Raw genomic sequence first — 285225 nt, forward strand, 5'->3', positions numbered from 1 at the left:
TGCAATAGCAATTTTCATGCTTTTGATGTATGGATACTAATGTTTATTTATTTATTTTTTGCAGCTGGGAAGGACACGCCCTCGCTCTTTTACTGTGGTGAGCTCAGACCACAGCTGGCTCCATGCATGGGAGACAGCAGTACAGGCGGCTGAGGTAATCATCTGATTAAATCTAAAATGGCTTTCTGATGGGAAATTTGAGAATATGGGTTACAGGGTGGTCTGCAAGACCGTTCGGCACAGTGTAGACACACATCAGCAGCTCCAGCGTGTGGGACAGCAACCACAGCCAGGTTTGATAAAAGATGAGGATTTTAGCACTTTGGATGGCGCTCATCATGTTTCTAGATACCAGTGGTTGTACCTGCTCAGGTAAGTCACCCCTAAAACCCTAACAAATTAGCTTCATAGACAGAACATTTCTGTTACATGATAAAACAACTAAACTACACAGACTTAAAGAAGGTTATCAGTGTTAATCTGTTAATCGGGCAGCCATTGAAACAGTATTAACAACTTAGACTAAAATGGCAGCTCATGTGATTATTGACTACAATGTTGTCTTTAGTAATGAGCTAGTGTGATTCATCACCAGTCAGATTGGCTGGATGGATGAGTAATTTATACATGAGGGTGTATAAATTATGTTAAATGTACACTGGAATTAAAAGTGTACATAACATATATTTATGGCTGGACATCTGTGTAGATTGACCAATCGTTATTATCCTATTATCCGGTATAGACGATAATTGAATGAAACCTATTCCCTATAATTAGTCAAGAAGATAGGCAACAACACGGGACGTTTTGCCAATGCCACCTTGGTCCGAATATCGGAGTACTTAAGCGCTGGATACAAGAAAGGAGTGCGACCTGTACGAGACTGGCGTCAGTCTACAATGGTGGCCATTGACCTAATGGTGTACTCAATTCTCAATGTGGTGAGCAGACAAAAACACTTTCAGTCAGTTTCAGACAAAAAAAACTCCAACTTAACCATGACCATGTCCCTCTGCTAAAGGATGAGAAGAACCAGGTCCTCACAACTTATGTCTGGTACAGGCAGGTAAGACCAGCTTCTTTACAGAAGACCTAATTATATTCCCATAGCAGGTGTTTATTGACTAATATTAGTCTTTACCATTTCAGCAATGGACTGATGAATTCCTTGTGTGGAGCCCGGAGGACTTTGATAAAGTGAAGCAAGTGTCGATTCCTACCGCTAATGTCTGGGTGCCTGACATAGTCATCAATGAGTTGTAAGTTCAGCAAGCACTGTACATTTTCGTATAAGGGGGTTTGAAGTTACCACATAATGCAGCTCTCTTTTTGATGTTAGCATGCTCCAAATTGTTTAACATGTTTAACACACTCCAAATTGTTGCTACCCGATTTGGACCGGAAACCTGATTCAAAAATCGCTTTCGCTTTGAATCGGGTCGCCACAGATAACAAGAGGTTCTGGATGATGATGAACAGGCTGCTATTCTTTCTGATTTTAAATTTTTCCTCCGGTACTATTGATGATATGCATTATTTTTTAGAAAATGTATGAGCCTATTGGCTTTTGTCTAGTAAGACAGTAGTAGAAAAAAAATGATAAATGTTGTCTCTGCATTCAGAGTTTATTTATATTATTAAAAAATATCTATGTGACCTATTTAGTTTTAGATTCCATATGCCAGAGATATTTTTATTTTGACTGTTCACTGAGTGTGTGCTTTTGTTGTTTTAATTTATTAAATATAAATAAAGACATATTCAGTGAAATGGTATGGGTGTCTGTGGTGAACAACTTAAAAGGAATAAAACGAGCAGGCTGAAATCAAATTTTAAATTATACTTCAGTGAGTTTTATGTGTAAGTATGTTCACTGTATTGAACATTTACAACGTATATGAAATTATATGTAAAACATTTATGAGTAAACTATTAAAGAGTTTTCATAGTACAGAACCTCTTCCAATCTGTGGAATTTGTGAAGGGCTTCTTTCCATTCTCTTCGTGAAAATCTGCCGCAGCCGTAGAACAGTGTGCCAACCCAATTCCAAGCGGAAACTTCCAAGTCCAAATTGGGTTTCTGGCACAAATCGGGTAGCAACACAAATGTCATGTCATGACCAGGTCCTGTTAACATTGCTAGATTTTAGCGGGTTAACATTGGGACAGCATGTCCCAAATGTCACCAAATTTCATGTGATGGACCATGGCCATTCATGTGATGGACCATAGCATTTTTTATGTTATAATTCTAACATTAGCATGTTAACATGCTATTTCTTCAACATGTCCTATGCATCACCAGATTTCATGTGACGCATCGTGGACACACCCCATTAGCTTTGTTGATGTTAACATTGCTGACATCACCATTAGTTGCTAGCACACAAGTATTAACATGTTAATGTTATAAACGTCCATATGCATATATGCATATAAAAGTCCCAATAATTTCAACCAATTTCACAAAATTATCTAATTTAATAATTATTCCACTCTTTATCTTTTCTTTCATTCTTACTGCTTTCCAAGCCAAATTCAAAGTTTGTTCACAAACTTCTCTTTTCTAGTTGTGGATGAATTCTGGTTGTAAGAGTGTAATGATGTGGACTTTTTTATGTTCGTTATCACTGTATCTCATGAAGCGTGGACGTGGGAAAGTCCCCTGACATCCCGTATGTCTATGTAAGACATGATGGACTGGTGCGCAACTACAAGCCCATTCAAGTAGTGACTGCCTGCACCCTCAACATTTATAACTTCCCTTTCGATGTCCAGAACTGTAGCTTGACCTTCCAGAGCTGGCTACACACAAGTAAGACTTTCTACATATTCTATTAACTTTTTAATAAATTCTAGTTTTTAAATAGTTCTAGTTGGTAATCATCATTAATTCTGCTATTACATCATAATAATGAAATTAGAATATGCCGAAATGATTATAGGACACAATTTATATTGCCTTCATAATTATGTTATTAAAATATGAGCCATTGATGAGCCATTGTAATCATTGATCGTGATGCAGCATTTTTATCAGGCTCTGCTCATACTAGAGTCATAAAACTTCTCATTTCTGTCTGTCTGGCAGTTAATGACATTAACATCACCCTCATGAGGGACCCGGAGGATGTGAAAGTGGATAAGAGCGTGTTCATGAACCAGGGAGAGTGGGAACTGCTGCATGTCCTCTCCAAGTACAACTCCTTCAGCCTGGACAATGACGACTACTATGCTGAAATGAAATTCAATGTGCGCATTTGCTTTGCTGTAAAACCTCCTGCTGACACAAATATTCATGGGAGTCTACAGGGCATCTGGAAAGTATTCACAGCTCATCACTTTACACATTATGTTATGTTACAGTCTTATTCCAAAATGGATTCATTTAATTTTTGTCCTTTTAGAATTCTCAGAACACAACACCCCATAATGACAATGTAAAAAACACTTACTTGAGGTTCTGCCAATGTTTTGAAAAAAGCCTTTGCTCAATACTTTGTCAATGCACGTTTGGCAGCAATCACAGCCTCAAGTCTTTTTGAATATGTAGCCAGGAACTTGGCTCACCTATCCATGGCCAGTTTGGCCCATTCCTCTTTGCATCATCTCAAGCTCCATCATGTTGGACGGGAAACATCAGTGCACAGCCATTTTAAGATCTTTCCAGAGATGTTCAATCGGATTCAAGTCTGGGCTCTGCCTGGGCCACTCAAGGGCAGCTCCTTTGATATCTTGGCAGTGTACTTAGGGTCGAAGTCCTGCTAAAAGATGAACTGTCACCCCAGCGCTCTGATGCAGGTTTTCATCCAGAATGTTTCTGTACATTGCTGCAGTCATCTTTCCCTCTAACCTGACTAGTCTCCTAGTTCCTGCATCTGTAAAATGTCACCACAGCATACTGCCACCACCATGCTTCACTGTAGGGATGGTATTGGCCTGGTGATGAGCAGTGCCTGGTTTGCTCCAAACGTGACACCTGACATTCATACCAAAGAGTTCAATCTTTGTCTCATCAGACCAGAGAATTTTGTTTCTCATGGTCTGAGCTTCATGGCAAAGGCTCTGAATAGTTATGTACTTTCTCAGTTTTTTTATTTTTATTACATTTGCCAAAACCTCAAGTAAACATTTTTTTTCATGTTTTCATTATGAGGCATTGTGTGTAGAATTCTGAGGGAAAAAAAATTAACTTTGGAATAATGCTGTAACACAACAAAATGTAGTAAAAGTGATACGCGGTGAATACTTTCTGGATGCACTTTATGTTTGAAACTGCTAAAATTTTATCATGATTTGTACACATTTCCCAGGTTGTTATCCGTCGCAGACCTCTGTTCTACACTGTGAACCTCCTGCTGCCCAGCATCTTTCTGATGGTAATGGACATTGTGGGATTCTACCTGCCCCCTGACAGTGGGGAGAGGGTATCTTTCAAGATCACTCTTCTCCTGGGATACTCTGTCTTCCTCATCATTGTCTCTGACACTCTCCCAGCCACGGCCATTGGAACACCTCTAATCGGTAAAATATTGATTTGGAAACAAATGTCTTAGTAGGACATTAACTCTTTAATTAGTCCTTAGTTAGAGAGATTGGCAGCATAATGGTGCCGAAGGCTGGCATGAAATATAACTGGATGGAGAGGCTCCAGGAAAGGAACACTACAGTGTCACTACACTACCACTCTGTAAGAATGTTATTTTTCTGTTTCATTTTGATAATTTTATGCTTCACTGTTAAAAGCTTGTAATGCACAACCATTGTCTTTTTGATTATTCTGCAAACAACACTGCCCCTCTGTTGATTTTCCTTGCCATCGCAGCAGATATTACCTTAAACGCTGCAATATGAGTATCCTGTGAAGCAGCACCAGGTCTATGACCTGCTTTTTTTATATCAGCTAGTTGATAATAGTGTTTGCTGTAAGACCCATCCATGGTTGTCATTACTGTGAAATTAAAATACTGTTAAAAAATCACAATACAGCCGGCTAAACTGAAGCAATATCTACCATTACCAAGTTAGTTGGTTGGTTTGAGTAACTGGCCCCAAAATGAAGACTTTCCTTCCTCCTGTGTCTCTTTCAGGAGTGTACTTTGTGGTGTGCATGGCTCTGCTGGTGATCAGCCTGACGGAGACGGTGCTGATTGTACGGCTGGTGCACAAGCAGGACCTGCAGTCCCATGTCCCCCAGTGGGTGAAGTACCTGGTGCTGGAGCGCGCCACCACACTCCTCTGCATGCGCAACAAACACAACCTGTGCTCCATCTTATCAAGAGACTCCCTCCTGCCTCGTTACAAGGAGAACAACATGAACATAGGTACAGCATGAACAAAACTCAAGTGTGAGGTCATATGTTAATGGTGGTCAATTTGGTAATGAGTAAAATTGGATAACGAAGGGTGACATTTGATGGTAAATCAGAGTCATTTAATTTAGGGCTGCTATATGCCCTAACATTTGAATGAGATTTTATAATAATATATATGATAATAATATATTATTATATATATTTCTAGGTAGGAAGATAGGAAAACAGCCTTGCACCGGTTAGAACTACGGCACCAAACGGGTCACAGAATCTTTCTTTTATCAGCTTCTGTCCAGCAAAACACATTATGTTTTGAAACCATTTTAGCCTTGTGCTCCAGCTGTCTTCTGACTGTTCCATGGTGAAACACGTGAAATGTCCAGGCCTATAAATCTTCCCTTCTGGCAACTCTGAATTGTCCATAGGTGTGAGTGTGTGAGTAAATGGTGTGTGAGTCTTTTTTACACCATGTGATGGGCTCGCACCCCATCTTGGGATACTTTTCTGATACATGAAAAACTGACCTTTTTGAATAAGTCATTTAGTTAAATGTTAAATTATTTTAAAAACCTTTGCCAAATCACAACGAATGTACCATTTTTCAGCCACTCGTTGTAACCACCACAGCTGTGAAAGCTCCAGGGATACCGACAGGGGGCTGGGGTTGTCCCTCCCCATACGCGACAACACTCCTCCGGTGATGGACAACATTCTGCATGAGATCACCTCCATAAGGCAGTTCCTGGAGAGGAGAGACGAGAGCAGGGACATTGCCAAGGAGTGGCTGCAGGTGGGCTATGTGCTGGACATCCTGCTCTTCCGTGTGTACCTGGTGGCCATGTTGGCGTACACGATCACTCTAGGAACTCTGTGGTCTGTATGGCAGTATGCCTGAAGAATCTGAATATAAATTATACTAATTAACAAAGAAAGGTGCTTGTGCCTATGTGTTTGACCAAATTCCAGCTATCATGATGTGAGCTGAGTGTAAGGCACAGTCTAAGAGTGTCCACCAAAAAAAGTTCAGCCGTGGCTAAAAATAAGAACCAGTCTTTGTGGAGATTACGTTGAAGCTCGATGAAATCATTTTTATATTTAAAAAGAGATTGAGATTCTACCACAGACTGCAAAGCTTGCTTGGAGATACCTGGTGTGTTAATATATTTTGAAGTTGCACAGCATGATTTTAAGAAATTAAGGAATAGGGATAAATAAATAAATAAATAAATAAATAAATGGCTGAGATAAATCTCAGTAGGCTGCAGTCATAGTCTTGACTAATTTGTCAATGTTCATAAATGCTATTTAATAATAAAATACAGTGGGTACGAAAAAGTATTCAGAAAAATTTAAGAGGGTCTGAATACTTTCCGTACCTTCTGTATATTTCCTTATATTCAAACATTTCTCAGTGTAACTGTGTTGATGTTATCGTAACAGAAATTGACAATATAAGAGCATACCTGTGTTGTTAAAATTACCAGCCATCATCAAAATAGACTATATTTTAGAAAGGTATATGACAAAGCTAATGAAAACATAAACATTTAAAAACTGTTATCTCAGAACTCATAGTACCTTGGTAGTTTTTTGCAAATGTAATCTACTCCTATATCTTCTCACATGTTGATGCTGATGTTTATGAAGCTATCATATTTTATCCAGGGGACCTAGATTCCATAATCTTATGATCTAGGCATACAATTATGGGTTTATTTGCTTTGCAGACAGTTATTGTTGTATTTTGTCCCTAAGACTCTTGCATGCATATTATTATTGTGATGTTAAAACATTCCTTTCTGTAAGTAGACAGGTCAATAAAGGTCTGCAGAGGAATATAAGACTGCTGTTCTCTCAGTTTCTTTCTCCACCTTTCTGTGAGTGTGTGGTTCTGAGCCATATCCTTGTTCTTTAAGTTTTTTTTTAAGTGAAGTGATTGTCACATGTGATACACAGCAGCACAGCACACGGTGCACACAGTGAAATTTGTCCTCTGCATTTAACCCATCACCCTGAGTGAGCAGTGGGCAGCCATGACCGGCGCCCGGGGAGCAGTGTGTGGGGACGGTGCTTTGCTCAGTGGCACCTCAGTGGTACCTTGGCGGATCGGGATTCGAACCGGCAACCTTCTGATTACGGGGCCGCTTCCTTAACCGCTAGGCCACCACTGCCCTAAAAAAATATGGAACGCTTCACGGATTTGCGTGTCATCCTTTCGCAGGGGCCATGCTAATCTTCTCTGTATCGATCCAATTTTAGTATATGTGCAGCCATAGCAAGCACAGGATATTCATCCTGCACACAGGATGACAAGCACAGGATGTTCATATGAAAATGCACAGGATAGAATACATAGAGGTAAATAATGGCAAATTTCACATAGTGTGTAATAAAAGATATGTAATACAACACATTTTGTACTAAAGACCCTGGAGTACATTGAACCATTGTTGACTTAATGACCCTATTTACCCATCAATTTACACATTTTACTTTTAATAGCATAATGTAATAGCATGATTTCTAGTTTCATATAGCAACAGTGCTATTTATCTGTGTTTGTCAAACACACACAGCAAATGAAGGTTTTATCAGAATAAAACTAGAGATTAGTTTATCTGACATGGGCAGAATTAAGTCTTGCTGCACCCTTTGCATTCACACACTGCTTGTTATTTATATTAACGTCTATGAAAAGCTGGGAAAAAAGAAAACTTTTGATTGTTTAGATGGTCTGCAATAAAGCAAAAATAAATATATATGTGCTCCCCAGCGTAGCAGTATATTCACACCTGAGAAGTCATGGCTCTGGCAGTAAACTACATTAACCAACGAACATCGAGCATAATATCCCACAAGCGTTCGCGTAGCAGTGACGTGGGACGTACGACCAATAGGAGCTGTCCATGGGCGGGGCAAAGAGCGCTGACAGGAAGCGCGCACTGAATCGGATGACCTGGGAAAGCCTCCGGCCTCTCGTTCAGCGTGGCCCCGGCAGCTCTGTAGCCTTAGCGGGCATTCATTTGTCCTCTGAGACGTTCAGCCATGCTGAAGTGTAGAGCGGCGTGGAGAAGGTTGGCTCCGCTTGCCAGGGCTTCTTCAACTCTCTGTCGGCAGAATGCTAAGAGAGCAGGTTAGTTAACGCTGGCGACATTAGCCGCCGTCTGCTAGTTAGCTCCCGAGCTAACGCCGCTGTCAACGGACGCCCGAACTCACTGACGCCCGGCGTGTCGCACTCTTTATACGGCTGGAGCGAGTTCGGACTCTTTTACGCAGACGAACAGACCTGCAGTAGCTTTATCCTAAACAGGTGACCGCAGAGGCTGCGACAAAGTCACGCACTGTTACTTATTTACGCTTTGGACATTCTTCCAGCTTACTAATAAACCTCAGAATGCCATCATTGTGAATCTTTCGCAATAATAATAATTATATTGGTTTCCATATTTCAAGGTAGTGTAAACAGAATTCTGGGTATGAGTAAATGAGTGTTGTAGTTGATCATCATGGTGTTCTTGTAGCCTGTGCCATGACTTGGTCGTGATCAAGGCCAAGGTCAAGGTCGCAGCCTGGCTGTCATCCTGGACAGTCGGCCTCTACAGTTCACTGTTGTTCCAGTACACAGGCTGTAAAGGATGCTACTGTTCAAGTTTTAATTTAGTCTCACATGTCGTCTTCTATTTTACACCTACATCAGATGCACATTGGACACTAATAACATTGGACATTTGTCACCTTTTTGTACTTTAATGGCTCATTATGCTTTGAGAGGCTGGTTCTGAGGCACATGAAGATGTAGCTTCCGCAGAATCTCGACAGGCTTCAGTTCGCCTAGAGGCCAAACTGCTCCACAGACAATGCAATCTTGTCTGCCCTTCACACAACCCTCACAAAGCTTGTAATGAGGTTGGACCTGCTGGGAATAAACTCTCCGCTCTGCAGCTGGATCTTGGACTTCCTATCAGACAGTCCTCAGTCTGTGTCTATAGGAAATAACACCTCCAAGGTCCACAGGGACGCTGCTCAGCCCACCGCTGTTCACTCTGCTGACACATGATAGTGATAGTGTGCTGCACAGTACAGTTCAAACCACATCAAGTTTGCAGATGACACAACAGTAATGAGGCTCATCACCAACCACAATCAGTCTGCCTACAGAGAGGAGATAAAATATCTGGTGGACTGGTGCCAGAGCAACAACCTGACTCTCACTGTCACTAAGACCAAAGAGATGGTTGTCAACGTCAGGAAGAAACCGACTGTCCCCACCCTGTCCTGGAACTTCAACACCACCTCCACCACCAAGAAATCCCAGCAACGTCTGACCATTGAGAGTGTTCTCTGCTTCTACATCACTGTCTGGTACGGGAACTGCGCTGTCACTGAGCAGAAGGCCCTGCAGTGAATGGTGAAGACAGCAGAGCGCATCATTGGGGTTCCACTTCCACCCTCTCCCAGTTCTACGAGAGACACCTCATCTGTCAAGCTCAGAACATAATGAAGGATTCACATCCCTTACATGCCCTGTTCTCCCGCCTACCGTCTGGCAGATGGCTTTGCAGCATCAGAACTGTTCCTGCCAGACACTGCAAGCAGTCAGAGCTCTCAATGCACTGCCATCACCAGAACACTGTTAAACTCGACAACAACAACACACTTCCTGCCTTATGCACCTGATTTTTGCACATCTCAATACATTTTGCACACGTTTGTCTTGTATAGTGTGTCCTGTTTGAAATATCCAACATATCCATTTACAAGCATGTTACATGATGTTGTCCAGTTATGTCCTGTGTCCTGTTTATTGTACAGAAAAGTTTAACTTTTCTCTTAAGAGATAACCTGTACAGTAGTCAAGGTTAAATTTGAGTTGGTATAGTTTAGTGTGTGAATACGTATATATTTTTATTTTATGATTGCACTATGGGGGGTCTGTGAGAAACATGATTTCAATACACGGTATACTGTGTATACTGTTGTAGTGACAATAAATTAATCTTGAACCTTGAATCATTTTGCGCTGCAGCTTCCTTTCCAGTTTACTGTGTCCTAATGGCTGATATGTGTAGAGGTGTGTTTGTAGTCAAAAGTAAGACCAGGTAAAGTGGTGTCAACTGGGGTCTTATTTTATTGATTTATTGAGAAACTGATTAGGGCTGAAATGCGGGAAAGCTGACCGATGGCCGTCTGTTTCAGTGTTGAGGAATGAAAGGAGACCAGATTTGAACTGCTCCCAGATGTCAACAGCGCCGTCGGGGGGAGGAAGAGAGAACACCCTGTATGTTGTTCTGGTGGGGGCTGCCTGTCTGGGTGGAGGAGTATATGTAAGTTGAATTTTTTTTTTTTTTTTTTTTTTTTTTTGGCCTCATGGTTGTGTACACTACCAGCCAAAAGTTTGGATGCACTGTTCCGGTTATGGAGACTAAGATGAAGCTATTTTGAAGAATTGAATGGAGGAAACCTATTTAGTATTTTTGTAGCAGGAGAAAGTGAACTATGTTTGATGAATTTCTCGTCTCTTTTTTTTTTTTTTTCTTCTTCATGGCTGCTTTGTTCACTTGTCATCACCAAAAGCCACTTCATAAGATGCTCATTAACATGAGTGAATGATAAGAAAGTGTTCAGTATAAACCTTCAGGACTGTTTTGCAATCACAGGAGAAGCTCAATTTTTATTTATTTATTTATTTTAATATACATAACCTCACATGTATTATTTCACAGTCCAGTGTAGTCAGTTTTGTTCTATAATGTAAAAATGTTTGTGGCGGTTTGAATTTTTCAGTATAATGCAAGGCTGCAGGGAATTTTCCCTCAGAAAATTTTCATTCTCAATAGTAGACCCAGGAGCATTTTCTGTTTACTACTTGTAATAATTTATTATAAAATAAATAATAATTAACAAAACAATCTGTGCTGTCTTGTTACAGTAGGGAAAGGCTTTTACCTTTGAGTGCTTTTCTTATGTTTTTATATATTAAACAGACAAGTGCATTTTCCTTTTTGTAGGCGTACCGTACTGTGTTAGGTGACAAGCAGCGGTATCAGGAGCGGATCTCAGAAATTGCCAGCAGAACACGCAGAGTAGAACCAGAACAACAAAAAGTACAAACACAGACAGAACCGGCAGGTAAGACTCGATCAAGTATTTGTATCGAATGAAGTGAAGAATATTGTCAGCATTTGTATTAAAGCCCCTCCATCGGTCCTTGTTTTGCAGTTTAACAGTTTAATTATTGGCCTGTATCACATATCATTAAACCCCTACAGAATATGTTTGATCCTGACTCAGGAGGGTCATAAACAGGTCAAACACTAAACATTAATATAAATGCTCAGGGCCCTATTTTAGTAATCGCATTATGCTATTTGTTGTGACATTGTAACATAAGTTCTAAGAACATAAAGAATTACCGTCAGTCTTTAAAGATTGTCAATTGGTTTATGAAATTTTATGAAGTTTTAATAATCAGTGAATATTTTAGTCTGGACTCAAAATACAGTGTAATCTAAGGTTTTTCGTTGTTTCTCTTATGACTTGCAGCTGCTACAGAAGCCACGAAAGGTGAGCAAAATGTTTGTGTTGAAATAAATAAGATTATCTGTGTACCATATAAGAAAGATTTAAATCCTGTCCAGAGGATGCACCTTTTGTCATATATGACATTTAGTGCATTGTTGTAAGATTTGTATCTAGTCATTTGCGATTTCAAGACAAATTGTGTGGTATAAACAGTACCCCATCATTTAGTGTACGCTTGGCATAAGGCTCTTAAAAATGTAAGTGAGATGAGAGCTTTAAAATAAAGATAGCGTTTGTTTCAGTGTATAACTGGCTACATTAACTTAGTTATTCACCAGGTATCTTTTAATGCTATTCTTTGGTTTACACTTCCCTTTCACTTAGGGTTATACTTACCTGAAGTCAGAGACCAATGCTTGACTGTTATTTCCAAAAATAAAGTAAAAATTAAAATAAAATTACTTAAATTAGCAATTCTTACTATTCCAATTCTACATATGTCATGCCATGTAACTCCATGGCATCAGCATAATACATGCTGTTATGCAGGCTTTCTTGCTAATTCTTATAATTTGCATTTCTAATTGAGTTCTAGCTGAACTTGGCACCATAGCCTGGCCATGTTTATTTCTTTGCACTATAGAAGTTCAGGTTAACGTAGGTCTTACCCAAGGCCTGTGGTTACTGTTAACAGACCAACAAGTTGGATCAACTTTTTTTTTTTCTTTCTTTTCTTTTTTATTTTGTTCATTTGTCTTTCCAGAATGGTTTGGTTACCTATAATGTGGTAATGTGGAGCAATCAAGATAATTGAAAGTAATTGTCTTGCTCAGGGGAACCCCAGTAGCAGCTGAATGAATGACTGTGTGGTGGAAGGCTGAGACTTTAGGCTCTACAATTTATTTAGCTTCACCATGGGTTATTTATGGAATTAATGGAATTAATGCAATTGTTAGGTATAGTTATGTTTCCTTGGAGTAGATATTGACGATGCTTGTGATCTCTAATCATGAAGATGTTCCAGAGGAGGCTGAGGAGCCTCAGGCAGTTGTTGAAGAGGAGAGGTCTCCAGCACCAGCAGAAACTTCAGCACCTGCCGAAGCAGCAGATCTTCCATTAGGTTTTGTAAACTGTGACCCACAAAGCTGGGTTCCTGCCCCTGTGACCTTTCTGCTATATTCTCTCCACTGTCTGTTTTGGGCAAAGTGGAGATCCAGACTCAGCGCATCTTCCCTTTCATATTTAACTCATGCACCATTCTGCCTGATCTCACATTTCCCAACATGCACGTTCCATCTTTGCAAGTTTCGTTCCTCACTAACCTGTGGCAGTCATGTCCTTGTGTACATTCTCACTCTGGTGTGTTTCTGCAACTCTGCTGATGGTCCTCATCCAACCATTGTACTGTATAACCAAAATGTATATGGTAAGAAAACAAAACCATTGGAGCAAAATCATGACTAACTTATTCTTGAAAACTGGTTGGTCTGAGGGTGCGGTCTTTGGATTTTTTGGACTATCGGACTGTGGAACCTCATTCTCACTTTGGTGTCTGTCATCATAACCACCTCATCTTGTCTGTCAAACATCAGACTTTTCTGTGTAACATTGTTGGGGTAATGTTTTGTTAAACGTTTCCACCAGAATCCCTGTTGCTTTGCTATTAGATGCTTTTTAGTAAATCAGCATGTTTAAATTCATACTTCTGGAAGACTTACACATGAATGCAAGAAATAGTTTAGGCTTCAGATCAAGCCTAGGAGAACTCCTGTGTCCACTCTTCTCTAGAAGCACCACCTTCTTCTGGAAGCTTTTCAGCTGAAGCCACAGAACAGCCTTCAGAGGAGCATGGCATGACTGGACCTGCATGGAAGCACATGCCTGAATTGAATTCATGTTATGACATAGCAGCTGAGTTTGAGGAGCATCAGATGCTTCATGTGATGGACGAATTGTGATTTCCCATGCACTGTAGTCTTGGAATATACCAATGCATTCAGCATTGCTGTTTTTAGAGCCCCAGCGGAACACAAAAGAAAATCTCAATCTCTTCTGTTCCCTCATGGAAACTGAAGGATCAATAGAAGCTCCCACAGAGCCCATTACTGAAGCACCAGAGCAGGCAGTTACACAGGATGACACGAGTGGTAAGAATCAGCAAAAACTGGAGAAACCTTTGAATTGTCCCATGACGGATCTTGAAGAGTCAGTGTTTAGGAGTGTCAGCTGAAACGTGGCTTATACATCACAACTTCATGTTCTTTTGTCATTGTGCTAGAAGCCATATCAGATCCACCTCTGCGGATAGACACACCCAACCAGCCTGTTGCTCCAACTGAGGAGATTGGTAAGCCTTCGGGATGACAAAGGCAATTTTATAGGACCCATCACTTTTACAACTTTTAAAATGGCCATCCAATATTTTGCTCACAGAGCCATTGTCAAACACGCCCGAAGCTAGTGAACCTTCTCCCGCTCCTGTTTTAGAGAGCGGTAAGATTGCAGACGTGCTGTAGTTCTTCTTCTTCTTTTTTTTTTTTTCTTGACAATAACATTTTAAATATTTTTTCTCCTTCCCTCCCCTCTGGGGTGTCACTAACAGAAGTGGCCCCAGTGGCTGTAGATGAAAGCATTTCAGAAGTGTCTGTCCAACTGCAGGATGTCCCTGTGGTTGAAAGTGGTAAGCGCCCAGCCTGAGAAGTGAGAATAAAACTCCTTCAAGAGGGGATACATGTTCAAATTAAATCCACAGCGAACCATGTGCATGGCAGTCATATATCCCTTACAGCTACTGTAAGTCATTTTAGAACTGCTAGAAATACTTCTTATGATATAATTATTAAATGGCTCTCTGCCATTTAATGCCACTCTATTAAATCCCATGTCAACCCATTGACACATTAAAAATAATGTAGATTTGGTTGCTCTCAGTTCAAGAAAATTTTACTGAAGCATCTTAGGTCTATTTACCAGTTTTTTGCTGGTGTTTGATGGGCTGCACCTTTTGGTAGAGGAGATGGTATAAAATGCATCTGTGTTAGAGAGTCAAGTTTTAGCAGCGGGGAGGGTTAATTAATCTGCACCAAAACAAGGACCACATTTTTTAGTTTTGTTAAATTTATTTTTGTGAATGTTGTCACTGCTTAGCTGGTATTGAAACAAAATATTCAATAATAAATCACTTACAGGTTATTTCTCAATTGTAATTCTACACTAAAACACTAAAATGTACCCCTTACTAAACCGATCCATCTTTTTTTTTTTTTTTTTTTGCAAATGCAAATGATTAAAACAAAAGTACTTCTCCATATCGCTCCCTCCCATTTCTCAGGACTTGTATTGATGAGGATTAATAATGGTTATCTGCAATTGCTCACACTTGTGCGTTTTGCTTTTCAGATTGAATACACATATTGCACTCTGCTGGTGGTCAAAGGGATTCTTTTCTTTCTGGAGTTTAGGTCTACTATTAACAGTGCAGTTCTCTTGTTTTCACCTTAGAACACTCGGCTGCTGTTGTTCAGGAAACTGCTGTGGAGCCCACCCCTGTCGTCCCTGTTCTGCCTGAACACGCCCCCTACCTCCTGATTGGTGGAGGCACTGCCTCATTTGCGGCTGCCAGGTCCATTCGTGCACGGGACCCACGTGCTAGGGTGAGTTATTAACTTTGGCTGGTGTACATGATTAGAATTGTTTCTGTTATAAACGTCTTTGAGGACTCTCTGGGTGCCAGGATTGCTTTCAGCAGCACTGTTGACTGATAATCACAGGTGCTGATAATCACAGATGAACAGGACCTGCCCTACATGCGACCACCGCTTTCCAAAGAGCTGTGGTTCTCCGATGACCCTGCCGTCACAGAGACACTACGCTTCAAACAGTGGAATGGCAAGGAGAGGAGGTGTGTTGAGAACCAGTGTGCACGACTGATAGATGTGTGTCTGTTGGATAAGGCTACTAGTTACTTAATTGGCACGTCACAGAACTGCCTCTGATGAACCACATTTCATCCTGCACCAACCGTGACAGCAAAGATTAATATCAAGAAAATGAGACTTTTAGACACTGTTCAGAATGAAAAATGGCGGCCCTTGAGTCATGCCTATTTTCTTTTTTGGTCTAGTATTTATTTCCAGCCACCTTCATTTTATGTCGACCCTGTGGAACTGACCAAAGTTGAGAACGGAGGGGTAGCGGTAATGACTGGGAAGAAGGTCAGTAGTAGAATGCCAGAATGTTAAAAATGTGTTATGAAATGTATGTTGCTTTTTTTGTTTCATTCCTGGAAAGATCTGAGGTCTTCTATCCTTTACAGGTGGTCCACATGGATGTTAGAGGAAACAAAGTACGATTGTGTGATGGATCAGAAATCACCTATGACAAGTGTCTTATTGCCACAGGTGGGGCTCTCAGACACACCCTTTTCTTTTCCTACTTTACTACATAATCAGGCCAAACAAGTCTGATTGGAAATTTTTTTTTGTAAGGTGGTATCCCACGGAATATGCAGGTAATTGAGAGGGCAGGAGAAGAGGTCACAAAGAGGACAACGCTGTTTAGAAAAGTAAGTCCTACAAACATGTTAACAGGTCCCTGGAAAAGGGCGTTATCTCATGGAAGACTTATTTTGTCAATAGATGCCGAAATTCTGCCAGTGAGGGGCACTATTTTGCTGTGGTTTGAAACTCATTGCTGTAGTGCAGATCGTTTCTTTTTTTTTTTTACAGATTGATGACTTTAAGTCCTTGGAAAAGATCTCAAGAACGGTCAAGTCCATCACCATCATTGGCGGAGGATTCCTGGGAAGTGAGCTGGCTTGTGCTTTGGGGAGGAAATGTAAGCAAACACATCTCATCTACACATATTTTTTCAATCAGGCTCGATAAGTCACTCAAGTTTAGAGAGCTGCAAAATTTCTCTTGATGAATTAGAGTAAGAGTCACTGCCTCTTGTTTACGAAAAGACTTTGTTGGGCTGGACTTCTCGCTGCAGCTGCTGACGTGGGGCTGGAGGTCATGCAGATGTTCCCAGAGAAAGGCAACATGGGGAAGGTACTACCTGAGTATCTGAGCAACTGGACAACAGAGAAAGTCAGGAGAGGTGAGGCAGTGAAGGTTTATTGTTTAGATCTCTGTGCTTAGCACCAGATACTTCTATTCTCATCTTCAACTTGTGGCTGTTCAATCTCTGACAGAGGGCGTGCAGGTCCTTACAGAAGCACTGGTGAAAAATGTGAACTTCAAGGAAGGGAAGGTGGAGATCAAGCTAAAGGATGGCCGTGTGGTATGTATGATATTTTTGTTGTTGTTTGTATTCTCCTTGTTTTACACTGCAGGCTAAATAGAGTCTATATTAGAGCTGTAATCATCCCTAAAAAGTTAGACCCGACCCAGCCTGAGCCAATTGTTATGCTGTGGTGAATTTAAATAAATGACAGTTGCCGAGTTGGTGTTTTTACTGCGGCAAAAAAGAAAATCCATAAAGCCATGATCCAGTGAGTTCTTGCAATGTTCAGCTTTTTACGAGTGCAAGGAATCGGGGAAAGGAAATGTGTGGGTTAAAAAAGTATAGGCCAGCTCCTTGCCTCCGTTTCACCTCATCAGCTACCATTTTCGCATCTCTCTCATGATAATTAAAGAAATCACCTGACAACAGAGGCCGAGATTTGCAAATAAAATGAACATTTCATTAAAAAAACTACCATTTCATAAAACAAGTTTACAACATTCAAAACATGTTTACCAATCGGCAAAACAAATTCACAAGCGACAAATCCTATGGAAAGGATAGGTACTATCCCTATCCCTACGATCTCTGGCGCCCCCCAGGGGGGTTGGGAAGCAGCCAACTAAACTAATGATATTTGTGTCATACTTTTGATGCTGTAGGTGAAGACTGATCACATTGTTGCTGCTGTTGGCTTAGAGCCCAATGTGGATCTGGCCACGTCAGGTGGTTTGGAAGTGGACTCTGACTTTGGAGGGTATCGAGTCAACGCGGAGCTCCAAGCGCGATCTAACATATGGGTGGTAGGTTCTACAAGGATGTGATCTTCAGAATTATTTTTGCCATTTGGTCTGTAGTACAGAACCTCTCTGGTGTACTAGATCTGCAAACTTCATTCTCGGTTCTTCTGTTGCCAGGCTGGTGATGCAGCTTGTTTCTATGACATCAAGCTTGGCCGGAGACGAGTGGAACACCATGACCATGCGGTGGTCAGTGGCAGGCTGGCTGGGGAGAACATGACCGGGGCCAGTAAACCGTACTGGCATCAGTCCATGTTCTGGTAAATTCTGCTACACTGCATAACCTTGTAATATATATGATGATCAACAGGGATATGTTATGTTTTCTGACCTGCTATAATATTGGTTCCCTCTCTGTGTGTGTTTATTATGAAGGAGTGACCTGGGTCCAGATGTAGGCTATGAGGCTATTGGTATTGTGGACAGCAGTTTGCCCACAGTGGGTGTCTTTGCCAAAGCCACAGCGAAAGACACACCCAAAGCAGCCACTGAGCAGTCAGGTGTGATGTCTATCTGTCCTCAGTGTTCTTGTTTTTTCTTTTTAAAGCACGCCTGATAAAGTATCTACATTTTAAAATGTAGATAAAAAAAAAATCTACCCAATGTTGAAAGTGATTATGTATTTATTTTGCAATATCAAGCTCCTTATTCCATGGAAAACATTCATTTGTTTACTCTGTTCACCTTTGTTCACTTATAAAAATATATTCTAAACATTGATCCATACTTGATCTATACATAGTCATTCTTAGCTTTTAGTGAATATAGTTTCTGATTGTTTCCTTTCTACACATTTAAAATCTGAAGGAACTGGAATACGGTCTGAGAGTGAGACTGAAGCTGTGGCAGGCAAGATGTCCCCCACCCTGTCCACGCCAATACCTCCAGTGGCAAAAGATGACTATGGAAAGGGAGTTATCTTCTACCTGAGGGACAATGTGGTGGTAGGAATTATCCTGTGGAATGTCTTCAACAGGATGCCTATAGCCAGGAAGGTAAGTACAACATATTTGGCAAAAGTGGACAGTGTTCCTTCTTTACTAGCACTACGTTAAGCCTTTATTTCATGTTGTTTTTGAGTCATATTTGTTCAATTTGTTCATAAGAATCAACATTTTAAGTGTTTTTTTTTTTTTTTTTTTTATTGACCGAGCCACATGACCATTTTGCTTATGTGCGTCTGTAGCAAACCTCTTGATATGAACTAGAATTGTTCTCAAACTGTCAGACACCATGCTACTCCTAGTCCTGTTCAACAGACTCCCCTCTTAGATTGCAGCAGTACGCTGCACTGCATTCACTCCACTTCCAGGTGTTTCCTTCTCACACAGCAGCTAAGAGTAATTTTTTCACACCTTATGTTTTAGCGGCCAGATTTACTCTTGTCATCAAATATGAAAATGTAAATGTAAATAATTCAGATTTTTACCACTAAAACAAAATTCCAAAAAAAGAGAGGGAAATATGGTGTGTGAAGTCACCACTCTAAAGTCTTAAATGTTCTCTTCTCATAGATAATTAAAGATGGTGAACAGCATGCAGATCTGAACGAAGTCGCCAAGCTTTTCAACATCCATGAAGACTGAAGTGGACTCCACAGGACCACAGACTGAGAGAGGGAAACATGTACTGTGTCACCATCCATAAAGGACCTTGGACTGCCACAGTCGTAGCCTCAGCTGATGCGACCCGGAGCCTGACTCATGTATGGCCGCCTGTACGTTTCACTCAGAGGGAATATTTCTCTTCTTTTCGTACAGTTGTTATTTGTATCCAGATGCTGTTTTTTCTATTGAAGTCAGTGAGTATGATGTCCAAACACTTGAAAGTTTGTATGTGAATGCTGCCCTTCATCTCAGTTTTGACTTGGTCACTATTCAGGTTTGCAGGATGTGATGAACAAAACAAAAAATAATAATAATAATAATAATATTGACTTAAAGATATTCAAATTGAATAAATATGTTTGAACCCAAGCTCTGTTTTGCATTTTTAAATATTCCACCTCAAATTGGAAATAACCATGGTATTCTCCATACAAGCAGTGTTTTTATCAAGTGCTGTGTCTATATTTGGAGATAAGATTGTGTGCTTTTTCCCTACTTTTATCCATGTGTTTGGTTCGACTTGTTAATTTCATGGCCTTTGTTAAGACATCTTTCAATTCTCCTGCTGTGTTGCTTGTCTATCCATAAAACCATGAACAGGTCAACCAGAAACCATTTGCCAGGGTCTTTCTGCATTCTAAATGAAAATGTGTGTATCGGTTACTATAACCTTGATCTCAACCTCACATGCAATTTTGATACAAGTAAAACATCAAGTTCTGTCACATCAGAAAAACCACTGAAACATTTTTACCGAAGGTAAAAAGTCTGCCTAGAGATAAAACCCCATAGCCCTCAGAGTAAAAATGGTCAATTGCAGTAAAAATGCTTGAAATGTGGTGAGTGGGACAGCACAGCATGGCCCTGACCTCCAAATGGGACCAGTGTCTGACAGACGGAGGTCTGTGCATTCAGGAGGTGTGGCTGAAGAGGAAAACCTGAGCAGAAGGAGCACTGGGACCCTTGCTGAAAACTAGGACTAAAGACCCCAGAGTGCGGAGAATATGAACACATTAAATTTAAAAGCGGCCTAGTTATTCACCCCGCAACATGCTCTTCCATGCCTGACAACTGGACTGTGCAGATCTGATCATCGTCATATCCCGCCCCTCTCCTTGTGCTGAAGGCTCACCAGCGCTTCCACCGGAGATCCATAAGCCTGAGAACACGCTGCTGCAGTGTCCGAGTAAGTGTCTGAGCCGGTTTTACATTCCCTTAAGCGATGTTACTAACCAAGTCGTTAAGAATCGTGACCCAGAAACATCAGTCAAGTTGGGACTCGACCTGCTGTTTATGTTCCTGGTTATTAATCGGCAAGTAGCTTCTACTCTAATGAGTTAAGTCATGGTTTATCTGTTAATTACTAAAATGTCTGAAATTCACACGAATTGTTTGGTCAAATGAGAGTTGAAGTGTCATAATATGTGGCAAATGTTCTGCTCATACAGCATACAGTGTTGGCTGCAATACAGTCATGATGTGTTCTGAGAAGCATCATTAACCTGTTAGTGACCCAAAGGCTGACAACTAGAAAAACTCCATCTGCCTTTGTAAAAAAACTAGAGCCATTAATGCCTGATGTATTTAAATGGGTTGTCGTTGGCAGATTACAGTTCTGGGGTCAGACGGCCAGTCACTACTTTTACAACTGAATCTAATGTCTCGTAGTGGGACTTGTGAAAAAGGGTGCAGTTTTAGATGACAGCGATGCTACACTAACATAATGAATCCACACAGGACACTACACAGGAAATATGGGTCAGAGAGCGGGATTCTCTCTAGAAATCACCCATCAAAAGATCTTGGAAATCGCGTAAATGAATGCCTAATGCAGGAAATCAGCCTGATGAGGACGTGTTGACGAAAAAGTCCATCTTTCACACCGCATCATGTCTCGCAGACTGTTTATCCTCGGAGGACCGCAGCAGAAAACATTGCATGTGTTGGTTCAGGACATTTGCTCCTGCAGTTGGAAAAAAAACAATCTGATGTGATGCTGCCTCTTTAAATATTTTCCCGCTGCATTTCCTGAGGCAAACATGTGGCCATAAAAAATAAAGAATGTTACCCCCCCCTTTCCATTCCATGATCAAATATAAACTAAAGGGATAAAGTGAGTTTCTTCCCCCTCGTACGAGCGCACACACACACACGCAAATGTACCCTAGACATTCAGCAGTGGTTTAAACAGCCATAAGTGCATCAGAGTACAGAAGAACCCACCTCGGATGAGCCATGGTCATAGAGCCGCACCAGGCACCCTCAGCTGTCATTTCTCCACACGACTTCTGGAAGACTTCAGCCTCTGTGCTCACTCCTTTACCACCCAAGGCGTCTTTCGTTTTTCTAAAAACAACAGGAAGATGCTTGATGATTTCTGCTGGATTTTATTCCTCTTCAGCATCCTGCTGGGAAGCTGCACCAGGTAAAAACAGAGGGTTTTTTTTTTTTTTTTTACTTAAAATGATCCTGCTGCAATGTATACTTCAATATACTTCATCAAATCAGACTGCATTGTAAGATACTGTCTTGTTGATTTCTCCCTTTTGAGCATGATACATATTGTTTTGCATGTAAATGTGAGGTGAATGCATAAAGTAAGAGCCTGGCAAAAACATTATAAGGCATACTGCAGTTACATTTTCACGCTTTGATGTGCAGCATTAAATATTTACCTGTACAACAACCCTCAATTTAAGCCCGGGTTTGGAAATGAACGGACCATCTTGAGTCACCCTCTCTGGAAAGGACATTAATTTACGAGTAATGTTAAGAAAGTTTAAAACTAAGTTCGAAAGTTGAAACTAAAACACACAAGTGTACAAAAATGAACTGCAACCATTTGAATGTGCATTGTAAGGACGTGTGCGGAGTATGCAGTAGCTTTACGCTTAGCTGGAGATGGCTGTTGCTTTACTTCTCTTTCAAGGTCTGTAGCTGGTACAGAGCAGATGAAGTTTCCCAGCAGAACAGTGAAGCCCATGTCCCCCTCTGACTTCCTGGACAAACTGATGGGCCGCACCTCAGGTTATGATGCTCGAATCAGACCTAACTTTAAAGGTAAAAAAAAGGCCGGTATGGCCTCCAGGTTCTGCGAGAATGACACCATCTCCGTAATTAAGTTGATGATTATCGCAACATCTGAATAATGCCGTCGGTTCCCCGTCTTGGCAGATGCCGTAATTGTTGATAGTTGAGTGGTGACCCACTTCTTTAAAGCGCACAGTGGTGCTGCTTGTGGCTGACCTTCAAGCTGCAGATACAAGGCGAAAGAGTTCATTTATTTTCATGCAGATGATGCTGGTCAGTTTGCCCTGGGCAAATCTCAGTGCAGTAGTGGACAAGGCAGTAGTGGACTTCAAGTGAATCTGAATTTTAAAAAGCATTTTTGACCCTTTAATATATTGTTCCATGGAGTTACAGCATTAATAACTTTAAGTTACTGAATAGTAAAGATGAGTAAAAGAATCTTAAAATCTTGATCGCTTAAGTTGATCTTGAATAATCCACATGCTGCAGAATATCTGCAGTTTGCTGCCATTTTGGCAACAAGTTTGACCCACAGACCTGGATGTGTCTTCTTTCTCATTTCTTCTTGTTATCTCTGGTCCCTTTTCTTGGGAAATCCACTCAGCAGCTTCATCCTACCCACTCCTCTCTGGGCGTCCCGCAACACATACATAATTCAGATTTGCTCCACATTCACCCAAACCTGCAGGCGCATCCCACTGCAAATCCCAGCTGATTGGTCATAAATTTGCCTAATTTAGTTAACATGCAATCAATAAATGATATTCTCTGTTGAGACTGCTCTCAAATATTTAGTATGTGTGTTGTTTCTGGAGTGGCTTTCTAATTGGAGCATGTTGGAAAGGTCAACGTCTCACTGTTAATTAAACTCTCGGTGCCCTAAAAGCGGTTGGTCTGGAAACTAAATGCAAAATATGAATGTAAAATTCTGAAAGTTAAAAACCAACATCATCACCAACAGCTCTCTCGAGCGCCAATATGAACATGGCATTATGTAAACCTTTTGAAATGGTACAATACTTTTAATTGTATATCGGTGTCCTCTAGCCACAGTCCTGTGGATGACTCATTGTGAAATACTAATTCCATAGTAATGTAGATGTTCACATCATTTTACACATTGCTGATGGCTGCTGCAATGCAATGACTGAGAAAAAAGCAAATTTAAAGCAATTTAATATGGGATTAATAAAGTTTTCTTAATCCAGAATCGGATTTTTAAACTGTCCCATACAATTTCAGCACCACGGTCAGCAACAGGGAGCCAGTGGTAGAGATTGGGTCTTTTATCAATATTTTGTTTGAGATTTTTTAAATACATTGTTTTAATGTTTAGGTCCTAATCCATATTGCCCGCAATGACAAAAATAGTCCTAGTGGTGATTTCGAAGGCTTATTTACAGTTTCTATGGAAATACAATTTATCGAGCTTCACACAAATGTCTTTCATCTTTACCGAAAATGCTGTATTAATTCCTGAATGAATATATGAAAAGGTCACTATAATGCCCTTCATAAAACCATTGAAAAACATTAATGACCATTTCCTTTAGGGCCTCCTGTTAATGTTACCTGCAACATCTTCATCAACAGCTTTGGGTCCATAACAGAAACCACAATGGTAAGACTTGACCCAATGGACTCCACTGTACACGTAGTGTATTTTACAAAAAGGAATCATGGACAATGTTTGAAATAATGATGTAATCAAACCCATGTTTGCACTAGATACTCTACTAGTGTGAATTTGGCCAGTTTTTTTCCTTCTTTAATATCAAGATATTATGATAAAGTTCCCCTTTACATGTATGCAGATATTCATTTACAGACATGTTCAGCAAGTCATTTACAACATCAACAATGTCTGAATAAAATGTCTTGATATTAATTTCAATGAAATTATGTATAAATGGTTTATTTTTATTATTGCCCCATAGGACTACCGTTTAAATGTTTTTCTACGGCAACAGTGGAATGACCCACGGCTGGCATATAAGGAGTACCCAGATGATTCTTTGGACCTGGATCCTTCCATGCTGGACTCTATTTGGAAACCTGACCTTTTCTTTGCTAATGAGAAGGGGGCCAATTTTCATGAGGTCACTACAGACAACAAACTGCTACGAATATTCCAGAATGGCAATGTCTTGTACAGTATCAGGCAAGAACTCTCTCGTCCAAGCTCAGACATGATGACATTCTTGTAAAGGGTTGCCAACTAAAGCCTAGAGTACTCGATGCTCACCAGAAGTCCTGTGGTCTTCTAAAATGGTTTCACTTTCATCATTAAAAAAGGCTGAGGAGACTTCACAAGACATATAAGTGATCTCTGATCATGGTTCGAAAAAAGGTCCTGATTACATCCTTTCCCTCTAAGAGGATGGTTATTCACTGTTTTCACAGTGCATTACCCAATTGTAGTCATATCACTGATTTTCATAGTTGCTTTTTTAACTTGATGCAGGACAGAGATTGCATTGCATCAGAAAGGTCAAATTATTAAGACTAAATAACATTTCCTGCTAAAATATATTAATTACTGCAATAATTAACCAAAGGCTCTTGAAGCCTCAGGTCCATCAATATTCCATCATTCTTATTTCCCATGATCTCATTGGAAGGTTAACCGAGGGGGAAAAAATCTATGTGGTGTAACACAAGATTTTCTCTCCCCTCTCTTTCTTTCTGCTAGACTTACTCTAGTGCTGTCATGCCCAATGGATCTGAAGAATTTCCCCATGGACATCCAAACATGCAGCATGCAGCTGGAGAGCTGTAAGAGTCATTTTCTGATGTGAATGACTCTGTCCATATCTGAACGCTCTCTCTACTCTCTTCATACTTTTGTGGGTCAAGGACGTCTCTGTACAGTCAGCACCATAGGGGGTTAGATCTGCTGGAGGGGTTTTTTAATGTTTGCATGTTTTGTAGGGGCAGGGTGACATGTGTCATGGCTGCATGTGATGTGTGCATGGCTGTTTTATTTCTCGAAAATTCTTCTTTATTTCCAAACGCCAGTTATACTTATAAATATATAATAATACAGGGCTTGTCACCTTTTGGTATGTTATCCCAGATGTTACCTTAAAGCCCAACTTTCTGCCCTGTAGTTGGCTACACAATGAACGACCTGATCTTCCAGTGGCTGGATGAAGGCCCAGTGCAGGTGGCTGATGATCTGATGCTGCCTCAGTTTGTGCTGAAAGAGGAAAAAGACTTGGGCTACTGCACCAAGCACTACAATACAGGTGAGATCCTATACCAACTGTGGTACACTAATTCAGATGAGCTCACATGAATTCATGATCTGTGTAAATGAAACACCAAATTGGTACATTAGGAGCTTCCAAACCCAGGCATTCGGGACAATGTGACAATGATCTTCTTGGTGATGATTCCAAACCCGAGTACATGGGAAGGAAGAAGAAGAAGATTCAGAGCTTTCAAGGAATCTTGACAAAATATGAGACAAAATTGGAAGGCCCTTACTATAGCACCACCTGTTGGTGGATGTATCATTTATGGAGTCTGAGGTGTGGTGACATACCAGACCCCTGAAGCCTGACCCCTGACATACCAGACCCCTGAAGCATTTCTATAAAAGGAAAATAAATAAATCTATATGAATCCTGCTGCTCTTCTGCTTGACACTCTCATAACCAATACTGGTCCAAACAAACAAAATGTTTTTGGCCTTTTTAAATCTGTGTCTGTTTTCCTTTTTATTCCTTTTTTTTAGCAGCTGTGTTAAATATTACACAAGGCACAGGAGTGAGGGGAGGAAGCCAAGCGTGTGCACTGCATCTCTCTTTCTGTCGCCTCAGGTAAATTCACCTGCATTGAAGTGAAATTTCATTTGGAGCGTCAGATGGGCTACTACCTCATCCAGATGTACATCCCCAGCCTCCTGACTGTCATTCTCTCCTGGGTTTCCTTTTGGATCAATATGGATGCCGCCCCAGCAAGGGTTGGCCTTGGCATCACCACAGTACTGACCATGACAACACAGAGCTCTGGTTCCAGGGCTTCTTTGCCAAAGGTCAGAGCAGGATATTATTTTAACACCAAAACGTGAATATAACATAGATGTGTCTTCTGTGTTGAGATAAAGTAAGTCCCAGCATTTCTACAGGAGCATCAGAATTGGTGTTGGTGCGAGTAACGTCCTTGCGCCCCATATCGTCCTTTGACATTGTCTTAATCCTAAATATGCCTTCTCATATGTTTCTAATTCCCTAATTAGAATTTCGTACTTAAGCTCCCATGCTCCTTCACTCTCTTGTCACTTATCCGTTTTGCATGTTACATGTAACCTCTCTTTGACCTTAAATTCAGATTATTTTTTAGTTGTTTTGGTCAGCGTGCCTAGTTTCTGTTTTGTGTTGCTTTTATGTGCGTAAAACCAGTGCGTCTGTGTCGGCAGGTGTCTTATGTAAAAGCCATCGACATCTGGATGGCCGTGTGTCTGCTGTTCGTGTTTGCAGCGTTGCTGGAATACGCGGCGGTCAACTTTGTCTCCCGGCAACACAAGGAGTTCTTCCGGCTCAGGAAGAGGATGAGAGAAGAGCAGAAATCTGTACGTAAACCCCTCCACTGAGCCCGAGATGTGTGTCACTGTGTCTTTATGCTGCCTCTACGCGGACGGTTTGGCATGGGGAGCATGGTACGCTGGGCTGTCTGGTCCCATAAGCTGGAACCAAGATGACACAGTGACCTGTTCAGAAAAAACGAAAAAATCCCCCCAAGTAAATGGTCTTGTGCCAGTTTAAGGGGCTAATGGTCTTTTTCATCTCTTTTGCTCTTTTTTACATGGGCCCTTACATGAAAAAAATATGCAGAACAAAAGAAAAACATTTAAAAAGCAGAAGTGGAAACTAGAGCACACAGTAAAATAATACAAAGCTTCTTGCAGAACATTAGATGTTAAAACTGAGGTCAGATGGTGTTGTAGAGGGAATACAAAAGACCCATTAAACGTTGGCTGAGTGGTTCAGCAGGCCTGCAGTGCAGTGCGAACGGCGGGGGGAAATAAATACCGTAACTGACAGCCTTTTGCCAACAGAGTATAACCCTCAGCAAAAAAATTAATGATGCCACAGACCGGGGCTGGCAACAGTGCCTATACGCAGTCGGATGGATGAGCAGATTAGGGGTTTCCACAGATGCGCTCAGGCCGTATCTTCCAGCAACGATCCATCCTGGAACATGGCCCTGTGATGCGTGCGTTCCTTCTGAGCAGGCGGCGTCGGGCCCAAGCCGAGGAGCAGGCGAGGCTAAGGGGAAGCCCAGCAACGACCTCCAAGGCAACAGCTCCTCTTGTAGGAGCAGCCAGCGGCAGTGCAGCGCCTGCGCTCGGGTACATCATTACTGCCTCACAACACACGCGTTTGTGTGCAACTAGCCCAGCCTTCAAGATATTCCATTCACATGAGTTTCCTTGTTGCCACAGGAGGAGCAGATGGCCCAGGAGAATCAGGTGTATTATTTTAATGCTTACGGAGTGGAGCCATGCGTCCTGGGAGGAGACGGGCCTCTGTCGGAGACGGCGGCCATGTTTTCGGGTCTGCCCCCGGGACATGCTCTTTTTGAGATACGTCGCCGTTTTGTGGACCGGGCTAAACGCATTGACACCATCTCCAGGGCAGTGTTTCCCCTCAGCTTCCTTGTCTTCAATGTCATTTACTGGTTCACTTACAAAGTACTGTGGCATGAGGACATCCATGTCACCCAGTGACTGGCTCAATTTACACGTGAATAAGCTCTAACTCCATCTGACACTTTAATCAACTTTCTGGTTTAAATTGAAACTACGACTTGATGGACTGGACAACAACAGCAAAAAGAGACAACACTAAAGGTACCAAAACCTGAAATAGAGTCAATTTTGTCCTTATATATTTGGAAGTTTATTCTTTTAGTTAATCTCTGAGTAATGTAAAGTAAAAATCAGGACAAGTTCATAATTAAGAGAAGCAATCAATTCATTTGGGGTTGGAATTAGTGCAAGTCTACATGAAATGCACAGACCAAAGGTTTTTATCTCAGATCGCCATGATGCTTTTCATCTTGGAATCCGGCCTAGTGTTATCCAGGACCAACAGCATCGCATGAAAAACATGGGAAATGATGATAACCAAAGGCCATTTTGTTTGCCCCCAAAGACTGTCAGCTCACATAAAATATACACACACAGCTATGGACATAGCTCTATAAAAACATGAGCTGTGATGTAGAACAAAAATAGTCCATACAACACAAGCCCAAACAAAAGACACAAAGGGCCGCCTGATGCTGGAGCACTGTGCACTGTACACCCTCAGGGTAGCAGTACATGTTTACTGTTTTTAAGTGGTATGTCATCCACTATCAGCAATCCCTGCCAAACTGCATGAGCCTCGAGTACAGATGAATTGCTATATTAATTTTGTTCATATTATTTTTATACTATGTAAAGCAGAACACTGTGCAATAAAACACTGAATGAAATGAGCTGTAAAGAAAACCCTAGCTTCTGATTGATTAAATGTAGTTGCTGTAGTTTTTTCATACAAATAACATCTGTGTTTGGATCCTACTTCAGGTCCTAATCGTTGGTTTATTTATAAGGTGTGGTTTATTATATAGTACTAGTCTGTGCATCAGGATGCACATCAAACTAACTTGATATAAAGTACATATTCTAATAGCAGAACCTTCTGTAAAATGCTACCGATTCTTCTGTTGCACAAATGATGGCGTGTCCCTAAACACACTGCTGCAAGCGAAATTAATATGCATTGTGCCCTGGGGTTTCACTGAATGGACTGTTCTTGGGTTGTGTTCCACTTGCTTCAGTTCCAAGTCCATGTATTTCTGTTAATATTAATAAACATGTATAATAATAAATAGTTGAATGCTTTATCAAGATATTGAACTTCAAATGATAAAATGTGGTCAGTCTAAATAATGTCAGTCTAAAATGTGTGACAGGGATCTCCGGCTTAAACTTGCAGAATTTTCCACTACAGCTCAGTTCTTGTTAAAGCTGCTTGAACAGTTGAAAAGTGAGCTACATATCGAGAAAGTATTATGGGCTGCAGGTGTATGTTTAAAATCTTAGTTTGTGTCACAGAGGAAGGTTTGAAATGTGTGCAAGGTAGACAGGTTTGAGTGAAGATTGGGGTTTAAGTGAAGATTGTGCGAGCATATGCGTCGAATGTAAGGAAAGTTTTTTTTATGTAAAACATCCTTCTAGCGCTATCAGGCTTGTAAGAAGCCCTTGACATGACGAATAATTAATTATAATTATATAATTAATAAAAAACATACAAAAAATGGTAAAAACTGCCCTGACACCCCTCAAAAAAGCTGGGTTGAGTAATACCAAGTATTCGGCAGTTGCCAAATTATTAAACATGCTATTATGTGAATATACTGTGCGGCATACACACCTATGCCTCTGATCCTCATCACATTTTGCAGCCTGTGTTCCTATACAGACCACTACTGTGTATTCTCTTTGGCCAGTAGATATTGCAGATTTTGACATGATGTGTTGATTTTATTCATGTTTTTTTTTTTTTTTTTTACACACATTGCTCTTGTAGTGATCTTTGCTGGTCGACCACGACTACAGTGGTCAGTGGACAATGGTCTTGAATTTCTTGTTTCTAAACAAGCTATCGCAACTCTTCCGAGAGAGTTTTTCCAAATGTCTGAACATCTAATGAAAATACAAAAATTACACAGCATTGAGTTTTATTTAGTTATTATTTTATTTAGTATTATTAATACACTTTCTTTAGATAGAACTCGATGTATTTCTTGGTGCTGGTCTCAAGCCTGCGTACATGGATGGGAAAGTTGGTGTCAGGAAAGGCATCAGGTGTAAAACTTTTGCAATGTCAATTGTGTGGAACACCAGACTGCTGTGGCAACCCATAACAGGAGAATCCAAGATATAAACCAGAAAAAAGCATTAGGGTACAAAAGCACTTTTGTAACTTTTTTCACAATTTTCACAATTTTCATCAATATATACATTTGTATGATTCTTCTTATTATCCTGTTAATAATAAAAATAATAGTAGGCATTAATCTATTATTAGATTGTCACCTATGGCCTATGTGCTAAATCTAATCAATTAGTAATATGCCGTAACATAAGTAAGAATCTACACAAAAACCAATTCTCAGCCAAACCACTGGACCCCACCAGGACTCGAACCTTGAACTTCCATCAGAAAGTTGCACCACGCCAAGGTTGGGTACACTGGTTCCAAGCAACAAACAATTGTTGTAGTTGTTGCCAGTTAAGCATACTAGTCACCTATTTAAATGCTATATTTAAATTATTGAGATAAATAGACTTATTATCTTCTATACGACTGGGAACGTTGCATCTCAGATTTGGTCAGTGCCAATTGGAATTAAATAATCCCTGAAACTGAAATAAACAAAAGTGGCAATAGATACAGGTATGTGCAGCGTTGCGTTGTTCTCAGGCGGAGGCTTCTGTTTTACTGAACTGTCAAATTAGAATTTGTGCCTTTAGCGCCCTCTTCTGATACATTTTTGTCATGACAGTAGTTTCATCAAAACAGGCACTGATGTCATGACAGACCTCATATATTATATTAACACTGTGAAGAGATTGTTCTCCTGTTTTCTTACATTTACATTTACAGCATTTATCAGACGCCCTTATCCAGAGTGACAATCAGTATTTACAGGGACAGTCCCCCCCTGGAGCAATTTAGCGTTAAGTGTCTTGCTCAGGGACACAATGGTAGTAAGTGGGATTTGAACCTGGGTCTTCTGGTTCATAGGCGAGTGTGTTACCCACTCGGTTACCAATACAGCTGTTGTGAGCTGTAGCCGTGACTCTTCGGAACAAACAGTAAAATCCCAACCTCCTCTTTAACAGAGACACAATTACACATAATAACCAGTCAGTGTGTGACAGTGGAAGGACAATTTATTGCACAATTTCAAATAAGCCAAACACACACAAATGCTGATAAATATTTTATGTCAGATAAAACCATGTGTTTTATAACACAGTGAAATAATTATTTTAATATGGCTCCTAGGTGAGATTTGAAATTGTCATGTACAAATGCTTATCTTGAGGTATTCGTGTGCCATAAATGGTTCTGTTGAGTATTTATCATTCTATATTTTTACCCCTGATTGTCATGTACATCAGAAGAATTCTAATTTGCAGTTTACATATTTAACACATAACTACAATGAAAGACGGGTACCCAAAACTTTCTGAATTCATGCAATCAATAAAAACTTAATTTTGCGTCATATTAAAGCAAATTTGCATCATATTAAAGCAAAAGAAGAAAGTAAATAGCACAGTACTTCCAACAATACCTCTCATAAATATCAAAGTAATTTAGATCTGATTCCTTTAAAAACCATCCACTTTGTCATACTAAATAGAAAAAATATATATTTTTTTTCTGCTCAGCTGCTCTGTTTACAATGGGGTGGAAGTACCTGGAAAAAAAAACAGAACAAAACTGCAATAGGAATTATGGACGTTCTGGTCAGATACATAAATGCATATCCTTGGAAATTAGTGCAATATGCAGAAAATTGTCATTGTCATTGCGTTGTGATTGTGTTGTGCCTAATGTAACAACTGCTCTACTGTGCCTTTTAAATTGCCTTTTGGGGACAAATAAAGTTCAAAGTTCAAGGCTTTGAAATGAATTCCACACATTTCTCTTATGAAATAAAGTGCAGATTTCACTGTTGTTCCACAACAGTCTCCATTTCACTGCAAAGCCTTTGGATCTGGGGTTAATATTTTGCTGTCTCAGGACAGCAGAATAATTGTGCATCATGCATAGTTTTTGACTGCTGCCCATATAATATTTTATTAGGATTGGGAATCTTTGAGCATAAAAAAAAATCTCAAGCCAACATTAATATAACCAATATTTCATTTCATTAATTAATATTTCTTCCTGATCATTCTGTTCAGCTTCAGATCATGGACTAAAACTTTGGATAACCACCAGGGGGCAATCTAAAAAATAAAATGGGGCTTATCTACAAGTGGTTAGTGAATGGAGGGTTGGGCATGTGCAACATGTTGCATCCTGCTCTAAATTTGTCATAAAACATGTTGAATTCTTATGCTCAGACCCACAGACCCCCCTGTATGGACCAGACACTTTAAAACAGTGAAAGGTATAACAGATGTGGAGAGATATTTTAATGGTTGTGGGTCAGTCCTGGTTGATCACTTTTGGAACTGGCTCAGCTGATTGTGAAGAGTTGGAAGTCTCCCTCACCAGTGTCTAATTGGAAGCTTGTCCTTAGCTGCTCAATGACCTGCTGAAGGTTGGATGCGGTGTCACTCTCCTCCTGGTCCTGTTGATGTGCTGTATTGAGTAAACACAAAAACATATTTTTATGAAAATATGGTTTCCCATTAAAGTCACTGGCCTTCATAGGTGTGGGCATTGTGCTCAGTTGAAGAATATGAAGAAATGACATCCCTTCATCATGCACTCCTCGCTTCCAAGGCTCCAAAATAACATGACATGGCATACTATCTTTTTCGAAGGATTCATACACATGATTGAGACTTTTCAGTTGGATGAACTCAATCTAGCATCTTTTTTATAGGACTAGTAAGCACTGAATTAAACTCAAAATTCACACTCTCAGATACCGCCCTTTGTTCAACAATTAAACACATTTTTCATGCAAATTTAACTTTAACTAGATTACCTGCCATTTCCACTTCTTCAGTGTCTGTTGTGCTTGGTCCCCTGTCCAGGGGCTCTTGCTCCTTAGGTGTGCATGTGCTTCCCATTGACTCGCTGCTCTCAGAATCATCTGTTGACTTTGAGGGTCACAGAAAATGTCTTGATTTTAATTAGGGCTGCACGATTTGGCACAAAAAAGTCACACTGTGATTACTGAGATTAAAATTGAAATATGTGAAATGTAACTGATTTTGAATGGGTAACGTGTCCATGGCAAAGGCACTGCAGCAGGAAAAAACATTTTACAGATACTATCCTGTGGAGTTGATCATATTATCAGAAAATATTTTAATAACACTATTCTTTTTCATATTTTATCACGCAGTTCCTCCAGGATTCCAAGATTTTATTTTGTGATTTTTAAAAATTAATTTTTTGTCCCCGGTCATTTTCATGCACACTGTCAGTGTCCAATCGTAGAACCAATCAGGCATGTGATACAGATTGGGCACTGACACGCACGCTGCATTTAGTAAACGTTAAAACCTTTAAACTGTCAATTTTTTAATGATATTTAAGGCCTTAGTATTGTAGAGGTTTAGACACTCACCTATGACCCAGAAGAGCACAAAGTCCCAGGTTCAAACCCCACTTACTACCTGCTTGTGTCCCTGAGCAACACCCTTAACCCTGAGTGGGGGGACTCCAGGGGGACTGTCCCATACTACTGATTGTAAGTCGTTCTAAGGGCGTCTGATAAATGCTGTCGATGTAATTTTTTTGGAAACTTGAATTTAGGACTTTTTAAAGTTCTGTGGAAACCCTGCCATGCGCTCTGTGCTCTTGCCCAAAACTAATAGGCATGATTTAATTTTGGCTAAGAGCAGATATTTCTGGGGTAAGCCAGTATAATCAAGACCTCTCCCGTTGGCCAAATTTATGTTGCATACGGTTTATACCGTTTATACCACGCAGCCCTACTCTGTATTTATTTGGCTCGCCACTTGCCATGGAAAAACAGGAGTTAGCTCCAGAGTTATGTGCACACTGCTCCCCAGGCGCCTGTCATGGCTGCCCACTGCTCACCAAGGGTGATGGTTAAAAGCAGAGGACACATTTCATTGTGTCACCGTGTGCTGTGCTGCAGTGTATCACAATGACAATCACTTCACGTACACTTCAAACTTTCACTATACTGAAGGAATTACGCAAAGAAATGTGCCAGAGGCTAGCCTCCACCTACTCAGCATCCTTTCTTGCAAAGATCTGCAGTGAATCATACGTAAAGGATAGGTACCATAGGCCGGACGTTTGTGTTTACTGATCGCTCATTTACCGTGCAAGCTCGACCCGACACAAGCCAGAATAAAATGATAGGCCCCCGTTGGGGCCAAGATAGGCAGCTCTACACTGTGTTCCCTGACTCCAGTCCAGAACAAGACAGGAACAATTAACAGACTGAGACTGAACAGCCAGTCTCAGTTTAATAATCTTGGAGACAATGACAGGTTATATATTGCACACATTATATATGTTTTATACCATTGAACATCATAAAGGGTAATCATGTACATCTCTGCAAACAAACTAATGCACACACAAGGATTAAAGTCCCTAAATACAGACCAACCTCAGCACCATGTCTGGGCAACAGGACCCACCTGCAGCAGAACCTTTCTGAGTCTTTGCAGCTGTGACTCCAGCTGCCGGTTGTGATCCTCTAGAATCTGCATTCTAGTCTCCAGCCGTCCTTTGTGCTGCCTCAAAACCTTGGCTTCAGCCAGCAGGGCCACTTCCTGACCCCCTGATGACCTTGGCGACCCCGAGGAGTCTTTGTACAGGTGAGGACTGGCTTCAGCCTCCGTGTACTGCCACCTCAGTCTTCTGTACTCTGCCTGCAAAATTCTACAAGGAAGGATAACAATGAACCATCATAAAGAAAACCTTGATAAAGTGGATCCTACACATTCAAAGTATTTCTTATATAGCAAGTAATACTCTATACCTGTTCTGCTGTTCCAACATGACCAGGGTCTGCTGAAGCTCTTCCTGGGTCTCTTTTCCAGTATTTCTGGGCAGGTGAGGGGAGCTGAGTCCAGAACAATGGCTGGAGTGGGGAACTGGATACTGATCTTCATCCCTTTCTCACATCACCACAGAACAGGACAACACACAGACCAACAAGGTTAGATAACACATTACTATTCAAGCTAATCTACATTAGGTCTTCATCAAGTTCATCAAGAGAAAGAACCTATTGTTCTGATGGGGGAACCACTAGGGTTCTCTATTGACCCCAAATATACTGGAAAAGTGGCATTTCAGACACAAAACTGTGTCAGAAGAGATCTTCAGGTTTTGTTGGACACCCAGTAATAAGAGTAACGCAGTGTGGTGCAACATAAAACTCACAGGCTGTGGCTGAAGAACGAACAGCTTTGCTTTTCCATCTGTGCCAGTCTGGGATAAAAAAAAAAACATACATATATCTGACAACCAATTAAACCACTTTAAAAAAAGTCAAAGATTCTGTATAATGTTTACTTACTGAATGATTTTTTGGCTGATTATACTTTAAATAAAAAAAAAATCACATTTATCATTATAATTTATCACTTTTCATCATCATTTAAAATGGGATTCATTGTTTATTCTGTTTGCCAGTTGCTCTGTAAGACGAGGGCATATTGTGCCAAACAGTGCAGTAATAATTAACCACAGTATTTACAGTAGGTCACGCCAGAACAACTATTCTCATTAGCAATGTGCTCATTTAGGTGGACAGAAGGAACTGAAGCACAGGACAGAAGTTGAGACACGCCAGTCTGTGCCCCGTTTGGCTGCTGAACACTGATGTAGGTTGGCATCTGTGTAATGCCTACTGAACAGGCAGCAGTGACATTCGCTGACCGGTGAAACATATGCTAACCTCTAAATCGCTTTAGTTATTCCTCATTTTTAACTTGCCAATTTGCTTATGCCATGATTGTTGGAGATTGAGGTTTGATGAATCAGAAGTAGCAGTGTTAGTTTTGTGTGTAAAAGCCAAATCTTCAGCATTGAGTTTAAAGAATTTTCAGAGGAAAGTCTTCTAGTACTCAGTAGATTAGGAAACAGTAGAAAATCAGGATTCAGCAGCAACTCTGAAAAGTCAATAAAAGCTTAGCTTTTTGAGCTCATTATGTATGACTGGTTTTACATGGCAGGAGGTACAAACATGAGGAGGTGTGTCCAGTTACAAGGGGCAGTGGTGGCCTAGCGGTTAAGGGAGCAACCCCTTATAATCAGAAGGTTGCTGGTTCGAATCCCAATCCGCCAAGGTGCCACTGAGGTGCCACTGAGCAAAGCACCGTCCCCACACACTGCTCCCCGGGCGCCTGTCATCCACTGCTCACTCAGGGTGATGGGTTAAATGCAGAGGACAAATTTCTCTGTGCGCACCGTGTGCTGTGCTGCTGTGTATCACAATGACAATCACTTCACTTTCACAATCACAATCACTTTCACGAGTACATTCATTGGTATTACATATGGAAAATATATCATGATATTACGATTGAGAAAGCAACAACCTGTTGGCAAAATGTTCGATTCTGGAGTGTGTGTCAGCATGCGGAAACTTTGGAGAAGAACTCGGGCTGGAGAAAAAGGCAGCAATAGATTCGGATTCAGCCAGGACCAGAGATTATTTCCGTTTTTAACATGTGTTCTGAAGCTCACGTGATGTCTCTCTCAGGGCCCAGAGCAGACTGCAAGGCTAAATACCCCCTCTGCGGATGCCTGCTGAAATAGTCCTTTGACCGAAATTTGTTCTTTAATGTCTCAGCAAAGTCCCGTATCCTCTCCCCAGATGTGCTCTGTGAAAAGAAAACCAACTGACCTGCTGGTTGACCATCACAGAATCTGTATTTGTTTATATTATTTCAATATAGTTTAACGTTCATAAATATTATCATAATTGGTTCTGTCAATAGCCTAAGGTCAGTCTTGTAAAGTGTTGAATCATATAATTCCTGACATCAGTCCAGTCAAGCAATAATCAATGACAACTCACCATCAAGTCTTTTTTGAAAATATGCACTTATCCCTTAGTTGTATATGATAGGTATGGGTCTTACTGGTGTGTAGTACTCTATAATGGGGTAATGGAGAGTTTTGCCCTTGGATGCACGGCCGGACAGAAAGCAGGCCTGGCAGATGTCCACATTAAATTGTTTAAGGCTTCGGTACCTTTAAAAAGAGAAATTTGTGTAAAATAAATAAATACATAAATATTAATTAAAAAAAACTTTTCTCATAAAAAAAGGCCCACTGTTGGCCTTGTTTTCCTTCTGTCCCTAGGAAGTAATCCAATAATAAAACAGCATTACAGTCTGACATGTTTAGAATGTAACCTGAATCCACGGATGGGACTGTGCTTGCAGACAGAGCAGCGGGCGTGGTGCAGTGTGTGCTCAGCTAATGCAACTCGCTGCAGCAGGGGCAACCAGACCAGTGACTGTGGCTCCAGGCTCATCCACTCAAGAAAGTCAGACGAGCCCACTGAGCTCCTGCCTGGTGCCTGCATAGTGAAACATGTTATCGAGAGAAGGAGGTCCGTAAAGAAATGAATATACAGCTAACCAAACAAACATATTGAGCTTTATTGAGAGGTTAAAGGAAATAATTCCAAATTTCTGAAATATAAGAATACTGAAGAAATGAACAAATGGTCTTTTAGTAATATATACTACAATACAGACATCTGTCTGTACTGATACTGTTGTATACTTTTCATTTTCTTCATAATAACCTACATAACTTTGGTGTGTGGAAAGTATATTCCATGTTAATAACCCCTTTATATACATTAATATGTTCCATATTAATAACCATTTATACATTCTATATTAATACAAATGTTATGTACATATTGCATATTACTAATTGTTTTATCCCTTTCATAATAATTGGATTTATTCTATATTCTATATGAAACCACATACTTTATATGCATATTGTCCCCTTTTACCGATTGAACTCAAATATTGTGTATTTTTGTGAGCCTTTGTAGCTTTGCAGACTCTGACCCTTCATACAGTTATATGGTGAACTCCCTGTGAACTTTGGAGCGCATCCAACACTATGAGACTCGGTCTGCCTTGCTGGGACAGTCACTTGTCGCATGATGGGATATGCAAGATATCTGCAGTTGAAAAACATGTTTTGCTGATTGTTCTTTTGGTCCAGTTAATTAAAAGCGATAAATGATAAGACATATGATAGAATATGAGATTGACATGATCATAAATCATGTTCTTCTTTTGATCTGGCCAATTGAAAGTGATGAAATACGTGGGGAGCCACCATGTTTGCAGAAGCTCTCATGTGCATCAATGACCACACCTAGTACATAGTAATGGCTAGCCCAACATGACTTGGACAAATAAATATGTTGGAAATATTGGAAGAATGCCCACTGAAGGATGTAGTTATTGTATTGTAATTATTATTGTATATAAGACCATGTTGGAACGAGCAGATTGCGTTCCGGCCACACGACTGCTTCATCTCTATTAAAGAAGCTTGCTCTAATCTGACTGACATTATTTTCTGAGTGGGTTTTGGACTTTTGGAAAAAAGGTTGGAATTTCCGCAACAGTACATATAAGCAGGGATATGTTATGTTCTCTCACCATGCGAAAGCAGCTGGCCACACTGGGCTCAACGTTGCTCCCACCAAAGGCTGCCACCTCACCCAGCTGGCGCGGAATCTGCATCAGCTCCTGAAGTAGGCTGGCCAGGTGAGGAGCATCTGTCCGGCCGTCCGCTCCACTCACCTCCTGGAACAAAACTGAGGCAGATAATTTTGTCAATAAATATATCAATCACGTGTGTTTATTTTTCTTCTTCCCTCATTTGTCTGGAATGATCACACACACACACACACACACACACACACACACACACCTACATTTGCATTTGTCTTTGATGTCAGCTTGGCACAGGCACACCAGTCCAGTCTTGAAGGACAGGGCATGTAATCTCCCAGTGCGTCCACTACGGGAGACATAAACAGAGCAGCTGAACAACGTTCTCAATCTATTCGGCACACAACTGCACATAACAGACATCTGCTGCAATGCACATGTCAGTACAGGGAAGATTTCTCAGTTACTTTAAGCTTGAAGCCAAGATCTGGTTAGGTCCATAAATTGGTTGGATAGAGAACTGTCCTTTAGGCCACTATTAAGCTTTGTATTCAGCTGGGCTACTTATGATATTAGTAACTGGGTGGTGTAAGATGCAGGGAGCATAGCATAGTGAGACACGAAGATAGCTTCACCTGTCATACACACTGAGCAGCCAGTTGAGACACAAGTCCACACACAGGGGGACATTAAGTTCCTGCTGCTGCTCCACCTCCTTGCTTGCATAAAGTGCACCTGTAAGATTTGAATTGAATAAAGTCTTAAGACAGTAAATGTCTTAAGAGTTACAAGCAGTAGTTTCCAGATAAAATGCAAAAAAAAAAAAAATTTCTCAGATTAACAGGAAGTGATGAAGGAGGACAAAGGCAACAGGAAAAAAAGAGAAGAAAACCACCAAACTATTACAACGTACAAGTACTAATGAGCATTTTACACTATACCAATCAATGTGACCTGACACGCATTTTCTGATTATGCAATGTGTGTCTGCAATGGATATGAACTTGCTTAAAAAAAAAACAGAATCTGATAGATAATTTATCTGTTGGTCCCCGATTAAGAAATTGAGATTTAGTAGCCTAGTGGGTAACACACTTGCCTATGAAGACCACAAAGTCACCGGTTCTCCCTGTGACTCCCACTTCCATTTTGTCCCTGAACACTTAACCCTTAGCTCCATGGGCACTGTCCCTGTTACTACTGAATAAGGGAGTCTGCTAAATGCCTTAAATGTAAATGTGTCACTTGGTACAAAAAAATGTGTCCTACACCGTGGCTACTGCAAAATAACAATTGCAATTGTGAATTTTTAACAGCACCCAATGCATGGATGACCTCCAGCACATCCATGAACCCTGACCCCATGACCTCCACTGGGCTAGTCAATCCAACAACCATGTCTCTGGGCTCAGACCTGGGGCACACAGCCACCACGCTGCCCAGACTCATCTTGCTCACTGAGAGAGAGGAAAAAACAAGGTCAGCTTTCTTGCCCTTATGCGCATATATGTAGAAAGGCCTGCTGTTACTGATGTTTGAAGCAGCACCACTCACATCTTAAACACTTCTGCAAACAGTGCAGTTTCATTGCAGTTCTGTAGGCAGAAAAACGGATGTGATTCAGATTAGCTATGGACAAAGAGAGGTAGAGAGACAGAAAAAAGTCAGTCAATGCACTGCTGGGCTGAACAAACAGTGGTTTAGGGGAATGCATTATGTACATTACACAGACAGTCCCCTGTCATTTTACATGAACTGGATGCATTTATAATGCATGCAAGCGGCACTTTGACAGAAAATACCCATGGCCTGATAGAGCTCTATCATCTTTGGGTGGTCCCAGCTCGTGGTCTGAGTTTCATGGCTGAAACACATTTAAGTAAAAAAAAACACTGTCAAGCTTCATGAAAGTCTGACAGTGCTCTGGGGCATGCTAAATAATGCTGCAACATCCACAAAATTGGTTTTACCAGAATGAAAAATATATATGATACACGGATCCGTTTCATTTTTCAGTTTGGAGCACATACTCACTTGATGTAATATGGAACTTTGTTGGGTGATACAGATCTCTCCCAAGGCGGCTGTACTGAACCTGAAAACCAAACACATACCACGCTTCATTTATTTAATTAATAATAGGTCAAATTATAAACAGTAGGGGTGAACGATTTTAAGAAAAAATGTAAATGCGATTTTCACTTGTGATCTGCAATTCAAACTACATGTCCCAGAATCCTGCACACAACACTGTGCATGGAATTTGAATTTCTGCTACTACCACTAGTTTGACAAATTATGACTAAATACCTCTTGTTGAACTATAATTTTTTTTTATCTTACCAGAGAGAAAGTGTTGGGATTTGGGTCCAAAACATCTGTGTGCTTCCTGCAAGTCTCTCAATCTGTCATCTATGGAGATCTGAAGTACACATAATGTAAAGCATTCAGATGTATCAGAGAATAATGTAATAATTATTGGATTTATGTACAAATCCACAAGGTTTAAACTTAATTTACCAAATTAAATCAAACTGTACAAATACACATACATTACCAGGCAAAAGCTTGGACACACCTACTCAATAACAATCTTGCATTTTTTATTTAATAGAACAAAACTAAAGACATGGGACTATGAAATAATGTGAAGTTGCATAATAAACAAAAACTAAGGCAGAAAGTTTGAGAAAGAACAGTATGAAAGAAGTAAACTAACGTGCATAGAGAATGGTGGCACCAGAACTCATGAAATCTATTGATTACAGAATTGTCCTTAAGCATTAAGCAGCACTTTTAGAGGACAATCTAGTTTTACCTGAAGTAGTATACATTGATGGTTGAGATGTTGCAGCAACTGTGTGTTTTCTGTAGTGAGCTGAACTCCGTACATGCTGAGTTGTTGGGCTAATTCATTTATTTGCCGAACCGCTTCCCTAAGGGGAGCCAGCTCTTCCTCAAAAAGCTGCACAGAGAAAGTTACATCAGTTTCCTGAATTTGGTTTTAGTGAAAGATAAAAAAAATATGAAACCATGCACTGGAGTACAGATTTTTGGTATTTTAATGCCAGAACATGCATATTTCAATAAAAGCTTACTTAAATTAAATAGGCATTTTAGATCACTGATCTACTTTTCCTTCAGTAATTAATCACTCCTGGAATGTGCCATTCATAAAAGATTTTTAACAGTGAGTGTCATGTGGTACCTTTATGGCATCAATGTGGTCCTGTAGTGAGTCAACCAGCAGCCCGCCCAATGGTTCCCAGGCCTCCTGCACTCCCAGTGCCTCCTGCACCTCCAGGTTTAGTGCAGCCATGGCGCTCTGGAGCTCAGCTAACCTGACTACTGCAGCCTCCATCCGGCTGTGTCGGGCAGTGCAGAGCCCCATTAGCCTCTCCCACAATGCTGCCACCACTCCAGCCTGTCGCCACACCCACTGTACACTATTCTCCCCATGGGAATGGTCTGCAGAAGTCATGTTAATTACAGAAAGAATCTGATTACATGTAAGATGACATGGAACTATCTGAATTGCTGAATATTTTTTTCTCATTTTGAATAAATTAGAGCATTGCAGTGGGATGGTTTAATGAGACATGCCTAGTCCACTGTAGTATTATAAATGAAAAAATATTTTACCACTACATTAAGCAACAGCATTTCATTACAGTATTGTTTTGGATACAATAAAACTACATGTACTGAGCATGTATGGGAGCATACATACCATATTGGATGAAGTCTTCTTCTGTTTCTAGCAAAGAAGACTGAGTCAGGAAGTCCTGGGCTGATTCCAACACTGAAAAAATTAAGGGACCTCTGGATTTCACCTCCTCAACAAAGACCTGCATATTAGACAGGAGCATTTTCTGAATATACCACCTGTTGTTAGCCTCATAGCCCCAGTGCATGCTTACAAGGTATGGAAAAGCACAAAATATACAAATGTACATTATCTTGTCATCACGGTCAAAGATAAGGCAACGGAGGGCCAAAAAAACACTCAGAAAAACCATACAATTAAAACACAAACAATCACATTGTTTGTCTTGTATTCAAATCTAATTAGAAATCTAATTGAACTGGCAAATATGGCCAAAAGCAACTGAGCAAGAAAATATTAATAGAATCTACTGATTCCATTTAATTGTCCATGACAAATTCTTAAAGGAATTAACATTACATGAAAAATTAAACGAACCTTTATATAGGAAATATTGTCAGCCCTGATTTTAAACAAGCACAAAGGACAATTCAGCCCATGGTTATGCAAATATTTCATTAGAAATATACGCTGCTGCTGCCCCAAAGAATTGTACAACACTCAGTGGTGTGGTGGATAACTGAATCAGACCATTTAAGCCACTCTAAAGGAAACCAACCACTCTAAACAACAAGACCAGAAGTAGGAATAATCTAGAATTCTCAGTTTACTGGAGTATGCTGCAGCAGGGTTTTACCTGGTATTCTTCCCGTTGTTGTTGCAGAGCTGCCACGTCGCCTACAAGTGGCAAGGGTTCTGCCAACTCTTCCTCCTTCAAAGAAAGCCAGTCAATGGAGTGCTGGAGGGAAGGCTGAAGACCTGAACTCCATTCGGATTCCTCACACCAGGTTCTACAGAGCACAAGGTTCAAGTGCGGCTGAGGATACTCAGTATAGACATGTATAAGACTGCTCAAACCTGCTACGATGAGCAGTGAATGTAAACTATTCCTGGCATAAAAAAAATCTATTTCAAAACTCTGACTGATGTCATCTTGTCCAGAAGTGATGCTGGTTCAGCCTCTTGACAATTCCATGCAATGCCAATACAACTACACAGGACAGTTTGAGTCATATGACACAAAGAATTCAATTACCACATATCAAGAGAAAGTACTGCTTCTTTTTTTAATACACGAATAACATGATTTCTCATCTTTATGTGGCATATTTCTCATAATTAAGGATCTCAATAAGCATTAAACACCTAACACAAGGACTCACATGCATATTTCTTGTTTATTAATATGAAGTCACTAAAATAATAAAGATGACCAACTTAATTCATTAATTCAGCAAAATATATAGGTTTTATAGCTAAATAATTGCTAGCAAAAAATAAAGACTAGTTAATAAAGTAAGTACTACAGGGACATCAGTAGCACCTTGGTGGTTTGGGATTTGAGTCTGCTTCCTTAACCACTAGGCCACACCTTCCCCTTATGCACCAATGTACAGTTTTCACAACAGGCTACGCAGCTCCTCGTCCAGGCAATGGTCACCTCTAAACTCGACTACTGTAACTCTCTCCTGGCTGGAGCCTCTGCAGTCACCATAAAACCACTCCAGAGGGTCCAAAATGTGGCAGCCCGCCTCATCTTCAATCAGCCAAAATACACCCATGTCACGCCTCTTCTCTCTTCTCTCTACTGGCTCCCAGTTTAAATCCTTGATGCTTGCCTATAGGGCTGTAAATAGAAGTGCACCCTCTTATATGAACACACTACTAGCTAACTACACTCCTGCATGCCCTTTCAGATCTGCAAATGAATTGAGACTGAAAATTCCCTCTTCACAGGGTCTCCGATTCCAATCGACTCTGTTGTGGAACAACTTGCCCTGCTCCATTTGACTAGCCGAGACTACGACCACCTTTAAGAAGCAGTTGAAAACCCACTTGTTCAAAATGTATTTCAGACGAGTCTAACACTAAAACACACGCACATGCACACACACTGCACAAAAAAAAAAAAAAATCTAGCACGTAACAATTTCCGAGCATGTTCTTTTTCTGACAAGTTAGGCCTCATCAGGGCTCTTAGTTTTGCTAACTCAAAATCTATAGAAACTGAATGAGAATTGCTGGTGTCTTCCTCTTGTAAGTCACGTCTGCTAAGTAAAGTAAAGTATGCAGAAAGTTTACAGAAACAATTCCCCTTCAGATAATTGTTGGGCCTTAAAGTACGTATATGTGCACAAATGAGAGGCAAAAGGTACGCATGTTTACCCTTAAGTAACAAAAAGCTTCTTAAAGGCTTCTGTTCCAAACACAAGTCAATGTACCCGTAAAGGCATAATAGTGTTATTTCCAGAGAGTGCAGGTGACACCAGATCAATTTCCAAACCCTCGAATCTCGTTTATCTATCCATTCTCAGATCCGGGGTTACTGGAGGAGAAACCAACATATGGAAAAGAAGTGCAGTTCACCAGGGTATCCCTGGTTAACTTAAAATGAAAATTTATGATTGGCCAAGAGATGTAAGGTTCATTGCTATTGGAGTATCATGACTTAAATTAATCAAATCCTGTTTCGTGAAACAGCCGCGAAAGTGCAGAAAATAACTGTCATTATTATCATTATTCATAATTTCATAATAATCAATATTATAACATATTTCTCCAATTCCTCTGAACCTGTACAGTCTAGTTAAATGGTTCCAAAATATTCGACGAGTGATTTGAGATTTAATGTAAGCCTGAGTAAGTAAAGAGTAAGCTGGCTCAATTGTTTCTTAAATAAGAAGTATTGCATGACAAATAACAACACAGACGGGTCATGGATATATAAAGGGAAAAAAGTTTGCTCCACAGAGAGGGGTGGAAAGATTGAATGAGGAAGTCAGAGATCTTGTCTCTGCATTGTTTGTATGTGTACCTGCCACCATGAGCATTTTACTTTGGTCTTCACACTTCCATTATGAACAGGCTCAGAAGAGTTATGATTAAGGGGACATTTTGCCAGTAGCTGAGTTACTGTTTCCTTTTTGGGATTATTATTTTACAAATTTGAATTTGTCAAAGATTGTTCCTCTTGGCCAATTATCCAACACCTGGCACCGCTATTGTCAAGCTATTGCTTTTTTTCCAAATATAACTTTTGGTTCATATTGCACACAATCGTACCTGGCGTCTGAGGGGGTTTCACAGCAGTTCAGCACATCACTGCCTTCACCGCTCCACTTGTGAAGTCTTCCGGTCTGGAGCTTTTCATGCTCTTCTGGGGTGTAGGTTTGCAGTTTCAATTCAGACCCTTCAGGAGAAGGGATCCACCCAGCATCTTTGAAAGAACATGTACAGATTTGTAGTGTGGAACAAACTAAAAGTCAAAGCAAACAGGCCTGCAATGTTTTCTTTGCTATTTTTGTGCTATGCTATTATTCCAAGGTAAGAAGAACGAAGTAGTTTGTGAGTGAACTAGCTATGTTAACATGAGATGTTCTTTCCAACATTTCATGCTACAGCTAAATTCACCTGTTTCATGGCAAACAAATCTCTTTCTGCTTAGACCTGTCTGCAAAAAGACACTGTACTGTACTGTACTGTACACACTGATCGTAAGTAAGGTAAGAATTTACATTGTCGACCACGGACGCAACGCTGAGAGCAATCATAATGAGCATTTTTTGCAAAAGTTTTGTAAAAGTTTCTCGTCACCACGTTGATTCGAGTTTCAGAGACGAATCGGAGGGTTCAGTAACTGCTCCGTCATTAAATGGCTTTAGGGTTTTGCTCTCAGAGTGAAATCATGGGAGGCTCTCCAACTACACTTGCACTATAGATCTGTGACAGCAACAATTTATTCATGGGACGCACCAGGAAAGTTCCCAAATTGTTTCTGCCTTATTCATGAGAACATCAACACCCCTTAGTGTTCCTTGAGTCTCACAGCCAAAGACTGGTGTACTGGGACAGCGTTATGAGAAAGTCGTTTGGAGTCGAGGGATGATCATCAGGACACTTCTGGATCATCAGATCCACTCCTGGCAGCTTCTGTCAGTGTGTGGAAATCATTTCTAGATGTGATGGATGCCCGTGGCATCAAATCTATGTCTGGTACTTTTGCAGCACAGCAGTCTTATTTTCATTTCATTTGAAATATCTAAGAAACTACCATTAATAATTCATCCAAAACAATATCATTTTTCTTTTTTCAGACCTGATAAAGTACTCTTACTTTAATGTGCTTACACTTTTTACTAAATGAAACAATTTGCAGATGTTTATACAGTCTTTTTGTTATTTATATTTAAAGTAATTAATAACACGCACAAGCAATTCTTTCATATAGTACTATAGTAATTCATACTATTTCAAAGCAGTGATGCTTTGAATGGAAAATTATCCTCAGATTAGTAGAGACAGCATACTGTAGATGTAAACATGTATCTGTCAAAGCAGCGATGCTGATTTCTTCCATTGTGTGTGTTTGTCGGATATACAGTACCGCTAATTTAGAATGTCTCTTCAGGCATTCTGAAAATATAAAATGGCCTCTTTCCTTGGGACATGAACACATCTCTTATAATAATCAGCCACACAAAACAAAAGACTGTTGATGTGCTCAGTCAAGCAAATGATCACATTAATCTTGTGCAGCATCCACAAAAGGAACAAAACCAGACACCTCCGACTTTAATGCACCGAAACACTCGCAGCCAATTGCTAAAACTGTCACAATTCCAACATTAAATTATTTTAAACATACATAATGACAAGGATGTTAGATCTGCAGCCTGATTCGTCTGGTCCTCATGTGAAGTGGGGCTGACATTTCTAAATAGAAATTGCTGTTCTTGTTAATTGCAGGTCATTTTGAAAATCTTTGTTTGAAAATCTATTTCAAATTCAAGTTTCCTTATGGGTTGTTTCCACTATTTCAACTATTCAACTATTTATCAACCCTTCTCCTCATCTACAAATGTTCATAATTCTTGATATATTTATTATGGTACATAAGCACTGTTATGTAAGCCAAACCTCAGTATCCAAAAGCATGTTTTTTTTCAATCTACAAAATTAGTGGCTAATAAACTTTAAAATGGCAAATTAGTTACCAAATTTATTCCTCATAAGTGGACTTAAGTGTACTACTAAAACAGAAAGCGTCTGGATTTAACTAGACTATTATTTCAAGGACACATTACACATTTAACACATTACAAACACAAAAATGTTATGGATTCAGTACTCAATACACAGCACTGCTTATCAAAAGAGTGAACCACTGGCAAAAGAGTGAACCTTTGGGCATGTTAAAAAAGTTTCAACCAATGCAGTCGTCAAATGATCCTATTTCCCCCTTTCAAATACAACTAACATGTACAGTATATATTGAGTGTTCCATCCTCACAAATGAGAAATGATTTTCTGGGACTCTGGAATACGGAGTTACACCTGACACTCACCCTCCTGCCTCCTGCCGTCTCCTTCCGAAGGTCCATGCGGATCACGGTTATTCGGTTGGGGCTCCTCCATGTGGTTCTCCATGTGGGAACATCTGTGCATCTGTGAATGCATGACGGCTAGACTAAAAGCTAACCGTTGCTGTCTTTTCAATCTGAGTGAAGAACACAAAAACTGCTTGAGGTGCATGTTATAAAACACACCAGAATGACAGCCGTGAGTCGGCACACATAACTGACCATTAGTCATAGCAGAGATCACCATTTTCCACCTAATTCTACATACGTTTCAACGAAGACAGATGTCTAGTTGCTTCTTACCATATTACTGCAGCAATGACCAGCAGATGGAAAAGTCCAAATCGGAACTGTGCTCTGTAGAGGCTGTGGAGTAGTAGGGGGGGAAGAGAGAGAGAGAGAGAATGATAGTCACACATTAAAGGGGTCAGAGAGGAGCAAAAAGAAAGAATGCACATCTACAGTCTGCTGTCTGCCTCCCCTGTCCCACTGCATAAGTCAGAATGGGATTTCGAGAAGAAAATGAGTGAGAACAAAGAAGAGAGAGAGAGCGAGAGAGAGAGAGAGAGAGAGAGGGAGACTAGGGGGGGGCAATAAGAATCCTGTGCTGACCCCCAGAGCGATACATGCAGTGAGGGGACTGCCACATTAGTTCAACCTCATCCTGGCTATGGCTCCAGAGGGATTCCAAGGGAGGACTCAGAATACCCAGTCCAAAAGGCAAGCACCAGGACTTTTCTTTTGGACTGGGTATTCCGAGTCATGTGGTGGTGAATTTTCTTACTTTATTTCTTTTTTTAAATTAAACAGTATTTACAGTATACACAGTATTCTAATTTATGTTACAGATGCATTCAATCAAACATGCAAATTCAAGAGGAAGGTAAACAAATAGCAAATATAGCAACCAAACTGTAATCCCATGCTTCGTTTTAATGCCTTAAAAAAATTAAATAATAGTCTCGAACAACATTTTAAATGGAGAAATGGTGTGGGTCACCAATTTGTCAGAAAGAAAGGCTTCTCCTAGCACCAGTATTAATGCCCTTGTTACTGAGTGGCCATCCTAAAAATACTGCACTCAACACTACACTCCATGGAGCAGTTATATTAAAGATGAGACCATCTACTTTTGACTGCATATAATGTCTATATAATATCTTCAAATTTAGATGACAGAAAGTGAAAAAAGTCAAAGCGATTAATTGTCACATGAGCACCCAGTGCACACCAGTGTTTCCTCCAGTTTGAACCCAGGCCCTGAGGGAGCAGTGGGCAGCCATGAAAGGTGCCGGCGGAGCAGTGTGTGGGGACCGTACCTTGTTCAAGGATTTGAACCCTAAACCTTTCGATTACGGGGCCACTTCCACTTCATCTGTGCTGGCATTCTGAAGGGCTTAGAAAGGTGAACCGACGGGGAGTGTTTGAACATGATTGAAAGTTCGATATCTCCCTCTAGTGGCACATGACTCAAACTTCACCAAACATGAATTAAGCCGTTATTAACTTTTTTATTATTAGGTGCATTAGTTAATTTATACTTTTATATTCTATCTATCTCCCTTTGTTCTGCTCTTCTTATTATTGTGCTGTCCTCTCTCTCTCTAGATAGATAGATAGATAGATAGATAGATAGATAGATAGATAGATAGAATAGAATGGAATACTTGCCCTCTGCCACAACACACTCTGAATTGTGAGGACAAGCTAATGAGTGATTGGTGGATAATTAACTGTCACTAATTAATATATGTTGCCATGGCAATGCTCATCCGTTGCCTATCTAGCTAAATGCTAACTGGCTAAGACCGCGGGGATAAACTGGATCCTGGCGTGCAGTCGCTAAAGAGCGCAGAAGCTTTAAACTGAGGCCGAATTTGGCAGCAGTTGGCCTTTGCGACAGCCAACTCTACCTTAGACTGAACATTTAAAGTGAGGGAGGGAAGACGCACGTCGGCGTGAAGGTCAGTCTCCACCGGCACGGTGCCGTAGGTGGCGCTATTCACGAAACAAAAAGGTGCCTGCTCCTGTACGTACACACCGCGGCCCTGAGGCGGTGGGGCTCTGATAATTTGGTTCATATTCTCTGCCGCTGTGCATTTAAATGCAGTGTAGAAATTATTCTTAATTTCCTCACGTTACTTTAAATCATTTTCATTGTCGTTTTCAAAGGTGCTCGTTGTGAAAGGTTTATTAACCGCTGCACGACACCTTCTGATTAGCAGGAACAACCTTTCAACTCCCCTCAATTTAGCAAATTGAACTGAATGCAAGACGACCCTCTATACGGACCCCCCCATGACAGGCGCTCGGGGGCAGTGGTGGCCTAGCGGCCCCGTAATCGAGAGGCTGCCGGTTCGAATCCTGAGGTGACACTGAGCAAAGCACCGTCCCCACACACTGCTCCACGGGCGCCTGTCATGGCTGCCCGCTGCTCACCAAGGGTGATGGTTAAAAGCAGAGGACACATTGTGCTCTTCACTTTTCAAGATTTTAGTGCATTGTTGCCTAGACGTTATATCTGGTCACCTAAACGTTGACCCTTTTAAAAATCATGCTGGTACAACCTACATTTCCCTACATCACAAAGACGTCGTGTGGTGGCTGACCAGTGAAAAATGTCTTGACTGTGCGTGTAATGTGGAAATGGTGCCGCCCCGGTTGACCTGAGTTCGTCCTTCTCGCCGTGCTGTAATATGAACAGCCAGCCCAGCCCTCTGTTGCTGGAGGCCTAAATAGGTGAAGGTCCCCTTAAATGAGAACAGGCATTCAGAGTAGGGTAGCAGATGTGCTGTTTGAGCCACGTGCTACCCTCTCTCATTCTGTCCCCGGCAGCTCCTCCGTCGCCCCCCTCCCCCTTCCGTCCCCTATTACCATTATCCTACTACTACTGATGTCCCTTCACTGTGTCCCTCTCTACCTCCCTATCCACAGCCATGTAAAACCCTCTGCACATCCCCATATTCTGCATATTCTTGCTTTCCTTGCTTCCCATATCGGTGGGCTTCTAAGCATCCTTTAAAGTACTTATGCCTCATCCGGACTTTTGACCTTTGTTGTGCCCCTTGTCATTTGGAGCAGTCATCTGTATGGCTTTGAATAGTCTCCTGTGGCACGAAGATTGAGGGATGATGCAGGCTCGTTTTTTTTTTGTTCTCCCCGGCCTCACTCCCTCTCTCTAAATATTCCAGTCTGTTCCCCCCGTTACCCCTCCTGCATGTCCCTGACACGCAACACAGCACAGCAGCGCCCCATTCCTTTTGGACCATTCAGTCCATCTAAATCCTTTCTCGTCCGCAATGTGCCGTATTTCTCCATCCCTCTCTATGGTTCTTCCTTTTCCCCTCCCCTCTTCTGTTCCTCTCTCTCTCTCTCTCTCTCTCTCTCTCTGTGTGTGATTCCTCCTCCCCCCTCCCCTCTCTTTCTCCATCCTTCTGCTGTAACACTGCAGTGCTGCCTGTGATGAGCGTGCACGGCCTGCGCGTCCGCTGCGAGGCAGGGACTGCAGCACGCAGCAGCAGAGCAGACGACTGGAGGGGAGGCAGGAGGAGCGAGACAGCGTGAGCGAGTCAGTACGCCACAAGCACAAGCCCAGGATCGTCCGCAGCGCTGGCCAGCAGTCGGATTTCTCTACGGACGAAGGCCCGTCCCCCGTTTCCTTTATAAAAAAGAAAAGAAAAAAAAAAAGACCTGCACTCTCATCGGCTGCCCTCCCCACTCCAGTCTCCAGCCCCAACTTCTCTCCCCAACCCATCACCACCTTCAGCCAGCTCCTCCCACTCCACCCCCTCAGCACAGCAACACTTCACCAGGACGACGGTTGCATACGGGAGGCAGCAGCGGCAGGGACGTCAGCCTCTCGGCCCTGAGCGGTGGAGACGGATGCTAACACCGCTAGCATTCCCTGCTTGGAGGCTCCAGCCGGGATTTTTCTGAACCAGAATGGACCTGAATGGACACTGACGTACCGAGGAACCCTTGTGGATGTATTTGTGGGTTTTTTCCCCCTTCTTTTGAAACCACAGGCCGCTCATTTGTCATTGTGATTTTTCTCCCCCGTCCACACCCCCCCCTGCCCCCACCCACACTTCATTTGGTTGTTTTTGTGGGAACTGACGACGCGCCGAGACTGCAGCACCCGGGACTGCAGGGGCCCAGCCTGTGATCTGGAGGACATGAGGACCCAGGGGTGCCTGTGCTGCTGCCACTGCTGAGGTGCTTATTGGGTGATTGGTGAATTTTTGGGGTTTCGTACGTTTTAAGACACATATGTGTCCTGTTTTAAGACACATATGTGCATGCAAGGGTGTATGAGACGGACAGTAGGATAAGTGCATGAGAAGAGATGGGTGGGCCATTTTCATCTGTTCCTTTTTCACCCATAGAAGGACAGTGAGAGCAAGAGAGACAGGAAGCAGCTCCTCGTGTTGAGGACTGGAAGGGCCAGGCTGAGACCATGCTCATGGCCCGAGATGGAGCCGGAGACGAGGCCCAGCGGCTGCACAGGAAGTGGATGAAGCACCAGGCCTTCATGGCCGAGCTGGCCCGCAACAAAGAATGGCTGGCCAAGATCGAGCAGGTGACTCACACCAAGCGGCTATGGGCCGGGGTACATGAGGGCGGGACGAGGTTACGGCAGAGAGGGCAGGTAGAGGAATGGTGAGGCAGCTAGCCAGGTAGCAGCATGATGCTGTAAAGGTGACCTGCTGCTCTTGCTTGTGTATGGGTGAAGATGGATGCTTTTTCCTATGAAAAAAAGTCACGAGAAGGATGGAAAATAGGCTGTTCTGCCAGATTTTGCTGCATTGGTAAAGTTTAATGATTTAAGGTCCTGTTTCATATTGTAAATATAAAAGCTGTTGTTGTCAGAATATGATGTCCAATAGGGTTGGCAGTATATTATGGGCTATTTGTCTATGAAAAAATCCAGTCATCATATCTTCATTGTATCTTTCTAAATGAACGATACATTTTGTAGCAATGGAGAAGTGTTTTATCATCACTACTCTCTGTGGTAATTCAATTTGTTGAACTTTACTTTAGAATTTATTTATTATTTTTTTATTATTGCACTGGATACCAGCGCATTGAAAATGTGTCATGAAAGGAAGTATCACCACGAATAGCATGCATATCAACTTAAGGTTTATTAGAAGTATAATTTCTTAAGGATTATATGATCCTCTGGGTGGCATTCTGAAGATTTTTTTTTTCAAAATGGTATTCTTTCTACTGACTTGGGGTTGGTTTGCAGGGCATCAGCATCTGGTCATGCGTGGAGGTTCTTTCCACCCATAGAAATGGTCATGTGCTGCTTAAGGCACAGGAAACGGTCAGAGTTAATGACGCTGGGCTGGTTTCATGTGGTTCTTTGCAATGCCTATGGCTTTTCTCCAAACTCAAGGTTTGCTCTTCTCATATGTAGACATATACAGTAAAACTGGCACTGCATGTCCGCAGGAAAATATTCCACATTCAGCATCACTGAGGTCGGCATTTCTGCTTTTCCTACTGCAGTCGTGCTTCCGTCTCAGAGACTCAAAGGCTTTCTCCTTGAGGAGGAGCTAACGTGCCCACAGCCTCTGCTGCTGAATTGTTCCTATTTGCTGAGATAATGAAATGCAGTGGTCATCCTACCCCTGCTTTTCTCATACATTTTCCCATGTAATGTGATCGTTTGTGCAGTATCACATATGCGGCGCTGTGTGCTGTGCAGAAAGGAAATTGTTTTTCTGAGGCTTCCTGTGAAAACAACATGCCAGTGTGCTGCAGATATTTCATCAGTCTGATCCCCGCCAAACACCAGAGCAGGTTCCCAAAAGTATCACAACAACGATGAGCACCCTTGTCCAGCAATAGTGTCATTTAGAATGTGATGTTTTAAGGAAGCTGGATGGAGACAAGATGTCTCCTAATTTCTGAATCCTCACTGTCTATGATGGAAAATGAGTGACAAACTTTTGCTTTGTCTCATTCTGAGGTCTAATTTAAGGACACAGTTTGTAGGTCTGTCCTTGCCATCATTTATAAGAAACACAGTAAGCCAGCAGACCTCCTGTCTGAATCTGAGCTACAAGTCTGAGCTAGCCATTACCCTGTGCAGTTTAAGCAAGGAAGAAACAAGAATCTGAAAAGTGAAAGAAAATTACATAGTTGTACTAATAAGAAGGGGCTAGCATGGTGGTTGACATTATGGTTAAAAGAATAAAAAGGCTGCAGTAAGGCTCATGACAGTGAGAGCAGACAGATCATTGATCAGTCAGATGTCATTCAGCAATTTTTGCATTAATAGTGTTATATTTTTCTCGCTATCAACTGCTATCAGAAAGCCCAAACCACCAGATTACTGATGCATCAAGTTGCGTTTGCCAATTACAATGACAGCAGTCTTATTTTATTCATAAGTTGCAGTTCATGGCAGTGCATTGTGGGTAGCAAGTTTTTTGTCTTTATTGATCTGTGCAGTCAAAAGGCCTGCTGGTTTGTTAAGCTCAAAACAGAAACACCACAAAACTGTAGGATGTTTTTCTCTTGTCTCAGGATTTCCCAACACAGAACTTTAATACTGTTCCTGTCCTAGTTTTTGCTACTGACCTTTATTTACTCACCGAGCACGCCCCACCACGCAGAGTTTGCATAATATTAATATTATGCACCTGCAGTCCTTTAGAATCTATGTGATGTCTGCTCTTTGTGCATGAAAGTAAGTTCATAAACAGGAAGCATGCATTTTCAAATAGTTAATATTAAAATGCTGGAGCAATTACATATAAAGTGGATATAAGACGTGTCATCGATAAAAGAGGCTCTAATTAACCCCAAAAACTAAAACCCCAAAGTTCATCATTCCCAGTAGGACTTTCCTGACATTTTCATACTCAGTTGCCTGCTAAAGTAAATGCTGTGGTTTGCAGATTTCAGCTATTGTGGTAAAAAAGAGATTTAGACAGAAACAACAATTAATGTGCAGTAATAATCATTTATATAACTTGTATTTGTTGACACTTTTCACTGATCATTTTATTGCTTTCCTGTTTATATAACTTTTTCCTGTTATATAACTTTATATCAGTAGTAGCCCTTTTCAGAGGACAGCATTAATTATGCTGATAAAATTTAGTTTTCTGTTATTTTCTGTTGCATCCCCCCTTTTCCACCGCTTTTTACGTTGTATTTTGTAATATTCTCTAGGCTACACAGGTAAAATGGAAAAGATTTTAATTATTAAATGCAATGGCTTGTTTTAATACAGCTTCCACCATCCATGGGACATAAAAGTTCTAGTCAATTATGGCTCTATTTTTTCAAACAAACATCAGTGAGAAATATCATTCTGTATTCACCTTCTGTATGAACTCTAATCAATGACTGGATATCTGTATCCTCCTTCCACCACCATAGTCACAAACCAAAGTTATATCAGAGAAATGTACATGTCTTCAGTCGTTATTGTAGGTAGCTAAAAGCCACGGCAAACTACTCAAAAAACACTAAGAGGTCATTAATTCGTTTTATTCATTTGTTTTATTCATTTGTAAATACAAAAAGTTAGCTAAACTGTTGCAGATGTAGCATTTTAAATAGTGATTTTTATATCTATTGCCTGAATATGATTATTTGAGATTATTTTTGAGTAAACACATTCCGGTTTACTGTTTTTAAACCATTTAAATATATATATATATATAGTGGACTGTTGTCACTGGAGACCCACAGTGTGTGAAATATTTTTCATTAGCTCTACTAAGAAGAATGGATTCTATGTTGTTCCTCAAGGTTAGACTTCAAAATAAAGATAAATAAAGTCAGGCATATATTAAAAAGCAATAAGATATAAACAAATATACAAACATACAAATATATGATTAATATTTAGAATAATTATTCAGTATTCAGACATTTTACAAGGAAGTATTTTTTGTAAATACAATTAAATCTGGTTTGAGTCACATGTTCAGATGTGGATGTTAATTATTAAATAATAGTACTGCAAAAAGTATTTGACAAATTCGCCACACAGAATTATTGCACAGGAAACACAATAATACAGCATGGCAGTTTTACACATATTTTTCAAAGTTGTATTATATATTTTTTTCTGTTTACAGTATTATGAACAAATCCAACAAATCCATGTAGACCATGTGTGGGAATACAGTAGAAAACCTCATAATCAAACCTCTATAGTCAATATATGCAGTGAGGGTGATTTCTGAAGTCTGACTAATGACACAGTATACAGCGCTGTTCTGCTGTGTTTAGGGATGCTACATGTAATACATCTTTTTTTTCACATTGTAAATGTCTCTAACACACATTTGAGTGTAAGCAGGCCAGAGTGATACTGCAGGAACACATTTCCATAAATCATGTTACAGTTGCATTGTGTCATTTGTTGGGACTGAAAGAAGATGGCCGCCAGTGGTTCTTCAGGGCTGACTCCAGTGCTTCTCAAGGGCTGAAAGTCTCTCTCACACACACACATGCTGGACCGGCCGACAGGTATCCGCGGAAACGCAATTCAATGAGCCCCGTTACCTGAGAGACTGTAGAAACGATGACGCCGCGTCCCACTGTGATTGGAGAACTCAGTGTCCTTTTGGAAGGATTCCTGCCCTCCCTTCCCCCACAATTCCTTTCATCCACACTGTCCTTACTCAGCACAGGGGGTGGGGCCTGGCTGCCATCACTCTGACTGACAGGGTTACTGGGCCAATCAGAGTCTACAGGGTGTCCTTACATCTGACCTTGCTGCCCCTACTTTCTCATACCTTAAAACATACTGGTAATATTGAATGCTGTTAAAAATATGAACATATCTTCAAAATTACCCAATCTTAACATGATAATTAGTCATTGGACATTCAAAGTCATTGTTTGAAAAGACCTGTGCACAGTGCAAATAGTGGTGGCTTGATATGTTATTAATCCTCAAAAACCGAAGAATGTGTATTTTCATCTTATAAAAAAGAATAAGAAACAACATTTTACAATTGTCTTCTCAAGATTTGTTCATTTGCCATTATTTATAGCATATTTTTCAGCTTTTTTTCTGTTTTACAGGTGAAATATTTAATAACGAGCATTAGTTCAGTTGTCTCTTTCTGTGTCAAGTGGAGTGACTGAAAAACAATAAGTGGCTTGCTGTCCAAATTATGACAAGTATTCCTTCATGTAAAAATATACATAAAAAGCTGGTCTGTCACCGTGGTGTGGTGGACACACAGACACCTTTGCATGACTTTCACAAACAGGGGTTTATTACAGAGAACATGAGCATGCACCAAAACAAGACATATAGGTTAAGGACCATGACAAGGATCGAGTACAAAAGGCAAACATTTATACATGCCAGAAGAGCTGCACACAATCAGGAGGATTGGGAACAAACACAATGAAACTCCGGCCTGAATCGCAGAGTCTGTTCTTCACATGCTCAAATGAGGAGCTCTGAATGTTGGGTGTGAACAACAATATCCTGAATATTTTAGCTTTTGAGTATGGAATGTATCATCCAGCTGTATTTATTGTTAAGCTGCTTTTAGTTACAGGAAGAGACAGGAGTGTTTATTGACTGAACAGAGCTATGTGGCACAGATTGTGATGGAATATGATAGTTGATGTGATCTGCCAACATCACCCTAGGGTAAGCGTGCCAAGGTCCAAATGAACAGTCGGTGGTGACTTGAACAGCTCAAACAAAGTGTGGGAACTCTGCCTACATCAGTTGCGTAGTTGTGCATTGACATTTGCTGATGGTCGGTGGGTGCCAACATAAGATACTTGATCATTTGCACACTTCTTTTTACATATTTGTGCAGCAAAAATGCATATTTGCTCATTCTAAATGTAATTTATACAAGTGAATTATTATGGTGTCTGCTTGGTATTGTGTTATGCTTTTCCTTGTAAATGCTTTTTGAAATTTTAAATGCTTAACTGAAGGCTGCTAAAAATTCCTTTTGTTATACTGTTAGCAATATTAGAATTTACTTCAATTACAGTGGTTTATACCATTTTGTGCAGTGTTACATACTATCTAACAACATTTTATGTCCTTTAGTTACAAAACACTATATATTCTTACTCTAAACATAACTCTCACTATAGAATATTATTACTTATCTACAGTGGAACCTAGCAGTGGGTGTGATAGGCCTCAAGGGGTGGTCTTAGCCTAGTGGGTAAAACACATGCCTTTGAACCAGATAACCCAGGTTGAAACCTCACTTACTACCATTGTGTCCCTGAGTGTCTCCAATGGGACTGTCCCTGTAACTACTGACTGCAAGTCACTCTGGATAACAATGTCTGCTAAATGTCACAAATGTAAATGATCTTTTTGTCCTTGAATGATCTGAGGGGCTGTGTTGTCACAGGCCCAGGCCCACTGCCAAATGCACCTGCAATGTCCACAGAGCTGTGGATAAGGTGGGCTGGTCTGATAAACCATGCTTGACATGGCTGGCCGAGTGAGTGTGTGTTCTGCATTTATCTTGATGTTTCTTTTACATGTACCACCTAGGTAAATATTGTTCCTGACTATTTATATCCTTTCATGGAAACAGTATGGCAGGACCCTCCTTCAGCAGGATAAGGTGTCCTACCTCACTGCAAAAATGGTGGATGGTCTGAGAAACACAATAATGAGTTCAAGGTGCTGACTTGATCTCCAAATTCTACAGATCTGAATTCAATCCATCATCTCCTTCCCTCGACTGCTCCCTTTAGATGTCGTAACAGCGGATCAGCTAGTCTGGTTGTCCACACAACTGATCTGGCTAAAGTTTTATGCCAGATGCCCTTCTTGATGTGACACTCCCATTTACCCAAGCTGGGGACCGAGCGAATCCAATCCAGAATCTATTTGGCCTTATTCGCTGCGACAGCTGACTTCCTTTTTATAAAGTCCATCCTTTTAATGACATTTTCACACAGCTCTCTCAGGCATGAAACCCTCTGGATGAAGTGTGCAGAAAGCACACTTTTTTGCAGTGTTTGTGTATGTGTATGCTGCTGTATATATAGAGTTCAATGGACAAAACTGGGCCCATTTTTGTAATATCTATAATATGGGGATGTACGTGTCAGTCTTTACCTAACATTTGAAAGTGAAAGTGATTGTGAAACACTGCAGCACAGCACATGGTGACACAACGAAATGTGTCCTCTGCTTTTAACCATCACCCTTGCTGAGCAGTGGACAGCCATGACAGGCACCCCAGGAGCAGTGTGTGGGGACGGTGCTTTGCTCAGTGGCACCTCAGTGGCAAGTTCCGATCACAGGGCCGTTTACCTAACCGCTAGGCCACCACTGCCACCTTGGCACCCCTTTCAAACCCCTCCCCTTTTGTCTTGCTGCACCATCCTATTCTTCTCATCCATTCTGCAATTCATTTTTCTTCTACTCCTTCTTTCCTCCATACTTCCTCCTCTTCATTCTGTCCTCGTATTATGCTTGCCTACTCTCTTTCACTCATTTTCTTTCCCTACTTCTTCCTCTCTCTCTTTCTGTCTCTGTGTATTTCTGCTGGCTCTGCAGTATGTGTCGGAGCAGGCAGTAGGCAGGAGGCAGAGAGCTGGTGCCAAAGGGAGAAATGCAGCACTGCGTTATGAAACACACACCGGACAAACACACACAAAGTCTCTCTCCCGCTCTCTCTCTCTCTCTCTCATTTACTGACACAAGCACCTCAAATACACGCCCATTCACTCACATGAAGACACAGTACACATAAACATCACATCACATTACTTTTCTTTTTCAAAAATAGTGAGGCTACAGGAAAATATCACTGTGACTCATATGCAACCTACTTCTAACAATGGGAGGAGAAGGAGTGAGAGATGCCTTTTCATTTTCCCTTCCCTGACGGGGATTAGCAGGAAGGATAATTCAGTATTCAGTAATTGGCTGAAGAGGGGATCCTCCATGCCCATCACTGATGAAGAAGCGACAGCAGCTCTCTGTGTTACCATGTCTGTGAAGTTGAAAAAGACAAATTATGTGTGTATGTTGTACATCCTCTTGCATAGTCAGTCAGTATGATTGTAATGTCAAAAAAGAAAATATGAGATAAAAGTGTGTGTTCTAAACTCTATTTTTATGTATCTGGAATGAATCCGCTGCTCTAAGGTGCTTTGATCTCTTTCCATCCTGCGCTCATCACACCCATTCCTCCTTGTACTTTATCCAAAACACATGTAGACACTCTTACACCCCCTTCCATTCTTAAACAAATATACAGAGCTACACAATCCCCATCCTACACACACCAGTCCACAAAACAGGACTGTGTACTGGACTGTGGTCAGAGGACAGAGTGTGATGGGCATGTTAGGGTGCTTTTACACACAATCTGCAAACTGCAAGTAACAGGATGGAAATATTTTTTTAATCCAGGGATCAGTTTAGCTCTAACTGAACAGAGGTTGGAAATTGAAGATGGAACAGACCCTCGTCTGCACTCTTTTTTATTATTGGTGCTGGTTGCTGGTGAGGGGTATCACCATGAATGGTTTTTGCTACTGTGAAGAAGGTTGTACCATAAAAAGGCCATATATTGTCAAACATTTTCATACCAGTGGTGTCATGAGATATTCATAATGGGATCACACTTATCTGACCAGTCATTAGTAGGGTGCTGACAACTTTGCAGACGTCAACCTAAGTGAAGTGGGTTATTCTTCATTTATGAAATCCATTGTACTTTTATAAATTCATTTCAAAATGTGAGGAGCCAATCTGAATAACAGATCTCACACGTACTTCCTCATCCTGAACGATACACAAATGAAGGCTAGTGCGTTTGCTTTTTTTTTTTTTAAAGCATGAGGATCTTTGATCACTTTTCATTTGTGTATGTCCTCTGTGTGTGTAGGAAGGCAAAGAGCTGATCCAGGAACAGCCAGAGTTGCAATCTGTCGTCCAACAGAAGCTGGAGGAGATGAGAGAATGCTGGAACCACCTGGAGAGCACCACAAAAGCCAAGGCTCGGCAGCTGTTTGAGACCCAGAACCACCGGACCTCTGGCGAGCAATCCACCAAGACCTTCAGTGACCTGGACCAGCAGCTTTCACAGCTGCAGCAGCAGCCACCCCGGCTGGCAAGCACAGCCACCTCCTCCACCCCGCCTGTGCTCCTGCAGGCCAGGCCCACCTTCAGTCAGCAGCTGCAGAGGATACAGGTGAGTCTGGACTCTGTAATATTCGTTAAAGAGTTCCTCCAAACAGCATTTCTTAAATCAAACATGGTTAATTTGTGCCGGTATACAGTCTTGTTTGTATCCATTCTGCTTCTATAATTTGTTAATGTAAAAATAAATAATTGATTGAAAAACAAGAAATCCTTAAAAAACTGGATTTGGTTAAAAATATAATTATAAAATGTAGTTTTTTATGCCTTGAGAACTTAGAGTGTATTTATGTTTATTAGTTAAAATATGTGGATCAGTTTTATGGCATGCAAGAATTAATATTGGAATAATAAATATTAATATTGTGGTTTATGAAGTAAAGTTATGAGGGGACAAAATGAGTAAAACAAATCCATACTAATTGAGGTTTCTCCTTTCTTCTGTGTACCTCTATTGCAGAGTATGGAGAATCAGATGCTGAGGGGTGTGAGTCACCTGGGTGGAGACCTGTCCGACTTGGCTGGAGCCGAACTTCAGAGCGGCCTGTTAAGGAGCAGGGTAGAGGAGCATCCAGAGGAGACTCGCATCTGCCGTCTCATCGAGCCGCTGAAGGAGCGCCGGCGCATCCTACTGGCCTCCAAAGAGCTTCACCAAGTCAGCCAAGATCTGGAGGATGAGATTGTAAGTTTGACTTCTGTAGCTACTGCATTGATCAAATATATTTTTCTAAAGGGTAAAGATTTAAGTCACATTATTGATACTGATACAATATGACATATACACATTGTGTATATAATTGCTATTATAAGTTTACAGTATATTTAAATCACAGAAATTAGCAATTCATTGAAATTGCACATTTGTGTTCTGAAGCTTTGGCTGCAGGAATGTCTACCCCTGGCCTCGTCTACAGAATATGGGACCAGTCTGCAGACTGTACAGCACCTGATGAAGAAAAATGAGGTGAGTTTTTTCATCATATTCCATTCTTGCCCTGTTATTCAGTACAGTGTTCTTCATCCTTCATGTTCGGCTACTCCCATTCAGGCTTGCCACAGCAGACTGGCGTCTCATATGTTGATGAACAGAAAATGTTTTATTTCCAATTTTAGCTGATAATATTATGTGTGTATACATATATAAACACATACACACACATATACTTGTATGAAAATCAGCTAATACGGCAGCAGAGGCAGAAAATTGATATGTTATGGCTGGATCAGGTACTGCAAGTGGAGCTACAGAGTCGGCGGGAGCATTTGGAGGAGGTGCTGGAGAGGGCAGGAGCAGTAGCTGCCCTACGGACGCCCGAGGTGGAGCTGGTACGGGAGGGGGCGGAGCACGTGCGACAGCTGTGGGAGTTGTTGCTGGTGGAGATGGAGCGACGCACACTGATGCTGGAGGCTTCATGCCATGCCCAGCAGTATTACACACAGGCCGCCAAGGTTGAGTCATGGCTCAGTGACCAGAAGCTTAAAGTTATCAATGAGGAGAAGGGCACGGTATGTATACAAATCAAACTACATACTGCTGGAGTGGAGTTTTCACAATATATTATATTGTTACATTGCTAAAACAGTATAACCAGCTAAATCAACAAAGTCCCTTTATATTAAAATTACAATAAATTACCATTTCAATTCTAATTTGATTTGTCTTACAAATAAGAATGTGTATTTAGGTTTTGGTTTCTTTGAAAAAAAGAAGGTTTAGACCCTATCTTAGAAATACCTGGCTGAATGCCTCCCATGTTAATAACCTTTTCCTGTTATTAAGCTAAAATGGGGTGGCTACTGGGCTATAGTGGACAAAAAAAGACCTAAATGCAAAAATAATGAAACATCATGAAATAATCATAGTTGTTCTTCCCAGCTGAGCATTTTTACATTGAATCAGGGCTAATTTGAGGGCTAATTCCATATGGTAACTATATGCTACCACACTGAATACATAACACTAGCTGGGTATGGTTTTTAAATTATACACAATTAGTCTGAAATAATCAACACAGTGGTCTTTCTGTGCATATAAAAAAAAAACAAAGAAATTGAAATGCATAAATATTGAAGTCTTTATGAGCAACACAACTTCTGCCCCCAAACAGTTCAGTTCCTGAAACAAATTATATTTCCATAATCATGAAATTCATGTTCAATGTGGATTGGTTGTAGCCCTTTCACTGATTTAACAGGATGAAGCCAGCACGCTGAAACTCCTGAAGGAGCAACTGGCACTTGAACAGACAGTGGAGGGCTATGCTGAGACGGTCAGCTTCCTGTCTCAGCAGTGTCGCAAAATGCTGGAGCTTGGCCACCCAGAGAGGTACACTCACCTGTTCATACCAATGGATGGATGGATCTAAAACGTAAACATTGCACTTGGTCAATAAGGTCCTTAATGTGTGGCAAACTAAATACAAACTGCTCACCCTCTCTGAGATTGGACCGGCTATCTCTGTTTTTAACGGTATAAGAAACAGGAGACTTGCTGTTCTCTGCAAAGTTAATCTTCCAGCGATTGTCTTTATTTTGCCCTCATTCTGCTGCATGTACATCTAATGCAAACATTGAAGAAAATGGTATCAACCATCCATTACTATTTATACCTCAGCTAGATGTCTGCCTATTCAGAAACAATATAGATAAAAAATTGTATAGCATTACATATGAACATATTTAAAGCATCCACATTCAGTACTGTTGACAACTTTAGATTAATAAGTAACGTACAGATACCAAAACTGACTGCATGAGTCAGCTCCACATCATTCATAATTAAATTGTACATCAACTGGGCTTTGACCTCCTTTTCTCCACAATTGCCCCGCTTAAGTTTCTCTTTTAACTCTCATCTGTGTTCCAGTGAACGTATCACCAAGCAGCAGTCACACATAGACCGCCTGTATGTCTCCCTGAAGGACCTGGTGGAACAGAGGAAGGCCAAGCTTGAGCAGCAGTACTGGCTCTATCAGCTGAAGCATGAAGTGGAGAGCCTAGAGAAGTGGATCTCAGAGCGAGAGACGGTCGCCAGCTCCACTGAGCTGGGCCAGAACCTGGACCATGTCACGGTGGGCCTCTCTTTGGTCATTATGCAACGGGATATCTAATATTGTTGTACAGTTTATGTTGTGCAGCTGCAAGCCTTTCATCAGTGGTCAGTTTCTGACCGCAGGATGGCTGCTGTCTGGATATTTTTGTGTGGAGGGACACTGTCAACGCAGCAGTGACACTGATGGGTGTAAAAATTCACTTTCCATCATAACACAATGACACCCCCCCCACACACACACACACACACACACATCATTGTTACAGCTGATTTAAGAATCATTCATTACTAGTTCACAGTACATTACAGTACACAAGGGTTTCTTAATCTTGTAATGTTCTAAATTCACTCTTTTTCATCACAGAAAGTGGTTAGTAGGCAGATGCAATTGGTCTTCTGGTGGTGCTAGACTCATTTCCACTCACCTCTGCTCATATTAGATACTGCAAGAGCAGTTCACCCAGTTCACCACTGAGACTCGAGCCATTGGCCAGCGACAGATGGAGTCGGTGAATAAGATGGTGAATGAGATGATCGACTGCGGACACTCTGATGCTGCCACCATTGCAGAATGGAAGGACGGCCTCAATGAATCCTGGGCTGACTTGCAGGAACTGATGGAAACCCGAAGTCAGATGCTTGCTGCCTCCCACCAGCTTCATAAGTTTTTTACCGACTGTCAAGAGGTACATAGATAACTGATGTCTGTTTATAACCCAACCAGTCACTTCATTTATTCATGTTTCAGATAAAGTATTCAAAATGTTGAATTTCGGCCTCATGGTGATGCTGCAGCTAGGGACGTGACCTCACACCTCGAATCCGAACCTTGTCTGTTTCGGAATATGCATGCTCTTCCTGTGTTGCCGCGGGTTTCCCCTGGACTCTCCGGTTTCCTCCCGCCATCAAAAGGCATTTACTCTAGGTGGCCTGGCGACTCTGAATTGTCCATAGGCATGAGTGTCAGAGTGAATGGTGTTTGTGTGCCACGTGTTGGACTGGCACCCCGCCCTGGGTGAGTCCCCACCCTGTGCCCAGTGTCCCGGGATGGGCTCAGCAGCCGCGACCCTAAGTAGGACTAAGCATTTATGGAAAGTGAGTGAGTGAGCATTAAATTTAACCTTCGTTTTGCTTGGGTTGCGATGTTGAGGTGGTGGTACATCAGGGCCATGTGCTGTGTATTATGTGTTTCTTAATACTAGACCTTCACATCTATACCTTAATCTTACTAATCTTGCACTTTCATCTCTCCATCCTACGATAAGATATCTATTTTAAGGTGCGTGATTTCTTGTTCTCAGGTTTTAGTTCAAATAGAGGGGAAGATGCAGCAGCTCCCAGAGGTGCGGGCGTGTCAAATGAGCTCTGCAAACCCTGGAGGTCTTCAGAGGCTGCTGCACTCATTTGAGCACTCGCTCCAGCTGCTGGTGACACAGGTCAGAGTCTTCATTTGATTTTTGAATTCCATTATTCAGAACCGCAGGCTTTTTATTCACCTTTAATATTCAGTGACATTTTATTAAAGCAGTAACTACATAGAATAAATACAAGGAATGCCTTTCTGTACGTAGGGATGTTGAAGGATTACAACCACAGGATCTGTCAGACACCATGCCCAGTATACAGTCAAGCCCAGAAATATTCATACCTCTATAAAGTTATTTTTATTCAACCAGCAAATTTTTTTGACCAGGAACGTCACAGGCGTCTCCCAAAAGATAATAAGACGTTGAACAAGAGGCATCATTGTGGGGGAAAAAAAATCTCATCTTATATTTACAAAAAGTGTCATGTCCAAAATTATTCATACCCTTCTCAATAATCAATAGAAAGGCCTTCATCAAATGATTCCTTTAATTGCACACCTGCTTTTTGCATGTCTCCACAGGCATCTTTGCCCATTCATCTTTAGCAATGAGCTCCAACTCTTTCAGGTTGGACGGTCTCCTTGCCTTCACCTTGATCTTTTGCTCCCTCCACAGATTCTCAATTCCATTCAATTCAGGACTCTGGCGGGGCCACTGCAAAACGTTAATGTTTTTGTCTGATAACCGTTTCTGTGTTTTAGATCATTGTCATGGTTTTAATCTAGAACAATCTGTAAAAGATCTAGAACAATCTGATTTTGTCCAACCTGTGAAGCCATGTGTTCCTGCTCGGCTCCGCCGTGTTTTAAAACTGTTCACTACTGCTGACGTTTGCATCTCTTTTACCTGTAACCAACCAGAAAACTGTGCCCTTGAAATGATCTTACAGCAATGGTAACATTATCAAAGGGCGGTGAAAGTGGCTACAAATAAATTCTATTCTAATCTAATATCTAGTAATTCCCATAACCCCGCCTACTTTTTAACACACTAAATTCCATTCTTAAGCTGTTAAAGACATCTGCTGAATCCTGTGAAAATTTGAAGCATTTTTTTATGGAAAAAGTGGAATGTATTCGGGCCCAGATCATGCCCCCTCTTGGTCACCAATCATTTGCACCACCGAATATTGCAGTGCTTGACCAATTTGAGCCTCTCTCTCTCTCATACAACTTATTTCTAAAATGAAACTCACAGGTTCCCCCTTAGACGTTATTCCTCCTCGCCTTTTAAAAAAGCCATTCCCAACTTTGTGGCATTTTATCTCCTCCATCATTAAGAGTAGCCTCGTCTCTGGTGTGGTACCCAAAAGTTTTAAGCATGCTGTTGTTCTACCCCTGTTAAACAGGTCTCAGAACCACCGCATTATCAAGCTTTAGGTCGATTTCTAAACTCCTTGAAAAAGTTGTTCATGTCCTTTTTGAACAGAAATGCAATACTGGAAGTATTTCAGTCTGGGTTTAAATCCCATCACAGTACGGAATCGGCTCTGTTAAGAGTTTTAAATGACATTTAGTTAGCAACTGATTCTGGGGAGACTGTATTGCCTGTGCTTCTTGATTTAACAGCAGCTTTTGATCCAACTGATCATGTCATTCTTGGTTCAAGGCTGGAGCATTAGGGGTCCAGCCCTCAAAATCATATCTGTGACATAGAAGCCTCTGAGTCTCTATTAAGGACTCCTTCTCATCTTCAATGGTACTTCCGTGGGGGGTACCACAGGGCTCCATTATGGGTCCTCTTTTATTCTCATTGCACTTACTTCCTCTCTTTTTTTTTCGAAAACACAGTCTTTCCTTTCATTTCTATGCAGATGACTGTCGAGTCTACTTTCCCCTTAAGTGTAACAAGGGGTGCTCTATCCAACCTCTCCTCGACTGTCTGACTGATGTCAAGAGGTGGATGGCCTTAAATTTCCTGGACCTAAATGAGAGTAAGACTGAATGTATGCTTTTTGGTAGTAGTAACCCCCGTATTGACCTCGCTTCCCTAGCCCCATGTGAAAAATCATTGATTACAAACCTAGGTATTAAAATGGACTCAAATCTGAAATGGATGCACAGGTTAACTATATTGTAAAATTGTCTATGGAATGACCTATCAATCAGTGTCAGACAAGCTCCGTCAATCACTGAGTTTAAATCTCGTTTTCTTATTTTGTTCTTATGCAGTGTTTCATGTGGTTTCTTATGCAGTACTTTCTTAACTCTTTTAATATGTTGTCTTAAATATTTTCTGTTTTATTCAACCCCTTGCTTAATTCAAATTGCTACATGTTTCTCTTATTTGATTTTATTCTGTTTTCTTTTGTCCATGTTTTTACCATGTCTGTCCTGTTCATGGTTATTTAACTTATTTTTATTTGAATGTACATCACTTTGGACAGCTCTTTTGTTGTGTTAAAGTGCTTTATAAATAAATATGGTATGGTATGATGAAATGTCCACTGGTGGCCAATGCCAAGTTTATTTTCAGACTGCCTAATGTTGTTGTTGAGAATTTTCATGTATTGCTCTTTTTTCATGGTGTCGTTTATTGTGATTAGGTTCCCTGCTCCATTGGCTGAAAAACATCCCCAAAATATTAGGTTATCACCATCATGTTTGACAGTGGGGATGTGTACTTGGGGTTGAAGGTTTCTCTTTTTTATGCCAAATGAAGGAACCGTTTCAATATTTGTTTCATCTGACCATAACGCAGAAGACCAGAAGTCTTCTTCTTTGTTCAGATGAGCATTTGCAAAGGCCAAGTGAGCTTTTGTTTGCCTTACCTGGAGAAGTGGTGTCCTCCTTGGTCTGCATCCGTGGAACCCAGCAATGTGCAGTGTCTGTTGGACTGCAGAGCCCAGAATCATCAGGATGGCCTTGATGGTGATCCTTCAATTAATTTTCCCCTCTCTCACTATCCTCCTGGCCAGCACGGGTATCATTTTTTTGCTTCTGACCTCGTCCTCTGAGAATTTCCACAGTTAAGAACATCTTGTATTCTTTAATTAAAACTTTTTCTAGCCACCTGAACTTGAAAACATTTATATATGGACTTGTAGCCCTTTTCTGACTTGTTAGCAGCCACAATTTCCTCACTGAGCTCCTTTGTGTTGAGTTGATTAAAAAATCTGTTTCCAATTAATTAAGGCAATTAGGAATTATTTGGAATTGTATTGAACTTTGGATTTTCCCAGAGATGAGATTGTGACAGTTTGTATTGGGTATGAATAATTTTGGACATGACTCAATGCTCAATGCTCAAATGTTAATAAAAGCTGAGATATTTCCCCCCACATTGATGCCTCTTGTAAATCGTTGTATTATCTTTTGGGAGATGCCTGTAACATTTGCGATCCAAAAAAAAAAAAAAAAACATGCTGGTTGAATAGAAATAAAAAATATATCAATAATTCTCGGCATGTATTTACTGCAGACATAAAATGTAACTATAAAGAGAGGATGAGACCAAAAATATGGAGCTGATTTTGGGCAGTTTAAGTAAATGTATTTATTTATTTATTTATTTTGTCAGGTGCGACATTTGCAGGAGAATGCTGCCCAGCTGAGGGCCATATACGCTGGGGAGAGGGCTGATGCCATCCTCTGTCGAGAGCAGGAAGTGATGCATGCATGGAAGGAGCTGCTGGCTGCCTGCGAAGGGAGCCGTGTGCAGGTCTCCACAGTAACAGACAAGATTCAGTTCCTTGCCATGGTCCGAGAGCTCAGCATGTGGATGGATGGCATTATGGGACAGATTGGACCATCACCAGAGGATGCACGGTATGATATTTTTGAAGGTTTTAAGCTTGTAATTTCTTTGTATTTAATTTCTTTGTATTTAATTTCTTTGTATTTAATTTCTTTGTATTTAATTTCTTTGTATTTAAACATTACACAAATATAATGGTACATCAAATTCAAAATTAAATTCTCTGATTTAAACAATAGCAAACAATAGCTTAGCTTATATTTCCGCGATTCCGACAGAGATATATCAGCTGTAGAAACAATGATGTCACAACATCAGAGTCTGAAAGCCAAAATGGAGGCCAAGAGTAAGAGCTTCATGCACTGTGTGGAGATGGGCAAGATGCTGCTGGCAGCCCGCAACCCAGCTAATGAAGAGGTATACACTTGTTCACACACGTGCAGACATACACATGCACATACCATGCACATAACACAAACATGTACAACAGTCAGCAGAACCTTCGATCCCTTGATGTCTTTGGTGCCAGAAGTTTTCTCTCTGTCACAGGTTAAAGAAAAATTAGAACTCGTCATCGCTAAACAGAAAGACATGAATGATCGATGGGACCAGCACTGGGAAAAACTGCAGCACAGTAAGCAAATGATAACATTTAGTTTTTATGTGACACAGAGTGAAACATACATTAATTTGATTGTAAAGAGAAAGACATATAAAATTATACTTGGCCATATTCTTTCATGTACAGAAAAACTGAAGTTTCAAACTGCTCAGCAGCCACAAACAGAGAAGGTGTGGCTCACCTCCAAAGAGCCAATCATTAGTCCCATCAGCCCACGGGAGAGTGTGAGCAGCGTAGCTGGGGCTAGTGGAGTGGGTGGAGCAGACGAGGTGGAGCAGCTGATCCGTCGACATGAGGCATTCCGCAAAGCAGCTGCCACATGGAAAGAGCACTTCAGCTCCTTACGCCAGGTTCCCATAATTTAATTAATCTGTGTTAAAGTGCAAAAAAAAGCCATCTGAAATAACTTAACCAATCAAACTGCATGGTGTGAAATGTGCCGTCTTTGCATTGCTCCCAAAGGAACGAACAAACAATACAAAAAAGTCTCTTAAATATGAGTTCTGAATAAGTATATTAAGTATATTAAGTGTATTATTCACCATTTTATTCACCTTTTTTTTTTTTCAAACATTTTGCAAACAGCATATTGTATTCTGTTGGGGTGGTAGTAGCCTAGTGGGTAACACACTATGACATGGAAGACCCAGTTTCAAACCCTACTTACTACCCTTGTGTCCTTGAGCAAGATACTTAACCCCAAGTGTCTCCACGGGGACTGTCCTTGTAACTGCTGATTAAAAATTGCTCTGGAGAATGGCATCTGATAAATGCCATAAATGTACATTTAGAAAAATCCATGGATATGATGGACACGCTGTGAAAACTGTGCAGTGTGAACTCTAAAGTAACCACCAATGGGCAAAAAGCGTATTACAATTATAATGTTAAGAGTTGCAGTAGAGGTAAACAGTTTCGTTTGTACAGTCCTCTATTTCTTAACTGACTGTCAATTACTGACTGTCAATTAACTGACTCTTTATAAGAGCAAATTGCCTTACTTTCATTTATGCCACTTAACATATAGATTTTCTTATTTCTCAACAGGCAGAGAAATTAAAGGAGGAACAAAGTAGGCAGGCAACATCGTCGTCACTGCTCAGCAGGCAGATGTTCCCCCTGTCCTGCTTGGTTCAGAGCACGTCTTCCTCCTCGTCTTCCTCCCCACTCCTCAGACAGAGTTTTCAGGAACAGCTGGAAGCCAAGGCAGGGTCAGACCTGCCAATAAGCGCAACACACTCCCTTTCGCAGAGACTAAGCTCCCCTCTGGGCGCATACAGCACTGTCATGAATGGATCCACCTACCATGGGCTGAACCCGCAAAGTGGTGTGGGACTTATGGACAATTCAGGTTACCATGGGCTACAACAACAGGGCGGATTAGGGGTAGACAGCTACCTTGGGCTCAGCCATCCAGTCATGGCAGCTGGGGTGACTGAGCCCAAGATGGCCTACGCATGGCAGCACTTGAAGTCTGACTGCCTGCAGCCTAAGATCAACCACATCCATAAAGCTGTGCCACTGCTACTGGAGACCCACCACGCCCAGCAGCAAAGAGGCGAAATGAGCCCTGGCATTGGAATTGACCCCTGCCTAGAGCTGTTGCATGGGAGGCTTCAGAGGGACCCCCGCGGCAGCCGGTCCGACCCACAGATGGACCACCTACGGCGAGAGCGCGAGTATAGGTTGGGCCGTCAAACCTCCAGTGAGCAGGAGATTCAAGCACGGCTGAATGAGCTGCCACTCATAGTGCGGCAGGAGCGCTACCGCAGGCGGCTGGAGCGCCAGTCATCCAGCGAGCAGGAGCAGGGCAGTGGCAAACAGCGGCTTCAGCGGCAGGAGTCCAGTGACCAGGAGTCTGGAAAAGAGCCATCTGACAAGCGATCTGTGTAAAATATATAGAAAACTTGTTGTGTCAGTTACAGATGTGTATACACAAATATGGTACAAAACAAAATTGAAAAACTATGTTATAATAATGTAGAGTTATATTTATTCCACTCAATTATTCGAAATAATAATTTAGTAGATCTGGTAATACAATATACTATACTTGATGGAATACACTGTACATACTATATGTTAATAGGAACACAACGTAAAATATTTTTATTGAAATACCTTCATTTATCCTGACACAAGCAGCTCTTTGCTCTTGCAGGGAGAAGCGATCCACTATGGCCGAAATTGTGGAGCAGGTCCAGGAACGAGAGGCTGCTCACGTACGTATGCTTGTTAATTTATATCAGTTCCAGTGCTACACAGTGGTTTTATTCCCATGGGTTTAGAAAAATTATAACAACACTGTATAGTGTAGCTAGTTATGTCCTGAATAGGGTTCAGTACTGCTGACATTAGATTTTCATGAGAAGGGCAGTAAGAAAGTACAAAATCAGCTCTCAAGCTGGGTTTATATGTGTATTTTGAAAAATGATTAGTACATGTTGATGCTGTTGTGACTGCTCTTTCAGGCACGAGGAGAAGTGTACCGCCCTCCAAGCAGTCTCTCAGCACCCGTTGGCCGACTAGATCGCCCTCGCGCCAGGGACCGTCCCAAACCTCGGCGGAGGCCACGTCCCAAAGAGCCAGAAGAGACCCGACGTTCACGCTCAGCACCAGCCCAGAGTGCCCCGCCTGTGCCTAAGATCCCCTCCCACACCGTCCAGCAGGAGGGCTTCCTCTATCGCAAACATGAACCTGAAGGGAAAGAGCGGAGCCCCAACAGGTAATTAGCGTTATGGCTAAGTGGCGTAGAGAAATGCATACAGTAATCTACTGTAGTTGCTACATTTTAAAGGGTTCAGATTGTAAAAAAAGCATTTAATGGGGTGCAATTGGCTCACACTGCCATCTACTGTTTAAAACCTATTCAAATTCTGGATACTTGCAGTCAACTGAACCTCTGTACCATGGATTTAAATTTACAAACCAATGGCTGGCAGAGGATGTTTGGCACTGAACAACTCCTGTTTCGGACAGCCACGCCTACTTTTTAGTTAGACCTAGATCTGGGGGTGACATTATCTGCTATATACGAGCTCTGAACGGTTATACAAGCCCAACAACCACAACACTTCATAGTACTCTAATACACTCCAGCACTTTCACTTTTACTTCATTCACTTCTGGACTCAATCTCCCCAGGGTCCTTGCACAAACTTTTTTACTCTTCTTACTCTTGCACAATTAAATTTTTTTTTTTTACTTTTTTACTCATTTGCACACTTTCACCTTACCTGTTACACATATTTAATGTTTTATGTGAAAGACATAAAAGTGTAATATTTGGTTATATTTGCAATATTTGCATATTGGTTCATTTGGTTCATTGTATACTTGCAATATTTGCAATACTGTGGTCTGCTAAAGCATTTCACTGCATACCATACCGTGTATGACTATGTATGTGACAAATAAAATTTGAATTTGAATTAATGCATCTCTGTCTTTCTGCTTCTCACAGTAAATCTTGGGTGAACCTGTACTGTGTGCTGTCCAAAGGCCAAATTGGATTCTACAAGGACGCCAGGAACACAAACACGTCATACAATGATGAACCTCTACTCAACCTTGGCATCTGCACCTGTGACAGCACCAACGGATACAAAAAGAAGAAAAATGTCTTCATTCTCAGGTGAGGCGATTTCACAACCTCCCATATGTACTTAATCATTTGCAAATCATTTGAAAGTTTATTTATTTTAACTCACCAGAGGCAGCTACTAAATCTTTCACCTCTATCACAGAACCAACGATCCAGATGAATATATCTTCCTTGCCAAGGATGAGGTATGTGAGTCTGTATTTATTCTGTAATGCGTCTGACTTTTCAACAAGAAAAGATGTGCCATATTTGGTGTACTTAATTAAAAAATATTAACAATAGCTTCAAGGTAAAAATCCTTGCATTTTAGTACAAGTAAGCATCTATTGTCTTAGATTAACAGATATTGTTAATCTAGATCATGTATCAATGATCTTAACTGTTTGTACCTTAGTTTTTCAATTATTTATAATTCGTGTACACAATTCCAATCGAAAACAAAAGAACTGAAAATGGCACTATGTTGTTGGCCCCATAGGAGGATCAGAAACGTTGGGTATCCAGCATCAACACTAGTCTGAATGAGCATGAGGAGATTGCCAAGTGGGAGAAGCCACATCCCACCACATCATCAACCGATGCCGACAAATCAGAGCGCAAGGAGCGATCAGAGGGGGCAGACCGCTCGGAAGGAGCCGACCGCTCAGAGAAAGGCGATGGTTCTGAGAAGATTGATATCTCGGAGCGAGGGGCAGGTGGCGATCAGGGTTCTAGCACCTCTGGCAGAAGCAAATGAGATATAGTCTTTTGAGTAAAAGAACATCTATCTATCTGTCTGTCTGTCTGTCTATCTATCTATCCTTTTAACAGAACAGAGATGAAAAAGAGCCGCATCTTTCTGTTGCATTTTCTTTCTATTATTATTTCTCACTCTCTTTCTCTGTATTTAAATCATTTTATCTCTGATGGTCAGATAGAAGGATATAGCCCCAGCAGAGTGTCTAATTGTGTGGAAGAATCATCTGTGCATGAATTGAGCCATTCACAGACGTACAACACAAAGTATGCAGAGATGTTATCTCCGGTTGTAATTGGGAACCTGTCTGATGAAGTACCCCAGAATACTAGAAGGGTTTTTGTAATGGATACATGTTTTTTTTTGTTTTCCTTCTTTCTTTTGTTGAATTGAGAGTGAGAGACCAGGAGAATGGGAGCCATAAAGAGTCTTCAAGTATCTGTACTTGTGTTTTGCGAATCTGCATTTTTCATTGACAAGCGAAGCCACTAATACAGATGCACATATGCACAGAGCATTGTGATAACATTACTCACAGCACGGCACATATCTACAAAAACTCACTCTCTCAGTACTGAATGTTGTGTCTATCAGCCAACCAACCAGCTCCACTCCTTTTCAAATAATTTTCCTGAGACTGTCCTGAGGTACAAACCTGCAGTGGGGTAAATACATGTGCACATTTAACCTTTAAGATTCAATTAAAAAACTCACGTAAAATGTTACCTTCATATCTTCAACCATGTGCCAGCAATATTTTTGTCTGAAGAGGACATTGTTGGTTTTGCCTTTTAAGAAAAAATGACCTAGATTTAACATTCCTGAATTCCTCATATATCACAAAATACATGAAAATGTGTGCTCAATGACATAATTACTAAATTAGGACACCATATTACGCTGTGAATTATGACACATTAAAAAACACTGAAACTGAGCACAACTTAAAAAAAAAAAAAACGCAAGAGATGCTTCACTCATTACATATAATAAAACTGACTAAATTGTTTTGCTCCAAAACCATCCTGGGACAGTATGATGGTAGTTCATAGAACAATTTTGATGATAAAGTATTCATGCTGTAGAAAAGCTGCGTGTGTTAAATCAGAACCTACAAGCTACAGAGAGCCCTCATCTTTCTTATACTATTAGAAAATTAATATTAGAAAAAAAAAAAGTTCATATATTTATCTATAAGTGTATTAGTTGAGTTGCGCAGCCTGTCTTGTCATCCCAGAATGAGTATGTACTGATGCCATGGCTGTGGTGGCACTGTGCGATTTGACTCAATAGGCTAGTTGGGTTGATTAACAGAAAATGGAACTGGACTTCATCTTCAGTTGTATTTACACACAGCTTGGCCATGTCAGGAAATGAATGTCTGTGTCTCTCTCGATGTTACGTGTTTAGTCCGGTGCCGGTTGAATGCCTCGTGTCCTGTAATCTGTACTGGCTTGGACAGTGGCGTGTTGACTCAGTGGACAGGCCCTCGTCCCCCTTTTACTCTACTGTGAAACTCTAGGCTTGTTGATAATGTTATGTGATGTTGTGCAACACCTAGGAACGGAAGCATTTTTGTCAAACATATTTAGGTTTAGGTTTAGAATATAACTCTTGCTCTTGCGCCAGTATGATCTTGCATAACCTTCTTTTAGGTTGCCAGGTCTCAAATCGTGAGAGAGTCCATTTTTGTGGGAGTGTCAAAGTATAAGAAGACATACCCATATTATTTACCTCAATATGTTACGAAAATTTCACCTCGGATTTCCTCTTTGGTAGTAAGCAGCCTGAAGGGTGCTGAAAAGTTATTTTTGCCAGTTATGAAAATATATACAGCCTTAACCTTAATGTGTTATGTGAGCTTTATGTGTTGGAAATACACTAGCCCCCCACCTCTCGAAATACATCAGCCCACACAAATGGTCAAAATAAGTGTTAGAAATAGAAATGTAAAAATGTGGGTATATTTTATTAATAATATTTTTAGAAAAAGATGATGTCTCTTGGCTGATTAGCCATTGCTGCTGCTATTTCTTTCCTTTCTGTCCCTACGTTTCAAAGAGACAGCTCTAGCACAGAAAATGGGGAGCTCCTATTGATCAAACCATGAACATCAGGCATCGCAGAACAGGTTCTGAAGAACATTAGCAGTAGAGGAGAACCCTTTAATGGGTACCTAACTCCACATAAGAGTAAATTGTAGTATAAGAGCAGTGTAGTTGCAGTGTGTACCTTATCCGGTGAAACGTCTCTTGCCCTCTGTGATTCATGCAAACGGTCATAATACTGTAGGTTTGTTGCACTCATCATCTTCCTGACTCAAACATTCTACTTTGGTGTTAAATCACCCGAACTATTTCCTGGGAAGAAGACGCTTTCCTCTCTGCTGCACACAAGAGAGGAATCCTAGTTTTCCACATGCTGAGATTTTGAGGAAAGGACTTCTAGTCCTTCACCGACTCCCTCCCTGGCTTTTCCTGGGACACCCAAGAGATCTCCTGTGGAGAATCTCATTTCAAATCCAGGCCACAAAAATTTCCCCTGTGCTACCCAGCACCCACCTCTTGTTTTAGACTAGATTACAGTGGGTTCCTGAAGCGACCCCACAGCCCTCCAATTCTCTCTCCCTGCTGTACCTGACAACAGACATGAACAAATAGATAAGCGATAATCTGTGTCGATTGAAGGGCTGATCTTAGAAATCAATAAGTAACTGTGTCTTGGTTCCTGTCCTGTTCAACACTTTTACACTGCAGAATCCTTCTCCAGTGCACAGAGTGTTATATATGCTGGTAAGAAAGTAGTATATATTTTATACACCATTCTTCCACAGATGAGAATTCAACTTAAAAATGCATACTGGAAAAAAACGTATTTTCTTTTGCACTGTAGCACTGCCCCATTGCACTGTGGTGAAGCAGGGTCTATGGGACTTCAAAACTGGAACACCATTCACACAGCATGTGTCTTTCTGGAAAAGTCACTCGGCATCTGCGTTGTTTGTAAGGAGGGTTGGCATTTTAAGCTACTGTGAAGCGTGGCCATTGTCCGATAAATTCTATCCCCTTTTCTCCTCCTGTCTTACTTTCCAGTGTAGCTGTGCAGACATGGGGTCGTTCACAAAAAGCACAATTTTGTCCCATGCAAAATGAATGGATATAGTTATAAGGAAACAGGGATGATGTGCGTCCTCTTGACTTTTAACCCCTTTTTTGTGTTTGTGCACCAATATCCAACTACTTCCACCATGACCAGTGCCCCAACGAGAGAGGCACTGTCAAACAACGATGTCCATCAAAGGGACATGGGTTCGGGATGCAGCCTTCCAGGACATCCACAGGACTATTCAGTGGGAATCCTAATGCTTGGACCAGAGACTTCTGCCTTTACCAATGTGGACACTTCTTCTGCTCCATACTTGTCTGTGATTCTCTATGGTTGCTTTTTTCATAAACCCTGCAGCACCACCAAGCTTGCCCTGATCTGTAATAAGATTTTGTATTATCCACAGCTTAGTTGCTGAATTCTGATGACGGTTTTATTTACCAAACATACACCCGGTTACGCCAGAGCAAGTGAACTGTTCAGCTTGAAATCAATCAAGACATTTTCTATGACGAGCATAGAAGAAAAACACTATTAAGTTGCATGAATGAGAATATAGCGACGATTTCTATGCAACAGCTGTGCATGTTTATAAAAGGGTTACACTCCTACAGTATGGTTCTGGGCAGGGGTAATGACTGCGTTTAGAGGAACTGTTGGAAAAAAGAGCATATGTATCTAAAATCTGTCATATAAACAACATCTCTGTGCTGATATCTCCACAGGTTCATAAATACAGGTTGTATATATCAGAGCTGTGAAGAGTCTCATTGAGTCACAATGTGTGTCAATTGGTCATGTACACCAGAATGGGGACATCTATACATATAGTAAGTGTGTGTTGGTGTTGATCGGAGGGGTAGAGGTGGAAAGAATGCATGCATGCAAAAAGAACATTCAGGTTCAAAACTGTTTCATGCAGTCAATCCAGATGTGGATCACAGGTTCTAATTAAAGAATCTTTCGAGATTAATCACCACAGCATGGCTGACACTACTTTGCACCAAGAAAGCCAACCAGCGTCAACGGTTTTCACTGTCTGATGAAAGCACCAGAAACATTTGATGTAACATCTGGCTATACATATTTGCTTTTGTTCTGCCAGTGTACTCTCAGGCTGTGTCATGACTGAGAGCGTGAAGGAGAATGAAGCGCACTGGCCAACATTTAGGGGGAAGCCTGGTCTTTTTGGGCAAGATGGCATCCACCCCAACTGGGCGGGCGCCACTCAGTTGTCTAAAAACAGTTGAACCAAAAAACAAAACTGACTCAGTCAGAGACCGGGCAGCAGACAGACTGGCTAAACAGAGTGTCTTCCATTTGCGTAGAGTCGCCACCCAGCGTGTATACTATTGACACTGTGTCTTTACCTCACTCTATTAAAACAAGAGATTCTACAAGAAACGTAAATAATAAAACTCATAAATATGCTGACACTGTGTCTGTTCCACGGGCTGGGCAGGGTGTCTGTTTCAGCAACTTACTACCCGTTAATATCACTCCTTCTGAACGTACCACCAGCACCCCCGATATAAGAATTGGATTATTAAATGTTAGATCCCTTACACCTAAAACGCTCATTGTCAATGAAATTATTACAGATCAGGGGTTTGATGTACTGTGCCTGACTGAAACTTGGTTAAAAAAAAACGAATTTGTAGCATTGAACGAGTCTAGTCCTCCTGGATACAGCTATGTACACCAACCTCGCTTAACTGGAAGAGGAGGTGGCGTTGCAGTAATTTATAAGGATAACCTCGGTATTACTCATAAACCCAGACATGGATTTAACTCTTTTGAGATTCTACATACCAATATAACTCATGTAGTCTCACAAAATAAAAATCCTAAATTCATTCCATTGATTATTATTTATAGACCCCCTGGACCTTATTCTGAGTTTCTTAGTGAATTTACAAATTTTGTCTCCAACTTAGTTGTATCTGTGGATAAAGCCCTAATTGTCGGCGACTTTAACATCCACTGTGATAAATTAGAAGACTCACTAAGAACCGCATTCCTGTCTTTATTAGACTCAGTTGGAGTTAACCAACATGTAACAGGACCTACTCACGAAGGTGGTCACACGCTCGATCTTGTGTTGACCTTCGGTTTAAATATAGAAGATATAGTTACTCTTCCGCAATCTGAAATGATCTCAGATCATTTCCTCATTGCTTTTAAAATATGTCTCAGACACAATAAACTCAATCCCCCTCATTATAGAGACAAACGGACAATTACATCAAGTACGGCACAGAGGTTTATTAATACCTTACCAGATTTATCAACGCTGATAAACTCATCGTCAGACCCCGCTGAACTCGACCAAGCAACCAAATGTCTAGAATTAACACTGCGTAGTACGTTAGATATAGTCGCTCCCCTCAAAAGGAAGATAGTAAGAGATAAAAACTTAATTCCTTGGTATGATGATCACACGCACTCGCTTAAGAAGACCGCCCGGAAATTAGAACGCAAAGTAAAATTAAATGTATTCCGAATAGCATGGAAGGAGAGCCTACTTAACTATAAGAAGGCTCTTAGCGCGGCTCGATCAACGTATCTGTCCTCGTTAATAGACAAAAGCAAAATTAATCCCGGATTCCTGTTTAAAACTATAGCCAAACTAACCAGGAATAAGACCGAAGTGGATACTACCACTCAATATCATCATAGTAGTGATGATTTTATGAATTTATTTAATACTAAAATAGTCACGAATAGAGAGAAGATTAAAAGCACAACAAATAATTCCGCCGATATTTCCATGGAAAATAATCTTCTAATAGCTGACCACCGATTAGAACGATTCAACCTTATTAAAGAGCATGAATTAATCAAATTAATCTCGTCATCAAATCAATGTACTTGCGCTCTGGATCCAATTCCAACAGCACTCGATATTCTAAATTCTAGCCTCAAAATTGTTAACTCGTTGCTTAGTACCGGCCACGTACCAAGTTCGTTCAAGGTAGCAGTCATTAGACCCCTGATTCAAAAGCCGGATCTTGATCGCAGTCAGCTTTCAAATTATAGACCGATATCCAACCTTCCGTTTATATCAAAAATCTTAGAAAAAGTCGTAGCCCAGCAGCTGAGCGCATACCTAGACAGTAACAATATCCATGAAGTCTGTCAATCAGGATTTAGACCTCATCATAGCACTGAGACAGTGCTGGTTAAAGTGGTCAATGACCTGCTGTTGGCCTCTGATCAGGGACGCATCTCGCTGCTTGTCCTGCTTGATCTGAGTGCAGCCTTTGACACTATCGATCACGCTATTCTCCTTGCCAGGTTAGAGAATGTTATTGGGATTAAAGGAACAGCCCTTGAATGGTTCAGATCATATTTGACCAACCGATATCAGTTTGTGGACATCAATGGTGTTTCGTCTTCACATAGTAAAGTAGAGTTTGGTGTTCCACAAGGTTCTGTCATAGGTCCGTTACTTTTTTCCCTATACATGTTACCTTTAGGCGACATCAAACACGGTATTAGCTTTCATTGCTACGCTGATGACACACAGCTGTATCTGTCAGCAATGCCAGATCAGAGGCAGCATCTGAACAAACTAGAGAATTGTCTGAAGGACGTTAGACAGTGGATGCTCACCAACTTTCTCCTGTTAAACCCTGACAAGACAGAAGCGCTTGTACTTGGGCCTCAAGCAGCCAGGCATAAGCTGGCTAACTACACCATAACCCTGGATAGCCTTTCCATTTCACCAAGTATTGAAGTAAAGGATCAAGGTGTCATCATTGATGCAGGTCTCTCATTCAATCCGCACGTAGATAATGTCACTAGAATAGCATTCTTTCACCTTAGAAATATTGCGAAAATAAGAAATATAATTTCAATGCATGATGCAGAAAAGTTGGTCCATGCATTTATTACATCAAGGTTAGATTACTGCAATGCATTACTGTCTGGATGCTCTAGTAGGTGCATGAGTAAACTCCAGCTAGTACAGAATGCTCTAACTAGAACTAGGAAATTTGACCACATCACCCCAGTCTTACAAACACTGCACTGGTTACCCATCAAATTTAGGATTGACTACAAAATCCTACTTTTGACCTATAAAGCTCTAAATGGTCTCTGAGCGAACTTTTAGTTCTTTATGAACCGCCACACCCCCTTCGATCAATGGGTGCGGGGTCACTACTGGTACCAAAAGTACAGAAGGTCACAGCTGGGAGCAGATCCTTCTCATATAGAGCTCTGCAGTTGTGGAACGGCTTGCCTGTCAGTGTCCGGGACTCAGACACAGTCTCAGTGTTTAAATCCAATCTCAAAACCTATCTGTTTTCTCTGGCTTTTTGTTAAAGTCCCAGACACTCATTTCACTTCACTTTGACGCAGTGTCAATTATAAAGTCCCTAGTTAGGCTGTCCTAGTTAGGGTACCAGGCCACTGTAGCACCAATATACCACTATAACCACATATTTCAGTATCGGTCGTACAGTGCAACCGTCTGCCGCTGCTTCTGTTTGTTTTCTCCGAGACACGGAATCAAGCGCCCAGACTTCTGGCAGACCCCAGTGAAGAGACCAGCAAATAAATCCTGGTTCCTCACAACTGCTAAACAAGGACATTTAATGAAACGAACCAGAGGGTCACCACAGCCACCACCACCGTTACAACTACAGCTTCAGGGATCTTCAAGTGGACCAGTAACATCATTATGGACAAGTAATCCAGACCATGACACTGTACTACATTCTGGACTGCTCCAACCCTACAACTGTAGGACTTTATTATTATATCATCCCCAACCCTGCACTGACACCATTTGCAGGCTCACTCTACCCTGGAAGGGGGTCCCTCTCTATATCACTCCTTCCCAAAGTTTCTTCCTTTCTTTTTTTTTCTCTCTCCTAGAGTTTTTTTTTTGTGTGGAGTTTTTCCTTGTGTGCAGAAGGGTCAAGTGTGGGGGGTGTCAACTGTAGGCTAGGTACTTTACAGTATGTCTCACAAAGCCCATTGAGACATACTGTATGTGATTTTGGGCTATATAAGAAATAAATGTTGTTGTTGTTGTTGATGTTTGCAGTGAGTTAAGTAGAAAATTAGCTCTCAGCAAAATAATTGTGACTGTATAGTTACGTATGCAGTTTTTCTGGACTGCAGGTAAATTAAAAACACACATCATTATTTGGAGATTAGGATACAGACTCAAGAAAATCATTACACAACTTTCAGGTAGTGTTGTAGTCAAGACCACTTCAACCGAAACCAAGACATTTTCTTGACATACCGAAGGACCATTTTCCCCCATTTCAAGGGTAGTAGTAGTGACCTAAGTGAAGTGGCTGTCCCTGTAACTACTGATTGTAAGTCGCTCTGGATAAGGGCGTCTGATTAATGCTGTAAATGTAAATGTTGTCAGATTGGTTGTAGTTAGTTATATTTCTCAAAATCTCAACATGTGAACATTGTCCCAGCACCCCGCCGTCTCCTTTGCTGATGGGCGAGAAGTAATGACACTGTTCTGAGAGGATTTTCGCTTTTTTCTGAGACCAAGACCACGAAAAGTAAAAGCAGCCTTCCTAATGCTTTCACACTGCTTTCAGGCGACCAGTGTGAGAGTTGCGAGGCCGCGGTCCCTCCGCAAAGGTGACAGTAAGAATGGTGTTGCCAGATCTCGTCAGAAAGTGGTCGTGGTTGTGAAAGCCATGTTAATTAAAAGTTTTACAACGCGCCTCCTCAGCACACCTAACCATCCATTTCAACAGCAGTCGTAGATCTCGGGTCTCACATCAACTAAATCCGAAAATATGTGTTAGTAACCAGTGTTACGATATCCCGCATACTCAATCAAACCGAAAACCCTTACATTTGGCCACAACTGTAAAACTGTATATTTAGTGTAGCCAGTTGTGTAATAAAAATAAAATGATTTGCTTGTTGAGCTTACAACAGGGTCAATAGGCCACGCCCTATGAACTAGTCTTATTTCGTCTATTTTTAACAAACAAGCTGAACCAGTTCGCCAATGGCGTGCCGGGAGCTGCAGGTGGCGTCATCTGTAGAACTAACAAGTAGTTTTCGAACATATGTTTTATTAACGTATGTATACAAGACTATTTTGTGCATACGATCATTTATTCTGAACAATCTGAAAAAATGCCTTAGCATTTGACGTAATATTATACGTCACATATTTTTCGATGTTTTAACCACTACTGACGGGTGAGTTTCAAATACACAGAGCATACCTGATTAACGCTTAACCAAATTTATAATTTTTGGGGGGAACATACAACGTACAAAGTGTGAAAATATGAACGCTCATAAGTTATATAAGTGTAAAAGTCTTTCAAATGCGGGAATTCTGTTTTGAACTTTGTTAATGGATTGTCTTCTGCTCTCATTTTCATCGGCTCTCGTCTGCGCAGCCGCAGAAGAAGCGCCACTTTCTCCGCCTTTGAAAAAAAATGGCGACCTGGGGCAGCGTCCGTCTCGGTCTCCGGATCTTTCTACGGAGAACCTGGTCCGTCAGGAGGGTCGGCGCAGCCGCGGTGGGGTCTGTCGTGGCGGGAGGTTTACTGCTCAGAAATGACCACCACGGACCACGGACTGTCTGGCCTCACGCTGTCTGTGCCGAAGATACGGTAGGTGAACTTAGTAAACAGTTCATTAAAATAACCCAAAAATGCTACTAATCTGATGATGGCTGAAAGCCGTGACTGTTGTACATGTGGATACTATGTACGCGGTGTGTGTTGGCCTGGTGGATGAGCTGTGTTATGTGCTGGTAGATAAAGAACACACCTAGAACTTTTGATCCCTCACCATCCCTGTGCTGCTCGTGTCACAGCCTGTTGGTGTGGGTGTGTGAGAGAGAGAGAGAGAGCGAGCGAGAGAGAGAGAGAGAGAGAGAGAGAGAGAGAGAGATTACTTATTGACTGCCCTTTACATTATGATAATGTAACATAATTACTCAACAGTTATAACAGTGCAGCCTGTCTTCACATCTTTGCTCCAATGTAAGAAACTTGGTGTGCAAGTTTTTGTTATTTTAAGAAAGGAGCGTCTGCGTCACTGCAGAGTGATGGTTATCTGTTCAACCACTGAGTTTAATACGCATATTGTGTGCTTGTTTGCTCAGGCCGTTGAAATCTCTGGCTCAAGTGGACGCCGTGAGCCCAGTATTTTCTATATACATATATATGGAAGAAAAGTACCTAGCCTTTTTTGTTTGTGTAATTACTTCTGTAATGCAGCTTTTCATTATATTTTTATAAACAAATTGAAATATGTGAGAAGACGATGGCAGCTACCTAATTCTGCATGCTTGAAACCCCCTCCTGTCAATAAAACACGTCCGAAGAAACACCATGCTGTCAGACACCCAACTGTTAATATTGTACATGAAATGTGCCAAATCAATCAAACCCATCATATACAGAAACAGACGCATCTGTTTTCTGTTTTTTTTGTTGTCTACTTTTATGTTGCACTGTAAACTGGAGCCACGTCTTCTCGTCTCTCTGTATATCTGCACAATATATAGAAGAGATGACAATAAAGGTTACTTGAACTTGAACTATTTCACTGCTATAACTGCTTAACACGCCTTAATAAGAACTGTTCCTTGGTACTCCCAAAAAACAAATACAAATGCCTGAGCACTAGATCCTGTCTCCTCCTACGGGTTTTTGATGATGCTTGTGATCTGTTATATTCGGAGACCACATCCAAAACAGACATGCATATAGCTTATCAGTGACTAAACGGTTCTGGTCGGCAAGCTATTGAGTCCAATGTTTCACGTCCAATGCAGCGTCTTGAAAATATACCCGTTAATCTCACCTGATTATTTTCTCTCTCTTAGGAGACAGAGGGCCCTCCGCCTCCGCCCTCGACAAGGCGTCTTCGCTTCAACCAGTTTGCTTCGATGATATATGAGGACGAGCCCTACATGACCGCACGGGACTTCCTGTTCTCTGTCATGCTAGAAAACGTTGATCGTGAGTTTCGCTCTGTTCACAAATTAATTTAAAAATAGGTTTTATTTAGCCATTAGCAAGTGCTCATTTAGGTCAAAGGTCATTCGCTTTGTAGTCCCCGGTGGTAAGAAGTGAGGTTACACTGAATACTTGAATTTTGATAAAATACCACACACTGAACAGCTGACTGGTTAGGGCTATGAAACCTGTGCTGTGTGCACATCATTTTCATTTGTGCTAATTTGTTTAAATTACAGGAAAGTTACACAAAAGAGTTCTGACAAAAAAAGTAAGTTTTTATCTTTGAAGTGTTTTGTCCAAATGAAAGAAAACTGAGAATGAATATTTGTTTTAGGGCTTTGATATTTATGATACCTTAACAGGAAGTGGACAAAATGTTGATCACTGCATCACGAGCACAGCCTGGGAAGACCTTATTCAGGACCATTGGAGATTCTGGTGAGTCTCCTGATATAATTGGATTTACCTGTTAAAAGAACTAGGGCTGTTTCGTTTCCTTATATTAAATATTCAAAAATGTTGTTTCAACTCTTTTGTTTTAAATATGGTCCGTGTTGACATGAGATATGTTTTACCCACCGTTCAGGTTTAATATCCTACACGGAATACCTTTTCCTGCTGACCATTCTCACCAGTAAGTCTTCGTGCTTCCCTACATGTAATGCTGAGCATTTTGAGCTAAATGCTCAAATGCTAAGACTAACTTATCATTAATCGCCTCATTCTTGAGAGCTACTCTGTCATATTTAACATGAATATATACTAGCATTAAAAAGTATAGTAAATAGTAACGAGTACAGCTCTCCAGGAATGTGTGTAGCAGCTCACCGGCAGTTGTTCAACCTTGTCTAGTAAAACTGTTTAATAATGCAGAGCCTGCATGGGACATGCTGGAGTCTAGCAAACACATTGCCTGGATCAGTTTCTGCTTGATACAAGCACCTGACTGACTATGATTCCAATGCTGCTCTTGGAATGACTGAAATTGATGTTTTAACTGGAATTGCGCTGTGTTATTCCAGAGCCACACACTGGATTTCATATTGCTTTCAAAATGCTTGATATCGATGGCAATGAGCATGTGGACAAAAGGGAGTTTCAGAAGGTATGTTGCATTGCCGAGGCCAGTGTTTTAAAGACAATGGTTAATTTTTGCTTTGGTGTAATGCAATTCACTGGTCAGCATCTGATGTTTATAAATCTCCGTGGTGGTGCCTGCAGAATTATTTCATGTTCCTGGTAACCATAGCAACAGATGGTGCAATATATATTTTTTTGGTCCGTTTTATTCAGATTTTTAAAAACTTGTTGTTTTAGAAACACATACATACACCAGGTGAACAGCTTATTATTATATTAATATTACTATGTTAATATATTATTATTTATATTATGATATAAACCACCACATGCTAATTCCACAAAAGATCTGTATAACTATTTGGCATGTTTCAAGTGGTGTGGATTCAATTAGTGTTCATCACTGAAGAATTCTCCTTTTCTCTTCAGTGCATGGGTGCAAAACAAAACATACAGTGGCTGTGACGCTGTTACTGTAGACGCTGCATGTGCATAAGAAATAGTCAGGGAGGAGGATGTGGGTTGTTCACCGCTGTGTACTGCATAATTGCTGTAGGTAGCATTTAGAATTAATGCTCAGTTGTGTTTCTTATTGCTTGCATTCCTTGGATGATTCGTAAGGTTGAGCAGAGGTATGTAAACATAAACCTCAGATGGTAATATCCTTAGTCATGACTGGTTGCAAAATAATTTAGCATCGGCCAACTGTGCGAAGTGAATTTTTTCCTTTGTTTTCAAAGATGAAGTACATAATTGGGAAAAGAAAGCCCAAACCACAAGCTGAGGGCGATGCAGAGGTACATACAATAAAAAAAAAATTATTCAACTCCGGATAAGTGACATGATGTAATGTAGTAAACAGAGTACTTCTGAAAACCATAAGAATCTGGCCACAGAGGATGGAGACGAGGTCAACACCACCCTGCAGGCTTTCTTCTTTGGAAGTGATGGGAGAAAGAAGCTACAATATCAGGAATTCCGCAGGTACCGTTTTTCATATCATGTTGTTTGTTGATGCATTGTTTTAAGTATATAAATCCCAATACATTCTACATATGATATTATAGACCATGTGTATGTCAGTTAATAAAATAGGTTTTGGGTCTCTCTTTCTCTTTAGTTATTGGGGGTCTGGTACACAAGAGAGCTGATTTGTGATTATGACAATTGTAAGGAAAAAATAATGATAATTCCATCATTCAGGTTTATGGAAGACTTACAGGCTGAGGTGCATGAGATGGAATTCATGCAGTTCTCCAGGGGCATGGACACCATGAGGAGAGAGGACTTTGCAGAGTGGCTCCTGCACTACACAGATGAAGAGAACAATGAGGCCTATTGGGAGAACATGAGGAAGAGAATTCCAACAGGCCAGGTAACATGGAACTCTACTAGTCCTTTAGATAGCTGTGGTGAGAGCAATCATTTCTACTCTGTTCTAGGGCTGAATTTCTAGGGCTTTTTATATATACCGAGCTTAGCATAAATGAGTACATCAATCAGTAGCTCAATGAACAAAATTTCACAAGGCTGGGTTTTATTGAACACTTATTTAACTCCATAACATGAAATTGAGGTTAATAATATAACTTAAATCACAAATTCTTCAGTTTTGCTAAAATTGGTTGAAGCACAAATGAATACACCCTGCAACAAAAACTACTACATCTGGTATTTTGTATGACCACCATGATTTTCAAGGACAGCACCAAGTCCACTAGGTATGGAATGAACAAGTTGGTGACATATCGCAACATCTATCTTTTTCCATTCTTCAAGAATAACCTCTTTTAGAGCCTGGATGCTGGATGTAGAGTAATGCTCAACTTGCCGCTTCAGAATTCCTCACACGCGTTTGATTGGGTTCAGATCAGGAGACATACTTGGCCAGTCAATCACCTTCACAATGTTCTTCTTCAGAAATGCAGCATTGTAGTGTTGGAAAAGTGCACGACCACCAAGTGCACGGAGTGATGGCAGCATCTTCTCCTTCAGTATAGAGCAGTACATTGTTGAGTTCATGATCCCATCAATGAAATGCAGCTCCCAAACACAAGCAGCACTTATGCAGCCCCACATAAGGACACCACCTCCATGTTTCACTCTAGGCACCATGCATTTCTCTTTGAAATCCTCACCTTTACGACACCATACAGTTTTGAAACCATTAGTTCCAAAAACAGTGATCTCATCACTCCAGAGAATAAAGTCTTCATCTCCTTCATCATTGGCCCTAGCAAATCCTAGGCGTGCTTTTTTGTGCATGGGCTTTAGGAAGGTTTCCTTCATGGACGAGAACCATACATGCCATTCCTCTGCAGTGTGTGCTGTATGGTGTCACGGGAAACTGTCACTCCAGTTCAGCTTTCTACTGCTTTAGCTAACTGCATGCCGGTTTTCTTCAACCCTTCTCATCAGAAGACGCTCCTGTCAAGATGTTAACTTCCGTGAACGGCCTGGATATCTCTGTAAGATGGGTGCTCTTCCATCTTTCTTAAATTTCTGGATCAATTTTGCTACAGTATTTTGACTGATATGTAAAGCTTTGCTGATCATCTTGTAGACCTCACCTTTTTTTGTAAAGAATTGATTTCCATTCTCAGATTTTGAGACATTTCTGTTCCATGTGGAGCCATTGCTGACAGCATGAAATGGGAAGGGCTTTTCTTTGTTACGTAATGTCCTTTTATAGTCTCCTGTCTGCTGGACACCTCTTAAATGAATCATTAGACTAACGTGTGGTTGAATGCCTGTTCATTCGAATTTTGTAGTCTTTTCTCCTAAGACTATAATTGTGGTGTACTTATTTTTGCAACATTTTATATATATAAAACTATATATATATTTTATATTTTATATAAATGAAAATTATAGTTATTTTTTCTCATATTTCATTTACAAGTAAAATGTGTGGTCCATTTGAACGATTTAACGATTTGGATATGGGTCTTGGACTCTAAATGCACAGTATGTCTTACTGAAGGAAATAAGCTGCATTGTTGCATCCAAATAGCAATTGCTAAGAAGGAACATGTGTGCATTATGTAATGTGCATTATTAGTATAATTGTGATGCTGAACAGTTTTCCAGCACATTTTTAATCTGAAACATAAAGCTCATTATAACACACAATTAGAAACAAGAAACAATATTAGCAACTAGAAACAAATTCAAATGCATAATTTTTCAATAAATTATTATTTTTTTATTGTCAAAAACATTTCAATCTTTTACAGATATTTATATTTTTCTATTGTATTAGAGCATAACATTTGAAGAATTTAAAGCATTTTGCCTCTTCACCAACAACTTGGATGACTTTGCCTACTCTGTGAAGATGATCAGTGAAGCTAATCAGCCAATAGGAATGGGTAATTTTACTTTCTCTGTTATATACAATATGTATATTGTTTTATAAAAATATTCTTGTACCTATTTAAATATTAATTGTGTAAAAAAAAAACACAGAAAAACACAACACAGCACATATATTCTTTGTATGTTCTGCATAATAAAATTGTTTTTTTTATGTTACATAGCTCAGTTCAGAAGAGCTGTAAAGATCGCCACAGGAAATGAACTTTCTGATAACGTGTTGGACACAGTGTTCAAGACTTTTGATCTGGATGGAGACAACTGCCTGAGCCACAAAGAGTTTATTGGTGTCATGAAAGATCGAGTTTTGCGTGGGCTGAGGGTAAAAATTACATTTTTTTGATGGTCAATTCTAGGCTAAGGCAGGAGACACTACTGTCAATAATCAGTGATTGGGGAATTGTGCTTGCAGGTCCAGCCGCAGTATGGCTTGCCGGATTTCTGGAAGTGTGTGAAGAGGGAGACTTTGAAAGGAGCCCAGGAGGCAATTGGTGGGGCCCGAAGCCCATTTTAATTTTTTTTTGAAAAAGAACTAAAGCTTGGCTTACATATCTGCATTTTTATTTGATTAGGACATAAAATTCCCATATTTGCAGATGAAAATGTTGTTTGCATATGTTTTAAAATGCACTACACTTTGCCACAAACATTCAGATGCAAAAACTATACTTGCAATGTGACTATAGATTAAACTATATGAATTCTGAGCTGACTTTTATCACTGCTATTAGAGCCGTAGGTTTCACAATATGTGATGAGTCACCAGATTTTGCATCCTGCACATGTGTTAGTGTATATACTCACACACACACACACACACACACACACACGTTCCTTGTCCCACCAGCTATTTAATGTTCTTGGACTTTAGTCTGTGACTTAAAATGACACACCACCTAATTTTTCCTGTTTACATGTTTAGTTTCTATATTGTGAATTTGAACCTGTGGATATGTTGTGGAAAATAAAGATTCCAGTAAAGAGATAATGCACATTATAATATCATTTGCGTGTTAAACTACACAGCACATGTTCTGCATTCTTATTAAAGATATTTTTAAGAGTTTGTTTTTGTAATTCTGTTTTACTTGTATAACCACATATTGATGAAATAAAGTTATGAGGGTATGGTTTGACTAGTTGGATGGTGTGGGATCTTTTCTCTGCATCAAAATCACTGAATCAGTAGGCTGCAGCCCAGAGCAGTTTATGAATCTACCCTTATCAGCTCCTCAGAAGATCAATATAAATTAAATAATCATGAACACACAACCAAGACAATTAAATACTAGCAAATATCCAGACCAAAACAAACACTGAATTAATAACCCAAGTGAAACAAAATAAATACTTGTTTAAGAGATGGAGAAGATGTGTGTGTGTGTGTGTGTGTGAGAGAGAGAGAGAGATAGCGAGAGATACTATGCTGGAGTGTGGGATGTAACTGGTAGAATGCAGGGACCCCGGAGCTGTGTGCGAGCAGGGTGATTTATAAACGTGTTGAGCGGTAGGCAGTGGCCGCAGCCACTTCATTCCACTCACACATACCAGAGACCAGTTAGCCCGCCAGCCAATCAGTCGTAAGTGTCGTCTAGTGCAGTTCAGATAATAAGCAAGCTGGGGGATGTTCCACTGAGGCCGGAGTTTTGTTAAGCTGAATTTTTTATTTATGGAAAAATGAGAAATTTGACTATCACATGAATGAACAAATTTTAATGAACAATCACACAGGGTTAAATATTTTCATAAAAGATCTGTTAAATTCTTACTGCTGTTTCAGACTACACGGGAAAACTGAGAAACATTAGTTTGAAAATGATTAGGTGATCAGAGTAAGGGCAGGAGGTTTGCAATAAGCAATGACAGCAATCATGGTAATACTGCGACTTCTAATAGTAAATTAAAGATTCCATAAAATCAGGTATAACATAGGTTTTCCACATTAGTACATTAAACTTTCCCCAAAAGGACCTAATGACAGAATGAAACAAACGATTTGTGATAATTCATTGATAGCCTGACCCATTCACATCCTATAAATACTAAAACTGTATTACTGTAATAAAATAAATGAATAAAATAATGGAATAGAAATGTAATTAGTTACGAATGTTCGTGCATTTGATTTTTTTTTAAATCATGCATGTTCAAACTTTTAACAAAATGTTTTTCAAATGTTTGACTCAACCATGCACCCCCAAACAGCTACACACAAAGACATCAGTCACACACAACACACCGATCACATAAAAAAAAAAACACAATTTTAATCACTTTAAATTTCATTTACAATTAAATATTTTAATGAAACTTTCTAAACGAAAATGCATTTACAATGCTGTTGCACACCAAACAGGACAGCTATGGGTAATTTACATTTATAAATAATGCTGATTTGAGCTATGTTCCTGTCTTACTGCCTTGCCCCATTTTACTGAGCAGCTGAACCAGCTCATCATTATTTAATCTCATAATTATTTAAACACTAAACCGAAAAAAAACAGAACTAAAGCTATTTATGAAAATATCATTAGATGTCATTCAGCTTTTTTTATTGGCTTAAATAACTTGCCAACAAATGGCCAATTTGAACTGACTTCACCCTATTGTTGTTATTATAATTGAATAGAGCAGGTCCTCAATAGTGGCCGCAACGTCATTAGTGCTCCTGCGCTCTGGGCCACGATTGGTCCAGGGACGTGCTGAGCACCCGGTCGCGACGGCACAGTGTCCAAGGAAGCGACCGACACACTCAAAACAATATTCCAGCATCCCCATCCTCATCCCCCTCAACTCCTCCAGCGACCAGGACGCGGGCCGACGAGCGGCGGGCTGCTTTTTTTAAACTCCAGCTTTGTTCCGGGCGTCCTGTGAGTTGTTTACGTCCCCCCCCCCCCGCCTTGTTTATCCCGGCCCGGGAGGACCACTACGCCGGAGCGCGCTGATGAACACGTTTCGCCGAATGGATTTTTATATTTAGAGCTGAACGTGACGCCCCCTCCTCCAGTCAGCACCGCGCACAGCCCGGACCCATGCAGCGCCGCGCCGCCTGATTCCAGCGCCCACCGCCGGAGGAGCGACGGGCATTTTCCGCGCGTCCGCGTCCCGAGTTCACGACCCCTGCCCGCGCTCGCCGAACTCCCGCCGCGCTGGGAAAATGATGGCAGGCGGAGGAGCTGTTCAGCAGAACGGGATCTTCGCGGGTCCTCAGCACCACGGCCAGGCGCCGCACATGGAGCCGGAGCCTCCCGATTCCCGAAAACGCCCGCTGGAGACCCCGACGGAGGAGGCGAGCAGCACCAAGCGCACCAACACGGGAGGTAACGTCTCTCGCAGCCGGCGGGGCGAAAGTAGTGCGCGGCCTACTCCCACCGTACTACCGCTCCGCCGCCACGGCCGGTTCTACCGCCGCGCTCGCACTGCCACTACACGACCACTAACCGCAGGCTGCAGGAATTAAACTCACCTCCACGCACCGCGGAGCACCTGCCTGCCTGTGCGAGGAGCCCGTGGCCCCCCGCGTCGGGACCGATTTGGGGGTCTCCGTTCAGTTGTCCCTCGCGTGTGGGTGGCTGCGACCAATTGGGCGGAAAATGCGGGGAAAGCCGCCGAAGCGCCATTGAAATAAAGCAAGAGGCAACAGTGAAGAGAGACCTCTTCACTCGGTCTTTGGTACTTCGCCACGAGTGCTAAACGACATAAATAATAAAAGGATAAAAATAGTATTTACTTATTATTAATGTTCTGACATTACCGGACGGCCTACCTCGTTAAAGTCCTCCGGCCTAAAGACGTCTTCCGGTTTTTACAAAGCAGGTGTAGAAAATAATGTTGTACGAGTTGAAGACGCGTCGACGCGCGGTTTCACCCCAACGAAGCACAATCGCGCGGGAAAGCGGCCGCACGTGTCACGTGGAGCCCGCCGTCACGTGACCCGGCCGGCGCAGCATCCGGGAACCCGCGCGGAAAACGCGGCTTCTGTGACGAGTTGGGCCTTTAGGACACGTTCTCACCAAAAACTACCGACTACACGACGCGGCCTCGTACCAGCGCAGTCTCACCTGCGGCCAGGTGCTGCTCGGCCATCTTGCGCTTCCAAGTTTGAGGAAGTGCGAGTGGCGGTTTGCTAAATCACTCGAATACAACTGGACGCTGGACTGTTCTGTGGCTCTGGGTTTGAATTCACGTTTATGTGTGGCCTATACACAGTGGTGAACATGCTTGCAAAAAGACAAGCATGCAGTTGTAGAACGCACACACTCCTGATTGTCCACGCTACCAAACAATTACTAAATTATGTACGGCCCAATTAAGGCAATATTGTGGGTAAACCAGGATACACAGAGACGAATATGAACAGAGTGTAATATGAAGGTTAATGGTTATTACCATTTTTTCCACTGCAAATTGCTGCATACTGCAAAATGAGCAGTATGAATGAATACAATAGTGTGGCTCAAGAAATGACTGTTTTTGTATGTACCTTCGTACGAATGCTGGATCGTGGCAGATGTGTGTGCTCTTGTAGGCTTTTGAAGGATGCGGCTGTGCTGCGCTGGCTGTAGAACGAGCAGAAAAATGATGGCCGAGTCACTGGACGAGGAGCTGATGCGGGAATGCGTGTTGCCGTGCCTTCGTGTCCTGACGGATTTAGTCGCAGGTGTGTTTGTATGAGCGTTTTGTATGTGTGTGGGTGCGTTTGAGAGAAGGACACAGGTGCCCTTGTGGAGCGGTGGTGACGTGAGTTGACTATGAATTTGCCAGGTGGTGGGTAGGGGAGGGGTGTTGTAGAGAGAGCGAGAAAAAGAGAGGGAGGAAGCTCCTGCCTTCCAAAATGTCCAGCCGCTGCGCGGGACGTGATTAGCTTTTATGATCAGGATGCATCCAAGCGGCTTCAGCAATCATAGGAATTCTGCTCGGGATTTGGCTTTTCGCACGGGGGCCGCTGAGAAGCCATTAAGGCAAGACAAATGAACGTGAGGGATACAAAGCTAATTAAAAGACAAAAATGCAGTAGTGCAAACGGGATGTGATTGATCATGTGGGCTTCATGAAATGGGCGGTAGAGGAACCCCCCTCCCCCTTATCTCCGACACACACAGGCACATGCTTTCATGTCCGTACCACCCTTTCTATAGGATTTATTGGCACTGATTTACGCTCGACAGCCCGCTCTGTGGCTCTGCGGCAGAGTCTTGCCGTTCTTCCATTTTCAAAGAGGCAAAGGAGCTCGAGAGCGAACCGTGTCGTCAAACATGGCCGTCCGAGGGATTCTCGCGCTCCCTCTTTTTCTCTGCCCCCTCCATCAGTCTCTTCGTGTCGCTTTCATGGACTCTCCTCGTTCTGTGAGCAAGGTCATTTGCCCACTCGCGCTTTGTCTTTTCCTCTTTCGTCCTTTCGCCGTCCATTGCTACGATTTCGCATTTTGCCCGAAACGTGTGCGCGGTGCTTTTATAGTGCTGCGTCAAAGGGGGTGGAGGTGGATGAGGGTGGAGGGGTGATTGGGGCGGCAGTTGGTGGCAGAAGAGAAGAAAGCCCTGTTTCTCTTTCTCTTCTTGGTGTGTGGGGGGTGTCTTCAGAGTTGGGGGGGTGTACGGCGGCAGGCATGGGGGGGTGGCGAATGATTGGACACGCTAGGTGCCTCTCCGCACAATGCAGCAGTGGGCCGGGGCTAGCAATGAATATGGATGAGAGGCGGCGGGGAGAGAGAGAGGGTGCGAGCGAGAGAAAGCCAGCGCGAGGGAGCGAGCGAGCGAGCGAGAGGACTGATGCAGTGAGGGAAGAACCTCAGTCCGGCGCAAGGAGCTGAACAATGCAGAGCGCGCCTCCCCTGAAAAGCGCGCAGCCCGGGCGTTAGCATCTCGGCCACACACTATCTCAGAGCCTGTGAGAGAGAGAGAGAGAGGGGGGAGAGAGAGAGAGAGAGAGAGCCACCGAGCACACGCGCAAGAGAGAGAGAAAGAGAAGGGGTCTACTGACTGCGGAGCATGGAGAGGATGCTGTGGTGACGTTTGCAGCCAGCCAGACCCCCCCAACCCCCATCCCCAACAACCCCCTTACCCTCCCCTCCACCGCCCCCCAAATTTCTCTGAGACACACAAACCCGGGGGGGGAGAAAAGGTCGACCGGCCGCCGCCGCATTCCTCGACGCCCGCCATCGCACCTATGCTCTTGGTCCCAACGTCCAGGTGCAGTTTTCCAGCTCAGCCTTGCGCTTTGCCGCTTTGATGGCCGTCTGACGTGGGGAGGAAACGCATACCAGCAACAACAGCAGAATGGGTAAGAGACCCCCCCTTTTCGTTGACTTGTTGAGTCCAATTACACAGTTTCATTTGGGTGCTGGCATTTCATGGATCCCATCTATCGCCCAGGCATTTGTTCATCGCGGCACGTTCTGCTCCATCGTCCTTGTTGTTTCTCAGGGGGCAGGGTAACCCATTCAGGTGCAGACAGGGCGTTGGGTGAGTGGTCAGTTCGTAGGGTGCTATGTTTGTGGTGGTCACAATCCCTCTTGACCCCCACTGCCCCCATCCCTCCGCTCCTGCACCCCGATGTGGCTGCGCTGTGCCTCTGGGACATGGCTGTGTTTTAATGTGTGAAGGAGAGCGCGTGTTCTGTGTTCCGATACCGGGTCCCGGTTTTGGATTCCACATCCCGTTAACTGAGTTTAACCCTAGCGTGCTCTTCCGGGCTTTCCCTGGTGATTATGGCAGCAACAGATTGTGCTATTTACTCTAGCACGCCACGCTAAAAACCTGTTACTCATTCAGCCTGCAAGTTTGTGCGCTGCATGTGAAATTAGTGACAGAAAACACTGCCGCAGGAAGGAGAAAAAAGAGAAGGGCAGTGAAAGAGGAGTGAACATGGCTGTCACCCTGGCGATGGGTTACACAGTTATGCCAAAGGGGCTTGGGAATATGCCTTCCCACCTGCCGGTCCCTCTCGTTCTGAGCCAACAACAGGTATGTTACATGCACCGCTCCCATTGGCCCCATATACCATTCAGAAATGTCTGGGCTTGTGTCGTCGTGGCAACATTTGTTCCTTGCATTAAAACCCCACCCCCTTCTCATGCTATGGGTTAGATGGGGAGGACAGACCTACTGATGTCAGCCATCATGGGGTGACCTAAGTTTTAACCCCCATCGCCAAGGTCACGGGTCTGAAAAGCGACCCCTGCTCCCCTTGGTGCTCTGCTTGGGCTCGTTGGTGGGGTGGGATGGGTGGGATGTCATTCCCTCCTTTCATTTTTCAGTGGTCTCAGCCTCTCAGACTGCGATCCCAGCGCAATGCTGGAGGATCTTCCTAGGCTTCATTTGGGTGTTTTATGTGCTCTCAGTGATGATTGCCTTTTGTCGCTATTCATCAGGGGCATTCTGACAAATAGGCTTCGGCCATTTCCTGATCATACTGCCTCTGCTGTGTTCCTTCTGTCCTGGCATCCTCCATGCAGTTGAAATCATTGCGTCAATATGTAGAAATCTGTGGCCGCGTCTTTTTTCTTTTGGCACCAGTTCTGTCTTAACCAATGTCTTTGTTCGCTGGGAAGCATCTACTTGAGGTTTAAACCAGACCTCCGTTCCTCTTCATTGACCTCTGCGTAAATGAGATTGCCTCGTTTATGCCTAACCTCCCAAACGTGCCCTTCATGTTGTCACGGCCACCAAGTCCCAAAAGGAAAGCGAGCCAATAGCCATCAGTCACAGGAGAGAGAGGCAGGAGTGGAGGCGAGGGTCCGCTGGCGGTGAACCGGGGAGTGACGTCATTCGAATGCATTGCGTTACCTGCAGTATGCAGGTACTTATGGACTATGGGGCTCCAGATCCTCTCCTATCAGACACATATTATCCACCCCTCCAGAAGATTCCTACACAGTTGTCGCTAATGGTCATAATGCCCTTAGCTGCGCTCCCAGAGGTTCCGACAGAGGTTAACTGTTGACGTCACTGATGGATAATAAGAACCAATGCTGTGTGTGTGTGTGTGTGTGTGTGTGTGTGTGTGTGTGTGTGTGTGTGTGTGTGTGAGAGTGCATTTGCAGGAGAATGACTGACATAGAAATCATGATAAAAAAGGGATCAGCGACAGGGTCATGCCCACCTCATACCATGCTTTTCTCTCTAGTTGATAGTCACACACACCCACTAATACATACACAGCAAAAGATACTTAACCACTGGTGATTGGCGGTCTGTCTCATGTGAAATACTGAATGTGGACTGAACAGATCGTCCTTCATTACATAGAAATCCAAAAAGTAACAATGTCAGTAGACTTAAGGGTGATCAGCCATGATCAGTTAACATTGCATTTAAAATGTTCTGAACCTGGGGTTTCCTCTGGCCAAATAAAACCAGGGGAACCAGGGCATCGTAGATGTCATTTTCTTGAAGAAGTGTGGTGTAATGACTGCAGTATTCCTCTCCTAGTACCAGTCAATAGCACTTGTTCTTGCGTGTGGCCCAGTCCTCTGCGACCCAAACAATTTATGTGCCACTGATGGGTGGGTGGTTGCTCTCAGAGTGGGTGTCAATTACTTTGGTCTGCCTTGCTCAGATCATTCCACTGGTGAACGTGTTCTTTCTCCAGATCATTCTGGTGCTAATCACATTTTCTTGAATTAACAAGGCTTGCTCTGATGTTTTCTCCAACGGTGATGGCCTTGTCTCAAAGTGAATTTTCCTATTTATTGGGAGGTTTAAAAACTGGATGCTCCTGTTAGAAAGACGGACCACTGGAGCAAGCTGATCAGTGCAAACCTGACAAATACCAGATAGGATTAAGAGCCTCGGAGCGAGTGAAAAGCAATCTTCCCAATACTCCACTACAACTCTCCACTACAGCAACACGTATACCTCTTTCATGTATATCTGACATTTTTCTGCTTTTGACCACCTCTTGCGCTCCTGTTCCCTAAATGAAGGGCCGTTTGATCAATAATTAAAAAAAAAAAAACGCTTTTCATCCCTGAACAGAGGTGTTTTAAGGTCATTAAGCATCTCCATTGTCATTGCTGTACTCTCTTCAGGGAGCCTCTGAACCACTGCGTTACCCTTTGAAAAATTGATTTTTGGCCTCCAACTAGAAATCTGAGGTCACCATCTTATATTTAGTGGGAACCAATTGCTACTCTAAGCAAAGCGCTAAATTCCCATACAGGCATAGCACATGTTTGGAATAAAAAAACTTGAGCCGCATCCACGACTTTAGGAGGGCATTGCCAGAAATGAATACGCTGTGGCTGCTGCACATTCTTCACCCTCCATGGCATACAGAGTTCTGTGTAGGTATGACCAAGCGGCTGTGTAAACCCTCCTCCGTGATCAGGCCACCTTGGCAATAACCGCACAGGGGAGCCGGGAGTGAGGGAGCATGGCCCACAGAAGAGAATACGAAGGCGCACAGCACAAAGAAATGGGGTGTCGCCTTTAAAAAAAATAAATAAATCTTTACCTCGAATGCAGAAGTCAGCAAAGAGCGTGGAGGCAGCAGCTGCGAATGTTAATCTGCTCTTGTAAGTGAATCTGCATTTGCATCTACAGAGTCTCTTCACAGGAGCACTGGTGGGACGAGAAGACCTCTGTTGGTGTGTGTACCAGTGCTTTCCGAAACCTCTTGCGGAAGCAGAGCGACTGAGTCACTGCTGGCATGGATCTCGCGTACAAATCTGTGGGATTTGGCTCCCATATGGTCTCACTAGTTACGCACACTGGACCAGATTCAGTTCTACAGCACTGCTGCCATACCAGCTTCTGCTGTTGCACCAGCACAGCCCCGTTTACGGACTATTATCCGCAGCCTTTTGGCCCCCTGTTTAGTTACCATCTTGAGGATGTCCCACGAATGCCGATACCTCACTGTGAATCAACTCAGCCATTATTGGGTGAGGAGCTACTGGTGAGGGACATGAAAAAAAGGCTCCAAGATATGGGGAAGATAAATTTAGACCTCTGCAAACTGAAAAGCAGGTCAGTTTTCTCTGCTCAGGAAAAAAATCTGGGACAGGACATGTCACCCAAAATGCCAGAGAAAAAAGAATCTGGGACTAGAAATTACAAAGAGACACCTGTACCACTGTCTTTGGGGTTTATGCTTTATACACCTAATTAAATTGAAATTTTTATCATGTAGCTTCATTCTTTATTTCTAACATAATTGTAACTATGAAATAATATAAGACCTTAAATCATTCCCAGGTGGTCTGTGTTTAAATATATAAGCTCTATCTGGGATGTTCTAAAACAGAGCATTCAGAATTGGTTTAGGATATTCCTTCCTTCCGCTACCAATCAAGGCTCTGAATCCTGAAGAGGAGCCAATCAGTTGCTTTTATTAGCACAGCCATGTAAGCATATGCTTTGCATTATGCATTATGTGCCCTAGTTAAGGTTTCTGTGCTCTAGTGACCTTCGGCGCTATTGACTTTTTTTTTTTGGCTAGTTGATTGACCAACTGACACTGTACCCTCACACACGGACACTCCTTTGTTACAATTTTTTGTGCACAAGATACAATTTGGCTAGGGCGTCATAATGACAGCAATTAAATGCCATTTTAATCAAAAAGTACTTTTATATATAATTTTGACATTTCCTTTTTGCAAAAGAACCTTCAATTGCATTTTTAGTTGCACAGACAAAATATCACTTATTGAACCTCTGCAACTGAGGGGTGACAGGAGTGTTTCATTATTGTATGTTCCCTTCTAAACCCACTTTCCACCTCATATCACATTGTGGTTGGATGTGATACTTGAGACCATAAAGTACAATTCTATTATGTCAAAAAATGTGTTCAACTGGAATCCAATCTAAAGGGTGCGTCATTTTGATGTGTTATACTAGGTTCTGGTGTATGATGAAATGGGTTTGTGAGGTTTGCAGCCCACCAACCTCAGTCTCTGAAGATGAACGAAAATCCATTTTTTGCACATTTATCTTCCTTATCTTTCATTTTATTTTGTGTCAATTTCCAGAGGAGGGTGAATACTTCCTGAAGGTGCTGATTCCCAGCTATGCAGCTGGATCTATCATCGGCAAGGGGGGCCAGACTATTGTCCAGCTACAGAAGGAGACTGGGGCCACCATCAAGCTGTCCAAATCCAAAGACTTCTATCCAGGTAGGTCCCCAACCCACTCACCCAGGCTGCAATGCAGTGCGCTCACACCACTACCCTCGCCACCACAGGGAGACCTAGCAAACTCTAATAATCACACCTCTTTAAATTTCATATTTCTTCAGGGCACATTTCCTGTTGTTTGTGTATTTACTTTTATACTTGTCATCCAAACCTAATCAAATGAATGTTGGATTGATACTGTCCCCAAAGTTCAGTTTTATATGACTGCAGGGGATTTTTCGAGTGCCAATGTGTTTTTAAAGAGCAAAACAATGACAGCCATGCAAAGTATCAACCAAACAGATCACCTGCTTACTATAAAAGCTGCTCTGGTTGGATTCAACTGTCAATATTGTGTAACTGTTGCACCAAACAAGGCAGATGGTGTGCCAGCTCACATTTAGCTGGTTGTTGCATAGTGGAAAGTACCTTTACATTAAATCTACATTAGAAATTATTGAAATGCATTTTATTTTTAATAAACGATTTCAATATTCTTTATACCATATAAACTGTTATTATTATAATTATTGTAATTATTATAGTGTTTAGTTTTATTTATTTCTATTTGAGAGTCTGGCTGAAGTCAGAAAGAGGACTGTTTCAAACAGCTTTCTCCCAGAAAACTAGAGTTTGCCTGTTTTCTGTAGCACTCCTGCCACATTTGTTCCAATGTCTTGATCTCCCCCAAAAAAAACATTCCTGGGTATGCCTGTCATATAATGCAGGCTTGTACCAGAAGTCAACTGCATAACCCATGGCACTATCACACACTTCAACACGATGGTGAGAGTTTTCTCAAATATCCTCAAGATGGAGGAGCATGTGGTTGGGTCTCACCAGCTATAAGTCCTAAATTAAAATACACCAAATCTTTGTTATACTTATGGCATTTCCATTGCAGCTTCATAGTAAGTTACTGGGTTGTCCGAATACACCGATGGAGGCATCAGATGTTAATGTTTTTGCCAGGCTACCTTTCCCTCCCTGCTCTCTAGGAGATGCTGAAGCAAATTGTCCTTGAGCTGCAACACCTGAGCATGGAGCTGTCAATTGTGTCCTTCATGGATGAAGGTGTCGGCTGGGTGCTGAAATTGCAAGTGGACCAGATGTCCACATCCTTTATTGGCTGGTGCCAGAAGTTCCTATTGAAACTGAGTGCAGTATTTCCCTGTTGGATTGGGTTTTGGCTTGATCGGAGGCAGAGTAGAACATGATAGGAAATTCACAGTATAAGGTTGTATATTTCATTCTATGATGATGAAGTGTTATAGACAGAAAATTAGATTCTATATGCATCTGCATACGTTTTTTAGACTATAATTGAATAAGGTGCTTCAGGTAAGATAAATCATTTTGGAAGATGCTGATCAGTCTGCAGCGCTACGATGAAAGAAGATTGAATTAGCTGCCACATATATTTCAAATAAAACACAGAATATAATTGTTGATTTTGGTGTATTGTCGATATGTCAGTGTGGAAAACTGCCCAACAAGTCAAAATACTGAACTGGTTTATCTCCAAAGTCATATATTATCCACCCCTAATTTGGGGCGTACTTTAATCTTGCAGATTCTGAGGGATGTGTGATAGTGATATTTTCAGTTAGACCAATGAACATGTTTTTATGGCATGTAGAATAAATCTTTTACTGATTTTGCTGATGTTAGAAGAAAACTAGTCAGTTACCTGTTTCTGATCATTTGCGATACATGTGGCTGTCCAGCTATGACCTGTGTTGCTGCGTAGGTTGTGTGGTTCTACCACATCTGGAGTCCCCGGGGATTTTGTGTGAGGGAGAAACTGTGTGTGAGAGTTTATAGATGGGCCTCAGATGGTGCACTCTTGAATAGCTGTGTCTTCATTCATAGCTTCTATTGACTGAAATGCTCTTTGGGCTCCTTTTATTCTCTGCTCTTCTCATTAGCATCACCCCCCACCCAGGAAATACCACGGCTGGGGGGTGGTACAATAGCTTACATATACAAAGTAAATGATATTAAAATATTACTTATTTACACAGTAACTTGTTTTGTTACTTATATGTTTAAAAATAATTGTTAAACCATATCAGACACAACATTGAAAAACACCTTGCGGCTGCCCTCAAGGGATTATCAGGGTCAGGAACAGACTTGATCGGATTGACAGAACCTGCCGAACCTGGAGGACATGTCGGCATTTCATGTTCCTCAAACTATTCCTAAAGCACACTAGACATAAAAATGAGTAGGGATCAGCATGGTCACTCTGACTGGCCTGCAGTCACACAGTCTCATAGACAGCAAGCTGGTGTTTCGTTATAACCAGCATTACCAGGCTTTTCAGCAGCTTGTGCTACAGTAGCTCTCTTGACCAGGATGAACCTTTACAATGAGCTTTGGACCTCCATGACACTTTTGCCACTTTTTCCATGTCCTGTCTTGGGTCGTGTTTAGTTAAAACTATCCCCTACATACCAGGATCACCCTGCAAGACCAAAAACCTAGTCGTCTTCCAACCAAAGTCACTCAGAACCCAAAGTCTGACCCCCCCATTTCAAGCTACAGACATCTTCATTAAACTATTATCTATTACCTGTAATACTGTGGAGAGGTTTATATATATACTGTTGATCACTATACCAGCACTGCAACACCGGAATTACATGAATCACAAAACTCTTGTATAGCTTTGTATTATCATCCAGAATGTAACATTATACTTATAACCCTGAATAAATCAAATGGTAGCGTGTACAGAATTGTTTAATAAGTGTTGATGTACAATCTTTATTATGCTGTAGTACAATCATAGCTGTGATTATCCTCAGCACCTTGGCCTGCAGCATAACAAAGCCTGTATATCAGAGCATAATAATTCCTAAATATTGGATAAGGACAGTTAATGAGAAATGACTGGACCATTTCACCAAACGTGCTGAAATGTAGTCTGTCGGTTTTGCTTTTTTTTTTTTTTTTGAAATCTGAGTTACAAAACAAATATATCACAGGCAAGTGGAAACATGACAAGTGCAACCTGATCAATTGAAATAGTTATTTTTTTACACTCGGTAAAATGGATTGATACCGTAAATAGAGTCAAACGAAGAAAGGCAGCAAAGGAACACAGAGCGCCTTTTAAATTCGTTGCTTTTTAAGTATTGTGTTTTTAATCTCTAGAGTGATAGAAGATACACACACATAAACACCGCCTGGTTTTGTGGCGTCTGCAGTGTTTTATGTACCTATCCCTGTGAAAAATACAGTTTCTCAAAATACAGCTTCTCCTTGTGTTTTTCAGAGACACATTTCACTCTCAGCTCCGATCTTCCCTTCCTTCTTTCCTTCACCCGTTATTGCTCCAGTGGCTTCCACACTTGTATCACCAGAGCTTGTATTTCTTATTTACGGCCCTGCTGGATGCCTTGTCTTAATTTAATAGGGATGGTAATTCAAAGCAATTCAGAATAATCTGCAATTGCTGTTCAGTGGGGTATTTCATGTGTAACCCTTTTAGGTCTACAACGGCAATTAGACACTCAACGACTGCTGCTGTGTTCCATGCAGTTGCTAGGACCAGCTACAGTTACTCTGTTTACTATTGCTGCGGCGGTGCTGCAGTTAGCGAGTAGAATGCGCTGGCCAGAGACCACAGTAACCTCCGACCCAACAGTGTTACTAACCGGTAGCCGCGAAGCCACTGGGGTTCGTTGAGGTTCTTTTGCTCGGATGTGCTGCTGTGGGCATTAATGAAAACAGGTAAATAACGACATTTCTTTTCCTAAAGTTATTCCAGATCCCTGGGTGTTGAAGGTACGGCTTGTAGAGCTGGTCAGCAGCAGAGGGATGACTATAAAAAGAATTCCCTTTCAGTCCTGCAGGTTTTGTTTTGTTTGGCAGCTGGCTGTTTCACTCTGACACACACACATTTTTTTGTATAGCAAATAGGACTTTAATGTCATGAGTCACAGGGAGGGGTATAGCAAGTACCCCGCCGTCTGACTCACAGATGGTAACTACTAACTTATGTTGCACACTCACCCACATGAAGTAGACTATAGTAGACTCGAGTGATTCAGTGTTATTCAGCGCAAGCACACAGTCTCACACTGACCAGTGCCCTACTAACACACGCTTGCGAACAGAAACACACACACACAGACTGGCTGCAGAACTGTGCTTTGATACCTCTCTGATGGACATTGCCTGAATGTTGACAGGTGCGTATAGGGCAGATGTGTGACATTCAATCCTTTGAGAAAAGATGATGACATCACAGCAGAAGAAGACAAATGGTCGAGACAGCGTGCTGTTGCTCGGTGACAAACAGGCCACTCTCTCTGCCAGCTGGTTCTTCTATTTATTCTATTTATTCTATCTATCTATCTATCTATCTATCTATCTATCTATCTATCTATCTATCTATCTATCTATCTATCTATCTATCTATCTATCTATCTATCTATCTATCTATCTATCTATCTATCTATTTATCTATCTATCTATATATATGTGTGTGTGTGTGTGTGTGTGTGTGTGTGTGTGTGTGTATATATATATATATATATATATATATATATATAGTGTCCAAGCAGCTTTTTAATTCACAGCTCATAAGGTGCTGCTGTGCCCTGGGCAACCCAGGAAATGTCTTTTAAAAGTGCACAACAGTTGCAAGTATCCCTCTTAACTGTGGCCACCGGAGATCGGGTTGGTGTTGAAAGGTTCTAGTTGCCAAGGCCAATGTCAGTGTCAGGGCAGAATGGAGTAGAGTGTGCATGTCAGTATGTGTGCAGTGAGGTCCCCCAGACAGACTCTTCATTTCACTCTTCACTCTTCTTTTTGTTTAAGTACTAACTTTATCTTCTGCTCCTCATTTGGTCTGTTGTACTTGTGTGAAATAAAATTTTGATTGGATATTCTGCGAGCTGCACTAGAAAGCCTTTGGGTTTTTCATGCCTAGATCTGAGAGTGTAGCAACCACAGCCACTGACATATCTCCTTATTTTATGTGTTCTGTCCCCCCGAACAGGCACAACCGAGCGAGTGTGTTTGATCCAGGGTACAGTTGAGGCGTTGAATGGGGTGCACAACTTCATCGCTGAGAAAGTGAGAGAAATGCCCCAGAGCAGCCAGAAACCAGAGCCCGTCAGCATCCTGCAGCCCCAGACAACTGTCAACCCTGATCGCGTCAAACAGGTGAGCTGCCGTTTAGGCCAATCCCAACCTCTAGACCTTTTATTGGTGAATTTGAGAAGTTAAACCCACTATATGACATGGTTAACTGGGGTATCACATAAAGCTTCTGTTGAGCCTTTTGACTAAATCCCACGAAGCTTTAGAAACCTTGTGAAGGAAATTTATGAGTTCAAATGTTAGGGAAGAGGATGGAGGGAATATTTCTTCCTTTTAACTAAGCAGGTAACTATTTTGTGAAACAATATGTTTCTAAATAAACATTTTATGTATTTTTTCATTGAAATTTTAATTAATCTAGGCACATATATGTAAATATAGTAAATATACAGCTCTGGACAAACAATAAGAGACCACATCTGAAGCCTATTGCTTCATCCCATTTTCACTATTGAACACTTCCTAAATTATTATTTTTGGGCATACATTGTTTCGTTTGGTTGGTTCATATTATACTGACATTATTATACATTTGTTAATTTTATTAAATCAAATTAAAGTGTCTGATGACTGGTGACATTTATATATATTTAATAAATATATTTTACTTATTTACAAACTGTATTTAGGGAAAGCTCAGGGTCTTGTGGTGTTTGAAATGTCCACTTTATAGACTGATGATGGCCCTAGAAGCCTTAGTAATATAATAATGAAACCATAGCAACCAATGTCATTTAATCGCTGGCTAAGTATACAAGGAACCTTGGCAGGACTCGTTAAAGAGCCACCGACATTCAGCAATCAGTCCTTCATCTCATCGGTCCATTTCCCGGGCCTGTAGGCTCCCCATAGACTTAAGGCCCTGTGTTGGGCAGGAAAATGTGAGGACAGTTGGTTATTTTTAACATCCATGTACCAGGCTCAGAAAGAGAGACGGGGAGAGGGACTGATAGAGAAAGAGAGAGAGGTCAAGGCAGCTGCAGCATAAGCCCGGGGATCAACAAATGGCTGAGTTAAGCACAGGCTGTGGAGTCAGTCTAAAGTCACAGTCGTGTCACTAACTCTACAAATGTGTTCCATGCACCACACTGACCCAAATAAATGACTTTTTCCCTCAATTTCTGTGACAAAAGCTTTTTGTCCTCTACATCCCTCCCCTTCCCTTTGTCCTGTTCTTCTTGTCTTCTGAATCTCCTCCCATCTGTCACTTTGCAGGCCAAACTGATTGTCCCCAACAGCACGGCTGGATTGATTATTGGTAAAGGTGGGGCCACAGTAAAAGCTGTGATGGAGCAGTCGGGTGCCTGGGTCCAACTTTCCCAAAAGCCTGAGGGCATTAACCTGCAGGAACGTGTGGTCACTGTGAGCGGGGAGCCCGAACAAAACCGCAAGGCCGTGGAGATCATCGTGCAGAAGATCCAAGAGGACCCGCAGAGCAGCAGCTGCCTCAATATCAGCTACTCTAACATATCGGGCCCCGTTGCCAACTCCAACCCTACAGGCTCCCCCTACGCCAATACAGCCGAAGTCCTGCCCAGCGCTGCTGCGGCCGCCACTGCATCCACCCTTTTAGGCCAGGCGGGTCTGGCAGGGATGGGTGGTTTTCCTACCACCATGTCCAGCTTCTCTGGAAACGACCTGCTCGCCATCACCTCGGCCCTGAACACGCTGGCCAGCTACGGCTATAACACCAACACCCTCGGGCTCGGCTTGAACCCAGCTGCAGCCTCGGGGGTTCTGGCCGCTGTCGCAGCAAGTGCCAACCCTGCAGCTGCCGCCGCCGCCAACCTGCTGGCTTCGTATGCCAGTGAGGCATCAGGGGGCGCCGGTCACCCTGCTGCACCTAGTCTGGGTGGCTTCTCCCTAGGATCCCTCGCTGCAGCTACGGGGGCGGCCAATGGCTACCTGAATCCCTCATCCCCGCTAGTGGCGTCCTCTCTACTGGGCACAGAGAAGCTGGCAGAGGGCGGCAAGGAGGTGGTGGAGATCGCGGTGCCGGAGAATCTAGTTGGTGCCATCCTGGGCAAGGGTGGCAAGACGCTCGTGGAGTATCAGGAGCTGACGGGTGCCCGGATTCAGATCTCGAAAAAGGGAGAGTTCATCCCTGGCACCCGCAATCGGAAAGTAACCATCACAGGGTCACCGGCAGCGACACAGGCTGCCCAGTATCTCATCAGCCAGCGAATCACGTATGAGCAGGGCGTCCGTGCCACCAACCCACAGAAGGTGGGCTAAAACAGACATGGAACGAAAGAACAAGAATTGCGCAAGGGACAGAGAGAGAGGACCCCGGTTGAGAGAATGAGTGTTATTGTTTTTTTTTTTTGAAAATTGGAAGTAGGGATCATGGTGGAGGAACGGCTCTGAAAATGGAACTATGTTTCAGTACAGACAAGGACAACTGTGGTGGACGACTTAAAAAAAAATGCAAAAGGTGATAAAGGCCAGGGGGCAAGATGACAGTGTTTGATATGTGAATATGCTTTTTTAAAAAAAAACAATTGTGTTGAGTCCCCTCGGTTGTGTTGGTCTGAGCATTTGATCCCTTTGTCGTACCGCAGATGCAAGGGGAGAGGCCTCTTGATTTTATCGTCCAACATGTCATCAAGTGGGATTAATCGCGTCTTTGTTTCAGTTTTCCTTTGCAGGCCACCGGGTTTGGTTTTCCGACTATTCCAGTCTCTCTGGGAGAGTGAACACATGCTGTAGTCTTCTGATAGTGACCCTTTGTGTTCTGTTTTGTTCTGTTCCCTCTCTGTCAGTATCTTTGCTATTAGCATCTATATTAGAACTAGAGTACACAGTGCAGTTTGTGTTGTTTACTTATGGGGGATAATCATGGAAACGAAACAGCGAAAATCGCCGGTGACCACTTCGGTCATATCGACGTGCGTCCCCTGCTTTCGCAGACTCTGCACGGTTAATATCTGTCGGGTCATTGAAATAACATCCACCACCATTCGCTAATCAGTACGGTTTTACTCAAAGCTTTTTAGATTTACGTAAAAAAAGACAAACAAACCTGTGCTATCAGGTTGACATGAATGTAAAGACTTATCTTAATGTTATTTTTTATATGTAAAAGGATCAAATGGCGTGTCACGGTGTAACATAAAATATAAAATATAGGAGTCGCTACTGGACAGAGACTGTGAGAGGTCAATGATCAGACGTTCTATGCGAGAGGTCAAGAATGTAAATGCACATGGACACACACACACAGATACAGAGAAACACAAAACAAACACTTACACACACATACACACGTGGTTTAGTTGCCGGATCCCACTTTTGGTGCTACTAACATTGCGGTAGTGGTAGAAGTTGTGACTACTGACACACTGTAGTGTGCGTTCTCCCAATTCCTGTTTTGTTTTCTGGTGAAAGGAAATGGAAAATTTTTTAACTTTTTAGCACGACAGCCATCGTCACATGCGCCTGATCTGTCCACAGGCGAGCAAGGGACACCAGCGAGATACAGCCAGCTTCAAAGCGAAATATTGAGCAATGTAATCCAATAACTGTTTTAATCTGCTGTCGTCCTCTGTGTTGCTGCTCCTGCAAACTCATTTAGGCCTAATTCGGCAACGTCCTGACGCGAGTCCCCTTCCAACTCCATCCCAAATCCTTGCCCTTTGATGGTGGCAGCGCAGATGCTTGCTCAGTCTGCCACACACAAACACAGCTCAGGTTGTCTTACCTCACTATTGAATTTAAAGGGATTGGGGGGGAAATGTATATCACTGGGATTATTTCCAAACGTGAATGTAGCACTTCAGTGTCTGTTGAAAAGCAGGTAGAGCCGTTCTTTCAGACGCGCGAAGTGGAAAAATAAAACGCACTGCATCGAGGGAGAGAGAGAAAACCCCCCTCTGAACGACCTTCTCTACTGAACTCAAGGCACGACAGAGGTCAGTGCGACTTTCCGACCATACTGCACAACTTGCATTGAAACACACACCCTGCAGGCATTTACGGGAAGCGTTATCGATAAACACTGTATTGAAATCTGCCATGCTTGTTGTATGGCTTACGTTGTGTAAGTGCAGCATAATCTCCGACATTACCTTACCGAACATTCAAACACACCAAGAGTATCCTGCTGCTATACATACAAATGACTTTAGCCACGGGGATTTTTTTTTTTTAATTTATGGATTCTTTTTGTCCAAGAAAAAAAAAACCAATCACTTTTTAAATGTGGGATATTGTACAAAAACAAAGTGTTCCCCTCTGACCACACTGTGACTAGGGTGTCGGTGCTGTGGAGCGTGTTACGGTACACGTGCTTCAGACCGCATGCGCTGCAGTTCTAGAGCAAAACCTGAACAAAGCAATGAGTCTACCGAAAAACAGCACAACAACATCAATGCGTACTTGGACATAACTCGATGTTGCACAGTGAAGAGCTGCTGGCGTACCGTGGCGAGGGTCTCTTGTCTTGAGCGGTTCTTCTGTGTCCGGTCTTCTATATATAACCGCATGGCAATGCCCAATCTCATCCTGACCCACTTTCTCTGTTTCAAAGACATTTATCAACAGCCTCAACCCAGGGTTCCATAATCATAATCAGCTTTGTGCACGAGAAAATGGACGCATCTCTCTGAAGACATACGAGTGACAGAGAGAGGTAGACATGCATTGCTTAGAACAGAGTACTATGTCAGTTTTGTGGTGTGATACCACCCAGTTTTCATATCACTCCATATAGTGCAGTGCGCTTTTGAGGCCTTTATACCCCATTACTTCAAATCCCTGTGAATGTGCAATTTACATTTCAGCAGTGCTACGGGGTCAAAAAAGGATTGAAAATGTACCGTGATATGTGGGTACAAAATGGTCAAGGTTATCTGAGGTCATTAATGTAAGCACAAACACATCAGAGGAGGCATCGGTAAAACAAAAAGCATAATTCTCTGTGATTAGGCACTCTGCATTTCTCTTCTACTCTTCCAGAAAACGACTAGTTTCCAAATCCAGCATGTTCTGAAAAGGGGAATGTTATGTCTTTCTATTTCCCCCTTAACTACCTCTATCATTCAACTTCCTGTTTTCTTTCCCTCTTGCTCCTCTCCTATTTCCAATCTCTCCAATATTTAACAATCCAGAATGTTTCTTCCTAGTCTTTCCGCTGTTGCTCTCTCTCTCACACACACACACACACACATACACATACCCACACACACACACACTCTCTTCCTGTTCTGTTGGTATTACGCAGTGTTATTAATTGATGATAAATGATGCATTGGAGGTTAGAGGTCATTAGGATTTATCCCTCCCCACATCAAACCAAAGCCCAGTACAGTGCTTATTTACTGTGGGCTGATGCCGAGACAAGGAGGAAGAGCAGTTTAGACTGGGACTGGCCTTAATCTTTGTTCAGGAACTGGGTTCATATCTGTTAATAAAAAGGCATCATTTGATTATGGTCAATATGTAGTGGAGGTACATTTGTTTTACTCAGAGGACTCAGAGAACAGAGAAATGTGCTTCTTGGTAATTTGACTGGCAGAGGAGTGTGAGGGAATCATACTTGATTGTGACCTCAAGTTCAAAACGGCAGCATCAGCATTGTCGTTTCAACATGATATATCCTGTCTCAATCTCTTACGTTTTCTCTAGATCTCTCTCTCTCTCTTTCTATCTCCCTCGCTCTCTCTGTTAAACCTCTAATTTTTCTACTGTGGATTATGTCCTGTCACACAGTCTACGTGTACTTTTAGTGTAGTTTTAATGCTAGTTTGTAGTCCAAAAATGCAGTCTTGAGCTGTGGATTTCAGTGTGTGAACTATGTTATATTTGTGTGGATGACGAAAGTGCCAACAAGAGCCTGATAAAGATTAGCTTTTGCAAATTCATTTGTGCATTTAGAGTTGCTTATTCCGGAGTGATGGTGTCCATAATTTACGTCATTTTGATGATTTTAAGTCAAACATAAAGAAAATGTAAAGAAATATTGGAAGCAATATTGTAGCATGTTGTCCAGTTTTGTGTTTTTGTTATGTCTGTTGTATGAAATGTTGGATTTTCAACAAATTTTGAATGAATAGGTTTACATGTACTTTTTGTAAAACTGTAAGTTAAAAATAATTTAAAAAATGCTGCTATTTGATAAGTGAAATATACAGAATATTTTAGTTTAAAAAAGATGTCTGGTCTGTTGATTAGAAAATGTGCTCTTGGGGACAGGAGCATGAAACGAGGTGTAATACTAAAATAAACCTAGAAGCAGTAATAAGAGTCAGTCAACCTGTGCCAAAATAGACATGCGCAGCTTCTAAAAATTGTAGGTGTGTGATCAAACATTAGATACAAATATCTCCTCTAGATGCATTGATCAAGTGCCAATCAGTCAATATCTTTTAGTTGAACAGAAAAGATAATCAAGTACATAACTATTAAAAAAGCAGACACAGAGCAATGTTAGTGTTGTTTTTTTACACCATATTGACATAGATTAAGAGAATAATGATTGTTATTTTATGCATCCATATCGGTTTTTAACACTTGTTGTCCATGCATCTTGTGCATTAGTTTGACTTGTGGCTTTGGCATTCAGTACTGCTCTCCTTATTCATTAATTCTCTATAGGTCAGCATGGAGTAGGCATTAACATGGTACAAGCATTCATATAACAGCCATTTATGATCAAGAGTGTGTTTCGTGGAGTTAGGTGTTATCTTTTTTGCACGTCTCTATTGCATGATATCAAAGTGAATTACAGGGTGGGGAAGCGAATCAAAAGAAAAAAATTAACAAGGTGTGTCTGCATGTGAAATATGGAGCAATGTTCCATTTGTTTTGTCCATTTATAAACTTTTATTTCTATCTCTTTTTATTCCTCAGTCAGGTGGGGGGAGGGTGCCTTTTATAGGCCTATGTGCATGGATCTAAACATGTAACCATGGCAACCCAGGTCAGAAAATCCAGAATGCTAGCAGATACGATTCAGCTCTTTCAACAATGTCAGGACCTGTGGCAAATCTAGAGTGTATGGTATGTGTAAGTGTGTCACACAGTCCTTGTTCTTTGTTCATTTGTCATTGTTAAATGACAGCAAAGGTCATTATATGCCTCTCATACACAGTTTAAAGTATTATGGTACCATGTCTTGTGAGTCTGTGAAATCCCACATGAACTCTGGTTTAGTGTATTCTAAACTGGACTACAGTAAATTTTCAGCCCTGGCGCCTCTATTCATCTGGAAAAAAGTAGCTGCTGCTTTCAAACCAGTGTCATCCATTTTCAAGCCAGTTTTATTTAGTCCAGGAGCCTAGAACCACTCAACTCGCTCTTTTACCCCATTTTGCTGTTGCATAGATGCACTTTACTGATTGCCCAGTCCTTTTAAATGCATTGGCTAGCATTGGATAATAATAAAAAAACATTTTTAATGTACCGGGTTCTTCCAAGGTCATCCTTTCTTTTGTGTTCTCTTGTTCTCTCATTTATGCTGTATGTATTAGTTGTTTGTGGAAGCTTGGTAGAACATTTGTGCTATCTAAAGGAATAGAAAATCTTATTTTCGTTCCGCCATTTGTTCTGCTACATTCCCTGTATTTGAGTGTGTGTGTTCTCAAATTACTGTAGCTGGTGGGATTTTTGTCAATATGGCCTTGTCAACCATTCTCAGTGTGCCTGAAATGATTATTATTCTAGTCCCACTGTCTTGCTGTGATGCGATCATTTTCCTCACTGGGAATCATTTGGTGTGAAGTGAAAGAAACAAAAGTGAACGTAGCAGCACAGAAATGAAAGTGTTCAGTATAGTTCATGTCCAGTTGTGTATCTTACCTGCAGATCATCCTGCCTCTAAGGAACCTCAATGGGAAGAACGGTTTTCCATTCAAACCGATGATACAGTCTATGTTGAGTGGGGTAAAAAAAAATAACTAGAAAATTATTGGGGCAGTGTCTAAAGCTGCCTGATAACCTAATCAAATTTTACAAAATATCCCTTTAGCGTCTTACACTTTTCTGGGGTTTCGAATTGCTAGCCTATTAGCATCACATTCTTAATGAGCTGTACTGGACACTGTGTTCTAAAAGTTCCATGTTGTCTGACGTGTGACCTGAATTGAGTGACCTGCCTGGTTGTCTTGGTTAACGCTTTCACCTGTAATCCCCCCGCCATTTTGCACGACTTCTTCCCCTACCTTTGCCCTCACACATCTACTGAGTGCCAAACAGAGGTGGAACCATTCCAGAGTTCTTCTTTTTTTTTTCTTTCAACGAATCATTTTCCCTTCAATATGAAAGAGAAATGCAAGTCAGCACAGTGATAAATGATTGTAGAAAAAAGCACTGTAAAAAAAGTTCTGGAAAGCTATGGCTTACTAACAATAGTTAACAACAGCTAACAACAGCTAACACTAGCTAACGCTAATGAATGTAGTGATAACGCTGGTTTGGGCTGCTGGTTAATGCTACCTAATCTGGAGATTATGAGTACTGATAACATTAAGACATGTGAGTAAACCCAGAACGAGCTATTTTTGACTAAATGTGGTGATTTACTACACTTTGCCTGGTATGATGGTGTGGCTGAAGCCATTCTAGCTTTTCCTGTTGAACAGAGGATGTCTGCCATTCTGCTGAACTGGGTCACCTGTCATCGTCAGTGCCATTGTACTGGATTAATTAGCTCAACTGTTCAATAATTGACCATAAAATGTGCCAAAGGTGCCATAAGGTGTGGCATTGCTTTTCGTTTGGCCAATTCACAGCCACTGAACACAGTTTAGCCGTCGTCTGGAGTTTATATGCCATCCAAATGTGCCAAATGTTGGGGAAAAACAATCTGTGGACAGCTTTTATAATTTTATTGTCATCGTTTGATTGTGAAGGACTTAATGCTGACAAAACCACTGAGGAATAAAACAAGGAAAGACTTTCTTAGTGGCGCAATGATTGTGTGTGTTTATTAATGTAGGTTAAGGAATCCATTAAAATATGACTGGCAGCAAGAATTTAAACTGGGGTCTAAAACGAATGTTAGATGGATTCTTACACTGTGGTTCATGTTCGTAATTTTGGAAAAACATTTCATTATTGATGAAGGGCTTTTTTTCCCCACTTAAATAAAAATCTAGAAGTGCCCCTTTAAATGTTCTTTATGGACATTTTATTCTACCATTTATCATCTTAAAAAAACATTATGCATACACCTTAAGATACTTGCTTTGTAAACTCCAAAAAAAGGAAATCCATCAGATTCTGCTTTTGATAAGCTTTAAAAAAAAGATTATGGTCCCAAGCCATATGGTAATGTCCATATTTTATAGTTGCCCAGAAAAGATTTTTGCTGCCAGTCATTTCTCTACTTCTTGGTTAATGCCATGCAGAAATATGTTGTTTTTTTTCCTTGGCATGTTACATTCTGTTAATAAATGAGAGCCACAGCAATGAAAGGGAATGACTGGAGAGTTTAATGTTTGTCTGTTTTTTAAAGGATCAGTTTATTTTAACATCATTGACTAATAGGATCTAAGGGTGATGAATATTTAATGTAACTGTAGTATTGTGTTTGTAAAAAAAAAATATCAGTGAGTTGTGTTTCTTGACCTGTGGATTACCAGTGACGTCAGCATCTAAATGTTATTATAATGAATCTTTTTTTAAGATTATTTTCTGAAAGCAACAACGAAGAGTCATTATAAATGTTCATTTTAGCACCATCTGTCTTCTGTTGTCTTATTCCTCTTTGCTCTCCCTCTCTTTCTCTCTCCATTTATCGATCTTTCATGAATAGCACATTCTTTTGCCCTTATATACATATATTTTACCTGACCTGCTGGGAAAATCTAAAATAATGGACATATTCTAAAGCTGTCAATATTGAATAATATTAATACTGACAGCCTTATAATATGTCAGTTAATTTGTATCGTCCAAGCAGGTCATGTATGCATGACGTATGCAACATAATGAATTACAAAAAGTGTCTGCCGTTGGTCACATTCTTTTTCAGTTATGAGGACATTTCAGTATTTGGATTTCAAATCATATATCTTAAACTATCATTCCATAATGTTAAAATTCCGACAAACAGGCTGATGATACAAATATGAATGTGTCACATAAAAGTATATGCACTTGTTTGGAACAAAACTCATCATACATCATTACACAACTTCTTTAACTTGTTTAAACTGTTATTTTGTGACTATTCTTCTTGTTATTATTATTATTACTGCTACTACTAACACTCCATATTTTACACCTCCTTCCCCTAATTGGGCTCCATATCTATTCTCACTTCCATTTTCCTTTCTAAAGTAGCTTCTTCTTGCACAGTTTTATGACTTGCAGAACACAAAATCTAAGAACAAGGCATATTTCATGAATCTTGGCTGTATGAGACTATTTTCTGTTTAAAGTCCTGTTCTGTTTAAAGGTTTTGCGGGTGTATCGCAATTTCGACAACTGACCTTATTGTTCTGAATAGACTAAATCTCTTTGACACACAGACACAAATTCACATGAACATTACTTATGTAATTTGTAATACGTGCAGCGTGCTGTCATATTTTAAAGATAGCTGTTCCTTTTTCCGAGATAAAGGATATGTAAAGATAAAATCACGTTGTCAGGGAGACAGGCTCACCGTGCAGACTGTTACTTACAGAAGTAGATGTTCCAGCAGATGTATTCTTGTCACGATTCCATTGCTCTTTCTGTGTAGCCCCAGCAACCCAGCCCTCCTTAATAGAGAAAAAACAATCTGGAATAACGGCAATGTTGAAACAACCAGAATTCTTTACACACATGTGTATATATATATTTTTTTCATTCAATAATTCTTCCTTTTGCCTTTGTTGTTAAAAGAATGTTTTCATTTCAAGACCTATAAGCCTACAAACCACCAGGTTTTAAATCCACAGTGTGATTATAATGTGATTTAATATGCTCTCGGTATAATTTGTTAGTCTAGCAAGTATATTTAAATATTGGCCAGGGGCAATAACATTTTAAACATATTAGCGAATGTAGTATTTTGGATTTAACTTAATTCTGAAAAAGGTGAGAGAAACTTTTAACCTGTATTTCAACATGAGGGAGTACATGCAAATACACTACACAATACAGGACACTTAAAAATGTGAAATATATGGTCAAATATATTAGTTTAAATGCATTATAGTAGAAAGAGAACATCATCCATATACCCCAAGCTCTTGGAATTCACATCTGATCAATAGCCATTAATAAAGGTAAAGCATAGCCGATTGGAGATGCGCTCTCCTTCTGGTGTAACCATGGAAACCCCCTTCTCATAGCTGCAGTGCTGATATCTGAAATGAAAAAAAAAAGGCGAGGCACAGAGGAATTGGAAAAAGAAGATGAAAAGACACATAAGGGTACATATTAGGTGTGATGTTAAGTAATCATATATGCCGTTGTCGTTTGGTGCAAAATTATGATCATATATGTTTTTGGTTTGTGGATCAATTCAGTGTAAGCAATGTTAAAGACAAAGTGGAGTGACAGTGTGCTGTGAGGTGCTGCTTGCCATGTTAATCAGCAGTTTGCAGCAGCCGATGCAGTCCCGCTCCCGCGCTGCAGGTGGCGCTGCTCGGCAGTCCGCGCCGTGGAGCTGCAGATGAACGCATCAAGCCAGGCTGAGGACTGCGGCGTGAATCGGGAAGGTGATCGCGGCCGTGTTCTCACCCGAGGAGCCAGCAGCATGTACTTCGCTTCAGGCTTTTTTAAAAAATAATTTTTGGTTTTGTCACACGGTGCAATTTATCAAAATGACACGTATTTGTAGGGCCTTATTTGAGTAAGTCGGTATCTAACAACATGGCATGTCCTAGTCAAGTCTCTAAAGAGCTGGAACATTACATTGTTGCAAATGTAAGAGACGATAGAATAATTTTTTTCGCGAAATGGAACCAATGAGCAGAGTACCAATTGTTTCTTCTCGTTTAGGCACCATCCACTGTGTATTACATCCCTGATTTTATTTCGGAGGCGGAGGAAGATTACCTTTTACAACAGGTACCGACCAGGTTTCCAACTTCACGTTGTGTATTTGTAGTGTGCTATTCACTTCACATACGTAATGTCCAGTGTATGTTTTACTGTTTACAAGTTCTAATGAACCTTTTACGAGGGGGATATGGCAAGCAATAAAAAGGTGTAAATAAGTATGGAGTTAAGTATTAACACACCATATACACATAGCTTGAGGAGATCAGAAGGTGTTTGTCTACAAAGAAATAGTGTGTATTGATGCAAGGGCAAACAGTATTAGGCTGTAATGTATTAATGTGTCATTGCTCTAGGTCTACAGAGCTCCAAAACCTAAATGGGCACAGTTATCAGGAAGGAGACTGCAGAACTGGGGTATGTATTCAGAGCATGAACGCCACAAGTTTGATTATGTGGACTATGATGGCCATGCATTGCAACCTCAGATGAGAGTGTCAGCAGTGATCAAAAGACTTTGTGTCGAATACATCTTGTTGAATGCAGGGGGATTGCCTCACCTAAAAGGGATGGTTGCTGAGAAGCTGCCAGACTGGCTGCTGAAGTACACTAATAAAATATCTGCCCTTGGTGCATTTGCTGGGAAGACTGCTAATCATGTGTTGGTGAATGAATACAAACCAGGAGAAGGAATTATGGTAAATGCCATAAATCATAATTTTGTAATGTTTTTACATGCTTAAGCACCAAAAAATAGTGAATTTCAAATGTACTTTGAGAACAGTGCATTTACTGTAAATCCTGATATTACAGTTCTTTTCCCCCACACCCTTTGCCCAAAAATGTCTGTTGTTATTGAATCACAGCCCCATGAGGATGGACCCCTTTATCATCCAACTGTGACAACTATCAGTTTGGGTTCTCACACCCTGCTGGACTTCTACAGACCCATTAGTCAAACCGAGGTGAGTAGCTGACAACGTCAAGCAACGCGGTGTCAGTTATGGTTTCCAGGGAAAATATCTTTACAGTACAGTATTAAAGCCATTGTCTCCTGCCTCTGAGGGTTGTAATGGTAAAGCTGGTGTGTGTTTTACAGTTAACTACACATTCATTACAGCTAGAGTTGAGAGATGACCTTCAAATTATATAAAGAATTTTGTGGGATCTAATTCTAGATCAAATTTGCATTGTTTAAAATAAATCAAATAATAATCATATAAGCCATACTCATTGTGGCCATGTATTCATGGGACTTGGGATAATAATTTTTGAAATAAATGTTGATGTTTTTCCTATTTAACCTTGAGACTGACGTTCCTGAGACAGAAGAGAATCGGTACCTGCTGTCACTGTTGCTACAGCGACGGAGCCTGCTGATCCTCCAGAGTGAAATGTATGAAAACCTCCTCCATGGCATTCGCAATCTATCTGAGGACACGCTGACTGAGCGGGTGGTCAACCTACAGTCAGCAGGAACCCAGCCTGGGGACCGCCTGACCCGTGGCACCAGAGTGTCTCTCACCATTCGCCACGTGCCCAAGGTCATGCGTGCCAACCTCCTGCTGAGCAGGAAGTAAAAAAAATTGGCCTTCTGATTGATTAGATGAAATAGATATTTATTTTTCTCATATTGTAAACATGCTCTTATCTGTGTTTATAATCAGAAAATGTTTCAGTAAATGCCTGGTTTGGTCCCCCTTTTATGATGAATGGCCATTTTGTTGGTTTTGACTCAACATGTAAAATGCATTTTAAATATATTAATGGGCATAAGCCCATTATTTCAGATGTTTATCATACTGCAGTGAACACTGAGGGCTGAGAACTGATCATGTTCTAATTCATATATTAGACAGATTATTTTCAGTAGGGAAGTTTTTGAAACGAGTATCCAAAATATATTCAAGAAATAAAAGGTTATTTGCTGTGATGACAGCATTTCACACGCTTGTCTTTTCTTAACCACCTTAAGTTAAGCGACAGGGATGGTTTTTGACAATCCTTATAATAGTCCCTATGTTGAGCTGTTGTTGGCTGCTTTATTTATCAAGTAATAAAGCTTCTTACAATAATAGTGTGGAAAGAAATCCTGAAGGTAGAGAATCTGATTCGTTAAACACTGCTACATACTGAAAATGGATACGTTTGTTATTTGTTTTCCTTAAAGTAAAAGTTAGTAAAAAACTGGTCCAGTTACGCGTGAATTAGCTCGCGGATTCGGTTTCCAGACTCATGAACACGCCCCGCGGGGCTGGGCACACCCTGCCGCCCCTCAAACGCGGCAGAACACTCCCAAACTCGGCCTCGCTCCTCAGCCGTGGTGAGCGTGGTAAGTATTCCTCGCGAAATGATGATACCATTTTTAAGATCAAGATTGAGTACGTTTGCGTTCCGCTACCGTGACGTTTTCGCTACGTAGTAAATGACTATCTGTAACTAAAGATTGCTCATGAATATATATATATATATATATATATTTCTAGGCCTTTGCCTGGCCGTTTCTGTGTATGCACTAAAGCAGCTGTTGTTTGAGAGATAGTATAAGTTTATGCTACCAAGTTTGTCTTTGAACCCCACGTTCGGACTATTTATTTTCTTTAGTTAGCTTCCGTTTATATGTACGTAGCTAGCTCGCTGGCTAGCTAGCCTGTGAAGTGAGACCATTACTTTCCAAACATTTCTCCCACTCTCCTACTAAAGTGTATGCATGCGTTTTGTTTTAGAGTTCGGATTTTTTAAAATCATGATCATGAAAACAAAGATTTTTTTACTGACCTCAATGCATAGGGGCATGGGCACAGTTTAGTAACCTAGCTCACATGTTTTACTTTTTCAGGATTAAAACTATCTATCCCTGTGTGACCAACCCATCAATAGACTTTAACAGTGACGAGTCGCGTTATATTAACCCCGGAAAAGGATTCGGCGATTTCTTTAATGCAGCTAGAGTTAGCCTCCCTGCTAGTTAGCCTGGTAACTTGACGAGCTTTAGCCCACCGCAGTGTTTTCGCGTCTGGTCGCGACGGGGTAGTCTTTACTGCGATATTCAATTCATGTGGATCTGCCTACAGCCTGCTGCTTCTTTTGGTATGTACATGGCCGCCAGTGAGAAATGCTGATCTGAGAACAGCTGGGTGTGGCCTGCAGCCGGAATGGAGCTGCGGTTTGCACAAGCGTTTCGGTTCCGGAGTGAAGGAATGGCTATGGTTTGAGTAGACCTCTCTCGGGTTTTGTGTTGATTCTTAGGAGAAATTCCTTCGCAGGCCTTTGCAGTAGACCCAAGGGCAAGATGTTCAAGAAACTGATTGGCGGCTTCCTGGATGTGGTCGGGTAAGATCAGTGTTTTGTTGTGATCAGATTTATTTGTAGGTAAAGGCCATCCTGGCTTCACCTGTTTCAGTCAACATGCATTGCATTCATTTTATTGCTTTCTTTTCTGAACACACGGATGATGGAATTATAAGATTAGAAATTAAAGACCACAACTGCCAATAAATGCAAACTTCTGTAGCAAAAGTCAATCTGCTCTCGAGAAAAAAAGTGCATTACTGCAGAATTAGTGCATGCACCCTGAAAGCAATTTTATAGCACAGTGGTTCCTCACAGACAGTTCTTTACTTCCTGGTTGTGAATTCACTGTCTGTCTTTTCAGCAACATTGACCCAGGGATGTTTGTGCCTTCCGACCCTGTGAGTAATACCAGACACGCCCTTCTGCATTGTTTTCATTCAGCAGGGTGTAGGTGATTCGTAGAAAGCCATCCATAGACCTGAGTATTGTGCAATGTAAACTGTTTTACAGGTTTTGCTTGTATAGAGAGAGATGGTAGATGTGACTGTTTCTGGCATTTGTGATGATACTAGAGGTCCAATTTGCAGCTGAGTCATTAAAGCTAAAAACCTTCATTTTTAAAAAAACATTTAGACTATGGTATCTGCAGATCGTCCTAGTGACGAGGGTTTCGAATGATTGATTTTTTTAAAGCACATATGTAAGTCGGTCTGCCAAGTGCTGTAAATGTTATATGTGTTGTGTAGCCTCCTCCTCGTAGGCCATATACATATGCAGACCAAAGCGAGAGTGATGAGGAAAGACAGTTCTGCAAAGTTTTCCAGCAGATCGCTGGAGATGTGAGTTTGAAACACTTATTGTTTTATATATAGATTTTAAAATAAAAAAGGCTTATTAACACAAGCTTTGATTCTTAAAATTTGTGTTTTTTACAATTCAGGACATGGAAGTGAGCCCAAATGAACTGATGAATATCCTCAACAGAATCATTTCAAAACGTAAGCCTCTTAGGTTTGGTCGACATTTTAAACATGGTTGGCGGTCAGCATGACTGTTTCTTCTTTTTTACAGATCAAGATTTGAAGACTGATGGATTCAGCATTGAGAGTTGCAGAAGCATGGTGGCTGTGATGGATGTATCCTCCCATGGCTAGGGGTTTCTTTCTATCACAGATTCCTAGCCCATTCTTAATGTTTCATTAGCCAATTCTTTTAATTGCTTAAATTTATAAGACACCTTTCAGAATATATTCTCGTTAACAATGGTACAGAGCGACAGCACAGGCAAGCTGGGATTCCATGAGTTCAAACACCTGTGGAACAATATAAAAAAATGGCAGGTATGAAAGCTTGATTATGCAAAGTATTTCTGAATGAGATGAAGCATTTGGAAATATCTTACTATAAATGGAGTACTAAATTGTGGTGTAGATGTGTAAAATAAAGCCGGTCTATTAAGCTGTGTAGCCATTTTATGGCGGGGGGAACCTCACTTGTGTGGTTTGAGACGCCTTACCAAGATGTCAAATTATCTAATGAAGCCTTGTTTTCAACCACACCGTGTATAACACAGTCCTGCTTTCTTTCTTACATTTTAGGGTATATATAAGTCATATGATGCAGACCGCTCCGGTGTAATTGGTGCTGATGAGCTTCCCAAAGCATTCACAGCTGCAGGTAAAACCCTTAGTTGTTTCTATCAATATGGTGCTTTAGCATAAATATAACCTTATAATTTACCGTTCCAGTTTAGTAAAGGTTTTTCCCCACTCTGTATCCCGGATTTCACTTATTTTTCCTACCAGTGACTGACTTTTGTTTTAACAGGCATAAAAGCAAAGTATTTAAAAATATATATGGAACCTATTCTGCAATTGTTTAGCCATTTTTCAATATTTCCCAACACCTAGGCTTCCCTCTGAATGACCAACTCTTCCAGATGATAATCCGTCGTTACAGTGATGAAAATGGCAACATGGACTTTGACAACTACATTGGGTGCCTTGTGCGGCTAGATGCCATGTGTCGTGAGTGCAGTCATTTAATTATTAATTTTCTTGAAAAAAAAATCAATGTTATTGTTGCTTTTAAGTTTTTTTTTTTTGTCCTGCAACAGGTGCCTTCAAAACCCTTGACAAGGACAACAATGGCAGCATCCAAGTAAACATTCAGGAGGTGAGCATGTCATTATGACCATTGTCAATGTTCAGGAGAATGTTGTCAAGTGGTAACCTTTTTTTTTTTTTTTTTTTTTCCCCAGTGGCTCCAGTTAACCATGTACTCCTGAATAATCAAGAGGCCATTGTGTTACCACTCACTTTTTTTTGTCTTGTGAGCTCTGCTAGTGTTCTCCAATTACGCAGTTACCTGCATGATTCCAAATGTCTCAAATGTGCCACATATTCTTTCAGATTTTTGGAACCTTTTAAACTTTCAAGAGCACTGATGATAACCTTGCTAGTTTATCTGAGTAGCTATGACATACTTATATATGTGCAATATAGAAACACAGCAATGCCATCACTGCATGTTGCCACAGGGGGCATGCCAAAGCCTTGAAAGGCAATGTTGCCATATGTCGCCAACTTATATTTTATAGTAAATAAAAACAGAGGAGTTATTTTGAGTGTTTTTTTCATTCATTTTGTTACACTATTGGTGCATATGTTTATAACTGTGTACAAAATAGCTACATGTGGTTATTTTGATCTTTACATAGGATTCTGTTTACTGTATTATTAAAGATGAATAGTACAGTACTTGCATCATCACTTATAGAAGTTATGTTCCGCGGCTCCGTGACCCTGGTTGCTGTGTTGGTAGCTAGGCCTGTGCGCTGCGTGAGCGGGGGGAGAGGTTGCGAACAGCGCCACAGGTGGGCGCGGTGGCCAGTCCTGGCAACTGCAGCCACATCCACTGTCGTGGGAAGGCGAGGAGCTCACGGAGTCTGCGCGCCGTTCAGGCGCCTGCCCGTACGAACTTTCTGGATATCGGTGTGCAGCGTCAATCGCGATTTTTTTTCTCTTCTCCTACGTGTTGCAGGTAAACTGGAACACTGTGCTGGAGCTCCACGCGAAACTATAAAAGACTGCATGTATTGCCTTTTGCTTTAAACTGGCCGAACAGAGTTAAATTCTGGTTTAAGAGCGCGCGCGTTGTTCTCAACTAGCTACCTAGCCCCCAGCCTGCAGCAAGCTAGCTGCAAGCAAGCTGTGGTTAAAATGGGACCGAGCGGGAAAAGCGAACGGGCCGCGGAGGACGCTGGTCGACATAAGATCACGTAGGCGAGCCGGGCAGCTGGCGAATCACGCCAATTGTCGGGCGCACGCCACCCTGGCTCGTGTCGTAATAACAGCTAGCTCGCTAGCTAGCGGCAGTCCCGCGGGTTCGGCATACCTGCCCTCTGTTGGAAGAAAGGAGGGTGCACACGGGTAGCTAAAACGCGGCATGGCTGCGAGAGAGAGACCAGGACTGGTGAAAACCAGAGTAAAAGGCGACGTCTTCGCATCACGGCTCGTCATTGGCCAGATTCGGTCCCAGACTCCACAGAGAGTTCGGTCTTCCTCCCTGGCGGTGCGGTGCGCTGTGCGCGTCTTGTCCCTCACCACGCGGCGCTGTTCCCGTGCTTGCCCTGTGTTGTACGTTTCTGGTCATTTACTTCAAATGAAAGTATGAAGTCCTGTATTTGCAGACGTGTCGCAGGATTCAGGGGTGCCCTCTGTTTTGGGGAGGATGACGTCCCCATACTATCTGACCCCAGATGGCGTGGCAATGCGCTTCAAGAAGAGGAAGGCTCGCTTCACCTTCAGCGAGGTGCATATCCTCCTGGATGAAGTCCGGAAGAACCGTCATGTTGTTGTGGGTGAGTGTTTAGAGGAAAGAGATGCACGGTTAGAATATCAAGAGAATGGAAACCAGGTTCCATCACACTATATTGTATTGGAATGCTCATCCATCTCTTTATGGACCTTGCTTTGTGCCGTGCCAAATTGTCCAAAATGTCTTGGAATGTTGAAGCATTCAGGGAATAAGGGGCCAAACCCAACGGCTGACAAATAACCCACACACATCCACCCTCCACCAAGTTCTTCTTGGCCATGGAAAGCTTAAGATACATTTATAGCTAGATAGTTCTTAATTTTGATTCCATTATGCAGTATTTTTTTTTGTTATTGAAAATGCGAGAAATGCACAATCCTTCCTTGCAGAAACATGCTTATAAAGGAGTTGTTTTTAATTCATAATTTACAGTCAACACATACTCATTTTTTTCTTTCTAGTTTACCGTTTAATGCAAAGTATAATGTCCTGTTCAGGTGACTATGCAACTGGGCATTATTTGTTTTCTCCCAGGAAAGTTTAACTGTGGCGTGCCATCAGAAGTGAAGAAACGCACTTGGGCAGAGATCACAGCGCGTGTCAATGAAATTGGCGAGTGTGATCGGGAAGTCATCGAGGTCATCAAGAAGTGGTCAGATTTAAAGTGTGACACAAAGCGCAAAGTAGCGGCCATGCGCTCTGGCGTGGTGCCATACCGCGGCAGCCCACGACAGACCTGTGAGCTCACGCCCACTGAAAACATTGTTCACCAGATCCTGGAGTTGGATCGCAAGCATGGCCAGTCAGGTGCAGGACCCAATGGAACCATACCGTCCTTGGACTCCGGCCCAGTTGAGGAGGATGATGATGAAGATATGGAAATGCTGGGTTCCATGGGGGCGCAACAGCTGCTTCAGGGATCTCTTGGTATGTCTGCATCTTCTCTCATCGTCCGCAATTTCTCATTTGACTTCGTCAAGAGATGAAGTCCTTGGCTTTTTTGTGGACAGTTCATCCTTTTTATGTCCTAATTTTTCAGTTAATGTTTCATCCCATCGTTAAAATGAAGTTCAGGGTGAGGACTTCAGTCCTGGGAAATCCTAACATCAGAATGTGGTCCTCCTGAACTGGAATTGTCTGTCTTTTATGACGCGGAAGTAGGCTATTGGAAGAGAGTAAATGGTCATGATTTGAAGTCAGGTCCAATCAGATGGGTATTGATGAGGTTTATTTTTCTGTGAGGTATGCATTTTAAGCAGTTCAGAGGTCACCTGCTGGTTGGAGGGTCACTGTACAGGGAATTGGGATTACATTTGAGTCTGATAATATATCCCAGCTCTGACATGATACTCCATGATTCCTGCACTGCAAAAATAACCCCTGAAGTGCCTGAAACCTTGCTGGTCTTGCCACATCAACCCATGTGCATAAACATAAATGTATGAAAAAAAATTGTTGGGGGATTGAGATCTCGTTGTTACAGATCTGACAAAACCAGCTCCAAAACCCCAAAAAAAATCTAAAATTCAGGTAGTTGCTCAAGCAGAATGTGCATGACTAGTACTAGAAATGAAGACTGGTTGGACTGTGGATTTCCGCTACCCGGAACACCAGCCGTTCACTGTTGGTAAAGTGGTATTCCGCTGCTATAACTGTACTGTCATTTCTGTACTTCCAGACAATGATCACAACCTTCCTGACTCGGATGACGACCACCCTAATGCCTTGCGCACCCTGTCCTCTTCACTGGCCACGCCTACACCCCAGGCATCGGCGGCTGGACCACCGGAAGAGGCCGGATCTTCTCCCGCAGACGCATCCGTTAATCAGCCATCGGCCATGCCGCCTCAACACACGTGGCCCTCAGCGGCCCAGCCGTCAGACAGCCTGGCCCAGAATGCACTTCTGAGTGTCCAGGAACAGCACACCACCAATGCACTGCTGGAGACAGTCTCGCGTTCGCTGGAGCTGCTGGCCGAGTCGGTGCAGCAGTTGGCCGAGACGCAGCAGGAGTTTGCGCGCGAGTCGCTGCAGCTGCAGCGCGACACTGTGCAGGTGCTGCGGGACTTCGCCAGCGGAGCTCTGGCTCTCATGCACGACAAGCTCAACGGCCGGCCGGCGGTCTAACGCACAGCCAGAGCCCTCTGGAGACGCTGCTGCGGTCGGGCATTCTGTTAATTAGTCGGTTTTACGTCGCTAACAGCTATGAACCTTGAGGTAACCTGTGCCATGGCACCTCGGGTTGGCAGGACTAGCGGCTCTTAAGCGCTGGAGTTGTAAGAACAGTCAGCAGAGGCTGGGATCTTGCGTCCCTGTAGACTACTTCACTCGAAAGTTGAAAGCCTTCGCTGATGATGAATGGCGGCCAGGTATACATGTTTCTCGCCGTTATACTGATACCAAGGCCATGCAGGCAGGTCAACGTTGAGGCCTAAATGCCTGGAAACACTAACTGCTAGCGAGCACAGGTCCTGTGCAACTATGTTGAAATTTTGTTTCCTGGATTTTCTTTGTTTGTAACACACCAGAGGTCACACTAACGTGAATTAATTTTTGCCTACATTCTTTTTTTTTTTTTTTTTTTAACCTTGAAGCAGTTTGATTTGCTTCTCTTTTGCATCTTGTTTCTGCCGCGGCCACAGTGTTCAAATGGTGGAATAATATCAGCTACGTTTAATGTGTAGTGTGAATTGGAAGACTGCTGAATTTGTCAAGGACGAATGGACTGTTTGCTGACATGAATGTTTGCTGACATGAACTTGACCGGCTGAGCAAACAGGAGCCTCTGAATTTTTATAATCGGTTTCAAAAAGTTCAAAATACCTGTTACAATAATGGCACAAGCCATTGAATCTTACGAAAATTAATGTTTCAGAAGCACGGTTACGATCAGTTCAAACGCAAAATGAGCTTTGGTAATGGGATCCAAGGTCTTGGACTCGGCCAATTGATGTATTGAATGAACCTGGATAAATGGATTAATTGAGCCTTAAAGATAGAAGTATATTTTTTTCTATGGAGATTGGATTTTCCCAAGATTCTTTCAGAAAAATCAAATCCTGCTATTCATATTTCAGGCAGCATTGTACATCTGTAAACAATGAGCAGGATGCCGTGGTTTGTAATAAGTCTGTTGGAATAGTATAAATAATAAACTGCTGAATGGCAAGTTGAACTGGCCATTTTTTGTTGACAAAACGTCTTGTTCAGTTCCTGCAAATTCACAAAGATGGCTTGTGTGAATGAGAACAGACATATGTGTAATATATTTTATCAGGGGTTATGGAATTATTTCCCCAAAGTAAAATACACATTAGACACATACTCAGCAAATATACTGAATATCAAATTTATATTTTCATATTGATTGTAAATCTAGAAGGTAGTAAAGAGACCTCTGAACCAGATGACGTTAGTGCCGCAGGTTAGGTCCCTGTTTATTACCACTGACAATCACTGTGTACCCGAACAAAACACTGTCCCTGTACCTCATTGTAAATTGCCAGTTAAATTATGAAAAGGGCATTGTAGTTTCTTCCACTCCAATGTATTTACAGAAATCATGTTATTTGAGCCAGTGTCATGGTATGTCATTTATATTCAATAAAAACCATAACTAATAAATACACAAGTGAATTTTAAGGAACATTCAATTGTTTTAAATAAGCTGTTATCTTGATTATGAAGAATATGACAACACATTTTCTTTCCACTTTCCAAAGTTTTTTTTCAAATCATATTATCCAAGAGATGGCAGCATATCCCAAAATCTTAAATCAGCCTAGTTTAATGTTTGGGAAGGGAAGCCGAAGGCAAGGTAGTCTGATGAGTGAAACCAAATGACAACTTGATAGGATCCACGCGATATTGCTCGGACCAGAATTTAAAGTGGACCCTGTAAATTGTGTATGGGGACGCGATAATTTGACGTCATGGCAGTGCCAGTGGGAAAATATCGGTGTGTAGAATTGATTAAACCCATTTTGGATATTATTTCGTAATCGCTGGGGACAATATAAATGTTATGTATTATTTTAGATTCATCCCTAGTGGCCAATCTATTGGAAGAGCTGCTGTAATTCGATCTATGTACGATCTAGTCACTGTTTTCGCAGAATGAGATTTATTACAAATAAACTCAAAAACCGCTGTAAACTTAACGATTGGCGTTATTGCTTGATTGATGAGAAGCATTTCCAACGAGAATAGCTTTCCGTCTTTGTTTATCAATAAATTAATTTGCCCGCAGGGCGCAGGAATTTCAATGGCTGTAAAATGAATGAAGTTGAATGGTTGGATGTCCCTTTAAATACGCTCTTCCGCATCAAAAACTACAAAAAAAGGCAGCGCATCAAAAAACTACATTTCCCAGAACGCCTCGCGAGACAAGCCAGAACTGTTACATAAACGGACAGAGCCACTTTCTGATTGGCCCTCAGCGTGTCGGCAGTACGACTCTCGCCCAATATGCTCCTTGTGTTCGCTCTCAAACAGAGGCGGCCATGTTGTTTCCCCCGGGGGGTTGGAGATCTCTCGCAGCGGGCTCTGGATGGCTACCGGAGCGTGTGCGGGGTTGTAGCTTTTGAACTCCTTTTGGGTTGGTCACAGGCAACCGAACTCGTCGCCATGAGCCGTCCGTCCTCCGCTGGTGGTGGGAGCGGAGGACTGGGAGCCGGGAAGGCGGGGGGAAGCAAGCACGGAGGCTCCGGAGGAGCCGCCGCCGCGGCCGCCGCAGCAGCAGCGGCTGCGGCCGCCGCTGCAGCCGCGGCCGCCGGGGTGTCAGCGTCGGTGGCCGGGTCAGGCTCAGCTGTCACCGCGGCCGCCGTCGCGTTACCGACTGCGGCCCTTCCGGGACAGTCCGCCGAACTTACAGCCCTGTTCGAATGTCCGGTTTGTTTTGACTACGTCCTGCCGCCGATCTTGCAATGCCAGGCCGGCCACTTAGTTTGCAACCAGTGTCGCCAAAAGCTGAGCTGCTGCCCGACCTGTCGCGGCCCTCTCACCCCCAGCATCAGGAACCTGGCCATGGAAAAAGTTGCATCGACTCTGCCATTTCCTTGTAAGGTAAGACGCGCCGCGACAGCCATTCAACAAGTTAAACTGGTGCGAGTCCGCCGGCTTCACGGCCGATCGGAAGCGAAACCGACCTTTTTTTCCGGTGGTTTTCTCCGAAGCTCAGGTAGCCCGAGATGCCATGTGCCTCGCAGTGTCCCCCGTAGCCTGGCTTCAGCACGAGGTTTTTAACTTCAGAGACAGCGAACCTGCAAAGTAAATCTGTCACAAATGATCTGGAGGGGAGAGAGAACTAGAACTACGCCTCTGAGCAGGAATCTACTTCATCTACTGCAGGACTACAGGTTTCATGTGCGCCAGCTTGGCCGCTTCAACTCCTGTAGTTCTCCGGATTGGCTCATGATTTGGCCAGTTTGGATTTACAGCATGCAAAAACAAGAAAGTCCCAGCAAAATTATATTTAGAGACTTTTCATTCACCGCTCTGTGTCCCTGAAAGTTCTCATGACTTCATAGTTGTTTTAACCTTCTAACATTTCTTTATTTTTTCTGTTACATTACTTACATAGAGCTAAATTCATATTAGGATTAATATCAGTGTAAGTGGGCTCCTAACTCGCTCAATCACTTAATTATGCACATTCTGTTAGGCTTTTATTGATATCGTAGGTTGGGAATGTTGCAGAGCCTTACATCTCTTGTTTCCCCAACACATTCATCTGTAAAGAACGTGCACACATGCATGCAGATTCTTTCCTTCTGGGCACTCCGATGGCAGCAAGCTGCTTCTTATGTAACTGACTGTAACAGCATCCAGCTGGTATTACATTGTGAGGCATTAATCTTGTAGTAAGGTTGTTCTGTAGGGTATCACTAGCCACTGATTGTTGATCACTTATCTGATCAAAGTTTCTCTGTGCAGAAGGAGAAAGAAGCAGCTTCGTGGGGGCTCTGAGTGCTGCATCATAGCTGTTCACACGATTCTGGACACTGATTGGTTAGAAAAATCATAATGTTTCCCCAGGAAATGGCTAAAGAAGCTCTTGAAGTGGTTCACAAAGCTGCAAACGTTATCAGCCGATCAACTTTGACCCTTATTGCAGACACGTTCATAGTCCTCCAGACTGTCAGGTTTGAAGTGGCCCTCTGTGTAAGTGGCCTACAGTCTTTCCATGTACTGCTGTCACTTTTAATTTGTATAACAGGATTTTAATATTTTGCCCAAACTTTCATCATTTGCCCCTTTTTTGTTGCACTAATCAGCTTTGTAGCACAACATTATCTGCTGATACAGCCACATCAGGAGGAGAACTTTGGGCTCATCTGTCCATCCTGACTTATCACTTGTAATCACTTGTCTGATTATCTCTTGTCCTTTATTGCCGCTGATATTTAATGGCAGTTGCATAAGGCTGTTGACCTTTGACCTTACTTTTGGCTATGCTTGTTTGTCTACAGTTTATCCAAAAAGGAGTGCCATTTTTAGTTCAAGATGTTTAAATTTGTGCAAGCATTTCCATTAATTAGACACGTACGTGTGTGTTTCTGGCTCAGCATTTGTGTGCCGTTGAATTAAAAGCACTCTCTCTCTCTTTAAGAGAATAATTTAGTAGATCTTCCGGCTTAATCTTATTTTAATCTCACGTCTCGATGAGAAAATAATGAATTTCATTGCTGGCTGGTGTGTGTGAGAGAGAGCTTTTTGTCTTATGCTAGCCATACATTATAAGTAGGGCTGCACGATAAATCTAATCATGATGCCAGATTGTGTGATTACATGAACACAAAATGATGCGATTTAAATTGTGAGTACATGGACTGAAACGACGGTATATTATCTGCCATTCTCTGTCGTTTACCAGCTGACTAAACTGAGACTGGCTGCTCAGTGTCACTACAGTCTGTTAACGGTTCCTGCCGTGCGCCGTTCTGGAGTCGGGGGACGTAGAGAAGAGCTGTAAATTACTTTATTCGTGTCGGGTCGAGCTCACGCAGTAAATGAGCAGTCACACAATCTTCCCATCTATATTACCTATCTTTTCTGTATTATTCACTGCTAAATTTGTTTCCGTGATTTGGTAAGAGTGTTTTGTAATGAAGCGTTCATTTGATTGGCAAATCTGGGTCACAGTCATGAGGTGATTTAAATTTTAATTATCCCAAGAGAGATGCAAAAAGACAGTTTAGACAGATTTTGAGAGAAATGAACGAATTACCAGCCTATAGAAGTTGTGAGGGAAATGATGTCATCAACAACATTCACCAACCACAATGCTTGTAGCCTTTCCCCTTACAAGGTCCTAAGGGGAGACACATCAGAGCCGACCGAATGGCCAAAGCACATTTTATACATATCACTATTTCTGGCCACTGCAGGACCATAGACAGGCTAGGGGAACTAATATTAAATAATCATTAAATAATCTCACAAAGCAAAATTTTTATAATAGGGGACAATTAACCTAGAGTGTCTCCAGGGGTACTGTCCCTTTAACATCTGGTAAATTACTCTGGATAAGGCAAAATGCTAAAGCAATCATGCCAAACAAATAAGTGTGAATAATGAAATATTATAGCCCATTATTTCCAAAAAGTTGCAATATGATTAAATTTACTGCAATCTCAAGAAACCTAACAATACTATGTCCTAGTGGCAGCAACACTTTCTGTTGCCATGGAGATTCCCAAATATGCACTCTGCTGCTCTGATGCACCAAAGCTGATTCCACCATGTTCCAGCCACTCTAATCCAATCACGATGCAGCACTGCAGTCCAACTAGCTGCGGTCCCGACGGCCCGCTCCACCACCATTTTAACATCATATCAATCACTCGCCAAAGCAGCCTTCGATTAACAGGGTCCAGCTGCACCCCTCCCATCGAGGGAGGGCGCAGCTGCACCGGGCCAAAATGAAAATGGGTTTGGTGGGTGGGGGAGTGCACCCATAGCACTACAGCGGGTTCCTTCCCCATTCGTAACTTAGGCTTGACTTGAAATCAGGGACTAAATAATTGTGAGGCATAAACCGTATCCCAGGCTATAACCCCTGAGGTGCAAATTAAACCTGTAGTGCATGCAGATTAGGGCTGGAAGTGATACTGAGAAACTCAACACTGTTTAAAGGCACCTAGCTGACACTAGAGACACTGAGCAGAACATCATGATAAAACTGGGTATCATAGCTGAGGCTCAGACCTCTTCTCACTTTGTGAAAGATATCTTTAAAGTGAAAGTGAAGTGATTGTCATTGTGATACACAGCACAGCACACGGTGCACACAATGAAATGTGTCCTCTGCCATCACCCTTAACCGCTAGGCCACCACTGCCCCTAGGAAACTAGTTATGACCAATTAATCAGAGAGAGGTAGCATGTGAAATTCTGAGCCAACATGATTTGCATGATAGCCAATATCAAAGTCTGTGCCAGTTGTGACTATCATGAAATTTTGGCCAATGACTTTTATGCTCTTTTTACATTTATATTACAGAAACCTCGCCATCACTGCTGGTGATGCCGATGGACCTTTCATTTCATTCCTTATTTCAGCTACAATTTAAATGTAAGAAATGACTATATATTGTCGTTTGTTTCAATTTTTTCATCTCACTTCAATCAGTCAACAGGCCCAAGGCGGTGAACAGTGCTGATATTGACTGATACAGTTCCTCAGATGGCATTTTGGGTGTTTCCTAGAAGTCATTTTAATTGGCAGAAGGAATCTGTTTAATGTAAGCAATGACACTCATGTGAAACAGAGATTCTGTCAGAACAATCACTAATATCTAGTTTTTGTATTTTACCTTTGCGGGCTTTGGCACCATTTTACAGAGGCCATGGCGCAATAATACAGAGACCCTGATGCAATAAAGAGGCAACGCATCAAAACAAAGCAACCACACACCATTTATTTTAGATTTTGAAAAACATTTTTGCTGGATACAGCAAGAATCTTCAAACTACTGACATTACAATACTCAAACATACAAAGAATGACTTAGAGCCCCAAAAATTAACATCTGTCATAAGTGAAATAGCAGTATATTCTGATATATGCGTATTATAAATAATATATTTGAAACACTGGTTTTCAGAACTGAAATTTCCTTGTTTTTAAATAGTGAAATGATACATTCAGGGATTTTAGGCAATAATCTCAAATAATCACGTGTGTGTGTCAGTTGGTATGTGGATAGGCGTGAGGTGAGTGGTGGAGTGAGGATTTGATGGAGAGGACAGCCCTACAAGCATACTTTGCCCAATCTACAAGGACATTTCACTTTAAATGTATTTGTCTCTTAAAATACCTGTTTAAAATAGACCTGCAACTAAAAATATACTGTCTATAGAACAATGTCTGTCCACAGGCCCAATCTCCTTCAACATAGACAACAATTACAGAAAAATGCTGGCGGGCATCTGAGATGAGAAAGCAAGATTATGAACCCCACCTCAATCCTGAGGTCATCTTTGATTAAAACCCTCAAGCACATTTTAATCCATGTATTATGTTGCACAAGACTTAACAAATGATCTTTTTTCCTTGCCTATCACTAAGCCAATTGTATGTTTAACTCGCTGTCACAGACAAAACGATCGAAATCTGAATAAAATCGTTTTGCATGAGTCGCAGCGCTGTCCGTCAGTGTTAGGTGGTAATCTGAGTGGATTTAGGACAGCCCTTTTCTAGCCTTGTTGTTGCGACAATATCAAACATGTCTGATATTGGAAACAGGACATGTAAATAGTGAGCGTGAAGTGGTTGTCATTGTGAAGCACAGCACACGGTGCACACAACGCAATGTGTCCTCTGCTTTTAACCCATCACCCTTGGTGAGCAGTGGCAGGCACCCGGGGAGCAGTGTGTGACTGTGCTTTGCTCAGTGGAACCTTGGCGGATTGGGTACATTTACATTTACAGCATTTATCAGACGCCCTTATCCAGAGCGACTTACAATCAGTAGTTACAGGGACAGTCCGCCCCTGGAGACACTCGGAGTTAAGTGTCTTGCTCAGGGACACAGTGGTAGCCACTAGGCTACTACCACTCCTATATAGGGGTGCTACCATCTTTCTATATAGTACATATAGTAGTATATAGGAACTGCTGGATATAAACGGGATTTTGTTGCATTTTTAACTACAAATTCATCGCATACGACAGAGAGAACCCTAAGCACCCAGTACATTTTACAACTCGTATGTGTGCACAGGTGGGAATGGATATTTGTCTCCTTGGAAAGAACACGGACCGTTTTGTGCTCCTTGGAGAAAATGAATGCACCTCAACGCGGTGCTATACTCAGATCAGCACTGCTTTTTTTAACGAGAATTTTTATGCCGCCGCCAGAGAATCACCAATCAACATCATTATGATGTAATCGATTATGTTCTGCACTCCATCGATGCAGATTTGCATCGCCATGCATCAATTTCAACACCCCTACAGTTTAGATATATTATTTTAACTAAATGGCATTAGAATAAAATTACAACAATAGTACTTAAGGTTCAGTTTAATATTTCATAGTCTTGTATTTGTCCTGCATCTATCAGCCCAGTATTCTTAATAAATCTTTTTTTTTTTCTCTGCAGTTTCTGAAACTTGCTTGCTTTGGCATGTGTTTGTGTGCTTTTCCCCACTAGTAAAACCCTCGTCATGTAAATCAATCATGCAAATATCGACCTTTGTTATGTGTAGGAGTTTTTTTTCATAGTTTTACATTTTGCTGGTGTATTATGGCCATGGCAATGAATACATGTTTGTGTTTTCCGGTACGTAGCCAGTGTTCAGTGTCACAACACAACAGTGCCGATTCTTCATGGGACCAACCTGACTCACATACTGATTGCTCCACTCGGCATAAAAGCTGTGTGTGTGTGTCTCCCTGTGTGTGTACGAATGAGCTGATGCAGTTCATTTTCTAGAAGGGACGTGCCGCAGAACGCCGTGGAGCCTTTCACCTGTGTCTGCTCATGCTGAATCAGTATTGATCATCCACGGTTCTTCCTGTGGGTGCGAGGGGACCATTAATCTCGGCACGCGGGAACCAGTAGCTGGTCCGTAGTGTGCCGTAAATCCCGATCCATCAGCACTTAATTCAATTGGAGGCATTTTGAGGAGCCAATGTTCTCTCACGCGCCACGCCCCTCCCCCCCCCCTGCATTTCGACCCCACTCTCATCATGCCTCACTCTCATCCCTACAGCTTCATAATTCATTATTATGGTTTAATTAGCCATGGGCTCTTTAAAATCTGACCCCTCCCCTTCGGCCTCTGGGATTCTCTGCGTTATCAGGGTCATTGTTGGCAGGGGGGTGGTTTATATTGGGTGTCACATTTAATTCTCATAGGAGAATAATGAAAATGGGCTTCATCTACTCTCACCGCAGGCTTTGTCCGCTCTTTTAGCAGGATAAGGACGAGAGAGAGAGGGAGCGAGAGAGTGACCAGTACACATTGTGCTGTCACTCAGTGTTGGGCTATAAATAGAGGCGTATTTATACTGCAAGGGAACGGCAGATAGGTGTTTAGGCATTCTCTCCGCCCACCTTTCCTTCCAGAAGGGTGTGTGTGTGAGCTAAGAAAGGGTGATCAAGTGCAGGACACCCCGTCCTTTGTGCCGTACGAGATGGCGTCTGGCCGATATCTGTGTGTTCTGAGCAGCATCTTATCCATTTAAACAAAGAGTGTCATTCAAGCTTAGGTTTTCCACGAATGACCTCTATAATATAATTTGCTGCTGATCAGGATATTGGATGCGGTGGCGATGATGTTTATAGGTGAGCGATTTAACTACATCAGGTTAGAGAGTCTATGTGCTGAATTTCCAGCTGGCAAAGCACTTTATTACACAAGCAGGGAAAAACAGTGTGGAGGTCAAGGTGGAATCGTAATGTGTGTGTGTGTGAGTGAGAGAGAGTCTCGTGGCACATGATGGAGAGAGTATACAGAGAGTGGCTTCTGCTGCAGGGTGTGAAGAAATGAAACCTGCTCTGTTAGTGTTAAATCAGTCGTTAGATTATTCAGATTAACACACACAAAGAGACCTGCAATACAAAATCACTATTTCTCCAATTATCACTTATTACTCCTGTTCACTGGAACACACACACACACACACACACACACACACACACACACACTCACAGCAGTACAGTACCTGCTCATGTCACGCTGTCAAATCAGCCACTGTGCTGCTTTTAGTTTGCTTAATTAAATCTTCATCTCCTTTTTAATGCCATGTTTCCTAACAAGGACCTGCAAAATTTCCCTATTTTTACTCACCAGTCCTTGTAATAACAACTGATTCCCACTAACACACACACACACACACACACACACACACACACACATCTAGTCATTCAATCAGTCCCCAAAAACATTCCACGATTCACGCTGTTGATTTCGATTAAAGGTGAGAGAGAAGGAATAACGGCAGATATTAAGATTCCCAAATGAACGCGTTCAGCGGGGAGCGGGAAGGAGAGCGCGTGTCGGAGGGGGGAGGGGGGGGAGAGGAGAAGAGACCGGAGGAAGGAGAGAAGCTTAGTTGCACTTGGCTGCGAGACCCCGGCATCGGCGCCACCGCTGATGAGGTTCTTGACCACCCCCCTCCCCGCCTCGTGCCGCAGGATTACAAGATTTTATTTATTATTTTTTCAATCGATTTCATTGGCCATCGCTTGGCAGACCGTCACGGTCAGTCCGCGTCGCCGCGCTTTCAGGGGAGAGAGGCTGGGTGCAATGCAGGAGGACCGGGGGAGAACCCAGCGATAGTGTGTGTGTGTGTGTGTGCTCTCCAGTCGCTTGAGGTGTTTTGTATGCCTCTGCCGTGTGTGTGTTGTACACAAGCTGGGTTTATTTTTCCGCAGAAGGACTGTGTGTGTGTGTGTGTTGCGTCTGTCCGGACGCATGTAGAGAATTCAGACGGAGCTGGACTGGACCCGAGTGTTTGCTGCTGACTGTGTATGTGTGTGCGTGTATGTGTGGTGTATTCATGGTTCTCCTTGAACGGTGGCTGTAATGATTCTTGCAGTGTGTTAATCAGGTGTTTTGTGCCCATGTCTTCGTATTCGTGTGTACGGATTGCCAGGAGTCGCTGAAGTAGTTTTCCGCCAGAACTGCACGTGTGCCAGCTGTTGACCGCCTGCGTTGTCTGTAGTGCTGTTAGTTAGCGGCGTGAGGTGTGTTTGTGGTGTTTGGTGGGGAAGCCGATGTTGTGCCCAGCGTCCTGCTTCCCTCTCTTGAGGGAGATCTCTCAGTGGCGCTGTCTGCTTGGATGGTCGCGGCCACGTGGAGTTGGCCCTGGCATCGGCGTCAGTGTCGCGCCCGCGGGCAACAGCCGTCCCGTCTGCCACACCAGACCGCTGCCAGAGAGCAAGGTGAGTCAAAAGAAAAACTATCTCCAATAGAAAGCAGTAAGGGACAAGGATCTTACCATACATGGATCACAATACAATTCTATCATGATATATTGTGATACTGTACATATTGCGAATATTCTACATTTCACTGAAAATGTAAAAATAAAAAAGAGCTGATGTACAAGATTCTGTGTACGATCTGTCTGAATCACATTACATTAATAATTCAGCCAAAACAGCATAACTCCGAACTGAATTTTGGACTAAATTTGTATAAAATGAAGCGGAACACAACCGATTATTAGGGTTGGGCATCGTTTTGATTTGAACGGTTTTGATTCCGATTCTTCCTTTTGATTTCGGTACTTTTTGATTCTCAATTCCGATTCTTTGTGGGCTGGAGTCAAAACATGTCACAGGCTCATTTGATTTCACAGAGGATAATTTTATTCTGATTCAATATGAGTTGCAGGAGCTGCAGCCCATGCAGGAGAAAATTCGGAATGCCTCTGCACCAGACCAAAAAACAGATTTATATATGTAGAACTTGCAACCTGGTCTGGACTCTCTGTACATGTATAAACTTAATTCGTTAAAAAAACCGTTCTTGTTCAGAAATGTGAGCATGTCTGCCTTCTCAGGCTGTATCCGTGAACGTTCAGCACAGGTTGTGTCACCGGCAGTTGAGAAAACCCATTCACTAGGTGTAGAGGAGCTCCATAGCTGCAACTGAACAAGCGTGCGGCAAGCGGTTCCGGAAATACGGTGGCCACACTGGGAAACAAAACTTGCGTGTTCGGAACCGATGATCGGAATCGAAAACAAATTTTATAAACAATTCCGATGGCATCGTTATTTTTTTAACGGTTCTCGATGTCCAACCCTACCGATTGTATAATAACAGTGTTGCTTGGTGTAGCGCGGGTAGGGACTGTGGCGGCCTGATCTGAGTACAGATGAGTCACTCTCATCTCACTGATGCATTTGTAAACACGTTATGAAAAATGCATCAAGATACCAAATCGGATTGAATCACTGACGGGATACTTTTAACCGAATCATAAGACTGGTGAAGCCTCTAGTCATTAGGGGGGTGGTAAATGTGATGAAATGTCGGTATGAACTGTCGTAAAATCACTGCAGGTTTTGAAACAATAGTGGGTAAAAAAAACAGTAAAGACGTTTGCATTTTACATTTATAATCCTGGCCGTCTATTTTTATAGTACTTTACCAACTTTTTCCATTTAACTTTATGTATTGTCTAATTGATATTTAGTTGTAAATAAATATAAAAAAAGAGGACTATATTGATGTCACATTGTGAAATTCCATCGACCTTTATTTCCCAGCTACAGCCCACATCAGGGTACTTAATGGAGAAAAGAGAGAAGGTGAGAGGAGGACAAGGACTTTGCTTTCTCTGCCATTCAATCCCACAAAACTGATTACTGCCCTCCCTCTTCCCCATGCTGCTTATTGCAGCTTAAAAATATTTTCAGTGATATTGGTATTGATTGCACAGGCAGCGTCTGGGCTGGGCTGGGCTGGTGCGGCTGAATCTGAGAGTTGGCTGTGAAATCAGAGACCCATCTCCTCGTCCCCCAGCATTCCTTTTTCCAAGCCACTCGATCCACGAGGCTCCACTAAACATGCCTCCAATTACGAGACCCTGCTTCCCAGCCAGCGATGAGGTCACTGATAGACGCTGCGGCTACGGGAACGGCGGGTTGAAGCGATGACTCCACTTCCTCCCACAGGCCTGCAATATCGTTCTGTTCACCTCCTTCCCTCGGTTCAGCACTCTTGGTTGCTACAGTACTTTCTAGGTTTTGTTTTCCTCTGTAAACTGTGTATTAGTAGCCAGTGGTGGCCTAGCGGGTAAGGAAGCAGGACCCATAATCTAAAGGTTATGGGTTCGAATCCCAAACGGTTAAGGACTGCCACCGAGGTTCCCTTGATCAAGTAATCAAGTCCCCACACACTGCTCCCTGGGCACCTTTCATGGCTGCAAACTGGCCACCAAGGGTGATTGTTTAGTTGTTTTCGTAGTGTGCTGTGATGAAGTCTTTCACAATGACTTCACTTTCACTTCAATGAACAGAATTTCAGGTGAACACATCTGGCCATGTACCATCTGCCTTTAAAACCGCCAATCCTAAAGAAACCCACTGCTGAGCCTACAGATATCAACAAATACAGACCAGGTTCTATCCTCTCATTTCTTTCTAAAATCCTTGAGTGCTGTGTCTACAATCAGCTATCGCTTCATCTGTCACAGAACAACCTCCTGGATCCTAACCAGCCTGGCTTCAGAATAGCTCATTCTACTGAGACCGCCCTTCTGGCTGTTTCTGAGAAGCTACATGCAGCCAGATCTGCAAAACTGGTTCTTATTCTCCTCGACCTCTCTGCAGCATTTGACACCGTTAACCACAAGACTCTCTTGTCTATCCTGACGAGGCTTGGATACCTGGACAACTCAGAGCTCTCTCCTTCTACAAGTGCCCGCTACCTTGGAGTAACAATAGACAACCAACTCTCCTTCTCAACTCACATCAGCAATCTTACCCGATTATGTAGATTCCGTCTCTACAATATCAGACGATCCATCTTTATCTGTCAACACAGGCCACCCAGATACTGGTTCAGTCCTTTATCTCACGACTGGACTACTGTAACTCCCTTCTAGCTGGTCTAGCACTATGCACCATCCGACCTCTACAACTCCATACAAAATGCAGCAGCACGACTAACCCCTCTGCTACGTTCCCTCCACTGGCTCCCAGTAGCTGCACGCATCAGATTCAAAATACTGATGCTGGTCTACAAAGCCAAACATGGAGTAGCACCATCCTACCTCATAGCCCTCATTACACCTCGCTTTGCACCTCATACTCTGAGCCTCCAGTACTGCGGTCCTAGTGAACCAGAATTGATCACGTCATTGATTGTAACATGGAAGTGCGTTGTAAGTCACTCTGGATAAGGACGTCTGCCAAATGCCTTAAATGTAAATGTTCATTGATAATTCACCTACTTCACGAGTACTAGCATTGTGCAAGACCTTGATTTCACCTGGATTTGTACCAGGGGGACCATTTGTGTAACTAAAGACTAAAGAGTGTTTATTGAGAAGAATGTCAGCTAAATCACTTCATTGATGGTAAGTTGGAAGCACGTTGTAAGTCTCTCTGGATAAGGGCATCTGCCAAATGCCTTAAATGTAAATAGTGTAATATAACGTAAACAAACTATTTACGTTATATAACATCACTTTCAATAGTAGAACTAGTCACTCAGCCATTTTATAATGACTCGCAATGGATCATGACTCTGAAGTTTCAACAGTGATTATTTTGCCTGTTGCCAGATTTCAACGGATTCTCGTGATCACTGGTGGCCAATCACAGGCCCCTGACAACAGATGCACGAGTCTTAATAAGACTGAGAATATTTGACTAAAATGTGTGTGGATTGTTTTACATGTTCCTTTACCCATATTATACAGGTCTACAGCAGGTTGAAAGTTCAGGCAAATCACTATCTCTACATATGTGTTATAACTCCACATTAGAATCATCTGATGTGATTTGAGCTTTTTAGGATTGAGTGATCAGCGTCTGTTCAGGGCTGACCTGCATGTTGTGGGCAAAAACAAAAGAAAGGGAATGTTGAAAGTATTAAAGAGTTGCTTTAGGAATGAAATTTTTATTTAGTTATTTTCATTATGATTCTGAATAGTCAATATCAGTGTACTGACTTAATCATATAAAATAAAGTTGAAATTTTCAAAAACACATACAGTTTGGACTAGGATTAAGTGCTCATCTGTTTGTGTTTTCCACCTGTTTGTTTCCCATTAAACCCCAGTCCCTTGCTGTAAGTCAGGATTGTATTAAAGGGTTGTGCTTTAGATTATTAATAAAAATGTCCGCCGGCACATCCGACCTGGTTTTCCCCTCTCATCAGGCAAGTTCACAGCAGTTAATGCGGGAGTCTGTCTGAATAATTCAGCAAGTGGCTGGGTTTAGGGCTCTGTGTGCCTCTGCAGGGCATGCTCGGCATCTACTAGAAAGGGACCCATTTTACTTGTTATTGCACCCGTCCTCGGGGTCCCCGGCTGGGCCTAGTTTAGAAGCTTTAATTAAAAGGAGGAAGCGAGAGAGGGGCGCTGGGCGCCACTGGCAACTTCGTTAGTGCAGATGAGAGCAGTGGGAGCAGCCAGTGGTGCAGTTAGTTTTGTATGCATGTGCTTTATCTCTGGTGGTACAGACTGTAGTATCTAGAATTGTCAAAACAATATTTGTATGAAATTCAGTCAGATGTATACTTGCACTCTCGCTCTCATACACATACACACACACACACAGAATGATTTTGCATTTCCCAAAACCAGAAAAAGGGCTGTTTCGTCATGTTCTTGCTGCTGGCAGGATAAGAGCATGAAATCCTCTCATTCTCTAATTAAAAGAGGCTAAGAGGATAATGATTTGAGGGGAGGTGGGCGTGTCTGCATCTCAAAGTGCTTCACACCTCTGATGGCAAAATCTCTTGGCTACAAATGGTCTTTGGGGGGAGATTAAAGAGGGTGTGGGTTTTTTTTTCCTGCAACCGAGCAAGAGGGAATCGTAAATCATTCAAGGCCAAACTCCTAAACTAATTGGTAGGAAATTAGGAAACCCAAATCTAATGTCATAATAAAGTGTACATTTTCGGTAGGTTTTTAATTCCATCTTGGCACATTGGTTATAGAAATGGAAATTGGTTTCTCTGGGCTCGGGGGAGGCCTGACAATGATTGATTTTTGCTGAGGAGCCATAACTTCGTCTCTCGTATTAATAATTAATTAGGCAGATATTGAAGCAATCCCCCAAGGGGCAGCTCAATAGAATAAAATATCACACTTTCATGTAGCCTCCATGTTCTTAACCTAACTACTTCTTGACCTTGTGTCCTGAGGAAGCCCCTTGTTGTGTGCATTGATGGCAACTTCCATTTGAAACTGGTTCCAATAATCCAGTCCTATTGATCTGCTATGGCAAAAACAAGCACAACTAACCACCTCTCCAGGGGATTTTCAAAACGTCTTAAAATCAATACTCACCGCAGTTAGGTGTGCAGCTAGACAAACCATTGAAAACCAATGAATTTTGTGATCAGATATTTACCTATGCTCATCATGGACAGAAATGCTTGTACAAACTAAGTACTAATTCCAAATTATTCAATATCACCTCGAATCAACCACTACATGAATGAATCTTGGATTCATTTGACCCCAAACACATCAAAAACAGTTGTGTTGTGGAATGGCTAAAGCAGGTTAAGTTTTGAAATTGCCTTCCCAAAGCCTGACCTCAACTCTGGAAAATCTGCCTGGAAACATTTCAAAGAATTGCCCATTCTGCCAGAATCTAGCTGGATGCTGATGGATACCAAAAACGTCAATCTGCAACCTGCTGTGGGAAATGTAACCAAATCTTAGTTTGGTTCTATGTAGAATTTTGAGCCTAATTAATTTCTAATTAATTCATTGATGCAAGTGGATCACTACAGCGCTTGAAATCTTTGGTGAGGATGAGTGGATTGTTACATAAGTGCATAACTGGCACCTTCCACCCCAAAACCTTCACTGCTACACTTGCAGAGAGTTGGGGCTCATTAGCGACCTGCCCGAACATCTGCTTTATCTCCCCTCGTTGGACTTCTGATGATGCGGTCCACATTTAGACCCCGCTGTTCCAAACCCTCCTGCAGTCCTGCACTTCTCGCAAGGTCACAATCACCTGTTGTTGGAAGTCCTCTTCGGTATGATGAGGGGTGAGTGGGGAACACTATTCCCAGGAGTGAAGAGAATCCTCATGTTGTGTTCTCGTCCCTAAATGAGTCGCTCTTGGCCTGTAAGTGTGTTCAACATCAGGGTTTGACCTTTGTTGATATTCTGTGCCCCAGATAAGCAGAGAAAGCCCCGCTGCGTAGCACTGTAATTCATCTTCAAGCGATTGACCGGCGACCATCCTTCCACCTTATCTCTTTCACACACCCACATACGCCCAGTATTCCCGGTGGAGGCAGGGTATGGAATTCTGTCTCCTTCACTGTGAAACAAGCACAGCAATGCGGTTAGATTTATGATGGAGGATGCAGTTTATCATTTCATGAATCGTCTGATTAACATGTCTTTTTATTTTATTTTTTTTTCTTCACCGTTTCTTTTCCCCCGTCCTCCTTCCTGCCTTTCATTTCATCTGTTGTTATTAACACCCTTTGTCCCACATCCCCTTTCCATCACAAAAATACCTTGCTTTTACGCATCCGCTTTCATGCCTCCTTTCTTCCTCCCTGATTCCGATCCCATCTTGCTTCATCTCCTCCGCCTTTCCCCCCTCTCTCTGTAACAGTATGCATCGGCCGGCTGCCTGCTGTCCCTCCACCACAGCGAGAAGCCAGAGCATGAGGAGGTGTGCGAGTTCCGGCCCTACACATGCCCCTGCCCAGGGGCGTCCTGCAAGTGGCAGGGCTCCCTGGAGGCCGTCATGCCCCACCTGATGCACGCCCACAAGTCCATCACCACGCTGCAGGGCGAGGACATTGTCTTCCTGGCCACGGACATCAACCTGCCGGGGGCAGTGGACTGGGTCATGATGCAGTCCTGCTTTGGCCACCACTTCATGCTGGTGCTGGAGAAGCAGGAGAAATACGAGGGACACCAGCAGTTCTTTGCCATTGTGCTGCTAATTGGCACCCGCAAGCAGGCAGAGAACTTCGCCTACCGCCTGGAGCTCAATGGCAACCGGCGGCGGCTCACGTGGGAGGCCACGCCCCGTTCCATCCACGACGGCGTGGCGGCCGCCATCATGAATAGCGACTGCCTAGTGTTCGACACCTCCATCGCCCACCTCTTTGCCGACAATGGCAACCTGGGCATCAATGTCACCATTTCCATGTGCTGAGATGGAAAGCCTCACCCTCTTCCTTCTCTCTTTGACCCGGGGGTGTGAACTCCACCGAGGGGTGGGGCAGACATGGCTCTGTGACCTCCTGCGTCTGTACCTTTCACCCTCCAAGTTTGAGTTATGGAGGGAAGGTCTCCGGTAGAGTAGGGGGTGGGTGGGTGTGTGACAGCGTGGCTTAACCAGGACTGGAATCCAACGCATCTCCAGTTCAGCCCACCGTTCTCCGGCCTTGTCCCTTGTGACCTAGCGGTTGAAGTGGACACCGCTGCCAGGCAGCTTTGGTGCCTCTGCAGGCTATATGGTTATATCCTCGACACCAAATGGTGACGTCTCACTAACCAGGCCCTGAAGGTCGTGGAAAAACTCGTGACTATTGCACTGATAAACTTCCGCATAATGTCCATAAAAAGCTACTGTCCCGTATCTATGTCAAATGTCTCAATGATGATGACGCAGTGTTGGTGGTAATAAAACTCACTTGCAAGGTGACTGCATTTTTTTACTTTTCCACCATAAAGCTGCCCTCCTTCCTGTAAAAAGTCTTTTCACCTTAAGCATAATTTTGGGTTCTGCAGAACGGAGGTGGAGTCTCACAAAATATTAACTGCATCAAACAGGATTTCAGATTTTAAAGGGACAATGAAGATATGAAAACTTCTACTTGAATGTTTCCTAGACTTCAGCACTTCCGAGAATAACTCCGCCAACAAGCTCTGTGCATCTTTACCAAACTCACATGGTTATATTTTTCCAGAGAGCAACTTCCCGACCATCACACACACACACACACACACACACACACACACACACATACATTCACAGTTTTCTTTTACACTGGTGAACATTTGGACTCTCTCTCCTTTATGTCCATCAACCCACTGAGCCTTACTTTTTCTAAAACGTTTTCGGAAGTGGCTTAATGTGGTTTTTAGTGGGAGCCCTCAAGACCTACGTCCCCACTGTGTCTTTAATGTGACTTGGATCAACAGATGCATTGGGGAGGAAAAAAAAAAAAAAAAAAAAAACCTCAGGAGACTTCCTCCGTTCTTAAAATCCATCCAATCAACCCGCACTGCAATCGTATCAAACCTACAACCAAAACCTACCAGAATTTGGACTGTCTGGCGTATACCTCTACAACCCACGGACATGCCTGAATACCCAGCGGCCCAAATCCTCCGGGACGCTGGGTGTTCTGGAGTCGGAGTTGACGTTTGCCGTGACCATGCTTCCCTCAGCTTCTCACCTGTTTCCTCATGTGTAAAACTGTAAAAACTTTTTGTTTGATGTAAGAATGGTTTGTAGGGTGATTTGTATTTTTTTTTTAATATATGTTTATGTGTTTGAGATTGTAAGTTGTAAGTGGTTTCCTCAGAAATTTCTGCTGAGGTTTTCTGGTCAGTGCTCCTGTTTCACACTCTCCTGTTTCATACAGTCTGATCTACTCTTCCATTTTGAGATTAGCTACCTGGTAGCCACAATCCTCCGCGTGGAAAAGTAATACCTATAAATGGCCTGCAAAACTCATTTTATGAGGAAAAAATCGGCACAAATGTCACTTTGAAGACCATTAACTATAGTCTGTGGCTCTGAATGTAGCTACTGTTGGCCCTGGCTGAATTCCACAGCTTTGGACGAGGAGGTGAAGACAGAAGGACCACGAAAAAAAAGGAGCTGTTCACCAAATCATACACCCTTATGCCTGCAAAAAAAATAAAAAATAAAATTACAGCACTTCCTGAAACTGAAGTCAGTGGCAAGAAAATGGATGGGAGTTCCACTAATTACACACAACAGCAAATTATTTTTCTGGATTCAGATGGACATTCCATCTGAAATCAGCACCGACCAGTCTAATCGTTTAGTAGATTTCAAGGTTGAAATGAAAAGGAATCAGGTAATTCACAGTACGCTGCTCATTCCTGGACCTGCGGAACAGTTGGTATACGGCCTAGAAGTCTTCGTATTTACTGGAAGGAAAAATCCAGGAAACTGTATCATATCCAAGAACTGTGCAATAATTATATTGTGCAAATAGTTAAATGAAATTAATGCTAGTAATTGCTATTTGATAGTTTGTACACAGATTAAATATTTTATTGTGCATAAGCTTAGTCTTTTTCTTTTTGAGAAAAGAGCAAAAAGAAGAAAAAAAACAGGCTGTTGCTTTATTCTTCACATTTCCTTTATTTTTTTTATAGCCACTCAAATATTTTCCATAATGAATTATAATACTTAATGCCTATTCTTCTGAATCAAACAGATTGTTTCTTTTTTCTGTGGCTAAGAAAAGGGTCAGCTAAAGAAATTTCATAGATATTAGATCCAAGTTTCCCCTTTGCAGTTGTATGTTCATGATCAGCAGGCTATATGAATAAACCCTGATAGGATTAGACGGGCCACACCTCAGGAGCCTCTGTGGTAAATGAAGAGCAGATAAGTTCGCTTGTACCTCAGTAAAGGGCTAATGTCCAAAAAGGGTGCCAGCGTATTTAGGGACACCCACCCCTGCGCCACTAGAACTGCTTGCGATTGAATGGGCGCACGCAGCAAGTGCTCCGTAGGTTAGACTTTTTTTTTTTCCCTTCTTTTATATCTTTAATGTTATTTGTGCCGCTTTGCTTCCTGTCGTCTCGATAGATTTGATTCTGTTGGTGTGGCTTGATTTTTCGGTGTAATATTAGTAATGATAGAAATGATAGTTCTTAACTCCTGTTGAGCAGGTTTATTGATGATTTAATGATTGTGTTCATGTGCACACCATGTCATTCTTTTTAATTAAATTTTTTATTTCGTCTTTCAGCTGTTATCCCCTCGTCTTTGTGATTTTGGTCATTCGTTACAAACTAACGTTGGTTGAAAGTCTCTGGTGTTTGTCATTGTCTTATTTCACAAAGGGTTTTTTATTATTTTTTTTGGAGAGGGGCTAAGAACCGGCTCAACTCATATACTCATAAATCAAATGTATTCTCCATTTTCTGAAAACTTTAAGAAAAATAAATTATTTATTTGTTATGAGTCTCATCAGTTTATTATAAAACCGCCAATGACGCCAGTGTTTTTGGCATCACATTCAGCACAAGTGTCTTTCAAATGAGCATAAGGAACTTATGCAAAATCACATCCCAACAAAAAACAAAATGATAAGTTCTGGTCCAGGCCAGTAGCTGTAATTTCATCAGTTTTAGCGATATTTTCGTCCTCTGTCATTATCTTTGTAACGATCTCGTTCTCTCTCTCTGTTACGCTCTCTCTCTCTTTCCCGTTCCCAGTTATGGGCCTTTTCCCTCTCTTTATCTCTGTCTCTTTCTCTGTCTTTCTCCCAATCCTTGCCTCTGTTGTCCCATGGCCGTGGCTCCTCCCGGGCTCTTGGCCAGTCTTTCCTTTTCTCCTCCTCTACCCTCTCCCGGTTCTGTGCATCAGGGTTCCAGTCTCTGGAACTCCGCACCTCTACTGCTGGCCTCTGGTCATCAGCTGGTCCCTTTTTGGTGTATTTGTCGTAACCCGCATCCTCTTTCTCTTTTTTCACCTGCATGGGTAAAGAATGAGAGGCTTGTGCCCGATCGTCTCGCCGTTCCTCTTTCTGGGCCTTTTTCTTTTCTTTTTTCTCCTTCTTTTTCTTCTTCTTTTCCTTTTTGTCTGGTCACATACAAGATAAACAGGGCATTCTTAATATGCTATGCAGATAGCAGGGCTATTTACAATGAAGCTATGCTTCCAGGAAAAATACATTGGCCTTTGACAATGGAAGTGGAAATATAACCATCAAACCTTTCTTAGGTTTCTTCAAGGGCAGAACATAATCATCTTCAGACTCTGACGAAGGTGAGGACTGAATTTTAGGGGCACAGCCTTCCTCGCGCAAGGACTTGGTGATGTCGTCAATGTCGTCAGAATCTTTTGGCGGTCTGTAGTTGGCCACGTGGTCCACACGAATAGTTCGGCCCTTAATCTGCATCAAGACAAACACAACACAGTTGTGACACATGACCAAGTGAAACAACAACAGAGCACAATGGATAATTCAGTAATCTATTCAGAGTTTGGGACTTGGGACGAAAACAATTCCTTATCTATGAAGTGAGCCCTTTAGTGAATGGATCACCTCTTACCAGACACATGTGAGATTGAGGGCTTTGTACAATCATCTTGGGATCTCAAGTGATGCTTGATCTGCTGGTTTTAGCAACGGGTGAGTACTGTATCCTCTACATTTTATTTATTTTTAGTAAGGACACAATTGTACTAAGTGTGACTGTGTTACTCACTACACAACTACCACACTACACAATACAAATACACAAATGCCATTACCAGTGTTAATGGTATTACAAACTGATCAATTTATTTGTAAAACCAGTAATAGGCAAAATGTTCATGTGAGCCTCAAACATTGTATACCTTAATACCATTGAAGTTGTCCACAGCCAGGATGGTGCTCCTCTGGTCCTCATAGCAGAGAAAGCAGAAACCTTTAGACTTCCCGGTCTTCTTGTCACGCACAAGGTTAATGTTGGCAATTTCTCCATACCTGTGACACATAAAAAATGGGTCTTTCACCACATTCCTGCAAGGGAAAGAGAACCAACAGTGGGCAGTGGTGGCCTAGCAGTTAAGGAAGCATCCCCGTAATCAGAAGGCTGCCAGTTCGAATGCCGATCCGCCAAGGTGCCACTGAGCAAAGTACCGTCCCCACACACTGCTCCCAGGGTGCCTGTCATGGCTGCCAACTGCTCACTCAGGGTGATGGGTTAAATGCAGAGGACAAATTTCACTGTGTGCTATGCTGCTGTATTTCACAAGTGACAATCACTTCACTTTATCACTTTATTTTTATCAACTAGAGAGGAAAAAAACTTACTGTGAGAACACACAGATGATATCTCCTTCTGTCAGCTCATAAGGAAAGCCACCTGCGGGATCAAAATTGTACTATTTAGCCATGGCGTTATTCCGATCATCACTTCGCACTCTCATGCTGCGATGTTGATTTTTTTATGTCCTTCAGTTGACATCAGTGTGAGCAAAAGGCCCACGTTCCTCAGCCTCTACTGCCGCCAGCAGGCAGAGACGCTAGTCAGAGAAGGCCAAGTTAAATGACCTACAAACATAGTCACAAAGTTGTGTCACTGCACTGTGCCGCACCTTACCTATAAAAACCCAAGCGCTGTCTTTATATTCCGAATGCCAGGACACAGACTCGTTTATGCCCAAGTCGGCCTCCCTTTCATTGAGCTCGTTTATCAACCGCACTTTGGTCAACGGGCTGAGAAGACAGAGAGACAAATTACTGATATTAACCAGACGATTGAACTCGGGACTTGCCCAATGTATCATTTTGCTGCATTTAGAAAAAATATATATATCCAAAACGATCCAAAAACACATCACAGTGTAGCCTATATGTAATCTAGCAACTGAGCTTCGTGACGAAATGGTAGGTAGATACTTTAAATAATACAGTCATTGTTTTTTTTTATTAAGAAACAACAAAACAGTAGAAGAAATTATTAAATTGCTCTCTCACTTCATTCTGAACACACTCGATAGCACGTTACATCCCCCGGTGTTTTAAAATGGAGACAATCTTCCGGGATGCTTCCGGGAAAAGTGAATACTGCGTCCGGTTCACGGTGGGGATTGTGGGAATTGTAGTGGCAAATTTTTCGGCAAAACATTATATTATAAAACACTGGTTATAACTCGAGCTATTTCAAGTATTAATGTTTCCTTATTTTACATTTAGAAAAATGGAGTAATTCTGTTGAATGTATGTTAGAGCGTGCTGACTAATGGGTTGACTATTACATAGTTTTTTATGGCATCCTGCTCTCTGCAGCCTATTTGTTTTCATGGTGATGGTGAAGTAGATTTGCGTGAGTTACTTTTATCATTGCGTTCAGAATCTATGCTCAGGATCTGGGTAAATATACTTGACCTGTTATGCATGTAGTTACACATCACTTAAGGTACAGAATGACTTGATATGACATGATAAAATCTCCATGATAATGGTGGATAATGGCTACAACTGTATTTATGATATTCACCATATGAAAAAAAAGTATTTTCTAAAACGTTAATATAGATCTTGATATAATTTGAACAAGTATTGTCTGCTACATTACGGTGCATTTATTTCCAAAAAGATTCAAGATTCAAGATTGGTTTATTGTCAGTACAACAGTATACACAGTATACCGTGTATTGAAGTAATGTTTTACACAGAACCCCTATAGTGCAATCATAAAAGAGAGAAAAATATGGAATATCCTATACAAATATGTGTGATTATACATAAACAGGTTGGAAATGAAAACCCCAGACCCCATGTGTTCTGTAAATATATATAAAGTATATTTGGTTTAATAAAGCACACGCACACACATTTTAAATGTGTTACATTACCTGGCATAATTGCTTTATATACCCGTTATACTATTACAGACTAATACAATTTTCCAACATCCCTGCTTTACATTATATGACCACAATAAGTGATACACTAGTGTACAAGAACATAAAAGAGTGATTATTTCAAGGTGTTGATGGTATGGCTAGGGACTCTCCACCAGCAAGGTTTGTCATGTCAAGGTGGTCACTAGGCACAGGCATCTGAGAGGACATTGGGATGTCTGTGTGGCACCCCAGTGGCGTGCCAAATGGTGCCATCAGGCACAGCATTTTGCTCTTTATACAGACAAATAACATGCAAATCTGCTCCTGCACCTCTTTTTGCCAGCACGCATAAACCAATGGGTTAACCAGTGAGTTTGTCAAGCCCAGCAACCACAGGTGGTTCTCTAAGAAATGGTAGAGTTCACATGTTGAGCAGAGCACCTGAACAACACTGACCACAAAGAAAGGGCACCAACAGAGTGTGAAACATCCCACCAGCACTGCCACTGTCCTCAAAGCTTTGACATGGCTCCAGTAGCGACTAGGTTGTGAGGCTCTTGAAGCTGCCTCACAGACCTGCTGGATCTGTCTTTGGTGGCCACAAGCAATTTTGAGGATGTCCAGGTAAAAGTACAGGAAGACACACAATACTGGGAAAAAGGCACCACAGAAAATGACGATGATGCTCTTTGGTTCGATGACTGAGAAAAAGGTGCAGATGCCATAATACTCTCCCTTTTGCATTTGCTTCACCATACAGGGCAGGAACCCAACTGTGATGGACAGAGCCCAGAGCAGTGCCAGGGCGCCTGCGGTTCGTCCCTTTCCTGAGAGGTGATTGTAGCGCAACGGCAGTTTGATGGCTACATAGCGGTCCAGCGAGATTAGGAACATGGTGAGAATGGAGGCAGCAGTTGGAGAGATGACAAAAGCCATTCGCAAGAGGCAGTCATTTTTGACAACAGGAGAATGAATGGAACGGAGGTTATCATATGCGAGCTTTGTGATAGCCAGACCCACCAGAATGTCAGCAAGGGAGAGGTTGAGAACGAAACACCAGCTCTGGATGCCCCTCCTCCTGATGAGCAACACCAAAGATATAGCAACCAAAAGATTAGTAGAGATGATTAGCATTGATCCAAAACTCAGGATCCAGCCAAAAACAACAATGTTCATCACTGCCTGAGAAGATGTTGATGACACAAGTCCAGTGGTTTGGTTAGCATCAGAATTTTCCATGCCCTTCTTCAGCTCTGCTACTGAGAGTTCATGCTTTTAAATAAAAAAAGAAGTGTTCCATGTTTCGTCATTGACAGGAAGTGAATGTTTTTTTTACCATCGGTTTTACATTTTACCACTGGCATGTCACTATCAGAAGAGGATCAAAATGTTAGTTTAGCCTTATCTGATTGTAGTTTTCCTTTCTTCCCAAATTGACCCTTGTTCACCATAGAGCTTGGCCCCCATCCCAGTTCCATCATCCCAAGTGTAGACATCCGGGAGTGAGAGGGCATTTTTATGGAATTGGTTTTACATTCACAGCATCCAATATTAACTCAATTTAAAAGATTTTTACAACAATATTGTTTGATCGGTTGAACAAAAATGAGACCTTTAGATTCTCCTGTGGCATCCTTGTAGACCTGGCAACTGAGGCAGAGGGCGAGATACGACGGGCAAAGAAGTGGATTTTTCGCTGAATCTCCTGAGACGCTTCATCCGCTTGGTTTTGCGCAGGCTGGATGTCCGTACCATGGGAATCCATCAACCACAACGAATACCAAGCAAAATCACCAAGACTAAAAATTACCAGTTTGAAGCAGCCACTGAAAACGTTCCTCATTTCACCATTCCCCTTCTCATGTCTGCCTTTTTATGAACAACCGGTCCCCTGCCCCCTTATTTGACGTAAATAAAATGACAGAGCAGCAAAGAGAGCGAGAGAGAGAGAGATGGGAGGAGTATGAATGAGGGGAGAGACTTTGTACACAACACGAATAGATATGAAAAGGCTCAGCGGTGGACAGGAGGCAGACATCACCATGACATTTTAAAGCCCAATATTTCTGCGATGATTAACTTCCTCTTGGGGTTTATAGTGTGGGAGGCTGGGTTCGAATCAGACTGTGTGTGAAAGGCAGCGGACATTCACAAAACTATCACGAATATCACAAACAAATAACAGTGAAATGTAATATTACACTGCTTCATCCTACTTGATGAAGCATTGTTTCAGGCAAAGAAAAGCTCTTTTTTTTTATTGCAACACAATAAGGCCATTCGCACACAGTGATGAGGGAATGCCATTCATCTCTGCTAGACCTTTCAGGACCATTCAAAGCAGCTCTTGGTCAGCAGTAAATGTGCCTGTGGCAGAAGCAGTGACAAACATTGGGATGGTGTTTATGCCCCTCTCTGCTCCGTACTCACTTGTGCGTAGGCCCCGTTTCGACTGGCGAACTTTATTTATTGCGGTTTTTGGACGGGAATAGGCACAGCACTTTTTTCTGGGACAGAAGATGTCTTTAAAGAGAAGGCTGCTTTCCATGTTGCTGTGTTGTGTCTACTGTTTGGCCTCGCTCTTCTGCTTACACCCTGACCGAAACAACTGTGTCTCCTTGGGTGCCCGGTGAGTGTTGGAAAGACGGCGGGTGGGTTTATTTTTTTTTGTAAACGCTTGCTTTTCTGCATCTCAAATGATCCAAATGACATAAGATGTGCTTTAACTGTAATTTAACTCATTAGGTTGTCTTTCATTTGTGAGTGGCAACAGTGACTGTGGCACCCCCATCTCCCTGCTTTTTTAAATTCATCTACAGGAATTGGGTGACAGTTGTCCAGCAGCTGTACCAGCGTGTGATGAGGCTGCTTCGCACAACTCTTTGAGGCCAGGAACAGGATTTACATCTCCAAGAAAATTGGCACAGCACTTACAAATAACCGGATTCAGCAACGCTCTGTCAATTTCTTTGGTCATCTGAGCTTTTTTGTGGGAAATGTGCTTCAAGAGCATCTGAGAATAATAGAGTAAAATGAGGAAAACAATTCATTTGAGCTTGAAAAGGTGTATTTTATAGTTATAATCATGTAAATTATATTAATACAGGTTATGCTTTATGAGAAAATAAATGATCCATGTTTTGTCTTTCTTTGCAGGTTTGAATTTTTTCTTTCAGAAGGACATCTGTATGCTTCAACCCCTTCTGCACATGGAAGCAGCTTATGCAATTCAGAGATTGTGGTTGTGAACAATTCATACCTTTTGAATTCATCAAATGTGCAGAGATCCTAAACTCATGAAGCAGTACTTTCTGGACCAAAAAAATGTAATTGCAAATTACTGATGGCTAATATCTGTCTATTTGGGACAGATTGATTTTAAGTGTGGACTTGAGATTTTTTTTTAAGTTTATAAAGTGAATTGCAGGTGCAGCTTTCTCTTTATCTTAAGGCATTGTAATCGCCCGGATAGTATATTCTATATACACAGAGAATTTGCATTCTTTCACACTTTAATTAATTTATGTAATTTCAGTAGAATCTACTGCATGTAAAAATGAATAAACAATAATACCAAAAGATCACGTATCTGTTTATTTGATCATGTTCTCTCCTGTATCTTAAGATCATATGTCACCATAACGTCACCCCCCGTCTACACTATGGTTTCTGCGCTCAGCGATCACAGCGATCACATTTTTATGTATTATAACGCAGCGTTATGCACGTTTTAATCCACCGTTTCAAAATAAAAGTGCAAGCGTGCCTTGCACTCAGGTCTGAGGGATTTTGTTTCAGCTTCCATCCCACACAATGGAAAGACTGTCGATTATTTGCGACCTTTTTTGTAACGTGATCCGACAAGGTGACAGTGACTTTGAACAGGGGAGTTACATCATGTTTAAAAAAAAAAAAAAAAAAAACACTTCCGGTTTTTCTTGTTCCTGTCACAACTCGAAAGCGGCGCAGCTTGAGGCTCAACTTTTGGCTTTGCGACCATCCTACATGTGGTTGCGCCAATGGGGACCAAAATGAAATAGGACAAATTCTTTGACATTTCAGTCTCAGGTGAGCACTTTAGAATACACTTGTCTAGATTTTGTGCCGAAATCTTAACCATTTTTTGACGAAATTAGATTTTTTTTTTGAAAACTAGCCGGTCAGCTGCTCCAACTTGTTGTATTGGTTAGCATGCTAGCGTTCGTTGTGAGTTTATCCCGTATTTATAAAATAAACAGACATTTTTTAAAATCTGGCAAACAACGCTGACATGCGTAAACCTTTTTTAGTGATGTAGTAGTTCCATTTAACTTCGACACTTCTTGTCGTTTTTACTCCCAGGGACGTTTCTCTTGAGTATGTCACTGTACAACCGGAAGTGGGCAGCACTGAGGTGTTTGCTGTCCAATCAGCTGCACGCAGTTCTTGATCGACGTCTGTGCTGACCAATCGAGTTGACGCAGTTGCGCGATGGCGCTGCCATTAATTTTTAATATAGGCAACCCATTCCGGTCCATATTTTGGCGATGGCAGGAACGAAGCCGGCTGCATTTAAAACGGGTAGCGCAATGCCTTGTTATGTGCGAATTAAAGCGTTTGTTTATTTGTATGTTGGTGGACTGCTGTTGTACATAGCGGGTCTCCATCACGCTGAGGGTGCCAGCACCGAAATGGCAAACCTGAATTGGAAACCCTTCGTCTACGGGGGGATGGCCTCCATCGTCGCCGAGTTTGGTAGCTAAACGTCCTACCTTTTTTTCACTACATGTCATTTCGTATTTCATAATATATATGTAGTTTTATATTCGTGTCATATTTAATTGGAAACACATATTATATTTTTATGTACATTTTGCTTAATGTGAAACAAAGGCATATTATTAAATAGAAGCTCAGTCGAATATTAGCCTCCTATATAAATCTTATAAGTGTGTTTCTGTGTTTAGCCAGACATTTATCAGGAGTCCCTTATGCCTACAGCTGCTAACTGCACCTGCTGCCGCTGCTTGTCTTCTCTTCCATTTAGGCACTTTTCCCATCGACTTGACAAAAACACGGCTTCAGGTGCAGGGCCAGTCCCACTGCATGGAGGTCCGGTACCGGGGCATGTTCCATGCGCTGTTCCGAATTGGCCGTGAGGAGGGCATACGGGCTCTCTATTCTGGGTGAGCGTGCATTCTGGGGGCTGTTAATTCTTATTCTAATCAAATGCTGATCGTTTCTTTGTCTTTTGGGAGGTGGAATTAAAAACCCAACTATCTGGATCCTTAACATCTCACAACCCTGGTGTCAGCTTTCTGGACAGTTAAAGTTAGAAACGTAGTTAGGAATCATGAGCAATAACTCATGATTCCATTAATAGATGTTCCAAGTAATTGAAAATCCATAAAACCATTTAGAAAGAAATATATATATAAATCATATATCTGCATTGAAATAAGCAAAATGTAATTTAAAAATATGTAGAAATGCTACCACCTCTGTCTTTCTCTCATTGGGCTTTATGTTGTTTCTAGGATTTCTCCGGCTCTTTTGCGGCAAGCATCATATGGAACAATCAAAATTGGTACATACAATACCCTAAAGAAGCTGTTTGTGAGTCGCCCTGAAGGTGGGTTTTTGAAGTAGACCCTTATTCTAGATCCTGCCCTCTTTATTGCTTATATTTGTCACAGTATTTATTTCTTTTAATGTTTCTTGGTTGATAATAAGCCTGTAATTAGCATGAATTTGGATAGCGTTTAACTGAACTTCAAATGCATTTGTAATGTTATGTGTATTATGCTGGCTTCTCAGGTGACATGTAACCTCTTGCTGAAGTACTGAATGTCAGACAGTAGGACTCTGGGCATCTTAACTTTAACTGCTGCCATGTGGAAATGTTGTCCACTGTAAGTGGACCTCTGAGAGAACAGGCCAATAAATGTGGGTGAAGTTCACATATGGTGAAAACATAGCCTTCTAAAATAACATCATCCTAAAACTATTAATAGAGCTCACTGGTCATAACTGCACTGACCTGACCATTGACATTCCTTTAAAGGTCCCCTATTATGAATAAATGTTTGCTTTTATATAGGTCTTAGTGTCCCCTAATACTGTATCTGAAGTGTCTTTCCGAAATTCAGCCTTGCTGCAGAATTACAGCAACTTTGGATCCAGTCCCACAATGAGATTTCCCCAGGACGTGCTGTTTTGGTGTCTGTAGCTTTAAATACTTTTGAGGAGGAGAGAGGTGGGACAAGGAGGAGAGCGGCCTATAGAAGTTGAGGGGGAGTTTCTCAGAATTTTTTTCACCAAAACAATGTTTGGCACAGACAGTAAGGCATTTTCCAGAAAAAAAAAAAGAACCCGCTGGTTCTTTAAGAGTCTTGCATGCATAAACTAAAAAAATACATTTGTGCTCGTTTTTACATCCAAGCAACCTCAATGCTTCACACGTTTTTAAGCCATGATTGTTGGTGGAGTTTCTTTTTTATGGGAGGGGTGGGAAATTATCTGGGCGAACGAAGCATGAGAAACGTGAGGTATCCTTTCCCCTTATGATGACATAAGGGGGCAAATTCCAGATCTGACCATCTGAACCGCTGCTGGTGAAGCAGAATGGCCAAAGCACTCTACATGGACCATAGACCGGCTAGGGGACCTCGTATTAATGTGAAATAATATCACAAAGTGACATTTTCATAATAAGGGGCATTTAAAAATGTAGTTTCGGTGGGATTTTGGAATGTCTATGTCTGCAGAGATTAGTGTATGTGTGTCTTTGCCTAGGTGTTGTGTAAATGAATTCTGTATGATGCTCAGATTTATTTATTTATTTATTAATAATACAAATCACAAAATGGGTTCACTTAATGCCTGCTGTGTCCAAAGCTGAATAATGAATCAAAATCCAGACACCACAAAGTAGATTGCTTTATATGTCATGTGTTTTGTCAAGATGGTTTGCTTTGTCTTGTTTCTCCTCTCTGCATGCCTTGCTGGGATGTGCCACTGTGTGTCAAATGCTTGTTTTGTAACAGGCTTTGGTTTGGCCTGCTGGTTGGCGGGGATACGGTTGCCAAAATTGAAGGGCGAGTGCGACGACCTGTCTAACTATTGGTCACACATTGATCAAGGATCACTGTAACTATTGTTCCTAAACTTGATCCATTTTACTTTTTGCTTTCTTCTTCCCTCTACCTTGTTCTTAAATATTTTTCCCAACTTAATGTCTCCTGAACTAACCTAACCTGTGTGATGAATGATAAATTCACATGAATTGTGCTCACTAAAAGTCTCTGCTGATCGTAGAAGTCGAAGCACTTGGGCAAACACTGGGTGCTGTTTGACCCAAAAATGAATTTGGGGAGACATGGCAGCTCACTTACGATCCCGGTCAAGGCCACAGTGCTGTCAGGTCAGGCAGGGTAGCCCAGGCATCACTCTTCATGTCCAAATTGAGCTTGCCGTTTCAGTCCAGAGTGTCCTGGAACACGCCTGTGGAGAAACTCAATTTTACCATTTCTCTCTTCAGGCTTCACATGAGCAAAGCTGCCATTTCATAATCACCTTATGTCTTCACCTGCTCTTTATCACACTTGTTTGCTGCAACTACTGCTTCAATGGATGTTCGTCTTGCAACAGGATCTGGATGCCTGCTGCTAAACTGCTGGCCTGTCTGGCTTTTGGGTGGCCCAGCCCCCAGTTACTTAAAGACATGTCCCACCCCCGGACCTGTTCTATGCAGAAGTAGTTTAGTCAACAATTACAATCCCGACACACAGCTCAGCCTGTGTTTTATTTTATTTTTGGTTAATTTAGCCATTAATTTTTGATTACAAAATGAGATAAATCACTAGAATTAGTGTACTGCATGTTTGTGTTCCTGCTGAAAACCAGGCTTATGTTGTTTTCTCAGAATATTACTGTGCAGAATGCTAGCCACTGCTAGGTGGTGCCTGCTTCATTTTTCAGTTTTTATTTCTTCCTTGTTTGTACCTCTTGTGTGTTTGGCTCTGTGCTTTCCTTTTCTTGAGGCTGAAAATGTACTTCCATTCACAGATGAAACTCTGGTCATCAATGTCTTCTGTGGAGTGGTGTCAGGAGTCCTGTCTTCCTCCTTGGCTAATCCTACAGATGTACTGAAGGTACTGTAAATCTTGGTTGTGAGTGAGCAAACAAAGTTTATTGCATCATGAATATGCCATGGAATTGCAAAGCAGTTTTTTCGCATGGTTGACACAATATAGTTTGTTATATATGCCAAGATAAAATTGTCCTCTTTTAGTTTTATATTCTCTACTTGCTTGCTATTATCATACCTCAATCCATTGTTCATAATTTACAATGAAATATTGGTCTAGTCTATTGATTCCTTGTTGACAGATCCGCATGCAGGCGCAGGGAAGTTTGCTCCAAGGCAGTATGATGGCTAACTTTATCAACATTTACCAGACAGAGGGTACTCGTGGCCTTTGGAGGGTATGAGTCCTTTTGTTTCGATTTAATTGAGTTTTTATTTAACCAGCCCTAGACGTCTGTAACTGAAATGCTCAGATGTGATTTAATTTAATTAAAGAATCAACTTGAAACTTGGTAAGGCCAAGCTAACCTCTTGCCTATCAAATTATCTCAGGGCGTCATCCCTACCGCCCAGCGGGCAGCTATTGTGGTTGGCGTTGAGTTGCCTGTCTATGACATCACCAAGAAGCACCTCATCCAGTCTGGCCTCATGGGAGACACCATTCTTACACATTTCATGTGAGTGCCGTTTAAAACAGATTTGAATGGTCTTATTTGTTTTAAATACTTTTTATAACACTTTAAGCTCTTTTAAGGGCCTTAGTTTAACTGCGTTTTCCGTCCATGCACAATACTCTTTGTGTAAGTAGCAGCTATCTTAACATTTAATGCAGCGGAAAACCTCCAAAACATTAGTACTGCTCAATGTGAAACCAACCCCCAGTGACTGCTTGTTGCTTGGTAACCTGCCTGCTAATGACCAAAACACAGGCCTCCATTGGGTTTTCTCCACAGTTACACTTCCCCCTACAACTGCCACTCCCACACCATTTGTGATGATCATATTCAGTGCTGCACACCTGTCAGTAAAAAAGCCAGTACAACAATTTTTATATTCTGTGTTACAATCTGATACAATCCAAAAATATCGAAATATACCCCGTATGTAAGATGTAAGTGGGGAAGGCGGGGAACCTAATTTATCTCTCGTAACACTTTACAATCTTATTCAATGTAGCTCCAGTTTCACATGTGGCCTGGCAGGAGCTCTGGCCTCCAACCCGGTGGATGTGGTTCGAACCCGCATGATGAACCAGCGCGTGCTGGCAGGCAACCCGCTCTACAAGGGCACATTGGACGGAGTCATGCAGACCTGGCGAGGAGAGGGATTCTTTGCTCTCTACAAAGGCTTCTGGCCCAACTGGCTTCGCCTGGGACCATGGAACATTATTGTATCCTTTCCGTCTATATAGAGTTTCAGGTCTTTTGGGCCTTGGTTTTAGGGATAGGGAATCTTTCTACTTATCACTTTTTTTGGTTATTGTGTAATTCCTGTGATTAGGTATTGAGGTTCTAGGGTGGTAGTAGCCTAGTGGGTAACACACTCGCCTATGAACCAGAAGACCCGGGTTCGAATCCCACTTACTACCATTGTGTCCCTGAGCAAGACACTTAACCCTAAATTGCTCCAGGGAGACTGTCCCTGTAACTACTGATTGTAAGTCGCTCTGGATAAGGGCGTCTGATAAATGCTGTAAATGTAAATGTAAATGTTCTGTAGATGTGAATGTTTTTATTCTTTCTTGCCACTAGAGGTCAGTATATAACAATATGATAGGAGGGTTTTTACACATTAACCAGTAATCTCTTCCTCTGTTAATATCTTTATTAAGGGCCTGATAAGCTAAGCCAGAAGTGTTAGTTAAGGCATGACTGTCAAGGTAGGGTGTGTCCAGAACATATTCTATGACTTTAATGACAGTGTTATAAATTAGAAGGAAGATCATTTTCCATTAAAACACAGTGTATTGGCTGAAGGTAGGCAACCCTTTTTTCATTAGTATTTGTTTTGCTGTATGAGACCGTTTTGTGATCCTTGACTGAATTTTCAGTTTTTCATCACATTTGAACAGCTCAAAAAGCTCCCTTTATAGCCAGTCTCCTGAGTTACATCTGTTGGTCTGGGGTGTGTATGTGTGGGGGCGGAGTCTGTAGAAACATCCAGATCTGCCTGCAACTGTTTTAGTGCATTTATGGTCCCTCCTTGCTCACATGTTCTTGTGTAGCTCTGTTATTTATGTGATCATTTCTGTGAACAGCTTTAAAATTCTATTTATTTTTTTTATCGTTTTAATATTTCTGTAATTTTTCATTATTTTGCTTCAGAACAACACCCCCAACATAATCACTCCTGGCAGCTAAAATATCAGTTTTTCAGTTTAGTTACAGTGCGGAACTGGGACAGTGATCGTTTGTTATAGCTGGGATGTGTTACATTTGGAACATGAGTACATCAGATACAACATCAGTGGGAGCACTGAAGTATTTTGTGTCTGAATGCACTCTGAATGTCTGTGCTGTCTACGGAAATGTCCAGTAGCTGCTACAGTAATAACTAGAATGGGTATAACGGCGTGTCCGTGAATAATATTTCTGAGTACTGTAACGGAACTGTGCCATCACTGGTCATTGACCTATCTTGTGACACTGATTGAAAATTATAAAATGCTATGATACAGATATATTTGTGGCAAACAGCCATTCACGTCCAACAAAAAAGTTTAATTCTGTAAGTTATGTTCACAAGCTGCACAAACTATATGAACACAGTGATCCCCTCCTATCTTATCCAAAAAGTTTTGTTTTAGTCTTTTGAAACACGCACAGAAAAGTTTAAATCGCTCCCAAATTAGATGGAAGCCACCCAGTCTTCAGTTGAAACATTAGAAAAGCTGTATTTCTATGTCCTGGCAAGCACATCCATGGTTAATATATTTAGTGGCTGACATTTTAGGTCAAAGTAGGTTTACTTTTGCCTTAGTTTTTAAATAGCCTGTACAATAAATGGTATGTAGCATTTCAGAGCCGGCCTTATTTGCCAAAGTACGTCTTTTCACTCCTTTAAAAAAAGAGTAGGTCACACACAGAAAAAGAAGAGCACTGTTACACATTAAGCTGAAATTGCGTAAATGCTTATTATTGCCTTTTTTTTTTATTTATTCTGCTTCTGTATGCAAACCTTGGTTTCCTCTGTGTTGCCACAAAGGAACTTTTAGCTGTTGTTTTATGAGTATTGATATGCCTGCTTTAATACACCTGTATGCAGATTTCTGTGTAATGGACAACAATGCAAAACACGTTTTTCTTACATGGATGCTTCCTTGTAGAACACATCTGCTGTTGCGAGAATGGCTTTTTCACACTGATTGCTTCATTTCTGTGAATGTTTGAACAGCACATTTACTGTTCTTGTTCTTTTTCTACTGTTCTTGTTCAGAATTTTGCTCTTTTTTTCTTCAAAATTTAGCCAAGACCAAGTGACACCTTTGAACTGTGTGCCAGTTTTCTTTTTGATTTCTCCTGACTGATATGATGCACTGCTCCAACGCCATTCGTATTGTAGCTGGTTTTCATTCTATATTTTCCCAGCTGACTTTTCAGAATGTGTTTTAATTTATTCAATGTCTGCAGAGTATTATTTTGAATGATATGCATTTTCAGGTGCTCTCCAAGGGACTTGCATAATACAAAAGCATGGTAATCGTGCTGCTTTGCCTAAAACATCAGACCGTTGCGTGGCATTGCTGCCGAGTTCCCTTTTCGGAAAGATCTGCTGTATGGCAAGCCGGTTGGTGGGTTTCTGCACTTTTCTTAGGATGCTGCTGAGCTGACTGGCCACATGTGAAAGGTGCTTCTTTGTGTGCTGAGCACAGCTAGAACGGGTGGATTCAGACTGGTGCCTAGCATGTGCATGAATATGTACAGTGTAGTTTGCTTGAGTTTTTGAACAGGGAAAGGGGTTTTAATACAATAGAAATAACACAATTCAGAACACTTGCATTGGGGGGAAAAATGGTTATCGAATCCATTCCACTCGACTTGCAATCAGTAAAATAAGAGGTCCTCTGTCCTGTTCTATAAGCCCTTCCCTCTGCAGTTTTTTTTTTAAATCTATGCTTCCAGCATGGCCCTTGCATCTTTGTAGTGATCAAGTCATTTTAATAAGGGTTGCAATGAAAACATTCTGGTGCCGGGAGGATATTGGCAGAGAACCCTGGCATGAAATTCACAAGTTTGCTATAATTTTTTTTTTTTATTATTGTCAAAGGGCATAGCTTTCATTACTGGGATGTTTTTCAGAATTGTTGTTGGGTCCCGTGGAATTCATGTGACCTCACAAATATCTCAGTCATTTGCACTTTTGTTGAGCCTGTCACAACCTTATTTTGCAGTTGTAATGTTTTTTTTGTTTTGTTTTTTTTATTGATCACAGATAGAAATGTAATTTCAAAAGAAAGATTTGAATAAATTGAGCTTTGTATTATGTAATTGTGCACCCTGAAAATAATAATAAAAAAAAAGAAATGTATGAACATTTGTTTGTTTTCTCCCTCTCTAGGCCCCTTTACATTGATGGTAGCACAGAAATAATGATTTGTTCCTTCCACTGAAAACAATGTCACTTAACATCATAGCACATGATCTACAGAATGCCTGGTGTTATTTATCCTTATGTGACAAGCTACTACATAAGTGAAAGTGATGAGCTGTCACATGACCGATGCTCCTTAAGTTCTTAGATGGACGTGCACATGAGAAAAAGGACGAAGATTATTAAAGAAAATGCGAAATACAAGTCATTGTTATCTTTATGTTCATCTGATGAGTATGGATATGGATATACAACCGGATGGCAGAGATGTGGACAAAAGTTGCCAATAGTGAGAAAGAGGGACCAGAGCCAGACCCAGCCACCTCACAAGGCTAGGCTACGCGAACATGGCGATAGGCTGAACTCGCGGACTTTTATTGCCCACCAGAAGCAGGTGTGGACTATGAACCAGCCCCACAGGCAATGCGCGGCCTCAGTGTGGAGGCCTACCTGCAGGGGTCGGAACAGAAGCTAGAAATGTTTTCACAGAACCCGTAAATTAACAATCTATGCCGTATACAACACTCCACCACACACGTTTAATGTAAGTGGCAGGTATATCAATTATGTTATGAGTTCATTACTCCATGGCATTCCTTCGTTTGAACCTACCACACTACCAGGGGAGACCTTGGGTACAGGAGCTTCACAGTGCCAACAAAGCACCCTGGTGTGGCAAGAATAGAATGAGAGAGAAATGTCTTTGCTTTCTGGACATTAATTTATTGTAACAAAAGTAAAGTAAGATCCACATGAAAACAGTGAAGATTTGGATTGGATTATACTGCGGATTTCGGGGATCTATTGTCATGGTGAAACACTGCAGCACAGCACACGGTGACACAACAAAATGTGTCCTGTCTTTAACCATCACACTTGGTGAGCAGTGGGCAGCCATGACAGGCGCCCAGGGAGCAGTGTGTGGGGACGATGCTTTGCTCACTGGTTATAGGTCTACTTCCTTAACCGCTACTACACCACTGCCCCAACAGCGCGAACGCAGTCCCCCACTTCCAGAAATGATGCAGTCGAGATTCCCCACACCTGGCAGGGCCTCAGCCAGGGAGGACCACATACTTGAGCATGGAATCTCCCCGGCCAGGTAAGTATGATCAACCGGTCTGGTTGATGTGGGACAAGTTTTACACCTTTCTGATGCAGCCCTCCCCATGTTCCCAGTCTTGGGAATGGTACCACGAAATACGGTGTCACGTGTATTTGAGACGTATTCCCCAGTGGCTGGGTTTCAGCTAATATGATCAGAAACACAGCATTTTTGGTCAAATACTGAATAAAATTGCTGGTTTCCTTAATTAATGATTTCCATTCAAATACCACACACAAACACTCAGACACACGATGGTGAGAGGTTCTAGTAATTCTAGTGCTGCGTTAACATGCATCAGTGCCACTGCAGGAACAGACACACGGAATGTGTCGTAATGGAATAAACAAAATGAACACAACTCTGCAAGTATCTGCTTACATTTACATTTCTGGCATTTACCAGATTCCCTTATCCAGAGCGACTTACAATCAGTATTTACAGGGACCCCCCTGGAGCAACTCAGGGTTAAGTGTCTTGCTCAGGGACACAATGGTAGTAAGTGGGATTTGAACCTGGGTCTTCTGGTTCATTAGGCGAGTGTGTTACCCACTAGGCCACTACTACCCTCTTCGGGCTCCCTGTAGAAGAGTCGAGGGAGGCTGATGCAACGCGAGTCGTCTTGCCGTCTGCGGCGCCATGGTGGAGGCCTTGTAGGAATAAAGTGGCTCCATTTACTCGCTTTAACGCAGCTTTACTTCCCCGCCACATCGCGGCTGTTCCCCCCATTCGGAGCAGGAACACATCGCCACACGTCCAGTCGGGAGGGGCAGGAAGTAAAATGTTAGGATCACAATTTACTTTTTCAAACCCAGAAAAATGTAACGCACTCACTCCGAATTAACAACAGTATTATTACATGGAAAACAAAGATCCTAAACCTGAAAAACAGAGCACACAAATATACAGAGTGGGCCATTTATATGGATACACCTTAATAAAATGGGAATGGTTGGTGACATTGAACACATTTTATAAGTGGCCAGAAACTTGTAAATGACTCATGAAAGAATATAGTTACGTTAAAACCGAGCACACCGTTGTTTTTCTTGCGAAATTACCAATAAATTCGATGTGTCACACGACCCACCTTCCTATTGAAAAAAGACAAGTTGGATCCAAAATGGCCACTATGGTCAGCACCCATCTTGAAAAGTTCGCCCCCTCACATATGCTAATGTGCCACAAACAGGACGTTAATATCACCAACCATTCCCATTTTATTAAGGTGTATCCATATAAATGGCCCACCCTGTATATTTCTCGGGTGCAGAAATGTTTAACTTTACCCGCAATTTACTTTCATTAAAGAAAGTACTTAAGAAAAAAGAAAAAGTCCTAAACGAACATAAAAATGCCGAGCAGGTCGACCACCTGACGAAATCCAGTTCGTCCGCTTCGCTCCACTCCGCCCTCCCACTCCGGGCGGGAATTCCGCCCACGGGAAGCAGGAGGAAGCGAGGAAGCTCCGCGGCGCTCCGTCCGCTGGTTCACTCCGGAACGACGCCCGAAGCCCCCTCTCCGCCGCCGCCGCCGCCGACATGACCCTGCCCTACTCGCCGAGTTCCTCCTTCGCCCGGACGCTGCTGGCGTCCGAGCCCGGGACGAAGACGGTGCTGCAGGCGGCCGTGGGTCCGCTCGCCGTGAACGGGGTGGCCGGCGCCGCCTACAAGACCGTCGGCGTGTCGCCCGGCGTCCCGCAGCTGCAGTACGTGAACGGCGCCGCGGACGGGAGCGTGGTGTACGGGAACATGCGCTACCTGGTGCCCATGCAGCCGCGGGCGGACTCGTACGTGCTGGTGAACCAGGCGCAGCAGGTGGTGCCGCAGGTCATGCCGCAGGTGGTGCAGCAGGTCATGCCGCAGGTCGTGTCGCCGATGTACCTGCAGCGGGTCAGCATGAGCAGCGGCGACGAGTCGGAGCTTTTCCACCATGTCGAGGTGAGCACCGGACCGAATAATGTCGCTGTCAACAGCTAGAATGGTACAATGATAATAAACGTCATCCAGGTGAAGTTGTCTGAAAGTTGAGTCGTGGCAACTGGACTTTCTGGACAATCAGATTGACAAAGTTCTGTGGATGCAGTTGCCACGACTCAACTTTCAGACTAATAACAGTAATATTACACAGCAATACGAAGTAGTGATGAAGTGTGGAGGTTATACACCGTCTATGGACAGCCATGCATCGTGCATGCGTGAATGAAATTATCCTGAGGTCGTATCGTAAAACCTTTGCATCCACACCTCATCAGGCTTCGTCCTGATAACCTGTCCCCGCACCGCACGCCAGTGTCTGTTTCCCGGTGTGACGCGCCCATGGCGTTTCGTTCTGCTTACAGACTCTGAATGGAAAATCCGCATCTGTGTTCAGCCAGACGCCGAGTCCTACCAAGAGCCCTGAGCCTGTTCACCAGGAGGTGAGGTTCACACACACACGCACACACACACACACACACAGCACCTAAACGCTGTGCCTGGACACATTTTCAGCAAGGAAACGTGTATTTTTCTGGTGACATTTGGGACACATACAGCCCTGTTTAATTATTCGTGAATGCAGGCACAGGTGAATGCATTCGTACCATCTCTTCCTGTTCCCGGACTCTCGAACCTTTTACCACAGATGGACACTTTGCACCCCTGATGAGCGAATTGATCAAAACTCCCGTCCAGACGTTTGTTCACGTTGTAAACAGAAATGTCTGTAAACGATGGAATTTATGCAGACAGGGGGAGTTTATCAGCACCAATTTTACTTTAGTTATAACAGAATTCTGTGTTTGCTAATGCAAGTCTGCAACTGAATTAAAGGCAATTGATTATTAGAAAAGCCTTTTGTGATTAGTACAGTTGCACTGATTAAAGAAGCGAGTGACCCGGCCTTCTTCACGTTAGTCGAGGATCTGGTGCAGCAGCAAATGGCGGTTTGACTGCATCATTTTTTCTAAGCTTCTCAATCACTGTTTTCTGTTCTTTTATTGTTTCCAAAGGACATTTCCAAATGACCCTAAACATTCGAACAGTAGTGCACTTATGCAAGTATGTCCAAGTTCCACTGTGTGTAACTCGACCTACGGGGCGTGGACAGGGTGTGGTGAGATGTCAGACTGGATTAATTTTTTTCTGATGCAAAGCTTAGCTCGTAAAAATGAAAGAGCCCAGCAACTTCACAAAAGCTGCCCCTTGACCTCTAGACTCCCAGAGGCCTTCGTCTTACAATCTGTGCTTGATGTAATGCAAGTATTTTTGGGTGCTGGGATTTTAGCTTAGACAGCAAAATATCTTCAAATAGACAGTGGCATTTCTTTTGTGTTTGTTGTACTCTGGGTCGAGTTGTCTGGCCAGACGAGTTTTTTTTTTAAGAGTGCGGCAGTGAGAGCTCACTGAAAAGCCGCAATAAGCCGAGGCAGGGCTATGTAATGTAGGATTTATGCCCGCTATCAGCATCTTCGTTTTCAATAGTAGCTAAATAGGTGATCTTATTCAAAACAGTTGTTCATGAGTTATAGCATTGCTGCAGCAGTGGGAGTCGTGATGGATGGGATTAGATTCCGTTCATTAATTGTGTGAAATGTTGCTGTCAGAATTGTTTAATAAAATAACCTCATCCGCATCCACTCGTGTGTGCATTTTACACGATGCAAGTTTTTTTTTTTTTTTACCCGAGGTTCAAGTTCTCATGCTGTGTTTTTTTTTTTACTTTTTTTTTACTGCATGCCCTCGGGCTCTGACCATCCACACACCGCTGAGCATGTGTCAGTGGCCGAGTTATAGGAAGCGAGCTGCGCTTATCTGTTCCACAGTATGTATGAACACTGGTGGACATTATCTGTTATCAATTCCCCAACCGCTGGCCATGTGTACACGGCTATTAAACAGCAACTCCATAATCGAACAAAGGATAATCTAGAATGTAACATTGTACAGTACAGAATTCTGGCTTTTGTGTTTAAGGACAAAGTAGAGCACTTGAAAAAAAACAAAGTTTTTTTTTAACCGGTGTATTTGGTTAGTGAAGCATTCAGGCATTTTGCGTTAGAGAAAGGAACTTCGGGCCTAGAAGGAATTTGCCTGCTGGGTCTCCATTAAACAAGTTTGCGTTCAAGCGTTTCTCTAGGCGCTCTGCAGATAGGCGCATGTCTGAGCACATCACAAAAGTATTGGCCATCGAAGAGAAGAGACACGTGGTGACGTATTCTGTTGGAGCCGTGCGATGACGACCGAATGTGAAACGAGGAAATACAGTGCGCTCACCAGATGCATGAAGCCCCTGCCTTGGTGTCTTTAGATTCTGCACATAGTGATGGAGCCGCCATTCCTGCCCCCGGTGGGGTGAGTGTACGGGGAAGCCGGGAATAGTGCAGTTCACACGCTGCGGAATGTACCGAAAAACGAGGCAACGTTGCACGAAAATGATTATACGTTGGTGAACACAATTACTTTTGCTAATGAGGATGTTGTCGCTTTAAACGAGGGGTCTGCCACGCCCCTTTCTCTCCCTTATGGCATGCAGTATTACGCAATGGTTTTAAACAGATGATTTGTGGCTCTTTTTTCCCCCCTCGCAACCCAGAGCATCTGCGCGCGCCCCCTCATTTTACCTCATCTGGACGGAAGCAGACCAGCGGAGGGGGAAGCAGGTGTGCGGTGGCACGTTCACCTGGTCATTAGGACATGGCTGAGGGGGGGCGGTGAACTTGTGAAGATTTTCAGTCATCCAGGTGAATTAGTCTGAAAGTTGCATCGTGGCAACTGGACTCCCTTTCTTTAAGGTGGAGACGTTTCATCCACAGGACTTGGTCAAAGAAAGAAAGAAAGTCCAGTTGCCACAACGCAACTTTCAGACATTTGACAAAGTCCTGTGGATGCAGAATGAAACGTCTCTACCTTAAAGGAAGAAAGTCCAGTTGCCACGACGCAACTTTCAGACCTTGTAAAGATGTCTGAAAGTTGGGTGGGTGGTAGTAGCCTAGTGGGTAACACACTCGCCTATGAACCAGAAGACCCAGGTTCGAATCCCACTTACTACCATTGTGTCCCTGAGCAAGACACTTAACCCTGAGTTGCTCCAGGGGGGTCCCTGTAAATACTGATTGTAAGTCGCTCTGGATAAGGGCGTCTGATAAGCACTGTAAATGTAAATGTAAAGATACAGTGTGCTTCTTTCTGGAAGCCGGTTTCTTCGCGGATCTCGTTCGTTTTAGCGTCTTGCCGTCTTGTTTTTTGCCCTAATAGCAGGGCTTGGCTCTTCAATGTCACTTGTGATTACAGGGTTTTATGGGAGTAATCTGTTGGCTGAAGTCCTGAATTGTATGTGTTTGTTTTGTACATTTGGCACGCCGGCATCATTGCCAGTGTTGAACTCCTGCAGACCTTCTCTGACAAGGTGTTTTCAGCAAAAACACCCCACAGATGAACCAAAAGGGCTGACTCACCTAAACAGTTGTTTTGCCCGGGTCTGTTTTGGGAATGGACTGTGGTTTTGTGTTCCAGGTGTCTCAGACGTTCCTTCATAACCACCGGTATGGAAGGAGAAGCAGACAGAACATTCCAACACAAAGCTGTGTAGCCGTAGAGGATAAAGAAACGAGGCTTTTATTTCGCGTAGTAGAGTAGCGGTGTACCGCACACAGACCCGCTGCCTGAAAGCCGAGACCCGGCCTCCCGTTCGTTTCCTTTCATAGCGGCGGCTCACTTTTCCTTCTTTGTTACCATGTTGTCTTTGGATCACAGGCTGACCCAGTTCCTTCTGAATGGGTGCAGAGAGAAGCCCCGTTCATGGGGCCGAATGTCTAGGAAAAGCAGAGAGAGAGATGACAGTATCCGAATATGCGTAAATGCAAACGGTCCCGCGTGACAAACCTGTCACAATGTCTAAGGTGAACTTTTTACTCATCTGGCTGGTTGGTTAAATTCAGATTTCTCATAGGTCAAATATGCGTCTGTCTGTTTTACTGGCTTATAAATATGTATTACACTATTTGTAGCCTCATGCATGATTGCAAATAATAAATGATTAGAAAGTACAGTTGTGGCATGTGGCAGAAAATACTAAACAGTGTGATTCTTCGTATATGCTTGTAGATTATTGGATAAAGAGGAAGTAATTTTTTTTGTCATTGTGATACACAGCAAGCACAGGACACGGTGACACAACAAAACTTGTCCTCGGCATTTAACCCATCACCTTAGTGAGCAGAGGGCAGCCATGACAGGCGCCCGGGGAGCAGTGTGTGGGGACGGTACCTTGCCCAAGGGGACCTCAGTGCCAGTTTAGTTGTTGATGGACTCTGTCATAATTCATAATTCTCTAGTCCTTGTCAGGTATGCTGATGATCCATTAAGTTTTCCTGTCCTAACAGAAGAGAATACCAATGTTTATGGACTTTGGAAAGAAGTCCTGCCCTGAGGACCACTGTCACATGTTTCTTTCCCACGCTTATTTATCAACCCTTTTTTTAGGCCGTGTGCTTGCTGGATCCTGTTGCAAGCAGTGCTTGAAGTCTTCAACCTCAGCATTGTTCCCCCAAATGATTTTTAAAAATCAAAATTCAGTTTCTGATGATGCCAGTGAGGGATTATTAAACCACCACTTGCTTGTAATTGAATCACATTTCCATTCATTCATTTGGCAGACAGATTTATTACACCTTGAAAAGTGTGTAAGGTTCACCAGAGTCAAGACTTCACAGGCCATGTAGAATAAACCCCAAAACTGTATAATTAACTTTTCAATTGAAGCAAGTGTGGAATTGCCATCATAGTGCATTCATGTTGTGAGAGAATTGGGGTAGATTTCATGGTCAGGTGTAGATCTTGGAAGGAAGGTGGGCTGCCATAGCTGGGTCTGAATGAATCTTTTAAATGGCAGGCTGGCTGCCCAGATGATTCATAACCACTAAGGTCACGATTCATTTGGGTATCATTAACATTTGAAATGATTGCAGAAATACTTACTTAATTTAGAACAGTTTTAGTTTTTTTTTTTTCGTTGTTGCCTGAAACCAGTTGTGTTGTAGCGCTGTGGGAGGAGTTTTATCTCCACCTCCCTCACTCCCCAGTGTCATTGGCATGCTAAGAATGTTCCATTAATTAACACGCCCCATAAGAACAATAGCTTCCAGGTAATCCCCTTCATAAAACCGTGTGGAAAAATTTGCATGCTTTGTATGCAAATGTTTCTGTTTGTAGTCCTCTTTTATGAACAGTTGAAAAAACTTTTGGCATTTTTACATCAGTTCAGACGCAGAAGTAGCAGATGCCTGACTGGTGGTCTGGAAGCCTCTGTAGTTCGTCCGACTCCTCCGCAGGCGCTGAAGATTGCACACAAACACTTTCCACTGAGGAATCCTGCGCCACCGCTCTGCCACACCCCTGTTAAGGAGCCACATAACCCCCTCCCCCCCGCCATCCGTGTGAAATGACCTATTCAAACCAAACTTACATAATCTAGAATCTAGAAATGGTAGGTTTTTTTTTCAATTGCCTAAGGACGATTTTGAAAAACCGAGCCCCTTATACTAGGCTGATACTGTGCTTATAATTGTGCAATTATGAGCTGGTATTTTGCTGAGTGTGAGTTATTTTTGATTCGATTTTTGTTATTTTACGAAATCATGAATAGACTAACTGGGCTCCGCTCTATGTAGCTGAAATTTGATACGTGGACATCGTCCAAAGTTCGAGGTGGCCTTTGGGTTTCAAGTACAAAGGCGACTCTCAGTTGTTCCAGTACCTGAGTTATCTCTAGCAGGGACGACATCTGAGCAAAGAGAAAAAACACCGATAATAATGGAAACCAAGCTCCACTCAGAAGCTCGGGCTTTGCCGTAAAAACGGAGCAAGCTGGTTCAAGTCCAGCAAATTGCTGGAAGCCATGCTGCGCTCTGACGTTCACGTCCTTCGAATCCAACCTGCAAGCTTCTGACTGCGATGTAATGAGAATTGTCATCTCAGTGCAGAAAGAGTGCCAGAAATGACAGTGGCTTATTGTGGACACACTGGGAACAAGTTTTATGGCTGTGGGCGTATACAGCGATATTTAAACTTTTGCTAGTGGCAAGACAACATCTCACTGTTGAAACCAGCCCTCTCTAGCAGAAGGAACCATCCTGGAGACACTAAAAATATGCAGAAAGTGACAACGCGTTGCACAGGCCCTGCATTATACTGACAAAATGCATAGGAAACTGAAGGCGGTGTCAGTAAATGGGCAATTTTCGGTTAGGCAGCTGGTGAAAGAAGCCTGTTAGTATGTTAGTAATGTCATGTCAAAGGACGAGATAAGAGCGCTAATGGTTTAGCCCAGAGTGCAGATAATCCGTTTTCAGGACTTGCTGCGACATGAGTGCAAGAGTCAGTCAGGGGCAACAGTAATTATTATGGTTGCAGCGTTTGTGGACCAATGTCGAGAGGTGTTCAGAATAACAGTTGAACTTTGATGCAGACATTTTTGTTTGTTTAATTACTTATTCCCTTTTTTGGAAAGGGAAAGAAAACATATTCAAATTCATTAAAGTAATTGAACTGTAAGCTAGTCCCTGTATCTTTGAATGAGCACAAATTCAGTCTAACTTAACTTTTTTTTTTTTTTGTCCAAATCTCATGAATCCATGCAGTTTAATGCAGATATTATTTACGGTTACATACTTTTTTAGCCTTCTACCCACCAAACAGCATTGTCTACATCTACATCATCTCATCATGAATAAACTGGTTTGTGTCTGAAATACGCAAGAACCGTGGTCATAGGGAGGTACCATGCTGCAAGAGTAACAGTAGGGAAGCATTGATACCAAGAATTGACACACAAGTTTTGCCCAGACTGCCAGATCATAAGCATCAGTGAATTTTCTGAGATGCTGGTGCCTGGCAACAAGGTCAATATCTGCAGTCACATATCAGTTCCTCCCCAGTAATTATGGTAAACCTGCAACCACTGGTGTAAATCAGTCTGTGCAATTTAAAAAGAAAGGAAGTACATTTAAGTTGTTGCTCATTAAGCATGATGAGTAAACGCACAAATAATGTTTCTGCCCAGGTTGAGGAGGACAGACGGGTCCTGGAAGAGGTGGTGAGGAAGGTGGAGATGAAGACCATATTGTCCGAGCCTGAGCCTGTGGCGAAACTTGACACGCGCTACTTTGGCGAGTTGCTGGCAGAGGTTTACCGCAAGAACGTCGACATCCACTCTTATGTTTCCAAGCATGTGGAGAAGATAGGACGGTAGGTAGCTCCACCTGCTCTTTCACCCCTAGAAGGCCCACACTACCGCATGCCTGCCACGTTGAACAAATATGAGTGCATCTCCCGGCCCCGCCTCACCTCTCATGCCCTCCTTTCTCAGAATATCCTCAGGTGTAGACGAGGCTGTGAACTAGAACGTTCGTTTGTGCAGTGAGTCACAGGGCAAACACACGTTCTCGTTCCCTGCCCCGCGTGGATCTGTGTTGCGCCGAGGCCTGTTTAACATGGCTATCACGCTCTCATGTTCTGTCATGTCTCCCTTGCAGAAAAAACTTCCTGGACCCCACCATCAGCAAGGTAGGGCGGGGCTGGTGCCTTTCTGTTTTATCCGCTTTATTCATTTATTGTTTTTTTTTTTAAACCGAGTCATCCATCTTCTGTCATCGCTGGAGGACATGATGAGCCTGAAGGGACAGACTGGCTCACGCAGATTGTGTTGGAATGAAAACCTGTTGTGTCTTTCTGCAGGTGGAGCTGGAAGAGGTGGAGGCCTTAATCCCCAAAGGCCTGTCCGAACTGACCAAGCAGCAGATCCGCTACCTACTGCAGGTGAGCTGTGGTTACATGGTGTAGCCTGGTGTTCAGAAACTGGTAGGATGTTCCTTCTCTATGATGATCATGTAACCACTTGGCATGTGGGGTTTTTTTTCCCATGGAGGAAACTGAAACTATTAAAACTAAGGAGTGGGTGTGTAGTAAAAAAGTATGACATGGTCTAGTCCAGGCAAGTTTAGGAAGCTGTAAAAGCAAAAACGAAATTAGAGCTGTGTAACAGAGTTGGCGATCTGCTTCTTTATTACTAACCCGGTATCAAAGCACAGCACCGTCTACAAGCCCTGCTTTCTACCTTTCAGTCTCGTCTGACCTCAGACAAGACCATGAGTCTGCTGCTGAGCACCTTCGGCAGCCTGAAAGAATCTCTGGTTCACATGGAAAAGGACTTGCGTGTAAGTCATCTACCCATCAGTAATTATGCAGTTCACGAGTTGAATGCAGTAGAGAAATCAATAGAACACGCATTTCGTTTATCACCTGCGGGGCCTGGAGCGTGCCCTGAAAAACCAGGCAGGGGAGGGATCTTGTCTGAACAAATATTACATCATAATGTGCTGTAGCCTAGTGGGTAACACCCTCCCCTATGAACTAGACCGCAAAGGCACAGGTTCAAGCCCCACTTACTACCATTGTGTCCCTGAGCAAGACAGGTAACCGTCCAGGGGGACTGTCCCTGTAACTACTGATTGTAAGTCGCTCTGGATAAGGGCGTCTGGTAAATGCCAGATATGTAAATGTAAAAATATAGCGTGGGAACAGCAGCATTCTTCTGGTCTCACAAATGCTTCTTTTCCAGAATCCAGTTACAGAGATGACAAATGAACATTTTAGAAATCTATGGTTTCATGTGACAATTGGTACTTTTTTTGGATAACAGGCCACAAAATATTGTCATGACAATTATGGCATTTAGAGAAGAATGTTAATGCTAATTGTAATACATGGTTAGTGTTTATGCTGTATGCTGTAATTTAAGGATTACATCTGTGTCTGTAGTATATAGGAGTTATTTGGTGTGATGCAATGAACAATATTAATGTAGTTCATTAAGAGGATATTGTTTTTTAGCCTGACATCTGGAAAAGATTGAGGACTTGTGCATGTTAAAAAGAGCCAAAATCGAACATTTAAAAAAGGTTGTTCATCAGATTGTAACACACTAAGACATCCTGTTTAAGTCCCTGTTTTAGCTACTGCAACGTAACTCTCCATGTTAAGAGTGCACAAAAGAAAATTAATCCCAGACACCGATGCACCAATTCCCATTTGAATCACCACAGCACCGGTGACAGACAAATCGGCAACACAGGACTAATCTCCTCGATTGTTGTGTCTTTCTGCGTGGCGTGAGATGATGTCATCAGATTCTGATCGTGGTCAGAGTATCAACTTGGCCTACTTTTTGTTTTTGCAAAGAAGTAAATAATACTCTGCCCTACAACATTTTAAAGGTACTGTGTACCATGGTGCACCATATCAGGTCACACCGTGGTCGAGGGCTAACAGAGAGAAAGGAAATCTCACCTACAAAATATGTTTGTTATCCAGACAGTTTCTTTTCACCATGTTTGTTGATACAGATGCTAGAGACTGAGAAAGATGACCTGGAGAGAACCGTTGCCTTCAAGTCAGATCAGCTCCAACAGTACGATCAGATAATTGAGAGTTTGCGTCGGGACAAACAGCGGCTACAGGTAGGGGGCACTGTCACCACAGACCGACATTAAGAGTTAAATTTGGCTTTACAGTCCTTGGCTTATCTGTTTTGTAGAAACACCTGCTATTAACCTGACTTGTTGTTAGAAATAGATCTAAATGAAAAGCTAAAAACCCTTTTAATGCATTGAAATGAATTAGTTTCACTGAAAAAAGATTTATCATTTAATCAAGACAGAAAGGTCAAATCTTTTTTTTTTTTTTATCCCCTGTACTTGACGCTGAGACAGAGAGGTCTAGTTGTAGTTGATGTGATGGTCTAGTGTACTGTGCTTCTTTTTGACCACAACATTTATGTTTTTGCAAAAATTGGCTCAATGGGCTTCACCAAACTTTGAATATTAGAATAGACAGTTTCGTTTTGCACTGAAACATTATTACACAAGCTGTTGGGAATAAAATCTTAATTAGAAATATATTTCAGTGGCACTTGAGGTCAATTTGTACACAAGTGACAAGACTTTTGTCAGGGACTGTATTTTTGTCAGCCTTTTATGCATTTTTATAGCATTTAGTGTTGCTATGAAGTTGCCTTGAAAGTCGATGGCATTTCATTTCATATTCTAAAATCTTTTGCTGTTGGTGTCATTCCACAAAATTATTTAAAAACTAGTATATTATGATTAGTTTGCGAATGGGAGCCATTGTGTAACTTTAAAGTGATAGGTCAGATTTTATTACATCTCAACTTCACTCTCTCAGCCAAACACAGTACAAGGGCTGATGTGACTGTGGTAGTAGCCTCAGCCTGGAGCCACAGTCCATTGAGGCTTGGCAGTCTTGGGCCTGTTGGATGGAATTATGACATTATTGTCTCTAGTAATCACCACTCTCTATACTTCATACCTTGTACTGGTGCAGTATGTGTTATGGTTCAGGATTGAATGCCATATTCATTCATTTTTAGAATGTATTTAGTACGTCTTCCTCAAGATTATTGTCTTTTACAATGGCACACACATGTCTATGTCTTGTCTTATGAGATGTTCTTTTTGTGTTTAGACTCAGTTGACTGATAGTAGTAACTCACAACGCAGCCTAGAAAAGCAGATCTTCAACAGCCGAAATACAGATACAGACCGGACATTCCGCATCAAAGAGATGGAGGGCAGGAACAGGGCTTTGGAGCAGGAGAATGAGATGCTGAGGCAGAAGGTAAGGGATATTAATGGGTGGCCAAATGAATAAAGATGTGGACAAATAAAGGATGAAAACACCACACTGTGTAATTATTTATGTTAATATTCTCTTGAATGTAGCAAACAGTGGCAGTTCTTACTTCAGACCTACCTTTTTCAGAATACAGGATAACATCATGAGGTTGTGTCATGATAAGCGCAATGTTAATGAACTTTACCATCTTTGTATTTGCCAGGAAGGGTAGTAGCTCTTTCCCTCAAAGCGATTGGCCTTGTGTCTGTTTCACTGTCATGAGACACACAGTTCTGAGGGATGGTGATGTTTCTGTCTGTGTCTCTGTCAGCTGGCGGGGCAGGTCAGTGTCTCCACTATGCAGATGAAATCAGACGAATTGTCCAGGCAGTACAATGACATGCTCAAATCCCTGCGTGAGGAGAAGGACCGGGAAGTCCAAAACTTGCGGGTGAGCAGGGTTTCCTGAATGTTCCCAGATGTGCAGCATGTGTGTTAGTGAGTGTTTGTACAGTGTATATCCTTATTCTTCATACTTCTCATGATGAGTACCACCTAATAGCTAATAGGGTTTTTCATTGTGTTTTAGAAGTAGAATTTTTGGTTACAGGTGCTAACATTAACACATTTTAAAAAAAGTGCGGTAGTAGTCTAGTTCTTGTCCCTGTACTTATTGGATATAAGTCGCTCTTGATCAGGGAGTCTGCATTTACAGCATTTGGCAGATGCTCTTATGCAGAACGACTTACATAAGTAGCTGTAATTTCCATCTCTTCCATCCAATCTCTTGTTTGGTTCACTAGGACTCAATCTGTAGATACCGTTCGCATAACCCGGATATGCTTGAAAATATTTTAAATAAATATTTAAAGTGTATGGATAAGCTCTTTTGGTCCAAATGCTGCTAAAAGGTCATGAAAGTTTAGCACTGATGACAATTGTGCGGATGTTTTTCTGTAATGGCCAGAAAAATGTAATGTAAATCTAAATAAATATCATATTCCTCACACAGACATAAAATGGATATTTAATTGTGTGTGTATATGTGTGTGTTTCCTCTTAAATATGTGTATGTCCAGACTCAGCTCATTAAAATCCAGACAGAGCGGACCACCACAGTGCAGTCCAGTGACAGGAGTCTGCAGCTGCGCATTTCTGAGCTCCTTTCCACGCTGGAGCAGCGTGAGATTCTTATCAAGCGCCAGGAGGAGGTCAGTGGACTCTAGTGAACGTGTTTTTTCTTTTAGAAAAATAGATCACAATATGGACAAGAAAAATGAACACTAAGGGCTTATTTAGCCTAACAGTGTGAAAAACTGAAGTGTTTGCTCTTTAAATTACACGAAAGGACTGAACTCACAATACAGCACATCTCCTGATGTCTTTCACTCAAGCCAAAATGTATTTATATATGATTGGTTCTTAGCTGTATATATTTCAAAATGATTTAAATTGCTTTGTTGAAACAAACTACCCTTGGTACAACAGTCAAGTCTGATGTGGTACTTGCTTTGGCAAAATGAATCCTGGAAGTATCTTACAATATCGCCACATATCGCACATCTCCTTATTTCATAGTTCTTAGTTCCAACACCATGTGATAAGATTCTCCATGAATCACGTTGCTTAGGAACATCTGGTTTATGTAAGCCTTTACGTAAGCCTTTATTTTTCTTTACTTATTATAAGTCTCTCTTCCATTATTGCTTTAATATTAAATTAACACGTATGAAAGCCCATAACACATTTGTATGTAATTGAAAAGTTCAGAATGAAAGATTCTGGTATTGAGGACTTTAGAGTGTCAATGAAGAAAATACATTTACATTTTGTGATCTGGTCTGACAGCATTCTTTCAGAGTTACATGGGGAGGATTTCAGAATGATGTAACTCAACAAGAGCTCCCTCCACTGGGAGCACACTGTAATTAATTTTTTTTTTTAGTATTCACAAGCTCATTATACTTCTCCAAATGTGCAGGAGCTCAGACGACTTCAAGAGAGGAATGACAGCTCCAAGAATGTCACCAAGACAATCATAACTAAGAGGTAAATTCAGACTTATTTCTGATTCCCACTTATTTCTAAATTGGCAGAGATTGTTAGTCTCTGTTTAATGCTTGAACTGCAGTGGCATCAGAATACATAATCATTAATGGGGATTAAGAGTTGAATTGAAAACAGCATTGAATTTAACCAGATACAGGAACCAGTATCCAATCCTGGGTCTTCTGAGTGACGACTACCTGGCCACATCTCCCGTGAAGGAGGCCAAAACCATCGTGATTGAGAAGACAGGAGAGATGATCAAGCAGGTAGAGTTTTGTTAAGACTACCCAGTCATACACTGTGTTGCAATTAAGCCATATCCTGCTTGTTATTCCTTGTTGTGGAATAACGTGCAGCGTTTTACTTCGGCGTGCAACTCAGGGACGTGGTTAGTTCTGCATTTCTTTATGTGTGAGGATGAGGAAGTTATCTTGCTGGCAGTGGGTTTGGATTGTTGTACGAGATACAACTTGCTCATATCATGTTAAAGGATATTTAAATTAAGTGAACGCAAATTTAAAAAATACAGTACTTTCTGCAAGTAAGTATTATTATCATAACAAACATTACATATCACGTATGAGCAATAGCAACTTTTTGCCATATTGTTTACAGTATGTTTTACGGCATATTGCAATAAACTGTAGTTCTAAAGGCAGCAGTTGTATATCATTGCTGCTGGAATTGTTGCATCACACATGATGATAAGGAATTTCTTGTCTTGTGTGAGGTGATTGGAATTCGTTCAATGCAGAGCTTATAAAGTCAGCTCCATAGTGGGAAATGGTTAGAGACGCTACGGTTTGCATTGTGTGTGATGGCGGATGTCAGCTCGCTGGACTATGCTTGTGCTCAGTCATGAACACACATGTGTCTGTTCTGCTTTTTCGGACAGGAAATCATTGTCACCCCTTAAAGAAAACAAACCTGCTTCTCTCTGACAGGAATGAAAAGAAGACCCAGGAGCCTTTCTTATCCCCTCCCTCCGTCCCTCTCTCCCTTCCTCTCTCTCTCCGGGGCTATTTCAGGATGGTGGTGGTGGTTTGGGAAGACACCCCTTTAAAGTGTAGGGCATGGGGCAGAGTGTGATTTTGAAGCAATGGGGTGAAGGCCTGCTGGAACAACTGTGGGTGAGTTAGGAGAACCAACTAATGATGAATTAGAGCTTCTATTTACTTACAGTCACGTAGGAGAAAGCGGGATGAGGAATATGGGTAACATCTGCTGGGCACAGCTCTGCTTGGCCTTCCATAGATCCACCACAGCCGTAGTAGCCTCTGGGATAGTTGGATGGGTCCAAACTACCATCAGTGTAAATATATATGTTTCTAAAGCTACTAAAAAGAGTTGTTATCTGAATATGACCAAATGGCTGCCACATTTGGTTATAGGGCTAATAATGATTGCTGGTGATAGTCATTGTTTGTTTTATTTTATTTTTTGTCTTGTAACATTAAGGATATATTATTCATATGCTGTTCATGTTGTGTAGCTCCCTAACTCCAGCCGTGAAGGGCCACAGGCTCCGGGACTGCAGTTAGGGACCTCTGCATTAAAAGGGTTGGTGGTGGCGAGGGAGGCTGAATCTTGCATGTGGAAAACAGTCCTGTAGCAGCGGGTGTGGGAGGTAAAAGGTGTGATTGATTTGTTTTTACCTAAACATTTTCTGTATAAGACACTGTTTTATGTGCCACTTTAATCCCGCTGTTGGGGTTAAATGGCCGTCGGGTCTGGAAGAAGTACGTTAGGATTTTCGGATCAACACGGGCTCTCCTCCAGATCGGAGAGTGGAATTGGACAAAAATTCTGAAATTGTTCAGGTTTTTTTGCACACAAGAATTTGAGAACTCAAGAATGTTCATTAAGAATACGAATGTTCATTAAAGTGGCCGTGCCTGGGCAAGTTATGGTTGTTGCATGCCTTATATAAAAATGGCTGACCTGGACCGGTCGTACTGATCTCAGGTAGAGGACCTTGGAGTATATATTTTTTTTACTGGGTTGTAATTCCGCAACAAAACAAAGTGTTTCAGCCATGACCAATTTTGTATAAGGTTCCTTGAAACTAGTGATAATTGCTTACCTAAGGGCCCTCTTCACTTGTGTTTCTTAGCAAGATACAATCAGGTTTCTAAAGACACTCCACCAGGACCAAATGATGGCTTCATGAATGTCATGTAACAGTCAGGTACTGTTCATACCAACGTTTTCCAAGGTCCTCTAACTGAGATGAGTACAATAATAATGACGGTCCAGGTCAGGCATGCAATTATCTACATGAATTTGCAATGTAACTCATGCATGGATTTTATGTTCATGTACACCATCTACACAGTATGTCCAGTAGAAGGATTTTTTCATCTTGCTCTTATACATTCTTATGTTTACTGCAACACACGCCAAGGATCCATTTTCATGTTTATGCAGGAGGTAGAAGTATTCTGTATATTTTTACATATGCAGTCTGTGTCGTCAGTCTTCAAGTGAACCATTTGTTCCTCTTGAAGCATTAAATGTTATTTCTGTTGAATGCAGTGGTGTTTTATATGCCAAATAAAATGAGTTCATTTATGAAAACACTGGATTTGTAAAGGTATTAAACAGCTTTAAATGCTGTGGTCTCTAACTGGAGCTTCAGCTGGACCAGTGGTTAACTATGCTATATTCATTTGGCATTCAGAATAAACATTAAATTGCAGATGTTAAATGTTTCACAATTTAGTTAAAAACAAACCCTTGTGGCTGGACTCCTGAACATGTTTTCTTATTTTTATTCATTTTCAATAAAGGGTTTCATACCAAATATCTTTGCTACTGTTTTGCTACTTTATTTTTATTTCATGAACTTGTTTCAAATGTTACTAATTTATTTTACTTTTATTCCATTTACATGTTAATAATGGGTAATGCCAATGACAGTCTTTCCTTTCCTACATGGCTTTCCTTTAATCAGTTACGTGTTTAGTGTTTGCAACTATGCATAGCTAGATATTAACTATTTAGCTTTTAGCGTACTTTAATCTTTAAGTCCCCTTCAGACCATGGAGGTTACATTTGAATAGTGGTGGTGTTGAATTGTTGATGATGTTATTATAGTGAGGCACTTTAGATTGACATCAATGAAGCACCGACCGTCAATTACTTTAATAATGAAAGATCTCTATGAAAATGCAAGGTTTCAGTCAGTAGTTAGCTTTTTAAAATGAAATAAGGGAGAAACAAAAAAGTAACTTAATATAACCGCCGAACAATACAGACTGGAACGTCCCACTGGCAATTCAATGTGCCATGTAGGACTCAGGCAGCAGGGGGCAGCAGATCCCTTTTGACCTGCTTGGTCATGGTAATCAACCTGCCTCCACATGAATGAGGTCACCAGAAGCATGCTGGCTCGGAGTATGAAATGTTCTCAGTTCATTCACAGCAAACCTCGCCGAGTGCCGCAGTATTGAGGCGCTGCATTTACATTACATTTACTGTATTGGTGGTAATCGTTCACTACGTGATGCAGCGGAAGTGAATGCGGAATTTTAATTCGACAACCTATTTGAATTTACCTTGGTTCATTTTGAAAAGTATAAATTTCTCCCGTTTTGCGTGCCAGTGGTGTTGCTTCATAAGAACATTCCATCGTCCGATCGGATCACCCAAAGAGCATAATATCAGCACATCTTACTTACATGTACAGTATAATCTCTCACACACTCAGCCATAGTTGCACAAAATCCATGAAGTGTAGCACCCTCCCCAAACCCCTTGCCCTCTCTATTGCCCAACACCCCCTGGATGGCTCATTGATGCCGCGTGCTGTGGCGGCTGGCGGGCCGGAGAGGGGGTGATGGGAAAGCATTGATTATAGCTGATAATTCAGGGCTTTGATGTGGATAATGCAGTCTCTCTCTTCCTGTGCTGGCGGTTCGCTCAAAGCCCCTGAGGCCAGAGAGGATATTGGGTTTACAGACTCTCCCTCGCTCTCCCCCCCACGTGGGTTTGTGTGTGCTCTGTACGTGTGTTGGGGTGCACACGCCTTTTATGCAAAACATGTTTCGCCTGTTTTAATTTCCACTTTCAGAATTTCCACATCTTGTGTTGTAGTTTGTAGGGCAGCACTGAGTATGTGCTTGTGTCTTTTGTGTATTTCTTTCCCCACTTCTCTCTTTTATTGATTTATGGGAATATGTGAGCAGATGTACAATTATCCACAAGCTAGTGCTTGTGCAGAGTTCACTCTCTGTCTCTGTCATTCGGCCTTTATGTGTGTGTAATTCTAACACACTCTGAAATGGATTTATTTTTTCGCTCTGCAGTGTCAAATACTGAAACTCAAACATCATCGGTGCCTGTGGGTGCACCACCCACCCCACAACCCTGCTGTGCTATGCATACGAGAAGGGTTTCGGGCGTGAAGAGCCCGTGACCTCTCTGTCAATCAGCCGGGATCTGCCCTATTTGACATTCACAACTGACTCCTCCCTTTCACACAGATACTCCCGCATGGTGCAGATAGATCAATTTCACTTTTTAACTGAGTGCATGGTTGTAAAGATAAGGGTCAATATTTTTTTTAATAACAAAAATTTTGCATTCACTGGTTTCACGCTGGAAAGATAATTTTGTGTTCCAATTATCAGTTGTGTTAATCACAAAAATGTGTTGGTTTCTGTTTTTTGTTTTCGTTCTTTGAAACCGGTGGTTATGTGTGTTTAAAGTCACTGTAGCCTTGTGGATTAGACACTCACCTATGACCCAGAAGACCACAAAGTCACAGGTTGAAACCCCACTACCATTGTGTCCCTGAGCAAGACACTTAATCCTGAGTGTCTCGAGGGGGACTGTCCCTGTAACTACTGATTGTAAATCGCTCTGGATAAGGGTGCCGGATAAATAATGTAAAAAAAGTCCCATGATATGAATCCACCATTCTTTAGAACAGGGGTTGTCTTGAGTGCCACCAGCCATGTCTAACCAGCTGTGATTACAGTTGGTATGGAAAGTATTCACACCCCCTTAATTTTTTCACAATTAGACACACAGCACCCCATATTGACAGAAATACACAGAATTGTTGACAGATTTATTAACAAAGAAAACCTGAATTATCACACGGTCCTCAATATTCAGACCATTTGATCAGTATTTAGTAGAAGCAAACTTTTTATATAATACAGCAATCAGTCTTCTTGTGAAAGATGCAACAGGTTTTCACACCTGGATTTGGGGATCCTCTGCCATTCCTCCTTGCAGATTTTCAGAATCAGAAAACTTTATTAATCCCGAAGGAAATTGCTTACATTTCTCTCAAGACCTTCCTCTTTAAAGAATATTTAGATTAAATTGTAATTTTCTTGTCAAACTTTGTGTACAGAATCTACAACAGAGTGAATTAAAAGTTATATCTTGGTATCATCTGACCAGGGAATCTAATTTCTCACCATCCTGGAGTCCTTCAGGTGTTTTTTTTTTTTTTTTTAGAAAACTCCATGCGGGCTTTCACTGAGGAGATGCTTCCTTTTGGCCACTCTGCCATAAAGACCTGACTGGTGAAGGGCTGCAGTGATGGTTGACTTTCTCCCATCTCTCGACTGCATCTTTGGAGCTCGGCCACAATGATCTTTGGGTTCTGATAGTTCGGTTTGGCCGGACGGGCAGCACTAGGAAGGGTTCTGGCCTCTCAAACATCTTCCATTTAAAGATTATGGAAGCCACTGTGCTCTTAGGAACCTTAAGTGCAGCAGAAGTTTTTTGTAACCTTGGCCCGATCTGTGCCATAATTCTGTCTCTGAGCTCTTCATGCAGTTCCTTTGACCTCATGATTCTCATTTGCTCTGACATGCATTGTGAGCTGTAAGGTCTTATACTGAGAGGGGTGTGGCTTTACTAATCTAGTCCAACCAGTATAATCAAACACAGCTGGACTCAAACGAAGGTGAAGAACCATCTCAAGGACGATCAGAAGACATGGACAGCGCCTGAGTTAAATATATGAGCATCACAGTGAAGGGTCTGAACTCTTAACACCATGTGATATTTCAATTTTTCTTTGCTAATAAATCTGCAAAAATGTCAACAATTCTGTGTATTTCTGTCAATTTGACGAGCTCTGTGTACATTAATGAGGAACAAATGAGCCTGTTTTAGCAAATGGCTGCAATATAACAAAGAGTGTACAATTTAAGGTGGTCTGAAAACTTTCCATACCCACTGTATATTCACCTAATGGCCATTTACCATCAAAGTCTTTTCCACTCAAGATTATTTTCATCATTTAACCTTTTTACTTTAGCTTTAACTCTTCATGCTCATGCATGTTTAATTGCTATTTAACTGGAGATAGAAATTAGCCAACATGAAATATCACAGACTAGTTATTTAAGTGTAGTGCACTGACTAAACCTAAGACTATTTATTCTGGTTGTAGTAAAATGATCCCTCTTAAAGGGAATGTACAGCGTAATTCAGAGATAGGACCACATCTTTAGAGCTCTTGGTATGTTTCTAAAAGACAGTTTAATAGCACTTAAATTACTGGTACTGGCCCCACTTACCAAGTCCCCCGCAGAGGGTCACTGACCACCCACGTGACCCCCTCCTCAAACCAGCAGGGGCACTTCTGTTCCAGAATCTCACCTTTGCTCTCACTCTGTAGGCACTACAGTCTCCTTTTTGTATTGTCTGTCTGCAAGCTCCGCCCCTCCTTCAGCCCCACCCCCTGGAGTGTATGCCAGTGTCCGTGCTGACCCTTGTGCATGTCAGTCTGAACTCTGACTCTAGTTGGTGTGGCCCTACCTATCTTCCCGCCCATTTCATTCACCCTCCTGTTTGTTTCTTTCACTTCTGCCCTTCTCTTTCCACAATTTTTTTTAATCAGCCGCTTCTTTTCTTATTCTCCTTTAGTCTTGTCACTCCCGTGTGTGAATAGGCTTTTACCTTCATTTAAACAGCACTGTGTCCTCCTTCCTCTTACCCCTCTGACTCGATGCCTGCATGGCTCAATCATTTTTAATTTTGTCTGTCGTTTTTCCCCCCATCCATCACTGCCTCTCTCTGTTCTTCTGCTCTCCATCGCTCTCTCTCTCTCTCCCCCTCTCTCTCTATCTCTCCCCCTCTCCACACAGGGCTGGTGCTTGTTGGGCCTCTTCACTGATGCACTCCTTGCCATTAATAAAAATTTTATACACAGTCAGGAAATGCATTTCCAGCTTAAGCGGCTGGAGGCACTCAGACGGACAGGAAATGAGTGCTTGGCCGGCAGCCAGCCCTGCTATTTTCGAGGGGCGGCCGGAGCCAATCAACGAGCCCCCGGTCAGCTAATGGAACACGGATCCTCCGCTGGAATATCAGGAACAATTACGCCCGGAGTGGCAAAGGGGTTAGGACTGGGTCACGTTTTGCCCTCTCGGTTGCGCAAGTTGTTGTGCGTGTCCGTGTTTTGCGGTCCTGCGCTTGTGTTTGTCCCTTCAGAGACGTGGTTTACAGAGCCAGTGATGGATAGGGAAGAGTGAGGGAGCGAGGACGACAGAAAGAAAGAAGGAAGGAAGGAAGAGGAGGACACTGCTGCTAATTCTGATGAGGTACAGATGTCTGTGTTTATGCAGCTCGGCGCAGCAGAGCAGGGGAAGAGGTGAGTTTCGCAGCTTGTTTGGAGGACCCTGCTGGACGTGGGCTCTGGAGAAGGTGGGGGTGGGGACGGAGGACAAGGGCCCACACTCCTCTCCTGGACATACTGTTAGCAAGTGTTGTGTAACTCAATAGCCAGACCTTCAGCTGCTGGAATCGTCTTCCACCATGTTTCCTCTCGCCCAGCCATACCCCACCCTCTTCTCCACGCTCAACTCCCTTCAGCTCGCCTTCTAGAGTGCTGGCAGAAATGGATGACTTTGTCAACTGTGTGCTGTGTGCTAATCATTAACCAGGCCATTAAACATTGATCCTGACAGAACCCAGAACAGCCATCTCTCGTTCTCTCTCTCCTTCTCTCGCTCTCTGTGCCAGTCATTGTGGGCTGGAGCAACGGGGCACACTGCCCTGGGCACAGATGAGACAGTCAATTCTGCCGTAGCTCTCTCTCTCTCTCTCTCTTACTGCCTGTTTTATGTGTACACACATACACTTGTCTTCTCTGTGCTGTTTATTAAAAGTGGAATAGCACTGGGGGGGTTGGGGGGTGGTTGACTATTCAGCAGTGGAGAAAACCGATGCATCACGCAAAACTGGCCATCCCAGGTATTTCCCACAGGAAGCCATTCTCTTCCTGTGCCTTCACACACACACACACACACACACACACACACGTACCCCCTGGGAGACTTGAAGAGCATGAGGAAGGATGGAAGGAAGGAAAGAAAGATCGAAAGAGAAGCGGAGAAATGTCTCATGTGTGAAACTCACAACTTCATTTATCACTTTTGCTGAAATTAAAAAATAAAATTACAATGCACTGTAATGGTATTGATACATGCAGTTATATTCTATTAAGCAGTTCGTTAAGCCTCCAAATGACCTAAAAAATGTGATACTGAGGCTTTGTGACCAAGCAGAAGACACAGCAGATGCCAGGTCTCTTCTTATCACGCTGAAGACCTGGGGGCATTTACTGAAGACCAAGTCCATCACATGCCTTCATAGCTCATCCTTCAGTCACAATCCTTGAGTTGTCACAAGCCGCTTGAAACTGAGTTTCAGCAGTCCTACTACTGCATTATGCCACCAGTATGACTGAATATCAGAAGGCAAAGACACTCGCAGACAGCATCTGAAGGGAGATAATCATTTTGTCAGAGTAATACACACATGTTATGCACAATGCTTCAATACCTGTAACGTTCTGTAAAATATTAGCAAAATTTACCTCTACAGAAAGTTATTTAAGGAACACCTCCAATTTCACACTAATCCATTACACTCCAGGATCCAGCGGTCCCTATTTATAACCTGAATTTATATACATTTATACATTTTATTAAATGACTACTTGGAAGAAAGTTGGGGAATGTGGGGAATTAATGGGGTATTAAACAGTGAACATGATGGCAATACGAAGCCAGATCAAAAGAAGCTAAGACTCACCTTGCCTTACTTCAGTTAAAAGAACAAGTGCATAATGGTGGTTCTACTTCCTCCCTTCCTCACTTCCACTTCACCTGCAACTCAAACGTGACACAAAGGTTTTGAGCCATTACCCCATCCTGGGGTAATTTGGGGTTTAAGACTAGCAGCCATTTAAGATGCAGAAACTTTCTTGAGCTCTCATTGAGCTCTGTCATGAAGAACTTATTCAGAAGACAAGACCTTTAATTATCTCCAGAACATCAGCAAACTGTGAGTGCTTGGATGGAAACTTGCCATGAACGCACCATCAATGTTTGCCACACGGACATGAGATCAGTTTCGTATATGATGGGTCAAGCTGACAGGTGAAACCGCCACCCATAGACAAGGAAAGTTACATAGTGCAACTTAATGCTGAAGCATCATTCTTGATGTTTGGGGATCAAACCAAACGTACTAGAAAATAATGAAGATGAATAGGAAATTTAAGTTATAAAATGTTGCTTAATTCAAACAAGTGCATTAAGATTAAACAGCACAGTAGCAGAAACTGTTTCTTATTTCTATAACTGATCCTTGAATCCAGATCGATGGAAAGGTCACTTCAATGAAGAAGGTTCACCATGCTTAACATGCTTGACCCATGCAGATTTTTTTTTTTTTTTTTGCGATTTTTTTGTTAAAAGTGATCAGTGTGATACAAGCAGGTCACCTCTGAACCCACAACTCTCACCAACATACTATTCTAATGTAGCAGGATAAATGAGTAAAGTTAGGACAGTTAGTGGCTGACACTGTTCATGGTCACGGCCAGTTATTCAGGTCATTTGGAAAGTAAGGTTAGGTTAGGTTAATTAGGTTAGGTTAGGTTAATTAGTCCTGTGCCTGCCGGTCAGGTAAACTACATGCACAAAAACAAGTTCTGTAAGATGGAATACATGTAAACAGTATACATTTTTATAACATTGTCCTCTTTGACTGCTTCACTTGAGGCAAACCCCACCCTTCTCTCTTTCTCTCACTCTCTCTTTTTCTAACACACACACACACACACACACACACACACTGTCTTTCTCTCTCTTTCCGGGCTCAGCTCAAGGAGTCATATGGAGCGCAGCCTCAGGGAAGTAGAGAAAGAGAGAGAGGGAGGGAGAGGTTCTGTTTCAGTCGTGATGATGCCACTGCTATTAACTCCCTCCGACACAGAGCCCCCACCCACCCAGCCTCCATCCACCATTCATATTCCTGCACCCCCGCCTGACTCCCCCCCCCCCCCCTCCGTTTCCCACTCCTCTCTCTCTCTCTCTCTCTCTCTCTCTCTCTCTCTCTCTCTCTCTCTATCAGTCTCTCACTCTCTGTGTCCCTCATGCATGCACTCACACACACAAACACACGCTTGGAGCGCACTCAGCGAGGATGAGAATGAGAGGAAGAGTGCACTGGCAGGGGAGGAAACTGATTGGAGAGACAGAAAGCTAGTGAGGGAGTGTGAGCAAGACAATCCAGCACTCACACTTTGGACTCACACAGAGAACGAGAGGGACAAACTGCAGACCTGAAATCAAGTGTCTCAACACCTTGTGTGGAAACAGTCTTTGTTTTTTGTTTTTTTATGCAGCACCCTTAGCCTTCGAGTAATTTTTTTTGGAATATTGATGGTATCTTCTTTTCTATGCACTTTTTGAGAAAATAATCCATTTTTGTGCATTTCACTCAAGTGTAAAGCTACTGAGGGCCACGTTTTTGCTCTCACTGTCTGAGGGCTGTTAAAGTGACTGTACTGGGAATGACTAATAAACTGAAGCGGATCAATTGAGCCCGTTGGAGAACTCTTACTCTCAGACAAAAACCAGGACCCAACTAGGCTCGAGGTGAAGTCGGGAAAAGTGGCACGCCTAAGCCGAACCTGAACGGACCTCCAGACCACTATCACCATGGATCTCCCTCCATTCAGAGGTAAGCATCTCTCGCTCTCAGTCCATTCACTTTTCCACATTCTCGTGTGTCCGTGAGTGTAGGTCAAAGTCAGGCTGGGTAGCGGAACCCCTGGATCAGGTTAGGTGGAGTCGCTTTTCAGACCCACGGCTCAGCTGCAGATTTTGGGGACACATGGACATAAATTGATTTGCACTCAAGGTCGGGATGTGTCGATACGTCCAGTGTATGTTGGCAGGAAGGCTATGGAGGTCAGGACAGGGCTGGGTTTTGCCGGGAGAGCTTTTTGCAGCCATAAATGCTAGGAAAGGGCTGGCAAATAATTTATTCAGGACATGTAAATTTATCATGTTGCCTTTTAAAGCAACATGTTTGGAGAGTTTCAGAACTCGGAAGTCGTGTGATATTTCCAGGTGTTTTTTCATAAGTTTTTAACTTTCACAACCATTCATTCTTCCTTTCCCATTCCTCCCTCATTCTGCTTTCTGTGACATGGCCCTTCTCTCTCTCAGTGACCCTCTCCCGTACTTTTGCCTCCATTCCCCACCCCCTTCCTCCTTTTTCGCCCAGACTTGCTGGTCTGCAGTGTCTATTTCAGTCCTTCCTGGGGGGTCGGATTCGCCATATCCGGAATCTCATACAGTTTATTGTCATTCAATCTCGCTGTGCTCCCTCGGGGGCCACCAAAGGCCAACCCTGGGTCCTGCCGCCTGACGGCTCCAACGTCTAGCCCAAGGGACTGCGATCTCCACAGTTGGGGTCCCTAAGAGCCAGACTTGGACACATATGCATGGGATATTTGGCTTCTGTCAGTGAATGGAAGCCCGTTGAAGGACTGCCAATCTGGAGCAGTAATCAGGAGGCATGGAGAGATAGGGAGCAGAAAGGGAAAATGGAGACCCATAATGACTGAGCCCTGAAGTAAGGCTGGATATACAGGAGGACGACTGGACTCCGAACCGGAGGAATAAAATGGGGTCAGTGAGGGTTGGAGCTTTTCATGGCCAAATATAATGATGTAATCGGCCACACCCCCATCCAGCATTTGGCCCGAGTGATGCCAACCAAGCATGGCATTCATTTACCAAAGACATGATGTATCCCAGATATGGGAGCGAACCAGCTCCTGTTTTTTGCAGGGCAACATTTCTCCCCTCTCTTCTCTCCTCTCCTGCACAAGGGGCAAGGTTTTGAATTTCTCTGAGCCAGTAGTGTGTGGCGATTGTTATGAATAATATGCGGCCCTCATCCTGTTCGTGCTCCAGATTAGATTACTCTTGCCAAGGATGTGTGCAAGGTAACTGGTGCAAGGAGCCCCGGGGCAGAGCTGCGAGGCAGGGCTCACTCAGCAACAATACTCCCAGTGCGCAAGGGCCAGTCTTCAGGTTACCCCTCACAACAGGCAGGCTGGGTAAACACGGCCCTCTCTCTCTCGCTCTCTCTGTCTGATCATGCTCTCCTGCTCCTGCCGATACACAGGGCGTCTCTGTCCCACTGCCCCTGTCCGGCACCTGGGAAAGGGTTTTCAGACCCTTAACAAAGTACAAAGCAACGCTCAACGAGTAATCTGAGGTGTCTGCTCAAGACTCTTCTGCAAGAGGTGGACGGAAGGTGCTATGTTGCACAGAACGCGAAGGGTGAGGCAAATCTGAGAAGGAAAGGGAGAGCGAGAGAGAGAGAGAGAGAGGGATGCATGAGATGCACAAACAATAAAACCATCAGCAGACAAATAGATGGACTCTTCAGATGCTGTCCGGAAAAGTAACTCAATCTGGAGAGGAAGCGTAGCCTTGGCGGAACGCTGGATTGCAGAAACAGATCCTGTGTTCGAGGCAACCTGAGGAGGTTTTTTTCACGAAACTCTACTGCAGCCCCTCCCTCACGGCTATGAATGCATTCACCAGGTAATGTCTTCAATAACCCCAAAGCCTTGATTTCAGAAGTACAAATCAAGCTAATTGTGTAATTGTACTCATTGCCCTGGATGGATAAGAAGAAAAATTCCTTATTTGGTAGCCTGTCATCCTCCGTTAATTCATCCATCCATCCAACGTGCCTCACCCTTGCGTGTGGTCTAATCTTGTGCAGGCTGACGAGTACCCAGGGACTACAGCGAGTGTGTGGCAGAGTACTCTGATTTGGAGAGGAGCAGGGCTGTGCCCTAAGAGAGAACGAGAGAGTGCCTGATGTCATAGCCCAAGTGCTGCCAGCGGCGTGTGGGCTTATCGATTCGCTGGGATGCAGGCTACTGGAATGATGAGACCTGGGGGTGGGTGGGGGCATGGGCGGGTTGGGATGTGAGCCGTGGTTGCTGCCACTGAAAAGGACCCACATATCACGTCTCAGTTTACACGCCTGCTCAGCACAACACAAAGACATGGTGCAACTGTGTTGCAGGGCAGAGGGCCTGGAAGGCGCATATGGAATTGGAAGGATGGCTTCTGGGTAACTGGAGAGGGCTCAGAGTGCAGTATATCCTGTCTAGGGAATTATCCAATCATAGAATAGAACAATTGGTCAGCATCGCTTAACACGGCAGGAACAAGCGTCGTAAGGCTCATTTATTAATGAAAATAAGGATGTCTCTTTCAAAAGTTTCAACCAACACCATACACAGGTAATTTACATTAATACATCCAACCTTCCATCAACTACAAACATGGCAACGTTGGAAGAGGTCAGACAAAGTGAATGCAGAATACGAATAGAAGGCTGGGCATAAATGGATAAAATAGACTCTTCCACTCCAAATATAATGCTTATCTCACCGATGGTGCTAAGTTGAATGACAGCAAGAAGAGGAGCCAAAATGTGTGCCAGGTGCAGCAATGGAAGCACCAATATTCCATCATGCTCTATGTTGGTCATCCATGTGCTAAAACTGTGGAATAACATGCAGAGGTGTGCAAAGCAACCAAATTATCCACCCGCCCAGACAGCAGATCACTTCCTGTTTGGGATCAGCCATATATGCGAGTCCAACAGGCCTCATATAATGATCTGACAGAAATGAACAGCAGACCTTTGTCAGCAGTGTGGTGGGCTGATAGCGACTTTTGTGCAGCAGCTGCACGCTTTTGATGCAATTACTCCTCAGGACCTTCTCTTCCTTTCTCCGTGTAATTTGAAAATGCAATTGGTGCTTCCGACCTGGGCCCCCTTATCTCTGCAGTGATGTGTGTGTCTGTGTTTAACAAGCGATTGTTATCTTAGCCTCTATTTTGTAAGAGCATCCACCACTCTTGCCAGGAATTCAGGTGACTGCACCCCGGATGCCTCATGCAGAAGCAGGGCTTCCAGTAATGGCCGGGCTTGTCTATGGCTCTCCTTTTTGATCCTTTAGATCTTATCTCACTATCACTTATGCCACTTAAATGCTATCAGTTGCTGGATGCTTCGCTTCTCTTTGCTTGGCCCCATCAAAGCCACCCAAAAGGAGATATTTGTGCTTGACGTATTTATTTTCAGTGGACAAATAGCTCTTGCAGGTCTAGGACATCAAGGAACGTGAGGCGTGTGTTTCAATCACAGGATGCTGCTTTTTTCCACGTACATTCCAGTAACCATACTGTTCCTGTTTATGGAGGATAAGGCTTAACAAAAGCAAGACGTTGGGGAGGGGCTGTTTTCTCTCTGTCTCTGATTGCCGTGTTAACAGTCGGGCAGGGAGAGGACGCTACTGGACATTCTGATAGCGCTAATAGTTTCTGTGATTCCCACAATGACACCCACCACCGTACCCCTCGCCTCTCTTAACAGCTGTGTTGCTATACACTAAATTACAGTGAGACGTCAGTGGTTTTATCTCTTTGCCCTCCGGGTCTATTATTAGCTTTGCCCTCAGCAGTAGACCGTGTCGCCATGCTCATGCTTACATCCATGTATCCATTTCCTGCATTCGGGGTTCATGTCCGCCTTTCAAGCAGTTCTATACGTACAAAGCCACTAATGGGGAGTCCAATTGATTTATGTGCTCTTTCTTTCTCTCTTTTTTTCAGGTTTCTCTGATGTGCCCTGATAGGCTAAGGCCCAAAACCCGGCCCCGCAAGTGGTGTCCATCCTCAACACAGGATGGATCCAGCAGATCTCAGGACAGAAGGCCCTGAAGGCTTGGACCTTCAGCAGGTGCCCGTGCTCTCCATTGACCAGATCCGCACCATCCGGGCCAGCAACGACTATGTGGAGCGTCCGGTGGCGCTGGAGCCTGCCTCGCAGTCTGGCATCTTCTATGCACATGATGAGCAGATCCATCACCACCATCACCACCATCATGTTCACCAGATTCCTCGAAGCCAGAGCCAGCAGCAAGCGCACCTGGCTCATCTCAGTCGATCCAGCACCATCAGTAGTTCCATGTCCAGAGGAAGTGCCACCTCTGACCAGAGACTACTGGCCGGCTTGACGCCTCCTCATTCTTCTAGTCTGGCTCCAATAACCGGGGCTATGACTGTGGTGCGCTCCCAGCCCAAGGGTGACATGGGGAAGTCGGAGCCGCTGGGCAAAGGCCTGGCCGAGGACCTGGGCATGCACCTGTTCATCTGCGAGCGCTGCGGCCGCTGCAAGTGCCAGGAGTGTGGGACCCCGCGCCAGCTACCCTCCTGCTGGGGGTGCGGCCAGCGCTGCCTGTGCTCCGCCGAGAGCGCGGTGGAGTATGGCACCTGCCTGTGCTGCGTCAAGGGCCTTTTCTACCACTGCTCGGCCGACGATGAAGACAACTGCGCCGACCGGCCCTGCGCCTGCACGTCCGCCCACGCATGCTCCCGCTGGGGGACCATGGCGCTGCTGGCCCCCTGCCTGCCCTGCCTGTGCTGCTACCCACCCGCCAAGCTGTGCCTTGCCTTGTGCCAGCGTGGCTACGACCGCGTCACCCGGCCTGGCTGCCGCTGCAGCAACACCAACACGGTGTGCCGCAAGATCTCCTCCGCGACCAACCCGCCACCCTTCCACAAGTCCATGGAGAAGCCGGTATGACAGGGGAACGGGCCCCAGCCTGCTCGCCCCAGCCCTCGCACCACTGTGGCAGTTCCCCCTTCCAGTGGCCCTTCTACATATAGCTGACGAGGGAGCCCAAGGGCCATTATTTGGTGCCGCCGTTAAGCAGTGTAGCTTTTGAAAGACAGCGCTGCCTTCTGTCTCTTATTTATTGTTATTTATTTGACTTTCTTCAGCATTATGGCCTGTTCGTACTGCAGTAAGCTATCTAAACAAAGTGCTATAAGAAGCTGCCTGAGCGGATCTCTGGCAAACGCATCTTCCAGGCATGCAGAGGCAGGGTGGTTTGAAGGAGACAGCTGCGTGGGCCTCCCGTCCAAGAACTGTCCCCAAACCTACGAAATGGACAAACGGCGTGTTGTGCTGGCTGACGTTCAGGAGTCCAGGAGAAACCTAAAGTTTAACGCCATAAAACACTTAACCATTGAATGAGCAAAACAGATTTTTTACACTAAATAGGGGACCATTTAAGGAGGAGGGCTGGAAGGCTTGGAAGCCTTTTTGATACGGTAGACAGTGCTACACGAGAGGAGCGTCGAATAGGAGTGCCTCCAACTGACAAAAGAACGAGAAAGGACAATCAATGTGCATATGTGTGCACGCAAGTGCATGTGTGCACATTCAAAAGTGTGTGTTGCTGTGTGGTTGCTGTCAGCAGAAGCTTCCTCTTTTGCTCTTTTTTTTTTTTTCCGAAGAGGAGCTTCAAAAGACAAAGTGTCTGGTCAGGTTTCCAGCCCACGGCAGCCTGACGCCAGCCTACCCCGGCACCCCCCTCCTTGGCCACCTTCGTGTCCTCCCCTCGCGTGCGCATTTCCCCCAGCCTTGCAGCCTGGCTTCGAATGCCACCGGAGGATCATTCAGCAGCGCGCCGTCTCCTTCCACGCCGACCATGAGACCGAATGACCGCTGTGCTAATGTACATTCCCAATCAAACGCGGGGAGCGCCGCCAGCAGCAGCCAGGCCGCGGGGGAGGTTGGGCTTGACTAGTTGAACGCCATAGTACTTCTCTCTCGCATTTTGCAAAGTTATATTTCAAAGTATTAAGGAAACCGGCTTGGAGGGGGAGACCAAACAAAATGTGCGGACAGGCCCACCTCTTGTAAACACGGTCATGGACCATCTGATCATATTCAACGGGAAACGTGATCGAGGAGAAAGACAAGGGAAAAGGGATCTGGCTGTCAGGTGCTCATATGAAGATGAGAAGACATGTAGACCTGTCCGGCGTGTGTGCACACTCCTCCTCTTTGTTAGAATTCCTTCTGTTCTATTTTTGTATGCACACATAGGATTGGATTTCTACTGTATTTTTATTCTATTGTGTTTTTCTTCTTATTGTTGTTATTATAAGTATTGTTTTTTTTTTTTTATTGTTATTGAACGTTTACCTTTAGTCAGAGGCCTGACTAGCACTTCTGACCCTGTGAGCTGGCTTTGCATTATAGAGGAGATTTCTATGGGCACTTTCCCCTTGGGAGTGGCTCTGTGCTTTATAAGCATAGGCACTGTCCAGCCAGTCATGTCCACCACAGGTTTAGACTCCAATGTGATCACCACCACCTCCCCACACAAAATCCAAATTGTATGTGGCCAGTCAAAGGGGCATATTGGAATTCATGTATGCCTTTCTTTACTGTTCTAGGACCAGTTTTTCTCACCACTCAGTCCCAGTGATTACAAATCAAACAGTGAAACTGCCCTGAGGTCAGAGGGCTGCAGTGGATGGGCACACCGTGCTTGCTTAATAACTGGCCAGGGTGATCGTGTTATATATAGCTAGATGCTGTTAACACTCATTCAGCATACACACACACACACACACACACACACACACATACACACATACACACACAATACATCTCTGTGAAGCCCTGAGGAAACTAAGGGTTCTCAGAATCCAACTCAGAATCCAACTGTGGCCTCTTTTTTTTACTGTTGTCCATATTATCAGGGTGGAGTGTGTAGGTACATTACAACATTTTATGTTGCTGTTATTTTCTCATTTTTCAAATCAAAAAGCGGTGATCTTTCCAGAAAACAAGCATTGCCTGCAGGTCCTCATTTAACCTCAAAACCCACCCCTCACAGCCCCATTCCATTAAGAGGTATAGCTTTGGTACAAATTGGCATCTTGTATGTTACAAAAGAATTTAAAGGAGAATATATGGACATATATAAATATATATAAATAGAAATCTATATGAAATAAATCTATATATAAATATATATACATTTTACACATTTATTTTTTGCTTTGCTGGTATTATCAACAAGTCACAGATATTTATTTACATGGTTGAAATGAGAGAGAAGTATTTATTTAAAGGTGAGAGATGAAAATGACCCTTTGTAATGATTTTGATTTTATTCTCGGAGTGGTGTGGCAGTCACTGCCCTCATTGCTAAAGACAAATAAAAATGGTTTTGAAGCGGCATCCACAGCTGTCATTTTTTTACATTGCAATATATCTTATACGGATGTTCATTTATTTTTTTGTTTCCAAAATAGAAATACAATAGATTGTTTCAGCAGTGTGTGTGTGTGTGTGTGTGTGTGTGTGACATTTGACTGACTATTGGTAATATTGATGTGTGGTTAGAGGATTATTATGTGTGTGTGTGGAGTATATTTCAGAATGGGTATGTGTGTAAGTGTATTAAGAGGTGTTGAGGGTTATCTTATGTTGGCTTATGATGTGTTGAGTATGATAGATTATATTAGTTTTATGTTGTGTTCGATATGCTGAATCCTCCAGCAAATTAAGATTTAGTTTAAATATACATTTGCCTCTGGCATGGAAGATCCTTGTTAAGTAGAGGTACTTGCATATTTATAATACAAATGTTGCATTTTTACAATTGTCTCAAAATGTAGAAATGTGTGTGTGGGTGTGCGTGTGGGTGTGTATGGACACCACCATATGCATTCTTCACAGACCTGGTCTTTGTCTCTGTCTTTTTACTCCACTCCATTCACCACAGCCTGTTAGCCCCATAAATAAGTAATCAAGGCCAGGTTGTGCTAATGGCTTCTGAGAGAAGTGAATACTGATGTGTATGTACAAGAGAGAGAGGAGGCGGGGTAACCACACTTTTCTGCTCATCACGGTCAAAACAAAATACATTTAAGGAGACCTCCACCTTCTCATTCTCCCCACACTGGGGCTGAACACTGATCTTTCTTCATCTCCATCTCCAAGCCCAATGATCCCATCTCATCTCATCTGTCACTCTGTGTGTGTGTCTCTCTCTCTGTCCGCTCTCTAGGTGTTTGTGTGTGTACTGTATGTGTGTGTATGTGTGGATGCACATACCTCCTGAGAGCCGGCTCTTGTTTGTACTTGGATAAGTAATGAATAATGTAGATCCTGGTTCTGCACGGTGCTCACATCACTTTCAGTTCATTCTAAAATGAATAAGGACAGCTTCACAGATCCGAGGCAGGGCTTCTAAATACACAGAGGAGTGGGAGCTGCACACAAAGTCTTTCGCAGTAAGGCTGGTGTCAGCTGAAAATGGTAAGTTCGACTGATTCAACCCAATCTTTTTTTTTTTGCAAAACAAAACTGCAACGCTCCCCTAAAAACGCTCCCCTGTGTGGTTACATTTTCCTGTGGTGACAAGACCTGATCTGGCAAATTATGCTCTGGACAAGAGGCAGACCTTTGACCTTTGTGATAAGAGTTTAGTGTCAGGAGGTCAGCTTTGGTCCACTTGTGATCTTTAGACAGGCAGTGTGTGGTATACCCTGAAAAAAGCCCAATATGGCTGGTACGAACAAAACTGCCTGCCACTCAAATTTGCTCACAGCTGCCAGTCAAAGTAAGAAGGTCCAAACCTTTTTCTTCACACAATCTCACAGAAACACTGAGTTATGTGGATTTATTATTTTTCTAGAGAACCCAAAAGCAAAATTAGCATTGCTGCAGATTATTTGACCGCTACATTTAAATGCTGTGAGTGTAATTTAGATGGTTTGCATGAAAAGCGGAAAGGAAGGTGCTTTTTAAACAGCAGTCGTCTTGCAGAATACTACATCCATCCGTCTATCTGTACTAAAACAGCTATTGAGGTTATTGAGGTTAATCTGTACGAATTTATGGATTTTGTGGATAGGTTGCCAGTGCATCACAGGATGAACCAAACAAGGCCAGATCAACATGTCCTGCCTGCAAGTAGGAAAGCCACTTAGAAAGAAAAACATGAAGATAGATTAGAAACACCAGGATGTTCGTCTAGTAAAGTTTGGGCTAGTGGGTGGGGATTAGTGGGCCTGTTGGGGTGATGACAGTCAGGATTGGTGCATCATTTATGCACTGTGGAATAAAATTGAATTCACAACGGAAGATCAACATCGTATCAAGGTCTTAGAATAGGTTAATCTTTAATCATTGGTAACCTGTCCCACATCATCCCACACTGTGTGTGTTGCTCACTGTGTCACTAAATTATTCTGAATTATTCAGGAGTAGTTAAATAGTCCCAAGCCGCATGACACTCTGGGTACCTCTAATAAAGTGAAAGTAAGCATTTTTATACATTTCTTACCCCCCAAAAATCACTAAATCAACAGCACATACAGTCTTTATTATCCAGCAACTGAATTTTAATAAGTTAACTACATGGAATAAAAACAGTGAACGGATGTCTGGAGATGTTAAGGAACATCAGTCAAAATTCTTGGACCCTCTGGATGTGGTTTATGCCCCAAGTACCAGGTTATTGTGGGGCTGAAGAGTGAGCATTCAGCCTAATGAATATGCTTCATGCAGATTTCACATGAGGGAGAAGTTGAGTCAAGGCTTGAACACACAAATGCTCAAGCCCAGAAGCATAGTCTGGCATGGTGGCCTATTTAAAAAATGCAGCATTAATGAGAAGATCGCGTTTTTTTTCCTGTAAACACTCTAATTAGAGCCTTATAGAAGAGCACCGTGTCAGTCCTCACATGTGTCCCCAAACATCCCCTCCTGTGTAGTGGCTGAAGGGTTGGACGGTGTTTCTCGAAGACGTCGTAAAACAGAGCCGGCTCCGTAAGCACGGTGCCTGGGGAAGGGGAAGCTCAGGAATTGTGGGATGTTTTGGCGACGCGAGCCGTTTCCCAGTGCGATATTTTCAGAACTAAGCTATGCAAAGGCAACCGCTGCACTATTACTACTGTTTTGCTCGTTTTCATTTGCTAATGAGATAAGTGTGGAATCAACCTTTGAAATGTTATGTGTAGTTAAGCCCTGTGGGGTTTTCTCTCACAACAGGCGAACCGCACGCATAATGAAACAAGCAGCGGCATTAAAATTCTGCTCGGGAGAATTAAAAGAAGCGTATGGAAAACACGGGAATGTCTTAATAGTGCAATGATATTCCAGGCCTGTAAGTGCAGGGAGCAGAGGGAGAAACAGGAGATGTTTGGAGAAGTTGTGCTTGTCAGGCCAGAGTGGACAGCTGGAGAAGGAGTAGGATGAGAACAGTATCTGCGGGGGTCAGAGGTCACAGACGAGAGATTTAACACACTTCCGCTGCCTGCCTGACTCGCTTCCACCCGCAGGAATTTGAGAGGATCGTCCAGCCTTGTGGGTTACCCCCACCCTTCACTCCCTCTGTCTGTCTTCCTCTCTCCTCCCGCCACCTTCCTCGCTCGCTTGCCGAGAGCACATTAGAACCTTCCGTTCTGGTTTAAGTGCTCTGTTGGCAGGAAGGATGGTTAAAGGTGCGGAATGGTTCTGGGAGTGTCCATTTACAATGATTGAAATTGAAATTGATTGTTAAGGTTAAGATGTGGTCATGGGCAAGCATGGGTAAGGTTAGAATTAGGGTTAATGATTAGCATCTTGTTTCAGTGTCGTTATCATTAATGGTGCACAGTACTGTGGTCTCTATATCATGAAACATACTTGTCGACGCCCCCCAGCAGGAGTACAGATATGATCAGGTTTTCACAGCATTATAACAGACGTAATGCATGGGGAGTGTTTCTGAATGTCACAGCATTTCAGTCTAACTACCATCAAGAACTTTTTTAATGCAATTATGTTAGACATCCAAATGACAAAATTGAATGATGCTTTTAAAGTTTAAAGTGGGAGGGGCTAAAGGGAATAGTTGACAGCTACATTTGATTTAACCACACTGTCACAATGAAACTACCCTCCTCAGTCCAAGTCAGGTCCACCACGAAGGTGATAAAAATCTAAAATGAAAGTGCAGAGTGTAGGAGTCAAATGATCATTTAGTCACCATACGCCTGCCTTGGCTGAGGGTGTCTTGTGATAAAAGGCTGAAACAATGATTTGTTCAGCCCAACTCAGGAGTGTTGTGAGTAATCATGAGGGATTGTAACATCAAGTCCTATCAAACATCATGTCTTCTTCATCTTCTACATCTCCACCCAATGCATATTCCTTTCGGATCAGCCTCAGCAGATCAATGCTAACATGGATCCACTGTTAACTCTGTGTATAGATTGGCTGAAGTAATCCATGCAAGCTGTCATCTCTGCTGCAGAAATGGCCAGTCGATGCCGCACTCTCGCCAAGTGTCAGCATAGAGTGAGGAAAAGGCCAAGCTGTGATGGGGATAATATCTGTTATTTGGCTCCAACCAGAACAACAGGCTCCATTGCCATTAATGGACATCAGCGTTTCTGTTTGTGTGTGTGCGTGAGGGAGTGTATAAATGAATGAAGAAGTAAATATGTCTGCAAATGTCTAATGTAGTGTTTAGTGTAATGTATGAAATATGCATGTGTGTGTGTGTGTGTGTGTGCACGTGTGTACATCTGTCTCTGCGTAAAAGAGAAAAAACAGAGAGGGGGTTGCGGAAATGGAATAAGGACATGCCTCCTCACAGATGTTCCTGATTGTGGTGATCAAGTATGTGTGTGTGTGTAAGTGTGCATTTGTGTGTGTGTTGCTGTAGATTACCCACAAAGATGGAAATGACAGACAACATTGTACCTTATAGTGAAGTTGTGTACATAATTAAAAACCCCTCTCTGCAAAAAGTTTTCTTTTAAATGAACAGGGTGAGGTTTAGGCTTTGCAAAGCATTAGACCCAATAAATCTTAATTGCATATAGCAGCTTGTGTGCTGAACCCACAGTTACTGTGTGTGTGTGTGTGTGTTACTTCATGAGGTGAAGCTGATGAAGTAAACATTCCACTTCTGCTATCCATTTCTGCGTGTGTGTGTGTTTTTTTGACAAATGTCGAGAAGAGAAGTATTTTACAGCTCCAGTGGGAGTGTGTGGGAGAGATTCTCTCAGCGATGCAGTAGTGGGTCAGATCCTGTGAGGCTGCGCTCATCTTCACATTTTTCTTCTTCTTCCACAGTTTTAGAACCCCCCCCCAGCATTGAAAAGTGAGGATGCACATGATGTGGGAGTCTGTGCCTGTGTCATCTCTGTTAGCAGATGTGTGTGTGTGTGTTTATTTTCTGTGCTTGTGAGTTCCTGTGTACATTGGTCCTTCCATGTTTAGGGATGTGTGTGTTTATGTTCCTGTCCACATTCATGCTGCACATTTCTGCATTTGTCTGTATGTGTGTCTGTGCACACCCCTGTCTGAGTGTATGTGTGTTTGATCTCTAATCCTGGGTGGTTTGTGGGGTGGAAACAGGAAACACAGTTGCATTCCTTGCATTTTTTGAAATGTTACAAATTGCTGAGCACGTCGATTCGACCGGACACAGCCACTGACCTGAGAGAGAGAGAGAGAGAGAGAGAGTCTCGGCCCTCTCGTCTACACACATCACATCGGACCGACCAGTGGGGTGTAGATTAATCAGAATACACTCATCTGCTGGGAGAACAGGGATGGTGTAAAATTCACAAAAAAAAACCAAGAGCAGGTTTATTTATCAAATCACCAAATCACCAGACCAGAAAAAATATTTTAATCCACTAGGCCAACAGAACAGTTTGAACCAGGCTTCTGATACATTTCATTTATTTATTCTACATATGCTAGTTGTTCCTTGAGTATAATTATGGATGCTAAACCGTGTGGTTTAACTGGTAATCTGTACATCTGTAGTATCTTTGAAAATCATGATAACAAATGAAATTTAAAATGTATAAATGGGATAAATGGCGGTGCCAGTCAAATCATAAACATGATTAACAATTGTGTTTCTTTCTGATTTATTTATTTATGTAAATCATATGACTTAGCGTGTAGCACTGCTCTTAGCATTATATCAAAAACAGTGTCCATAATGTCAAAATGTTGAGGCTAAAGATTTGTTCATGAACATGTTAAAGTCAAATATTTATCAAATATTTGGCATTATTATATAATTTTTCTTTTAAAAATAAACTATATTCAGGGGTGTTGTAGCAATCAACGTATCAATTTACCCCAGTCAGACATGATTTCAATTCCATATTTATGGTTGTTTAATTAAAATCAACATGACATTGATTGACCCATGATTGTCAATACATTGTGTTATTATTTCCAGGTAGAAAGATTTGGATTCTTCCTTTCTCCTCGATCCACCCATCACAGTTTTAAACAAGACTTAAACAAGGTCAGGTGCTTGACAATACGCCCAAATCGTTAGGTCTGAAGTTAGTGAGTCAAGAGGGAGAGCCCAAAATAAAGACAGATCTGAAGTCAAACAGGAAGACTCGGGGCATCAGTCTCTGCCTGGCTGGATGTGTTTCCTTTTCCTGCCTGCATCATTTCCATGGAACTGTCAGAAAAGATCCTCCCTGTTTTCATGTGACTCACAAGCCCATGTTTGCACACACAAACCTTCCTAAGAAACACCCCCCCACCAAATATGTTCTGCTTCGATCCAAAAAGTCAATGGAATCTGACATCTCCTGATCTAAACCACCTAAAACACTCCCACTCACTTTCTGAATGGACCAGACGGAAGATGCTGGCTTTGGTTCCAACTGAAGAGAGATTCAGGGCCTGTGAATTCTCATCACTGACGCAATGGCTGTTCTCTTCTGTCTGTTATACCAGTGTGTGGAAGACCTTGGGCAGCAGTGTCAGCCTTCTTCACCCTTTACTAGAACATAGTAAACAGTTTAGTCGATTTTCAGCAGGGTTCATCTGAACTGTCCAATTACGTCAAATGTAAGATGACGTGTCATACTGCAGAATAATGTATGAATTACATTGATGCTGAAATGTCTGTTCAGCTCTGTTCACTATGTACATGAACATGGAATTTACAAAATCCAAGAGCATCATCCCCCCGCAGAACAGTGTTCACACATTGCTATGGTAGCAATAGAATTACACTTTCCAAAGCAGCACATGAACCTAACCCTCTGAACCAGAATAATTCTATTTATTAAAAAATTGACTCAAAACAAAGTGAATTGACAAAAATACTTTCTCTTTGATGCTCTTGTACAGTAAATTCTATTCTATTCATTTCTGAAAATCTCTAGAAACAATTTCAAAAGCACTGTATTTAAACTCATCTGATGTTTCCTGGCATGGCACAATATTAATTTATTAACACAGGTAGATTACTATTGCAGTAACACAGAAACATTGTATGTAAAAATTGTACCAACGTTAAAAGAAAAGATAAAGGGACAGAGGAAGAGAGAGAAAAGCAAGGGAACCAGGCTTCAGAGAGGAAGCAGGGGGAGAGAGAAAGGCCCAGAAGCTGGCGGAGAAATCCTTTTATAATTGCCATTTGACTCCCAAAAAAGGTTGCCACGGACCAATCAGACTGTCGTTTGATGTCTCTGCCTTGTCCAAACAGATACAGGAAGACAGTGGTCATTCACCCCCAACAAGACTTTCCCATCATGGCACCTCAGGCCATTTGCTGGCTCTTGACACCTCTTGCTAGGGGGAGGCCGCAGTTTGATAAAGAGACAATCAGGGGTTCTTCACCAATGATGAAAGCACAAAATGCCATGGACCTGGAATTTCCCATCTTACAATTCATAACAGGCAGATTTTTTTTCATAAAATAATTTCTGTCCCTTGGGTGTTCTGTCATTTCCACCACACAATTTAAAACAGTATTCTGTAATATTACAACAACGACTCAAATGGGTAACACGTAGATTGGCCTCATTATGGTAATAAATAAATAGAGATCATGTTTACTGGATGTCATTTCCAAAAAGCTTAAATGTATTAATTTGTGCCAGTTTCAATGCTAACACTAAAATGGCATTACAGGTTCACACATGTAAAGAAACATGATGAAATGTCATTTCCACCGTAAAACTCCCAGACCAAAATGGACCACAGTTACCATAATTACCATTATTAATGAAGACCGGTCTAAGCTGCAGACTCCTGGGGTTAGGTGGTTAAAGCGTCTGTGTATTTTTATGTGAAAGCTCACTTCTGCCCACCCATGTCCTCCAGCTGACAGCCAGCGTGGAGGACATGGGCCCGAGCTGCTCTGCTCTGTCAGAGCATGTGGTGTCTGGCATCGGCTGCCGCACTAGACAGGCCCTTCAGGTTTGAGTTTCCGTGTTGTCTCATCAGGCTGCTGTGTGGACCATGGCCGGCCGCAGGGAGATGAAAGCAGGCTTGAGTTGGCCCTCAAACTGTGTGCGCCTGTCTGCCTCACTGTGTGAGCACGCATGCCCTGCTTCTGGCCTCTTTATCTGTCTCTCGCGAAGACTCAGGCCGTCCTCTTAAGTGCTCAGCAATAGCTAGTGTGTCAGTCTGAGCCAGTCTGAAGTCACTGTATACAGTAGATGCATTGTCTTGTTCTGATTTACAGAGCCACCGCATAATGTACTCAGCAGGTTTAAACATAACTGAAAGTCCTTGTTCTTTTACCATTATTTTGTGCAACAAGAGCCATTGGAAAAACTAAGGAAAAAACATCTCTTCCCTTAGCAATTTGTTGTGCAATGAATGTGTCATTCCTTGAAGACATTGAATTGAACTATATGTCGACACCAGAACTCTTATTGATGGCTGAATACTCAATATTATTGTGCTCAGTAATGAATTCCATATTTCATAATTCAGATATTTATATTCTATTCTAGTCTATACTTCAGTCCATCCTTACCATGGTCATAACATACAGCAACAAACTTCATCACACAAACAAAATGTACTTCACTCCACATGTGTTCATTCATAGTTTTGATGCCTTCAGTTAGAATCTACCAACGTAAATGGTCATGAAAATAAAGAAAACAGATTGAATGAGAAGGTGTGTTCAAACTTTTGGCCTGTAATGTACATCTGAATCTTGAAATATGATTACAATGATCTTGTCATTGGACATCTGGACCAGCTTGCTTTATACTGGGCTTTGAGATTCACACGTGCCTTTCAAGTCTAAGGTGTTCCAGACCCACATCAGCTTCCCCCCGACTCATCCAGGAAAAGAGCAGGACTGCTGCCGCCAAGCCTCCAGGAAGAGCGTCAGCATCCTCTGTCAAGGCCTCAAACAGGAGGCAGAGCTGCGGTAAAGGAGGAACTCGGAAAGAACATGTTTGATGTAAGAGTTCCCCGGGAGAGTATTTTGGGACCAGGAAACACAGAGAGAGGGAGAAACGGAGAGCGAGGGAGCATGAGTAGGGAACAAAAGGGCCTGTTATATTTAGCTGCCGGTTAGGGAAGCAGGATGGGAGCTTCGATGCAGTGCGGCAGCCTCACCCGCCCAAACTTTCCCACACTCCGGTCGGCCAGAGACCGGAAACAACGCAGCAGCCTCCCGTGTGACAGCTGCCTGGAGAGAGGGAGACGGAGAGAGAGAGTGGGACCGGATGAGACAGACCACCATTTGGGGAAGGTCACAACCCAAAGGAAAGAGGTTGCATGCTAACCAAACCCCAGCGGCACCCTTCACCCCACCATCCCTGGACCCAGAATTCCTCACTTCCCAAAGAAGAGCGCTATCTTTTTTGTTCCCATGGTGCACTGCTGCAGTGGGAGCAGAAGAGGTCTGTGAGAAAAACTGAGCTGCGGTTCTGATTGGTCCAGCCTTGGAATGCCCCAGTATGCTTGTATTTGCATTGCTATGTCTACAAAAATCCCCACAGGGTCATAGGTCAGGTACGTTCAGAGAGCAGAAGAGGACGAGCAGGGCAGGGCACATTATTACATTACAGATACAAATATTACTGGGGTGACCATTTTTTTTTGCCATGCCTGAAATGGACATGGTGGCAGTTCCGAGGATAGAAAGGACAAATGGACAAACGTAGAAAATTACAGGGTCAAAGACACACTAAGAAAAAGTGAACTCAACTTTATTAATCTTGTTAATATTGTTTTTGGATACAGCGGAATGCCAGAAATTTGTGTCATGATGTGATGACATTGTGTTTTGGAAGGTTTCATCAGGAGAACCATTAAAAGGCAACTGGATAGTTCTTGAGCTATAATACAGTGTTAGTTGTTTCACATCTCACTGTTCACATACACACTCTTCTTCAAGCCCTCTAGAATCAGAATAGGGGCCGTGGAATAGGGCCAGGGGTTTAGGAAGCGGCCTTCCGGTTCGAATCCCGGTCCACCGAGGTGCCACTGAGGTGCCCCTGAGCAAAGCACACACTGCTCCCCGGGCGCCTGTCATGGCTGCCCACTGCTCACCAAGGGTGAGGGGTTAAAAGCAGAGGACACTTTTCGTTGTGTCACCGTGTGTTGTGCTTCTGTCTATCACAATGACAATCACGCCACTTTCACTTTCAGAATAAGAGAAAACCAACCAAAGTTTATATTTGCTCAGAAATTCATGACAAAGAAGCACTGACAAATAAAAACAGAAACACAGGGCATAGAAAAACAGTTTGCACACACTTGAGGGAGGTAGTTTCTTGCTCAGCATCTGGCAGTCATCTTACACCAAAGTACATGTTTCAGTCATTACAAGAAATTCTTGGTGCAGACATGATCAGTTTTCATGGACCTGGAGCAGACGTCTCCAGATAGACACAGCGCCAGAGTGACCACAAAATGCCTGTTCTGATTCGTTCATTGCTAAGCCTTCAGAGTCAATGTGCACATAAATGTTTCCCTTTCTGATATAGGATTTTCTTCGTCATTTGCGCTATATGATGCTGTTTGTATGTTTGTATATATATATATATACAATGAATTACAAAGAAAACATACAGTAAGAATTTGAGTAGTGGGCAAATGCTCATATGACTATTACATGAATTGCTCACTTGATTATGCAGGTGCAATACAAAGCTAAGCAAATTATAATATGAAGACACCAGTCAACTGATGTAATATATCTAAACCTCAGTATAAAAGCACTAAAAGTTTTGACACATTAACTACCCTTTTCCTGTTGCTTAGGTGAAAAAGCATTTCATTTTGGTTATTTCATTAGCAAAGGGGGTTTAAGTAGACTGGACTTTGTAGGTCAGTGACAGCATCCAGCTTTGGAGAGGGTTCTATCTCCATCTTGTGGTGGTGTAAGGGCTTGGTTGCCACCCCACCCAAACACTTGAACCCAAGGGTAGCATAGGCGCACAAGACCACATGTAAATGTGTTACACATGTTACACATATCTATATGATTATAAATGAGTGTCTACGGTACTTTATGAGTACAGTATTATATATTAGATGTCAATTTTGACATATCAGCCTTTAAGAGATGATGTATACAAAGCATTTCCTCTTCCGACAAGAGAGAACTGGTACATTAATAATGCATGAACACCCTACTTTCCAGAGTGTCCGCTGTTGCGCAAATGCTGTTGCGACGTCACAAATCATAAAATTCTATTTAACATTTTGAACCAACCACTAGATGGCACTGTGAGTGCATTCTTTTTGTTTGCTGTTCCCAGCATAAGCTGTGAAAGGTCAATATAACTTTTAGGTCAAGTTTTAACCTCTGATAAGAACCAATTGCAGCAATAACACCAACCTTCATAGGACTGCTGACAGAAGGTGTAATCCCTACTAATGCTTTAAATCCTTATGATATGGACATCATTCTGATAGTACATTATTTAGTAACTTTATTTAGTTATGTATTACCTCTGTGAATGTTCTAAAACTGCTTGAACTACATCAGAACTTTTATAAATGTGTGTTTATAATGTGTTTATTTTTCAAAATCTGCCTCCAAAAGTAATGTAAACTCTGTTTAAATAGGAGGTAAGATTTTTGAAGAACGATCAAAGTCAGATGTAATTGTCTATAATTAATTATTGTTCTTGGTGCTTTGTGGTGCAGGGCCTGGGTGGTGAGACATTATTAATGCAAACCCCTGTAATGAGTCTCTGGGTGTTTAACAGTATGCCTATTATCAGAAAGCAGCCATGTTCCTATGAATATCAGACAGTTACATTTACTTTTTATATGATATCTGAAAAGTAGATTTAACTGGTGAAATATATTGTATGAGTATTCTGCTAGATATTTAGGTGTGTTGATGCAAACCTAGTGAAAAAATACAATACAATGATTAAACACTTATGGATTCATTGCAACCATTATGCAACCATTATGCTGCACAGGGCATTCAATTTGCTTTTTAATCAGTCACTTGCCAATTGTTTATTTGACAAATTTATTGAAAATAATCACTAAATAAAGGCATATTTATTCTATTAAATACGGGATCATGAATTATGAATTATGATTATGAAACAAACCCTTCAATAATCTTTCAAGACAAATATGATGTTTTGATCAAAAATGTGCTTTTAAAGGGTTTTGAAAAGTCCTTTAAAGAACTTGCATAGCTGTAAATATTTTAATCAGCCCATTGACACTTTAGCTCTAAGCTGTACTGGGGGCTATTTCCCCTCATTAGAAGCATGCCTCTGGCCAACACAAACACCCTTCATTGTGCTGATGTGTGATCAGCCTCCCCCACATCCCTTCGCTAAAGATCTGCAGGCTCCAAAGAACTGGAGATCTGACCTCAGATCAGCCCCACACAATTCTGCTCACATCATGCTCAGGGATCGTCGGCTCCCACAGACGTGTGACGATCAATACAGGGCACTTGGGGAGTCTTGCTGTCACTCACGCAGTGTATGACATCAGTACCAGAGAGTGACAGGTCACACAACCCTGCAAGGGACAAGGGCAGGAAGAGAGGAGGAGAGGGGGACACAGAGAAAATAAATTTTGGGTCAGGGGTCATAAGGATGCTAGAATAGAAGAGGTGTGAGAGGATTTCAGATTAAGCACATATTGTGGAAATACTTTTTGCCCTAATTTACCATTAAATTTACCATTAAATTACACAGATTTGGATGACATCAGAACCATCCAGACATCTCTAGCTTGTGGGAGAACTCAGTTGCTGAATTGGATCTTCCAGAAAACAGGTGAGTCTAAAGCACCCAGCAGTAAATATGTAGATGTGATGTAAGCCAGCATGCAAATGTGAATCAAAATAGACACAAGCTGATTAAGAGGCCAAATTGGTGGGTCTGGTTAGCATTTAATGAATAGTTAATGCAACAGACCATGATTTCATGACCATGGCCTAGCAAAGTTAGCATCTAGCCTGTAAAATACATTCTGTATCTGCCTTGGGAGATAGGAGTTATCAAGACACCCTCATCCAGAGCAACCCACAGTCATTAGTGACAGGGACAGTCCCCCTGGAGACACTCAGGGTTAAGTGTCTTGCTCAGGGACACAATGGTAGTAAGTGAGGTTTGAACCTGTGACTTTGGTGTCTTCTGTTTCACAACCCACTGGTCCACTGCCAAAACAACACCGCAAAACGAAACGGTTCACCGTGAACTGTGCAATTAAGAATCGCATAAACACGCGCTCATATGCGATTACATCCCCCCCCCCCTTTTTTGTTGTTCATGTGTTGGTCCAGGAGGAGACTGAAGGGTCCAGCCTCAGGTCAGCTGAGCAGGTCATGATGCAGAGCTGCCGTTCTCTCAGGCACAGACCCTCCCAGAACAAGAGCAAAGTGTGCTTTATGCTGCCAGTCTTTAGTGTATTTATGAGCTGTTTACTGAGCCAAATGTTGAGGGGAAAACCTTGGAGATGGAAATGTGTAAGAAGCGAAGTGAGGATGATAAAGAGGTGTCTGTGATAGCGGCTTATCTGAGGGATTTATTTATTTTTTGCACAGGGCGGAGTGCAGAAGGAGAGAAAGATGGAGGAGAAATTGTTTGGGGAGCATCAAGTCTTGAAGTACTGAGGGGAGTTCAAGGCCAGGAAAAATTTTCGAAAGCACAAAAGTCCTCGGAGTTAAAATATAAAAGGTCTTTCTTTATTATTAATCCTCAAAATGAATTAGATTTTTTTTTTTTTTTTTTTTTTGATGGGGGGCCGGGAGAGAGGAGGGAGCTCAAGAAAAAGAGTTGATTTTTTTCCCCTTCTTTTTTCTTTCTTCTTCTTCTTCCCCCCTTATTTTTCAACAGATGTAGAAATGATTGAAATCCCAGCTGGCCTCATTATCTTGAGCCTCCTGACGCAGAGGGAGGGCTTAAGGTCTTAAAGTAACGATTCAAACATGATTTGTATTAAAGCCAACAATCTCCCTCGCTGGAGCATCAAATTACTGAAAAACTGAAGGGGGTGAAAAGAAAGAGCCAATATAATTGTCTCGGACTCGCAGAATCACAGGAAAAGATCATAAGCCTGGACATGCACCCAAGCAGACCCCTCCCTATTATATTTAATTACACAGAAAGTTCATTATTGTGATATGCATTGGACTTGGTCTCCGTTGCTACATGTTTTTGGAAAATAAAGCCCATAAAATGACATTTACATGTTTCTTTGGATAAGATGACGTCAGTACCCTGCAACTTCAACCACATATATGCTTTCTGTATAATATTTAGCAAATGATGATGTACTGACTTACTGCAGTGGAAGTAATCTATACTGCATCAGATTTCATAACGATCGAGCGCATCTTCCCTTCTGATTGCGCGCAGTCCAGTGTTAACACACTCACAAATCACACAAGCGCTCACGAGAGGGAATGCAGAAGAAGGGTGTCTGTCCCTGCTCCACAGCATCTGAGTCTAATCCCTCCGAAGCACATTAAGGTGCCATTCAGAGGGGTGCAGAGTGTGTGTGTGTGTGTGTGTGTGTGTGTGTGTGTGTAATGGGGGTTGAATCAGGAGAGGTTGGAGTCGATGACTTCTTCTCACAAGGTTCTAGAATCTGTTCCTCTGTCCAGCGATCAATAACACAACTGTTTGAGCCCCCCCCTCCCATATGAGCCAGTAACCCTGCAGCAGCTGCCTGAGTGAGAGGAAGAAAACAGATAGACAGATGAATTGTATTCTACTAATTATGTTTTTTAAATCTTTTTTCTGTGAATCTAGGATGTATTGTTCTAATTGTATTTGGTAACTGAATCAAAATGTATTTTGACATTTATTTATTTTCTTACTGATAGAGTCAGGTAGCCCTACACTATGACTGGCAGACAGAAGGACAAGAGACAAATGAATAAAAAAATCACAGGGGACAAAATCATAAGCAAGAGGGGCCTGCAGGCCAGTAGATTATGACTTCATCAAGTGCTAATGAGGTGAGGTCAACAGACCAATCCCTCAACGATCGATAGGGGGTGAAGGATAATAACCTCTTTACGGCTTATCAGAGCATTCATAAGGTGAGAGAGCAAGTGAGAGAGACAAGCTGCTGGACATTATCTGGGATTTAAAGGCCCTTGGGAGCAGCATTTCTTTACTGTTCATAGTGGTGTGTATGTATGTGTTTTGTATGCATGTGTGTGTGTGTGTGTTTGTGTGTGTATCTCAGAATACTGAATGGGGCATTCTCTTAATTCTCACAATCATGAAAATGGACAAAAACACTCAGGGTGCGATACAATGTAGGATGTGAGGATGTGATCCTGAAGACATGTATGTCTTCAGGATTTACAGAACGGCATACTAGTATCTTCTATTGTATGGGTAGTATCCTACCCATACAATTTAATTGTGTCTGACACCCACAAGGGCAACATGTTTCCATGATGATTTTATGAAAAATTAAAATTAAAATTAAAATTTTATTTGTCACATACATAGTCATACACGGTATGATATGCAGTGAAATGCTTTTTGCGACTGCTACAGACCACAGTATACAAAGTATACAATGAAGACCAATATGCAAATATTGAAAACATAACCAAATATTACACTTTTACGTCTTTAACAAAAATATGCGTAACAGGTAGGGAGAAGGTGTGAGTGAAAGACAATGTATAAAAAAAATGTTGTGCAAAGTGATTTTGTGCAAAGAGTCCAGAGTGAATGAAAGTGAAAGTGCTGGAGTGTATAAGAGTTCTGTCCTACGTAGAGTTGATGTTGAGAGGTTAAAATGGCAGGAACACAAAGCAATACTTACACGCATGCACCTCACTTCCTTATTCTGGACAATTGGTTCATCCTGTCAATACATCACATGCACCCCAACGTGCCTCCCTTCTCCTATTTCCTTCCTTGTGCTTTGTTTATGTGGGCCAAACATCACAAAGGTGATCTCTGTTATAGACCCCGCCCTCAACCAAACAAAACATGTAGATCAATTATTAGCATTTTCAGGAATTAACTAGTGAATGAACACACCACAAACAAACGCTTATATAGCACCTCCTCCATTTCAGTATATGCACATAAAGACACCCTCCATTCATCCATTCCAAGAAAAAATGGAAATTGACTAAAATTGTACTATATAGGTTCACATTTAAATGGGCTTTGTTCCCTTAACTCCTATACTTTGGTTAGGTTTAGGCATGGCAACGTCTTCCATGTAGGAGGACACACAAATGACAGACTTATAAACCTAGATCCTGACAAAAAAAAAAAAGTGTGTGTGTGAATGATTTGTAGCTATCACATCTCCTTAATCCCAGACTAGGCATCCCTATCCAACCGGCGATCAGGTCTGGACAAACACCATCATCACATGGCAAACACTAGACCCCTCTCCTCTTCCATCTCTCCCACCGCAGTGACCCACAGATATAGGAAGGTGGGGTGGAAGACACGGCAGATCCTGGCGGCTCGGGGTTAAATTCTTTCAGATCATGTACACATAATAGGCCTGGTTAATATTCATGGTTTTCCCAGGTACGGAGAAGGTTAAATTTGACTTACTTTTTTCAGAGCTCATTACTAATACATGACGGCCAATAAGAATATTCAAAGAGGCTGGGTGACCGAAGGTTGATGGGATTCGTACCTTTCCACTGACATTTAAACACATTACCATTTCACCACCCTCCTCTCAATCGCTGGGCCAGAATAATTTGTGGGCTAATCATGGCTAACCCCGAGTTGAGCAAAGTGCCGGCCTGAATTATGATATCTGGCCCCCATTAGGAGAAGCCGTCATGGGAATCTTACCATGGACACATAAAGATAAGGAGAGAGAGAAAGAAAGAAAGAAAGAACAGTTAACACAGTTACAAATGACGAATTATGACATTCCAATCTACACAATGCTGTTGGTTAGTCACCCTTGTTGACTCGACAATAGAATGTTTCTGCCACAAGTACTGAAAGCAAGTACTGAATAATGATGGCAAATCTTTATGATTTTAAGAGGTGATTTAAATGTCACACTGTCTCATTAAATTGGTTGCAATTTAAGATCGTGGTTGCAAAGCTGATGCGTGAATTACATTGATTAGGCGGAGGATCAAAGGTGAAATATTTAATCATAACGGATCAATCTAAAGTTTCTCCATCAAGTACATTAATATCTATTCTGTTGAAGCGGCTACAAACAAAGATTGAAATGCAAATTGTCGTATGACTGTGGCAATAATCTATCAAGGTCGAGCTATACATGGAATCTGGCACTGATGTGCTTATCTACAGAGCCGCGGCACACAGCAAGTGGAAATATGGTTCTCTGTTGTTCTTTATTGGTGTTCTTTCAGTTAGCCTTATTATTTTTATATGCTTCTAGCTTCCCTTTTTTAGCTTCACCTGTTGTCTTAGCCTGTGTACTGACGTCTGTTGCCATTGTTTCTCTGCCTAATTATTTTTTGGGCCAGATTGTTGCCAATAAACCATGTGCAGTATAACAGTATAGTTTTCCCTTCAGTGGATCATTGCTTAATTATGACACGGTCTGACTGAGTGCTTGATCATATTTCATCATAATTCTGAACTGATGAGCTAGTAAAGAGGTAGCAGGGTTAATCCATGCAGCCTAGAATTGCTTATTTTTTTAAAGCAATTTGAATTAGATTTTTTTTTTTTGTAAAAAAATGTCTTGATTATTTCTTGTGTGTTACGTAGACAATGCATCACATTTCCTTTCACTTTGCAGCATTGACAGTGACATCCTGGAGGCAGAATCCTCCCCACTGACGTTTAAGCCCCTTTGAAAAGCCTTTAACAAGAAAAAGGCACCTAGAGGCTGGTGTGTTCATCGAGGGAAGCGCACCATTGACACTAGAAAATGATAGATTACAGAGGTCTTTCTCTTCCTCTATTTCTCTCTCCTCGTCTCTATTCGTCTCGGTCACCCACAGGCAGTTGGTGGACAAAGCAGTGTGTTAGATAACAAACGCAGGAAACTTTCATCTTTCAGCTCCAATCAGCATCAGTGGGAGCTGAGATGGAGCTATGTGTCGCCTGAGGCACTGAGGGAGAAAGCGTGCACACACACATACACTCACACACGTTCAGTCTTCCAATGGATGCAGACATGTGGCCAAATACATTCCTATACACAGAGAGGAAGACTGGTGGAGGTGTGTCAAATACCTGAATCCTGCTTTCACATTCGACATGACTTCCTATTTATCTGCGTGACTCTGTCATTTTTATATACACACATGCACGCACACACTACACTTTCCATAGACCAGGGGTTTCCAGTGTTGGAAGTGCGGAGACGGGACATTCTGGGAACAAAGATTTATTAATGAACACAAATCAAAATGGCGCGACGGCCGAAAACCGGGGAAACGCAAGGGGAGAACTTAAACAGACCCACTCAAAAACAACACAACGGCACAGTTGTGAGGTCCAACAGGGAATGTGGCAGCTCGGATAGGCGGAACCACAGAGCCTTTTATAACACTGTCCTGGTTGGGCCCAGGTGTGTCTCAAGCTGCAGCCAATCCTGACAAGTCTCATCTGTGTGCGTGCAACTACAGCAGTGAACTGGCTAAACGTTTGCCATCATGTCTGAACCCTTGATTGCTAAACTCTTGTACCTCAAACTGCATTACTCAGGCCCCCTCTAGTGGCACACCAGGTGACTCTTAGGTTATTATTAATATTCACAACTGCTGTGTTTTTAAATGATTTTTAGGATTTTTAACATCCTCAGTGATTGTAAAATTCTAACTTGCTATCTGCAGCATCGAGGACTACAAGCTAAGTTGCCCAAAGCTAATGTTTCTCAAAGCGTGCTCCACGATCGGTCTCTGACTTGGTGCCATAAAAATAGGGATGCACCGAAAGTTCAGCCACCTAAAGAGAAGGTCGCTTTGCTGGGCTGGGCTTTTCGATGGCATGAGCGTTTTTTTGTCTTAGAGAAGATGTGGAATTTTGTACAGTCAGTTATAGGCTAATCAGAAGTGGAGAATTTTATTACTTGCTGTTGTCAGCATTCAGTGCTCAGTAAATTTTTCATAGTTTCGTAATTCTTTGAAGTATGAACATTAATCTTGGCAATTGCAAGGCCAATTGCAAGACGTTAGTGAGGTCCCAGCCATAACAGCAATAGTGCAAAAACTTGCATGATATTTTCTTTCGGTGTTTCGGTTTTTAGTTAAAGCAGGATTTTCCACCCTGTTTGGACGGATGATGTGAGCCCCAGCAGTACTTGGTCAGACAAATATTTTGAAAAGTTTGAGAACCACGGCACTAAACTATTGAAGAAACTGGACTGAGTGGCTGACCCGATCCCTGCATAAACATACTTGGTCTATAGTACTCTGTGCATTTGTGCCGTTCTTCCTGGTGTGTAAATATTATACATTTTACTGAGGGTTGCATGTTACAATTTATTCATTTATTAGTTACAATTTATTAGTATGCAGTGCTTAAATCCAAGTGGTCACCGTTACTTTTGGCTTTACATTAAAATTTTCGAAACTTACAAAAGTGCCTTCGGTGGCCTGTCATTCCATTTGAATGAGGCAGAGCTGATTACTAGATCCCAAGTTCTGTGAAAGTGAGTCAAGACAGGGGCCGTGTTAAAAACAGTGAACTGAGTGATGGTGAATTGTCAGTCTTGTGAGAATTAAGAGGGAGAGTAAGCGAGCGAGAGAGAAGGAGCATCCGTCCTTTGTCTGGTCCCACCCAGATCCCTCCTCAGCTTTTTGTTGCTCCGCCGCTGCTTGTAGACTGACAGGGCAAGGTCTTTAAGTCTTTAAAAAGAACTACTACTGGATTAATTTTTCATCTTTTCTTTTCTGTAAACGATATGCCTCTTCCTCGGGTCCTCCCAGACTCTTCTTTGACTCCCTGTGGGTATCTCCTCCAGTCCCGGCCCCGGTTTCATCCTAAATGCTGGTTAGATGGCTCTTGCCACAAATAATGCATAAACAGCTGTTTTGCCCAAGTAAGTTATCCTCTTAAAAGATTCAGAAGCCTCTCTCTCCCTCACATACACTCATTCACTCTCTCCCTCCCACTTGGTTAATTCATCAATTTCTTATGATAGCAACAGTTCGGCTCGACGCAAGCGTTTAAACACCAATTAGGGGGTTGGCTTCCAACCGTCCCTTTCGGCCACACCTCTCCTCCTGACCAGTTTCCTCCCTCTCCACAGAGTCTTCACCTTCATCTTGACCTTGTCCATCTCTCCACACCAGTGTTCTCCTGCCCACCCTACCATCCATCCATCCACTCATCCATCAATCTATCATCCAACTTTTTTCTCTGGTTTGACAAGTTTGTCTCTGATGAGTGTCGGGCAGCTCCTCCTCCTCTTTCTCTATTAACTTTTAAGCACGGCTAAATAATTTAGCCTGGATAATCACTGATCAAAAGAAAGAAAACACACATCAATCAAAAGGAGGAGTGAGTCTAAGTGTGTGGGTGTTTTTTTAAGGCCCTCAGTCCCCAGGCCAGGGACAGCACTGAGGAGTCCTGCAGTAAACATCTCTGCCAGGCTACCGCCGACCGATGCTGGACTCACGACAGCAGGGCAGAAAAAATGGCGACTGGTGGCTCTCAGGCCAGAGCAGAGCAGGAGCAGCCTGGGATACACACACACTCTAAATAATACATAGACTCCTAAAGCTTACAAAATGCATACATAATAAAATTAGAAATAGTCGTACGTAAATAACCACTTTTTCCTAATGACAGGCGTGGCTGCTGGAGCCACACACACAACATTTATTCACACACTCACTCATATGGATAATTCAGAGTTTTGCCAGTTCACCAAGTGTACATGCCTTTATATTGCAGAAGAACACTGGAGAACACAAACATGCACTCAAAACACACACACACACACACACACACACACACGGAAACATGTATTATACACTAAAACACTTAAAACACAAAAAGTACACACATATTAACTAAAAACACACACACACCTAAAACACACATGCTTGCATATACATTCATACACACACATTTACAGTGAAAACATACACATACGCCCCCATACCACTCACTTATATAGAGAACAACTCCCACTCCCATACACAACTGCAGATACCGTACAGACCGACCCACACTTTTATACTAACACAAAAACAAGCGTACATACACACAATCTAATACATACCCACGTCTTCTGCTGTACTAATGTAGCATGTGTACATACACAGCCAGTCATCTTCAGACGTGCACACACACACACACGTACACACACATCCATCCATCTGGTTCGCGCAGGCAGGAGGCAGATGGTGAACTTCTTTCACATGTCAGGAGATCTCGGCGCTGGTTTGTCCCCGAGGAGTCGGTCTGACAGCGGTTCTGCTGCTTTATAATTAGGCTGCCCAATGATGGGGAGGCTGCTGGTCAGCCCTGCATTCTGAAGTCCTGCCACTTCTTGGAAACAGGTTCAAACTTGACATGCTTGGACTCCTCCATAACAAGGAAGAAGGCAGTGTGTGTGTGTGTGTGTCATACTGAATCCAACAGAAGATCAAGCCAAGGCAAAACTAAAATCATGTCCCAACACCATCCCAGACTGCTGTCTCCTGTACTTTATCCTATTAAACCTCAAATATTGACAATAAAAACAAATCAAATAAAACTGCTTGTATCCAGAATTATAACAGACTATTTACTACCAACGCTGCAGTGGTATCAGCCCGGTGGTGGTGGTGGTGGGGGGAATCCTTCTCCAAATGTCTCTTAAATTTTTTTGTTGTGTTCAGAAAGGTTTTATGTTTTGCCGTGGGGATGTATTCTGTGAGAATCAGTTAAACCCCATTGAGACATAATGTTTTGGAAACAAAAAGATAGAGATTTTCTGGATCAAACCAAATTTGCACAATCTAACGTGCCATCACAGGGTCCTGTGAAGAATCGGTGTGTTTTTTAAAGTAAAACACTGAGCCACAATAAATAAATAAATAAAAACACACACACACACACACACACACACACACACACACACACACACACACACACACACACACACAACAGGAATAGACAGTGATCAGAGCCGGAGCAAAGCCTCGGTGGTGATGTCTGTAGAGCAACATCACCAGTAACTAGAACACTTGGTCCACGCTCAGCAGTCCCTCGTTCCTCCCTCTCCACTTGCACAACTTCTGGTGGGAACCTCTTCTTAGAAACTTTGTCTTTTTATATTGGTTTATCATTTTTTCATTTTCTTCTGCTTTGATCTGGGTCTTCCACCAAGGGACGTGCAGGGATTTTTTTTCTGCTTTCAAAGATGTCTCTAAGCAACTAACTTTCTCCATTTTTCCATTTTTTTATTTTATTTTTTATTGTTTTTTTTTATGTTCTCCTGTAGGGCAGGGGAGGAGAAGCCCTTCACTCTGGATGACCACACAAGCTGAGAAGGTTGTTCTCCTTGTTATGTTCCTTTTGCTTTTTTTGCAATGCTGAAGAGAAAGACTAAAAGATCATCTTTGAAAGTCTCCCAAGATTGTGAAGTGGGCCCTTTCATGCAGGGCCCATCTTCATTCATTTGCTTCTCCTTTCATGTTTAAAACTTGGTTTCATTAGTGCAATTAGCGACCACATCTCCACTCCAATTATTGCATTAGAATAATCCTTCTCCTTTAATTTCCACACTCTTTTCTCCTTTTTAGTTTTATCTAATTGATTTACCATACATATATTTATATAAATATATTGTGGTGTTCCATTTTTTTTTCCTGCTGAATATAGCGATTTGTTGTTCTACCTAATTTGGGCCATGTTTTCGGCCTCATTAAGGGTTCCTGATGAAATTTCAGGAGCGCGGTTCTCATCCAGGCTACCAAATCAGCAGTTACTGCTGTGTAAAGTAATTTGTCAAACACAGCCTGTAATAGATTACATGCAAAAGCAGTGGCGTGAAAGGGTGTTTGCCCTTTGTTGTCTGTTTCTCCCCCTGCACCCTTTCTTTTGAAAGACAGACTGTGTCTTAAAAAAACAGAACTGAAAATATGAAGTGTGTGTGTATTGGGGAGGGAAGGGGTTCCAATGAATAATTAATGAGGTCCGTGGAGAGACGGAGGGGGGGGGGGGGGGCTAGAGAAAGAGAAGAGGCTTCAAAGGGGGTTAGCGGTGTTGATTTTTTTTTTCCTCCTCCTCAGCACTGTCCAGAGAGAAGCGGGGAGGTCGAGGCAGGCGGTAACCCAGGGGAGGGCCCACAGAGCCGGACTGAGCACCGCGCTCGTATCCCCGCCTCCGCCCGGTGGACCCAGCACGAGCCCCTTGCGCCAGCCGGGGTCAGACACTAATGAAGCCCCCGGCCCCCTCATCACGGGCTGGAGTGGCATGTGTTCGCTCCGCCTCCCCCACCCCACACTCCCCGTCCCTCGGTGGCCCGTCTCCACGAAGCGCCTGCATTCTTTACCATGCACTCGCCCACCCCAGCCACCAGAAAACCCTTTGATTTCTGCATTCCAAAGCAGCCAAAACCGCCATCGCGCCATCCCCATCCAAGCCTCCTCGCCATGTGCCAGAACATGTAAATGAGCGGCCATTCATGACAACACTAATGATTTTTGATTGCTCTATGACTTAATTGTACATAATAGGAGAGTCTGTGACAAAATGTAAAGTGCTGATACTGGGGCGGAGGAGTTCTTTCTCTTTCGCCCGAACGTTGACAGCTCAGCTTCATACCACAAAGGTTTCCAAGAACTGGTGTGTTTCAGCAAATCATGATATGGCTGCTCTTTTTTTTTTTTTTTTTTACTTCTCATTAAGGCCTCCCCTGCTGACTACAGAGTTCAGTATTCAGACCTCTGCAGTATAACTCCACTGAATGAGCTTAATTGATACCTCTGAAACTAGAGGGAAGGAAAACAGAAGGGAGGGAAACTTAAAAGGCCTTGCAAATTTTCAGGAACATTTCTCGCGTGCATAAAGGACCCACGTTCCTCACTCTGTGCAAAAAAATCACTTCAGGGAGGTTTGGGGCAGCACAGCAGCTCATTAAATTAGCAGGTAAATTAAAACTTGATTACTCCCCTGGTGGCCATGTGGGAAGATATTTACACAGTAGCATTTATCTTTTAAAACAAGCTGCCCCTTATCCAGGCACTCCGTTAGTTTTCCTCTCTTGAACCATCTTTAGGGAGAGCCTTGCGAGACGAAGGAGGCGGTGGCTCGGGTTAATCACATTAATTGAAACACTTCTGAAGTCCTTCTGAAGAGGCCTAATTACCGTCCTGTGGCTCAGCGCTCAATTCAGTGCTACCGCCTGATTGGGGACACATAGATGAGAGAATGGGACTATGCCACAGGCGATGGGCAGGGCGCTCAGGGGAGACCGGAGGGTTTCTTTCCCTCCACTGTTGTTTTCTGTCTGCTGTCACTCATAATATGTGAAACAAATACATTTTAGTGTGCACATTTTGTTCCTTATTCCTTGTGGAATAAGGCAACATTTGCTGCATTTTCTCTAACACACCCACACCAAAATGCAAATAATTACACAAACACTGTTTAGAAACCTCAACAGAAACTTATTGGTAATGGCATAATAAATGTGTACAATGTTCTAAATGCTTTACCTTCATGGTAAATCTGGATCATGCTATGCCTAAGAAACATTGCCAGACAGATATTGTTCAAAACCTGGGTTTCGAAATTCACTTTATATATTTATATTATTTATAGATTTAAATGATAGGGGTTAAAGTCTTAAAAGGACATTAATTTCAGTCTGTTAGCCGTGGAGTACCACAAGGCTCCATTTTAGGTCCAGTCTTACTTCACCTATATATACGCCTTCTCTGTGTTCCATGATTCATAATTTAGTTTAAAAAAGTATGTCTCAATAGTATGAAACTGACAACAGCAAATTTTTAGTATCTTGTAGAGTGTATCACAGGCACGTCCAACTGTTGTTAGTTTCTTCATGTCACATGCTCATCTGGCTCCCAGATAAATAAAGGGTTGATAATTATTTTTTTTTGGACAAGCATTGTTGTATATTTGACTTTCATTTGATGGAGATTTCCTGTTAGCATAAGTGCCAACTCATGTACAAGTTTCTGAGAATCTACAACTGCTCTAGACCTTTCAGACCCACTGCATCTCAAAACATCACAATGCAAATGAATCAGCAAGTCTGATCAGGGCAGGAGGAAACCTTGGCTCGCACCATGATTTAGGCCTTGCTGAGTTTTCCAACCTGCCTTGTTTTTGGGCAGCTCTGAGCACGTCTGTGTGGACAGAGGGTATGGACTAGAAAACAAGGCCTTCCATCCATAATTTACTAGTCCAGTGTACCACTGATTCCATTAATAGTGCATTCTGGTACTGCGATCCTGGACATGGAAGCATTTAGGAGAGAAAGACATTAGGGACCACATGGCTCTTTGTCTATCTGCCCACCCAGTGGTTTGATGGTTTGTTGAAACCAAGGGAACCCTCTTAGCTACAAATGGCTCACTCTGCGTATGCCCAAGTTTCTTTCTGCCTGTCTGTCCAGTTGTTCCAGAGTAGACTTCATAGTACACACTTGACAGAAGTTGTTGAAACTCTATCATCTATACTTCTATATCAATAATGCTTGTACATTAACATTGACTTTGAAGTATTTTAGTTCAAACCTCATTATGCTTGTGTGAACACTGTCAGATTTCTTTATTTATTATATGTATCATTTTCTTCTAACTACTATTGCAAATTATCCACAGATGGTTTTGTGCTGACTTAGTTCTTCACAAATGTCTATATTGTGTGTGTGTATGCATATGAGAAAGAGTTGTGTGTGTGTGTGTGTGTGTGGTCAGCAGCGGGAGGATGTCAGCTCTCTTCTGGCTGAATGAGTGTGCATGTTCTGCCCCCATAGTGAGTGCTTTCACCTCTCTGACAGAGACACAGCTTTCCCATCGATTCTCGCTCACTCACTCTCCCCGCGGCCTTGTCCTTTAAAGCACGGATGTTATGAAATGTACTGCTGTGACTGTGTGTGTGGCATACAGTTGCGGCACCATGGTGCAAACGGTTTTAGAAAGCTATGATTTTTTCTCTTACTTGCTAGGTAGGAGAAAAAGAAAGAAGAGCAAGAAAGAGAGAGAAAGGGACATTTCACTCTAAGCATGTTTAGAGGAACAAACGTTGACCGCACAGGAGAAGACAAAGCTGGGCTTTGTGACATCACTCAGGTACGCAGGCAGCTGCTATACCCCACCCACCGACACCCCTCATCACTCTGCCTTCCACCCCAAACCATGTTCAAGGCCTGCTGAGCTGGCAAATGTTCCCTCCCCATTCATCCCTGCACACTGGTCTTTACGTGCCATTGGCCTTTTCTAAGTAGTAGTTGAATTTGCAGACTACTGCATCATTTAAAAGCTTCCCACCGTGGCACAGCTGCACTGTCCTGGAACGGGCAGAAGGTTGGCATCCCATACCAGTCCCTTACTGCCAACCGTGCCAATGGTTTACAGGGCTATAGCCTTTTTTAGTAATTATTTGTGATTATCTCACAGTGGCTTCAGAACGTGTTCAGATTATTTTAAGTTAGTGCTTGAAGCTACAACTGTTTAAAGCTTGAAGGGTCCAAAAAGATTTAAGGCTACACAATTTCTAAACATGTTGAATTCAATTTGTCATGGGGTACAGAGTGTAGATTGATTTATTGAAACAACTTTGGCATCAGGCTACAACATAACAGAACTGAAAAAGTGAACACTTTCTTAACCCACTGTATATTACAGAACTTGGAGAGTATGGAATATGAAGTGATCTGAATTCTGAAATGAAAATTTTGAAAAATGTGCAGTGCATGTGCAGGCTTTCCTGGAACTGTATTATATGTTACACGGCTAACCACGCTATCCATTTGGGCTGCTTAGTCGGATTTATTAATGATAATGAATGGCCCTTCCTCCCTGTCTGCCTGTCAATTATGTATGCAATCAATTAATAATATATTCATCTAACCTTTATTTATCCATGTAAGCTACTGAGGACACACCCCTGTCACGTTAATGAACAGTGACAATGGAAACCATTAGTAAAGTGCAAGAATGACATGAAGGGCTCTGTCTGATGTGTAAAATGAGCTAAACATTGAGATTATATGCATCTTTGGGCTTCAGGCAAAAGCGAAAGTCTAGGAGAGGAATTTGTGAGGAAAATTAAGAAATGAAGAGATGTTCAGTCCCTTTGTCATTGTCCAGGGTATGTGTGTGTGTGTGTGTTTTGGCAGAGTGGGTGCATGGCAAATGAATCAGAGAGGTCAGGAAACACATGGGGAAAAGAAGATCGAGCTGGGGAGGCGATATATTTCTGCCTCGCTTGTTTCCCTGGAACCATCTCCTCACCGGCTGTTTTAATCTGACTAAATAGGATAACCTGCTCTTCATAAAAAATGGATGCTACTTTATTCAGCGGGACCACCCAGGCCCCCAGGGAGGTCCCGTAAGTGAAGAGGTTGAAGGGTCTGGCTAGCCAAAATCACTGGGCGTAATTAATTTCCCCATAAATGAAATTTGGTTGAAAAGGGGGTTAAAAAAAAGAGAGAAAAAGCCGAGCAGGAGGAAAAGGTGGGGGTGGATGCTGACGAGCAGGCCGAAGTGCTTTAGCCAATCATGTGAGAGGGTTTGTCAAGCAGGAGATTGCAGTCTGAAATATTAATCTGTTCTCCTCCACCAAGAATGAGCAAGGCAGCTCCTAGAAGGGACACGACCTCTTAATATTTAATGAACGCGGCCCCGGCCCAGACACGGGGCCCAGCAACTGCTCTGCCTTCCCCTTTAACGCTACACGCATCAGGTGTCCCTTTAATGCATCCAGAGGTTGGGGCGGTGACGTGTGGAAAGGACTCTGAGCGAAAATATGCACCCCTTAAAATTGGTACGCACAGAGGCATGGCGAATAGATCTCAGCACGAAGGTTGTGACATTGTGACATGGGGAAAGGGCAAAAATTACGAGCTTGGCCTTGTTTTGTTAACCAGCACAGAGAACTTCAATTCTGATGCATTTTTAAAACCGTAAATTGTACAGCACAGTTTTGTTAGTGATCATTTAAGGCAGAACTGGGCAGCATACAATGAACCAAAGCTCCATAGGTGTCTCCGTACAGTTTGTCTTGAGGATGTGTGTGTGTATGTGTGAGTGTGTGTGTGTTCTTACGTCAAGATACCAACTGTATGCAACATTAATGCAGGTCTGCAAGGGGAATCCACACTGAGTCTGAGCTATATCCTTCAACACACCAGTTGGGACACTCCAGTCCCCCCCGTCTGAACCACTACCGAACCCCTAGGGCAGATGAACGGTGACTTGGAGCTGCCTTAGCATGTATGGCAGCATGGATACGACTTACAAGACCGTAATTGGCCACTTAGCGCCATGTTTGTTTTATCCATTCTCCATTGTCAGCAGAAGAGCAATTTTGTATTCAGGACAACACAGACTAATAAGGTTAAAGGTCAAATTAATCTGCACAGTTTTCATAAGCATAAACATCAACCATAAATATTTACTTGCTTACCCTTTTTTTACTTGTCTTATTCCTCTTTTATTTAATTGGTTCTTATATGTTCTTATAACTTTATAACTTTATAACTGCACAGTCAAAACAGAGCTTTACAGGACCAAACCAGTCAAATCACACATTGTGTCTTTCTGTGGAAATGTCTTCTGTCTCAGCAGCAGTGTTGGTTTATTTGACCATAATCAACATCAGATTTGGGCAATAGAGTGGTTCATGTTGCAATTCATTCCATTAGGTTCCCAAAGGAACAAAACTGGAAGTTTTCTAATTATCCAAAGGAAAAAAAAACTTTATTCTTGCTGTGGTCAGTGATGCTGTGGTGGCATATCTTGGGGAACAACCAGTATGCCACTGTGTGCCTTTGTCTAACCTCTGACCCGGCAGTGCTACTGCCATGTCCTGGTAGCTCCATAATTGATGGCATGTCATGGTGTTGCTGCTCTGGGATTCGCGTCTCTCACCTGCACTTCTACATGTGGCAACGTTATTGATTTTGTCAACTGAGCCTAATGTTTCTGCATTTGACCGCCCTACTGCCCCCTCACCCACATGTACCTTATGCCTTTTCTCGTAAAAGTCCTTTCAGACTATAGAGTGTGACTGGTTATATTTCAAAGTGTTCATTTCATATGTGACATCATTGTCAATAGAGTTATGTTCATCATTGACAGCAACAGATTGTGGTCTATTGGCTTTTTGTAAAGCAGGTCATTGTGAAGCAGGTCACCTGGCAAATTGTATTTTAGACCTACATTAAGTACAACAACAAAAAAACAAAAACCGACATAAAACAGAAACTAAGGGGCTGGTTTCAGGTTCACTGACCTGTCTGCCTGCTCTCTAGTATAAAACTCATCTAAAGGGCTCTTCTGTTAGGCCAGATGTAGAATTTTTCTGGGGCAGGAGTGGACCAGTACATTAGCATGACCTCTTATGCCCCCTCTGACAGGCCACATGCCCACCCCTGTCCCCAGTCCCAGGGCCCCGGAGTCTTTACTCTATTTTGTCTGTTAAGTACCACTTCAAATATTGATGAGTCTCAAAGGTGTAAGGCCAGAGGCTTGAGGGCGGGCTAGAGGTGACTGCTGACCAGAGGGTGGTGTGAGTAGGTGCCCTGCTGTCTCTCGTGACAGAACAGACTGTCTAAACAGTGCAGGAGCTCAGGGACGCGGAGTCTGCCCTGCAAGCATATTTACAGTAATGGACTGACTGCAGGCCGGCGTGGTAGATTTGGAGCCGCTTTGATGTAGAAGCACTTGGAGTTTTTGATATTTTAAAAATGTTCTATTTAAACCGTCAAATGAACTTCTTCCTCATCTTTATTAAAATGTTGGCATGATTCCATAGAAACTCACTGAAGACTAGCTGAGTATCAACCAAGAAAGTATGTGTAAGATCTTGCATTTTACTGCTCCGAATAACTATGACATCCCGGTGCCACTGTGGTCACCCAGTTGTCACTAATTCTCCTGAGTATTGGGTCACTCGCAGCCCATTAGGCTCGAGTGATCAGGACCCTTTAAAAGTGGACCGGCAGGACATGTCCTGTCCTGCATTGTTGTTTGTTTATGGTAAAGCTGTGTGTGACATTTTGTGTCAAATCCTCTTTGGTTTGGCCACGGCACCATTTCTTTTGTTGTTTTTTTTTTGCGTGTCACCCCATGACATTATGATAATGAGTGTTAGTGGGGGGAACGAATCGTGATTTCAGTTATTCAGATCGTTGTTAAATATGATTTGCTTTTCACAGTTTTGTTGTATCTCATCTAAAAACAATTGCTAGCTTCCAAACACTCAAGGAATGGACACGGCAATGCAGCATTACGGAGTTCACACTTCCACTTGTGTGAAAGATGAGTACCACCTCTGAAAATATTTGACTCACAATGTAACACCATTATGACACCATATGGTGATGGTTAAAAGCAGAGACCACATTTCACAGTGTCACCGTGTGCTGCGCTGCAGTGGTTCACAATGACAATCACTTCACTTTCACTTCGTTATGGCTGGCATTAACAGACAGTAGTCAGTACTTAACAGTACTTCTTCTTCACATGAATTTAAACACACAGCAGCTGTGAATATTAACAATAATCTCAGAGTCTGTTCTTTTTTCAGGTACATAGACAACATGACTGGACTGGACACCACTGTCCTGCAATCTGCCGAGTATGCTGTCTTCATTGTTCCCATGGGAAATGCACTGATAACCAAAACGGTTCTGAAAGCGCTGGGTTCTGTTCCTATAGTGGCTGGTGTGCAGCACCAAATAAGCAGGATGAGAATATTCCCGTCCGATGTAGCAGCAGAAACTTTGGAGAAATACATGTGATCACGATCCGCTCTTTTCTTGGAATTTTGCTACTTTGAACTTGTCTTACCACCGGTTTGCAGGTTCCGCAGGGACGGAGCACGAGGACGCGCGACTGCTCCACGCGCTCTATTGTACGCTGTCTCGCGTGGTTGTGAGTGACAGGGGCGGCTTTGCATGCCTAACCTAGAGCGAGGAAGGCAAGCAGCAGAGTGTGAAATTGAAGAGGTTTGGTCCTCTCAGTCACTTTCACCCACATCCGTCTCCCGGCACAAAATAAATAAATCCATATCGGGATCGTATTTACATTTTGGTGGCATAATGTTAACGACAGCTGAAGGTCAGACAAGGGCATCTAACTGGCGATGTTTCCACTTACGTTTGGATTTTTGGATGCAGGTCCCCAACACGGACTAGGGAGAAGATGCTTGGGACGTACGCCACTTTGTTTTTCTGTCGGGTGGTTTTATCTAGTGACACAAAATCAGTAAAAATATTGCATTGAAGTTGCAATATTGAAGGCATTTCTGCTTCCCAACCAAGCATTAAATTTACAAATAATTTGCCAAAGCAACTCTTTAAAGCAAGGTTTACACCATCTCAGCCAGAATCGATGAAATAAATATGAAGAAGACAAAGAGAATCATGCTCCTTTCAGAGCCTTGCTTATTTTCTCCAGCGACGCAGCCATATTACCATCTATTGCAGCATGGTGTCATACCCCCTCTTCCCAAACCCACTCAGACACGCGCGCCATCTTCCATGTTTCAGCCCAGATTAACACCTCTCTCAGGCTGAGATCACTGCTTCTCGCTGGAGAGGTTAGTCATGAAGCGTCTCAGGGAAAGGAAGGTCTCTGAAGAGGTGGCTCTCCACTCGCATGGATCCGCTGCACCTCAGCGAAAGAGTCCCAGCTCATCTAGCAATCAAAAAAGCCATCGTGAAACATTCATACCCACTTCAGACTGTGTGACATGAGAGCAGACAAGGGCCTGTTCACTCTTCCTTATGAGGTATTACCACAGTGTAGTAATTGTCACAATGAAAACTTAATGGCGTCATGCATAATGCCGGCGCACTGTACGCAATACTGTATATTATCTCATTCCAGCTGACGTATCACGGCCAAAATATCTGCCTACCTTCTACAGACTGTGAGAAGGAGGCACCTTGTCTATTGAAGAGGCCTAAAAAGGACTTTGCAACTTTGAGGAGCTTTTGCCTAGTCTATGTGGATAGAAAAAGTGCACACAGTCCAGTAAAACTATCACACTAAAATTCGATATTTGTGATGAGATAATTACAGCATTCAGTCTTCTTTGACAGGAGTCCATCAAGATGGAATCAAATGAATTAAATCAAATAATATACATTCAATCATGTAATGATTTAAATGAACTATACTGTCCATGAACTATACTGTCCTCTATGGCAAAAAAGCTACTATTTTTATTTGTATTTATTAGGGATGCACCAATACTGTTATGGCATTTTGGCCCAATACCAGGCTACTCTGCTGCAGTAGCAGGAAAATGTATTTCTATTTGTACTGAAGTGAAAGTGAAGTGATTGTCATTGTGAAACACTGCAGCACAGCACACGGTGACACAACGAAACGTGTCCTCTGCTTTTTTAAAAAAGTTAACCAAAAAGTTAACCATCACCCTGAGTGAGCAGTGGGCAGCCATGGGAGGCGCCCGGGGAGCAGCGTGTCGGGACGGTGCTTTGCTCAGTGGCACCTCAGTGGCACCTTGGCAGCTCGGGATTTGATTCTGATTACAGGGCCGCTTCATTAACCGCTAGGCCACCAGTGGCAGAGCGTTTTCATTTCTAATTAAATTGATTTTTGTGTTATTTTTATATGCCTAATTTTAGCATTATTAAATTGTGTTTGCCTGTATACAAAGAATAATCTGGAAAGAACATCCAGTTTAATACAGTTTTAATACAGTTTAATGGTTAGATACGCAGGAAACATGGTCAACAATTAATGCAATCCTGAAAAGAAGTCAATAGTCAATCCTTGTGGTTTTTTTTAGTTAAAGAAGAAGCCCCCCTGATAAATCTCCATGAACTATACTGTCCTCTATGGCAAAAAAAGGACAAAATGCATGAAATTCAACACGGGAGTCCCAGCCAGCAATGCATGTACGTGCTATTAAATGCTGCTGAGAACATTTTCAACGCCAGACAGAACCGCCTGTGGGATGAGAATGTTAAAAGATCCAATCTTATACTTACCATTTAGCCTAATACTTGCAGTCTCACATGCACCTCACATGCATTTCATACTATTCAAATTGTGTGCTTAAATCACGTGATGAAGACAAGCCATGCATTTTAATCACATGCATCTTCTCTTAAAATGAGATTTTGCTGGCCAAACTCGATTATTTCCTACAGTACTTTTCTGCTGATGTGTCCAGATTGGCCAGTTTTGACAACATCCAGAACTGATTTGATTAAGCGGTGTTTCACCCTTTTGACCTGAGATGATGAAAATCGTGACACAGCAGCATTATGTTGGGAAACGCCTAGACGGCGCTCTGCTTTTCCAGCGTAACACACTGGACGACTGGGCAGTAACACTCGCAGAGCAGATATTACAGGTGTGACAACTGTTTAGTTTTGTTTGGAACCTGGCCACGAGAAACTTGGCTTCACACTGAAAGTCGAGCTTAACCAGTATTGTTCCTTAATATAGACAATTTTGGCTCCACCCCTTATGGCTTCAACCTGAAGTTATATTTAATGGATAAAAAGTGAGTCTGTCTGACTAATTGGCCGGTTTCAATGTGCACCCTGGTTTTTCTTCCGAAAACAGAATGCTGCTTCTTGTCATTTCGCTTCCGCCATACGTCTGCATGCGACTGCGTTGTTATTGTTTCTGTCGGGGTGGAGCAGGAGGCGGGTGGGTGATGGTGGTGGGTTCGCCCGGAGAGAACCAGCCATCTTGCGTGTGTTTTTACTTTAATTTGTCTGCGCTGTTTGTTGAGTGGTCCACTGGAGCGCGTGGTGACAGATGATGTAAATTATTTATTGTAGGCTTCCTGTAGTTGAGTGTAGTGGGTCTTGTCCTCCTCCTCCTCCTCCCTCAACACCCCCCTTGCTCTCCTCTGCTCTGCTCACCCTTTTTCTTTCCTGCTTCCTCTCACCGCCATATAAACCAGCCTGAAGTCTTCATTCGAACGTATTCTCATGTGTTCTCTCCTGTTCTGACTTTTTTTTTTCTTCTGAGGCTGACTTGAGATCAGTAGTTCGGAGACCCAACCATTAATGGGTACAATAGGCATCTGTTCCTTGATTATTCAACTGAAGGCACATTTTTGTTCCAATGCTGAATATGATAAATCAATGACAGGACCTGAGCCTTGAAATGACCTACATTACACATCAGGGATCCGGGCTGGGCAGGGAAAGCATGGCGCATTTGCACCTCTCACAAATCAGTTAAATACACAATGACCGGTCGGGGACAGGGCACAAAAAGGACACGTTTATATGAAACAAAACGTGTACACAATCAGGAATTTAGGAAGACACACAGTGTAAATTCCGGCCAGGAAAAGTCAAAATAACATGCTTTCCTTGAACTTAATGCTAAATACTTAGGGGGGAAATATTACACTTCAGGGTGGTGTTATCTGATCTGCCCAGTTTTACACAAAGTAGATTTTCACATATTTTGGCCTAAAGCGTTCGATTTTGCGGTGAAAGTTGCAAACAAACTAGATTTGAGTGTTTGCCTCGGCAGCCCCACAGCACATCATCAGGCTCCCACTCAGAAAAACACCTCATATTTTCTGAGTTGTTGCGTCCTGTTAGTGTCTTCCTCCCCAGCAGGGCCATTTACAGCCAAGCGCAGGTCCCGCCACTGTGCTGCTCCCACACCGTGTCCAGGGCCACTTAAGGTTTGATGGATCTTCGCGACAAAGAGGGAGACCAGGGCGATGGCGTCTTCTACAGCAGCCGGGAGCGAGCAAGCGAGAGGGAGTGAGAGAGAGAGAGAGAGAGAGAGAGAGGGGAAAAAAGAAACAATTACCTGACCACAAAAAACGTTAAACCTCATCAATATTGCAAAGAGACCAGTCATACTGGGTTGTTGTTGCCTTCTCTCTCCCTCCCTCTCTGGAAATACCACTTTTTTTGGGCTTTTAACCTGCTGGGGCTTTTGCAGCGTACAACTGAGCTCTGGAGGGGGGCGAGTGACAACTGGAGTGGTCCTACCTAGCCCCTCTCTCTCTCTCTCTCGCTCCCTCCCTCTTTCTCTCTCTCTCTCTCTCGATGCCCACTCTGCAGAAAAAGCTCCCGTCCCGGTGATGATTAGATATTTATTAATTCATGAGGACCACTCAGCTGGGTGACCAGCACCCACCCTCCCCATTCAGTCCAGCCCCGATCACACACCGCCTGCTCAACCACACTCTGCATAGCAACCCCCCCACCCATTCCGGCCTCCCAGGCGCATTGATTTCTCCATTAGGCAGTACTCCAGAAGCCACCCCTCCTTCCCACCAACTCACCTTCTGCTTGGTCAGCCGGGTCCCCTTGGAGAGGCGTGCCGCGAGACGACCGCTGTCAACACACACACAGGGACTCACAGACTCACAAAAGGATAGTCACCCTATCTCACATAAATTGCCAGATCAATAGGAAAGGCACGTCTCTCTCAATCAAGTGAGCGCCTCCTGCTGGAGAGGCGTGGAAGTGTCACTCCCACGAGACCCCGTCTGACCCCTGGCGCCAGGTTTCTGATTAACGACACCATCCCTGCGTTAACAACACTTCATCAGACACATAAACCGCATGACATCCAATGTCAGCTCTTGACAGATGATATGTCCCTGTCATGTCACATTTTTGTTTTCTGTCACAAGAGCTGTTCATACACTCCTGGACATGGCAGGTCCATCCTTGCATCAATTTCCTGTCCTCAGCCAGGAAACACAACATCCTTCATGGATACAGCAGCTGTCAGGATTAGCCCTCTAACAAATGCAGAGTGACAGAGTCACTATATAACATCGGCTCTTGTATACCAAGGATGTTGGAGGCCGTAACAAAATGTATTACATATATATATTTTATTTAATTAGATTATATTACGGATTATCTCAGGCATTTTAGCATATCTTTAGCTAAGAGGACAATCAAACATTAAACAAAATGAAATATCATTGCAGATTATTGCATTGTGTCATGACCGAGCGCAGGCAATGGGACATCATGCTCAATGGATTTATTAAGGAAAACACAAAGAAAATGGCATGATTGACAAAAAGGGAGAACAAAACAGCAACACTCTCAAAGTAGCCATCAGGCATGTGGCGATTGCCAGAACTTAGGAACCAAACCCAGAGTAAGTTGTTCACATCAATGTCGCAGCACCTACTGGGTGCTGCCGACATGCTTTTGAAGGAGTCCTGAGTAATCCTGTTTAATTAGCTCCATATCAGATTACTCAGGACTCTGTGATTAAGTGCCTTGGCACCAACTGTGACGGCGCAATGGCCCCGGTACGTCCCACATTGTTTAAGGGCACATTGTGGCAGTGTTTTGATGTAATCAGCTTTAGTCTATGATATGATGGTAAAGGGTATCAAAAGTTTTTTTTTCCTTTTGGAATGTCTTGGCTTGTCCATAGAGTGTTTAGAAAATTCCAACCATGTTAAGAACTAATTGTTTAGTTAAGAACTAATGGAGATTAATCAGAGACCCCAAGGTCAATAAAAATACATATTTTCACTGCAAGTAAAAATATATAGATAAATAAATAATAAAAATAGATACAAAAAGATTTGATCTCCCACTTAAACAACATATCTGATTTTTTATGTTTGCAGCTTCATGGGACACACTTCTACATATATAAAGCACACTTTGTTGCTTTATAGTAGCTATCAATAGCCAAATACCAATAGTAAAGGTTCAGATGTGGAATAAAAAAATAATACAGTCAAGGCCAGCTTCAGAGTGAGATATTGATATCACTTTGACCAAAGTATACAGCAATATTATATCTGACAGTCAAGCTCTCCCTCTTGTGTTTCGCGCTTTTTCAGGTTGTCTGTTATTAATTGAATTGTTCTGTCTCACTCACTCACTTTCCATGACTGCTTAGTCCTGCTCAGGCGTACCGGTTGCACGGCCAGCCCATCATAGACACACACCCCTATTCACCTAGAACCTGGAGGAAACCTGCGCCAACACAGGGAAAGCATGTAAACTTGCAAGCAAAAGGTCTGTGCTGGAATGCAAACTCACAACCTTGGAGCTGTGAAGCCAAGTACCAAACCACCATGCCACCATGTGGCCCTTTATTTAATTATTGCTTCATTTTATTGTAAATTTAGCAGTTTAACAAGGTCTTTTGTATGATAATGTCTCGGACACTTATTTACGCTTTAATTTCACCTGTTCCCATGGGCTTCTTCTTCTTTGTTGTCTTAATTTCAGTTTTGCCATGGCAGGTGCCTTCCTTCGGTTCCATGTAAAATACTGAGGATTGGGTCCCTGTTTTTTCCAGTGCTTTGTTTTTCTCTTTACTGGTTTAGTTTTAGGTGTTTACATGCTCTCCCCACATTGGTTTCCTCTCTCCGGCCAATGGCGTGCACACTTGGTGAATTGGAGACTCTAAACAGGCCAAAGGTATGAGTGTGCGAGTGAATAGTGTGCAATGGGCTGGTGCCCCGCCCTGGTGCCCTCACGCCAACATCCTGTGCCCAGTGGCTCCGGCAGCCACATCCCTCATATAGATTCAGCGGTTTTGAAAAGTGAATGACCTTCGGCCCTCACATTAGCTAACAAGCCCCAAGCTTAGTGCGTAATACACCGTGTTGAAAACAGTGCACTTTGTGGTAATAAATGCTCACTTGTACTTGTGACCCGTTTTCCTCCCCTGTTGATGGCATCATGACACAAGGTCATTTGATCAGAAAATGCAGGGAATTGGAGGCCTGACTATACGTTTTTTTTTTTTTCTTTTTTATTCTAGTCCTTTTTCAGGTGCTGATGAATAAGTAATCCTCCAAAGGAGCTCAGCAGACTCTTCAGAAATGAAACAAAGCAAAGACCAAACATGCTCTCGTAGAGCAGCGAAATAAATACCAATGCGCTGGCAGGTTAAAATGCGGGAATTACAGAGGCGCAAAACAGAGCCGGTGGACGTTGGTTGTAAACAAACGTAAACATCCCTCTCATCCTCACCTACAAACAATACAGAATCTGAAAGCAATTATCGATTGCAGGAGTCCTTGTTTGCAGATGCCTCCTTCCAAGATCTCCCACCGCTGTTTCAAAGTCTGTATTATTTTCCCGGGAAAGCGTGCAGATTGAACGTGAGACGGACCTTGGCCGATATCAGTACAGACCCTCTGCAACCTGGTGCGTCGTGGTAGTTATGGTGTTAATAGTGGCGCGTGCTCCTGCATTCAGTCCCTACGCAGGAAATCAATCCATCCATTCAACATCAGGTGGAAACTGGAGGAAATGTTTCTGATGTGCATCTGCCATCACGTGGCTTTATTACATATGGTCAGATTGAGATAAATCTTGAAATCATCGATCTGCACAGTTGCCTCTGATCCACTGCGGCGGGGTACACTGACTGCCATGCGATTAATTGTTCTTCAAGGAAAAAGAATGGCAGTGGCTGAAGCTCGAGAGGGATGAGGTCAGGAGTCTAGATGCTGTCGAGCGAACCCCCATGACGGAAGGATTCCATGTTAATTTTCTGGGTTCTGCGGTCCTGAAGGAGAAGGATGGGGGAGCGTCTCTCCACTCGTGGTAGATGGGGCCATGGAGAAGTGTTTATTTACACTGGGATCACCTTCAAAGCTGCTGGTAATGAGATTGGACAGACGAAGCAAGAAGGACCAGAAGGAAGAGCGAGTGAGAGTGTGTGTGTGTGTGTGTGTGTGTGTGTGTGTATACATATATCTGCATTTGTGTATACCTATTTGAGTGTCTGTGTGTGTTTGTATTGCTCATACGTCTTCTTGCATGCATTTGACTGCATAATTGTGTGTTTTTCTGTGCATTTCTTTGTGTGTGTGTGTGTGTGTGTGTGTGTATGTGTGTGTGCAGGCCAAGCTGGGGATGCGTCTGTTTGAATTATTGATGGCTCCTCAGTACAAAAATGTGATGCTTAGCTTTAATTTCTCTGCCGTGCTGCAGTGGGCCCAGACAAGCCTGTGCTAAGTAATCAATAGAAGAGCCGAGTGCCGGGGCTTTGAGTTGATCAGATTGGGAGCGAACGCTGGGACACGTGCTCGTTCCCGTTTCAGCAGCCCCCTTCTCCTCCAATTCCCTTCTTTCTCGCACCCCCTCCGTTTCGTAAGCCCGAGCTCCGCTTTTTTTTTTTTTTTTTACTTTTTCGGGGCAGGCTTTAAAAGCCGAGGGTGTTTATCATCTCTGTTTAAGATCAGGGTGAAGTGACAGCTGGTTCAGGACGGGGCTGTAGAGACACGGTTCAGTCTCATTCCGTTTAAATTCATCTGCGTGAAATGAATTTAAGAAGGCATTCCGCGAAAAAAGCATACATACAAAGAAATGACAAACGAAAGAAACACATTTCAATTTTCACATATCTGAATGATTAAAAAAAAAAGTACTTTCACACACACCAGCTTGACCTTCAGCAAAAACAAGCCTGGGGAAACAGCGGCATGGGAAGAGCCTCTGTTCTGGGCCAAAAACAGCCTGGGTAATGATTGAAAATGCACTTTAGCAGCATAGATATGTAAAAATAATGACAGCAGCCCACAGCTCACTGGCAGGTTGTGTGAAATTCTCCAATTCGCCAATTCTTAACACAATCGTAACATAGACTGTGAAACTCTGACATGCAACAATTCACAGTGGTTTGATGTTCAAGTGCAGCCAGTTGAAACGACACTCGCTTGCCAAGAGTTTCATCAACACTGACGGGTAACATTCCTGCTCATTCAAAATAATAATAATGTTACATAAAGAATTCCATCATTTTTTTGACCTTGTTGGTATGATTGGCAACAGGCTGGGAGTGTGATGCACAAGCGGAAAAAAAATATATACGGCATGAAGGAGACTGGAATTCTGTGAGGTGAGTGATGCTGAATGTGACCTTTGACGGAATTCAGATCGATTGAATCTCCCGCTCTCAAACCCCCCCAAAAACCCCATCACCGCCACCACCACCACACACCTTGCTCTCTCTGTCTCGTCCTCAAAACCTTGCCTTTATGAAAGTTAGCCTTCAGTTATAATAAATAAATAAATAAATAAAAACATCTTAACATATCCCCCCCCCCCCCCCCCCCCCCACACACACACACACACACTCACAACAAAGTCCTTGCTCTCCGTCAGACCCCTGCCTCACTTCAGAAAGATGCACATGCAATCAATTATGGATGGAGCCTGTCTCCTACCGCTGGAGTTGCCGAGCACATTAGGTAATGCAGGAGCTCAATTTAACTAGATGGGCTTGTTAATGTGTCCCTCTGGGAAACGGGCCGAGGGTTCCTTTGAGTTTCCGAGGGAACGCAGAGAGGAAGTAATGTCGGCTGATCGCAGATGAGACTTGGCCATGCAGGGGGGCCGTGAACACGGCACCCCAAAACATGGTCTGGTCATATATGAACTATATAACCAGACCATAGGTTTATCTTCTTTTATAATCTGACCCCTGTATTTAGGCCAGAGGTGAAATGCTAAATAACAGAAAAATATGCACCGGCACTAAACATTTTTTACATTTGTTAATGATAAACATTTTTTTCCCCACTCCCAGTGGTTTGATCCTCTGAACAATCTTCATTGAAAGTACGGAAACTATCATGTGATTTAAAAAACTTCTATGGGCGTTTTTACTGAATAATAGGTACCATTAAAAATGCATTGAGCTAACTCGTTGTTCATGTGGTAACTTTATTAACATGATTAACATTGACAGACGTAAGAAAAATGTGTGCAGCTTCACTACAGACGGTTTAAATGGCCAAACATGGATTTCTAACAAAAAAAATATTTTTAACATTATTACTGTGTTATAAAGTACAAAAAAAAAAAAAGTGAAGTGATTGTCACATGTGATACACAGCAGCACAGCACACGGTGCACCCAGTGAAATTTGTCCTCTGCATTTAACCCATCACCCTGAGTGAGCAGTGGGCAGCCATGACAGGTGCCCGGGGAGCAGTGTGTGGGGACGGTGCCTTGCTCAGTGGCACCTCAGTGGTACCTTGGCGGATCGGGATTCGAACTGACAACCTTCTGATTACAGGGTCGCTTCATTAACCTTAACCACTAGGCCACCTCTGTCATTGGCCTTTCAATACATCCAACATTTCACTTAAAAATTGCTTCTGTCTCACCAGTGTAAACAATTACTGTGCATGAATAAGTTAATGGGTCTGATTAATATATGAAGTACCACCACACTTCATATCTGTACCCACAGTATGGCGTTTCTAGCATGCCTACCTTGTTTACACTCATATTCTGTGTAATTTTTCTTTTTCCAGGATGAATTGAAATTAGTGCCCTGTTCCCTCATGCATGTAATGTCATCTGAACGCCCCATATTCCAATCAGTCGGAACAGGCAACAATGCTCATCGTGGGGTGTTTCAAAAAAGGGCCCCAAATTAGAGCACACAGACACACCGGAGAGGAAGAAACACCCTCTGCAATGGTGCCGTGTGTAGAGAGAAAGAGAGGGGGATCCGGCAGTAATTGCTGATGTAAAGCCAGAGGGAGGGAGAGATGGGTGGATGGAAAGTGAAGGAGGAGAAGCAGGTGCGACTGTCAGCTCCAATCAGAGCTCTCTGCCCATCTTACCCACCCAGCCACCCATACACACACACACACACACACCAACCCTTACACACTTTTCTACCACGTCCTTATGGAAGGCCTCCCATTCCTGTTTTCCGTTTTTCCCGTTCAACCCTCTCTCTCTCGGCGCTGCCCTCTCAACCCTCTCCACACCTGTCGAGTCGATTATGGAAATGAGCGTTGGGCGAAGCACCCCTAAAAAACAGATTAATGGAGTGAGAGCCTCTTTACGGTGACACGGTTATTCCGCTGGGGGAGGTAAAAATGGGGTGTGGGGGTTAAGGGTCTGGAATTTGCACATCATTTGGAGGTTGTCCTTCCCTCATGTGGGCCCTTGTGTTTTTGCAGGAATGAGGGGGTCAATTTAGGGGGCTTTTTGGCAGCAGAGTGACATCCCAGGACAGACGTGCCACCAGTCAGTATGCCTGCTGTCACAGTCAGACCTCCTTTTAATGTATTTCTCTGAATTAAAACACTAAGGCAAAAAACGAAAACTGAATATGTGCGATAGCAGAAAGATTATTCTAGATACCTATTAACTTTTATTAAAAAAAAAAAGAACAATAATGCAAATTCATCTATCTCATTCCAAATCATCCTGCCTGGTTATTACTAATTAGATGATTAATTAACACTGAAACCGTCAAAATTACATAGCCTTTTCATTTAAGCGCTGGTTGAGAGCGCTTCTTAGGTTCAGCAGTATAGAAGTATAGTTTTACTCGACTGGAATTAATAGTCAGAGCCGCATGTCACAGTTCTGGCCGGGGTCTGCCTCTCGAACAGTGAAGAGATGAGACTGGAAGGCTTGGGCAATGATACCATTGTATGAAGCTTTAATTTTTCAAAAAGGCTCGGGCATATTAAAAATGCACAATGTCTCATTTTGCTGACAATGTTTAAATATTGTAACTGTTACCACTCAAAGACAAGGCCCCATTCTACTTATCATACGATCGTGTTCTGTGGGAAAAAAGGAGGCCGTCTGAAGAACGCCGTCTCATCTTAACGCTTCACATCAGTGCAAGACCTTAGACATTTTTGATAGAATGTGTTTGTGTGTGTGTGTGTGTGTGTGTGTGTGTGAGAGAGAGAGAGGCAATGAGAGGGAAGACATCAGTCAAATCATCTACTTTAATACAAGCAAATACCAGGAGAAACTTGTGGAATGTTTAGGGCACTAAATGTTCTACATTTTTATTTGGGAGCAGTGAGCAAGGGGGCCTGGGTTTGTGTACAACTTATCCTGTCAAACAGACTCCTTTTTTTACGAACCAGCGTGTGTGAACATTAATTTGTGCATAATATCATTAACAACAAATAATTCAACATATATACTCATATATACATACACCTATATATAGGCAGAAAAGGCAAGCACAGCCTTCTAACTGCAAAATTCTAACTTTCTTTTTGTTACATTCATGTCACATCTATATAACAATAAAATAAGTTATAGGTTATAATAATTATAAAAATTGTATAATTTAAATAAAAGTATTATGTTTGACAGCGGTGCAGCAGTTCCCATGGAGGGGCTCACAGCAGGATCTGTATTAGGTGAATTACATTGAGCAACTCTAGGGGGAGCCCAGAGGCAAAAACATCAATTCCTACGTATTTTTTTGTCTTTATTTTGGACGCATGTTTGCCGCACATGGACAGAAAATGCATGTTTTAAAACTCTTATCAATAGTGCAACTTTATCTTCTGATTTTATTTAACTCTCTTGTGCCATTTACTCTGTAGCTTATTCCAGCACCTTTCCCTCATACTGTTAATGTAAACACACACACACACACATACACACACACACACACTCTCTGACTCTCTCTTCCTTCTTGCTCGCTCCATCTGGTGGTCCCCTCTGACCGACTGTGGTGGATTATAAGGCCAGTCAGGTCTCACAGTCTTATCCTGTCTGAACTCTAGACTGGGCATTGTGAGGAATACCTTATGATTGTTTTCACCAGCCAAGGTGGACCCCAAGTCTTTGATGAGGAAGATGAAGAGACGGGTGTTTTGTTGAGGACATGAGATGCTTGCTTGAGAAGAAATAAGTAACAAAAAAGACAGAAAGGGTATATTAAAAAATGTTTCTGCTCTGTTATTTCCAAAACATAAAATGATATTTTGTGTTGAGTCACAAACGTCTTGCCATATTAGGAGTCTAAAGACAAATGATTTATTTGGAATTAGAGAAATAAAAAAACTAACTTGGCTTGACTTCTCTCCAACTTAACTATAAGAAATACAGAACTTTCATTAACATATATTTGATATTTTACATAAGCCCATTCTATGGTAGGGTGATTATGGGCAAAGCATATTATACCACACTGCAATTAAAGTTGTGGCATTACAGAACTTTACAGTCGTTACCACCTTATTTCACATTTGATACCACCACCTCTTCTTGCTTTTAAATCTAGTGCTTTAGAAATAAACTTGACTTTACTACAGTCAGGGTTGACTTCCTGGCGTGTGGCAGGAAGGAATCAGAAGAAAGGCATGGAAACATATTTTTTTTTTATGTCTGGCTTGCTGCAGAGATAAGGTTTCTGTTTCTGTCTACATTTTGGTATAGAAGAATATGTCAATGAATACTTTGAACAATTAATACTTCACCCGCTCACATTCCACAACAGCTTAGTCCTAGTCAGGATTGTGGCTGCGGGAGTCCATCCCGGGACATTGGGTGCAGGGTGGGGACTCACCCAGGGCGGGGTTCCAGCCCACCGATACTCCAACACTGTTCACTGATAAAAACATGATTTTTAAAAAAAATTATATAAATGCAGTTTCCACTAGGGATATTTGTAGACTTTGTATACAACAAATGATTTGAGTTTATGGTCTAGTTAGTTTTAGCATTAGTACTTTCCACCCTTAACTTGTCTTTCACACAATACAAAATATGCAAGAGATTATGGAATCTTAAAAACTGCATTATACAATAATTCATATGTTATCTGTAGTCTCATCAGTGTTGTTTGTGACCGTACGCTAATTTGCACTGCTCTTGCTCCACTGCACCAGTCATTACATTACAATGTTAATAGATGATCCACAGAACTGGCTGCTCACACTGGAGCAATATATACGTGGTGATGGAGAGACTTGCTAGTCTGATTCCACAGAAGAGCAGATGAAATACATCTTCTCTGTAAAAGAACTGTCCGGATGCTTCCAAGGGCAACATTCTAAAAGTCAAATCTGTAAGGTACTTATTTGTTTTCGGCCATCGTGCCGTGTTTCTTTATTGTTTAATAAACCCTAGTTTTCAGTATGTCCCGCCTCTGCGTTTTCTTCCCCCGTCAGCTCGCGGACGTGACAAGTAAGTTCAACTTAATCAATAGTTATTAAGTTTCTACAGACTTTATTTGTAATTAAGGTCTTATCAGTGGTGGGCCCGTAATCAGAAGGTTGCCGGTTCGAATCCCGATCCGCTGAGGTGCCACTGAGGTGCCACCGAGCAAAGCACCGTCCCCACACACTGCTCCCCGGGCGCCTGTCATGGCTGCCCACTGCTCACTCAGGGTGATGGGTTAAATGCAAATACAAAATACCAAGTGCACATGTTTTTTTTTCATTATCAAATATCTGTTCTGGCAGCTCACCAAGGTGAAACTGATGTAAATACCATCAACTGACTGAATCAGTGAATATGAAAATACTTCTGGCACTTGAACATTATCGAATTCCATATGAAGGTACGCAGCCATTATATTCCACAACAACTGAATGTGCAATGCACCTTACCCTCCCTTATAATAAATCACCAAAATATCTTCAGACTACTACACGTCAGCGTGATCCAGTGCTGAAAGTTCTTGCTTTAACAAAGCTCTTAACCGGCTGATACTGTATGCATTCCTATTGATTTAAGAACATCAGCATATAACCTGCTTAAAATAAAGGACTAATTTAGCTGTGACAAAACCTGAGACTGTGAGCTTATTCTGATTATGGTGGACCAGTAAGTTTTAGGACTTTGATGTTTTCACTCTAGTTATACCAGCTAAGATTATCTTTGATCAACAGGTTTGACCAGCTTATTGTCTCAAAACCCAAAAAGATAACACGGCTGTAACTGCACTACAGAAAAGATGAATTCCGTCAAATCTGCCGTGAGTTTTCTTTATCTAACGGCTAGCTACCAAAGTGAGCTATGTTCCAGAGAACCGTGCAAGGGTTCTAGTAGTTAACCCGTTATCAAGTGTCCGTTTTACACCACGAGGAAATAACTGAGTAGGGCTGCGGGGAGAAAGCAAGAATTAAGAAATAAAAAAAAAAACAAAACGGGATGGAGAGGCTAAGAAAGGGGGAGGAGGTTGACGCTTCTGCTAATTTGCTGACATGGGTGCGAGGTGGAGGTCGCCCTCTGATGATATTGTTGCTTAAAGGAGCCACCACTGCACTGGAAGGGACAAAAGTAACTGTGCCCCGCAAATCCTGTAGCCAATTAGTCCGTATCAATAATTAATGCGCATTGTCTGTGTGGGGCTGCTGCAGATTGAGTTTCCCCTTGCCTGACTAGATTGTTATGACAAGTAGTGACTACATAATGATATTAGGGATTAATAATTCAGTGCAAATCGTGTTGCTGCAGGTGACAGAGGCCACCAGAGCTGCCTCCAGACCCACTTCTTGGGCAGCCTGGCAGCCTTCAGCCATTGTTGGGGACAGAGGGAGGGCAGCTAGAGTTAAGAGAGAAGGAGAAGGGGAGCAGGACGAGAGACGATAGAGCATTCCAACGCTATCTCGCTGCCATATGCCAAGCCAGTACAGTCGCAGACAATGATGCATCTCGTAATGAAGTGATTGGCATATCTGTGCCAACCACGCCCCCAGTGTCACACCACTTGGCTGGGGTGACTGGTCTCCAGCCAGAGAGCCCACTTAAATGGAATTCAGCTCATCTGAGCCGACTTCTGGCCTGCTTACATCTGCTGGGCCCACAGAGGATGCTGATGGTCTGGTACTTTGGCTGTGTGTGGCACATCTGGTGTGCTACTGAAGTGAAGAAGGTTCCACCACACGACCCAAACCAGCAAAAAATGAATAAAAAACATTATACATCAAAACACTTAAAGAATAGAATGCAGTCTGTACATGTAAAATACAGCCAAATATTAATAAAGAAATATGAAAGTGAAGTGATTGTCATTGTGAAACACTGCAGCACAGCACATGGTGACACAACAAAATGTGTCCTCTGCTTTTAACCATCACCCTTGGTGAGCAGTGGGCAGCCATGACAGGCGCCCATGACAGCAGTGTGTGGGGACGGTATCTTGCTCACGAGAACCATGGCGGTTTGGGATTTGAACCGGCAACCTCCCGATTATCGGCCTGCTTTCCCGATTAGCCGCCACTGCCCCAAACATGCTGCTGTTCCACCGTCAAACCCCCAGGGGGCTCCCAGACGTCCGGCCACTCAGACGTAGTAGAGGCCAGCGTCCGTGGGGATAATATTACCCAGTGGTCATCTTGTCCATAGTGAGCTCACTGGGGTTTTCTCCTTTGCTGCGAGCCTGATTACATTGACTGACGCTGCTCCGAGCTGACCGATTGTTCCGTGACAAAGCCTTTTGGGTTTCCCTGTTCTGTACCTTCTTCTGTTCCATTCTAAAAACACTTTTCATATTTGATCTGGATTGGAAGTAAATGATTGTGAGACAATAGGAGCCGCCACACGACACACTCCTGAATGATTGTGAAGGAAGAGTCGGGGAGTTGTGCTGCACCTCCTGCCACTTGCCTAATGGCTTCACCTTGTCAGACTTGTGCAGAGAGGCTGCGGTCCCATCACTCTGTACATTCGCAGCATGAAGGCCTGTCTGTCTTCCCATAATTGATTGTGAACTCTAGCAGTAAGGAGGATAAAGACAAGACTTTACATTTCAGCATCAGTGTCAGTCACATCTGCAGTCAGACAACCAGGGAATGGAGAAAAGAGATGTGAAACAGAGGGGCATCCATAATTCTTTTTGTATATTCTTCCCTCAAGAACGGAGACTGTTCTTGTTGTGATTCTATGATAAGGACGGAATTTTTGCATGGAGCCAAAGCAAGATAAAGTTCTGCTCCGTAGCTTTTAAATGTAAAACCACTTCTTACAGAGTCCTTGCTCAGTGTATAAAAATACAGAACACACTGATTGAACACTGTCTGTTAATTTTGAAAATGTAAATCTTCTTTATGGTTAAAGATGTTATCAGAATCAGAAGATATTTAATTCATAGTATTTTAAATGCATTTACTATAGCACAGTTACATCTGTGCCGCTGTCAAGCTGAAGAAATCCTTAACACGGTTAACACTGACTGTTATTCCATCTGATTGACATTTAACCCTCTCCTCTGATTTAGACATGCTAATTAATAAATGAATGAATTGCCATCAGATCTCTGGTTTAATTGCGTAGCAATATATAATTCATCTTCAGAGTTCATTCTAAGATTTACACCGACAAAAAAAAAATTCCCAGTGTTGATTATGAAGTTAATGGTTGATCAGAGTGAAGGAAATATTCATCAGCTGGAGCAGAGCCACATAAGAGCAAGCGAGGTTTGAGCGTCACCACAGGGCTTTGTGGAAAAGAGGGCTCTGCTCAAGAAAGTTTGGCGAGGTTCAAGCTGTCATTCCAAATTCAGCGGTTGCCATACCCGGAATTTCTCGATTGACTCTTGATCCTCATTTTCAGTCTGATCCGTTGGTCTGCTCTGTGGTAAAGTCTCTAAGCTTGGAAGTAAAAAAAAACAACCAGAATGGAAGGACTTACTTACAATGTGGAGCCTCCGTAGTAAAAGTCATGCCACAGCATCAGAGATGGGGAGGCCTGCAAGCTCTTGCTTCTAACTATGACCTTTAACCACCAAACTATTTCTCGCAGATATGGGGCATAAAAAAAAAAAACGCCTGAAAACTGATGGGTTCAGTCTTAGATAAAGTGATTTAAATGTCAAATCCATCAGCCTCTCGGCTATCGAGTCTGACTTTTGAACATGACCGCCCCATTGAGTTAAAGAGTTTTAGCCTGGTAGCTTATGGCGGGTGGAGTCTGCTGTGTGCTTTAATACCTGCTGTGTCACCCCCAAAAAAAGGCTGTAAAAACAGGGCGTTGAATTACAGACGACGCTTCGTACACAGCAAAACGTCAAAGTATATTCATAACACGAATTGAAAAAATACTAATAATGTGAATGTTTTAACCCCATTGTTATATCTGCGTATCGTTATTATTAAAAGACCCCGTCGGTGTTAAAATATGGGACAGACACTGGTATCCGGACAGCAGCCGCTCCTCACTTAAACCCTTTGTGGTTATACAACACGGCACGTTCAAACCCAACGGTGCAACAAGCGGAGAAAGCGCACCGCTCCATCCGGGCAGGATGGCCCTGTTTGTGGCCCCGCCAGGACGAAGGCCCGGATGAAGTCCGCAGCGTTGCAGCCTCCACTTAATTGCGGCCGGTCCCCCGTCCTGGAGGAGGAGGGGAGAGGAGGAAGGATGGAGGCGCCACGCGCGGAGCTCACTGTTCAGCTTTTATCTATATTTTAGCAGGAGCTTGTTACCTGGGCCTCGCGTCTGCATAAACCATGAGTGGGAGCCGGCTGCTGCAGCGGCTAAATAAATGATCTGCCTCTCCGTGGCAGGGGCCGCGGCAAAATGCCGGGCTGTGTGGGGCCGGCGTGTCATCCCGGCGCGCCGCGTGTGTGTATGGGGGGGGATCAATGCGCGTTTTTGCGCGACACGTGTCCCTCCTGCACCGGCGCGCCGCTGTCAGGGTGGCAGCGATCACGGCCCTGCCGCTTGTCACCCGGGATCCGGCTGCACAGGCTTCCCGGCCGGCCCACTGCCGATCAGAGCTGGTGCAGACAAAATGTTCACGTTCAGGAACCTTCGTCTGTGCTCCCGGTGTTCTGGTGTTGCCGCCGCGCGGCTCCAGATCACACGGCGGGGGCGGCTTTGGAAGTTGGGGCCTAGTCGGTGAAAGTTCCGGTGTCACCTCATTAAAACCCATCACTCTCTCTCCAGCCGGTGCACTGCAGCGACGGGTCGGCGCGCTACACCCGCCGCCTCAGAACCTCGGATCGGGTCTGCGGCGGTGCAAAATTCATGAGCTTAAGATGGACAAAAGGGAAAGAGAGACCTCGGGCCCGGGCTCTGGTGGAGACCGGCGGAGGTAGATCTTTCGCCGGAGTCGACTGATCAGGGTTCCTGGAGACGGTGGAGCAGGGGAAAGGGGTTGGGGGGGACTGGTCGGGATCTGCTTTCGGGGGGGTGCCACGTGGAGCCTGGTGGACCAGACGGCGGCTACGGTTTCGGGGGTGACGGGGTGTCGGAGGATGATCCTTTAAAAGCCTTCATTCTCCAGCAGTGAAATTATTGCCAGTGCGCGAAAACAAGGCTGGCTCCAGGCTAGCCACCCATGAGAGAGCTTAGCCTCAGGGCGATTTCAGAAGAAAGTAACGCAGGAGAAAATAATGGGGGTGGGAGAGTGGAGAGGACGGTAAAGGGAATTTTTATTCCTCCTTTTTTTTTTTTTTTTTGGTTTTTCATTCCATCTCTTTGCACACATCACCACAAACGTGTTTTTTTTTTTTTTTGTTTTGTTTTTTTTCCACCGCCTCCTGTACCACGTTCCACGGTCTTCCTTCATCGTGTTTCTCCAGATATGCAGCAACAAAGCCGTGTGGGGTTGACAGAAGCCGAATTGCACCCATCTTGGGTGTCCTGCTCGTGCTCTGAACTTGCAGAGGACTTCAGCTCATCTTCAACCGCGGCGCCACAAATGAGGCCTCAGATGAAAAGTTCGTCTGTGCAGAGCGACAAAATGCCGGCGAGAAAACGTTGGTTAATTCAGCTGCGGCGCGCATTCCTCGTCTCCACTTCTGAGCCGCGGTCCTTTGTTCAACAGATTTGCTTGAGCTCGGCCCTTAAATATTCACCAAAAAAACCCTGAGTCAATTCTCTCTAAATATAAATCTTGCATAACTTTACGAGGCACGAGGAAATCTATCCTTTTACTCTTTCTCCAGATTTCCTGAATGAAGGCTGGCGTGCCCGTTCGCTCTTAGCGCGGCCGCTTTGTGTGATTCAATTTTTATGATGCGCTCTTAAAACAACGGTCCGGGTCTGTTCGCCTATAATATACCCCTGACTACACGCCCGATCATTGGCCCTCGGAAAACCCGATGGTTGATGTCTGAAACTTCGTGAAAATGTCACTTTTGCACGGTCGGCACTCTTAAAGGAAGAAGCCATGGCCATTAAGCTATTTAGCTGGACGTGCCCTCGCTGCTTCAACCTTTATATATATATATATATATATATAAAAACTCCACCTTTCTCTGTGCTGAGCGCTGTAGTTTGTGAGCCCTGCAGTGGTGTGAGGGCCTGAATCGGTCTGACTTTTATGAGTTCTGACATTTTGGAAGCGCCAGGCAGCGTGCTAGCCTGTGGCATCCAGGAAAAACATGCTAATAGAGAGGTGCATTAATGCACTCAGAGAGCCGCCATAATCATGGAGGATCTCTCTCTCTCTCGCCTTGCTATCTCTCCTGCCCCAGAAAATGGTGACAGCGGACACGTGGCCCTTTTCCTGCAAAAGCACAGGGGAAAAAAATGAAATGTGCAAAACATTTTTTAAAAAAAGTTCAGCAGTTTTTATGTTTCCATAGATTCGGACCTTGGACGAGGAAAGATCTGAGACAGAATCTGTCCGCGTCGGACTCAACACGCCTGCTTCAGAGGTCCCTCGCATCTGGTCCCACCATCGCTGAACACATGAAGAACAACATGCGTCTCAACCAGGAAAAAAAACACACACCGTGCTGTGCAGAGCTACAAAATTGATGGTTAACTCCATCACAGTGGTGGCCTGGCGGATCGGGATTCGAACCGGCAACCTTCTGATTACGGGGCCACTTCCCGAACCGAGCAAAGCACCGTCCCCACACACTGCTCCCCGTCGCCTGTCAGGGTGATGGTTACAAGCAGAGGACACAATTCGTTGTGTCACCGTGTGCTGTGTTGCAGTGTTTTACAACTTCACATTCACCCTCACATTCCAACCCCATGATGCATTTTTGATGTTGAACTGAAAAGCAGGTCTACAGTTATCACAGCCAAAACACACCTGGCAGCATCCGACATTTTCCCCCATTGGTGACGTGGTAAGGTGACATGGCTGAATTAAATTATTCAAATCAACTTAACACTGCTGTCTCCAACCTCTCCTCCATCTTGGTTTCAGAGCTCGTGTCTTTGCTTTGTCTTTGCTTTGTGTCTTTGGTGACATTTCAACGTGTCACACGTTGTGCACACAAGTTTGACCGCGGTGCGGTGCCTTCGCCAGCCCTCTTCTAGACTCCTCTGCATTGTGGCACCAAGAGGCGGTGAAATGAAACCTAATGTCCGAGCTGCTGGATCACCGTGCATCTGTGAACGATGAGTAAAGACTTTTTTTTTGGAAAGAGACGCTGTCTGTGGTGCGGATGCCTGGAGTGATGAGGGGTTCGATATTCAATCTAATGTGGGATCAGCCCTCGTTTTACTTAGTGGAGCGCTCAGTTCTTCAGCGCACTAATAATGTGCAAGAACATTCCGGGCCCTGACTAGGCCAATTAATTCAGGGAAGAGGACTACAACTGGTCCTCACTGGAAAAAAGCGGACAAATCATTGTGGCCAGTCGGATTATTTCAAACTTCTGAGCGAATCGTGGGTTTCCAGTTGAGCTAATGAGTTTTACAGTGCCTTGTTTCTGTGTGTGAAAGTCTGTTTCAGGGTGATACAGAACCATTCATATTCACGCTTGATAAAAGATGCTCCTGCACTTTATCTGTGGGAATATGATTTTTTTTTCCCGTTTGTTTTTTGAAGGAAATCCGGGAAGGTCCCCGTCGGTGTGGGAATCCCGCGTTGTGATAATAATGATTAAAGTTTAACCTGTCTGCCGGGCCGACAGAACCAACAGGTCACGTGGTCACGTGGTGACCAATCCTGAAGCTGCCTTATTTTACCGCCAATCCGATTTATAATCCTATATAATATTTCTGTCATTCATTTATTAATTGAATCGATTTTTAAAAACATAATTATACATCATCTTCTCCACCTGTCACCGTGGGATTTTAATATAACGATCGGTCATATACGAGCCTCCTGCTGCATTTGAATTCTACGTTGCGCGCATGTCGGTAATTCTGTTAACAAAAGGTGTCCTTATGAAATATGAAATATTTATCTGCTCCATGAATAACAATTGGTGAGGGGCGGCGGGCGCTGTTTACTTTCCCGCTTTTTTTATAGATACGGTGAACGGGGGGAGCGGGGATTTCGTGTGACGACATTAACCTTTTTATTCTAACTCCGCTGTGTTTATTCATACCCGCATATTTTTTTATTGATCAGCACCTTCTACAGGATTCTTCCGTTGGTGCGTAATTGCGCGACTGTGCGCGGCGTGGCGTTTGCGCCACGTGTGCGCAGGTTCGTGTCCCCCTCTGTACCTGCATGTGACCGACGGGACGGTCAAGTTCGCCGTGTCGGCGTCCTGCGTGACGTGATTCGTCCAGTATTCCGGCTGAGAGCGGCTGGGTGTTGTTTTATTCAGCAGTTGACCTCTGCGCGGTGCTCATCGCTCTCTGTTTAATCCTGGAGTGGGGGGGTCCACGCCAGGTAACACTTCAGGGCTCCTTTTCCCCACCAAACCGGCTCGATATCAGGAACTCTGATAAATCGTCGTGGGCTCCTGCCATCAAAACTTGACCCCGGGCGCGGCGCGCGCAGCTAATTGCGTGGACGTGGGCGAAGCGAAACTCTGGTTAAGCAAATTGGTGTTTAACCGGAAGCTCGGCGGCCTGGCTGCGCTGCATAATTCATGGTCGACACAAGAAAGCGGCGGGCGGGTGTGGGGTCTCTCCGCGGGGACGCCGATCGAGAAATATAGGGCAAGTCGACCCCACCCTCCGATCCCCGCCGTCCACGCAGCTCCCGATCAGAGGGTGGGGGCTTGAACTGGACCCGGTCCACGGACGCGCGTGGGTTTTTATTTAATGAGTTTTATTTATTTTATTTTTTTTTATATTTTCAGGCGCAGTGAAAGAGAGAACACGTCACCAGACGGGCTTTGCCGTTAACTATTGTGTGTGTGTGTGTGTGTGTGTGTGTGTGTGTGTGTGTGTGTGTGTGTGTGTGTGTGTGTGTGTGTGTGTTTTATTTTATTTATATTTATCATTAATTTCCGTGGATTCCTCCACTACACTCATTCTGTGCTGGGGAGGGGGGTGAAGAAACATTGCTGATCTTTACTCCCAAGTTAAAATCCCAAGTTATCGTTTTATATTTTGTGAGCTAGTTTCTCACAAGTCGTTAGTATAAAGAACGGTGCATTGTTCGGCCTCTCAGTTTTTTTGGTTTTTGGTTATAATTGTAAAACGAACTGGCGAATTAAATGCTCAGCTATGAGTGAAAATAAGATTCTTTAAAAAAAAATCTCCTTCCAAATGTTAGATTTCGTCAGAGACGCATTTCGCGAAATAACTATCGACAATGTATTTAATTTCATTAAAAATGTGTACTCCAAGTAAACGGATGTTTAGCCGGTGTCCAGCTATAAACCGGATTTTACGATCCGCCGGACGGTGCTGGGGTATGTTCCTGTCAGATTCATATAAATTATGTATGGGACATGATTAGAGAGTCTTATGCACATTTCTTTGAACATATTTCTTAGCATTAAATGTGACCCCCCCCCCTCCATACACACATAGGCTGATCGTTTCACGAACACTTCGATCGTGTGTGTGTGTGTGTGTGTTTTCCTAATTTGTATTGACCAACACTTCATTCGTTAAACTGAAATGTTATAATCGAAACTGTATCGTCGCTGCATCGTGGAACTTCCGTGGGGGAGCAGTGGGAAATGACGTCTCTGTCCACGGTGCTGAAAACATCCGCGCATGAACGTCTGGCCCCGCGAATCCAGAAATGTATGCTAATTACATCTTCATAAATATTTATTTGTGGGCCTGATTACTTTTGATGGCGCGATAGGGCTTTCAATGTTGCTTATTAGTACATCGAAATAATCATAATGCAGCAATAACAATAACAATAATTCATGAAAATAATAACAATGTTGGTAAAGCTACAACTATTGCAACATGATAATATAATTAATGATAATAAAATGGAAAAGAGTGTTCAAACGTTAAAGAAACGTATTCTGGTGTCGTTTCCGCGCTTTTTCCGCCAGATAACCGCTCAGCGGCGTGTCTCAGGACCCCGAGCGCAGCCCACCGGAGTGAGGGAACGTTCTCGTCCGGAGGAGCCTCGGATCTCGGCTCATTAAAAAACCATGCTCCTTCCCACGCCTCAGCTCCTCAGCAGCATCCCTCCACTTCCTCAACACGGACGTCGCAGGTCGCCGTGCGTGGTCGCCGTGCGTGGGGCGGGATCCACAGCCGGTAAACAACAGCCGCGGGAACGCGTTGACGCTTTAACTTCTCCTCAACTTCTCGCTGAGCGCCGCTGTTGCTCCTGTTGCACTCACACCCATCATGATGAAGTGCTTAGAGAGGCTGGTCATGAAACATATGAAGACCTATTGCAGTTTCCCTATGCCCTTGCCACCACCCTGCATGTGACACTAAGGACACATACGCACGAAAGCACCTGGTCGAGAAGCTGAGCCTACTGGGCCTGAACACCTCCCTCTGCAACCGGATCTTGGACTTCTTTACTGATCAGGAACAGCATCTCCAGCACCACCGTACTGAGCACTGGAGTTCTGGAGCAGTGGTGGCCTAGCGGTTCAGGAAGCGGCCCCGTAATCAGGAGGTTGCCGGTTCGAATCCCGATCCACCAAGGTGCCACTGAGGTGCCACTGAGCAAGGCACCGTCCCCACACACTGCTCCCCGGGCGCCTGTCATGGCTGCCCACTGCTCACTCAGGGTGATGGGATAAATGCAGAGGACAAATTTCACTGTGTGCACCGTGTGCTGTGCTGCTGTGTATCACATGTGACAATCACTTCACTTCACTTTAAAACTTTAGTTCCTCAGGGCTGTGTGCTCAGTCCAATGCTGTTCACCCTGCTGACCCACGACTGTGCAGCGATGCACAGCTCCAACCACATCATCAAGTCTGCCGATGACACGACCGTGGTGGGTCTCATCAGCAAGAACAATGAGTCAGCGTACAGAGAGGAGCTGCAATGTCTGATGGACTGGTGTAAGGTCAACAATCTGTTTCTGAACTTGGACAAAATCAAGGAGATGATTGTTGACTTCAGAAGACAACGGCGCGACCATTCTTCACTGAACATCAATGGATCTTGTGTGGACATCATCAAGTTCTTCAGTGTTCATCTAGAGGAGAACCATGAATCTCCTGGAATCTCAACACCTACTTCTATAGAGGGACCATTGAAAGTGAAGTGATTGTCATTGTGAAACACTGCAGCACAGCACACGGTGACACAACAAAATGTGTCCTCTGCTTTTAACCATCACCCTTGGTGAGCAGTGGGCAGCCATGACAGGCACCCGGGGAGCAGCGTGTGGGGACGATGCTTTGCTCAGTGGCACCTCAGTGGCACCTTGCTGGATCGTGATTCGAACCTTCTGATTACGGGGCTGCTTCCTTAACCACTATGCCACCTAGTGGTGAGAGCATTGCAAGCATTCTGACCAGCTGCATCACTGTCTGGTTTGGTTACTGCACCATATCGGACCGCAAGGCCCTACTACAGATAGTGAGGACAGCTGAGAAGATCATCGGAGTCTCTCTTCCCTCCATAACGGACATCTACCACACGCTGCATTAGGAAAGCCACCAGCATCGTGAAGGACTCTACACACCACTCACATGCACTCTTCACCCTCCTACCATCTGGAAAAAGGTACAGAAGCATTCAGGCCCTCACTGTCAGACTCTGCAAGAGCTTCATCCCACAGGCCATCAGACACCGGAACAGTTTCCACTCTGGACACACACACACACACACACACACACACACACTACCTGTGTTATTTTGAGTAAAATGACCTATTACTGTTCCATTTTGCACAGCAATATTTTCACGATTTTACTTCGCACATTTATTTCTTACTCATTTCACTAGTTCAGCGCCGTCTGTCTCATTGTTGTCTACATGTTTTGTTGTTAAATGTTACTCTCGCACCGCCCGTGTCCCCTAATTGCACCTTACGTAGCCCAGTTTGTCTGTGTCGCACCTTGTTAAAACGTTACGACATGTTCCGTTGCTTCGTTCCACTATGTACCATCTTCAGCTCGACTTCAACTTCAATTCTGCACACATCCTGTGTCGTGTTGTCTTCACTAATTGTACATTTTAAAGTTTATTCAGGTTTTTATTGGATCATTTGCTGCAAATTCAAAACGTCCAGAGATGGTAAAAGTATGCTGTTCTATAGAAGTTCAAGCAGATCTAGACGTTTGACCTCGGGAACCTCGGGCCGAGGGGTGTGGTCGATAGAGCGGGTCACCAGGAGGCCTCCGCTGTTCCGGGGCCGCCAGTAAAACCCGCATCAAACATTTACAGCGTTCCGACGTCATTTCCCGTCACTCAATCCCGCTCCACTCGAAATAGTGAGCCGATTATTAGAGGTGACGTGTCGGCGCTCGGGTCACCAGTGTCGTGTGTCCCCGCCGACGTTCTCCACGCGCCCCTGTTCCTCATTAAGCTTCATTAATTGTACAATGTTCCTAATTACGGCGCCGAGAGTCCACGGAACCGACGCGAGTGGGGTGCTGGTGGGTTTTTTTTTTGTTTTTTTTTTTTTACCGGGGTGGGGGGTAAATGTAACAGAGAGCTCACGCTCTCAAAGGCCCCAGCGCCGAGCTGCACTCAACACTCCGCCTTCATTAAAATTTCATCCGCAGCGCTTGGCCAAGGTCTATTTATGAAAATGCACTTTCCGCTCGGCGAAAACACACACGCACACACACACACACATACGCACACAGCCGGGGCAGGAATGCAGATCCGACACGGCCACGCACCGGCCCCGCTCCCCGGCGCGGAGCGTTGTGGGACGTGGCGGAGGGTCTCCAGATGTTCACCTCCTGCCCGTCCGCCTTTCTTTCCTCTTCTGGCAGCCGCTGGAATTTACGCGCGCCGCTGTTTTGTGTAAAATGTTCGGCTCGTTCGGTTCCGGCAGGAGCGACGCGTGAATTATTGAAAACGAACAATTAAGGACGAGCGTCGTGGGGCCGCGCGGCTCATTCCCGCGCACGCTCCGTTATAACGACTCATTGTCAGCGTGCACATGTAGATTAAATGTCATTTAGGCTCATATTTATAATAAATAATTACAATTTTAAAAATGTGTTAATAAACTATCTACTTTGTGCTTTAAAAGACTTTTAAAATCATTTCGATATAATCTGTGATTGGATCGAAAAGAAACACATTTTCAGCCTTATCAAACCTTACTGACTTTTGTCACGACATCTATAATATAAATTAATTTTATGGTTTAAATGCACTTCATATAACACAGGTCTGTCGTGAAGACTCTATTTAATTTTTAATATGGTGATTTCGGGTATTTCGCTGCTGATTGATTTTTACTGTGTAAACCCGTTGTGTGTGTCGGTGTGTGTTGTGTGTCTGTTCCTACTGCTGTGGGTTTTTTTTTTTTTTTTTGCATTTCGGTGTAAGTGACTCTGCGCCCTTGTTGTACAACAAGAGGATATCGGCTTCTTAACAAACACGTACAAAATCAATATCGTCATAACTGTTCATATTTATTATTCATTAATAACGTCCCGTGCAGGCCTGGTCAACACAACCACGAGGCTCCCGATTTCCATCTATCGGATATTAATTAATAAACCCCAACATGGTCGAGTAGTATTCTGTTATTTAACCCAACCTAACGGAATAGCATAAAATATGCCCGAAATATTAATATCATTCATTGTTGTTCGTTAAGAAGGTTAAATTAATTGTGTAATATTTTACTCCTTTAGGTACATCAGCGCTGAATTCTTTCAAGTATATATAAAAAAATGAATAGATAATTCCCCAAATTATTATTATTATTATCATTATTATGTGAACAAAGTCTCTAGAGAGATTATTATTCTATGATTGTGAGAACCTCGGTGTAAATGGTATATATGTGTGTGTGTGTGTGTGTATCTGTATATCTATGTAATCCTGGGGTTCATGTTGCTGCCAGTGAGAAGAATCGTGAGCAGAGCGTAACGAGGTAAAACGTGCAGGTTTATTTCAGTTTCTGTCGCTTGCACAGACACATTTTAAGCACACCGTCACAAATGAAAGTTTCCGTGAGTTAAAAGAAAAAAAAAAAGTTGCAATAACTTAAATTCAAATAAATATGAGAACAATAAAAACAAATGAAATAAAACGGATATTTATAAATAATCAAAAAAATAACCAGAACAATATCTACAAAGTGCACTGTCCTTTTTTTCGGGAAGACAACATTATTGATTTTTCCCATCCAAAAGAAAATTATAATAAATATAACAACAATAATAATAATGATAGATCATAATATTTCCAGTATTTTGTGAAGACTGAGGGAGTTCTTACAACGCAATTCTTCGAATCGTTTGATTGTCAAAGCATCGTTGCAGTGAAATAAGTCGAGACACACAACATTTAGGCCTACACATCCGTGTGCTATCTAGTTCGATTCGATGAAGAATCTCGTGAAGAAAAATAAAAACGAAAAACTAAAAAAAAAAAAAAAATGTTTTCTTTATTTTTTTCGTTTCGCCACAAGGAGCCAAACGTAACCAAGAACGTGCCACGAGGTGGGTGATGAGGTAGACGCAGTAAAAGTACGCTGTGTGTGTGTGTGTATGTGTGTGCGTGCCCGTGTGTGGATGTCCTCTTATTGCAAATGCATTCGAATGGAGAATCGGAACGACTATAAAACGCGCACACGACGCCCTACGAGTAAACCATGCAATGGATTACAGCACGACCCCCGCAGACCACCCTCTCCGAAACACAGACAGTAACACCAGGCTTTTATTCGTCTTCGGTAGTCTTCAGCACAACGACCGGGTTTCTTTCTTTTTTTTTTTCATTTTCTTGAGTTTTTTTTTTTTTAAGAAAAAAAAAAAGAAAACGACGCACTCTTCACGCACATAGGTGCAAATTATTCACAAGTATTTACACCAATAAATATAAAAAAAGAGTTCATTTGACCTAAGAGAATAATAATTACTTTTCCATTTCCTTGTTTTGTACAGTAATTGCCTTTCGTTCTGGTCATCGGTGTCACGTCCCACGAGCGCTGGATCCACGCGTGGCCCCCTTCGATCCACTCTAAAAAATGCTGGGTTCCATCTTGCAGCCCCATGCGCTGGGTTCTGTGACCTTTTCGAATTAAAATTCCACGTCGGATCTCCCACTCGAACCCGGGCTCGGAACACGGAGGGGCAGCTAAACGCCTCTCTCATTTACACGCAATTACTGCTCCGACAAATACGAATCATGACGCAGGTAACCCAGCATTTTTTAGGCAGCCCTGACCCCTGACCCCCGGGCGCGCGAAAGCCCCGGCTGCGGTTCTCCGAACACGGTCTGGAGTTCGAGTTCGAGTTCCGGTTCGGACCTAGTGCGTCGCCGAGAACTTCATGCGCTTCTGCTTCTGCCGCTGGTTGCAGAACCAGACCCGCACCACGTTCTTTTTCAGGTCCAGCTTCTCGGCGATGGCGGCGATCTTCTCCGACGACGGCCGCGGCTGCACCGCGAAATAAGCCTCCAGCGAGCGCTTCTCCGGCGCCGCGATGGACGTGCGCTTCCTCTTCTTGTCGCCGCCGTTGAAGATCTCCGGCTTGGACATCTTCTCCCGCTGCGCCCTCTCCGCCTCCTCCAGCCACGCTTCCAGGATGGGCTTGAGGGCCACCATGTTGTTGTGGGACAGGGTGAGGGACTCGAAGCGGCATATCGTGCTCTGGCTCAGGCAGCCCACGCCCGGGATCTTGAGGTTCGCCAGGGCCGAGCCCACGTCGGCCTGCGTGACCCCGAGCTTGATCCTGCGCTGCTTGAAGCGCTCCGCGAACGACTCCAGCTCCCGTGGGTCGGGCTCGGAGTCCCCGACCACGGCCAGCGACGCGTGGGCCGCCAGGCCGTGCGGGTGCATGTTCATGGCCTGCGGGTGGTGGTGCTGCATGTGGTTGATGGCGGACATGTGCGAGTGCGGGTGCGCGGCCGTGGAGCACACGTCGCCGCCCGGCATGCCGCCCAGAGAGAGGCCGGGCGTCAGGTGGTCCAGCAGGTCCCCCTCCAGGCCCTGCGTGGGCTGGTGGTGCGGGTGGTGCGGGTGGTGGTGCGAGGTGAGGACCGACGGGTGGTGCAGGTGCGCGGAGGAGGAGGTGGGCGTGCACGTCATGCTGGTCATGGTGGTCATGGTGTGGTAGGTGGCGTCCGGCTTGAACGGGTGCGACTTCTGCGCGACGATGTCCACGGCGGCCAGCGCCTCCGCTCTCTGCAGCAGGGTCTCGTCAAAGCCGGCGAAGATGTTCCCCTGCAGCTGCGGAGAACATCGGTCAACATCTACATCCTCAACATCTAACATGCACGAGTTACCCGACATGCACCGGCAACGAGTTGCAACGTACCGAAGGCGTGGGCAAGCACGCCCGCCGAATGGCCTCGGAGCTCGTGGGCAGGGGCGTGTATTTGGGCTCGTGGAGGATCGGGTGCATGCTGAACGCCTGCTTGCTGTTCATCGACATCATGATGGCAGGAGCGGGATGAAGGCCGTGTCTCGTCCTCTTCGCTCGTCTCTTCGCCGAATCTCCGCTCCGCAAGGTGATCGATAATAATAAACGATCTCTCTCTATTTATTGAACTTTTTGTTGTTTTTTAATCTCTCTCTTTGTAAAATGACAGGCGTGTGTCCCTGTCTGCGAGTCGTCCAGCGGAACTTGGTCTTTGGTGCGGAGGACAGCGCCGCAGGCACCTATAATATAAGTCCGCGCTCGGGGCCACGCCCACACTCTAACTCGGCCCCGCCCACCCGCGCGTCGCCGAGCTCCGCTGGCTCCCTTATTGGGTGACGCGCGCGCGTCCACGCCCCGGTCCCGCCTCTCGTCGGTTGGCTCAGGTCGGAGGGGGCGTGACGATGGGTTCGCCCACCGGGACGCTCTCATTGGTGCAGCGGCTCGGCCATACAAAGGATTGGTCGGTCCGCTTAAAACCACGCCCAAAAAGGCAGACGCCAACACGTAGGCTTTAGGAAAATTACGTACCAGTTATTATTTCAGCAGTTACTTTACATATTTTTATGTATATAGATTTTTATTTTGACTAAAATAACTACAGTTACTCAAAGAAATACAAAAAAAGAGAATTGAATTAAACTGAATGCATTGAAATCCTAGCAATAAAAGACGTTTATGGTTCTGTGCTGGTCCTTCGTTTGACATCCGCGAGAAATGATTCCATGAATTAATCATTGGCCATTTACTTTGTGGCATGTACCACAGTATGGATTCTCAATTAGAGAATAAACAGAACGGGGCTAGCCCAGAACGTATCGCACGTGCGATGAAATATTAATCGTGAGACCCATTGGTGAACTGAGCAAATCCTGTCAGTCAAAAACCTCCTTAGCCGTCGGTCCGACTTCTTCTCGCAGCTTTTGTTACGTCGATGTCACGTGTTGAGGTGTGACGTTGCGGCCCGTGGCAGGATGGCGTCTGATGGTGACTGATTGTGTCTGGTCCTGAAACAACACAATTGAACATGACCGAATTGCAGAGGAACATTGTCACTATGCTCCGCAAACACATACACACGCACAGCCTCCCATTGTGGCTGGTTCTCCATCGGGGCCACGGAACCTTGCTCATCAAATATGTATTAGCCCTACTCTCGCTCCTGCTCCCTCTCTCTCTCTCTTTCTCTCTCTGGGCATTTCTGGTCACCAGAGGCTCCAGCAGCTCACAGGCAGAATGACAAACAGCGACAGGCAGACAGGAGACAAACAAACAGGCCAGCAAGTTACAGGAACAGGTACAGCAACCGGCCAGGCAGACACAAAGACACGCCCGACCCCCCCCCTTCCCACACACGCACACACAGCAAAAGCAGCGAACCCCAGCGTTAAGTTGCCGCCTTGCCAGCGTTCCGCTCAGTCCTCCGTCCTGCACACATAAGCCTGGGGAAAGTGCCTGATTGTGGCTAATGGAACATTTCCTGCCATGAATATTAATGCGCTAGTTGGGAATTGGTTTTTATTTGGCTGTTGTGAAGCGACTTCCACCAAAGACGGGCGCTGGGTGAACCTCTCTCAGGTGGTGGCGGGAGGTTTGGAGGTGGGGTCTCCCGGCCCAGCCTGGCGAAACGCATGCGCAGAGCATTAACTTTTCATTGGAGGCCTACATTATGAGCTATTGTAGTTATTATGTAATGCAGTGCAACACACTGGGGGACGGTTCCATGGCTCTACATACAGCAGTGGAGTTTGGGGACGGTTGCGAATGTGAAATTGACTCACCAACCATCTCTGGTCTGGCAGCGGACAGGAGTGTCTCGGGGTGTCTACATAACCGACGTGCTGTTTGCGATGTGGCGTGAGGGGCATCACGAGCAAAGGAAACACGGGATGAAGGGAGGAGACGGTGAGCGTGTGTCCACGCCATGGCTCCCCTTCAAACTAGTCTAATAAAAAAAAGGCACCTTTTTTATTGATTGAGTGGGTTCACTGCAAATCTTGAATAACATTAGTGACTATTTGCATTAAATTAGATTATTAGATTACATTATTTTACTTTATTAAAGTACAAATGCAATATTGCTAAGGTGACTTGTTGCACGATTCAGGATTATGTGTGGGCAGATTGATCAGAATAGTGCGATCTTCATTGTGAATTGATGCAGGACATGGCAATTGCACTGATCGCGGTTTGTGTTTTAAATAATGCCTTTCGTCAGTGTTTAAACAGTGGCGCCATGAAGAGATGGAATTATTCACCCCTCGTGCATTAAATAACAGCCACCGTGCTGCGAAATGTACGCGGGACATGGAACACTCGAAGGGAATTATTAACTGTGCCAAGCCTGTCAGATGTCTGAGCAGATCTCCTCTCTCTCTCTCTCTCTCTCTCTCTGTGACGTCTGACTCTGTCCCCTTTTACTTCACTTCCCCCCTGCCCTGCCCTCTCCTCGGTGACCCTCCCCTGTGTTTACATTGAGCTGTAGTGCTTCAGTTTGCCTTCCACTTTGGTTCCATTTGCAGCAGCATGAGCGTTCCCCAGTTGCGCCGGGCCCTGACCACTTTACGGCCGCATCTGCTACAAAGTGACCGTCCCGTTTCAGCCAACATGCAGACGGAGGGTTGGGGAGGCCGCCGCTCATCCGGACCCTCCGAGGGAAAGAGCGCGGATGCGCGGCACAAGCGAATGTTTCTGCTATGCTGAGCAAATGGACCGATTCCAAAGTGAACACACGCTCGCTACCTCCGTACCTGACTTCCCCTTCACCCACCGCCTCTCTCGTCCTCTCTTTCCACCGTGTCCCCTGTCCACCTCCACCCCGCCCGTCCGATTGATAAATTATAAATGTTGTGTAAAATCTAGTATTGTGGACTCTCGAGCCATTCACCAAATCGCCGGCTTCACACTGAGGGGGCTGCCGAAGGGGAGGGGGTGTCTAACTATGGGCTTTAATGTAATTGCCTTTAGGGTTCCTGGTAAATATTTCATTGACTGCCAGCACAAATTAAACATACAAAGCTGCAACAGGGAGTCTGCCGCTATGCTTTAAACCTCCTGCTTTCCTGAAGAGGTGATGCGCCAGCGTGCAACACTGGTCCTCTGAGTGCCGTTCTTTAGGTGGGGGTCCGAAAGAAAGTTGCTCTTGTGGAAGGAAGGGGAATGTTCACGGAGTGGAAAGTGCAGTGTGGACTGTTAAGAAGACGCTTAGTTGACTCTGAATGACTCTGTTGCATGCTGATAAAGCATTGGTATTTGCAGCCTAAGGGGCATTTTGACTCGTTTTGAGGCCTGAAGCGCATGGTCCGTGGCCTAGGTAAACAGGAAGCTCAGCGATGAAGGCAGGATGGACTTCAGGCACGGTCGCGAGCTGGCAGGCCATTGCAGGAGGCATCTCCGGCAGGTTCCATTACTGTACTGTTGACACAACTGTTTCGGATGACTTTTCAAGGTTCCCCTGTCTCCATTTCTCTCGCTCGCGCAGGTCGTTCTCAATGATTTTTCTCTCTTAGTGTGGCCATTTGTCTGCCAAACTCTTCTTTCAGTCTCGTTTCAGCCTCTCTTTCCCTTCCCCTCATTTACCTGACGTCTTCCGTACATCATGCACTGGCTGCGCTCTCAGAGAGGGGCTGAATCAATAGATTAACTGAGTGCTTATGAATTATACATCAGAGCCCTACAGCAATTGGACTTAAAGAGACTGTGCTCTAGAACTGACGTGTAAAAAGCTTTAAAGTACAACACTGTTTTACTCGTGGGTACTAAGCGGAATGAAGGCCTCCATCGTCACCTGGAAGCCACAGTCTGAACTCTTGCCTGTTGTGTGGCAGCAGCGAGGATGAGCGTGAAACTCATTCGTCTGCAATGACGAGTGACAACTGTTGATGTTTGAACACAGTTGGATAGAGAGGAGAGTAAATTCAACTGAAAGTAAACATAAATTTGCATGAGAGACACCAGTTATTTTAATAATAAACTCAACTGAAAAATAGAATGTAGAAGATGGAGACATACCCAGGGCTGAGCTATCCCTGACAGGTGCTCGTTTTTGAATGTTCTTCCTTCCTCTTTTAGTGAGACACTTTTTGCAAGGTGATCAGGAATTGGGTTGAGAAATTGGGTTTGAGGTTCTGAATTCCCCGGGCCTCATCCTGAGCATAGGGGCAGTGGTGGCCTAGCGGGTGAGGAAGTGGCACCGCAGCCAAGGTGCCACTGAAGTGCCACTGAAGTGGCACTGAGCAAAGCACCGTCCCCACGCACTGCTCCGGACGCCTGTCAGGGTTTAACCATCAGCCTTGGAGAAGCCGAGGACACATTTGGTTGTGTGCACTCCTTGCTGTGTATCACTTAATATTAAACATTAAACATAATAATAATCATCATAATCTTCATCATTATTATTGTTATTTAGGGTTGCCATGAAAAAATGGCAACTATAAAACTACTTTAGAAATGACCAGATCCTTTTCCTGCCACTTCCCATAATGTCTCTCTCGTCCTTTTAAAAAATGCATTACAGACAGCTATAGTTTTAACAATAAAATGCAATTAATCATGATTAATTGGTGGCAAATTATGCACTTAATTTATTCTTCTTATTATTAACCTGATGTAGACATTACCGCTTCCATTTCTCTACATTTTCAGAATAATTTCTCTGTAATAGCACTGTGGTTTAATATTCACATTTGCATATAATAGTGATTTACATGATCTTGTTGTTGTTGTTGTTGTTGTTTTTGTTTGTTCTACGAGAATAGACAGCAGTAAAAAAAAACAACAAAATGCCCTAAAGATGTGGTAAGCTGAAGACAGAGGGAGAGAGAGGGGTGACTGAGAGATATGTGGCACAGAGGGAGCCAGAGATAATGATATGTAAATTTCTATTTAATATGTTGTGGGGTTTTTTTTCATCTCTGGCTCTTTATGAGACAAGAAAAGGAACGTGTCGTTTTTGCTGTCTTTTTCCTACCCTCTGTTTTTCAGGGCTGTTGAAACAGCCAGATTTATTTGCCAGTCCTGGCACCTTTGAGCTCTGATATTACAGAGGAGATGTCTGGATAGAGTAGAGAAAGAGGATGAGGCCACGGAAAGCTCAAACATTTGTCTTGGATCTCTGCTCTTCTTTATTTAGTGAAATATTAATAGGCTGCCGCAGGCCACTGGTGTTATGCATTGTGCCTTGCACTTTGGTGGAAAGGTTGCTGAGTGGAGCAATTGATTCCCTTCATTGTGGGATGATCACTCTAATTAAGCATCCGACCCCCACATACCCCTCCCCAACACCCCTCCTTCCCTCGCATCCCACACTCCTCTCCTCTGTCTCCTGCCTCTTGTTCGTAGTCTGCAGGTGAAGGCTTCTAGGTTTTTTTTTTTTCCAGAGCAGAGCTGCTTCAGAGTGCTGCTGACTTCATTATTGGTTAGTTTGGCTCCAATCATAGTGATTTGTGTGTGTGTGTGTGTGTATGCACTTACACTCATGTGTGTTGGTGCTTTAATGATCCAGATAAGCGAGCCAAAAAAGACTAATGAGTGTTAGAGGAAGTGTAACTGGCCTTTTTACACAATCTTTCCCTCTCACTGTCAATCTGTCTGTCTGTTCCTAAAGATAGACACAGTGCCAGGCTGCCAATGTCCTTCTTCTCAAAAAAAGATGCATGAAAGAGAAAGAGCGATAGAGTAAGAGAGCAAAAACTAAGCTTGCATGATGAAGAGAGTGATAAAACAGTTAACTCTCCACAGCCAATTCAATTTGGAAAAGAGTGTTTAGAACCATTTCTAAAGGAAATGCTCCCAATTTAGAATGCACCCTAATTAGAACCAGCCTGTTCTAGAATGTGTCCCAATGACTGGGTAGACAGAGATGTTTGGCATGAGCAAAGGCTCTATCAGATGAAGCTCCGCCCATGTAGAATCTTTTGCATCAGTGCCAATCATTAGGAACTGGACATGTTAGGCAGCACTACTCATTGAGAGACTAAGACCCTGAACAGAATAAAGACACAAGTCCCGTTTTCTCTTTCCTTTTCATCACTTGCCATTACTATTGGGAAAGACCTGGGTCATATGACCACGCTGATGTCCAGATAGGGAGACTTGTCTTCTCTCACTTTATGCCCCTACAGCTCTGCTATATCAGTCCTATCATGGCTTTAAATGAGCAGTTTCTTTTACAGGTATGTCCACTGGGGGAACTATGTTCTACACCAACAAAACTATCCCAGGTCCCCGGTGGGGGACGTAGGAGGCCCTGGAGAAGTGCGAGAGCCAGTCTGGAAAGCTGGGCGTAGGGGGGTAGGTTGGACCCCAGCTGGCGCAACATTGTGCAGAGCAGTCTCGCCCCCGCTGAGCTAACAGGATTAGTGCACTGTGGGTGCAGCTCTCTGCCGGGTTGCGCCACCTCCCCAGGGTCCCCATCTGATCGGGTCTTAAGGAAGCATTCTGGTCCCATACTTTCATAATCCAGAAACATAAAGATGTGCCTCGTGGGACCAGAAAAGACCTGTACACACCTGTCCTTCTCAAAGAGTTGCACTATTCAGGATGGAAAAAGGAACGTTTATGTGTAAGTGAATATATACAAATCTATATAAAATATATAAAACACTGGTATGCAGTTATCAGCATTACACTACTAATTGCTAGTTAAATCACATGAATGTGACAGTGAATCTTTTTATTACTTTTGCCTAATTTCATACAATCCTATTTTTCAGGATTATATGACATCATTCACTGTTTCAAGAAAAGGTTGATGGTGAAAATATACACAGAAGGAAACATTATGTTTTAATGTTTAAATGGTGCTTGTAGAGCTGGTAATACACTGAATACACTATCTTCTCAACAATTATATTCACCTTATTAACCGCTCACTTGCATTTTTGTTACTAGCAGACCAAAACTCTGATTGTTGGTCCACGTCCGCATTCATTATGTCAGATGCAGAGGGAAAGTTGAGAGTCCAGAGCAGTGTTGCCAGGTTGAGTTGCCCATTATCTTTCTCTCAGGTAAAATACGGGCTGGTTTGATATAAATTTTGCACTTTTCTGTAAACATTATCATGTCTCAAATTGAAGATCACTCTGCGGCCTCCTGACTAAAGTTGTCAGCGCTGGCAATGTGGGTTCTGTGGACTTCTGGGTGCTTCTGGGTATGTGCCTTTAAAGATTGGAACATTTTTCTTCATTATTAGCAAGTGTGTTCTTATGTATGAAGTCTTATGTGCAAAAAGTATTAGCCTGTAGCTAGAGAATACTCATCTCTGTGTGCACAATTAGCCTTTAGCCAGAGCCTACAGGCTCGAATTTAAGGATTTGGGGTATTTTTCTCAGCGCCCCAGTCCTTAGCAAACACAAATAAGCTGACGGCTACAAGCCATTCCTGGTATTAGAGCACGGAACGTGTAAATACACGGACATCGCAGTCCTTTCGTGCATTGTGTACAGTACAGCGTCTGTCCGCCTGGAGGCATGGCGCGCATACCTGGCAGCCAGAGGTGCAGCGGGAGTACCGCTCTCATTACAGCTACAATGAAATAATTATGAATGCCGTGGCGAGGCTTCATCAGAGGAATATCTATTGTATTATTTATTCAGTCCCCTGGTTCAGGGAGAACACATATAAACTTCCAGCCACTCGTCGTCTCACACACACACTCCCCCGCCTGCCGTTCCAAGCTGAGCCTCAGAGCCCAGGCGCTGCGGACGCCTCACACTCGCCCTTCCTGGGCCTTCTGGATTATTATTTGGACGGTCAGGGCGGCATGGCGCGCCCAGGCCCTTCCTCCGCTGGACTGTTTTATGGATGCTAATGTGTCTTGCTGTGAGTTATGAGGAGGGGGAACTGGACAGACGCCGCTCGAGTGTTCTGGGCATTGGAGTTTGCGGGATCTGAACCAAGGCCTCGGCGGACTGACCGTGAACTTCACGGAGGAAAGTGAGTCAGCCGGTGGAGAAGATGACACAGAAGGTTATGGCACAACAGGTGAGTGGCATTGATATGGTCTGACACTGACACTGAATGATTGTCGGTAAGCTTCTGACGCAAACTGACACGGCCCCACCTCTGTGTGGGTGTGTACGTGTGTGTTTGTCTGCTCGGTGTATGTTGCAGTTTGGCTGTTTTTTTGTTTTTTTTTATCGGATACCTTAAAGCATCATCCGCCCTCAAGCGGTCTCTGCCGAACGGCGACATTAATAATGCACAACTTGCTTGGCAACGATAAACAGCAATGGGCGCCTGCCAACTGCTGAATGCCTGAGCGATGAGAGATGGACTGACGGGGGCGGGGCATGGCAAAGGAGAAGCAGGAGAGGTGGGTGGTGTCCCACAGGTGCCCTGGCTCCTCTTTCTCCCTCATTTTTTTAAAACCCGCTGTACACCTGATCCTCCACTCCGCTGGTCAGGAGAGGAGTTGGGCGTAGCTAGCAGATGCCCCCCGTCCTGCCAGCTCAGATGCAACAGAGCAGGTCTTTGTAAAAGCCGGCGTTCCGACTCGCTTTTAAAGTGCATACAACTCCTAACTAAATAACTATGACACTCCAACTAGGATGTACAAATATTGCATGAGCCACACTGGAAAAGCGGATTTTGTTCATACGTCTCACATGTGCTACAGTCACAGGGTTTGATGTCGGAATATAATTAATCAATGCTGTTATAAATGCCACTGGGAAAGAGAGAAAACTCTCCCCTGTTACAGAGTTTCACAAAACTGCCAAAACTAGCATTTAGCTGCAATGACTAACTAATGCATCACATTTAAATTCTTACTGTCCTCAAGCACCTAAAGAATCCAGTGCAGCCCGAACAAGCATTTATGTCAATGACGTTTACTGAATTATTATAATGGAAGATGTATGTTCTGTATATGCAGATGAACATGTAATGTATTCTGCAATTAAAGACGCAAAAAGTACAGAAAAAAGAAATAAAAGAAAAAATAATCACCTGTCCGGGATAGCTCAGGACTGGGTATGTGTCTATATTGGTGTCTATATGTATTTGCATAAAATGTTTGCTTTCAACATTCCCAACTGTGGAAAGTGTTTTCATTTTAATTTTGGCTTTTATGGCTATCAAATTTTGCGTTTTTGTTGTGTTGTTCCTGGTAGTAACAGAAGATCGGCACACATTTCTTATAGTTTTCAGATGTTACTGTGCCATGTTGAATTGGGTCTTGATCAAGTACGCTTCAGTATGATCAATATGACTTGCTCAGCATCATTATGCCTGATAAGTAAAGTTCTATTCGTATGTATATATGGTGTGTAAGTCATGTTTCTGTGTGCGTGCGCGAGATGGTCGTCTCTCCCTTTGCACCGTGGGCCAGAAGAAGTTGTCTGATTAAGCCCTGTTCTCCCAGGGTGCTTGGTGGTCCAGCAGCCTAAGGTGTGCAGCTAAAACATTCATAACTTACCACCTTCCCTGATTTGTTCATGTGAATAATTTAGCATCACCTCATGATTAATTATTCAAATATCAGATTTTGTTCTCTTTTTTTTTTCTCTCCATCTGCCTATCTATTGAAACAATCAAAGTCCCCATGATTTCTTCTTCGTTTTCCCATCTCTGGTTTTTCTCCAGAAAGGCACTGGACGGGCCGTGTCTCATTTTCCCGAGGCATTTTTAATACCAAAGAAAAGTATGTGTGTGTGAATGTGATATTTTGTGCTGCTGTTCTACTATGACACCTCATCGGGTGATTTGTTGCTGCCTTCTGGTGTTGGTTCAGGGCGCCTAAAACGGGCTTTTAATTGTCGCGTGTCAAGAACAGTTGAATCGCATTGGAGTAGCTTTCATTTGCATATTCAAAACATTTGGTCAAAACCTGCCATTTCCCAGGCAGCACCTAATAAAAAATGTTGTTTAATTAGCACCGGCTTTGCTGCAGACTAAAGTTGCGACCCTGAGCTTTTCAAAACCACTAAAAGTCCATTTCTGTTTCTATGAAAACATTTTCTATTCATTTTGACAGTTTGATAGCCTCTTGGGCCACCTCCTCTCATCTCTGGTTTGTTTCAGACAGGATAATGAAGAAAACCTTCACCTGGGGACGCATGAAAGTTTCAACAGGAGCGTCTGTTTTACCACTTTCCATGTCAGACAAATGCAGTCTCAACGAAACCATCCAAGAAATGAAAAGCGATAAAGATCGTTTTAAAAAAAGCCTCATTCACGTTTTTTCATGCCAGTATTAATGAAGCGAGATCCAACGCAGTGTGCACGAGTGAGTTTAAAGTCACGACTGTCAGTGGCGCGTCCCCATCGGTGCCACCAGGAGCCTCATATATATTATATCAGCGCCTCTCTGTGTCGTGATCCTTCAGCAGGAGCACAGAGAGAGTGAGGCGGTGAATGATGGAAACAGTCTACGCTCTTTCATCACTCTCGTCCTCGCGATGCTCAAACAACCAAAGCTGAGCGAAACAAGAAAAGGAAAAAAAAGATGTTCTTTTTCTGTTCTCATAATGCCCCCATGGTAGTAAACTGGATGAGAAGAAAGAAGGGAAAGCCTATTGGTTTATTTCATGCTGTTGCTCACCCTTTTTTCCTCTCCCTCCCTTCCGCTCTCTCTCTCTCTCTCTCTCTCTCTCTCTCTCCCTGTCCCTCAGCATTAAAAGCTGCCCCAGGGCATGTGGGTATGGATGGGGGGGTGGTCTGTTAAGAACTGCCATTTAAATAAGTGTTTGCACAGGGAGAGAGAGCGAGCGAGAGAGAATGGGAGGAGAAGAGGGCAGAGGAGAGGAGATGAGCGGAGAGGAGGAGGAGGAGGAGGGGGGGGTGAGGCTCTTTAATGTGGCTCTGATCTCAGGCCCCAGTCCACAGCTGGTGCAGCAGCAGGTTTCCTCCTGCCCGGCCATATGGTGGCTGCGCCGCTCCAATTATCCTCCCCGGAGCAGGGGGAGCCCAGCGGCGGCGGCAGCCTGTGTGGCTCGAACGCCGGGGGTCGGCTACAGTTTCACTGCGGCTCTCACTGCTGTCGCCCTCTCTCTTGCTCGCACACTCGCCTTTCCAGCACTGCGGCCTGCATTCAGGATCCCCTCGCACGCCCACACCGACCCCTCCCACAGCCAAGGCCCAGCCAGCATTTTAGCCCCCACGGCAGTCCTGTTTATTGATATTAAGAAGGGCCGTATTTGTATTGTTCCTCAAGTTAAGCTGCGCTCGATCCACCCGGGAGCGAGGCTAAATTGTGGGCTCCGTCACAGCGAGGAGGCGAGTTGTCAGGCTTAGCCTGGATCACACGCTGCTGTTTTTGTCTGCCAGGAGGGTAAAGCCGTAGCGTAGATGTATGCTGGATTAGCTCGGATGCCAGAATAAGAGAAACGTGGGAGAATAATAAAAGATTAATCTTGTAACCCACCCTAAAAAATTTTCATTTACAATTTTCATGCCAGAGTGAATGACACAAGATCCAGTGCAGTGTGCACGAGTGAAAAAGAAATAAGGAAAAAACTGACCCATAATTTAAGATGAAGAACTGCTGAGCTGTTATTATTCTGAAGATTAATTCACTATACAACTTGATCAGTTTCACTCTTCTTATAATGTTGAAAAATAAACATGCGGTTTTATAGCTTTAAAAAAAATCTAGGAGTATAATAATAGCAAGTCTTTGAGCAGTATTTTTTATTTGTTTAATTTGAATGTGTTTTAATGAGAGACTTGTAATTAATCAGCACTTAAAACAACATAATATATCATTGAACTTTTAAATATTTTAAATATTAGCTGTTAAATACCGGCTAGTGCAGATTATAACATTTTTCAATTAATTATGTAATCCATAATTATAATATGTTTAAATAAGTCTATTATAATTAATTTAAAATATATTTTACATGAATGCTGGATGTGAATTATAAATCAAAATATTTTGTGTTTTCTTAAACTATTACTAAACGGCTCACTCAGTTTAAATATGTAGAAAAATGGATTTAGATAAACAGGTTTTATGTTTGTTTTATACGTTTTTTCTGGCAATAATTGACTGACTTCAGTATGACAGTTAAAACTGGAGCAAGATAAACCAGACATTTGTGTATTCCCTAACGGCATTTTTAATTAGAGAAAGGCTCAAAGAAGACCCTTTTTTTAATTACGTTTTTTTTTACGTTATAATGGTAAATATTATGACTGCTGATTGGTTTTGTTCAACTGGTTACCTGCTGATATCGCTAATTTTTGATTAGTAAAAACCAGTTCCCATTCCTTTATTGCTGGGTTAAGCTTCTTATCAAATCAACAGAAAAAGTACTCGTGTTAACGGGTACGTTAAAATGTTACCACATTCTTCTGTACAAACATTATGACACGGACAAGAATGAAACGAATATTTTTGACTGGATCTAAAAAATTCATCTGCATCAAGTCGGGGTATTATGTGAAGTTTTTGCAGACAACTCTGCTGCCTGGAAGTGGGACGAGCATCATTGTGTCAGTAGATATCAGGCCTGCGTCTATAAATAGCCCTACTTCTAGACGGGGTCTAATGTATTTAGATCTTGCAGTCTATTCATTATAGAACAGTGATGTGGATGCAAGGGGGACCTTCGGGGTCTCGTTAGCCCCCACGCTTGTCACAGCACATCTACATTACGCCGCATTGCCAATTGTCCGTGATTGGGGTTGATTGAAAGGTGCGCTGCTGCTCGGCGGCGAGGGCATCGGCAGGGCCGGAAGGCGACACCGGCCGAGCTGCCGCTGGAAACCGAGCCGCAGCGCGCGGCTCACCTGTTCCCCCGGCGGGGCGTCTCTGCAGCAACAGCCCACCCTCCCCAACTCTGTTTACTAAACTTTCCACCTGTGAAATATTTATTAGAGCAGGGAGTCGGGGTCAGGCCCGCCGAGAGAGGGAGAGTGAGGGAGAAGTGTCGGGACGGGGGGTTGGGAGGGGCGCGTCCCGCGGCCGGGTGTAAGGTTTCTGTTGTTTCTCTGTTCGTTTGCTGTCGGAGGTTCCTTCCTCAGAAACAGAAGTGGTTAACAGGAACACTGGGCACAAGTGCCAGAAGAACAACCAAATCATTTGACTGTGAAGTGCAAACAAGATCGATTGTTGAGATACAGCTTTGGAGCTTTAACTGTCTTTAAAAATGACAAATCTAAAAAAAAAAAAGTCGCACATAAAAACGCGCACACTTCACCTGACCTGAGATCAGTTGCAGATACAGAATTGTGCCTCCATTGAGAGTAAGGGGTTGTCGAGTAATTTGTAGCCTACTTGGGAAGGTCAGTCTGGGGTCGCAGGGTCACGGAGCTCCACATGGAGTGTAACCCAACACGGTGAGGTTGACTGAACGGTAAAGGTCAAAGGTTACAGGCAGCACCTCATCCCAATGTCACAGTTTTTTTCTTCCCGTCGTTTATCGAACTTCCCCGCTGCTGCATGCAGGAATCTTATTGGACGAGCAAGAAGGAAGTAAAACGAGTTGGGCGCTCATGAATCATTAAACGTGGGTTTGTTGTGTCTTATGAATGTAATTAATGCATAATTAATATTTAAAGATCTCCCCGTTTATCAAATTTACTGCCTTTATCACTCACTACAACAGAAGCAGGATTGGGGAGACGGCATCATGCAGACACACGGTAAACAGATAAATGCCTGAAGGCCGCGATGCTGAAAGGCAGCCGCGGGATAACGAGCGCGGTGATGGCACGGTGACCGGCGCCAGGTCGTAGCGGATCCTTTTGTCTCTTGGTCCCAGCAGGCCATTGATGAAACGGGTCACTGGTCCAGGGCTCCAGAACTGGGCCTTCGGCGGCTTCTGCGCTGTTTCTCCCCAGTGACGGGCCTGGAGAACAGTGACACATATAATGGCCCCTTTCCGATGTAGTCCCCGCTGCCGGAGGCGCAGCCACCCAGTGGCTGCTTGGTGGCTTGTGTTTCGGCGCGGCAAAAACTGGGGCTCCCGCCCCCTTTTTTTTTATTTGATTGATGGCACTGACTCATCCAGCGCATGGACATTTTAGGAGTGACATCATTCGTCGGCTCAACGCTTCCATCTCTGTGTAGGTGGTGGCACTTTGTCATCTTCAGCCACCAACTCGCTCCCATGCGTCTGTAGGTCTCACCACTCACCCCTGCGTTGATTCCGGAGGTCTTCTACTTGTTTTCAATGCATGTTTGTTGGCCCACAAAAAGAGGCATGTGATGTCTGGTCCCGAGGATACGTGGCCTCTCTCCTATTTGTTGATATTTATCTGAATAAGGCCGCCAGGGGAGCGGAGAGTTCCACGGAACCGAGCGCTCGCCGTCGCTGTTAATATGCAGTGACAATAAAGTTATGCTGGAATTCCCCGGACGGGGTGCGAGATGACATATCTATGATATTTAAATTTGACCCAGTTTCCGTGTGATTGGTGCGATGGGTGGGTTGGGGGGGGGGGGGGTCCTCAAACACTCCCCTCTTCTCCTCAGAGCTTTCGGCTCTGTTGGTTGAGAATGAAAGAAACACTCTCAGGATTTACAAAAGAGTTTGTTTTATCTCATTTTTTTTTCTTCTTCTTCTTTTTCATCAGAAAGATCCGGACGTTTGTTTGGTTTTTTTTGTAAGATGCCGCTTTACTGTCTGTGGCATGTTTGCATCATGGATCAGATCTGTTGCTAATTATTGGAATTACCGATGACACTTTACACACATTAAGACTGAATTCCGTTCTCTTTGTTGTTCTTTTACATAAAGAACTGCGTGGGCTGAAAGTGGCACAGCCCCCGACAAACATACACACACACACACACACACACACACACACACACACAGTAGATTTCCTGCACTGATGGAGACACCAGCTAATGGGTTAATTTAATTCCACAAGGCAGCGCTCTCTGTCTTGTTGGGAACAATTAGGCTGGAATGGAGTGGTGAATATTTAATGAGGAGAAAGGTAAAGAGAGAAACACTGGATCAAGGAGAGCCGGGTGGGGGAAAAAAGCCTCATCTCAGAAGACCTACAGGAGGCACTAGCATCTTCACGTTGCCACGTCTTCTTCTTCCTCTTCTCATTTGAGGAGCCCGTCCAGAATTTACATGGATGCCATGGTTTAAACTGGCACATGTATATTCTTTTAAAAAACAGATGGTTTTTATAATTCTATGTTGTTTTTGGCATCTTTGGAGAGCTCTGAGTCAATTTTTGACTGCAGAAGCTAAAATATTCAGTCATTTACTCAGCACTCAAGCTGCTATTCTGTGGTTTATAGGATGCCAGTAAAAAAAATACATCTTTTTGTAAGTGGTCCATTGATCTGACAGCAAATCGTCACTATTAAAAACAACTGTGCAGGCGAGAAAAAGGAAGAACTACAAGTAGAAGAAAATAATCTGTATTAATGGAATTGATTGTAGGCAGTCACCACAAAAGTCACTGTTGGATAATGGGAGGTTTATTATTATTGATCGGGTGTCTGATGACTGATTACCTCGGCTGGAGAACAGACTTAACCTCCATGCGGGTCTAGAACAGGAGGTGCAGCTGCAGGCTGTGGCTTTCATCAAAACTTACTTCATTATCACTGTAAATTAGTAACAGAATCCTTCATTTGCATTCCTTCAAAGTGTCATTTAAAATCCACACAGTCTGAATTGTAGGATTCATTAACACCTTGTGTAGGGTCTGGACTCAACTTTTATGAGCTTTGTTGGCCTGAAGCCTGGGACTTGGTGGAATAACTTCTTCTCCAGCGATTTGACAGCATTTGCTGGTGCCTTCATTAACATGTCCATGTATATTAATGCTCTGTTAATGCATTTAATTAATGATTTATTCATGGTAACCACATCGCAAGCTCAAACTAATACTTAACTAATGCTAATAACTGTGCTAATCATTCAATAATGTGTGTACCTAATTAAATGATCAGCCCGACTTGCACATTACTATTAATGACGGCCAGGATTCTGCTGACCGAAATCTGCGCTGCTATACTGTGCAGGATTTTTCCCATCATGCTTTTCCTGGTGCTGAGATGCTCTCACCGCCTTGTGTAGTACTTTATCCATAATAAGACTTCACCACGGTATCTATCCCTCATGAAAGAACAGAAGGAGAGGGGAAAAAATTCAATACAAATGAGGCATATATCATCCAGTCCGATGCCTATCAAGGTCCTTCACTCACTGGTACATTAATCCCTTTTTGTTGATATCAGCACTTCAGGGACCATTAAGGGGGAAAGTCTGAGAGAAATTTGAAGCCCTTCATGTTTCCCAAGCAATGACCCTGTAATCCTGAGGTAGAATGCACCGAAAGGCTTGAGCAAATGTGCGGGATTCAGAGCTGTTTTTACAGTTGAATCCTAAATATGTGCGCACTTTTAGCAATTCAGCACCTCTGTGTTTTTAAATGTATGACGAGAAAGTGAGCGGTTTTCTTTGAGGCATCATGCCATTCTCATATACAGAGATGTGACTTATCCTCTCGCCCCAGGCTGGAAAAGCATTATGAAATTAAAATTTAAAGAGCTTAAATTTATCTTTAAAAATGCCGTTTTTTTCTTTCCAGTTGCCAGTCGGCACACATTATTCGGTTGTGTGGTAAATACATGTACACACACAGTAGGAAAAAACTTAACCTCCACACTACTGGCTGGTTAAGTTGGCCTGGACACCATCACTGTGATACAGTGAGAGACCGGAAGCCCGAAGTTGGTTGCAGAATTCCTGATCCAGTGCAAAACATTAAAAAAAAAATATTTTTACTAACACTATATATCTTACATATTTTATACATAAAGTAAATACATATACTTCATATGTAATCTAAACCAACCTGGACCTAGCACTATGTACTTTAAATATTCTATTCCCATGTAAGGGAATAATTATTGCCTTGGTTTTAGCCTTTTTAATCTTTAATTTACTTTCAATTTGGTCTCGTGGACTGTATAAGTGCTACACGTTATACTTGCATAATTGTGCATAAAAAAACATTTTTTTTGAAAAATAAACACTATGTAAAATAAGCAAAAGCCAACAATTTGCTTTGATTTTATTCGCATATTTAAATTTTTATTTCACATTTTAACATAGTTAATTAACTTAATTGTTTGTATCACCTTGTGCCCAATTCCCATGTAAAGATTAAATTCAACATTATGCAGCCTCGATAAAGGCAACAGAATTTATTCAGTTTCTGGAATGCTCCACTTAAACTCTTCTTCCTAGAGATGACAAGATGATCCGTCCAGTACAGAGAGCTAAACTGGAGGAACGTGGGAGAGATTAAAAATAAATGTTTTCAAATATCCCTATCTCAAAATGTTTTGCTCCAAAAACGGGCTGCCAGGGCTGTGATGCCAGCCTGACCCTTCATTCAGATTGTAGCCGATAATTAACCTCGTCTCCATACAAATAATCGCTTCTCCTGCAGCTTCAATAATTCACGCTGGGGCCAAAAGCCCAGTTAGAAGTTGAAATAGGCACAGGGTGTGTGGGGCACGTAAGCATCCAGGGTGGGAGAGAAATGTTCATGTCGTGAGGCAAAGTGTTCGATATTTACGTGAATGGACTGCTTACACACGCATACACACACACACACTTCTTTCCATACACTGAACTATGTTCTGTATTGAGAAATACAGACACACACAGTCCTTTTTTCTTTTTCACACACTGCGCTGGACACACACTCACACCCCGAGTCCTTTTCTTTTTCATGTACCGAATAATGTATTCTCTAACACACACACACACACACACACACACAGAAGCACACAGGTTGTGTGTGTCGATCAGAGGCTGAAGGCATGTTTACAGACTGACAAGAGAGGAGGATGAATAAATGATGCCAGTGATTTATAATGGATAGCGCTGCCTCGTTACACAATCACACAATCAGGGGGCCGCTCCGGGGGGCAGGAGGGCCGACGCGCCTCCCTGCCAAACATGGCCGGCATGAAAACATGGTCAGTCCGTGTCTAGCGAATGCCCTTAGAGCTGCCCAGGGCTCCAAATGACCAGGGCCAAGTGCACAGCGACGGCACCTCTGCGGTCCCCAGCGCTGAATAAAGATCTCCGAACCGCTGACTGCTCCTGCTGAGTGGGTGTGATGGATTCGGTGAAGAGGTGAGTGGATTCGTCTTTGAAATTGGGACGTCAGAGTATGATTATGTGTGTGTGCTGGTCACAAAAAGTGAGAACCCACAGCTCATTTTCAGGCTGTATCGCTGTGTAGTAAAACGATAGCCCTCTCCCCATCTGTCTGTGGCCAGGGGGGCACAGGCCTGAGGGCGGCATCTGCCCGTCCACACACGCCCTGCAGGCCCCCATGCAGACTCCAGCAGTGGCATCATGTACTGTTACAGCTGCCTTTCAGATGAACATCGCAAAAATGGTCACACATTCAAACATTTTCACATTTCGATTAGTAAATGTGACTGTTTTTGGGGGGGGTTTGAATAAAAAAAAACGTTCCGTTCCAATTCAATTTGAAATAAAGTTTGAAAATATATTTTATGCAGTAGAATAATTTGTCTTGTTTTTGTATGATAATGTAGAGCTATTTTTGCTCCTAAGTTCAGGACGAGGGTCCTACATAGATACGGAGTTGGGGCCAAAAACGAGGAGATTACAGGAGCTGCCCTGAGGGAGGGAGGACGGAGGGGACAGTCTTCAGTCCTCAGTTTTACTGCCGTGCCTCCTGTGATCCCCCTTCCCCACCGACACGTCTCCACCCACTCACTGCGCTCCTGCGGACCCCCAGGCGTGACATATGACGGGCGGCTGGGGGCGTCTCTCTTGTGCCCGGTCCTGTGAGAGTCACGTGAGCCCCCTGTCAGCTGGAGAGCCTGCCACTTTGCCTCTTCCTCGGCCGCCGTGGTCAGACGTTGTTTTGGGGGGGTTGGGGGAGGGGACCCCGGACCCCCCTAATTACCAGTTTAGCCTAGATTCATTACACTTTGGCCCGGCAGAAAACAAAAGCTCATGGCCATGTATGTGTACCTTTATTTAGTTAGGTGACTCCTCCCCTACCCCCCACGCTCTGTCTCTGTCTCTCTGGCCGGTCCGCACTGAGGGGGCTCTGTCTGTGCCCGTGACTCTGCGTGATGGGCGGGGCTCGCCTGTGAGGGGAGGACGGTGGGGTCAGCTGCAGAACAAGGCCTCCTTCTTTGAAGGTTTTGGGTGCTGCCCTGACACCCGGCAGGGAGGAGGACGGCGGGGAACAATGGGACCTGCCGGCGAGCTCTCGGCTCTACTAGTGCACCGTGCCGCTGGCCCATGTGTGCATGTCTGTGCGCTTTAGCATCAGCTTCACTGAACAGGGGTCAGCTCTGCACATGGAGCTCCGAGCAAGGCCAGACCGTGATACAATTTTATGCCCCTGGGCATTAGCACAAAACGGTTGATGTAAAATAATAATAATTTTTTGCTAATTATTGTACATTCATGTCTATGTTTCTTTATATTTGCTGGGAAAACATATATTATTCCACATTTCTGGCTTTATGTGGGGCTGTAAATATTCACTGCATCTCCTTAATCTAATTGCTAAATATTGAAATATTCTTAGTATAGAATGAAACCATAACCAAAAACCACTAATAATTTGGACTTTCTGACATATAGCTGCTTCACACAAGTGTTTGCCTTGCCTTACAGAACAAACAATTACAGGATTCTCGATTCCTGTGTCATTTTCAGTTTTTTTTACATCATGCACCACCATGCATAGTATGGCATGCAGTGAAATGCTTGGTGCACTGATTTAAATGTAAATGTAAAGTAAGAAAGAGTAAAAATGAAGTAGAATGCTCTGCTGAAATATATGCAACACATTTCACAACTATTATGTCAAATAGTATTAGTTTATTGTACTGTTTTTATGTATCAGGTTAAAAATTAAATAATACTGTTCTAGAAAAGAACACATTTCTGAACAGACAGACAGGCAGGCAGATGACTCCCTGCCACTCACTACCTAAGACAGATTTTTGAAAGGAGATCTGTGTCTTTTGTGACTTGTCTTTCCCTCTTTTTTTGCATGGCTTTATTGTCTTAATCTGTGAACTGGTGGCACCTCTGTCTTTGTGATGGCGCGTGTCCCCTCTCTTCTTTACCGTTTCACCTTTGTCTGCTTGCGTGGGTGGGGGACAGGGCCGTTGGCGGGAGGTTTGAAAATCTCTTTCAGAAACATCTGTCCTCTGTCAGCGTGGCTGTAAACGTCCTGAAATAAACACACCACTCATCCTTTTCCTTCTGTTGTTGTCCTATTGTCTGGGCCAGCAGGCCAGTGTAACAGTTTAAACCACAGATAACGCGCCTCAGGCCTGTGGCAGCTTGACTCGTCTGTCCCTCCTTTGGTACTGGGGTCTCTTTTGGGGGGGTGATATCATGGCTCAACTCAACAAACAGACAAGCAAGCAAATAACACTGAGTGTCATTTTAAATAATTTATTACATTTCTACTCTGGCCAGATAAATAATAGCAAGTCAAAAGTTTAGGTGCTTCCATGGAATTCCATTGTCTCAACAGTCCATGTTTTTACACTAAAACAAACCAATTAGACTGAATACAGTCATGTTAGACAAGTCAACAATATGCTTTAAATTTTAATTTTTTTTATCTACGCAAAAGAAGAATCAGCATGAGAGTTAGTCACTTGCAGGACAAAAAGGCAACATCTCGCTACCTGTGAGCATGCAGAATCTGAAAAAAAAGTGGGTCCAATTAATCATAGGAGATCTGAGTAATGAAAAAATGAACAGCAGAGCATGCAGACACTTTGAGAAGCTCGGTAATGTTGCTTTAAATTATATGTTCCTCTGGTCTTATTGAGGTTAGTGCCAATAGGCTGTTTGGAGCAGCTGCGTGTGGAGGATTGGTTGTGACCACTATTGACTGTGAAGCTGCTAATTTGTCCATGATGATTCAAGGTAGATGCTATCCGCTCACCAGAAGATGGATGGGACAAGGATGTTTAGGAGGGCGTGGGGGAGGTAGAGAAGTGCTTGTGATCCCTTGCTTTCTATACCAGTCTGGCCGAGACACTCAAAGTGCCTCTCCAGGGCTTTGTCACCACGTGGGCTGGAAATCAGGGATCTGTCAAGATATGGCTTGCTGGGACTGTCCCTCTTGGATCAATACCTTGGCTGCCAACTGGCCAAGATGGATGAGAACGGTCTTCTCTAGTTAGCACCTTGTCTCTGGCAAGGCCGCTGTGTTGCTGAATTACCTGGATCACAGAGCACGCTGCCCCAGGGGGTGGATCTGAGGAGGATTTAGCAAAGCCCGGATCAATCCGGGCCACTTAGACGCTGTTTGAAGAAGCATCGGCCAGCTTTCTTTTTGCTGGGACTTGTGTCACTTGTGGGTACGGCACATGATCCCAAGATCACAGAATCACCGAAAGAACAACACATACCAAGATTGTAAAGACAATAATTTCTTCTTTTGTTTCTAATATTTTATGATTGGTTGGTTTATGAAACGTTAATCGGTGGTTTATCCACTGTCCAGGTTATTTCATATATTGCTATTTCGAATCTACAGTAACCTTAAGGAGCAGTATGAATATTATTGTATTTTATAGCACCAATCGAAGCAGCCAATCGGCTGACACTGAAAAAAATAATAATCATCATCAGAGCAGGTGTTAATATGTAAAAATAAGATGGGAAGGGTGGCATGACTCAGAGCCGCTGCGGTTTCTTGACTGGGTTGGTGCCAGAAAATAGGGCCTGTTTATCAACGGATGAGGTGAAGGCATTTGGGAAGGGAAAGGAACTGCATCTAGTCTTTGTTTGGAAAGGAACCAACCGTTTTGTGACGAGTTTACACGTAATTGCGCTGCCAACCGGCAGTTCTGGTTTGAAGCATCTCTTCTCTGGCAAGCGCCAGTCTGCTTTATGTTTGCAGAATTTAAGTGGTGTGGTCCATATGAATTAACCTGAGGCCAAATCTTTTTGATATTTTTATTTTTGTGGCTACAGCAAGCAAATACCAAGCGGTCGGTAGCTATGGACCCGTAAGAGGTGAGGAGGTGTCATCACACAGATGCTCAGATCTGGGGAATTTGGAATACCTTATTCAGCTATTTGAACAACAGCATCTTTTCTACTGGATCAGACAATCAGATCACCATTTTGGACCACCTTGGACTGCTTTTGGTAGGTCCTGTGCACCACAGACCAGGAATATCACAGAAGATTACAATTCAACCATATATTTTTCTGTCTCCAACACAACATTGTCAGGGAGAAGCCTTGCATGTGGGCATGTAAAAGCAGCAGGGAGCTGACGACCTGATGAGCTGATCCCTCCTTTCACCCAGCAGCATGGTGAACAGTGGCTTATCAGCGCTGTGGCATATGCCAGGCAGCCGATCTCTCTCATCAAACAGCAGACTGCAGATAGAGATCTCAACAATGACACGCACACAACATTTGTGTTAAACCTCCCCCCAAAAAACATTTATGATGTTAAAATTATAATCTCTGATAACTTTATTACAGAGATATTACCTATAACAATAGATATTCCAGTTATGACTCGTGAAGATCCCCGCCTTATATTATTTTTGGTTATTGTTATTCATACTGTAATTGTCCCTTAAACATAAATAAAAGAGATTTTAGATATGTAGTCACACAAGCTGTTAAGCAGCATTAAACATGAAAATCATTTTACAACAGTATGAATTTAATACCCCTTATTCCTCTGAAATGTTAGCATGAGTATCCGAAAACCAAATAATGTGTTTAATTAATACAATGAAATGCTCTCTGCAATATACTAATATGAGTTCTATCATCTCACTGCCGTGCAGAAGCACTTCACTTGCGGTCTGCTGCCCTTTTCCTAATTAAATATTTAAAATGACAATTCAAAAATAAATAAATACAGAAACCGACATCAGGGGTCTAAATTACTTTAAATTAAACTAAATTAGGGGTCTAAATTAAACTAAGACTGATCATATCCACAAATAATAAAGAACATATAAGAACACTGAGGGTTAGTGGGTTTCAATGGTTTTTTTTTTTTTAAATAAATGAACGCAGAGCTACTCATTTACTGTAATTGATGCATTTACAGTAAGCCACTAAAACTAACTGCCTCAGTTGCCAGTAATGAACAACGGAATAGAGCATCGGAATAGCGACTCCATTATCGTCAGCAGTTTTCAGTCAGGTGGACGGACGCGGAACAACTGGAGGCGGACGCGTCACACCAGGCCATTTATGAAGGCCGTTGGCTCAGATGCTAATGCTGCGCCCATGCGTTTACCCGGCATGGAGGGGAGGCTGGCAGGTGGAGGGAGAGCGAGAAAGGAGGAGCGCTTCGCTCACTGGGCCCATGCAATATTTAAGCCTCCCAGCCTGCTTCCCATTAAAGGAGTCATCTCTCCTCTCACTCGCGCTGCGAAGGGCTCACTGACACCTCTTTCATTTTCAACTCCCAGCATGCTTTGCCGACACTGTTGCCGAGTGCCAGCCCAGGGTAGTGTCGCGGGGAGCCTCACATCCCGAGCTTCAGAAAATCACAAGCCTTGCAAAGCTAATGGGCCAGAGCACTAACCTTCCCTCTCGAGTCGGAGCCGCTGGGTTTGATCCCTGCCTGTTAAAGCGACTGCTACCTGCCTGTAGGTCTTCAGTATCAAAATGAGGAAATCTTCTGACTGCAGGCGGGATTTTCACAGCAGTGCAGTGCTGACGGATATCAAACTATCAAGATGGTGTCAAGATACCCTCACTGGCTACACCTTGCATTTCAGAGGAGCAGGAACAAATACCAGTTCGGCAGTGGTGGACCTGAGGACTTCTCGCTTTCACACTACGTACACTTTATACTATTTACTCTATTGGCTTTAAGCAATAAATAATTGAGCTTTTTATACAGATGCCATTGACTTTTTTTTTTTTTTACATTTAAACATTTATGGCATTTTTGAAGACGCCCTTCTCCAGAGCAAATTACAATTAGTAATTAGAGGGACAGTCCCCCTGGAGACACTCAGGGTTAAGGGTCTTGCTCAGGGACACAATAATAGTAAGTGGGATTTGAACCTGGGTCTTCTGGTTCGCAGGCAAGTGTGTTGGCCGCTAGGCTACTACCAGCTTTTTGTAATTTTACAGTCTTTTTCTACTACAGTTTTTCTCATTTTATTATTTTATTTAAATAAATATAGTAGTACAGTAGTAGTAGTACTACAGTAGGTTAAAAAACGTTATAATGCAGTGTAGTGTACACTACTGCAATTCAGCATGGTAAAAAAAAAAACAGCGTAACACTATTTTTACAGCACCATTACAAATTGCTGTAAATTACTGTAAATTACAATTTACAGCAATTGTGCCATGGTATGGAATAGAGCAACAACTAGATAATTGCAAGCTACTGTTAATTTGATATTTTGCAGTGTTTGCCAAAGAGGAGAGCAAAAGTTCCGCCTAACGTTCACCTGCATTCACTTCCGACATCAGACAGGTAGAACATTACAGCCCTACGCCTTTAGGACTGCAGCATGAGACATTTCAAATTGATATAAAGTCAACATGATTTATTATTTTTCTTTTTAGAAATGTGGTAGAATTAGACTGGAATTTAAAGCGCAGTAATTCTCCCATCTTTTTTTTTTTTTTACCAATGGTGTACCTGCCCATCTCTCACCCTTTTGGTATCACATCACTGCCGTTTGCTCAGCTACCATTTGCAGAGGTATTGAACTGATGGATTTGTTTGTTGTTTCATCTCTAACGTATATATTGCTTGTCCTGTTTATTTCATACTTTCTTTTATTTTTCATGTTTTGCTCTTGCCTTTGTACTTGTTTAGTTCCTCTCTTTTGTTTTATGAATTTAACTTGTGTTCTGAGGTTTCTCCTGTCCTTCAAACTGTTTGTTTGTGTACGTGTGTGTGTGTATGTGTTCATGCATTGACAATCAAAATCATGTTGAATCAATGTTGAATTTTATATAATTCCATTTTGGTCTCCACAAGCTCATAATTCCAGACCACATTAAAAGGAACCAGAACTAAATTAATCGGAAAGCACACATATTAATTGTCTAAT

General features: G+C 42.9%; 17 protein-coding genes, 1 long non-coding RNA gene, 1 other non-coding gene and 1 pseudogene across 31 annotated transcripts; 13 read left to right on the forward strand and 7 right to left on the reverse strand.

The window, feature by feature from the left end:
- The first annotated feature begins 245 nt into the window (after positions 1-245).
- Positions 246-6639, forward strand: htr3a (5-hydroxytryptamine (serotonin) receptor 3A). The gene is made up of 9 exons (XM_028983890.1): positions 246-372; positions 781-944; positions 1025-1069; positions 1153-1262; positions 2649-2818; positions 3095-3255; positions 4317-4527; positions 5094-5327; positions 5924-6639. The coding sequence occupies exons 1-9, from the start codon at positions 306-308 to the stop codon at positions 6211-6213; spliced, it is 1452 nt and encodes a 483-aa protein (XP_028839723.1). The 5' UTR covers positions 246-305; the 3' UTR covers positions 6214-6639.
- Positions 6640-7494: 855 nt separating this feature from the next.
- LOC114793232 (U6 spliceosomal RNA) lies at positions 7495-7601 on the reverse strand. The gene has a single exon (XR_003750223.1). It is a non-coding gene; the product is annotated as a U6 spliceosomal RNA (small nuclear RNA).
- A 638-nt stretch (positions 7602-8239) lies between these two features.
- Positions 8240-19842, forward strand: aifm1 (apoptosis inducing factor mitochondrion associated 1). 3 transcript variants are annotated; one of them, XM_028983125.1, is made up of 22 exons: positions 8240-8451; positions 10515-10642; positions 11327-11447; positions 11862-11882; positions 12856-12960; positions 13916-13987; positions 14119-14187; positions 14274-14333; positions 14443-14520; positions 15342-15493; positions 15611-15741; positions 15964-16054; positions 16156-16240; positions 16328-16404; positions 16568-16676; positions 16833-16940; positions 17035-17123; positions 17729-17869; positions 17984-18126; positions 18242-18366; positions 18674-18861; positions 19381-19842. In XM_028983125.1, the coding sequence occupies exons 1-22, from the start codon at positions 8364-8366 to the stop codon at positions 19450-19452; spliced, it is 2253 nt and encodes a 750-aa protein (XP_028838958.1). In that variant the 5' UTR covers positions 8240-8363; the 3' UTR covers positions 19453-19842. The 3 variants fall into 3 exon arrangements, with proteins under 3 accessions (XP_028838958.1, XP_028838959.1, XP_028838960.1); XM_028983126.1 differs by lacking the exons at positions 12856-12960; positions 13916-13987; XM_028983127.1 differs by lacking the exons at positions 12856-12960; positions 13916-13987; positions 14119-14187; positions 14274-14333; positions 14443-14520.
- Positions 19843-21642: 1800 nt separating this feature from the next.
- glra4b (glycine receptor, alpha 4b) lies at positions 21643-28997 on the forward strand. Its single transcript, XM_028983128.1, has 10 exons — positions 21643-21898; positions 22403-22533; positions 24057-24124; positions 24441-24664; positions 25196-25278; positions 25614-25751; positions 26328-26542; positions 26927-27079; positions 27740-27859; positions 27953-28997. Exons 1-10 carry the CDS (start codon positions 21702-21704, stop codon positions 28235-28237), a joined length of 1614 nt encoding a protein of 537 aa, XP_028838961.1. The 5' UTR covers positions 21643-21701; the 3' UTR covers positions 28238-28997.
- A 2444-nt stretch (positions 28998-31441) lies between these two features.
- On the reverse strand, positions 31442-48617 carry LOC114792985 (dystrophin-related protein 2-like). 5 transcript variants are annotated; one of them, XM_028984559.1, is made up of 26 exons: positions 48395-48616; positions 48077-48228; positions 45795-45948; positions 43369-43522; positions 42636-42753; positions 42114-42373; positions 41724-41870; positions 41249-41327; positions 40940-41000; positions 40708-40769; positions 40460-40534; positions 40225-40362; positions 39541-39640; positions 39169-39254; positions 38891-39048; positions 37610-37776; positions 37334-37445; positions 36936-37072; positions 36788-36853; positions 35764-35787; positions 35628-35675; positions 35221-35355; positions 34877-35120; positions 33238-33352; positions 32796-32885; positions 31442-31992 (listed from the first exon to the last, which is right to left on the reverse strand). In XM_028984559.1, exons 2-26 carry the CDS (start codon positions 48186-48188, stop codon positions 31973-31975), a joined length of 2862 nt encoding a protein of 953 aa, XP_028840392.1. In that variant the 5' UTR covers positions 48189-48228; positions 48395-48616; the 3' UTR covers positions 31442-31972. The 5 variants fall into 5 exon arrangements, with proteins under 5 accessions (XP_028840392.1, XP_028840391.1, XP_028840389.1 ...); XM_028984558.1 differs by lacking the exon at positions 31442-31992 and having other exon boundaries at positions 31999-32885; positions 48077-48176; positions 48395-48617; XM_028984556.1 differs by lacking the exon at positions 31442-31992 and having other exon boundaries at positions 31999-32885.
- A 2917-nt stretch (positions 48618-51534) lies between these two features.
- On the forward strand, positions 51535-78160 carry sptbn4a (spectrin, beta, non-erythrocytic 4a). 2 transcript variants are annotated; one of them, XM_028984383.1, is made up of 20 exons: positions 51535-52306; positions 52477-52670; positions 60973-61278; positions 61687-61908; positions 62101-62190; positions 62454-62732; positions 63422-63552; positions 64093-64297; positions 64719-64964; positions 65580-65714; positions 69165-69412; positions 69620-69758; positions 69891-69975; positions 70084-70313; positions 71011-71852; positions 72125-72185; positions 72435-72688; positions 73427-73597; positions 73710-73752; positions 74046-78160. In XM_028984383.1, the coding sequence occupies exons 2-20, from the start codon at positions 52548-52550 to the stop codon at positions 74301-74303; spliced, it is 4068 nt and encodes a 1355-aa protein (XP_028840216.1). In that variant the 5' UTR covers positions 51535-52306; positions 52477-52547; the 3' UTR covers positions 74304-78160. The 2 variants fall into 2 exon arrangements, with proteins under 2 accessions (XP_028840216.1, XP_028840217.1); XM_028984384.1 differs by having other exon boundaries at positions 70090-70313.
- A 5678-nt stretch (positions 78161-83838) lies between these two features.
- Positions 83839-90975, forward strand: micu2 (mitochondrial calcium uptake 2). Its single transcript, XM_028982747.1, has 12 exons — positions 83839-84025; positions 85249-85384; positions 85621-85652; positions 85747-85822; positions 85971-86018; positions 86407-86489; positions 87205-87261; positions 87348-87448; positions 87668-87839; positions 89727-89835; positions 90004-90161; positions 90252-90975. The coding sequence occupies exons 1-12, from the start codon at positions 83849-83851 to the stop codon at positions 90351-90353; spliced, it is 1251 nt and encodes a 416-aa protein (XP_028838580.1). The 5' UTR covers positions 83839-83848; the 3' UTR covers positions 90354-90975.
- Positions 90976-92565: 1590 nt separating this feature from the next.
- On the forward strand, positions 92566-115756 carry nova1 (NOVA alternative splicing regulator 1). 3 transcript variants are annotated; one of them, XM_028982744.1, is made up of 4 exons: positions 92566-93159; positions 100815-100958; positions 105973-106139; positions 107292-115756. In XM_028982744.1, exons 1-4 carry the CDS (start codon positions 92997-92999, stop codon positions 108309-108311), a joined length of 1494 nt encoding a protein of 497 aa, XP_028838577.1. In that variant the 5' UTR covers positions 92566-92996; the 3' UTR covers positions 108312-115756. The 3 variants fall into 3 exon arrangements, with proteins under 3 accessions (XP_028838577.1, XP_028838578.1, XP_028838579.1); XM_028982745.1 differs by lacking the exon at positions 92566-93159 and adding an exon at positions 95528-96118; XM_028982746.1 differs by lacking the exons at positions 92566-93159; positions 100815-100958 and adding an exon at positions 104573-104699.
- Positions 115757-117676: 1920 nt separating this feature from the next.
- Positions 117677-119714, forward strand: alkbh6 (alkB homolog 6). The gene is made up of 6 exons (XM_028984331.1): positions 117677-117935; positions 118011-118079; positions 118367-118427; positions 118557-118708; positions 118877-118975; positions 119321-119714. The coding sequence occupies exons 1-6, from the start codon at positions 117882-117884 to the stop codon at positions 119588-119590; spliced, it is 705 nt and encodes a 234-aa protein (XP_028840164.1). The 5' UTR covers positions 117677-117881; the 3' UTR covers positions 119591-119714.
- A 534-nt stretch (positions 119715-120248) lies between these two features.
- On the forward strand, positions 120249-123930 carry capns1a (calpain, small subunit 1 a). The gene is made up of 11 exons (XM_028984507.1): positions 120249-120342; positions 121260-121343; positions 121666-121702; positions 122051-122143; positions 122245-122302; positions 122376-122440; positions 122576-122644; positions 122903-122981; positions 123215-123331; positions 123421-123479; positions 123565-123930. Exons 2-11 carry the CDS (start codon positions 121303-121305, stop codon positions 123589-123591), a joined length of 645 nt encoding a protein of 214 aa, XP_028840340.1. The 5' UTR covers positions 120249-120342; positions 121260-121302; the 3' UTR covers positions 123592-123930.
- Positions 123931-124237: 307 nt separating this feature from the next.
- LOC114792958 (nuclear apoptosis-inducing factor 1) lies at positions 124238-128621 on the forward strand. Its single transcript, XM_028984506.1, has 4 exons — positions 124238-124346; positions 124996-125166; positions 125658-126050; positions 126802-128621. Exons 2-4 carry the CDS (start codon positions 125037-125039, stop codon positions 127248-127250), a joined length of 972 nt encoding a protein of 323 aa, XP_028840339.1. The 5' UTR covers positions 124238-124346; positions 124996-125036; the 3' UTR covers positions 127251-128621.
- A 972-nt stretch (positions 128622-129593) lies between these two features.
- On the forward strand, positions 129594-148475 carry siah2l (seven in absentia homolog 2 (Drosophila)-like). Its single transcript, XM_028982557.1, has 2 exons — positions 129594-130187; positions 144906-148475. The coding sequence occupies exons 1-2, from the start codon at positions 129750-129752 to the stop codon at positions 145455-145457; spliced, it is 990 nt and encodes a 329-aa protein (XP_028838390.1). The 5' UTR covers positions 129594-129749; the 3' UTR covers positions 145458-148475.
- Positions 148447-151058, reverse strand: rbmx2 (RNA binding motif protein X-linked 2). Its single transcript, XM_028982559.1, has 6 exons — positions 150988-151058; positions 150611-150726; positions 150322-150373; positions 149862-149991; positions 149232-149412; positions 148447-149099 (listed from the first exon to the last, which is right to left on the reverse strand). The coding sequence occupies exons 1-6, from the start codon at positions 150990-150992 to the stop codon at positions 148645-148647; spliced, it is 939 nt and encodes a 312-aa protein (XP_028838392.1). The 5' UTR covers positions 150993-151058; the 3' UTR covers positions 148447-148644.
- A 737-nt stretch (positions 151059-151795) lies between these two features.
- On the reverse strand, positions 151796-153707 carry gpr119 (G protein-coupled receptor 119). Its single transcript, XM_028982558.1, has one exon. The coding sequence runs from the start codon at positions 153096-153098 to the stop codon at positions 151998-152000; it is 1101 nt and encodes a 366-aa protein (XP_028838391.1). The 5' UTR covers positions 153099-153707; the 3' UTR covers positions 151796-151997.
- Positions 153708-155790: 2083 nt separating this feature from the next.
- Positions 155791-164458, forward strand: slc25a14 (solute carrier family 25 member 14). 2 transcript variants are annotated; one of them, XM_028984266.1, is made up of 9 exons: positions 155791-155927; positions 156495-156593; positions 156886-157024; positions 157376-157470; positions 159906-159991; positions 160230-160325; positions 160480-160604; positions 161104-161317; positions 161978-164458. In XM_028984266.1, exons 2-9 carry the CDS (start codon positions 156530-156532, stop codon positions 162017-162019), a joined length of 861 nt encoding a protein of 286 aa, XP_028840099.1. In that variant the 5' UTR covers positions 155791-155927; positions 156495-156529; the 3' UTR covers positions 162020-164458. The 2 variants fall into 2 exon arrangements, with proteins under 2 accessions (XP_028840099.1, XP_028840098.1); XM_028984265.1 differs by lacking the exon at positions 155791-155927 and having other exon boundaries at positions 156204-156593.
- Positions 164459-165503: 1045 nt separating this feature from the next.
- Positions 165504-165627, reverse strand: LOC114793224 (uncharacterized; annotated as a pseudogene).
- Positions 165628-166114: 487 nt separating this feature from the next.
- Positions 166115-168046, reverse strand: LOC114793082 (uncharacterized). The gene is made up of 3 exons (XR_003750193.1): positions 167869-168046; positions 166997-167597; positions 166115-166338 (listed from the first exon to the last, which is right to left on the reverse strand). It is a non-coding gene; the product is annotated as an uncharacterized LOC114793082 (long non-coding RNA).
- pof1b (POF1B actin binding protein) lies at positions 167049-183149 on the forward strand. 3 transcript variants are annotated; one of them, XM_028984748.1, is made up of 13 exons: positions 167049-167562; positions 167964-168041; positions 174665-174849; positions 175137-175167; positions 175339-175419; positions 175725-175817; positions 177006-177119; positions 178144-178296; positions 178628-178744; positions 179373-179504; positions 180275-180342; positions 180494-180608; positions 181238-183149. In XM_028984748.1, the coding sequence occupies exons 1-13, from the start codon at positions 167164-167166 to the stop codon at positions 181256-181258; spliced, it is 1587 nt and encodes a 528-aa protein (XP_028840581.1). In that variant the 5' UTR covers positions 167049-167163; the 3' UTR covers positions 181259-183149. The 3 variants fall into 3 exon arrangements, with proteins under 3 accessions (XP_028840581.1, XP_028840580.1, XP_028840582.1); XM_028984747.1 differs by having other exon boundaries at positions 167050-167562; positions 178625-178744; XM_028984749.1 differs by having other exon boundaries at positions 167050-167562; positions 178625-178744; positions 181287-183149.
- Positions 183150-190753: 7604 nt separating this feature from the next.
- Positions 190754-198753, forward strand: LOC114792506 (protein sprouty homolog 3). The gene is made up of 2 exons (XM_028983726.1): positions 190754-191346; positions 195324-198753. The coding sequence occupies exon 2, from the start codon at positions 195397-195399 to the stop codon at positions 196294-196296; it is 900 nt and encodes a 299-aa protein (XP_028839559.1). The 5' UTR covers positions 190754-191346; positions 195324-195396; the 3' UTR covers positions 196297-198753.
- Positions 198754-257804: 59051 nt separating this feature from the next.
- Positions 257805-260415, reverse strand: pou4f4 (POU class 4 homeobox 4). The gene is made up of 2 exons (XM_028983968.1): positions 260109-260415; positions 257805-260020 (listed from the first exon to the last, which is right to left on the reverse strand). Exons 1-2 carry the CDS (start codon positions 260226-260228, stop codon positions 259100-259102), a joined length of 1041 nt encoding a protein of 346 aa, XP_028839801.1. The 5' UTR covers positions 260229-260415; the 3' UTR covers positions 257805-259099.
- Positions 260416-285225: the final 24810 nt, after the last annotated feature.

This window comes from Denticeps clupeoides, chromosome 6 (assembly GCF_900700375.1).
Source record: "Denticeps clupeoides chromosome 6, fDenClu1.1, whole genome shotgun sequence".
Classification (NCBI taxonomy): domain Eukaryota; kingdom Metazoa; phylum Chordata; class Actinopteri; order Clupeiformes; family Denticipitidae; genus Denticeps; species Denticeps clupeoides.

What these genes read in the sequence shown, in the direction of transcription:
- htr3a (XM_028983890.1), top strand. Translation starts at nt 306, where the DNA reads ATGAGGATTTTAGCACTTTGGATGGCGCTCATCATGTTTCTAGATACC. An exon ending in CAGTGGTTGTACCTGCTCAG is followed by an intron (nt 373 to 780) that starts GTAAGTCACCCC and finishes CCCTATAATTAG; the next exon opens with TCAAGAAGATAGGCAACAAC. An exon ending in GGAGAACAACATGAACATAG is followed by an intron (nt 5,328 to 5,923) that starts GTACAGCATGAA and finishes ACCATTTTTCAG; the next exon opens with CCACTCGTTGTAACCACCAC.
- aifm1 (XM_028983125.1), top strand. Translation starts at nt 8,364, where the DNA reads ATGCTGAAGTGTAGAGCGGCGTGGAGAAGGTTGGCTCCGCTTGCCAGG. An exon ending in TACACAGGATGACACGAGTG is followed by an intron (nt 13,988 to 14,118) that starts GTAAGAATCAGC and finishes TCATTGTGCTAG; the next exon opens with AAGCCATATCAGATCCACCT. An exon ending in GGACAACGCTGTTTAGAAAA is followed by an intron (nt 16,405 to 16,567) that starts GTAAGTCCTACA and finishes TTTTTTTTACAG; the next exon opens with ATTGATGACTTTAAGTCCTT.
- glra4b (XM_028983128.1), top strand. Translation starts at nt 21,702, where the DNA reads ATGAGCCATGGTCATAGAGCCGCACCAGGCACCCTCAGCTGTCATTTC. An exon ending in AATGTCTTGTACAGTATCAG is followed by an intron (nt 24,665 to 25,195) that starts GCAAGAACTCTC and finishes TCTTTCTGCTAG; the next exon opens with ACTTACTCTAGTGCTGTCAT. An exon ending in CACCAAGCACTACAATACAG is followed by an intron (nt 25,752 to 26,327) that starts GTGAGATCCTAT and finishes CTGTCGCCTCAG; the next exon opens with GTAAATTCACCTGCATTGAA.
- LOC114792985 (XM_028984556.1), bottom strand. Translation starts at nt 48,188, where the DNA reads ATGCATTCACAGATGCACAGATGTTCCCACATGGAGAACCACATGGAG. An exon ending in AGACGGCAGGAGGCAGGAGG is followed by an intron (nt 45,949 to 48,076) that starts GTGAGTGTCAGG and finishes GTTCTTTCAAAG; the next exon opens with ATGCTGGGTGGATCCCTTCT. An exon ending in TCAGAAAGGTTCTGCTGCAG is followed by an intron (nt 33,353 to 34,876) that starts GTGGGTCCTGTT and finishes TGACCCTCAAAG; the next exon opens with TCAACAGATGATTCTGAGAG.
- sptbn4a (XM_028984383.1), top strand. Translation starts at nt 52,548, where the DNA reads ATGCTCATGGCCCGAGATGGAGCCGGAGACGAGGCCCAGCGGCTGCAC. An exon ending in AAGATCTGGAGGATGAGATT is followed by an intron (nt 61,909 to 62,100) that starts GTAAGTTTGACT and finishes TGTGTTCTGAAG; the next exon opens with CTTTGGCTGCAGGAATGTCT. An exon ending in CCATCTGACAAGCGATCTGT is followed by an intron (nt 71,853 to 72,124) that starts GTAAAATATATA and finishes TTGCTCTTGCAG; the next exon opens with GGAGAAGCGATCCACTATGG.
- micu2 (XM_028982747.1), top strand. Translation starts at nt 83,849, where the DNA reads ATGGCGACCTGGGGCAGCGTCCGTCTCGGTCTCCGGATCTTTCTACGG. An exon ending in ACAAAAGGGAGTTTCAGAAG is followed by an intron (nt 86,490 to 87,204) that starts GTATGTTGCATT and finishes TTGTTTTCAAAG; the next exon opens with ATGAAGTACATAATTGGGAA. An exon ending in CAATATCAGGAATTCCGCAG is followed by an intron (nt 87,449 to 87,667) that starts GTACCGTTTTTC and finishes TCCATCATTCAG; the next exon opens with GTTTATGGAAGACTTACAGG.
- nova1 (XM_028982744.1), top strand. Translation starts at nt 92,997, where the DNA reads ATGATGGCAGGCGGAGGAGCTGTTCAGCAGAACGGGATCTTCGCGGGT. An exon ending in CAAGCGCACCAACACGGGAG is followed by an intron (nt 93,160 to 100,814) that starts GTAACGTCTCTC and finishes GTCAATTTCCAG; the next exon opens with AGGAGGGTGAATACTTCCTG. An exon ending in ATCCAAAGACTTCTATCCAG is followed by an intron (nt 100,959 to 105,972) that starts GTAGGTCCCCAA and finishes CCCCCCGAACAG; the next exon opens with GCACAACCGAGCGAGTGTGT.
- alkbh6 (XM_028984331.1), top strand. Translation starts at nt 117,882, where the DNA reads ATGGCATGTCCTAGTCAAGTCTCTAAAGAGCTGGAACATTACATTGTT. An exon ending in AAGATTACCTTTTACAACAG is followed by an intron (nt 118,080 to 118,366) that starts GTACCGACCAGG and finishes TCATTGCTCTAG; the next exon opens with GTCTACAGAGCTCCAAAACC. An exon ending in GACCCATTAGTCAAACCGAG is followed by an intron (nt 118,976 to 119,320) that starts GTGAGTAGCTGA and finishes TTTAACCTTGAG; the next exon opens with ACTGACGTTCCTGAGACAGA.
- capns1a (XM_028984507.1), top strand. Translation starts at nt 121,303, where the DNA reads ATGTTCAAGAAACTGATTGGCGGCTTCCTGGATGTGGTCGG. An exon ending in ACAATATAAAAAAATGGCAG is followed by an intron (nt 122,645 to 122,902) that starts GTATGAAAGCTT and finishes CTTACATTTTAG; the next exon opens with GGTATATATAAGTCATATGA. An exon ending in CAAAGCATTCACAGCTGCAG is followed by an intron (nt 122,982 to 123,214) that starts GTAAAACCCTTA and finishes CCCAACACCTAG; the next exon opens with GCTTCCCTCTGAATGACCAA.
- LOC114792958 (XM_028984506.1), top strand. Translation starts at nt 125,037, where the DNA reads ATGACGTCCCCATACTATCTGACCCCAGATGGCGTGGCAATGCGCTTC. An exon ending in GAACCGTCATGTTGTTGTGG is followed by an intron (nt 125,167 to 125,657) that starts GTGAGTGTTTAG and finishes GTTTTCTCCCAG; the next exon opens with GAAAGTTTAACTGTGGCGTG. An exon ending in GCTGCTTCAGGGATCTCTTG is followed by an intron (nt 126,051 to 126,801) that starts GTATGTCTGCAT and finishes CTGTACTTCCAG; the next exon opens with ACAATGATCACAACCTTCCT.
- siah2l (XM_028982557.1), top strand. Translation starts at nt 129,750, where the DNA reads ATGAGCCGTCCGTCCTCCGCTGGTGGTGGGAGCGGAGGACTGGGAGCC. An exon ending in CTCTGCCATTTCCTTGTAAG is followed by an intron (nt 130,188 to 144,905) that starts GTAAGACGCGCC and finishes TCTCTGTAACAG; the next exon opens with TATGCATCGGCCGGCTGCCT.
- rbmx2 (XM_028982559.1), bottom strand. An exon ending in CAGCGCTTGGGTTTTTATAG is followed by an intron (nt 150,374 to 150,610) that starts GTAAGGTGCGGC and finishes TTGATCCCGCAG; the next exon opens with GTGGCTTTCCTTATGAGCTG. An exon ending in CTTGAAGAAACCTAAGAAAG is followed by an intron (nt 149,100 to 149,231) that starts GTTTGATGGTTA and finishes GTATGTGACCAG; the next exon opens with ACAAAAAGGAAAAGAAGAAG.
- gpr119 (XM_028982558.1), bottom strand. Translation starts at nt 153,098, where the DNA reads ATGGAAAATTCTGATGCTAACCAAACCACTGGACTTGTGTCATCAACA.
- slc25a14 (XM_028984265.1), top strand. Translation starts at nt 156,386, where the DNA reads ATGGCAGGAACGAAGCCGGCTGCATTTAAAACGGGTAGCGCAATGCCT. An exon ending in ATACGGGCTCTCTATTCTGG is followed by an intron (nt 157,025 to 157,375) that starts GTGAGCGTGCAT and finishes TGTTGTTTCTAG; the next exon opens with GATTTCTCCGGCTCTTTTGC. An exon ending in ATCCTACAGATGTACTGAAG is followed by an intron (nt 159,992 to 160,229) that starts GTACTGTAAATC and finishes CCTTGTTGACAG; the next exon opens with ATCCGCATGCAGGCGCAGGG.
- pof1b (XM_028984747.1), top strand. Translation starts at nt 167,164, where the DNA reads ATGACCCTGCCCTACTCGCCGAGTTCCTCCTTCGCCCGGACGCTGCTG. An exon ending in CATGTGGAGAAGATAGGACG is followed by an intron (nt 174,850 to 175,136) that starts GTAGGTAGCTCC and finishes TCTCCCTTGCAG; the next exon opens with AAAAAACTTCCTGGACCCCA. An exon ending in CAGGAGAGATGATCAAGCAG is followed by an intron (nt 180,609 to 181,237) that starts GTAGAGTTTTGT and finishes TTTTTCGGACAG; the next exon opens with GAAATCATTGTCACCCCTTA.
- LOC114792506 (XM_028983726.1), top strand. Translation starts at nt 195,397, where the DNA reads ATGGATCCAGCAGATCTCAGGACAGAAGGCCCTGAAGGCTTGGACCTT.
- pou4f4 (XM_028983968.1), bottom strand. Translation starts at nt 260,228, where the DNA reads ATGATGTCGATGAACAGCAAGCAGGCGTTCAGCATGCACCCGATCCTC. An exon ending in CGTGCTTGCCCACGCCTTCG is followed by an intron (nt 260,021 to 260,108) that starts GTACGTTGCAAC and finishes TGTTCTCCGCAG; the next exon opens with CTGCAGGGGAACATCTTCGC.